The sequence below is a fragment of the Hemitrygon akajei genome, chromosome 4 (genome assembly GCF_048418815.1).
Source record: "Hemitrygon akajei chromosome 4, sHemAka1.3, whole genome shotgun sequence".
Taxonomy (NCBI): domain Eukaryota; kingdom Metazoa; phylum Chordata; class Chondrichthyes; order Myliobatiformes; family Dasyatidae; genus Hemitrygon; species Hemitrygon akajei.
Window position 1 is genome coordinate 68,098,700 of NC_133127.1, and position 236,266 is coordinate 68,334,965.

General features: G+C 41.5%; 3 protein-coding genes and 1 long non-coding RNA gene across 6 annotated transcripts; 2 read left to right on the forward strand and 2 right to left on the reverse strand.

Annotated features, from left to right (window-relative positions):
* Window positions 1-1,280: 1,280 nt before the first annotated feature.
* On the forward strand, window positions 1,281-71,053 carry mfsd8 (major facilitator superfamily domain containing 8). Of its 2 annotated transcripts, XM_073042808.1 has the most exons (12): window positions 1,281-1,428; window positions 19,279-19,370; window positions 29,843-29,886; window positions 31,393-31,633; window positions 44,277-44,390; window positions 56,482-56,626; window positions 58,580-58,635; window positions 58,728-58,836; window positions 64,913-65,047; window positions 65,136-65,239; window positions 66,266-66,525; window positions 69,302-71,053. In XM_073042808.1, exons 1-12 carry the CDS (start codon window positions 1,370-1,372, stop codon window positions 69,506-69,508), a joined length of 1,566 nt encoding a protein of 521 aa, XP_072898909.1. In that variant the 5' UTR covers window positions 1,281-1,369; the 3' UTR covers window positions 69,509-71,053. The 2 variants fall into 2 exon arrangements, with proteins under 2 accessions (XP_072898909.1, XP_072898911.1); XM_073042810.1 differs by lacking the exon at window positions 66,266-66,525.
* A 1,116-nt stretch (window positions 71,054-72,169) lies between these two features.
* On the reverse strand, window positions 72,170-116,016 carry plk4 (polo-like kinase 4 (Drosophila)). Its single transcript, XM_073042806.1, has 16 exons — window positions 115,899-116,016; window positions 109,484-109,579; window positions 108,186-108,281; window positions 107,992-108,106; window positions 103,016-104,051; window positions 102,141-102,244; window positions 100,940-101,307; window positions 97,832-97,936; window positions 92,798-92,900; window positions 89,265-89,414; window positions 86,687-86,817; window positions 85,281-85,375; window positions 84,990-85,110; window positions 78,180-78,323; window positions 75,690-75,796; window positions 72,170-74,077 (listed from the first exon to the last, which is right to left on the reverse strand). The coding sequence occupies exons 1-16, from the start codon at window positions 115,929-115,931 to the stop codon at window positions 73,969-73,971; spliced, it is 2,913 nt and encodes a 970-aa protein (XP_072898907.1). The 5' UTR covers window positions 115,932-116,016; the 3' UTR covers window positions 72,170-73,968.
* A 252-nt stretch (window positions 116,017-116,268) lies between these two features.
* Window positions 116,269-199,678, forward strand: LOC140726427 (uncharacterized). Of its 2 annotated transcripts, XR_012098633.1 has the most exons (4): window positions 116,269-116,363; window positions 144,746-144,856; window positions 145,431-145,554; window positions 197,547-199,678. It is a non-coding gene; the product is annotated as an uncharacterized lncRNA (long non-coding RNA). The 2 variants fall into 2 exon arrangements; XR_012098632.1 differs by lacking the exon at window positions 197,547-199,678 and having other exon boundaries at window positions 145,431-145,604.
* hspa4l (heat shock protein 4 like) lies at window positions 166,124-225,102 on the reverse strand. Its single transcript, XM_073042807.1, has 19 exons — window positions 224,835-225,102; window positions 220,845-220,902; window positions 219,886-220,026; window positions 212,474-212,596; window positions 205,864-205,963; window positions 201,623-201,756; window positions 196,153-196,397; window positions 194,659-194,735; window positions 192,640-192,791; window positions 189,655-189,761; window positions 187,218-187,351; window positions 180,995-181,206; window positions 179,641-179,745; window positions 179,426-179,560; window positions 178,638-178,763; window positions 173,302-173,409; window positions 169,549-169,668; window positions 169,011-169,172; window positions 166,124-167,566 (listed from the first exon to the last, which is right to left on the reverse strand). The coding sequence occupies exons 1-19, from the start codon at window positions 224,939-224,941 to the stop codon at window positions 167,357-167,359; spliced, it is 2,556 nt and encodes an 851-aa protein (XP_072898908.1). The 5' UTR covers window positions 224,942-225,102; the 3' UTR covers window positions 166,124-167,356.
* Window positions 225,103-236,266: the final 11,164 nt, after the last annotated feature.

Here is a 236,266-nt window from a genome sequence, read left to right on the forward strand (position 1 = left end):
TGAAAAAGGCACAAAAGTGCCTCTTTCACTTCAGACGGTTGAGTAAGTTTGGTATGGGTCCCCAAGTCCTAAGAACTTTCTACAGGGGCACAATTGAGAGCATCCTGACTGACTTCATCACTGCCTGGTATGGGAACTGTACCTCCCTTAATCGCAGGACTCTGCAGAGAGTGGTGCGGACAGCCCAGCGCATCTGTAGTTGTGAACTTCCCATGATTCAGGACATTTACAAGGACAGGTGTGTAAAAAGGGCCCGTAGAATCATTAGGAACCCAAGTCATCCCAACCACAATCTATTCCAGCTGCTGCCATCGGGGAAGTGGTATCGCAGCATAAAAGCCAGGACCAACAGGCTCCGAGACAGCTTCTTCCACCAGGCCATCAGACTGAGGAACTCACACAGATTTGAGTGTACTCTACAATACATTGACTGTTCCATTTATTATAAATTATTATAAATTTAGATGGAGACATAATGTTAAGATTTTTACTCCTCCTGTATGTGAAGGATGTAAGAAATAAAGTCAATTCAATTCAATTCATCTCATATTAAGATATTATCCTGATATTTTCCATACTTAGCAGAGGTTGCTACTGCGTCACATAATTACTGCTCCTATTAATTATTAAAAGTCTACATTAAAAGGAAGGATATATTGGCTTTGGAGGCACTGCAGAGGAGGTTCACCAGGTTGATTCCAGGGATGAAGGGGTTAACCTGCGAGCAGAGATTAAGTCGCCTGGGACTGTACTCTCGGGAATTCAGAAGAATGAGAGGGGATCTTACATACAAAATTTTGTAAGAGATAGACAGAAGTAGGAAAGTTGTTTCCATTGGTAGGGGAGACTAGATTCAGGGGAGCCGATTCAGGACGGAGATGAGGAGAAATTGTTTTTCCTAGAGAGTGGTGAATCTGTGGAATTCTCTGCCCAGAGAAGCAGTTGAGGCCTCCTCACTAAATATATTTAAGAAACAGTTAGATACGTTTTTACATTGTAAGGGAATTAAGGGTTATGGGGAAAAGGCATGTAGATGGAGCTAAGTTTACGGACAGATCAGCCATGATCTTATTGAACGGCGGGGCAGGCTCGATGGGCCGGATGGCCTACTCCTGCTCCTATTTCTTATGTTCTTATATTTACTTTTTGTCTCCCGATGTTGACATATTCTGTCTGTTTCCAAGCACTTGGAGACTCTTTGGTCTGCGCGGAACGGTTTGTCAAGCCCACAGTTACCTTCCCCTCCCTGGCGTGGTTGCACGCGTTGCTCTCCGGGCGAATTTGGTGTATCCCCTGGCCGTCACTTCCGACAATAAATCTACGAAAAGACTTAGTCTGATTAAAGTCAGGGGATACCGTAGTTCTTAAAATGGAGGCTCATCCCGAGGTGGATGAAAGAAGCCCGTTGTTAAATGCGGATCGTGGAAGGTGAGTGACCACATGCGGCAGATAAAAGGGCAAACACAGACGTAGAGAATGAGGGCTACTGGTTTTTCCTTGTTAAACATACACACACGCAATTATATACCACTTATAGCAGACCCATCAACTCCTGAAAGAGAACAGAATAAAGCGATTTGTTGGTTTGTGTTCTTAATATATCATTCGTGTGAAAAGTGTACTATAGTAAGATTTTTCTTTATGAAAACTTCCGCTTTTTATACTGTTTTGCACTGTCGATAATAGTGATCTTGGCTAGAATTCCATTGCTCATATCCTAATTTGTTTCATTCACTTGATTGACCCATTCAGATTTCAGATTGATACACCTGAGTGTTGAAGTTATTTCATTTCCCTGTACTGTTGCCCTTTTTATATCTCCAATAGTCTCCCATTGCCTTTTAGGAATTCATATTCTTCCTGTTTTTGCACACTCTACCCTGATTCCCTTTGTTTCTTCATTGTTAGCAACGCATTCAGATGGCAAGTTATAAATGCTAAAATTCTGCTGTTATCCTTAGGTGGGTTCGTGAAATAGAGAATGGCAGGCTTCTATTCCAGTTTTGAAAGTCTGAAATACCTGATAAGGCTAATCTGGGAATTGAAGATTCATCTATAGATAGGGCAGGTGGGTGGGTAGTTTGTGAGATGAAGTTCACCTTTCATCAATTGCAACTTCTGTTGCATGAACTGTAATCCTGCCCTTTATTTTCCCATTCTGTTTCTGTACCTGCTCAAAGATAGACCACTCCAGAACATCGCAAAGTATTCTTTATTTTACCCATTTTGTACTAGCTATATGTTCCTTCCCTAAGCTAGTGAATGAAGGCAGCAGCTTTTTAATATATCTAAGCTAGTTAAATACTTTCGTAGCTTACAGTGCACCAGCATAAAGTAAATCAGCTTGGTTAGCTTGAATTTTACACCCAAAGCCGCACATTCAGCAAGTTACTATCTACTTTTCATAGAAAATAGCATTTTGAAAGCCATGCTTTTATAATTAATCTTGAATCTCTCTTTCTTAATAACAATTCTACCAGTTTATAAAAAATGTTTAGAAATGCGACCCTGCAAATTGATCTGTTTCCAGTGGTGAACCGTGCCATTTTCAACATCTAATAGATAACAAGTTGTCTTCAGATCTATATGTGTCAGCTACCTGAAACTGATTACCACTTTACTGGGAGGATGTTATTGCACAGGGGTGCTGTAGAGGAAATTTACAAAGATGTTCCCTGGGAAGGAGAGTTTAAGTTACAAAGAAAGTACTTGGAATGGAGGAGGCTGAGAGGGTCCTGATAGAGGTATACAAAATTATGAGGGGATTGAGAACAGGAAACTCTTCTACATAAAACTAGAGGCATGGAATTATGATAAGAGAATTAGAGGGGGTCTGAGGAAGAACTTTATCACCCGGAAGGTGATTGAAACCTGAAATGCACTGTCTGAATGGGTGGTCAAGCAGGTGTATTTTCACAATGCTTAAGTATCTGGATGAACATTTGAATTGTAAAGGCATAGAATGCAATAGAGTAAGTGCAGGTAAAAGAGATTGGTATAGATGTGTACTTGAAATTTGTCTTGGGTAGGACCTGTTTCTATGTTGTATGACTAGCCTGTGACAATTTGATCTATTGCTACACCCTGTCTGAATAATGTTAATTTTTAATTACATTCATTATTTCAGTTGATTCCAGATTTAATCTTTCTCTGAACTACAGTATTAGCAGATTTTTTTTTATAGTATCAAGTGAATCCCTTGATGTACAAGGCATCTAAGTTGCAAAACCACATTAAAAAAAACTGCAGATGCTGGAAATCTGAAATAAAAACAGAAAATGACAGAAATACTTAGGTCAGGTAGCATCTGTGGAAGAAGATACAGAATTAATGTTTCAGGTTAAAAACCATTCAGAACTGGAGAAGAGGGGGAAATGGGTAGTTTTCTATTGTAGAGCAGATGGTAGCGATTTGATAGTAGGTTTGGAATATTTCTGAGCTAGCAGGAGCAACAAACAATCTAATGGAGTAACGCAGCAGGTCAAGCAGCATCTGTGTGATCCGATTGTTGGCTTTCAACTTGAGATATTGACATTTCCTTCTGCTTCCCACAGCTACAGCTCAGCCTGAGTTCCTCCAGGTGATTGACTGTTGCTCATATGCTGCGCGCAGCGCGCGCGCACACACACACACACACACACACACACACACACACACACACACACACACACACACACACACACACACACACACACACACACACACACACACACACACACACACACACACACACACACACACACACACACACACACACACACACACACACACACACACACACACACACACACACGAGTTTGTTGGTTGTTGATGGTATACTGTGTTAAACTGTATGCTTTGATGTACATGCTAAATTTGATACCGAGTCTGGAACTATACTGTGCCCAGGTGGAAGAACGAGGTGCTCTTCCCCAAGGTTACATCAGAATTCATTATAATAGTGAAGGATAGGTCAGAGTAGGATAGAGAATTAAAACGACTGGAAACTCGTATTTATCCCTGCAGTCTGAATGTAGCTGTTCCGCAAATCAGTCATACAATCTGCACTGATGATGAAATAAGGTGACATTTCAAATGCATATTGGGTGATTGCTCTGTGGAAAGATGCACAAAGTTTGCAAAGGCAATGAAAGCTTAATATTTGCCAGGACTATTTTATTGATACCTGTTCACATCTTTCAAACTGTTTATTTTTTTTCACGATAGAGCACAGAGTAGGCCCTTCCAGCCCTTGAGCCATGCCACCACGGACAAACCCAATTAAATCTAACCTAATCACGGGATAATTTTTTTGCACAATGACCAATTAACCTATCGGGTATGTCTTTGGGCTGTGGGAGGAAACCAGAGTACCGGGGGAAAACCTACACATTCCATGCGGAGGACATTCAATGACTCCTTATAGACTGTCGCCAGAATTGAACTCTGAACTCTGGAATGCACCAAGCTGTAATAGTGTCGCACTGACCTTGACGCTGGAGGTGGGGTGCACACTCCAGCCTCCATCTCCTTTTTAATATTACTGAATTAATGTGTCTAGCATAAATATAACCTGACCAGGTTATTGGAATGTCCCAAAAGGTGCTTGCTTTATGAGGGAAATATTGTTGTTCGTCCTTCGCAGTCGAAGATGACCACGACTTCTGTCAGGTGGAGGGTTTGTGACTGTGGGTCCGGAGGTGACTGGTGAGGCCAATCCGGGCCCTGAAAGCTCGCCCACATGTGGGACACATGAGGGTAGGTGCTGCGCTGCAGTGGAAGTGGAGGTAGCTCGAGCCTTGCGCGCGGCGCGTTTCCTCTGAGCCTCTGCGGTGCATCTGATTTCTGCTGCATACGCTCCTTTAGTGGTCCTGCTCCACCAGGTTGGGCGGTCCAGAGCAAGCGATTCCCAGCTACTGAGACTGATGTTGAGGTCTTTGCGGGACACTTTGAGGCAGTCTTTGAAACGTTTCTTCTGCCCTCCAACTGAGCGTTTGCCCTGGCTCATCTCTCCATACAGCAGCTGTTTTGGTAGTCGACTGTCAGACATCCTGACGACATGGCCAGCCCATCTGGCTTGGGCTTTCTGTAGGAGGGTGTAGACGCTGTGGGTGCTAGCCCACTCCAGGACCTCCGTGTCTGGGACTTTGTCCTGCCATCGTACGTGGAGAAGTCTGCGGAGGCAGCTCAAGTGGAAGTGGTTGAGCTGTTTAGCGTGTCTGCTGTAGACAGTCCAGGTCTCACTGGCATAGAGGAGGGTGGTGAGAACCACTGCTCGGTAGACCTTCAGCTTGGTGGTAAGGCTGAGTCCTCTCTGCTCCCATACATTCTCACGGAGTCTCCCAAAGGTGGCACTGGCTTTGGCAATTCTGTAGTTGATCTCTGCATCTATGTTCACCGCTCGTGATAGAGTACTGCCCAGATAAGTAAAGCTGTTGACTGCCAGTAGCTTCTGCCCCATTACTGTGATGTGTGGTTCCTGGTAGGGCTTTCCGGGTGCGGGCTGGTACATAACTTCGGTCTTTTTAGTGCTGATTGTAAGTCCGAAGTTGTCACAGGCTCGTGAGAGGCAGTCCATTTCTCGCTGCATCTTCTGCTCTGTGCTGGCATTGAGGGCGCAATCATCAGCGAATAAGAGGTCTCTGACGACGGTCACCTTTACCTTTGTAACAGCCTGTAGACGCCGGAGGTTGAATAGCCCACCGCCAGTCCTGTATCTGATGTGTATACCATCCTGACAATCGCGGAAGGCATCATTCAGCATAGCAGAGAAGACCATGCTAAAGAGTATAGGGGCGAGAACGCATCCTTGCTTCACACCGTTCGTCACTGGGAAGGCTTCTGACTCGTCACCATCATCCAAAACTTTCACCGACATGCCATCGTGGAACTGCCGAACAATCGTGATGAACCTGCTAGGGCAGCCAAACTTCTCCATTATCTTCCATAAGCCATCTCTGCTGACCGTATCAAATGCCTTGGTCAGATCGACGAAGGCCATAAAGAGGTCGCTGTGCTGCTCTTGACATTTTTACTGGAGTTGGCGTGCAGCAAATATCATGTCGACAGTTCCACGCTCTGCACGGAAGCCACACTGGCTTTCTGGGAGGAGAACTTGCTCAAGGTGTTGGAGAAGGCGATTAAGCAGGACGCGAGCCAAGATCTTCCCAGCTATGGACAGGAGGGAGATGCTTCGGTGATTGTCACAAGACTGGCGGTTGCCTTTCCTCTTGTAGATATGGACTATGCTGGCATCTTTCAACTGTTGCGGGACCTTTCCTTCATTCCACATAGACTGGAAGAGCTCAGTCAGCTTCTGCATCATGAATGGGCCTCCTGCTTTGTAGACTTCAGCAGGGATTGCATCTGATCCTGGTGCTTTGCCACAAGAAAGTTGCCTGATGGCTTTTCTGACTTCTTCTTTTGTGGGGAGGTTGTCAAGGTCCAGGTTGATCTCCACCTGAGGTAGGCGAGCAATGGCCTCATCATTGATTACGGCAGGGCGGTTGAGGACCTGGTTGAAGTGTTCAGCCCATCTCTCCAAAATCTGCTTTTTCTCTGTCAGCAGCTGAGTCCCATCTGCACTGAGGAGGGGGGAGGAGCTAGAGGACTGAGGTCCATACATAGCCTTCAAAGCGTCGTAGAAACGCTTGGTGTCGTGACTGCGTAGCCCTGGATCTCATCGGCTTTATTGCTGAACCAGACATCCTGCATCTCACGGAGTTTCTTCTGCACTTTCTGTCTTGCACTGGCGAAGGCATCTATCTTTGCTTGTGATGTGGGATCGTTCTGGTGCGCTCTGAACAGTTGGTGTTTCTCTGACAACAGTGCCTGTATCTCCTCGTTGTTCTCATCGAACCAGTCTTGATGTCTACGGATTGCTGGTCCGAGGTGTTCGAGAGCGGTAGAGTAGACTGCATCTCTGAAAGCCGTCCACTGCTCTTCAATGCTGATGTGGTCATCCTGGGGTGTGTCATACAGCCTGCTATCTAGGTCTTCACGAAATTCTTCTGCAAATACGCTGCTCTTCAGCTTGGAGACATTGAGCCTCTTTGCAGTCTTCTGGCCTTGGAGTCTTCTCACAGGCAGGATGCGAAGTTTAAACTTGGACACTGTGAGTCGATGATCCGTCCAGCAGTCGGCACCACACATGGCCTTTGTCACTCTCACGTCTTGCCAGTCCCTCTTTCTGGTGATGACATAGTCAATCAGATGCCAGTGCCTAGAGATTGAATGCATCCAAGATGTCTTGTTACAGGTAGAGAGGCGGAATAGGGTGTTGGTGATGACAAGGTCATGTGTAGCGCATGTCTTGAGGAGCAGCAGGCCATTGCTGTTACACTTGCCAATACCATGTCTTCCAAGAATCCCTCCCCAGGTCTGGTAATCTGTCCCCACTCTGGCGTTAAAGTCCCCGAGGACAATAAGCTTCTCTGACTGTGGGACTGCTGCTTTGAGGGCGTCAAGTTCTTCATAGAACTTATCTTTGATGTCATCTGGGTTGGTCATCGTTGGGGCATATGCGCTGATCAGCGTTGCACTCCTCTTATTGCCAAGTGAGAGCCGAAGCGTCATCAGGCAATCGTTGATGCCCTCTGGAAGCTTGGCAAGTTTACGAGTGAGGTGGGATCGGATGGCAAATCCAAAGCCAGCCTCTCGTCGTTCAGTGCTGCTGCGACCGCTCCAGAAGGTTCTCCACCATGTTCTGTAAGCTGGCCCTTGTCTGCTAGGCGTGTTTCGCTGAGTGCTGCAATGTCCACGTTATAGCGGGCTAGTTCTTTGGCGACCAGTGCTGTTCTTTCTGGTCTGACAGCCTTGGTGATGTCAAGCAGAGTTTGCATGTTCCACTTTCATCTTCTTTGTAGTTCGACCGCTGAGTGGGATCCCCGCCAGCTGCGGTGTGCTGGCCAGGGTAAGATGAAGCAGGCTATGTTTGAGGCACCTTTTCTAGCCCTTTCCTCCATGGAGGTGAATAGAGCGATTCCTAAAGAGGACTGCTCAGACACCCAGGGGGCTGCCGTGCTCCACTGCTGCTTCATTCCAGCGGAGAACGACCCAATGCCCTGGGCCGCCTGTGTGCAGGTTTGTGACTACAGCTTCCAGTGTATCCACACCTGTTGCTTCGCCACAGGACTTGAAGTTTTTTAGCGGAATGGGTTTGGGAAAGGGAAATATAGTTCTGTCATAAAAGCTTTACCGTGAGGCCACCTGCAGGTGTAACATAGCAAAACATCTAAATATTGTCTGAATGAAGCTGAAGTTCTTTGAACTGATTGATTTGACAAGTAAACTTTTAACTGCTTTGTAAGCCGTAATCATTGCATTAGGTTTCTATTGGCTTTGAAAATTTATCTTAAAAGTGGTCTTTCACCCTTTCAGAATTTAATTGGTGTTGGCGATGTTAAAAATACACAGAAATATCAAATAATAGCCCGCCTTCCTTACCAGCTTATTAAGACGTGAGGCGTCCCTCTTCTTAATGCTTCCTCCCCAACACGCCACCACAAAGAAGAGGGCGCTCTCCACAACTGACCTATAGAACATCTTCAGCATCTCACTTCAGACATTGAATGACGCCAACCTTCTTAGGAAGTACAGTCGACTCTGTGCCTTCCTGCACAAGGCATCTGTGTTGGCAGTCCAGTCTAGCTTCTCGTCTAACTGTACTCTCAGATACTTGTAGGTCTTAACCTGCTCCACACATTCTCCATTAATGATCACTGGCTCCATATGAGGCCTAGATCTCCTAAAGTCCACCACCATCTCCTTGGTCTTGGTGATATTGAGACGCAGGTAGTTTGAGTTGCACCATATCACAAAGTCCTGTATCAGTTTCCTATACTCCTCCTCCTGTCCATTCCTGACACACCCCACTATGGCCGTGTCATCAGCGAACTTCTGCACATGGCAGGACTCCGAGTTATATTGGAAGTCTGATGTGTACAGGGTGAACAGGACCGGAGAGAGTACGGTTCCCTGCGGCGCCCCTGTGCTGCTGACCACCGTGTCAGACCTACAGTCTCCCAACCGCACATACTGAGGTCTATCTGTCAAGTAGTCCACTATCCAATCCACCATGTGAGAGTCTACTCCCATCTCCGTTAGTAATGAGGTGCAATGGAATATAAGAAATGCAAGAGAACATTTAAGGAGGAAATCAGGAGGGCTAAAAGAAGGCATGAGGTTGCCTTAGTAGATAAGGTGAAGGAGAATCCAAAGGGATTCTACAGATACATTAAGAGCAAAAAAATTTAAGGGACAAAATTGGCTCCCTGGAAGATCAGAATGGTGCTATGTGTGTGGAGACAAAAGAGATGAGGGATTTTTTTTTTGCATCTGTATTTACAGTATTTGGGAGATGGACATTAAAGTCTATAGAGGTGAGGCATAGCAACAGGGAGGTCATAGACTCTATACAGATTACAGAGGAGGAGATGTTTGCTGGCTTGAAGTGTTCCCTCTAATTCTGTGGGAGGCAAGTGCAGAAATTGCAGTGGCCCAAGGGGAGATATTTTAAATGCCCTTAGCAACAAGTGAAGTGCCGGAAGATTGGAGAATAACTGATGTTGCTCTGCTTTTAGGAAAGGCTCTAAAAGTAAACCAACAAATTATGAGCCAGTGACCCTAACATCAGTAGTGGGAAAGTTATTGGAAGGTATTCTGAAGGACCAGATATATGAGCATTTGGATGATTAGGGGTAGTCATCATGGCTGTGTGCATGATAGGTCATGCTTAACCAATCTTATAAAGTTTTTTTGAGGAAGTTACCAGGAAAGTTGATGAAGGCAAGGTAGATGATGATGTCTACATGATCTTTAGCAAAGCATTTTGACAAGGTCCCGCATGGGAGGTTGGTGAAGAAGTTTCAGTTGCTCGGCATTCAAATTAAGGTGGTAAATTGGATCAGACATTGGCTTTGTGGGAGAAGGGAGAAGTGACAGTAGAGGGTTGCCTCTTGGACTGGAGGCTTGTGACAGATGGAGTTTTGCAGGGATCAGTGCTAGGTCCATTTTTGTTTGTCATCAATATCAATGATCTGGATGATAATGTGGTTAACTGAATCATCAAGTTTGCAGATGACTCCAAGATTTGGAGTGCATTGGACAGTGAGGAGGACTATCAGAGCTTGCAGTGTGATCTGGACCAGTTGGAAAAATGGGGTATGTGGTAATCTGCCTCAGTGACTATACTGCCTCAGTATTCACTGTGATGCATGTCACTCCTGCCTGAGGAGTGATTTAGATCTGCTCCAAGTTTCTTCCTCCCCTCCCCTCATCTTTTTAATCTGACTTCTCCTCTTCCTTTCCAGTCCTGAAGAAGGGCCTTGTCCTGAAACATTGACTGTTTACTGTTTTCCTCTAGATGCAGCCTGGCCTGCTGAGTTCCTCCAGCACTTAGTGTGTGTTGCTTTGGATCTGCTCCAATTTGTCTAACATCATAAGTCCACAGTAGATGCCATTTTATTGGCCTTTCCCTCAACTCTGGAACATCTGGAAAATTAAGATGCATATATCTGGATGCCCTTCATTGTCTGTAACTCAGCATTCAACTCTATTGTCCCCTCAAAACTCATCACTATGCTCCAAGACCTTTGTCTCTGAACATCCCTGTGCAAATGGATCCTTGATTTCCTCACTTGCAACAGCACCTCCTCCACACTCACCATCAGCACAAGTGCACCACAAGGCTCTGTGTTTAGCCCACTGCTTTACTCACTTTATGCCTATGATAGTGTGGCTAAGTACAGCACAAATGCCATATTTAAGTTTGCTACTGACACCATTGTTGGTCAAATCAAAGCTGATGACGAATAGGCATATAGGAAGGAGATTAAAATTTGGTTGAATGCAAAAGCAAAGAGATGATTAATGGCTACATGAGGAAGAAACTAGAGGTCCATGAACCAGTTCTCATTAAGGAATTGGAGGTGGAGAGGGTCAGTAGCCTTAAATTCCTTGGTGCTACCATATAATAGGATCTGTCTGGAGACCAGCTCATAAATGCCATCACAAAGAAGATACAATGGTGCCTCTGCATTCTTAGAAGTCTGCATAGTTTCGGGATTTCACCAAAAACTTTGCCAGAGTTCTACAGGTGTACAGTAGAGAGCATCTTAACTGGTTGCACCATTGCCCAGGAATGGAAAGGTCTATAGAAAGTGGTGGATACAGCCTGGTCCATCACAGGCAATGCCTTCCTCATCATTGTGCATATTTACATGGAGTTCTGCCACAAGATAGCAGCATCCATCATCAATGAACACCCACCATCTAGGCCATATTCTATTCTCACTACTACCATCAGGCAGGAGGTATAGAGGCCTTTAGTCTCACATCACCAGTTTCAGGAACCGTTATTACCCTTCAATTCCTGAACCAGTATGGATAACTTCCCTCACCACAACTCTGAACTGATTCTACAACTTGCGAACTCACCTTCAAGACTCTTTACAGCTCGTGTTCTTATTATCTTTTTTTATTTGCAGTTTGTCTTCTTTTGCACATTGGTTCTTTGTCAGTCTTTGTTTATGTATTTTTTTTGTAAATTCTATTGTATTTCTTTCTTTTCCTATAAATACCTCCAAGAAAATTAATTTCAAGGTAGTATGTGTTAACATATTGGTACTTCAATAATAAATTTTACTTTAACTTTGATTGCTATACCAGGGTGAAGGTCAGTGCAAAATGTAGGAGCAATACCTTGTATTTTACCTTGGGTAGTCTACAGTCCAATGGCATGAATATTGCGTTTTACAATTTTAGGCACCCATGTTTCTGTTTTTCCCTTCTTGTCCATTTTTTTTTGCACTCCTCCTGCTCATTATCTGGTCTCCTTTCCCACTCTTCCCCAGCCCCCCTTCGCACATCTTCATTCCCTTTTCCCTCTCCTGGCTTCATTACCCAGGCTTCCCCCCACCCCCCAACCCCCCCCCCCCCCCCATCTGGTTCCGACCTTGCTCTGCTCTCCCCAATGGATCCCGCTCTCTCCTAATCCAAATCCAGCTCTGGTGGAGACTTGTATTCGTGCTCATCCCCTTTCAACAGCTGTCTCCCATCTTCACACTCCTCTGCCCCCCCATCACCCCCACCATGCTCCATCTGACTTTTCTTTCTCTTCTCTCTGTCGGCCTCATCAGCCGTGCTTGGCGGCTTGTCCAGAGAAGGAAATCTCTGATCTCAAATCTTCGCTGTCTTGTGGTTATACCCACTCATGGGGGAGGACTTTGGAAGTAAACCCGGAAGGGAAAAATCTGGAGCTGGAATCCCCAAGGCAGTCCTACGCTGAGTTCAGTGCTGACTGGCAACTCCTGCCAAATTGTATCAGTTTCTGCTGTTCCTTTGGATTCATCATCTGCATGGAAAGGGGGAGTCTACTGCATGGACAACAGCTTGCTCTCCATATTGTGCTGCCCTAGCTTGCATATCAGCTGATGGCATTGCACCAACAATGTAGACAGCTGGACGTATGGGACACAATGTCCATGTTCGATCCTGACCAATAGAGGGCCTCAGGACTGCCTCCAACTGTCGTTCACCTTCCACAGTCTTCCAACTCCATTCCTCATCTCCCATTCCTGGCATTACCTACCTGTCAACTCATACTTCCCCTGAATTCACCAATCACCTTAGAATCCTTCCTCACCACTCCCCTTCTCCTTATGCTGGCGATCCTGCCTTTCCACTCTCAGTCCTGATGCAGCGTTTCAACCTGAAATGCTGACAGTTTCTTACCTCCCACTGATGCTGTTTGACCCTCTGTGTCTCTCCACACTGAAAACTAGTCTGTGCTGAACTATTAATCTGTCTAGTCCCATTGTCATGCATCCAGATCATAGTCCTCCATACCCCTCCCATCAATGTACAGTAACTATCCAAAATACTCGTGTTGAAATCAAACCCACATCCACCATTTCCGCTGCCAGTTTGTTCCACACTTTCACCATCCTCAGAGTGAAGAAACTCCCCCGTTGAGTTCCCCTTAAATATTTCACCTTTTACCCTTAACCCAAGACCTCTAGTTCCAGCCTTACCCAATCTCAGTGGAAAAAGCCTGCTTGCATTTACCCTATCTATACTCATTATTTTGTAAGGGTCAAATCTCCCCTCATTCTCCTACACTGCAGGGAATAAAGTCATAACCTGTTCAACCTTTCCCTAAAACTCAGGTTCTCATACATACTGTTAATTTTCTCTTTACTCTTTTAATCTTATTGATATGTTTCCTGTAATTAAGTGGCTAGAAAGTGCTCCAAATTAGGCCTCACCTACATCTTGTACAACTTCAACAAAATATCCCAGCTTCTGAACTCAATACTTTGATTTATGAAGGCCAATATGTCAGAAGCTCTCTTTACAACCCAATCTATCTGTGATTCTGCTCTCAAGGAATTATGGGTACTTCCAGATCTCTCTCTTCCGCGTCACTCCTTGGTGTCCTACCGCTCACCGTGTAAGTGCTACCCTGGTTAGTCCTTTTAAACTGCAACACTTCACATTTGTCTGCAGTAAATTCCATCTGCCATTTTTCAGCCTATTTTTCCAGCTGGCCCGATCCCATTGCAAGCTTTGATAGCCTTCCTTGCTGTCCACTCCACCCCTGATCTTGGTATCATCTGCAACTTTGTTGATCCAATTTACTACAGAATCATCCAGATCGTTGATATAGATTCCAAACAGTAATGGACCCAGCACCGATCCCTGTGGCACACCACTTGTTACAGATCTCCAGTCAGAGAGGCAACCATCTACTACCTGACGAAGGGTCTCGGCCCGAAACGTCAACAGTGCTTCTCCCTATAGATGCTGCCTGGCCTGCTGCGTTCCACCAGCATTTTGTGTGTGTTGCATCCACTACCACTCTGGCTTCTCCTGCAGAACCACAGTATAATCCAATTTACTACTTCATCTTGAATGCCAGACCATTGAACCTTCTTGACCAGCCTCCCATTTGAAAACTGGATTGTTTTCTTTAGAGCATTGGAGGCTGAGGAGAGAGGTGATAGAAGTTTATAAAATTATGAGAGACCTAGATGTGGTAGGTAGTTGGTCTGTACTAGGACAGCATGGTAGTGTAATGCTTTACAGCACTAGCTGTAAGATCGGGGTTTAATTCCCGCCACTCTTTAGGAGTTTGTATGTTCTCCCCATGAATGTGTGGTTTTCCTCCAGGTGCTCTGGTTTTCTCCCACATTTCAAAGTCATAAGTTAGGGTTAGTAAGTTGTGGGCATGCTATGTTTGTGCTGCAGCACGGTGGGCTACCCCCACCATATCTCAGACTGTGTTGGACGTTGAAACAAAGAACACATTTTACTATATGTTTCAATGTACATGCGATAAATAAAGTTAATCTTTATCTGCCCTAGGGTAGAAAAGTCAAATTCTACAGGACGCCGATTTAAGGAGAGTGGGGAAAAGTTTAAAGGAGAGATGTGGGGCAGGTTTTTTGCAGAACTTTGGGTGCTCTGGAACACGCTGCCATGGATGATGATGGAAACAGACGTGATCGTGGAGTTTACGGGGTACTGTTATGATGGAAGTGAGACAGATTCTTTGGGTCTCAAAGGCAAGGACTTCAGACACTCAGTTTTAATAATAAGGAGTTTATTTACAAGGGGAGAAAAGCTTGGGAACAACACAAGTGGCTACAATATTCGCACAAACGCACTTAGAATAGACGAGTGTGGGAAAAGTCGGGATGGCAGTACAATACACGGGAAAATGGTGTGGGGATAGAGTACAAGTACACATACAAGCAAGGAAAAAGTAACTATGATACCCGCCACCCCTTGACTTGGGCAGGCACAGCTCTCTGCTACTGGGACAACAATAAGCGCTCCCAAAACCCTATTCAATGCACGGCTCACCACATGTCTCCAGCATTGTTTAGCCTGGAGTGAAGCAGGGTAGTCCCTCAAGGTTGGCAAAAAGAGAGCGAGCCAAGCACATGCAGCACCCTTTATAGGTCAGGGGTCTGGAGAGTCCAGTCCAGGTGATACGCCGGGGGGCCAACGGCTTGTTAATCCAATTAAGGTGGCCAATGATTAAGTGTGCATTAATTAGTTGGGAGGGGTGAAATGTTGACTGGCATGTGGTGTGACCTCCGACCAGGAGAGGGCAGTGCTGTCACATGACAGGCTCGGCTCTCTTGTTACAGGTACTTAGGCAGGCTCATGAATATGATACGAACGGAGAGATATGGATTGTGTATGCTGAGAGGATTAGTTTCCTTTGATTGAAGCAAACATTGTAGGCTGAAGGGCCTGTCTTGTGCTGTAATGGTCTATGTTCTAATCCCATTAGTGCATTGATCTTCTGTTTTGTTTTCCAATAATAGTTGAAGTCATTTGGTAAGAGTAATTGTGGATGTGTGATGAAACAATGTAATATGTATCTAGACCTGAGTAATTTTGATACACTTTTTCTTCCATCCCTTCCCCCGAACAGATCTGAATGATGTATATCTATCGTTAGGCTGTTTTACTAAAATATAGGACTGCAGCGGTGTGCTACACGCAGCACTGAAATATCGACACAGAGTCGGTGAACTGCAGTTACAAAAAGATTTTATTTAAATTATTTGAACTTTGCGGCCTCGCTTTAAAGCCTTCCTGATCCCGCCCTCCCCGGGCGCAGATGCTGTAGGGGGCACATATTCACAGTTGTGTGGTGCAGCTGTGTCCCCAAAAGGCAGGCCATAGCTGACCACAGGCCGGAGGTGAACTGGGCGCCTCTGTCGGAGGTAATGTGGGCCGGCACACCAAAGCGGGACACCCAGGTGGCGATCAGTGCCCGGGCGCAAGATTCGGAGGTGGTGTCGGTGAGCGGGATCGCCTCTGGCCATCTTGTGAACCGGTCCACGATAGTCAGGAGGTGCCGCGCTCCGCACGACACTGACAGGGGGCCCACGATATCCACATGAATATGGTCGAAACGCCGGTGGGTGGGGTGGAACTGCTGCGGCAGAGCTTTGGTGTGTCGCTGCACCTTGGCCGTCTGGCAGTGCATGCATGTTTTGGCCCATTCACTGACCTGCTTGCGGAGTCCGTGCCAAACGAACCTGCTGGAGACCATCCGGACGGTTGTCCTGATGGAGGGGTGCGCTAAGTAATGAATGGAGTTGAAAATGCGCCGCTGCCGGGATGACGGGACGGGGTTGGCTGGTGGTGACGTCACAGAGTAGGGTCCTCTCACCTGGGCCTACGGGGAGGTCCTGGAGCTGCAAGCCGGAGACCGCGGTTCTGTAACTAGGGATCTCCTCGTCTGCCTGCTGCTCCTGCGCCAGCGCCTCAAAGTCTACCCCTTGGGAAAGGGCATGAATGTTAGGGCGAGAGAGTGCGTCCGCCACGACATTGTCCTTACCCAAGACGTGCCGGACATCCGTCGTGTATTCAGAGATGTAGGACAGATGGTGCTGCTGGCGGAATGACCAGCGATCGGACACCTTTGTGAACGTCAAGGTAAGCGGTTTGTGGTCCGGGCCTACCTTCTAAGAAGTACCTGAAATGCCGGATTGCCAGGTATAGCGCCAACAGTTCCCGGTCGAAAGCACTGTATTTGAGCTCGGGTGGTCGCAGGTGTTTGCTGAAAAACGCCAGGGGTTGCCAGCGACCCTCGATGAGTTGCTCCAGTACCCCACCGACTGCCGTTTTAGATGCGTCCACTGTGAGGGCGATAGGGACGTCCATTCTGGGGTGCCAAGCGTTTGCCAAGGCTTCTTTCGATTTAATGAAAGCGGTGGCGGACTCCTCATCCCAGGTAATGTCCTTGCCCGGAGCCGACATCAGGGCGAACAGGGGGAGCATGATTCGGGCAGCTGAAGGGAGGAAACGGTGGTAGAAATTTACCATACCCATGAATTCCTGAAGGCCTTTGATTGTGGTGGGTTGGGGGAAATGGCGGACTGCGTCTACCTTAGCGGGCAGAGGGGTTGCCCCGTCTGTAGTGATCCTGTGGCCCAGGAAATCGATGGTGTCGAGCCCAAACTGGCATTTGGCCGGGTTGATTGTCAGGCCGTATTCACTCAGTCGGGCGTAGAGTTGACGGAGGTGGGACAGATGCTCCTGACGACTGCTGCTGGCTATGAGGATGTCGTCCAAATAGATGAAAGCGAAGTCCAGGTCGCGTCCCACCGCGTCCATTAACCGCTGAAACGTCTGTGCGGCATTCTTCAGGCCGAACGGCATGCGGAGGAACTCGAAAAGGCCGAACGGGGTGATGAGTGCCGTTTTGGGGACGTTGTCCAGATGCATCGGGATTTGATGGTATCCCCGGACGAGGTCTACCTTGGAGAAGATCCGTGCGCCATGCAGGTTTGCTGCAAAGTCCTGAATGTGCGGCACAGGGTAGCGGTCCGGTGTTGTAGCCTCGTTCAGCCTGCGGTAGTCGCCACATGGTCTCCAGCCCCCTGTCGTTTTGGGCACCATGTGCAGGGGGGAGGCCCATGGGCTGTCGGACCGCCGTATGATCCCCAATTCCTACATCCTCTTGAACTCCTCCTTTGCCAGGTGGAGCTTGTCCGGGGGGAGCCTTCGAGCATGGGCGTGGAGGGGTGGTCCCTGGGCCGGGATGTGGTGCTGTACGCCATGTCTGGGCATGGCTGCCGTGAACTGCGGAGCCAGAACCGATGGGAAATCCGCCAGGACTCTGGTGAAGTCGTTGTCGGACAGCGTGATGGAGTCGAGGTGTGGGGCTGGCAACTGGGCTTCACTCAGGGAGAACGTCTGAAAGGTCTTGGCGTGGACCAGTCTCTGCCTCGGCAGGTCGACCAGTAGGCTGTGAGACTGCAAAAAATCCGCACCCAGAAGCGGTTGGGCTACGGCGGCCAGTGTGAAGTCCCACGTGAACCGGCTGGAGCCGAACTGTAGCTGCACCGTACGGGTGCCGTAGGTCCTTACTGTGCTGCTGTTCGCGGCCCTCAGGGTGGGACCTGGTGCCCTGTTGTGGGTGTCGTAACTCGTCGGTGGTAAGACGCTGATCTCGGCACCGGTGTCGACCAAAAAACGGCGTCCCGACCGCTTGTCCCACACATACAGGAGGCTATCCCGATGGCCAGCCACCGTAGCCATCAGCAGCGGCTGGCCCTGGCGTTTCCCGGGAACTTGCAGGGCGGGTGACAACGGCGGGCTTCTGCGCCCCACCGTTGGTGGTAGAAGCACCATTGTTTGTTGGTCTCCTCACCCCTCCCTCTGGGGTTAGTGGGCTCTGCTGCCGGGCCTGGTCTGGTCTGCTGCTGGGAGCGTGGCCTGGTGATCTGTGTGACGGACACCCCACTCTCCTTCTTGGCGTTCCACAGCAAGTCCGCCTGGGCTGCCACCTTCCGGGAGTCGCTGAAATCCGCGTCAGAAAGCAGCAGGCGTATGTCCTCGGGTAGCTGCTCCAGGAATGCCTGCTCAAACATGAGGCAGGGCTTGTGTCCTCCGGCCAGAGACAGCATCTCATTCATTAAAGCCGATGAAGGTCTGTCTCCCAAACCATCCAGGTGCAATAAGCGGGCAGCTCGCTCACGCCGTGAGAGTCCGATAGTCCTTATGAGCAGGGCTTTGAATTCCGTGTATTTGCCGTCCGCTGGGGGAGACTGTACGAACTCCGCAACCTGGGCCGCTATGTCCTGGTCGAGGGAGCTCACCACGTAGTAGTAACGTGTGTCCTCCGAGGTTATCTGCTGAACGTGGAATTGGGCTTCTGCTTGCTGGAACCATAGGTGAGGTCACAGCGTCCAGAAGCTTGGCAGTTTCAACAAAACTGCATGAACAGATGCGGAGTCGGTCATCTTCGGCCCAAATATCGTTTGGGCCGTCGGGGTCACCAATTGTAGCGGTGTGCTACACGCAGTGCTGAAATAATGACATGTAGTCGATGAACTGCAGTTACAAAAAGATTTTATTTGAACTTCGCGGCCTCGCTTTAAAGCCTTCCTGATCCCGCCCTCCCCGGGCGCGGATGCTGTAGGGGGCACGCATTCACAGTCCTGTCCCGCGCGCAGATGCTGTAGGGGGCACGTATTCACAGTCCTGTCCCGCGCGCGGATGCTGTAGGGGGCATGTATTCACAGTCCTGTCCCGCACGCGGGCTTTTCCCCTTGCTGGTGAAGCAGACCTGGCGCCCTTTTGGGACTGGCCTTTATGCCGGCACGCTGGCTATTTGTGAGCCGGTTCGAGTGCGCTAGGAAGTGGGTCGCCACAGGACTTCGAACAATCTAATGGTGTTGCTTGTTTTAAAATTTAAATGCCATGCACAAAAGCTTAATTGCGTGAATAGCAAATTGATACTTAAAGATAAATGATTGTTTTATTTTGCAGTGAAGGCATTTCTATCGAGTTGCTGCAGGAAAATCGAAGTCGCTGGAGGTCAATCCGGGTCATGTATCTTACTATGTTTTTCAGCAGTATAGGTGGGTGTTGCACTCAGAGATAACCACTCAACTAAAAAGTGAGGACATTATTAGTCATGAAACTTTTTGTGGACTATACTTGAATAGAATGATGGAAATTGCATTTAATTGATACGTATTTATATTCATCTCATTTTAGTAGTAACATATTGCTTCAAAGTTAGTTTCTCAAAAAACCATGAAACGATATTTCACTGTCAATTTTTTTTCAAACAAGAGAAAATCTGAGATGCTGGCAATCCAAGCAAAGCACACAAAATGCTGGAGGAACTTGGCAGGCCAGGCAGCATCTCCTGCTGAAGGGTCTCGGCCCGAAACATCAACTGTACACTTTTCCATAGATTCTGCTTGGCCTGCTGAGTTAATCTAGGATTTTGTCAGTTTGTTTTTGATTTTTGTTATCTAACCATTTCATTCTCATTTTAAAAAAAAATATATTTTTTCCCTTTGTCCTTTTTCCAGTTTAGTGAATTGGTAGACACTAACCTCACATCAGCACTTTGGTATATGTGGAGCTTTCTGAGGGGAATAGTTATTTCCCTAATAGTTCTAATAGTTATCTCTCCCTCCTGACCTTCCTGCTTCGATTGCAGGATTCTGCTTGATGTTTTGTCATTTTGCTTAATTATCAGTATTCTGCTGTTATTAATTTTTTTGTAAGTTTTAAACAGGACTGTAATTTTATCCACCATTTTGATTCACATAGCTTCAGTAGGAAGGTGGCTTAGGGAAATATGATTAGAAAAGAAGTTGTTACTGTGTCATTCTCAATCACTTCCTTGTAGCTTGTCCTAGACAGAAGTGATGGAAGGCAGGAGTGTAGTTGCTTGCTTGCAAATTAACTTGTCCATAATAGTTGAAATAATGTTGGAAGAGAATATCATGAATATCTGAACAAATTTGCTTGAAAGTATTTTTTCCATTGGAAAAGATCTATGGGTAGCTGATCAATGCAAATGAGAGATTATAATCAGTTGATGTTTCAGGCCAAAACCCGTCATCAGCACTGGGAAAAAAGTGTGAGGAGTCAGGTCAAGAAGATAGGGGAGGGAAAGAAGAAGTACAAGGTGGTTGGTGAAACTGGGAGGGGGGAGGAGAGGTGAAGTAAAGAGCTAGGAAGTTGTTAGATGAAAGAGATAAAGGGCTGGAGAAGGGAAAATCTGATAGGAAAGGGTAGAAGACCATGATCGAAAGGAGGAGGAGCAACAGAGGGAGGTGATGGGCAGGTAAGGAGATAAGTTGGGAGAGGGAAATGAGAATCAGGAATAGTGAAGGGGGAGGGGAGTAATTACCAGAAGTTTAAGAAATCTCTGTTTATGCCACCAGGTTGGAGGCTACCCAGAAGGAATATAAGGTGTTGCTCCTCCAACCTGAGTTTGGCCTCATCACGGCAATAGAGAGGCCATGAACTGACGTGTCGGAATGAGAGCTAAAAGTAGATGTACAATGTCCTGTGTATATTACTAAAAAGGGCTTCTTTGGTTTGTTACGAGTAGGAATGCTTCTTTGTCTGTTAAAAGTTTCTCTCGCCGTTGTTTCGCTTTAGAATGGCTGATATGGTAATTGTATTCATTTGTTAATCAATGGGGAATGTTATTGTGTTTTGTGAGGCTGGGAACTTGGGGGAGGGGTGTGCACTACACTGACTGAACTTTGATAAGTTGGCGCCTTTTGTTTTTTTCTTTCCTTGTATATATATATTGTATTGCCTAATACTTCTTTAGTTAATGTTAGTAAATTCTATAAAGTGTATTTCATAACGGTATTTGGTGTGAAGTTGATACAGTGAGCAGCGCGAGGCATAAACTCGATTCTCACAGCACCTGCGTGTACGGGAGGTGGGTTGGTGTGTGGCTGGATCTCCTTTTCCCCTAGACATATACCAGCCTTTTGGGTAAGTGTTACATAGAATTGAAGTGGGTGGCCACTGGGAGATCCCATTTTTTCTGGCGGATAGAGCGTAGGTGCTCGATGAAGCGGTTTCCCAATCTACATTGGGTCTCACAGATATACAAGAGGCCACACCGGGAGCACCGGCAACAGTAGATGTCCCCAACAGACTCACAGGTGAAGTGTCACCTCAACTGAAAGGACTGTTTGGGCCTGAATAGGACTGAGGGAGGAGGTGTAGGGACAGGTATGGCAGTTTATCTACTGATACCTTTTATAAACCTCCTGATTCTCACAGCTACCTGGACTATCCCTTTTACCACCGTCACTTGTGGTAAATGCCCTCCCCTTCTCTCAGTTCCTCTGTCTTTGCCACATCTGCTCTCAGGATGAGGCTTTTCATTCCAGAACTAATGAGATGTCCTTCTCCTTCAAAGAAAGGGCTTTCCTTCCTCCACCATCAACACTGTCCTCATCCACATCTCTTCCATTTCATGTATGTCTGCCATTACCCCATCATCCTGCCACCCCACCAGGGATAGGGCTCCTCTTGTCTTTACCTACCACCCCAGTAACCTCCACGTACAGCACATAATTCTCTGTTACATCCGCCATCTCCAACGGGATCCCACCACCAAGCACATCTTTCCCTCCCCCCTTCCACTTCTCCTTTGTCTATTCATCTTTCCCCACTGATCTCCCTCCTGGTACTTATCCTTGCAAGCAGAACAAGTGCCATACCTGCCTCTACACCTCTCCCTCACTACCATTCAGGGACCCTAACAGTCCTTCTAGGTGAGATGACACTTCACCTGTGGGTCTGTTGACGTCATCTACTGTATCTGGTGCTTCTAGTGTGGTCTCTTGTATATCAGTGAAACCCAGCATAGATTGGGAGACAGCTTCACCAAGCACCTATGCTCTGTCTGCCAGAAAAAGTGGGATCTCCTGGTGGCCTCCCATTTCAATTCTACTTCTCATTCCCTTTCCAACATGTCAGTCCGTGGCCTGCTGCAATGAGGCCACACTCAGGTTGGAGGAGTAACACTATATTCAGTCTGGGTAGCTTCCACCCTGATGGCGTGAACATCGATTTTTTTTCAAACTTCTGGTAATTCCCCTCCCCCCCCCACCCATTCCCCATTTCTGTTTCCCTCTCTTCTTACCTGCTTATCTCCTCTCTCTGGCACACCTCCCCAATTCTTCCATGGTCTTCTACCCGCTCCCATCAGATTCCCCCCTCTCCAGCCCTTTCTCTCTTTCACGTATCAACTTCCCAACTCTAGTTCACCCGTTCCCCCCTCCCAGTTTCTTCTATCACCTATCACCTTGTACTTCTTCCCCTCCTCTCACCTTTTGCTCTAACTTCTCATCCTTTTTTCCAGTCCCGTTGAAGAGTCTCAGACCAAAATGTTGCCTATTTGCTCTTTCCCGTATTTGCTGCCTAGCTTGCTGAGTTCCTCCAGTATTAGAACCATAGAACACTACAGCACAGTACAGGCCCTTCAGCCCTCCATGTTGTGCCGACCCATATAATCCTTAAAAAAAAGTACTAAACCCACACTACCTCATAACCCTCCATTTTTCTTTCATCTATGTGCCTGTCCAAGAGGCTCTTAAATACCCCTAATGTTTTAGCCTCCACCACTATCCCTGGCAAGTCATTCCAGGCACTCACAACCCTCTGTAAAAAAATTTACCCCTGATGTCTCCCCTAAACTTCCGTCCCTTAATTTTGTACATATGCCCTCTGGTGTTTGCTATTGGTGCCCTGGGAAACAGGTACTGACTATCCACCCTATCTATGCCTCTCATAATCTTGTAGACCTCTATCACGTCCCCTCTCATTCTTCTACGCTCCAAAGAGAAAAGTCCCAGCTCTGCTAACCTTCCTTCATATGACTTGTTCTCCAATCCAGGCAACATCCTGGTAAATCTCCTCTGCACCCTCTCCATAGCACCTCTCTACTCTTGAACTCAATCCCCCTGTTAATGAAGCCTAGCATCCTATAGTCCTTCTTAACTACCCTATCAACCTGTGCAGCGACCTTGAGGGATGTATGGATTTGAACCCCAAGGTCCCTTTGTTCATCCACACTCTTAAGTAACTGACCATTAATCCTGTACTCAGTCTTCTGGTTTGTCCTTCCAAAACGCATCACCTCACACTTATCTGGATTGAACTCCATCTGCCATTTTTCTGCCCAACTCTGCAGCCTGTCTGTATCCTCTTGTAACCTTCAACAACCTACAGCTCCATCCACAACTCCTCCAATCTTCATGTCATCCGCAAACTTAGTCACCCATCCTTCCACCTCTACATCCAAGTCATTTATAAAAATCATAAATAGCAGGGGTCCCAGGACAGATCCCTGTGGCACTCCACTAGTCACCGACCTCCAGGCAGAATACTTTCCTTCCACAACTACCCTCAGCTTTCTTCCTTTAAGCCAATTTTTTATCCAAACAGCCAAGGTTCCACTTATCCCAATCCTCATGACTTTCTGGATGAGTCTGTCATGAGGGACTTTGTCAAATGCTTTGCTAAAGTCCATGTAGACCACATCCACTGCCCTACCCTCATCAATTTCTTTTGTTACCCCTTCAAAAAACTCAATCAGGCTCGTGAGGCACGATCTTCCCTTCACAAATCCATGTTGGCTATCCATGAGTAGACTGTATTTCTCCAAATGCTCGTAGATCCTATCCTTAAGAATCCTTTCCAGTAGTTTGCATACCATCGACGTAAGAGTCACTGGTCTATAGTTCCCAGGTTTCTCCCTATTACCTTTTGTAAACAAGGGAACTACATTTGCCGTTCTCCTGTCCTCCGGCACTTCCCCTGCAGCCAAAGAAGATTCAAAGATCATAGCTAATGCTCCTGCAATCTCTTCTTTCAATTCCCACAACAACCTGGGGTGTATCATATCCGGCCCTGGGGAGTTATCAATCTTAATGTTTTTAAGAAGATCCAGCATTTCTTCTTCCTTAATCTCCACATTGTCCAGTACACAGGCCCGCTGTACTTCGACCTCATCCTGATCAAGATCCTTTTCATTTATGAATACTGAAGCAGAGTATTCATTTAGGACCTCCCCAACCTCCTCTGCTTCCAGGCACATGTTGCCCTCTTTATCCTTTCGTGGTCTCACCTTCGTTCTCGTCATCCTCCTATTCTTCACATAGGCATAGAACGCCTTGGGGTTCTCCTTAATTCTACATGCCAAGTCCTTCTCATGCCCCCTTTGAGCTCTCCTAAGTCCTTTCTTTAGCTCCTTCCTGGCTACCCTATATTTCTCATAAGCCCCTCCTACTTCCTGCTTCTTATATCTAACATATGCTTCCTTTTTCCTCTTGACGAGTTGCCTCAGTGTTTCAACATGTTTCGTCAGCCACGGTTCCCTTTTTCTACCATTTTTTTTCTTGTCTCAGTGGGACAAACCTATCCTGAACCCAGCTCAAGTGGTCCCTAAACTTCTCCCACATTACTTCTGTGCTTTCCCCTTTGAACATCTGTTTCCAGTTTACTCTTGCTAGTTCCTGCCTCATCCCTTCAAAGTTAGCTCTTCCCCAGTTAAGCACTTTACCATTTCATCTGATCTTATCCCTTTCCATAGCTATGCTGAAGCTAAGGGAGTTGTGGTCACTCTCACCAAAATGCTTCCCGACCAAGAGTTCTGTCACCTGACCAGGTTCATTACCCAGAACTAGATCCAGTATAGCCTCTCCTCTGGTCGGCCGGTCCACATACTGTGTCAGAAATCCTTCTTGAACACACCTGACAAATTCAGCCCCATCTATCCCCCTTGCACTCAGGAGGTACTAATCAATATGAGGGAAGTTGAAATCACCCATAACTACTACCCTGTATTTCCTGCACCATTCTAAAATCTGCCTGCTTATCTGCTCCTCGGTGTCCTGAGGGCTATTTGGGGGCCTATAGACTACTCCCAGCACAGTGATTGATCCCTTCCTATTTCTGACTTCCACCCAGACTGACTCCGTGGACACTCCTTCTGCAGCGTCCTCGCTTTCTACAGCCGTGATACTATCCCTGACCAATGCCACTCCCCCCTTTTTCTATCCCCTATCCTATTCCTTTTAAAACACCTGAACCCCGGGACCTGCATCATCCAATCCTGCCCTTCCTCCAACCATGTTTCAGTAACGGCCACAACATCGTAGTTCCACATATTAATCCATACGCTAAGTTCATCCTCCTTGTTCCTAATACTCCTATTATTGAAATAGACACATTTCAACCCCTTTAACTGGCTACAATTATGTTCTGTCCCCTGCCTGTTCTTCCTCATGAACTCAGAACTCTTAGCATCATGCCCTTGTCCTTCTACCTTAATCCCTGCACTCACATTCTGATTCCCACCCTCCTTCCAAACTAGTTTAAACCCTCCCCAATAGCTCTACAAACCTGCCCACCTGGATATTGGTCCCCTTGGGATTCAAGTGCAACCCGTTCTTTTTGTACAGGTCACACCCGCCCCAAAAGAGGTCCCAGTGATCCAGAAATCCGAATCCCTGCCCCCTGCTCCAATCCCTCAGCCACGCATTTATCCTTCACCTCATTCTATTTCTATTCTCACTGTTGCGTGGCACAAGTAGTAATCTCGAGATTACTACCTTTGAGGTCCTGCTTTTCAACTTCCTTCCTAAATCCCTGTAGTCTTCTTTCAGGACCTCTTCCCTTTTCCTACCTATGTCATTGGTACCAATATGTACCACGACCTCTGGCTGTTCTCCCTCCCACCGCAGGATATCTTAGACGCGATCAGAAACATCCCGGACCCTGGCACCTGGGAGGCAAACTACCAACCGAGTTTCTTTCCTGTGTCCACAGAATCGCCTGTTTGAACCCCTGACTATCCCCTATCACTACTGCCTTCCTCTTCCTTTCCCTACCCTTCTGAGCCACAGGGCCAGACTCTGTGCCAGAGGCATGGCCACTGTTGCTTCCCCCAGGTAGACTGTTCCCCCCAACAGTACTCAAACAGGAGTACTTATTGTCAAGGGGTACAGCCACAGGGGTACTCTCTAGTACCTGACTCTTCCCCTTCCCTCTCCTGACTGTGACCCATTTCTCTGTCCCCCGTGGCCCCGGAGTGACCACCTATCTGTAACTCCTTTCTATCACCTCCTCACTCTCCCTAACCAGACAAAGGTAATCGAGCTGCACAGCACCAGTTCTCTAACACGGTCCCTTAAGAGTTGCATCTCGATGCACTGGGTGCAGATGTGGCTGTCCTGGACGCCGGGAGACTCCAGGACCTCCCACATCTGACACCGACCACAGAAAACTGGCCTCGCACACATACTACCTCCTTTTGCAATCAACAACTGCCTCACCTTGTCCCATTACCGCCAAAGCTTGTGGAGCCAAAGCCCTTTCACTCTGCTGCCTCTCACTCCACTGCCTGCTCCCAACGCTGCCCGCTGGATATGGCTGCCTTCTTTTTAAATTGTTCACGCTCATCTGGCTGACATCACAGTGCGCAGTCTGGCCTCTCTCTTCCGCCGAGAACTCAAAATGTCTTCCCGCTGGAAATCCTTAGGTGCTCTCCCACTGCCTTGTTCCAATTCAAAAAATGTTGTGTTTGTTGCTTAGAATTCCAGCATCTGCAGGTTTTCTCATTTGAAGGATAAGTAGGTTATTTTTGTAAAATGAAGATGGAGATCTTTTAAAAAATGTTAAAGCATACAAGGAATGCAGTTTAATGTGTTTTTCCGAAACATGGCTGACGGCTAACATCCCGGATGTAAATGTAGAATTACCTGGTTTTACTACGGTAAGATTTGACAGAGATGCCAAAAAGTGTGGGAAGAAGAAAGGAGGGGGACTCGCTGTCTACATTAACGAAAGATGGTGTAACCCTGGGCATGTGAGTACAAAGATCTCCGTTTGTGAAAGAGATATTGAGCTGATCGCCGTGAGTATGAGGCCATATTACCTGCCTCGAGAATTCGCAAGCGTCATTGTGGTGAATGTGTATGTCCCGCCGCGTGCCGACGCAACGGTAGCATGTGACGTCATCAGCTCCGCTGTTGCTAGGCTTCAGACACAGCACCCTGAGGCACTGGTGATAATTACAGGGGACTTCAACCATGTGACTTTGGACAAGACACTACCTGCTTTCTCCCAGTACGTGGATTGCTACACCAGGGGTAATAGGACTATTGACCTACTGTATGCAAACGTAGAGGAGGCATATAGTGCATCCCCACTGCCTTCATTGGGGAAAGCTGATCACAACCTGGTTTTGTTACAGCCCAGATATAAATCAATTGTGATGAGGCATCCCACTACCACACGCTCTTTTAGGAAGTGGACTCCTGAAGCTGAACAGGCCCTGAGAGACTGCTTCGGTACTACTAACTGGGATGTACTGCAAGGGGGGCTCTGTGGGGGCGTTGAGGAGGTCACTGAATGCACAACGGACTATATTAACTTTTGTGTGGATGCAGTTGTCCCTGTTAGAAATCCCAATAATAAGCCCTGGATCACTAGTCACATCAAAGGCCTCCTAAACCAGAAGAAGAGGGCCTTTAAAGATGGTGATCGGTTGGAGCTTAAAAGAGTTCAGAAGGAACTCAGAGTACAGATAAGGGGGGCAAAGGAGCAGTATAGGAGGAAGCTAGAACAAAAGCTGCAGAAAAAAAGCATGAAGGAGGTGTGGGATGGGATGAAGATCATCACCGGATGCAGTGCAAAGCGGGGGGTGAACATAAGTGGAGATGTGGAGAAAGCGAACCAGCTGAACAACTTCTTCAACAGGTTCGACAGCTCAATCTCATCCTCACCGCAGAAATCCACACCAGGCTTACTTCCCTCACAGGAAAATAGCCACTCACAGGAGACCTTGCCCACGCCCAGGATTACGGCTGCACAGGTGGAAGGTCAACTGAGGAAGATCTGTACCAGCAAGGCGGCTGGACCGGATGGAGTTTCCCCACGATTACTGAGGGCTTGTGCGACTGAGCTGGGAGAACCACTACAGCGCATCTTCAACATGAGCCTGGAGCAGAGAAGAGTACCCAGACAGTGGAAAACATCCTGTATTGTCCCGGTACCGAAGAAACCACAACCAAAGGAGTTGAATGACTTCAGACCTGTTGCCTTGACATCGCACGTTATGAAGACCATGGAGCGGCTGATAATACAGAATCTGAGGCCACAAACCAGGCACGCCCAGGATCCTCTTCAGTTTGTGTATAAGGAGAAGGTGGGAGTGGAGGATGCTATCACGTATTTGCTGCACAAATCACTCTCTCATCTAGAGGGGATCAGTTGTGCTGTGAGGATTACATTCCTTGACTTCTCTAGTGCCTTTAACACCATCCAGCCCAAGATCTTAAGGCACAAACTAACGGAGATGGGAGTAGACTCTCACATGGTGGATTGGATAGTGGACTACTTGACAGATAGACCTCAGTATGTGCGGTTGGGAGACTGTAGGTCTGACACGGTGGTCAGCTGCACAGGAGCGCCGCAGGGAACCGTACTCTCTCCGGTCCTGTTCACCCTGTACACATCAGACTTCCAATATAACTCGGAGTCCTGCCATGTGCAGAAGTTCGCTGATGACACGGCCATAGTGGGGTGTGTCAGGAATGGACAGGAGGAGGAGTATAGGAAACTGATACAGGACTTTGTGATATGGTGCAACTCAAACTACCTGCGTCTCAATATCACCAAGACCAAGGAGATGGTGGTGGACTTTAGGAGATCTAGGCCTCATATGGAGCCAGTGATCATTAATGGAGAATGTGTGGAGCAGGTTAAGACCTACAAGTATCTGGGAGTACAGTTAGACGAGAAGCTAGACTGGACTGCCAACACAGATGCCTTGTGCAGGAAGGCACAGAGTCGACTGTACTTCCTAAGAAGGTTGGCGTCATTCAATGTCTGTAGTGAGATGCTGAAGATGTTCTATAGGTCAGTTGTGGAGAGCGCCCTCTTCTTTGTGGTGGCGTGTTGGGGAGGAAGCATTAAGAAGAGGGACGCCTCACGTCTTAATAAGCTGGTAAGGAAGGCGGGCTCTGTCGTGGGCAAAGTACTGGAGAGTTTAACATTGGTAGCTGAGCGAAGGGCGCTGAGTAGGCTACGGTCAATTATGGATAACTCTGAACATCCTCTACATAGCACCATCCAGAGACAGAGAAGCAGTTTCAGCGACAGGTTACTATCGATACAATGCTCCTCAGACAGGATGAAGAGGTCAATACTCCCCAATGCCATTAGGCTTTACAATTCTACCGCCAGGACTTAAGAACTTTTTAAAAGCTATTATTAATGCTTTTTGAGATAGTGATTTAGATGCATATCATATTTTTTACTGAGTTAAGTATTGTATGTAATTAGTTTTGCTACAACAAGTGTATGGGACATTGGAAAAAAAGTTGAATTTCCCCATGGGGATGAATAAAGTATCTATCTATCTATCTATCTATCTATATAACTTGAGATGTAAAGTAAAAGTTTTACAGTGATTATTTATCATTTGTTGAAGCATATTGTGTTGGGAAAAAAACTGCTGGCTCTGTGTGGTAAAAAAATACTTTTCCTGCAGGTTTCTCAATTGTAGTCTCTTCAATTTGGCCATTTCTACAAAAGGTTTGTGATTTTTTTTCTTAATAATCTTGGTTTAAAGGAATACTTTTGTAGGGGGGTCTTTAAGGTTACTTATGTCAAAAGGCATTTTCCTTTGTCAATCAACATGATGGTCCCACTGCAGTGAATAATGAATACTACCTGATAATAAATAATGAGAATTAAAAGTAAATGGTGATAGAATATTAGTGCTAGGCTACCCAGATTATATGACTATTATTAAACAATTGTTTAATCAAACAAAGGATGCGAGATAGATGGGAAGATATTTGGAATCTCTAACATGATTAAGGTTAATTATTTTTTGATGTGCTTTGAGTTATTCAGACTGTTGATCCCATGACTGTACAATACTGAATAAAATAGATTGCCATAGCTGCATTGCTCTGTATCTGTTTCAGAATAGGTCTATTTAAGGAATTCTGTAATATTCTTACCTCTAAGCTGGAAGATTAAGGATTCAAGCATCCCTCTTGTTGTGAGTGAACACTGCACAGCTGTCGTTTGAATCAGGCAGTAATTGATGTTTAATTGGCTGCCACCTTTTCATATATTATTAGAGCAGCTGTAATTCGAGGAGTACTTCATTGACTCAAAAAATGTGTCAAGATATCCTGAAGTCATAAAGAATTCTATAAATCTCGGCCATTGTCTTTTATTGCCTTTAATGTATCTCCCCTATTTTCTGATAGATTTGTCTTATAAGTGGTAACATATCAATGCTTCCTTTAACAAAAATTGACATTATGTGGCCAGTCATATTTCATTGATTATATGAAAACGTCATGAAATTCCCCAAGAAACAAAATATTTGAGTCTGAATGCTTAAGATTGGATAATTTAATTGAGGAATACAGTAAACACTTGTTTACTGATATTTAAGCATCTGGAATTCTCAAGCAGCTTGCAAAAGTTTCTAAGAGTATTAAGCAATTTCCAACTAAATTACAGTGCAAGACATTGTTACTTAAAGGAGGAGGGAGATTACATTGTTCTGCAGTTTATTTAAAGGTTTATGTTTAGATTATTTGTACCACAGCTGAGTCCTATGCATAAAATACTAGTGTGGGGTAATCTGCAATAATGATTTTTTTGAGCAATTATGCAGCTCTCATATTCATGCAACAGTATCCCGTTGAAGGCAGAGAGTGCACTGTATTTATAAAAGAAGATATTTGAATTTTGTAGTGGGGCTTTTAAAGCATTAGTTCATTGCTCTTAAGATTCCTTGTAGAGGCATTTTCCTTCCCACTGTGACAACCCTGGTACTATGAATGAACGAGGAATATTTTTAGATGATAAATTAGATTGGGAATGAAATATATTAGAGTTAGGACATTAATGGTAGATTACCCATATTAGAGGACAATTATTAAACAATTTGTTTAAAGAAGTAGATGATTTTGGGATGATGGGAGGATGTTTAGTAGTTAAAGCCAATTAGTTTGGGCTTGATTTGAGTTATTCACACAGAGTTGGTAATCATAGCCATGCGCTTTTTGTTTGCAGGTGGATAAGACTGCAAATGCAACTTTTCTTGGATGGGTTATTGCAGTTTACAGCTTGGGGCAGATGATTGCATCTATACTGTTCGGTGCATGGTCCAACTACAGGCCAAGAAGGGAACCTCTTGTTATCTCAATTTTGATTAATGTAGCAGCAAACATACTGTATGGCTATGCACATGCCCCACCATCTCATAATAAGTACTATATGCTGCTTGCACGAGCATTTGTTGGATTTGGAGCAGGTAAGACCTATTTCATGTGAAAACTCTTAGTAATTGTACACTGAATATAAGCAAAATGGACAAATTATATGGTAAAGGCTTTTAATTGCAGGTATTGTAGCGATGTGCTACACACAGCGCTGAAATAACAACACGCAGTCGGTAAGTCATTTCGAGACCAGTTTATTCAAACTTAGCGGCGCTGGCATTTAATCCCTAGCGCCCGCTCTCTCCGGGCGGAAATGACATCAGAGGTGCATTACCAAAGTCTCTCCCTGTGCGTTGGCTATTTGTGAGCCGGTTCACCTGCGCAGAAAGTGGGTCGCCACATAACCCTCCCCCCCCCCCCCCCCAGAACCGGCGATACACCCCCCAATGTCCACAGTCTGGATCAGCCTCTGTTTGGGAGGTCTGCCTCTGCACCGCGGTGCCTGAACCTCGACCGGCTGCGCCAAGTCCACATGGGCTGGTTTGAGTCGGTCCTCCGTGAAAACTTCCTCCTTCCCCCCAATGTCCAGAACGTACGTGGACCTGTTGTTGCTGATCACCTTGAATGGCCCCTCGTACGGCCGCTGTAGCGGTGCCCAGTGTCCGCCCCTTCATACAAACACAAACTTACAGTTCTGCAGGTCTTTGGGTACATGGGTCGGGGTCCGTCCATGCTGTGAAGTTGGTATGGGGGCCAGGTTGCCGAGCCTTTCGCGTAGCCTGTCCAGGACAGCTGTGGGTTCTTCCTCTTGCCCCCTTGGGGCTGGTATGAACTCGCCAGGGGCGTGCCGTACACCAACTCGGCCGACGAGGCGTGCAGATCCTCTTTGGGCACTGTGCGAATTCCAAGCAGGACCCAGAGAAGCTCGTCCACCCAGTTAGGTCCTCTCAGGCGGGCCATGAGAGCCGACTTCAAGTGACGGTGGAAGCGTTCCACTGGTCCGTTCGATTGTGGGTGGTAGGCAGTAGTGTGGTGTAGCTGCGTTCCCAACAGGCTGGCCACAGCTTACCACAGGCTGGAGGTGAACTGGGCGCCTCTGTTGGAGGTAATGTGGGCCGGTATCCCAAAGCGTGCTACCCAGGTTGCAATCAGTGCTTGGGCACAGGAATCTGCAGATGTGTTGGTGAGCGGGACCGCCTCTGGCCACCTCGTGAACCGGTCTACCATAGTTAGGAGGTACCGCGCTCTTCGGGACACTGGTAGGGGGCCCACGATAACCACATGAATGTGGTCGAACCTTCAGTGGGTGGGTTCGAACTGCTGCGGCGGGGCTTTAGTGTGCCGCTGCACCTTGGCTGTTTGGCACTGCGCGCACATTCTGGCCCATTCACTGATCTGCTTGCGAAGTCCGTGCCACACGAACTTGCTGGAGACCAGCCGGACGGTTGTCCTGATAGATAGGTGCGCCAAACCGTGTATGGAGTGGAAAACTCGCCGCCTCCAGGCTGCCAGGACGATGGGGCGAGGTTGACCGGTAGCCATGTCGCAGAAGAGGGTTCTCTCACCTGGGCCTACGAGAAAGTCTTGCAGCTGCAAACCCGAGACTGCAGTCCTGTAGCTGGGCATCTCGTCGTCTGCTTGCTGCGCCTCCGCCAATGCTGCATAGTCCACCCCCAGGGACAGGGCCTGGACAGCTGGTCTGGAGTGTGTGTCCGCCACGATGTTGTCCTTTCCCGAGACATGCTGGATGTCCGTCGTGTACTCGGAGATGCAGGACAGATGTCGCTGCTGGCGAGCCGAACAGGGATCGGACACCTTCGTGAACGCTAAGGTCAACGGTTTGTGGTCCTTGAACACGGTGAACAGCCTGCCTTCTAAGAAGTACCTGAAATGCCAGATTGCCAGATACAGTGCCAACAGCTCCCGGTCGAAAGCACTGTACTTGAGTTTGGGTGGTCGTAGGTGCTTGCTGAAGAATGCCAGGGGTTGCCAGCGCCTCTCGATGAGTTGCTCCAGCACCCCACCGATTGCTGTGTCGGATGCTTCCACCGTGAGGGCGGTCGGAACGTCTGTTCTGGGTTGCACCAGCATCGTGGCATCTGCCAAGGCTTCCTTGGCTTTAACGAAAGCGGCCGCAGCCTCCTCGTCCCAAGTAATGTCCTTGCATTTACCCGACATCAGGGTGTACAAAGGGCACGTGATACTGGCTGCTGAGGGAAGGAAATGGTGGTAGACGTTCACCATACCAACAAACTCCTGCAGGCCTTTGACCATGTTGGGCCGGGCAAAGTGGTGGATCGCGTCTACCTTGGTGGGCAGAGGTGTTGCCCCGTCTTTGGTAATCCTGTGGTCCAGGAAGTCGATGGTATCAAGACCGAACTGGCATTTGGCCGGGTTGATTGTGAGGCCGAAATCACTCAAGCGGGAGTAGAGCTGACAAGTGGGACAGATGCTCCTGACGACTACTGTTGGCTATAAGGATGTCGTCCAAATAGATGAACGATAAGTCCAGGTCGCGTCCCACCGCATCCATTAGCCGCTGGAACGTCTGTGCGGCATTCTTCAGGCCGAACGGCATTCGGAGGAACTCGAACAGGCCGAACGGGGTGATGAGTGCTGTTTTGGGGATGTCTTCAGGGTGCACCGGGATTTGATGGTATCCCCGGATGAGGTCTACTTTGGAAAAGATTCTTGCCCCGTGCAGGTTTGCTGCAAAGTCCTGTATGTGCAGCACAGGGTCGCGGTCTGGAGTTGTAGCCTCGTTCAGTCTGCGTTAGTCGCCGCATGATCTCCAACCCCTGGCTGCTTTGGGCACCATGTGCAGGGGGGAGGCCCATGGGCTGTCGGACTTCCGTACGATCCCCAATTCCTCCATCCTCCTGAACTCCGCCAGGCGGAGCTTTTCCAGGGGGAGCCTTCGTGCGCAGGCATGGAGGGGTGGTCCCTGGGTCGGGATGTGGTGCTGTACCCCGTGTCTGGGCATGGCTGCCGTGAACTGCGGTGCCAGAATCGATGGAAAGTCCGCCAGGATTCTGGTGAATTCGTTGTCCGACAGCGTGATGGAGTCCAGGTGTGGGGCCGGCAACTTGGCTTCACCCAGGGAGAACGTCTGGAAAGTCTCGGCATGTACCAGTCTTTTCCCTTGCAAGTCGACCAGCAGGCTGTGAGCTCGCAAGAAGTCCGCCCCCAGGAGTGGTTGGGCCATGGCAGCCAGTGTGAAGTCCCACGTGAACCGGCTGACGTCGAACTGCAGTTGCACTGTGCGGGTGCCGTAGGTCCGTATCGTGCTGCCGTTTGCGGCCCTCAGGGTGGGTACTGGCTTCCTGTTTCGGGTGTCGTACCCCGTCGGGGGCAAGAAGCTGATTTCCACTCCGGTGTTGACCAAGAAGCAGTGTCCTGACTGTTTGCCCCAGACGTACAAGAGGCTGTCCTGGTGGCCAGCCGCCACAGTCATTAGCGGCAGTTGGCCCTGGCCCTTGCAGGGCGTGCGACAATGGCGGGCTTTTGTGCCCCACTGCTGGTGGTAGAAACACCACTGTTCACTGTCCTCCTCACTCCTGCCTCTGTGTTGTGTGCGCCCCCCTGCCGGGCCTGGTCTGGTCTGTTGTTGGGCACATGGCCTGGTAATCTGACTGACGGATGCCACGCTCTCCCTCTTGGCTTTCCACAGCACGTCTGCCCTGGCCGCCACCTTCCGGGGGGGTCACTGAAATCTGCGTCGGCCAGCAGCAGATGTATGTCCCCGGGCAGTTGCTCTAGGAATGCTTGCTCGAACATGAGGCAGGGCTTGTGTCTGTCCGCCAGGGCCAGCATCTTGTTCATCAATGCTGACGGCAGTCTGCCTCCCAAACCGTCCAGGTGAAGCAGGCGGGCACCTCGCTCACGCCGTGAGAGGCCAAAGGTCCCAATGAGCAGCGCTTTGAATGCTTCATATTTGCCTTCTTCCGGGGGTGACTGTATGAAATCTGCAACTTGGGCGGCCGTCTCCTGGTCAAGGGCACTCACCACGTGATAGTAACACGTGGAATCAGAAGATATCTGCTGAATCTGGAACTGGGCTTCTGCTTGGCTAAACCACACGTGTGGTTGCAGCATCCAGAAAGTCGGCAGTTTCAGCGAAACTGCATGAACAGATGAAGAGTCGGTCATCTTTGGTCCAAATCCCGTTTGGACTGTTGGAGTCGCCAATGTAGCGATGTGCTACACACAGCGCTGAAATAACAACACGTAGTCGGTAAGTCATTTCGAGACTAGTTTATTCAAACTTTGCGGCGCTGGCATTTAATCCCTAGCGCCTGCCCTCTCCGGGCGGAAATGACATCAAAGGTGCATTACCAAAGTCTCCCCCCGCGCACTGGCTATTTGTGAGCTGGTTCGCTTGCGCAGAAAGTGGGTTGCCACAGTATGTGCTTATATTTGAATTGTGGATGTTGAAGACAAAAATGCATGTAACTAACATGGTAATGTTAGGAAAATTTGTTTGACTTTAGCATGATCTTGAATCCATGTGTTTTATACAACCTGATTGTCCTGTTAATATTTTTCCTTGTGTAACTATTATGACACCTATCTCTCCTTATGAACAATCTCTTTGCAACTCTTGAGTTATTATTCTCCAATAATTGATCTTCTGAGATAGTACTCCACATCTGGTTTCAATGTTGTAGATAATTTTTGAAACAGAATTTCTTCATGAAACTTGCAGTACAAGTTCTCAACAGATGATAGAAATACACTGGGTGCCAATTAACTGGGCCACATCGGGACCAGTACATTTTTGCTCAGTTAAGCAGCTGCCCCAATGAACTGAAGTTTAGCGGATATGATTTTAAAAATAAAGACAAACTACCATTTAACTGAGTAACAAATTGCGTATTTAAAAATATTGAACAAATTAGAACATTATCAGTATGACTACAGTACTATAAAACTGTAGTTTCTGATAGTTATTTATACTGCTTTGTTTTATTGACTGTAAATTAACAAAATCAGCATAAATAACTAGTGCAGATAATGGACTGCCTTCATACGATGCATTCTATGATTTCATCCTCCAAATCTTCATTTTTAATTGTAACCTTCTGGATTGATTACTGATACTGTTGGATCTCTTTTACTTTCTGATCCTTGGGGTTCTTCTGGGAGGCAGGAATGACTAACAGTCTTAGTTCTAATGATAGTTTACAAACAAACATACAAATACTAAGCAAACTAAATAAAGAGCTGAGGAACATTGCTCAGATGAGTGATTGTGAAGGTAAAAGGACTAAAGATGGTGCCTCTGAAAAATCCATCACTTTTATAGATAAGATAAGAAATTCCTTAGATAGGAATAAACTAGTTAGTAGGCTACATAATTAAAACAATTACATCACATGGGTAACGTACTATTACTTAGCCAATGGAAAATGAGAAAGGTGATAAACTGTTAGTTTAACTGTTCTACTGTTTTCTGCCAATGAGTAGAGATAACCCACTATATACTGTGAAAAGTACATGGGTTTGTTAAAAAGTACAAACCTTATAAAAAAAGTATTTAAAAAAATGGTTTCTAACAATATCTTCAAATTCTTGCGACACACACAAAATGCTGGTGGAACGCAGCAGGCCAGGCAGCATCTATAGGGAGAAGCGCTGTCGACATTTTGGGCTGAGACCCTTCGTCAGGACTAACTGAAAGGAAAGATAGTAAGAGATTTGAAAGTAGCAGGGGGAGGGGAAAATGCAAAATGATAGGAGAAGACTGGAGGGGGTGGTGGGGTGAAGCTGAGAGCCAGAAAGGTGATTGGCAAAAGGGATACAGAGCTAGAAAACAGAAAGGATCATGGGACGGGAGGCCTAGGGGGAAAAAAAAGGGGAGGGGAGCACCAGAGGGAGATGGAGAACAGGCAGAGTGATGGGCAGAGAGAGAAAGAAAAAAAGGGGAGGGGGCTAAGGGGTGTGGCCTTTTATATATTGGTGAGACCCAACGCTGACTGGGAGACCGTTTCGCTGAACACCTATGCTCTGTCCACTACTGTCAAGATGAAGCCACACTCGGGTTGGAGGAACAACACCTTGTATACCAGCTGGGTAGCCTCCAACCTGATGACATGAAAATTGACTTCTCTAACTTCCGTTAATGCCCCTTCTCTCCTTGTTACCCCATCCCTGATATATTTAGTTCTTTTCCCCCCTCCCCTTTTTTCTTTCTCTCTCTGCCCATCACTCTGCCTGTTCTCCATCTCCCTCTGGTGCTCCCCTTCCCCTTTCTTTCCCCCTAGGCCTCCCGTCCCATGATCCTTTCCGTTTTCTAGCTCTGTATCCCTTTTGCCAATCACCTTTCTGGCTCTCAGCTTCACCCCACCACCCCCTCCGGTCTTCTCCTATCATTTCGCATTTTCCCCTCCCCCTCCTACTTTCAAATCTCTTACTATCTTTCCTTTCAGTTAGTCCTGACGAAGGGTCTCGGCCCGAAATGTCGACAGCGCTTCTCCCTATAGATACTGCCTGGCCTGCTGTGTTCCACCAGCATTTTGTGTGTGTTGATTGAATTTCCACATCTGCAGATTTCCTCGTGTTTGCATCTTCAAATTCTTTGTAGTTTCTAACTTGTTGAAGTAGTGACTTTCTTACTCCCCATTATGCTGCTGGTGTTTAGGGCACCAATGAAGGTCTTCCATTTCTAGCGGTGTTCAGGAATTCCATCATTGTGTCATTAGCTTCCTCTTGGTTTCCACTACTGTCAGCCATTCAAGTCCCTGGTAGAGACTCAGAAATACCGTCACACTCAGTTGTAGAAGGATTCTATATTGCTGTTTTGTTTTACCGGTCTGGGTTGTTAGCCATGAGCTGAACCCCTGAACCTGGAGGACCAATTCACTCTTAGTCTGGCCTCTACCCTTTGATCTGTTTGACATGGATGACCCTACCAAGAACCAAAGCATAGCTCTCCGGGTCATTGAGACATGCAAAACTCCAAATCATGACATGGTTATGGTCCTCTTGGAGGTGAAGTAGTGAAATCATTTCTTTTTCACCCCTGGCTGTTTCTGGCATTTCCAAGTCTGAATGCTTGTAACCTCAGTGAGCAAAACATTCCTGAATTGTCTTACTATTTTACTTATCACTAACTATCAGTGACAAAGATCACTGTTGTTTGAACAGAAACACCCGCAAATGATATTTAAAAACTGTTGTAAGCATGATGTGGTGTTTAATGGCCACACAAGTGAACATGACAAGGTGCCACACATGAGGCTGCTTACCAAGTTAGGAGCCCATGGTGTTACAGGAAAGTTAGTAACATGGTTAGAGAATTGGCATTGCATGGGAATAAAAGCGTCCTTTTCTGGTTGGCTGCCAGTGACTAGTGGTGTTCCACAGGAGTCAGTGTTCGGAGCACCTCTTTTTATGCTGTATATAAATGATTTAGCTGATGGAATTAGATGGCTTTGTTGTCAGGTTTGCAGATGATATGAAGATTTGTGGAGGGTCAGGTAGTGTTGACGAAACAGGTAGGATGCAGAAGGACTTAGATTAGGAGAATGGGCAATGAAATACAATGTTGGGAAATGCATGGTCATGCACTTTGGTAGTAGAAATAAATGTGTGGACTATTTTCTAAATGGGGAGAAAATCCAAGAATCTGAGATGCCGCGGGACTTGGGAGTCCTTGTGCAGAACACCCTGAAGGTTAACTTGCAGCTCAAGTCAGTGGTGAGGGTGCAAATGCCATGTTAGCATTCATTTCAAGAGGTCTAGAATACAAGAGCAAGGATGTGATGCTGAGGCTTTGTAAGGCACTGGTGAGGCCTCACCTTGAGTATTGTGAACAGTTTTGGGCCCCTCATCTTAGAAAAGATGTGCTGGCATTGGAGAGGGTCCAGAAGAGGTTCACAAGGATGATTCCAGGAATGAAAGGGTTATCATACAAGGAACGTTTGATGGGTCTGTACTCACTGGAATTCAGAAGGATGAGGGCAGGATCTCATTGAAACCTTTTGAATGCTAAAAGGCCTAGACAGAGTAGACGTGGAAAGGATGTTTCCCATGGTGGGAGAGTCTAGGACAAGAGGGCACAGCCTCAGGATAGAGGCCCTTTCAAAACAGAGATGCGGAGAAATTTCTTTAGCCAAAGGGTAGTGAATTTGTGGAATTTGTTGCCACATGCAGCTGTGGAGGCCAGGTCGTTGGGTGTATTTAAGGCATAGATTGATAGGTTCTTGATTGGATATGGCATCAGAGGTTATCGGAGAAGGCTGGGAACTGGGGTTGAGGAGGAGAGGAAAAAAAAGGATCAGCCATGATTGAATGGCGGAGCAGACTCGATGGGCCAGATGGCCTAATTCTGCTCCTATGACTTATGGTCTGATGGACATACTAGTTAGAAACTTCGGCAACAGTCTCCTGTCCCAAGTGAATGGCATAGTGTCCTAAATAAACAAAGTGAATTTCTGCTATTTTCTCAATTTTTTTTATTCTTTAAGAGTTGTCTTGAATATGTAGCTGTCCCAATTACCTGGAATCCACTGTAGTAGAAAATAATAATATCCACATTGTGAAAGTTTTATGAGTATGATTGGTCAGTTTCTTCCCAATTTCTTAAAAGATTTATCTGCAGGTTTGACTGTGGAAAAACTTTTTCACCCAGAGAGTGGTGGATATGTGGAATGCTCTGCCCCAGAAGGCAGTGGAGGCCAAGTCTCTGGATGCTTTCAAGAGAGAGTTAGATAGAGCTCTTATAGATAGCGGGGTGAAGGGATATGGGGGAGAGGGCAGGAACGGGGTACTGATTGTGTATGATCAGCCATGATCACAGTGAATGGCGGTGCTGGCTAGAAGGGCTGAATGGCCTACTCCTGCACCTACTGTCTATTGATCCCAACACTAAAAACTGCAACTCTTCAACCTTCCCACAGCAGATCATAATTATAATGCCTTTTTACCATCAACTTCAATCCATGAGCTTGTGTATTTCAAGGTTGCTGAAGTCTTCATGGTGACCCACCTTTTCACATTTGTGTGAGGTCAATATCTGGGAAAACTTGAAACTCATCATTCTCATGAAGATGGCATAAAGTAATTCCTGAAATGAGGAAGTTTAAATTTCTCGGTACAAGAAACCGGTTTAACAGCTTATATAATCTAACTGCAGATTACTAAAGTGATGTTATTTTGCTGACATTCAGAATGGAAAATGCACTTGAGGTTACATATTATTCAGTTTAAGTCTGAAAATATATTGCTCCAGTGGGCCACCCTGTAATACAACAGTGTTTATGGGCCTGTGCCTGAGTGCATGAAATGGGGACATGCATTTTGTCATTGGAGTGCAATGATGGCAGTGATAGGCTCTGTAAAAGATCAGGACTCTGTTGCTTGCATGAGGGTCTAGATCTTCCACCTAACTGGGGAATTAATGGCTGGTAAATTTTGGGTTATTATTATATGGAAGAGCTGGAATTTGTTACAATGCTATTTGTTACAAATGTCTCAACAGGTATCTATTTTTAACTCCCAATTTATTTTATAGTTGTATGAAGTTGACTTACATTTGTGCCAGGGTTTTGAACAGCTGTTTAACATTATTGAACAACTTGTAATACTCCCTGCCCAACAGAGGAATAATTGCTTCTAGGAAAATTTTATAAAAAGCTCAAATTGTAGTGTGCCTGCTTTGATTCTCGGGTCATTAAATTATCATTTGTGCTCCAATAAAACGCAGAGGTAGGCATTTTTACTGTATTCAAAAAGTGGACCTTAGCAAAAGGGGTTTGAGCTTCCAGAATTCCAAGTTACTCTGGGGATTCGTTGTTCACAGACCTTTCAGCTTTTACTCCCACTTTAATGGTTAATATTTCAAGTTGTCCCTGTATTTGAATATTCTAAAGATATATGTTAAGTTGCGGAGTAGCACATAAGGATATTTTTGTTAATTAATCATAATTGTCTACAAGCCACAATCCTTTTGATTTTGTTTTGTGAAGCACAACAATGAAAATTGAACTGCAGCAAAATGGTTCTCTTCAATATAGGTATAAAATTAACATGAAAATAAGGAGCTTGTAGTTAATGTGTAAAATGTTATTGGAAATATGAACTTTTTATAATTAATAATCATAAATATTTAAGCAATATAAATTCCCAGGCTGATGGACTGATACCATGATGTAGTCTCCTCTGAACCAGAGAAACCAAGATCAGATTGGGTGACCATTTTGCAGAGCACTTTGTTTGGTCTGTAAGGATAACTCTGAGCTTCCATGTACCTGTCACATTAGTTCTCTACCCCTTTCCCACCTTGACCTCTCTGTGTTCAGCTTCCTACCCTGCTCCAAAGCTGTTCAATGTGAGCATGAGGTCTGGTTACGTTGAAGCCCTCCCAGTTTAATATTGACTTTAATAGTTTCAGGTAACTAAGTTTCTTTCTGCTGACATGATTATACCTTCCTCTTTCAGTTAATATTTTTGCTTTTCCTTTTCTTTTTCTAAATGCTGATGTTTAAAGTCGTTGATATCATGATACTGTCAGTCTTCACCCTACACAAACATTCTGTTTTCTCCGTCTTCCCTTGACTGAAACAACACTCTTGTTTTTTCACTTTTCCCACTGTAATGAAGGATTATTTTCCTGAAATGATTCTTTTTTCTTCTACAATTTAATATATTTGAAAAAAATTATTCACTTTCTGTTTTTGTTTTGAATTTCAAATATCTGCAGTTGTATGCTCCAATTCATGAAATCGTGACTGTTTCCTCCTGATGATTTTAGTTTGCCTCAATGCTGCAGAGTTTTCTATGTTTATTTTTCTCATAAATTTGATTTCTGGAAACATGTGGTTTGCCAAGGGGATTAGTTTTAAAAAGGTGAAGTAGCTTAAAAAGTCAGTACAACATCATGGGCCAAAGGGCCTGTACTATGCAGTAGTGTTCAGTGTTCTATATATACACACGCTCACAGTGGATTCCGGTTAATTGAGCCATTTGTTAATCATGGCAGCCGCTTATTAGGGACGACCTTTAAAGAACAAAAACTAATCGAGAAAATAGCTAGGATTCCCTTCATTTATTTGGGACATTATGCTGCTTAATTGTGACAGGAAATACTCCCTGCTGAAGTTTCTAACTAGCGTCAGTTGCATGCACTTGTGTAGCCATTAGACCCTACACTGTTTAAAGCAAATAGTTTTTAAACAGTTTTTAATTGCATGTGCTCGTGTTCAAAAAGCAGTGATTCTTGGTGAGAAATAAGCAGTAAGACAATTAGGAACTGTTTTGCTCACTGCGGTTTCAAGAATTCAGGCTTAGAAATAACAGGAACAGTCAGGAGTAAAAATGAAGCTATTTCACTACTTCAAGTTAGGAGCTGTGGAGAATTTGAAGGTATCGACAGTCATCTTGAATGTTACACTGAAAATGAAGATTTGGAGGACGCAGTCGTCGAAAGCGGTATGAAGGTAGTCCATTACTTGCACTAAGTGTCTGCGTTAAATTTGTTCATTTATAGTCAAACAAAAGGACACATGAACATACACTCAATGAATTCCTCTGTTGCAAACTACTAAAAACTACAGTTTTATAGTACTGTAGTAGTATTGAGAATGTTCTAATTTGTTCTGTATTTCATTTAAATACATAATTTGTTACTCAGTTAAATGGTTGTTTGTATTTTTATACATTTTTAACTATTTCCATAAAATCGGCTAATTAGGGTCAATTTTAGCAATTGGGCTAAAATGTACTGGAATTACATTACATTCCATTACATTACATTACATTCCAAGTAATTAACTGGAATCCACTGTATTATCCATACTGTGTATTCTTAATATTAAATTTGCTATAGTACTGTTCAAAGGTTTTAGGCACTCTAGCTATATATACATATATGTGCCTAAGACAGTACTGTGTGTGTGTATGTATGGATATATACATATGTTTTACTGCTGATCTTCATTTTGCTTTTAAAATAAAATTGTATTCTTTTCATTTGTTTGGGAAATCTGAAAAAAATTGTTATGTTCTGGGTCCAAAAAGACAAGGTAGATTTTGGCCTGATTTGCTTAAACTTTCATATTATTTTATACTTTCCTAATAAAATTGTGTAACCAGTACTTTTTATAGCATTAGCTAATAGTCAATGGAATTAACTTTCACTGGAAGAGCTGGATTATAGTAATAGTGTTCATTAAGTTTTTAGATTTTTTATATTTGTAGTCACACCATAATGTATTTGCATTAGTCAATACAATAAAGTAGATGTCAGTTATATGTTCCAAATAGTTCTATAACTGTTAGTACACTTCTCTGTGTTGGAGGCGAAATGGTATACAGAAACACACTAGAGCAGTACTTCTGGATGTTTGATGGAATTTGATCTGTTTACACATGGATAAAAAGCAAATAGTGTTTGATGAAAATATTAAGCACAGTTTAATGGTAACTATGTTGTGAGGGAACTAAAACGGATTTCATATACTTCAAGTGAATACATATCAGAATATGATGAGGGCCAAGATTTGAGTAGCTATATTTTAATGTGGGAATTACAGTTATTTTGTTTCATTTACCACATTAGTGATAGAAGATCAGTTTTACTAAATACATACACATCTTTTGGAATCATCACAGATTTTAAGCATCTGGATACTCAAAAACAGGCTAGTAATTGATGAAGTAAGATTTCTGTTTCTGTGTAACTATATATCTAATGCTGTACATTTGAAAATTAAATGAAGTAATGTTTTTTTTAAGGAAATGTGGCTGTGGTTCGATCATATGTTGCTGGTGCAACATCACTTCAAGAAAGGAACAGTGCAATGGCTAATATAAGTGCTTGTCAAGCTCTGGGATTTATACTAGGACCAGGTAAAAAAAAATTACATTACTGACAATATTTATGTTTGAAAGCATTTTTGTGTTTCTTGGGTGTGAGTTTTTATTTCAGTTATCTATTTTTTAGTCACTCTGTTGAATTGTTAACTTTAAACCAATTCATTGTGAGGTTGATTGCCCCTCTGCTAATTGGAAATAGAAGTATTAAGGAGCCATTTAGTTCTTATTGCCACAGGAAATGGAATAAATGGATTTAATCTGCTATGATAAATCCATTTCATGTTCTGGGTGATTAAAAATGATCGTTGAAAAACTATCAATTCCCACATTACAGTTTTTAAAAAAACACAAAATCACACCTAAGATCTGGGTGAAAGCCAAAAAAACTGATGGGTTTGAGTATGCAGGTCACAGATTGATAATGTTATTAATAATATTGAAAAATATCAATAATAGTTAATAATGCTAATAGGGTTGTATGTGCCGTGATACCCAGATTTTGTATGGCCCACATGTTACTTCATAAGCATGGGCTTTCTAAAAACCAAAGTCCCTTCTGTTCATGGTTAAGAGTGTGCGCCAGGTTTACGGGGAAACATGACCCAGGAGAAAAGGGAATGGAGGGGAGTAGGGAAGAATCATTATTCATTTCTTGTTGGGGGAGGACCATGTTTTGGCTGATAGATGCAAAGGAGAAGGAAAGCTTGCAACAGATGTAAAAAGATTGAAGTGGGAAAGGGGGGGGAAGAGTATCTTGTAGGTCTACCAGAGGGGAAACACTTTGACTTATTTTGCAACAGAGAATTTTGGAGGAACTCAGCAAGTCAAACAGTATCTATGGAGGGGAATAAACAGATACATTTTTGAGTTGAGACTCTTTTGAGGTTGTTAATTTCCCTTCATAGACGCTGCCTGACTTGCTGAGCTCCTTCAGCATTTTGTGTGTGTGTGTGTGTGTGTGTGTGTGTGTGTGTGTGTGTGTGTGTGTGTGTGTGTGTGTGTGTGTGTGTGTGTGTTGCTCTGGATTTCCAGCATCTGCAGAATCTCTTGTGTTTATCACCAATTTCCCTTCTGGATTTTCCCTCTCTTCTTTTGAAGGTGGAACATCTTTTACCATGCTTTAGGCAATGTATTTTTTCTGGAAAAAGTTGCCATAATTACGTTTTCCTTTGCTCTGTAAATATATTGTTTCTGAATAAGTTGTATAATATGACTGTTTGACTACAATGACTTAACCCACCACAGGTGATGTGTTCTTATTTATAGGCATAATTGCACCACACACACGCACCCCCCCCCCCCCCCCCCCAGAGGAGTGTCTGTACATAAGGTGAAGTAGTGGTGGAGTTAGCGGGTGGAGGTGTTGATCAGCGTGCTGCTTGGGGGAAGTAACTGTTTTTGAGTCTAGTAGTCCTGATGTGGATGCAGTGTAGCCTCCTCCCTGATTGGAGTGGGGCAAACAGGCCACAGGCAGAGTGCAGGATGCTTTATGATATTGCTGACCTTTTTCTGGCACCTTTCTATATATACGCCCTTGATGGCAGGTAGGCTGGTATTGTAATGCATTGGGCAGTTTTGACTACCTGTTGTGAATCTTCCTGTCCGCTGCAGTGCGGTTTCCATACCATGCAGTGATGCAGCATGTTAGGAAGCTCTCTACAGCACATCTGTAGAATGACGTGAGGATAGATATGCATAATCCAGCTCTCTTCAGCTTCCTCAGAAAGTAGAGATGTTGGTGAGGTTTCATCATTGTGTAGGATGTGTCCTGGGACAACGAGAGGTTGTACATTGAAACGGCCCGCAGATTCCACTGCTGTGCCGCTGATATAAAGAGGGGTGTGAATAATGCAAGTTCTTCTAAAGTTGATAACCATCTCCTTTGTCTTGTTGACTTTGAGGAAGAGATTATTTGCCTGGCACCAGGCTCAAGCTCTTCCACCCCCATTCTGCAGACCATCTCACCATTATTGGTGATGAGCCCCACCACAGTCGCGTCATTAGCAAACTTGACAATGTGACACTCAGGTGTTTGGTCATGCAGTCATGTGTGAGCAGAGTGTACAACAATGGACTCAGCACACAGACTGGGGACACCCATGAGGAGGATGATGGGGAGGGAGGAGCAGTTGTGCATCCTAACTCTCTGAGGTCCATTGGAAGCCAACTCCCAGCTGCACAGTGGTGTACTTACACCAAGGCATAGGAACTTGTTCATCAAGGTCCGTGGGGCAATGCTGTTAAATGCTGAACTGAAATCTAGAAACAGCTTTCAGACGTTAGTGTCCTTGTTTTCTAGGTGTGTCAGGGCCAGGTGCATTACAGATGCAATGGCATCTCTCCTAGAGCAGTTCTGTTGGTGAATTTCCAGGGTGGAAGGAATGGAGTTTTTGATATGTGTCATTACCAGCCATTCAAAGCACTTGATGATGCCACTGGAAGGTTGTCGTTTAGTTCTGAAGCTGTGGAGTTCCTTGGCAGAGGGGTGATGGTGGCTGGTTTGAAGCACGTGGGGACAGCAGGCTAGATGAGTGAAGTGTTGGAAGTTTCCATGAAGACATCAGTGAGCTGGTGCACACATTCCAAGAGTACTTTGCCTGGGATGTTGTTCCTGGATTGGCAGCCCTATGGAGGTTGACTCTTTAGCAGAGTCCTTCTCAGATCTGCTGCTGTTATAGACAGTGACTACTCTCTGGGACAGGTGGAGCTTTCGTGGATGGTGTTGCATGCCTTGAAGTATGCATTGAAGTTATTTAGAGTGTCAGGGAGGGAGGCAGTTGGTGCTGTTTTACCTTGCATGGTCAGTAATGCCTTGATGCCCAGCCACATACACCAGGGATCATTATCAGACCCACGTTCTTGATGTTTTTGTGCACAGGCAGTCTTAGCCCTCTTGATGCTTAAGATGAGGTTTCTCCTGGCTGAGAGCTGATCTGTGTCCAGACTTGAAGGCAGAATACAGATGAGCATACAGCAAATGAATTAGGAGCATGAGTACAGCTCTAGCTCTCTCAAGTCTGCTTCATCATTTATTATCAGGGCTGATCTGATTGTAAACTCCACTCTGCTTCCCATATACACACAGTAATCTTTTACCCTCTCTTGCTTAACAAGTTTCTATCTTCCACTGCCTTAAATTATTAAAAGTCATTGCTTCCGCTATCGTTCAAGGAAGAGAGATTTGAAAGACCTGCAGCCCTTTGAGAGAGAAAAAAAATTACCTCCTCTTTGCTTTAATTGGATAACTTTCTTAATTTTTAAATAGTGACTCCTATTTCTGGGTACTCTGATGAAAAAGATGATCTGCTCTCTATCCACCCTGTCAAGACTCCTCAGAATCTGACATGTTTCACTAAAATCCCTTTTCACTCTTCTAATCTCCAGCAGATACAGATTTACTTTGTGTAATATTTCATCATAAAACCACCGGCCCAGTCCAGTTATTAGTCTCATAATGACAAAAAAAATTTGCAGAAAAGTAAGAGCAACTACCCCAAATAAAACTAAGAGTGAATAAAAATTTTAAAAGGCAATGTCTCCAAAAGGTGGCATTGATCATTCAGGCTCCCATCAACCAGGATATGCCATAAGACATAGGAGCAGAATTAGGGCATTCAACCCATCGAGTCTGCTCCACCATTTCATCATGGCTGATCCCAGATCCCACTCAGCCCCATACACCTGCCTTCTCGCCATATCCTTTGATGCCCTGACCAATCAGGAAGCCATCAACTTCCACCTTAAATATACCCATGGTCTTGGCCTCCACTGCAGACTGTGGCAGAGCATTTCACTGACTTACTACTCTCTGGCTAAAAATAATCTCCTTACCTCTGTTCTAAAGGGTTGTTGCCTCAATTTTGAGGCTGTGCCCTCTAGTTCTGGATACTGCCATATAGGGAACATCCTCTCCACATCCATCCTATCTAGTACTTTAAAGATTCAGTAGGTTTCAATGAGATCCCCTCCGTATTCTTCTAAATTCTAGTGAGTGCAGGCCCAAAGCTGCCAAATGCTCCTCTTGTTAACCCCTTCATTCCTAGAATCATCCTCATGAACCTCCTCTGGACTCTCTCCAATAACAACACATCCTTTCTGAGATTATGGGGCTCAAAACTGTTGACAATACTTCAAGTGCGGCTTGACTAGTATCTTATAAAGGCTCAGCATTATCTTCTTGCTTTTATATTCTATCCACTTTGAAGTAAATGCCAACATTGCATTTGTCTTTATCACAAACTCAACCTGTGAATTAACCTTCTGGGAATCTTGCACGAGGACTCCTAAATCCCTCTGCACCTCTGATGTTTGAACCTTTTCCCCATTTAGATAATAGTCTGCACTATTGTTCCTTTTAACAAAATGCATTATCATGCATTTCCCAGCTCTGTATTCCATCTGCCACTTTTTTGCCCATTCTTCCAATTTGTATGTCCTGCTGCAATTGCATTGCTTCCTCAGCACTACCTACATCTCAACCTATCTTTGTATCATCTGCAAACTTTGCCACAAAGGTATCAATTCCATTATTTAAATCATTGATAAACAATGTAAAAAGTAGTGGTTCCAATACTGACCCCTGACTAGTCAATGGCAGCCAACCAGAAAAGGCCCCTTTTATTCCCACTCGCCGCCTCCTGCTTGTCAGCCGTTCCGCTATCCATGCCAGTCTCTTTCCTGTAATGCCATAGGATTTTATCATTGCTACCATCAAGGGGCAGATACAGGAGCCTGAAGACCCACACTCAACATTTCAGGAACATCTTCAAAGTTCAAAGTAAATTTATTATCAAAGTACATGTATGCCTCCATATACAACCCTGAGACTCATTTTCTTGTGGGAGTACTCAACAAATCTATAATAGAATAATAACCATGATAGAATCAATGAAAGACAGCACCAACTTGGGCATTTAACTAGTATGCAAAAGACAACAAACTGCAAATATAGAAAGAAAGAAACGACGATAATAATAATTATAAATAAACAATAAATATTGAGAACATGAGATGAAGAGTCCTTGAAAGTGAGGTTCCTGATGATGAATGGAGCTTTACTCCAACAACATTTTGTATAAATGTGCTCAGTGTTGGGGAGGGTTTTATCTGTGGTGTACTGGGCCATATCCGCTACTTTTTGTAGGATTTTCTGTTCAAGAGCATTGGTGTTTCCATACCAGGCTGTGATGCAGCCATCAATATACTCTCCACTATATAGCTATAGAAGTTTATCAAAGTTTTAGAAGTTGTGGCTTAGCAAGCTCCTAAGGAAGTAGAGGCACTGCCATGCTTTCTTCATAAATGCACTTAACGTGCAGGGCCCAGGATGGGTCCTCTGAAATGATAATACCAAAGAATTTAAAGTTGCTGACCCTCTCCACCTCTGATGCTCTGACGAGGACTGGCTTATGGACCTCTGGTTTCCTCCTCCTGAAGTCAATAATCAGCTCCTTGGTCTTGCTGACATTGAATAAGGGTTTGTTGTTATGGCACCACTCAGACAGATTTTCAGTCTCCCTCCTATATGTTGATTCATTACCACCTCTTATTTGGCCAATGGAAGTGGTGTTGTCAGCAAAACTTGAACATGGCATTGGTGTTGTGCTTAGCCACACAGTCATAAGTATAAAGTGAGTAGAGCAGGGGGCTAAGCACACATCCTTGTGGTGAACCTGTGCTGATGGAGTTTCTGGAGGAGATGTTGAAATACTAAAGCAATGTAATTATTTAATAGTTGTGATACATTGCTTTTGCTACCCGTGGTTAAATCCAATGTTCCCTCTAATTTGCAATGACCAGCGTGTGCAAAAATCTTGTGCTGTGCAATTTTTTGCCCAGTGATAACAAAATGTGTGCACTGAATAATTTCTTCAATAAAAACAGTATAAATAAGCCTGTTATAAAATCTGCAGACAAATCATCACAAGCTCCATGTTGTCAACACCGTCCGCATCAGAAACTGGAAGAGCAAATGTGATTATATACGATCCTGAAATATACCGTAGATTCCGGATTTTAAGCCGCTACTTTTTTCCCACATTTTGAACAGCTTTGAACTCTGCGGCCTTTAATACGGAGCGGCTAATGCATTATTTTTTTTCATGCTGCCAAAAACATTTTGCCTCATAACAGTAGACCAATAAAATTGATGAGTAGTTCACAGAGGTCCAATGAAATTGTACGATAAATCAAGCGCACTTTCACAATTAAATTATTGTAAATCAGTCATTTGTACTCACCCTCATCAACATGGAAAACACTTGAAGAAAAGCATTGTGCTGCCTTTATGGCAGTTATTTAGTTTATAATATTTTCGCTTAGTAATTCATTTGTTAGTTAAAGTTAGAACTGTTTTAACTATATTTGTTTTCTGTACTACATCGCGGGATGCTATGACGTCACACCCGGTTTCGCCGCGTCTTGTGGGATACCGGTTTGCGATAAACGGGACGACGGGGGCGAGCGGCGGAGCGAAAACGCTGCTTTTAAGTTAAAGGCGATCAATAACTTTTCCTGGTAGGCTGCAGTATATATATTTTTTACCAGTCGTTAGGAGATATTGGAATGTTGTTCAGTAAAGAAGTATACGCAGCGTATATTTAAAAGTAGCCGCGTTACAGGCACGGTTCGAAAAAAAGCATTTGCAATATGTATTTGTTTATGTTACCATATGGATTTAATTAAAAGTTAAAAAATCCTCACGTGTAATATCTTTCTGTGTAAATATCTCATATTACAACGTGGGACACCTGCGGCCGAAAATCCGGTGCGGCCTAAAATCCGGTGCAGCCTGTACAAGTAAAAAATTGATTTTATTTCTAAAATTAGAGCCAGCGGCTTTTAATCAGGTGCGCTCTGTAGTCCGGAATCTACGGTACTTAACATGCCAAGGAGGTCGAGGGAGACAACCTTTTGTGCGCAGTTTAAATTTATTTGTACACTAGTTACAAAAGATGTGAGCACGTCCACACATTAGAGCGAACATTGGTTCTATCCATTCCGTACTCCAATGACCCTATTCAAATCTCAATGTATTTTAAATTGTTTTAATTGATGTGTGTGTTTTATTCATCAATTTTGTTCTATACTTATTATTTAGTTTTAAAGTTTTTTGCGAAGCACATACCCTCTAAACTAGGCGATATCCTAATAAACTTTGCCTACCCTGTCCAAAGCCTCCACATCCTTCCCGTAAAGGGCCAAACAGAGTTGCATGCTGTTCTCAATGTTCAACGTAAACTTGTTATAAAAGTGCAGGTACTGTATGTCACCATATACAACCCTGAGTTTCTTTTTCTTGTGGGCATACACAGTAAGCATAGAATATAGACATCTACAGCACATTACAGGCACTTCAGCCCACAATGTTGTGCTGACTACTGCATAGCCCTCTATTTTTCTAAGCTCCATGTGCATCTCTAAAAGTCTCTTAAGATCCTATTGTATCCCCCTCCACCACCATTGCTGGCAGTGCATTCCATACACCCACCACTCTCCATGTGGAAAAACTTACTCCAGATATCCTCTCTGTACCTACTTCCAAGCACCTTAAAACTATGCCCCCTTGTGTTAGCCATTTCAGCCTTGAGGAAAAGCCTCTGGATATCCACACACTCAATGCCTCTCATTATTTTATACATCTCTATCAAGTCACCTCTCATCCTCTATCACTCCAAGGAGAAAAAGCCAAGTTCTCTCAACCTATTTTCATAAGGCACGGTCTCCAATCCAGGCAACATCTTTGTAAATTTCCTCTGCACTCTTTCTATAGTATCCACATCCTTCCTGTAGTGAGGTGACCAGAACTGAATACAGTACTCCAAGTGGGGTTCAACCTAGGTCTTGTATAACTGTAACATTTACCTCATGACTCTTGAACTCAGTCCCACGGCTGATGAATGCCAACACACCATATGCCGCCTTAACAACACTGTCAACCTGCACAGTAGCTTTGAGTGTCCTATGGACACGGACCCCAAGATCTCTGCCAAAAGTCTTACCATTGATATTATATTCTGCCATCAAAATTGACCTTCTAAAATGAACCACTTCACACTTAACTGGGTTGAACTCCATCACCACTTCTCAGCCCAGTTCTGCATCCTGTTGATGTCCCACTGTAACCGCTGACACCCCTCCAGACTATCAAAAAATCCCCAACCTTTGTGTTATCAGCAAACTTACTAACTCACTCTTCTACTTCTTCATCCAGGTCATTTATAAAAATCACAAAAGGAGGGTCCCTGCAGAACACCACTGGTCACCAACCTCCATGCAGAATACGAACCATCTACAACCACCCTTTGCCCTCTGGGCAAGCCAATTCTGTATCCACAAAGCAAGGTCTCCTTGGATCCAGTGCTTCTTACTTTCTGAATAAGCCTTGCATGGGGAACCTTCTCAAATGCCTTACTGAAATCAATACACACTACATTCACAGCTCTGCCTTCATCAATGTGTTTTGTAAATAAAATCATTGAAAGACTGCACCCAACGTGATGGACACATGGCCAGTGTGCAATCACAAAATTAAGCAAATAAGTAAATCGAGCAAGAAATATCGAGACTATGAGATGAAGAGTCCTTCAAAGAGAGTTCATAGGTTGTGGGAACTGCTCAGTGATGGGGTAAGTGAAGTTATCCCCATTGGTTCAAGAGCCTGATGTTTAAGGGTTAAAACTTCATGAACCTGGTGGTTTGGGACTTGTACCTCCTGTACCTCCTTCCTGATGGCAGCAGTGAGAAGAGAGTATGGCCTGGGTGGCGGGGGTCCTCGATATAGGATGCTACTTTCCTGCAAAGGTGCTCTGTGTAGGTGCACGTATGTTTATTATCAAAGAATGTATAACTTGTACAACCTTGAGATTTGCTTGCTCACAGGTAGCCACAACCAAAAAACCCAAAATAACCCAATTTTAAAAAAGAATAAAAAATATAACAGACCAACACTCGATGTACAAAAAAAACACAAATCATGCGAACAATTGAAGTGAAGAACAACAATCTGAACCAAAATTGAGTCCTCAGTTCCAAACCCTGGAGCAGCCCTGAGTAGGACCAAAGCCTCGCTAATCAGTTCTTCATATTAGCAGGCATGGAGCACAGCAGCCCGGGCAGTCTTCATAGACTCAGCACCATGAAGATGACCATTGCAGAGAACAAGTGAAATCGGTTCTCATCACCCAGTCTGTTTGGGCTGGTGTTTAAATTATCCCAACAATGGAACAGCGAAAGGCACTGTGCTGAGAGAGGCGTGAACATCACGGAGAGCGAGTGAAATCGGCTCTCACCTCTGATCTGGGCTGGCGTTTAACAGTGAATTGTACCTCACACTAGAACCTAGACCACGCTGCCCAGCAACTCGCTCTGAGCCCAGATTCCGTTGCCCAGCCCAAAACGGTTCTCAAGCTCTTCAAATCAGCTCAGCAGCCAGAGCAATCTAACCTTGCACCCGGGCCTGTTGAACGAGCATTGTAACTTCTTTTGGCACCCATTGTAATCCAGCTTCACTCCCGGGCCAGCCCTATGGGCATTGGAACTCCCAACTGCAACAAACTACCTTGGCTCATCCTCCAAATTCGTCTTGCCATTGCTTATCTCTTCACTGTTTGTGACAATAATATAATTTACCAGAGAAAAGGTACCTGAGAAAAGGGATGCTTTTAGTCTGATTTCCTATCTTTACAACTACCAGAAGCTGTTGCACACGTTTAGCCAGTAGCACCATCTTAACCGGAACTGCTCAACGATGGGCAGCGCTTTACCCGTGATGTAGGATTTTCCATTCAAGAGCATTAGTATTTCCATACCAGGTTGTGATGCATCCAGTCAATATGCTCTCCACCACAGATGTATAGAAGTTTGTCAAAGTTTTAGATGTCATGTTAAATCTTCACAAACTCCTAAGGAAGTAGAGACACTGCCATGCCGCCTTTGTTATTGCACTAACATGCTGGGCCTAGGACAGGTTCTCTACAATTATAACACCAAGGAAGGAATTATTATGATAGATGACAGAAAGCTAGGTGCAAGTAATAGAATTACTGTATATGGAATAGTCGGGACAGTCATTAGACATTTGGCCCAGCTGGTAGTTTCTAATATTTTTTACCAAATGAACTTGCTTCTGTCTATATCTTCTGGTTCTACCGATAAATCTGTGTATCTGCTGCTTCTTTACATACACCTACTCTAATTGCTGTTTCTGTTCCATGCTGAAGCAGGCCCTGCATTTTTAGTTCCTTTGAGAATTGTTAGTAGTTATATTTCTCACTCCTTATTTTAGATTGACCATGAGGAACACTGTGTATCATTCAAAGAGTTGAAGACTTGTGTTTGATTTGATTCTGTAAGAAGAGAGCTGTAGCTGTTTAGTTTTTGCTGGTAGTTTTAACCTCTCAGTTCTGATACTAATAAATTTCTTGTATTACTTCTATTACCTCTGGATCCAGTTTGTAATATGGAGACAATAGTTTGTTCAGTACTCAGTATATTCTAACCAAACTGTTAAATGTTTGACATAACAATCTGTTTTTCAGTTTCTGGAACTAAATGCTCAATTTGTACTTGTGTTGCTATATTTAATACTTGGGAATACATATCCCAATGGATCCCTTATTATCCCTGGTTCATTTAGAATTTAATTTTCCAAAGAGTATTTTGCTTCCTTAATCTTCCTACAAAAATGCAACACTGCACATTTGGGTATAAAGAAATTCATTTATATTTACATGTCTTCAAGATAATTACTTTTGCTTGGATTTTGAAGCAGTCTTCCTCAGCTTTATTATAGAAACATAGAAAACCTACAGCACAATACAGGCCCTTCGGCCCACAAAGTTTTTCAGCTGTGCAGCTGCTTTGAGCGTATTATAACTGAAGTCTGAAATTAGACTTCCTAAGTCATTACAGTGGAAAACCAGTTTATGCTTCTAGAGAATTACTTACTACTTCCACCAATCTGAATAAATACCTTTAATATTTTCTCTACATTATAGTTTGTAGTCAGTTTACTATCCATTTTACTACTTAGATCCTAGCTCTGCATGCTAGGACTATATTTTTGAAGAATTGGTTCATTAAAGGTCATTTGAATGTCAAAGGAAACAAGATCTTTTGCATTACCCTTATCTATTGTAGCCTTGCTTTGCCTACATATTTTCAGAAAAGATTCCATTTTTCCTACCACTGATGTTAAGTTAACATCTCTAAAATGTTTTGTTTAGAGGAATGATATGATCTGGATTTTAAAAGAATTCTATTTTCCTTACTGTAAAATAAGAAAGGGTGTATGGTGATAAATGGTTAAGAATGGAGTATGGGAGCAAACTTAGAATGATTTAGGGTACATGTTTTGGAGAGGTAAAACCACAGGAACAAGTCTTCAAGCTGGCTGACTCTGTGATGACCATCAAGCACCCATTTAACTATTCCTACACTAACCCCAGTTTATTCTCCGCAGATTCCACCAACTCCCCGTACAGGCCCTTCATCTAAGCATTCAGATCCATTGTTGGGACTGTAATTAAAATGTTAGGTGTTTATTTAAAATTGGATTGACATGAACAGGAGGCACCAATAGACGGCTAGATGAGCAGGAGAGTAATTGGTGGAGTTAAATTCAGAGAAGTGCAAGAGGACATACAAGATACAGTATATAGTAGACAACTCAGTATTATACAATGGAGTGACGTAGATGTGCATGAACTTACTGCCCATTATGCTGCTGGCATTTAGGGCAGCAATGAAGGTCCTCCCCCTCTGGTGGTGGTCAGGCCTTCCTCTTGGTTTTCAGTATTCAGTCATGTAAATCCTGGGTAGAGACTCAGGAATACTGTCACACTCACATATAGAAGAAAACTTCATTGCTGTTTCCATAACAATTTTGTTTTCCTAGTCAGGGTTGTTAGTCCTGAACCTGGAGGACCGGAGGTCTGGCCTCTACTGTTTGACATGGGTGACCCCACCAAGAGTCAAAGTACAAGGTCCTGACTCCAGCCCTCATAGCTCTCTGGGTCATTGATGCACACCAAGCCTCCAAGCCCTACAACAAGGTTGTGGCCCTCTTGGAGGAGATCTGCATGTTTAGTGTTCTGAAGTGTGTTTTAAAAAAAATATTTTTCAGCTTTGCAGACTGCCATGATAAGCATTGGGCAGACGGGGGTCTCTTGGAAGGTGATTGACCTTGAGTTGAACATGTACACTGCACCAGCTTTTCTGGGAGCTTTCCTAGGAATTGTAAACATCATTTTTATTATTGCAGTATTCAGGTAAGTTATAATAAATACTTCAGAAAATGGTAAAATTAATTTAAATATCACCATTGCTTGTAGAACTTAAAACAAAACATTTTCTGTACCTGATGTTGACATTTCTTATTGGGTTTTGTTCAGAGTGGTATTGAACCAACTTTGTTTCTAACAGATTTCTGAGGAATTTTCTTTGAGTGATATTCAGCACCTATATTACTCAATTCTGTTTTAGTTGTATCAACCCTGTTCCCAATGGAAATTACCCACTAGCATGGTAATATCAACAAGCTGCTAATCTCACTTGCAGGTGTGTTTACTTTGAGAAATAGAAATGTCAATATTAGCTGTCATATATGCTTTTACTCTGCAGCTGATAGCAAAAACTTAATTCCAATGGATCTTACTTGCTGTAGCAAATCTTACTGTGTAATGGATCTTAGTGCACTACAGTTGGGCAGGAAAAGGAAGCAAATCAGCACTTTGCTCTTGATTATCATCCTGCAGTTTTGCCACAGCTGAGCTTATCTCAAAAGTAGTGGCTATATGATCAGACTTTCTGATGGTGTCCCAATTAAACTGCCTGATAGCACTCAATAGACAAACCATTGCAGATACTGGAGATCTAAAGTGAAAATAAAATATGGTGGAAATATTCAGAGGTTAGGCAGCATCTGTGGAGAGTGAAAAAGTTAACAGTTTGGGGTGATGACCTTTTATCAAAACTAGGAAAATTTAGAAATCAGTTATGTTTAAAATTGGAGAGAAGTGGGAGCAATGGAGACAACAGAAAGAATGTCTCTGGTTTAAGATGGCACTGGTGAAGCACAGTGACGACTTGCTGGTAGAAAACAAAGCAATAAATTAGTGCATTGATCACACTTTTCCTCGGATACGATCACTGCAATCAATAACTTGTAACTTCACTTTCAGAGTTGAGCTGTTGAACTGCCTGTATGACCTGGCATTTTTGTGGTGTGTACTGAAGTCTCAGAGTTACAGGGTGGTTGCCACATGGTGGGTATGGGGCAAATTGAGGCAGTACAGTCCGGGCCTGCGAGCGGGGAATGTGCCAGTGATTGGTCATTGCTGGAATGCACTTGGAGGCATTTCGATGTGGCAAAACCAAGGCGAGGCAGAGTCAAGGTGGTGGGGACCATGCGCAAGTCTGAGAGCAAGGAACAACCTGAGGTTTGACTGATTTAAGCACCAGGACAGATAGAAAAGGTCAGGATGTCGGGGCCAGAGATGAGGGACAGGCTGGTGTTTAGCTGGCTGCACGCAGGCTTTACTCGTCTCTGCGCTGAACTGAGGCTGTGGATTGTAACTAACGGGCTCCTGAGTTGACTGCAGTGATGACTGCCTTTGTGGCTGTGGTCTCACTTTTCGTGAACTTCAGTTCTGAGTGTTATTTGCTTACTTTTATGGCTGGTAATCTTTGGTTTATTTCCTACACATTGGATGTTTGACAGTTTTTAAAATGGGTTCTGTTGGGTTCTTTGTTTAAAGGCTACCTGTAGGGAGGTGAATTTCAAGACTGTCTATAGTATACATTGATAATAAATGTACTTTGAAAAGATATAGACCAAGAGTTAATGACTGAATGGTGCAATTGATGGTGATGCTGCCTGAGATGAATAGTCTCCATCATTCCTTTTCTATTGGTCTTTACCTTATCACATACATTCCCTTTGTTCTTGCAGCTTGAAACATTTACTTTCCAACTTTTCCAGTTTCTGATAAAAGATCATTGAACTAAATAGTTAACTACTAAAATTGCAGATGCTGGAAATGTAAAATAGAAACAGAAAATGCAGGAAACATTCAATAGATCAGGCTGTATCCATGGAAAAAGGGAACAGAATTAATGTTTCAGGCCAAAGACCCTTCATCATCTTAATTTATGTTTCTTTAATTTGTCTTTTGTCTATCATTCAAATCTAATCTGCATTAAATGTGTATTATTTTCCACAGGGAACACCATGTTGATGAGTTGAATGGAGCAAAATGTATAAATGGTAACATCCAAGGTAACTCATTTAAATCTTTTTGAGAATTCTACAGAATTCAGCTTTTAGTGAATAGATGTTGCTCTAACAGAGTCATGCTTTGCATTTTACAGGAACTTCGGAGATGCTTGAAAATTCTGATGGGGATATTGATCTGGTCGCAGTTGTAACGTGCAACATCCTGTTTTTCGTCATTTTCTTTGCATTTGCCATTTTTGAAACGTAAATAATTTCCTGAATTTTTTTTGCCGCATTGTGCTTTCTTGCTAAATTGACTGTTGATTATCCCATAGTTCATTTAATAATTAATCGCTGTGGTGCCAAATTAGTTATTCAGAGGACTTCATCTTTGAAACTGCTAAATTTTGACAATGATATTAAACCAAGTGTAATCCACAGTTGGACTGTTTGTCCATAGCTAAGTTAACCATGGTAAGTGGGGAGCAGGAGCAGTCAGTGTATATGTATTAGTTATGATCAACAAACCTTCATCACTTTCTCAGTTGAAACCACCGTCCCTTGTCTCATTCAATCTCTTGGTCTTCACTCTAGTGCAGATATTCCTTTTATTCTTTCCACCCCTCCTCCTCCTCTTCTACGGCTTAAAAACATTTCATTTCTATTTTTTTTCTGATTGTGATGAAAGGTCACTGATAAGAAAGGAACTCTGTTTCTGTTTCTCTCGAACAATGCTTCTTGTCTTGCTGAGCACTTTTAGTACTTGCTGTTTTAGTTTCAGATTTTCAATAATCTCCTGTTATTTTGCTTTTCAGTTACCTCTTGTTTCCTGTCACTGAGCCAACTTTGGATCCAGTTTGCCACTCTGCTTAAACTCCCATATGCTGTCTTTTTTTTCGACTAGCCCTCTGTGTGACTCCATCAAAAGCCTTGCCAAAGTCCATATAGGCTGACTCAAATGCTCTCTCTCCTAAGTGTTCCTCATTACTTCCTCAAATAATTCAATCCTTAATCGGACAGTGTTGTTTTAACAAATGCATGCAAACTGAACTTGATTACCGGTAATCTGTGCCTTTCTGAATGTAGTTTGTACTATGTCTCAATAGATTCAATTAATTCTTTGAGCACTGAAGATAAACTAACTGCCTGTAATTACTTAATTTGCCACTTTTCCCCCCACAACAATGCAGCTACTAGGGCCACTGATTCAGCTCCAGAGACTCTGGTTCAGTAATCCTGACCTTGGGTGTTGTCTGTCTGGAGTTTGCAGGTTCTCCCTGTGACCGTATCAGTTTCCTCTGGATGCTCTGGTTACCTTCTACATTCCAAAAGTGTGAGGTTTGGTAGGTTAATTGGTCACTATACCTTGCTCCTGGTGTAGGTTAGTGGCAGGACCTTGTTGGGCGATCAGGCGGGTCATGTGGAAAGAGACAATAGAATTAATGTAGGGTTAGTGTCGATGGCCAGCATGGACTTGATGGGGCAAAAGAGCTGTTTCTTTGCTGAATATTTCTGTTTCTAGTACATTAGTAGTTCTTCTATCCTCTGTTACTGTATAGAAAACCAATTGTCATAACCTCTGCAATTTTATCTCTTTATTCTGTTCATTCCTTTAAGTATTACACATTCTTCCCTCTTAGTTCTCCACTTTTTGAAATCAATCGTAAAATATCTGTTAAAAATTTTAACACATCAAACTTTCCAGATAGGTTGCTTGTTCTTGAATAAGCCTCCTCTTTCATAAGTTATATTTCTGTTGTTCATTTATTTAGAAAACATTTTTAAAATTTCCTTTGATTTTACTTCACTGTTTTTTGTCATGCCTTTATCCTGCTGTCCTAGTTCCCTTTTAATTCTTCACCTATAATTCATTTTTCTTCCAACCTTTCTACAATGTCAGATGTGGGTTTCACTTTTGTTTTTGCTTTATTGTACAGTTTTGGCATCCAGGAGGTTCTGGTTGTACTTCATTAGTAAAATGATTTCTGGTTATCTTGAAATCCATTAGTAAGACTAGAAAATAAATAACTTTGGTTAATAAAGGCTTCAAAGTACTTAAGTTCACAGTTTACGTTGTTAGGCAGCTTGGAAGACTGTGGTATCAGGCCTCAGTGACTTAGAACTTAGGAAGTGAAATTTAGCCAGTGTTCTTGCTTGGATTATTAATAATTTGTATGATAGTTGACAACGACATTAGACGTGATTTTCAAGGGATTAAATAGCCTGCCTGCAGTTGCTCCTGCGTACCATACATGAACAATGTAATTTTGGTAAGGTAACAAAGAGAACCTGGTGCTTATAGAACCATATGCCAGTAGAAGTCAGTGCCTTCAAGACAGAGTGGGAAAGGCTATTAATTTTCTTTAACACACTCTTAAGAACAATTCTAATAGCCATCCGATTCCTAAATGGGCATTGAACCCTTGGACACTACCTCACTTTTTAAAAAATATACAGTATTTCTGATTTTTGCACATTTTAAAATTTATTCAGTATATGTATACTGAAATTGATTGATTTATTATTTTTTCTCCTATATTATCTATTGCATTGCACTGCTGCTAAGTTAACAAATTTCACGTCACATGCCAGTGATAATAAACCTGATTCTGATTCTGAAAAAGTATAGAGACATAGGAGAATGCTGATGCTGGGATATGGAACAAATCACCAGCTGCTGGAGGAACTCGGTGGGTCAGGCAGGCAGACTCAGTGTAGATTCAAAGGGATAGTCGCTTTTTTAGGCTGAGACCCTACCTAAAAACATCTACTTACCTCTCTGTCTCCACAGATGCTGTCCAATTCATAAGACAAGGAGCAGAATTAGGCCATTTGGCCTATTGAGTCTGCTCCACCATTCCACTATGGCTGACTTATTATTCTTCTGAACCCCATTCTCCTGCCTTCTCCCCATAACCTTTGCCTTTTCTAATCAAGAACTTATCAATGTTCACTTTAAGTAAGCCTGATGGCCTGGACTCTACAGCTATCCGTGGCAGTGAATTCCACAGATTCACCACCATTTGGCTAAAGAAATTCCCCCTCATCTCTGTTCTGAAGTAACATCCTTATATTTTGAGGCTGTGCCCTCTGGTCCTAGACTCCCCCACCGTAGAAAACCACCTCTCCATATCCACTCTATAGGCTTTTCAATATTCAATAGGTTTCAATGAGATAAGACCATAAAATAAAGGAGCAGAAATAGGCCATTTGGCCCATCAAGTCTGCTCTGCCATTTCATCATGGCTGATCCATTTTCCCTTTCAGCCCCAATTTTCTGCCTTCTTACATCCCTTGATGCCTTGACTAATCAAAAATCTGTCAACCTCTGCCTTGATATACTTAATGAGATGACCTCCTCAGCCGCCTGTGGCAATGAGTTCCACAGATTCACCATTCTCTGGTTGAAGAAATCCCGCCTAATCTCTATTCTAAAAGGACGCCCTTTATTCTGAGATCCCTGCATTCTTCTGAACTCCAGTGAGTACGGGCCCCCGAGCCATCAAACACTTCTCATACATTATCTCTTTTCTTCCTGGGATAATTTTCACAAATCCAAAACTACTCTCAATGCTAGAAGTGCAGTCTGACTAATGTGTCATAAAGCCTCAGCATTATATCTTTGCTTTTATATACTAATCTTCTTGAAATGAATGCTAACATTGTATTTGCCTTCCTTTACCACCGACTCAACCTAATAGTTAACCTTTAGGGACTCCTGGAGGAGGACTCCAAGTCCCTTTGTACCTCTGATTTCTGAAATTTGCTCCCTGTTTAGAAAATGGTTACACCTTTTATTCCTTCTGCCAAAGTGCACAACCATACAATTCCCTACACTGTATTCCATCTGCTGCTGCTTTGCCCTTTCTCCTAATCCAAGTCCTTTTGCAGAGCACCCCCTGCTTCATCAACACTACCTGCCCCTCCACCTACACTCAATGTCACTTTACATACACTCATACACCTGCTTGTTAATGCAAAATCTAATCAGCCAAACTTGTGGCAACAACTCAATGCATAAAAGCATGCACACATGCCAAGAGATTCAGCTATTGCTCAGACAAAACATCAGAATGGGGAAGAAATGTGATCTAAGCGACTTTGACCATCTCAAAATGCTGGTGGAACACAGCAGGCCAGGCAGCATCTACAGGAAGAAGCACTGTCGACATTTTGGGCCGAGACCCTTTGTCAGGACTAACTGAAAGGAAAGATAGTAAGAGATTTGAAAGTAGGAGGGGGAAGGGGAAATCTGAAATGATAGGAGAAGACAGGAGGGGGTGGGGTGAAGCTAAGAGCTGGAAAGGTGATTGGCAAAAGGGATACAGAGCTGGAAAAGGGAAAAGATCATACAATTGTAAAGGGAGGAGAGCCATCCAATGATCCTTTCCCTTCTCCAGCTCTGTATCCCTTTTCAGCTCTTGGCTTCACCCTACCCGCTCCTGTCTTCTCCTATCATTTCAGATTTCCCCCTCCCCCTCCTACTTTCAAATTTCTTACTATCTTTTTCAGTTAGTCCTGACAAAGGGTCTCAGCCCGAAACATCAACAGTGCTTCTTCCTATTGATGCTGCCTGGCCTGCTGCGTTCCACCAGCATTTTGTGTGTGTTGTTTGAATTTCCAGCATCTGCAGATTTCCTCGTGTTTGATTTTGACCATGATTTGATTGGTGCCAGACGGGTGGTTTAAGTGTCTCAGAAGTGGCTGATCTCTTGGGATTTTCACGTCCAATCGGACTGTAGCGTAGGGCAAAAAACATCTAGTGAGCAGGAGTTTTATGGGCAAAAATGCCTGGTTAATGAGAGAGGCCAGAAGAGAATGGCCGTATTGGTTCAAGCTGACAGGAAGGCGACAGTAACTCAGGTAACTGTGTGTTACAACAGTGCTGTGCAGAACAATGCAAAACATGTTGAACTTTCAAGTGGATGGGCTCACAGCAGCAAAAGACCGTGAACATGCAATCAGTGGGCACTTTATTACGTCTAGGCAGTATCTAATAAAGTGGCCACTGAGTGTATCTTTGTATCATCTGCTAACTTGGCCACAAGGTCATCAATTCCTTCATCCAAATCATTGCCATGTAACATGAAAAGAAGTGGTCCGAACTCCGATCCCTGTGGCATGCCACTAATAACAAGCAGCCTATCAGAAAAGGCCCCCTTTATTCCCACTCTTTGCCAAACTTCTATCTTTGCTAGTATTTTTCCTGTAATACTATGGGCTCTTATCTTGTATTGCAGCCTCACTTGCAGCACTTTGTCAAAAGCCTTCTGAAATTTAAGTTAGCAACATCCACTGACTCTCCTTTGTCTATCCTGCTTGTTATTTCCTCAAATAATTCCAACAGATTAGTCTGGCAAGATTTCCCTTTAAGGAAACCATGCCTACTTTGGCTTATTTTATCATGTGCTTGCAAATACCCCAACAATTGAGTGCATCCTTTGTTTCTTTGTCCCCCATTACTACCTCTCCAGCCTCATTTTCCTGCAGTCTGATATCCACTCTCATCTTATTTTACCTTTTATATAGTATATCTGTGAAGACTTTTAGTATCTTCTTTTATATTATTGGCTAGCTTACCTTCATATTTCATCCTTTTCCTCTTTATTGCTCTTCAGTTGCCTTCTGTTGTTTAAGTGCCCCACAATTTTTTTCTATATTACATGCCCACTCATTTGCTTTTATGCTGCCTTTGACTTCCCTTGTCAGCTACGGTTGCCTCATCCTCTGTTTAGAATACTTTTTTCTTTGAATGAATCTATCCTGCACCTTCTGAATTCCTCCCAGAAACTCCAGCCACTTCTGTTCTACCTTCGTCCTTGCTAGAGACCCCTTCCAATCAACTTTGGCCAGTTCCTCTTGTATGTCTCTGTAGTTCCTTTTACTCCACTGTAATAACTACACCTGATTTTAGTCTCTCCCTCTCAAACTGCAGGGTGAATTCTATCATATTATGGTCACTGCCTCCTAAGGGTTTTGTTTACCTTAAGCTTCCTAATCAAATCTAGTTCATTACACAACACCCAATCCAGAATTACCTTTTCCCTGGTGGGGGGACCCACTGAGTTTCTTAAGCAGTTTGGCTTTTGCTCATCAATATGATATGTCTTGAAAATACTGGAATAAGCTCTCAGAGAGGTAACAAAGAGGCAACTTATGTGACTATTGATTATAACCCTCTGTTATAATTCTTAAGGTAATGAATCAATGATCATGAGCAATATTGTAAATTAATGTACAACTAAAAACATTGTATTTTAAAGATTGTTTGCATGTAATACATAATTAAATATTGTCATAGTCCAGTAGCTTGAAGATCATTTTTAAAATTTCTTTGCAGCATAGCCACCCCATTAACCATGGACATGTATGCATGGACTGGTAAGCAGGCTGTCCTCTACAATGGGCTTCTGCTGGTGGGTGTTGGTGTAGAGTCCATTGTTGTTTTTATGACAACAAAAATTCTTTCAAAAAGGTAAAAATATACGATATATTATGAAAGTATTGGAGTTAACTTCTGAATTTACACTTATTACAAAAATCCATTTGTTTTTTTTTTAAAGACTTGAGGATCGTCTATTGCTGCTTAAAGGATTTGTTATCATTTTTGTTGGCTTCTTTATTTTGTTACCATGGGGAAATCAGTATCCACAAATTCAGTGGACAGGTAAGTTTAGTCTTCAGTCTGGTGGTACCTGTGTTTTGCCATTGTCAAACTTTTAAATGTTTGTGGTGTACAGAAAATTTTCAAAAACACAAATTTGAAATTAAAAATAATTTTTAATGCACATTTTTAAATTGGTTTTAAAAATGGGTTTGATCTGAAATCAGGAACTAGATTTCCTTTAGTAACTTCTGAACATGCTGGATACAATTTTGAGATCTTGAGAAATTCAGTGTTAGAGCACAGCTGAGAAATTGCCAGTTAAGCTTGGCAGGCAGATTCAAGCATGTTGTGTTTGTTGGGAAGCACTCAACCACCTGATATTTCTCAGGGATAAATATTGACAGGCTGTTATGAAATTGCTGTTATGGCAGAAGCCTCTGAAGGACATCTGGATTGAACATTGATTAGATACTTATAGTTAAAAATAGTTGTAAGTGCTTCAGAGCAAACACGAGGAAATCTGCAGGTGCTGCCTAGCCTGCTGTGTTCTACCAGCATTTTGTGTGTGTTGTTGTAAGTGCTTCAGCTTGTCTTTTACACTTGATGATGGAGATTTTCAATGAGCCTTTCCCTGCTATTAATATTAAGTTGCTCACAACCATCCACAACTGCAGGGTTGAATTTTGGTGGTGATGCCCTGCTCAAGCAACTAGGGCAGTAAACTAGAGGCTTGTATGGAGAATTCAGATACCCAATTTAATCCCACCTGGGTAGCTGTGGAATTTAAATTTAATTCATAATTTGGATGAAAAATAAAAGGTCAATCAGTCCTGGTAAAGATTAATCTTCTGAGTTGTAAAAGCCCATGTGCTTAATCAGTGAGGAAATCCTGCCATCCTTACATGATCTGACCTATATGTGAATAAAGATCTACAGGAATATGGTTTACTCTTAGCTGAGCAGTTTGGGTGACTTCATGAGAGGAGAAAAGTTTGACTGGATTCATCACCTTGCCATGAATAGTAAAAGACAGCTAAGTTCATGTAATGCAAATCAATATCCTAACATTTTTGCTGTTATTTTCAGAGATTAAGAATGGTTCCAACTACAGTTCTGCTGACATAATATATGGTGAATCTTCCATAGTTGCATGGAATTTCTTAATACGGTCTTCACACAGTGTCGATGCAGTAGGTTGCCCTGTGCAGCAAGAATGGTGTCAACATATACCTATTATCCATCTAGCTCAATACATCGTATCTGTTATTCTAATCGGAGTTGGATACCCTGTCTGTAATGTTATATCCTACACCTTGTATTCTAAAGTTTTAGGACCAAAGCCCCAGGTAAGAAAGATGTAACTATGTATCATATTTGGTAGTTTATGATTTTCAGTTTTCAAATTTCCTCAGTCTCTTAATTCAATGACAGTTTTTAAACCAACAATGTATCTTAAAGGGCCAACATTACATCTATTTACATGTTTTAAAAAAACATTGATTTAGCTGCTCGTCAGTTATTCTAACACTTAGTTCCACAAGTGATATGGGCTTATGAACAAAGGGACAGGTTCAATATTAACTGGGACTGCTTTGGTAGTAGAGAGACATAGATGATAATTTAAATTATAACTTCAATAATTATAATGTATGTGTGTAATGCATACAGGAGGGTTTCATAGAATAATATGTTGATGATCCAACAGAGGAGGGACCATATTAAACCTTGTGTTGGGAAATGAGCCTGGCGAGGTGATCGGTGTTTCAGTGAGAACAGTGACTGCAGGTTTTCTGATGGTTATGGATAATGGTAAGATTGGGCTTTGGGGGACTGTGGAGGTGAGCGCTAAATTGGGGAAAGACTAATTACAACAGTATTAGGCTGCTTTTGTTGGTTAAGTCCACCTTGGATATATGTTCAGAATTCACTTCCTCTGTTCAAGAACAATTGAGACAAAGCAGGACAAACTAGTGAGCCTTACATCAGTGGTAGGTAAGTTATTGGAGAAGATCTTCGGATAAGAACCGCTCACATCTGGAAAAATACGGACCTTTTAGGGATGGGATGTTATTCTGACTAGAGGTTTATGAGTTGTGGTGTTCTGCAAGGATCAGTACTGGGACCTCTGTGGAATGTGATATAAAATGACTTGGACAAAAATGTTGGTGGCTTATTGGTGAGTTTGCAAACTACACAAAAATTAGTGGAGTTGTGGATAGTGAGGAAGATTGTCAAAGGATTTAGTAGTGTACAGCCCACTTGGAAATGTGGGCAGAAAAATGGCAAATGGTGTTTAATCCGGCCTTTAACCATCTAGTTTACAGGGAATAAAATAGTTTGTGCAATCTTTTTTAATATTAGCCTCTAGATAGCTTTCTGATAGATCTCCTCTAAAACCTAAATGCACTTAAGTTTATCATTACATTAGAAAGAGGTGTTGATCAGTACTGTTTCTATTGTATGATTTTTTAAACTATAAATTGTTTTGGAACCATCACAGATTTGTATGATTATACCATGAGTCACACACTAACAAAATATGTAAGCGATATCTCATCCTCTGAAATATTTAAGGAATTGATTAAAGCCGTCAGATATGCTAGATAAAACATAGAGATTACATTGGTTCTACTTATTTCCCATGTGATTACATTACTCTGGTTTGGAGAAATTTTCAAGGCTTAGTTCTAGAATTTAGTAATTTTCTGTTACTAACAATTAGGTTGCCTGTGTCTTGTTTCTCTTAAATGGAACAACTGCACAGTTTTCCAATAAATACTAATAAAAGCTAGTTCAGATTTATTACCACTGACACTTGTATGATATGAAATTTGTTGTTTTGAGGCAGCATGGTGAAATCAAAAGGTTTGTGTATGTTAGACCACTCTGCAGGAGCAGGGTGGAACTTGTTAGCTAAAGAGTAGCATACAGATGCTATAAACAACATTTAAAAATTGCCATTTTGGAAAGAAAATTTGGGTCAAATGTTTCTTTTGAGAGAAAGATGTCTTTACAATTGCCGATGATTTTTTGAGTTTAGTTTATTTAATGCAGGATCTTTAGCCTTGGGTTTCATAAATTGTATCAAAAGAAAACTAAAATGGTGCACACAAGGAAATCTGCAGATGCTGGAAATTCAAGCAACACACACAAAATGCTAGTGGACCGCAGCAGGCCAGGCAGCATCTATAGGGAGAAGTGCTGTCGATGTTTCGGGCCGAGACCCTTCGTCAGGACACGCTGTCGACGTTTCAGGCCGAGACCCTTCGTCAGGACACATTGTGTGCAATGGAGAATTCAAGTGGTGAGATAGGTGCTATAGTAGAGAGGTTATGAAAGGGAGATAAGAAATTAGAGTGCAGAGAAGTAAAAGATTTTGTGAATCAAAATCATCTGTGACGTGTAGGAGCATCAAGCAGATACATGGAATATCCACAAAACAGAAGTATACGAAAGGTTCAAACTGAGATCTTAACCCCTTGACTGGGGCGGTGGGAGTATTGAGCTGCAGGCTGTAGCTTATTGTTTAATGGAGAAAGATGGCAAGAAAGGAAAAGGAGATTGTTTCACCATGAAGGATAAACATTTTAGTATCTACAATGGGAATGTCAACACACCCATTCTGCCTTGGGGAAAGGGGTGATTTTGTTGAGACGATTTCCAAATGTAAATTGCTTGGAACCTTTATGGTATCCAGGTATTTAGGATAGGAACAAGGAAATTTGACTTCACTTGTATTTTATTGCTGAGTTTCTTTCAGATCAGTGAGGCTTTAATTTTATTACTTTGGGTTAATTAGCATCAACGAAGAAAAATGCATGTTTCAGCTGAAAATAGACTACAGTTGTCAAGCGCAACAGAGCCAGCAATTTCTCCAAATTATCTCCTCAGTTGCTGCATGTTTGCCTGATAATTTCGAAGAAAACATGATTGCTTTTATTTAAAATTGCCACTATTGACGACTGAGTAAAAATTTGAGCTGCAGATTGGTAGTTCTACTTATTTCCCATGTGATTACTATCATTTTTATAATTTTAAAGTGGGGAAGAGTTTTAAAACAATTGTGGTTAAATTTTGTACAAAAGCACACAGTATCTCAACCTCTTATTTTTAACTTTTTAGGGTATATATATGGGCTGGCTAACAGCCTCTGGAAGTGGAGCACGCACACTTGGACCAGCTTTTGTTGGGCAGGTTTATCCTCGTTATGGACCTCGGTGGACATTTGGCCCCCTATGTGGGATGGTGATGGCAGCTACAATACTTATTGTACTAATGTATAAAAGACTCGTAGGGTTTTCAGTCCGGTCTCTGACCCTACAACGATGATTAACTTTAAGGAGTGCAAAACAAAATTATGGATTTTACCTGAGAACAAAATTAAATTGCACTTTATAATTTTTTATCTACTGAAGCTAATAGTTATGGGGTTTAACTATAACTGCTCTTTCTAAACATATAATTTACTTGACTTTGTTCTAAATCAACACTATTCACATTCTGCTGTATATAATTCTGATGTTAATATGATATATTTTTAAAACCTAATTTTGAGTTAACAAATATAGGAATATTTTGAGCTTTATTTTTGTGTGGGGTGTTACGAACCCCGTAACTGGGTCACTTACCAGCAAAGATGGAGACGTCCGTTGAAGTCTGATGATACTATTTTTAACAGTATTTATTAGTAAAAATGCACAAAAATAATATCAATGCAAATATACAGATAATATGTCGTCATTACTAAATCTAAAAGTGCGGGTATAATAATAATCAATAAGAAATAAGCTCTGTCGTTGTCTAGGGGATAATGTATTGTCCGATGGAAATATAAAGTTCACTCAGTTCATGCAGGCTGCAGCCGTTGGGGACCGCTGTGTTGCAATGGTTGGAGAGAGAGAGATTTGGAGAAAAACTTGCTGGCTTTCCTTTTATGATTTCGATCCGTCAGGCATCTCGTTGTCGTGGCCTCTCCTTTAGCTAAACTGTTCTTCTGTGATGAGCCCGCCACCCTGGCAAGGGAGGACGCACACAACCCCCCACCGACTTTTGCTGTAAAACGCTGACACTGGATCTCCAGCGTTTCTCCTGGTGTGTCTAAAGGGGTTGTTCCCCAGACCCTCTTTTATCCTTACTCACGGAGTCTCAGCTGTCAATCAGGTTGGGATGATGCAATCCCTCAACCAGACCACTCTGGTTGTCCCCTGAGGGGTTTCAATGAATAGTACAGTACTCAATACACAATTCCTTCTCCAAGAGACAATGGCCGTTATCAGTGGTTCCGTTTCGCTGAGGTCAGGACACATTCCAAACCTTGTGTATTCTGGACGTCTCTCTCTCATTTCCTGGGTCTCAGACCCGAATTAATAGCGATCTTGCGATTCTCAAAAAGGAGGGGGCGACTTTGTACCCTTCGGCCCCTAAGAGTTGCTTCACATTCATAACGGGAAAAGAAAGTTATCCTTTCAGTCTATGGGTGATTTATTAAGTCAATGTGAAAGAGGTATGCTTGGTGCATGTTTGCTATATGTACAGTATATCCAATGCTGAAAGGGTTTTATTTTGCTGTAAAATTTAGACACTCACCCTCCCATAAAAGTTAATCAAATATGCATTTAAGCCCAGCTATGCTCAACTTCGTTACAACTTAAAACACCAGCCAAGCAGGTAGGTGCACGGTAGCAGTAAGTGAAAAATTGATTTTAATGTAAGGATTTTATCCAATCCTTTGTGTATTGGATAATCAGAAATTGAATGTGTACATAGCTCAGTTATATGGAGACAAGGTTCTTTTTCCTGCTGTTGTGAATGCTGCCTAAAGCTCAAAATGAATTTATTATGTTTAGTTTATATTAAACATGTCATATTATACAACCTAGAGATTCTATTTCTTGCTGGAATACTCAATAAATCCAATTACCATAACAGAATCAATTAAAGATAGCTTGCAGACAACCAGTGTGCAAAAGACAACAAACTGTGCAAATACAAAATATTGAGAACATGAAGTGATGAGTCCAAAGGTTGTGGAAACTAATGGTTAAAAATATCTTCAAATGCACTTGTCAGGAGCTAGCACTCCTGAATACAGGGAGAAAATTATGGTTGGAGGCTGCTAATTGCTGGTCAAGGCTAAACAAGGAGGTGGGGACAGCTCTGGAATAGCAGTATTTAGTCATCTCAGTTGCTACCAGCAAGCAAACACTGGATTATGCAGTAGAAACTGATGGATATAGCTTCTCAATGTCAGATTTCCCATGATATGTGAATCATTTGCATTTTGTTTGAAACACTCAACTTCCAGCCTTTTGCTAGCTATCAATCATTTTTAAAAAAAATGCCCTTTACATTCTCAATTAAGTGCACAACTAACTGTACTGTAACTGTTAAATTCATTCTAAATGACTGGCTCAGAGGCATCATTCATGCCCATGAAACAACCTAAGCCTAACGTTAACCTTAATCAATATGACTTTAGTTGTTTGTACCAGATATTGTTTTGTACAGTATTTTTCAACCTCTTAGAATGTAGGGCATACAAATTTAAAGAGTCAAAGCCAAATATGTTAAGCTGCTTTATTTTTACAGCAAAGTAAATGTACATTTAATATTGCACTTGCTAATTAAACCCATATACTGAAAAAAGAAAAAAATAATTGATGCTGGAAAACAGAAACAAAAGTTAAAAGTACTGGAAAATCTCAGGTCAGAGAAACGAGATTAAGGTTTCAATGTGAACAGACTAAATATTAACTCTTTTTCTTTCCACAAATACTGCACAACCTGCTGTTTTCAGCATTTGTTTTGTTTCAAATCTATACCTGTTCATCCTGGAAATAAAACATTTTTAAAAATTGGCAATCTTTCTATAAAAGCTCTCTCAAGTCTCAGCTTTTTATGCACTCTTCCCAACTAGCTGCCTCCATGTTCAAAACAAGAGCTATAGTTTATCCAAGACTAACATATTGGAGTAATATCAATGCTAGCACATTAACATTCTGACTGACCTTTATTCTTCTATAAATTATGTACAATTTCTAAATTTAAATGTTACTAACTTTTATTTTAAAATGGCAGGACAATGAAAGTTAGAAAAAGACTGCTGATGCTAAATCAGAAGTAAATAGAAAATGCTGGAAATATGCAGGTGGTATGTCAAATAATTAAATTAACATTTCATATCAAAAGAATTTTATAAAGTGTGGTAAGAATATTTAGCCAATTGACAGTTCTCAAAAATGAACATATTGAAATATTAAACTTTGTAATAAAATTAAATCTAAGCTTTGATTTGAGAATGAAGTGCATTTTTTTTTAAACTTCAGTTAGTGTCAAAATGGTTAAACCCAGCAAGCAAAATCATTCTGAAGGTCTGAGATTTAATCCCGTTTTAAGATTGGTTAACAAATCTTGGATGCCACTGTTGGTTGCCTTTGGGATAATAAAAGTTATTTAAGGTTTCCAATTTAGATTAATATCCCCAGTGCTAGAACTATCTATTTTGGGAGATGGTGCAATCAAATTTGTTGAAATACCCAAAGCTCATAGGAATTACGTACTGGTTGCGGTCTGGATGTTAGTGCCTTAATGCAAAAGAAAAGTAATTGTTAACTATTAGCATCCGAACAACTGATATTTGGTATTAAAACACTTCATTGCCATTTCAATAATTAGAACTTGAACAGAATGCTTGTTCTGTCTTTACACATTATTTCTTTTGAAAATATTGCAGGAACTTTTCAAATTTATTTAATGACAAGTAAAACTGGAAATACATGCTGCTAGTTGCAAGATTTCTTTCTGCTAGCAAGGAGAGACATCTTTTAAGGAAAAACAAATTAGGAAAAACTTATATATAAAAAAAACAAACTAGTATTAAAGCACCAATACACATAATATATTAGAACAGTCAATAATGGACAGCAAGTTTTGTTATTTAAATATACATAATTTACATATATACTAAGCAGTAGATTACAATCCAAATCAGTTTTCAATATTTTTTGACTAAGTTGTCTCATTAACAATTGTTACTCATTTTCCTGCAAGGTAATTCATAATCTTTTCAACAATTAAGTACTAATTTAAAATGAACTTAATTGTAGACCAAGCTTGGACTTGGGGAATTAAAACCAATAATTACTTAAGTTTAAAATCTTAAAATGTGGGGCTAAAGGTAGTGTGGCTGATTTGGACAATATACTTTATAACTTATCAAAATACTGGAACATATGGCTTAGCAGAATTTCAAATTTAGTCTAGAGATTTTGTTTTTGTGTGAACAGTCATCTTAGAATGAAGGATACAAACACTTCATGAAGTTCAATGCCCCACTCCATGATGGAAGCAGTGTTTTGTTGCTAACAAAGTCAGGTAATGAAATTACAGTGCAGTTCTAAAATGCACAAATTATATATAAAATTGTCTTACAGAAAATACATGTTTTTTTATAAATTGTGCAAACCCTTCTATACAGTTAAATACACATCTACAATATGCCCATTTCAACTCTTATCAATGCATTATATTTACTCAACTTAGATACGAATAGAAAAAATAAAAAATCTCAAAAGAAATTATAATAAATACATAATTATTTACAGCTTCAGATACAGCATTTACAAGTGCTACATTAAACAAACATCTTTTTCAGCTTTAACTCTGACTGCTATTATTCAGGTGTCAAGGGAAAGAGGTAGTAACTTACGAACATTACTGAAAACAAACATTCACAAATATACAAAAATGTAAGAAAATATTGTCAATTTGACAGATTATATATACATGTGTCATTGGAATCTATGTTGACTTGTCTGATTTGCCAGCATTCCTAGGATTGATGAGAGGCACTGTAGCTTCCCTTTTACATGATCTGGAATCATCTCATTCTGCCCATACCTATAAAAACAAACATTTTAATTGTAGCAAATTTTATAATGAATACATACAAATCTAAACAATCTTGCTTCCATTAAGTTAAAAATGCAATTGTGAAATACATTATTCATTGTTTCTGTATTTAGAGAGATAAAGCCTTTTACAAATGGTAGATTTCAAGCATAGCACAAATATAGAATAAAATTGAAAGTGTGAAAATAAAAAGTACAGTGTCATAATCTCTCTTCACTCTTGTTATCTTGACCATATGCTGGAAGAACAGCAAATCTTGTGCGATAGTTTTGTGCCTCATTTCTTTCAACTGCAAAGATTTCACTACTCAGAACAATATTCATAATATTCAAAAAATATACAAATCCACTTTCTTAAAGCAACTACATTGAAGGACAGTTACTCATCCACTTCCACAGAATCTTTACAACATTTAGTCTTTTAAACTTCATAAATATATAGCTACTGTTCTTTAGAGTAGGTTTTCACCAACTTCAATGGTTCTAAAAGATTTGATAGGAATAAGTAATGTTTTCACACAAGTTTCACATAAAAGCAGTTTTCAATATGGCAACTTGATACCATTTGAAATGAGCAAATAACTCAAGTTGATACTAAACATGTTCCCAAAAGATCTGAGCCTTTTGTTACCCCCATTATACTATACCACCCCATATACAAAAGCTGCACCTGGAGTATATAGTAAATATGTAGTATGGGTATAATTATTAATATTTTAATTTATTTCAACCAAGTTATCAATTCATGTTGTTTCTTCATGCCTTGTGGCACACATCTTTGCTGTTTCTGTAGCATTTGACATTTTTTAAGCGAGGCCAAGCTGCTAGCTGGACTCTCAACCCAGCATGGATGGAAAGTGTGCAAGGAGCCAGCCAGATTCGAACTCGGGACCACTTGCCTCGAAGTCCGGTGGTTACACCACCAACCAGTTCTCAATTCATATTGAGAAGTATTTCCACTCAATCGTAGATATCTGAGGGATGTATGGGGTATCAGGGAGGGGTAGCACCTCTGGTAGGGGAATATGTTGTGTCCTTTTCAAGGCGGTTTGTCCACCTTTGGTCCCCACCTGGCACACAGCTCTCACACCTGTGGCTCCCTGTAGCTGTTTGCATGTAACAGCGGCTGCACCCCGGGAAATGGCTTTGACAAGCCGGCTAAACCAGTTGAGGGTAGCCGACAGGTCTCTAACCTTTGGTGAGATAGGGAGTTGTCTATCCCAGCATGTGAAGACAGACTCCGGTGGACTGAGCGGATGAGACCAATGGAAGGTACAACAGTCAAGAAGGCAGTCTCTGTAAGCATTGTGAAACGCACAGAACATGACTAGACACAGAAGATGTCCTGGTCATCTACTGTGCCTAGTCCCATCTCCAGCTGTCTTGACTCTTGTCTTGCCACTCGATCCAGATGGGAATTGGGAAGAGAGAGTGAGGCTGACGCTGTGCAACTCTCCCTCACTTCAATCCTAATCAAGCACCGACGACGATAGACGAACACGCAGATATGAGTTAAACTTTTATTTTTGCACAAGGTTCTATGCTATTCTATAATTAGGAGAGTGGATAGTAGTATGTGCCACATCAGAAAATTTACTTACCTGATTGATTGGCCCTGAGGAGATGTGTAAATGACAGCTGCAACACCAGCTTGAACCAGGAGCTGAGAACCATCATTAAATTGAACCCAGACTTCTCCGTTGTTGAGCTATCAAATAAGGAATTAGCAAACATTAATTTTAGGCCCTGATTCTTGCTTGTATTCTAACAAATAGCTTAAAATTAATGACTGCTATTTGAGTAAATCTCAAAAAAGTACAGTACTTATACATATTTAGTATTAAATGCCTTTTGTTCTTCATGTATAATAAATGGGAAACAAGTGTTTGGAAAAGTACTTTATTTAATTAAAAAATTTTAGTGGTCACTTTTAGACTCAACCCCCAATAATGGTTGCCTAACCATACATCAGTTTTCTCCCCCCATTGTTATTAATAGTTTATTCTGGTTTGGCCCTCAGTTTCTTTTTGTACAAGTGGCTCTGCAGAGTGATGCAATAAATATAGTCTGTGGCCTTAAACTAGTAGTCCCTTTGAGAAATGCTCAGGCTTAAAGATGAGATTATTAATCTTATTATCATCTTATTAGTCACTGAAATCTGCAGCAACCAATAGATTGCTGGAAGAACTGAAACAGTATCTGTGGGAGGAAAGGAACTTTTGATGTTTTAGGTCAAAACCCTGCATCAGGACAATGTGAAGAGGGGAGATAACTAGGAAGGGTACTGGAGAAATCCCAAGACAGGAGCTCAAGGTGTCTGTTGAATGGTAGTAGTGGGGGGAGGGGGAAAGGCGAAATGATATGAGAAGACCGGAGGGGGTGGGATGAAGCTAAGAGCTGGAAAGGTGATTGGCAAAAGTGACACAGAGCTGCAGAAGGGAAAGGATCATGGGGCGGGCCTCGGGAGAAAGAAAGGGGGTGGGGGAAGCACCAGAGGGAGATGGAGAACAGGCAGAGAGAGAGAAAAAAAAACTAAATATGTCAGGGATGGGGTAAGAAGGGGAGGAGGGGCATTAATGGAAGTTAGAGAAGTCAATGTTCATGCCATCAGGTTGGAGGCTACCCAGCCGGTATACAAGATGTTGTTCCTCCAACCTGAGTGTGGATTCATCTTGACAGTAGAGGAGGCCATGGATAGACATATCAGAATGGGAATGGGACGTGGAATTAAAATGTGTGGCCATTGGGAGATCCTGCTTTCTCTGGCGGACCAAGCGTAGGTGTTCAGCGAAACGGTCTCCCAGTCTGTGTCGGGTCTCACCAATATATAAAAGGCCACACCGGGAGCACTGGACACAGTATACCACACCAGCCGACTCACGGGTGAAGTGTCGCCTCACCTGGAAGGACTGTCTGGGGCCCTGAATGGTGGTGAGGGAGGAAGTGTAAGGGCAGGTGTAGCACTTGTTCTACTTACAAGGGTAAGTGCCAGGAGGGAGATCAGTGGAAAGGGATGTTGGGGGGGGGGGGGGGGGATGAGTGGACAAGGGAGTCTCTTAGGGAGCGATCCCTGCAGAAAGCAGAAAGGGGGGGAGGGAAAGATGTGCTTGGTAGTGGGATCCCGTTGGAGGTGGCGGAAGTTACGGAGAATTATACGTTGGACCTGGAGGCTGGTGGGGTGGTAGCAGAGAACAAGGGGAACCCTATCCCGAATGGGGTGAGGGCAAATGTGCGGGAAATGGGAGAGATGCGTTTGAGAGCAGAGTTGATGGTGGAAGAAGGGAAGCCCCTTTGTTTAAAAAAGGAAGACATCTCCTTCGTCCTGGAATGAAAAGCCTCATCCTGAGAGCAGATGCGGTGGAGACGGAGGAATTGTGAGAAGGGGATAGCATTTTTGCAAGAGGATATTAAGGATTTAGATTCCAATCTTAATGAAACATGGGGTCTATCCTCAGGAAATTCACTGAAGCCAGCATTCCTTGCAGTAACACTGGGCAACTAGGATCAGGTGAAATATGGTCACTGTATTAAATTCATCAAAGCTAAAAAATGCCTGAAAAAGCAAGGTGAAAAAATATATTTGCAAAAGTGGTTTGAATTTGAAATACATTGATGAATATGATTGATAGAGATTCCATAGAATATTCAAAAATGGTATCTGCTGTTAGAGAGCTATTAATACTAGTTTTCTTCTACAGGAGACGGAGGCAAGAAGTCAGTGCTCCCTCAGAAAAAGGGGGTGTCAGGATGGAGAACAAATACATGCAGGATGAAAGAACCCAGGTGGACTGTATGAGGTTATCCAAACTAGTAGCCTGCTTTATTTTCCGGACCTATGTTAACCCAAATTTTAAATACGATGAAAATAGCATAAATTAAGGATATGTCACATTTTCCCTGAAAATATTATTCAAACATAACAATTATTCTAAGTCAGAAGAATCTGGCTTTGCAAACAGGTAAGACCTGCTACATCATTGAATTATTTAAATTTCACAAACATAACAATTATCAAGCCATTTCCTCATGATGGTGGTTACACATCAAAGTATCAGTTGATTCTTTTGAGAAAAGAATAAAATAATTCATACCTGGGATGCCCAACCAACATTAGGTACAAAAACAGATTTCAGCACCTGTCCTGGACTTGGAGATATTGCAGGCTGTGATAAAGGTGCAGTTTTATTTTTAACATCGGTAAAATTTGTTAAAATAGACTCCTCAGACAAACAAATCTGAAAAATTAAAATAAAACCTGGTATGAAAGTCAAAATTGCATAATGTATCCAATACAGCAGGTGTACAAATTATTGTTTAAAAAGAAGTACTCTATTATTACAGAATCACAACGTAACATGAATTGGAAAGAGTTTTGTTGAAACATTTAAAGTAGAAATTACAACAGAAGTGACTCGGTGAAGAAATATGCAAAAAACATACAGACATTACTTTTGAGGCACATCATAAATATTGGACAAAAGGCACAGGAGAATGATACACAATAGCTAAATTTGCATACTTAGTTGGTCATTGGCTGAAACTGACTTTCATTGCAATCTTTCAAAATTACCACTTCCTAACAAATGGCTACCATTGTCTATTGACTATACCTTGAAGCCATCTAACCTGAGTGGCACTGATCCATAAATGGGCATTTTCAACCGAAATCTGGTGAGCATCTTGAACTTAGTCCTGTATTAATTAAATTGACATGAAGACATTTTTGCTTCAGGTAACTTGGAATTTAAATAATCATTTGGTTTCATCTAATCCATGCTGTGTGCTTTGACTGGTTTTGATAAAGTGGTAACACACACAAAATGCTGGAGGAACTCAGTAGGCCAAACAGCATCTATGGAAAAGAATAAATAGTTGACATTTCAGGCCAAAACCCTTCATCAGGACTCATGATTAATTCTAGAGTAGGTTAAAACGTCAGCACAACATGGGCCGAAGGACTTGCACTGTGCTCAATGTTCCAAGTTCTAAGAGAACAGTGATCTTAACACCATGAAAGTAGGTTCTCCTTCATCAGCCTGTACTCCGTCTTGTCAGTATTTCGCATCTGGCTCACTGGTGGTGTCATTTGTGAACTTGTAGCTGGAGAAGAATTAGGCCACACAGTCATGGGTGCAAAGAGACTATAGTGAGGGGCTGAGAACTTGTGGGACACCAGCGCCGAGGATAATTGTGGTGAAGGTGTTACAGCTTATCTTTACAGATTGCAGTCCATTGGTTAGGAAGTCAAAGATCCACTTGCAAATTGAAGTGCAAGTCCTAGGTTCAGGAGAGGAGCCTGTAGATGAGTTTATTTGGAACTATGGTATTGAAGGCCTTGTGACTATGACAAAGTTGTCTTTGTTATCAAGATGCTCTAGAGATGAGTGTAGGGCCAGGAAGATGGCATTCTCTGTGATCCTGGCTTTGTCTGTTTCAGCAGTAAGCAAATTACAGTGGGTCAAAGTTGCCTAGGAGGCTGAAGGTGATATGTGTTGTGACCAACCTCTTGAAGCATTTCATAATGGTGGCTCTCGGAGACACCAGGCAACAGTAATTAAGGTATGTCACCATTTTTGTTGGCACTAGAGTGGTAGTGATCTTAAAGCTGGTGGGAATCTCAGATTAGAAAAGGGAGAGGTTAAAACTATCCACAAGTACTTCCTTCCACTAGCTGATTCTTGCAGGATATACAGTAGCTGAGGACTCTAGCTGGGCCACACATACTTTCTGCAGGTTCTCTCTCAGGATCAGTTGTAGTTCATTACAGCATGCAAGCCTTGCCACAACTGACAGCTTATCTGGGACTCATGTTTGCACTGCTATTGTCTCTTGGCATCTCAGATTGCTTTATAAAAGTTATAATGAATTTCCTGGATAGGTCAAGGTCATCCAATTTACACTTTACAGGCCTGGACCAGTAGAGATTGGCTCTCTGTTCATCCATGGTTTCAAGCAGTACTTCTACTCCCCGAGTAAAGGCAGAGACTGAAGACTGCAGCACCAGCAGTGAGGACCAAGAAGGTTTGGACAAGGGAAGCACAGTAGTGCCTACAGGACTGCTTTGAATTGGTTGTCTGGACTGTATTCAGCAATTCATCTTTGGACCTGGATGAGAATGTTGCAGTTAAAACCTGTGTGGATGAGTGTGTGCCTACTGTACATTCCCAAACCAAAACCGTGGATGAAGCAGGAGGTACGTCATCTGCTGAAGGCTAGATCTGTGGCATTCAAGTCTGGCAACCCAGGCCTGTACCAAAAAACCAGGTATGATTTGCAGAGGGCTATTTCAAGGGCGAAGAGACAATTTCGAACAAGGTTGGAGGCGATATCAGATGCATGGCAACTCCGGCAGGGTCTGCAAGGCATTACTTCTTACAAAGCGAAACCCAATAGTATGAATGGCAGCGATGCTTCACTACCAGATGAATTCAACGCTTTCTATGCACACTTTGAAAGGGAGAACACAACTACAGCTGTGAGTATCCCTGCTGTACCTGATGACCCTGTGATCTCTGTCTCAGAGGCTGATGTTAGACTATCTTTAAAGAGAGTGAACCCTCACAAGGTGGAAGATCCCAATGGAGTACCTGGTAAGGGTCTGAAAACCTGTGCCAACCAACTAGCAGGAGTATTCAAGGACATTTTCAACCTCTCACTGCTACAGGCAGAAGTTCCCACTTGCTTTCAAAAAGACAACAATTATACCAGTGCCAAAGAATAATAATGTGAACTGCCTTAACAACTATCGCTGGCAGCACTCACATTGACGGTGATGAAACTCTTTGAAAGGTTGGTCATGACTAGACTGAACTCCTGCCTCAGCAAGGACCTGGACCCATTGCAATTTGCCTATCACCACAATAGGTCAATGGCAGATGCAATCTCAATGGCTCTCCACACGGCTTTAGACCACTTAGACAACACAAACACATACATCAGGATGCTGTTCATTGACTACAGCTCAGCATTTAATACCATCATTCCCACAATCCTGATTGAGAAGTTGCAAAACCTGGACTTCTGTACCTTCCTCTGCAATTGGATCCTCCACTTCCCAACCAGAAGACCACAGTCTGTGTGGATTGGTGATAACATATCCTACTCGCTGACGATCAACACTGGTGCACATCAGGGGTGTGTGCTTAGCCCACTGCTCTGCTCTCTGTATACACATGACTGTGTGACTAGGCATAGCTCAAACACCAACTCCTGGCACTCAACGTCAGTAAGACAAAAGAGCTGATTGTGGACTTCAGGAAGGGCAAGACGAAGGAGCACATACCAATCCTCATAGAGGGATCAGAAGTGGAGAGACTAAGCAACTTCAAGCTCCTCGGTGTCAAGATCTCTGGAGATCTAACCTGGTCCCAACGTATCAATGTCGTCATAAAGGCGGCAAGATAGCGGCTATTCTTTATTAAGAGTTTGAAGAGATTTGGCATGTCAACAAATACATTCAAAAACTTCTATAGTTGTACCATGGAGTGCATTCGGACAGGCTGCAGCACTGTCTGGTATGGAGGGGCTACTGCACAGGGCTGCAAGAAGCTGCAGAAGGTTGTAAATCTAGTCAGCTCCATCTTGGGTACTAACCTACAAAGTACCCAGGACACCTTTAGGGAGCAGTGTCTCAGAAAGGCAGCATCCATTATTAAGGACCTCCAGCACCCAGGGCGTGCCCTTTTCTCACTGTTACCATCAGGTAGGAGATACAGAAGTCTGAAGCAATACACACTCAGCAATTCAGGAACAACTTCTTCCCCTTTGCCATGTGATTCCTAAATGGACTTTAAAGTTTTGGACACTATCTCACTTTTTTTAATATACAGTATTTCTGTTTTTGCACATTTAAAAAAATCTATTCAATATACGTAATTGATTTACTTGTTTATTTATTATTATTTTTTTCTCTCTCTGCTAGGTAGGTGCTTGCTGAAGAACACCAAGGGTTGCCAGCGCTCTACCCACAATGATTCTACACCATCCAATCCTATGTCACCTCTTTCTAATGATTTGATTTCAATTTTTATTAACAGAGCTATCTCACCACCCTGCCTACCCTTTCAATAAAAAGTATATCCTTGGATGTTAAGCTCCCAGCTATAATCTTCTTTCAGCCATGATTCAGTGATGGCCACAAAATCATATATGCCAAACTGTAACTGTGCTACAAGTTCATCTACCTTGTTCCATATACTGTGTGCATTTAAATATAACACCTTCAGTACTGTATTCATCATCCTTTTCAGGTTTGTCCCTTTTTACATTGCAGCTCATCCTGTTGACTGAAATTTTGCAGCATCATCAGCCTGTCCTTGCCAGTAGGACTGCCTGTGTTTGTAAACCAACTACCCTGTCCTCAGCCCAATCACTCCATTCCCATCCCCTTAACACATTAGTTTAAATCCTCCCAAACAGCTCTAGCAAACCTGACCACAAGGATACTGGTTGCCCCTCAGGTTCAGGTGTAATCCGTCACTTCTATACAGCTCACATCTTCTCTAGAAGAGGTCCCAATGATGCAGAAATCTGAACCCGTCCCCTACCAGTTCCTCAGCCATGCATTATCTGTCAAATCATCCTATTCTTACCCTCACTGGCACATGATACAGGCAACAAACCAAAGATTACTACCCTGGAGGTCTTGCTGTTCAGCTTTCTACCTAGCTCCTTAAAATCTCTCTTCAGGACCTCCTACCTATGTCATTGGTGTCAATATGTACCAAGACTTCTGGCTGCTCCCCCTCCCCCTTTAGAATTCTTGTGGACCTGATCCGAGACATCCCTGACCCTGACTTAGAACACAGAACATTATAGCACAGTATAGGCTCTTTCTATGCCTTTTATCATCTTAAACACCTTTATCAAGTCACCTAAATGTGCTGACCTTTCTATGCCTTTTAACATCTTAAAAACCTCTATCAAGTCACCTCTCATTCTCCTTCACTTCAAAGAGAAAATACCTCATTTTCCTCAAAATACTTCTTCTAATCCAGGCAGCATCCTGGTAAATCTCTTCTGCATCCTCCCTAAAGCTTCCACATCCATACTATGATGAGACGATCAGGATTAAACACAATACTCCAAGTGTGGCCTAACCAGAATCTTATAAAGTTGCAACTTTACTTATGGCTTTTGAACTTAGTTTGCTGACCACACCATACACCTTCTAACCACTCTACCAATTTGTGCAGCAACTTTGAAGGATCAATGGACTTAGACCCAAGAACCCTGTGACTCCACACTGTTAAGAATCCTGCTAAGAACTTTGTACGCTGCCTTCAAGTTCGATCTTACAAAGTATATCTTGCACTACTCCTGTGGCCAGTGAAGACACAAAGATAATTGTCAGCATCCCAGCAATTTCTTGTGTAGCTTCCCTTAATAAACAGTGGTATATCCTATTCAGTCCAGGGACTTATCTATCCTAATGTTTTTTTAAAAGCTCCAATACTGTCCTTTTATTAGCCTCAACATGCTCCAGCAAAATAGTCTCTCACAATACTCCTCTCACTGCTGAACAATGAAGCAAAGTATTCATTAAGAACCGTCTCCTAATTCCTCTGACTCCAGGCACATTTCCCCCTTTATTCCTCAGCACTCCCACCTTCAACCCTAGTCATTCTCCTGTTCTTCACAAACATGTAGAACACTTTGGGGTTTTCCTAAAGCCTTTTTATTTCCCCTTCTAACTCTCCTAAATCCCTTCTTAATCTCATTCCTGGCTACCTTACAACTCACCAACAGCTGTGTTTTTTCTTTCTGAAGCATTAAATAAGCTTCCTTCTTCCTCTTGACGAAATATTCTACCTCTCTTGTCAACCATGGCTCATTAATCCTTCCACCCTTTTCCTGCATCAATGGGACAAACCTATCAGAACCCCATGCAATGCTCCCTAAACAAACTCCACATTTCCACCCGTGCACTTCCCTGAAAATATGTTTCCTAGTTTACATTTCCAAGTTTGTGCAGATCATAAGATTAATTTTGTTGTGCTCTGAGTAACTGGAAGACTGGATGGGAAATTTGTACCAATGAAAAGTGCTGAAGTTTCTTACAACCACTGAATCAAACAAGACCTTCACTTATTGTTTTGAAGTATTCTCACATTTCAGATACAAATTATCAGCATGTATCACAGCAAAGAAAGCTCCAAGCAGCATGGAACCAATCCATTTAGAGCTTTTAATATATCATATTGCTCTACCAAATCTTAATATTAGCCTAAATGATAGAAGTGAGTGCAATCTCAAGATCAACCTTAACCCGCCACAGAAAAACACAAAGTGCACTGCAGATGCTGTGGTCAAATCAAGATGTACAAACAAGCTGGATGAACTCAGCAGGTCGGGCAGCATCTGTTGAAAGAAGCAGTCAACGTTTTGGGTTGAGACCCTTTGTCAGGACTAAAGAAGGAGGGGACAGGGGCCCTATAAAGAAGGTGGGGGGAGGGTGGAAAATCAATCAGAGGAAAGATCAAGGGGTGGGGGAGGGGAAGCAGGGAGGGGATAAGCAGGAGAGCTGAAGAAGGAATCTAAGGGGAAAGCACTATGGGTAGTAGAAGAAGGCAGAGTCATGAGAGGTGGTAGGGAGCTAGAAGAGGAGACAGAGTAGAGGTGGGATGGGGAAGGGAGGGGGAGGGAATTACCAGAAGTTGGAGAATTTGATGTTCATACCAAGGGTCTGGAGACTACCCAGACGGTATATGAGATGTTGTTCCTCCAACCGAATTTTGGTCTCATCATGGCAGTAGAGGAGGCCATGTATGGACATATCCGAATGGGAATGAGAGGGAGAGTTGAAGTGAGTGGCAAAAACACATCTCTTTCTAAATTGACATTACAATCTGGTATGCAGAAGCTGCTTGTTTCATGCAAATAATAAACAAATGTTTGCTTACCGAGGGACTAATGCTTACAGTCTGGTTAGTTCTATTTTGAATCAGTGGTTGCTCCTGCAATGCACGTTTTGGATCCAATGTAGGAGTTGGGGGTAGCATGGAATCTATGTTTGCAGGCCGCCTATTATAGGTAATAAAACTTATTAGATAGTGAGCAATTCAATAAATTACCATTTAAAAAAGGTTCTTTAAGACTTTCCTGTCCCAATAGTGCCTTCAAATGCACTTTTCATTTCCAAAACATTCTGAATTATGTACATTGCTAGTATATTAATTAGTAAATATTTTTACCTTCCAATAATTATAGGGAAAAATGACATCTGTTTTCCCTTTCTTCCTTCTTGTTCAGCAATGATTGATTCCAGATCTTGACAAGTCTGATAAGCCTATGGGACACAACATTATATAAAGTTAAACAAAATAACTTAGTATAATTGTTATTCAATTTCAGTTTTGTTATGCTCATTTACTTTAATCAATAAAACCTTCATACTGCATACCCTTAAGTATTTTTCCAACTATTGGAATCATGTTGAGCATTAACAAATTGAAGTCTTACTAATTTTAAGTATAAAATTTGAATAGATAGAACAGTTTAACTTATGAAACTACTTTTCTTCAAGGTCAAGATAGCCAATTTGGATATAATAACATAAAAATTTCTGCACCCATCAAAATCAGTATCATGACTTTAATGTAGAACTACTGGGTACTGATAAGCAGGTATCCATAATGGTGATCTTATTAAAATAAAGGCTATTCCCAAATTGAATCTTGCTGAGCCAATAATTTATAATTACCTTCAAAATGAACTTTGTATGATGATAGGTTCTGTATTTTTGCTTCCCATCTCTATTACTAAACATTAACAAGCAGCTTACTGGACTTATTAATAAAATAGAGCTTCAATAATTTAAGACCACGTTAACTTAATAAAAAAACATTCATTTTTACCCTAAAGATCTTTGCTGAGTGGTTGACAATTGCTGTAGATATAGTTAAAATATGCTTCATAGATACTTGATATAGATAAATTTAATCTTGGTTAAATAAAATCTGGAAAGAAAATGCTTTGTCCTTATCTTTGTTTCATTCAGATGAATCAAGACACAAGAGACAATCAGTTATAAGACCATAAAATGAAGTACAATGATGTTCTAGATTATACATATCCTAGCTAGACTAGAATTTATATAAATTACATCAAATTATTAAAAAAAAGAAAATGCTTATGAACATTCAATTCAGTAAAAAAACTATTACAGTAAAACTCTGATAACCAAACATCCAATTGTTCAAAAATCCAGCTCTCTCATTGTTCTGAAATGAGAGGAAGGGGTCCCAAAGTGAACTAGGCTGGGAGTCCAGCGCCAGGAAGATCTGAAGTGCAGCCAGGGCCAGGATTTAGACTCTGAGCTAGGCGTGTAACAAGAACCAGGGTTGGGATCTGGAACATGAGTTGGTCGGGCCCACTCACTTCTATATTTCCTGCTCCAGTTAAATTCATCAGATTCACCGCATGATCACAAATTTCATACTATTGTGAAACATGTTTAAACAAAAAGTTAAATTAAACTGTTTGGATATTCATAAGAGTAACATTCAACATTTCAGAAAATCTGAACGTCTGTCACTCTCAAAATCCAAGGATGCCAGATTATTGGAGTTTAACTGAGCTTCAAGGATAATAGCCTTACCTCATGCGCATGTTCCACATAATATTTTATTTCTTCATCCAAGTCATTTATTTTCCCTCCTTTAAGTGTGTGTGATTTCCCAGATTTTTCTATGACACGAATAAACTCAGACGTCTTATTAACTTTTGCTCCTGTTAAGCAATTTTATTGAGTTTAATTAATCAAGGATGGTCAGCTCAGATCAGGTCCAGTAAATTGGAGATAATCAGCAGAGTTAATGAAGAGAACATTCGCTACACTTAACATTAATTTTAGAAAGACCTTAACAAATCCTGCATGGTAGACTGTTCAAAAAAGCAAAAGCTCACAGCATCCTAACAAAGGTCTGATACAGTCTATATAGCAGGAAATACACAGTTGTCTTAGTGACAAGTGGCTCAATGCAGTGGCATTTTGTAGAGCTCATTTCTAGCTCCTTTGCTTTACGATCCACATCAATGATATAGCCTGGAAGACCAGTGTTCCCTCTAAGCTGCACAGGTGTGCAGTCACACAGTAACTGAAATGCTCTTGCGCACATAGCCTTTGTCCTGCACAGCTGGAACAAAGTCAGATTGAGAAAAAGTTTATGAAACGTGGAAGATTTTCTTTGTTGTATCATATTTCATTATATCCTTCAATTAATAAAGTCGATTTTCATTCTAACTATTCATAGTATACATATTACAAAAAAAATTAAAGCGCTGTGCAGTTTTCAGGCTGTGTAAAAATGTCCTGCTCAGAGCAATGGATAGTCAGTGCAACTGTAAAAAAAAATAGAAGGAACGTTGATAGGAGCTATGATCAAGATGTTTCCAGTTAGTGCTAAATTTGGTTATAGAAAGTGTACAGTGCAGTAATATTGTATATCAATCACCTAGACAAAAGTACAGAGAGGTGAGAAAAGTTAGCCTGAGGTATTATGCAATGCATTTGGGGAGGGCAACCAAGACAGACATACTTAATAAATCTTACAATGAGAACTCTAAAGAAACAGTGGACCACAAATCTCTAGAAAAGGTAAGAGATGAAAGTTAGGTGGTTATGAAAGCCTTCAAGATACTTGACTGGCTGTAGGAGCAGTCAAGTTTAAGTTGTGGCCTGATTAGTTTTATACAGCTGAAGTACTGTACAGTTCTGGTAATCACATTCAATAAAGGATCTACCAACTATAGATTTAAAATGACAAATAAAAGTTTGTTTCATCAGTCATGCCTGCTCCATCATCCAATAATGTTATGGTTGATTCTTCACACCAAATCCTATTTTCTGTTCAATTCTTCGATTTCCTCAATTCTCTTACTGCACAGAAATCTTAAAATCTCAGTCTGGAATGTGCTTTATGGCTGAATACAGACATAGAAAATATTAAAAATACTCCACCTTATGAAATAAAAATATCTTCTCATCCAAGTCCTAAATGATTAATTCCCTAATTCTAAGGCTTAAACTACTGAGCATCAGATTCTCTAATTCTTGTATATCTCATTGAGATCTTTACAGTTCAATCTCATTTGATCTCTCATCTTATAACACTTTTCATTCTAGGAACCAATCTAGTACAATAAAACTCTTACAGTCAAACACACTTAGAACTTTGGCCAGTGCCAGAGTATCAGAATTTCCACACCAATGGATGTTATTCCTATTATCACCAAATGCACTTTTATTTCACTACTTTTTACGTTACATGCTAGTGTAATACATTTTCCAGCAAAGCCAGTGAATTTAAAAGGCACGGGAAATGTACGTACAAGTACTCAGACCCCTGCTCTAGCTCTGGCTGTACACCTAGCTAGCACTTTAGGCCTCTAGTCACACTCCAAGTGAGCAGGATGACAAGCCATCAGAATTTAGCTTTACTATACATCTCGTTGCCTCTACTGTATATGCAGTCTAGTTCAGATACTAAAACTGTTGGGAATATTCTATGTGTGCTTGCCTAATTTATACTTCAACTACTTTGCAATAACAGGCAACAAACCATTTGCCTTCCCAATAATTTGCTATTAATTTGCAATTATAGTAACTGGTTTCCAAAAGTACAAGATCCTTCTGTATAACAATGAAAGATTCTCAGCATTTACAAGTTAGTTTTTCAATTCTTCAACAAAATCAATAATCTCAGATTCTCATCCTTTCAACCTATTCATTTTGCAAACTCTGCTTCTTCCTTGTTGCCCCAAGAATATTCCAAATTTAACTCAGAATGCAAGGCATTGAGGAGAGACTTAATTGAGTATAATGGTTGATAAATACAAAGGAAGGGCCCATTTCCTTTAGCATTGAGATCAATAACTCTAGGATATAGATTTAAAGTAATTTAAAGACAAGTATTTTTTATATAAAGAAAGTGTATCTAGAAACAATGGGAGCCTGAAAATCCATTAATCGATGGAGACAGAAACATTCAGCAGATTTTAAAATAATTGGAGGCACCCTTTAAGTGCCAAAAGCCAAAATTTGCAGCCAATAACTGTGGCGTGGCCAGCAGTGATATCGGGAATCACCTGTTCCTTGCAAGCCAAAGATTTCTATGAAATGAAAACAAGAAAGTCTACATGCAAGCATAAGCATAGATTAAGTATGTAAGACTTACCATCGTAAAAACAGACTTCAGAATCAGCTTGTGGGCCATTCTCCATTAACATACATTTGCCATACTTAGTGTACAGTGTTATCTTTGGAGTTTTGGATCTCACCAACTGAACAAACTTTGATGCATACTGATACTTCTTCCAATAGATTTCTGAAACCAAGTATGGGAACAGTGGAACTAATGTAAGAATGATTTTTTGTATTATGGACTTCTGTCCAATTTTTGAAACAACCAAATTTAACATTCTCTAACCAAAGAGTACCAGTATTTTGATTTTGCTTTGAATGTAATGTTGGAAACTTGAAATAAAAACAAAATGTTGGAAACAGCATGATACATTGAAAGCACAATATTTAAAATTAATGATCTTTCAACAGAGTGCAACAGCTAGAGGTATACTGCTCAGGCACAGATGTTTGTTTAAAAATGTTTGCTTAAGTATATTTATTTGATGGAATAGCATTAACTGAAATATTACAGTTTATCACACAATTGTTGCTTAAACTATTTACTTCTAAGATTTGAGCAGCACAGGGGCGCCGCAGGGAACTGTACTCTCTCCGGTCCTGTTCACCCTGTACACATCAGACTTCCAATATAACTCAGAGTCCTGCCATGTGCAGAAGTTCGCTGATGACACGGCCATAGTGGGGTGTGTCAGGAATGGACAGGAGGAGGAGTATAGGAAACTGATACAGGACTTTGTGATATGGTGCAACTCAAACTACCTGCGTCTCAATATCACCAAGACCAAGGAGATGGTGGTGGACTTTAGGAGATCTAGGCCTCATATGGAGCCAGTGATCATTAATGGAGAATGTGTGGAGCAGGTTAAGACCTACAAGTATCTGGGAGTACAGTTAGACGAGAAGCTAGACTGGACTGCCAACACAGATGCCTTGTGCAGGAAGGCACAGAGTCGAATGTACTTCCTAAGAAGGTTGGCGTCATTCAATGTCTGTAGTGAGATGCTGAAGATGTTCTATAGGTCAGTTGTGGAGAGCGCCCTCTTCTTTGTGGTGGCGTGTTGGGGAGGAAGCATTAAGAGGGACGCCTCACGTCTTAATAAGCTGGTAAGGAAGGCGGGCTCTGTCGTGGGCAAAGTACTGGAGAGTTTAACATCGGTAGCTGAGCGAAGGGCGCTGAGTAGGCTACGGTCAATTATGGATAACTCTGAACATCCTCTACATAGCACCATCCAGAGACAGAGAAGCAGTTTCAGCGACAGGTTACTATTGATGCAATGCTCCTCAGACAGGATGAAGAGGTCAATACTCCCCAATGCCATTAGGCTTTACAATTCTACCGCCAGGACTTAAGAACTTTTTAAAGCTATTATTAATGCTTTTTGAGATGGTGATTTAGATGCATATCATTTTTTTTTACTGAGTTAAGTATTGTATGTAATTAGTTCTGCTACAACAAGTGTATGGGACATTGGAAAAAAAGTTGAATTTCCCCATGGGGATGAATAAAGTATCTATCTATCTATCTATCTAAACTATTTACTTCTAAGATTTGAATACTCAAATAATAACTATAATATTTGTAAAGCATGTTGTTATACTCCAGAATTCATTTGATGCATGCCATACTACATGTTAAATAGAATCACAGAACGTTTGCTCATCAACCATGACATCACAAAATAGTATGTAAAAATGTTATTATTCAAATGATAAAAGGCAAAAGGCCACTAAGCTTGTATCTTAATAACACTGAGCTTGTATACAATCTTTCCCGTTAATAACCTGAACATATACTGTACACTCATTTTTTTAAAACAAATTGGGTTGCTAGAAATCAGTTAATATTCTTTCTTACTACATACGATGGAATAAACAGGATATTCGGGTAAACGTTTCCGACATCCAAAAGGATTAAAAAAATAAGTAGATTTGAAGAATAATTTAAAATTTGTCCAATATTAACTCTCATTCAATGATTGAAATTTTCCATCCATATACAGATTTCAAAATGGATTCAAATCAACCAGTCCAAATATTAGAGGAAACTGATTTATTGGAGCAATATGAAATTCTTTAAAAACTTGAGCAACACACAAAATGCTGGAGGAACTCAGTAAGTCAAGCAGTATCAATGAATGGAAATGAACAGTCGATGCTTTAGGTTGAAACCCTTCATCGAGACTGGAAAGGAAGACAGCAAAAACCAGAATAAAAAGGTAGGGGGAGGGGAAAGAGCATAAACTGACAGTTGAGTTCAGGTGAGAAAGGGAAGGATGGATGAAAGGGAATGATGTGAAAATCTAGGACAGGAGTTCCCAACCTTTTTTTATGCATGGACCCCTACCATTAACCAAGGGGTTGGGAACACCTGAGCTAGGAGGTGATAGATGGAAGAGGCAAAGGGCTGAAGAGAAAGGAATCTGATAGGAGAGGACAGCATACCATAGTATATATATTTTTATTCTTTATCTTTTTGTGATTTATGTGATTATTGGACTGTAATTTATATTGGTTTCCTTCAATTTTTCAGTGTTTTCTTTCTTACAGCAAATTGGTGGGTGGGTGATCCTTTAATTTTTCGTGTGTAAGAAGGGGCTGTGGGGAGAAATTGATGCTACTGTTAAAAACACAAAATGCTGGCAGAACTCAGCAGGCCAGACAGCATCTATGGGAAGAGGTAGTGACGTTGTTTCGTCGTCACTACCTCCTCCCATAGATGCTGTCTGGCCTGCTGAGTTCTGCCAGCATTTTGTGTTTTTATTTATTTCCAGCATTTGCAAATTCACTCATGTTGCCTTTGATGCTACTGTTGCTGTTTTTTTTTGAGTGACGGAGTCAGGGATTGTTATTGTTGCTGTTTTATTTCTGCAGGGAGGGGGTGGGGGAATTTTGGGGTCTGTGAGTTTTCCTTTTCCGTGCTAGGGGAGGAGGGTGGCGTTGATGTTCCATCTTTCATCAACTTGTGTGGCCCTTCATGGCTATTTGGAGAAGACAAATATCTGAGATGTATTGTACATGCATACTTTGACAAGATACTGACCCTTGAACTTTTGATGAGTGCAGGTTAGTAATGTTTGCATCTCTTGGTTTGGGCATCACTAGCAAGGCTGTGCACTTAGGCTATCTCAGTGTGCCCTTAAGGATTTTATAGTGAGCCGTCTTCCTAAATTGCTGCCCTACATTTGATTAATACATTTTAACTATATGAAGTCTTGCTATATTACTGAGCAGTATAGACTTTTGCCAGACTGGAACTGCACATCATAGACAGTCACTAGACTTCTTATCTGAAATAGAATTAATAAAAAGATAATCCACTTGTTTTTGGTACCACTATGGATCCTAACCTTTTAAATTAAAGTTTGTTTAATTAACTAATTATAAATTCGCTATTCGCAGTGGTACAATTTGCTCCCATATTGAAGGCACTGGTTAAGAACACAACCACTATACCATAAATCTCACTGTCATGCTCTAACTAGCTCTTTAAACTAGTACCACTCATCCCGGCAGCCTTCTCTAATTCCCACCTCTTCATCAAGTAATGTAAGTAATAATGGATACCTGGTAAGTCATCAAAACTGTAAACAAATACTTCCTCTGGTGGAGATGGTGGTCTGTTGTCTATTGGGAAACCTCTTCCCTCATTAGGATGGTAAATATGGATCTGCATAGATTAATTGTTAAAAATGTTATATATAAAATCTTATTTCAAAAATAGAATACATAAGAGATTGTTACAGGATTAGATTCAGAGAAACCACATTCACTACTTCTGCTGGCAGCTTGTTCCACACTCTCACCACCCTGAGTGAAGAAGTTGCCCCTCCTCTTCCCCTTAAATATTTCACCTTTCACTCTTAACCTCTAGTTCTCATCTCACCCAACCTTAGTGGATAAAGCCTGCTTACATTTACCCAACCTAAACTTTTCTTAATTTTTTTATACCTCCATTAAATCTCCTCTCGGTCTTCTACCCCTTAGGGAATAATGTCCTAACCTATTCAACCTTTCCCTATAACTCAGGTCAAGCGCTGGCAACATCGTCATAAATTTTCTCTGCATTCTTTTAATCTTATTAACATCTTATACAACTTCAATATTATATCACAACTCCTGTACTCAATACTTCCATTTATGAAGACTAATGTGCCAAAAGCTTTCTTTATGACCCCATCTGTGTTGCCACTTTCAAGGAATTATGTATCTGTATTCCCAGATCTCTGTGTTCTACTGAACTCCTCAATGCCCTCCTGCTCACCATGCAAGTCCTACTCTCTTTTGTCCTCCAAATGTACAACACCTCACACTCATCTGCATTAAATTCCATCTTCCATTGTTCAGCCATTTTTCCAACTAGTCCAGATCCCAATGCAAGCTTCGATAAGCTTTGTTTTCCACTACACCCCCAATTTTGCTGTCATCCACATATTTGCTGATCCAGTTTACATTATCATCCCAATCACTGATACAGATGACAAACAACAACAGATCCAAGACAGACCCCCATGGCACACTACTAGATACACGCCTCCAGTCAGACAGACAACCATCTACTATCATTCTCTTGCTTCTCCAATGAAGATAATGTCTAATTCAATTTACTAGCTTATCTTGAATGCCCTCCCTTCTGCGCTATCTCCTTAGCTGAGTTAAACTGCATAATCTTCCTCTTTCTGGCCTTACTAGCACGTGGTACAGGTAGCAATCCTGAGATCACAACCCTGGAGGTCCAGTCCTTTAACTTAGAACCTAACTCCCTGAACTCACTTTGCAGGACTTCTTCACCCTCTTACTCATGATCCCTGGCCACTCACCCTCCAACTTAAGAATGTTGTGGATTCAATCCAAGATGTCCCTGACCTTGACACCTAGGAGGCAACATACCATCTGGGAATCTTCTTGTTGTCCACAGAATCTCCTGTCTGTTCCCCTGACCAATGAAACCCTGTCACTCCAACTCATATCATCTCACTCCTTCTCCTCCGAGCCAGAGCCAAACTCAATGCCAGACAACCTGACTGCTGTGGCTTTCATCTGCTAGATCATCCCTCCCAACAGTATCAAAAGCAGTTTACTTGTTGTTGAGGGGAATGGCCAAAGGGGTACTCTGCACTGGCTGCTTATCTCCATTCCCTCTCCTGACAGAGTCTTGAACCTTGGGTGTAACTATCTCCCTGTATGTCCTGCCGATCAAACTCTCAGCCTCCTAAATGATCCAGAATTAATCCAGCTCCGCTCCCATTCCTTAATAAGATTTGAAAGGCTCCTTAAGACAGGGGCAGTGGACTTTTTTGAGAGTGTGTACCCAAATTGGCAATGATCTAAAAATTTCACGCCATGTGCCATGGTAATTTTAAACAAAGATTATTGTTGATTAATGAATTTGTAACAATAATTATGGATTCTTAAAAAGATGCTTATTTACCTCTATTCATTGCACAAAAATTATTAATAATAATCTTTTAAAGACAATTGAAAATTTTTTATGGAGGTGCTAAACTATCTGCAGTATTTATCATCACTGAATATCCAGTGTTTAGTCACAAATGACAGAAGGAAAAGTACAGTCGGCCCTCCTTATCCACAAGTTCTACATGTGCGAATTCAACCAACTGTGAATCAAGAAAACCTGTAAGTGCTCTTCCAGCACTCGTTGCTCGAGCATTATTCGCCTCACATCTCATTCACTTACTACTTTGTTCCTGTGAAAAAATGGCTCTTAAAAAGCAATTATGTGGTCAAAGCAATACCTCAAAGGCTAAGAATGCTATCTCTCACTGAGAAAGTAGAAATATTAGATCATTTGAAAAGTGGCATATCGCTTTTGTAAGAACAAATTCGCTCAATAAAACAGAAAGCAGCTACAATTTGTGAAAGTGTTAGTGCTGCCCCTACAACAGCAAAAATGGTCTCTTTGGTTCATGATAAAGTGCTTGCAAAGACTGTGTGGCTAGAGGACATGTCACAGAAGCATATCCCTGTCGATGGTCAAATTGTACGTGAAAAAGCTCTTAGTCCCTATGAGCACTACTGTGACAGGGTTGATGAGAGCGAGATAAAAGAGTTTAAGACTAGCAAGAGATGGCTGGCTGGCTATGTAAAGCACACAGCCTCAAGAATGTAAAGATCACGGGAGAATCGGCGTCTCATTCATTCACTGCTTGTGTTGTGAGCGAGAGGAACATGCACAGTTCTTTTTTCTTGTCAATATTCCCTAAACAAGACAGTGTAACAACTATTTACACAGCATTTCCATTGTATTAGGTGTTATAAGTTCTGTAATCTAGAGATGATTAAAAGTTTTACTCGTCATTTGATCATTGTTCGCCTTGCGTCTCGTTCGTTGCTTGTGTTGTGAGCAAGAGGAACATGTAAATTTTTTTCTTCTTGTCAATATTCCCTAAACATTTCAGTATAACAACTATTTACATAGCATTTACATTGTATTAGGTATTATAAGTACAGTCGGCCCTCCTTATCCGCATGCACGAATTCAGCCAACCACAAATCGCGAAAACTCGGAAATGCTCTTCCAGCACTTGTTGTTCGAGCATGTACAGACATTTTTTTCTTGTCATTATTCCCTAACCAATACAGTATAACAACTATTTTACATAGCATTTACATTGTATTAGGTATTAGAAGTAATCTAGAGATGATTTAAAGTATATGGGAGGATGTGCGTGGTTTATCGTGGACCGGGATCGAAAAAAATTGGAAGTTCTCTTACTAAATAAGTCGGAACAGGTACATCCGGTATCATTTAGCGTCAGTTAGTTAAATGTTTGTCTTAGTATATAGTACATATTTCACCTTTCTATGCATATAAATCACTTAAAAACATATGTTTCAGCACCAGGCTCGGGAACAAAGTTCCCGAGTTTGATTGACTGACAGACCACTCCCAAGAGCGCTCTCCACTGTGCCGGGTTGATGTGGAGGATCAAAAACCCAAAACCCCTGAACCTAATGTGTGGCATGTGGCCAAGTGGTTAAGGCGTTGGACTAGTGATCTGAAGGTCGTGAGTTTGAGCCCCATCCGAGGCAGCGTGTTATGTCCTTGAGCAAGACACTTAACCACACATTGCTCCAGTCCACCCAGCCGAAAATGGGTACCAGCAAAATGCTGCCTACTATGTGACTGTTAACCAGCGTCCTATCTGGGGTGAGTCTCGTACTCTCAGTCGCTTCACGCCACGGAAACCGGCATAAGCACCGGCCTGATGAGCCTGTAAGGCTTGGGACAGACCTTTAACCTAAACCTAATAATTAAACCACTGCGTTGCTTACTAATAATTGTAGCTTTCATGGGGGCAGAGCTTTTCTCACTTTATCCTTTAAAATTGTTCCGATCGTTGACCTAACGCTTTTCCCATGACCGATGGCATTTCACCTCTTTCCGATCGCTTTATTATTTCCACTTTATTTTCAATCGTGATCATGATTATTTTCGTGAACAGAAACACTGCAGATTCAGAGTTCTGCTGCTGGGTCCTAATGTCAACCACACTGAGACAGATTGAATAAGGTCTGGGGTTCCGCTAGGTCCCAAGATCCACCGCATTGAGACAGGTTGACTAAGGGACTTGAGCATCCGTGAATTCTGGTACCCACAAGGGGTCCCGGAACCAATCCCTCGCGGATAAGGAGGGCCAACTGTAATCTAGAGATGATTTAAAGTATACAGGAGACTGTGCGTAGGCTATATGCAAATACTACGCAATTTTATTCAAGGGACTTGGCATCCGTGTTTTTTGTTATCCGCGGGAGGCCCTGGAACCAATCCTTCACGGATGAGGGGCGCTGACTGTTTAAGCTAACCAAAGCAAAGCCTAGGTCAACTGGCCCAACTGTATACTATCTAGATATTGATGCGTGCACCACGTCTGCGGGATTTCAAAGCATGTCATCCAATGTCACATGATCTCAGAATCTTCTAGTTCGCGCCAAGCACGTTTTCTGTGAAAACATCTCACTGCTCTTGAATTGTAGAAAATAGTTTGCTGCTGCATTTGGCAGTAGAGATAATCATTATGTATTTAAAAAAAATTAAGGGCAGGGGTTAAAGAATTGAAGGGTGGCGCTTCATGCCACATGCCAACAAAATTTTTTCAAGTACATCTTTGGCATGTATGTCAACGGTTCATCACTCCTGTCTTAAGAATATGCACCCTTGACTTACAAATCCACCTTCTGCTACAAAAAAAAAATAGTGTGGCACTCTGTTCTGAGAAATACACTAAACTAAGTTAAATGAACATCAGTCAGCTTTTTTGATTTTTGGAATTTAACTTGTGCAAATAGTATTCACAAACATGTCCATTTTGTAAATCGAAGACTATTTGTAAAAGATATACAATTTCCACCACTCACTGACTCCTGGATTACTACATTAGCTTGAATATAGTTATGCAAGTTCATTAAAACTTAAAGAACCAAAATAATACAATTTGAAGAAAATTATCAAAATAAGCCATTGTTTTTAATTGTGTTAAGTTTTCCCTCTTTCCCCAATTGCTATTATCGTTTCTAATAAATGGCATAAAGTACCGGTAGTAAGTCACCAAAGCAAATGCTCAAAAATTTTAAACATACCATGTTTCCATCGCAGGATATTCTAAGTACTTCCCTTACACGTTCTTGAGCACCACTCCCTTTCAAAAGCTCCATGCACACTTCTTCAGAGTCAAGAATACTGACCTGAACAACATAACAATAGTCATTGTTGTACAATAAAACAAATTATATAAAATATACAATAGAAAGTACTTTGCCTCAGCCAATTGGTGCTTATGCTTAGACTAAACATGAGTTTTTTCCAATTTTTTTTGCCTCATCCCAGCCTTTTAGTAATTGCCTCAAGCATTTTTTTGTAAATAGCAACTTCCATTAATGAAGCATCCACAAAGCATAAACAGCTCTCCATAATTCTATATTTATTAAGACAATATTATGGATTGTTAATAGTATATCTGCAAAAGAAGCCTTTCTATCCTTATCTATCTTGTGTAACACATTAAAATCTCTCAAGATCTCCAAGTCCTCTTTTCTCGTTTTTTTTTTAAAAAAGAGCCCTAGCTTTTCATTCTTTCTTGATAATCTGTTCTGGTATCAAACTTGTACTTTCTTTCTTGCACTTACTTCTTTGCTTTTATGTTCTTTCTGAAGTAGGCTAACAGGGCACAAAAACATGGCTTCAAATTGGCAAAAATTCACAACAGAATTCTTACACTAATAGAAATAAAATTCAATTTTGAGGAAAGTACTCATTATGATTCACAATGGGTGCATTTCAGTGCTTGACAGCACCTTGACCTAAGCACTTTCTAACACAATTGAGATTGCTGAACTGGCTGTTTGATGTTGGCCACTTAACCAAACAGAACTGACATGCACAATAAAAATGGCACAATAATCTGTTGCTTTCAACAGTTCTTGGTGGATCAGGTAATTCTGGTTAATTGGGATACATCAGGATCAGCATATTTTGGTCCACCTCATCGTCTAGCATTCAAATTTCCTACTGAGGATGGCATCGTAGACATATGTGGTAATGCCTTCATATTTCTGCTGACAACCAAAACAGCAAGAAATTGGTTCATAATTTGTATTAGCTATATAAGGTTCAATTATGATGGCTACATTGGTTTTGAATACTGACCCCAAGACAAATTTGACTCCTACTAAGTTAGCCGGGAAATTTAAATCAAGTAACCATGCCTGGAATAAAGATCATATTCAGGAGTGAGTGAGTGAGTGAGTGAGTGTGTACACATACATATACAATGGCATGCAAAAGTTTGGGCACCCACGGTAAAAATTTCTGTTACTGTGAATAATTAAGTGAGTAGAAGATGAACTGATCTCCAAAAGTCATAAAGTTAAAGATGAAACATTATTTTCAACATTTTAAGCAAGATTAGTGTATTATTTTTGACCTGTTCAATTTTAGGATGAAAAAAAGGAAAGGAGCACCATGCAAAAGTTTGGGCACCCCAAGAGATTTGAGCTCTCAGATAACTTTTACTAAGGTCTCAGACCTTAATTAGCTTGTTAGGGCTATGGCTTGTTCACAGTCATCGTTAGGAAAGGCCAGGTGATGCAAATTTCAAAGCTTTATAAATACCCTGACTCCTCAAAGAATGTCCCAACAATCAGCAGCCATGAGCTCCTCTAAGCAGCTGCCTAGTACTCTGAAAGCTAAAATAAATGATGCCCACAAAACAGGAGAAGGCTATAAGCAAAGAATTTTCAGGTAGCCGTTTCCTCAGTTTGTAATGTAATTAAGAAATGGCAGTTAACAGGAACGGTGGAGGTCAGGTTGAGGTCTGAAAGACTAAGAAAACTTTCTGAGAGAACTACTCCTAGGATTCGTAGAAAGGTAAATCAAAACCCCTGTATGACTGCAAAAGGCCTTCACGAAGATTTAGCAGACTCTGGAGTGATGGTGTACTGTTCTACTGTGCAGCAACACCTGCACAAATATGAACTTCATGGAAGAGTCATCAGAAGAAAACCTTTCCTGTGTCCTCACCACAAAATTCAGCATCAGAAGTTTGCAAAGAAACATCTAAACAAGCCTGATGCATTTTGGAAACAAGTCCAGTGGACTGATGAAGTTAAAATAGAACTTTTTGGCTGCAATAAGCAAAGGTATGTTTGGAGAAAAAAGGGTGCAGAATTTCATGAGAAGAACACCTCTCCAACTGTTAAGCACAGGGGTGGATCAATCATGCTTTGGGCTTGTGTTGCAGCCAGTGGCACAGGGAACATTTCATTGGTAGAGGGAAGAATGAATTCAATTAAATACCAGCAAATTCTGGAAGCAAACATCACACAGTCTGTTAAAAAAAAGCTGAAGATGAAAAGAGGATGGCTTCTACAACAGGATAATGATCCTAAACACACCTCAAAATCCACAATGGACTACCTCAAGAGGTGCAAGCTGAAGGTTCTGCCATGGCCCTCATGGTTCCCTGACCTAAACATCATCAAAAATCTGTGGATAGACCTCAAAAGAACAGTGCATGCAAGACGGCCCAAGAATCTCACAGAACTAGAAGCCTTTTGCAAGGAAGAATGGGCGAAAATCCCCCAAACAAGAATTGAAAGACTTTTAGCTGGCTACAGAAAGCCTTTACAAGCTGCGATGCTTGCCAAAAGGGGTGTTACTAAGAACTGACCATGCAGGGTGCCCAAACTTTTGGTTTGGACCCTTTTCCTTTTTTGTTATTTTGAAACTGTAAAAGATGTAAATAAAAAAGTAATTTTGCTTAAAATATTAAAGAAATGTGTCATCTTTAACTTCATGCCTTTTGGAAATCAGGTCATCTTTTACTTGCTTAGCTATTCACAGTAACTGAGATTTTGACCAAGGGTGCTTTGGGGTGGGGGGGGGGGGCGGGGGTGTGTGTGTGTGTGTGTGACACACACACCACACACACACATATATATATATATATATATATATATATATATATAAAATTTATTTATTTAAAATCTGGTTTACCAAGGTCTTTTAGAGAAAAAGATTTGAAAACCTTTTTCTGACTTTCAACCCATGTGGAACATCAGATTCAATGCAGTTACTCTTAAATGCCCCATGACTGGCTGACTGCCATGGAGGACCACTCTAATCGAGAAGCTATCAAGAATTAAGTATTGGAAAATGAGCAGCTATAAAGAACAAATTGCAAAACTCACCACAGCATTTTTAGTTTTTTGCCGGATTGCTTTAAGTCTGTGAGCTTTCAGTGGTGACACCAACTCCCACAATGTCTTGTTTTGAGATTCAGTAGATTGCCTTTCCTGTTTTATTAATCCATGTTGTTTCACAGCTTGAGGACAGACATACCGCATGTCTGATTGTCTGGAATCTCCTTCACAACTTTGAATATCTATCTGTTTTCTGAAGCAATCTTTGTAGTATAGTTCGTCAGTTTTCATTTTGTTGCTGCATTGTTTTCCCCACATATTTGTTGATACAACCTCATCTACAGTCTGCTTTCTTCCATGTAAAATTCCATTAGAGCTACCAGTGGTGCTGATATCCACTGGTTTTCTGAAATGAGCTTGGAAATAAGATTTGCATTAACTCTACATGAATGAATATTGCCTAAATACAGTGCAGATTTTAGAGTCATTGTTAGATGTAGCATGGAAACAGATCCTTCAACCCACTTATACAACCTTAATCCAATTTCACGCTCCCCACATTTTCATAAACTCCCCCAAGTAATATATCACACCATTGGTATGTATTTCTAATGTACTGCATTAACCATCTAATACACTTATAAACATTTTTCAGAAAACTAAGTTCTACTTTAGTGAAGCAAAAATCCATATTTCAGGTCTTGGGTTTTAAATATACATATCCTGAAGACCTTGTATTTAATTTCAAACCAAGAGTTCATTTCACAAAGCTGAGTTGCATCGTTACAACTTAAAACAAAAAGGCAACATAGCTGCAAATACCATTTATGGTGCTAAAGTAGAGAAAGTAAGCAATACAGAATGGACTATAAAATTCCTAATCTTAGCCAGGCTGTTTCAGACTGCACCTCAATGAATGGGGTGAAACCCATTAAAATACAAATTTGTTAACATCAAACAACACACACAATATACCGGTGGAACACAGCAGGCTAGGCAGCATCTATAGGGAGAAGCACTGTCGACGTTTTGGGCCGAGACCTGCTGTGTTCCACCAGCATTTTGTGTGTTGTTTGAATTTCCAGCATCTGCAGATTTCCTTGTGTTTGCTTGTTAACATCAAGTCACTTTGCACTGAAATGACAGGGTGATTATATCTACACTTCAAGCTCACCCTATCAACAATTCTTCCATGGACAAGGGAGAACATAGAAAAATATTTTTGAAAGATCAAAAGAAAGCAACTTACCATTATGTGGCTGGCTATTTTCAAACCAGTGCTGTATTGTGCCAGCCTGTGATATCTGCTCCAAGAGTGGTCCACTGGAGGCAGGCTGGTAAGCAAAGCTTGGGCTATGAATAAAATTTAGAAAAGATGTGCCTTGTCAACAACTCCAGATTAATATTTTATAATCCACTGAGTTGAGCAACAACATCACTCAGCTACCAACAATAGGTTTAGGTAGATAAAAATCAGTGTTAAATGTCTCCCTGAAATGTCCTCCAGGCTTTCCTTGCTTCAAGTCACTGTTGATTATCAGCAACATCACTCTTCATTCTTAAACAAATTATTATTAATTTTACATATTAGACAAACTATTTTTCCAGAGATCTCCATCATTTTCAATTCCTTGTGACATACAATGAGGCCTCTTGACCCAATGAGCTTATACTACCTAACTCAGAGTAACCCCAATTCTCTTTAACCTTTTTACCCATTAACTCCTATCAACCTACACCAATCAACGTCTTTGGGATCTGAGAGAGAAAAAAAATACAGAATGTGGAAACTCCACACAGAAAGCACTGGAGATCAAGATTAAGTCTAGATCACTGAAGCTTTGAGCCAGGAATTCCAAAACTGTGCTATTACATTGATTTTGTATTTTTAAAACAGTTTGTGATAAAATTAAACATTTCAGATGGTAATTATCCTAATAATTCAAAGTATTTTGTACTGCATACTGTCTACAGTTTGTAACCTATATCTAGCCAGTGTTTTCCATTATGAAAACCAACATAAAAAATCAAATTTATTTTAATTTATTCTCTTTAGACTTGCATCCTGCAACATCCAGAGTTTGTCTTCTGTTATGTTGTGAAGGTAAAAAAGGATGTACTTACTTTGTGGTCTGTTTGACAGGAGACATGGTAAGCTTGTCCTGGGTGGCGACGTTATCTGAAACCTCTCTATTAAAGTGTGGAATATTTACATAATTATCTCCATAAAAGTTTTCACGATTATGTCTGGTTGACTTTAACAGTGCATCAACAGATTGACAGCGCTCTATGCTGCTGTTGGGTTTTTCAGGTTTCTGATTTTGGAAGTTTTCAGATCTGTCAGTAGAGTGCGCCCTTCGAAGCCATCGGGAATGGGGTCGTTCTTCATCTCCATGTTGTATAGTTCTTCCTCGACCAGCTCTATTAATTTCAGTGTTTTGTGCTCTTTCCCCATGATATTCTATGCTAAATCCTAGGGATGAAGTATCATTGATAATACTATTGTGTGAAGTAATTACTGACATTTTATTTGGAAGAAATTGTCCTATGACTTGTTTTGTTTTCTGCTGTAAGCGTCCTGTGCCACTAGCACCAGAAGATCCTGCTCCTGTGGTAAATGCAGTTGAAATTGTGGCATGTCCACTATCCATTGAGTCCTCTGCAGATGTTGGATCTTTACTTTTGGATGAAGGGCACTTCATCATGAATGGATGGTCCAATATACTAGAAAGACTGATGCGATCTGCTGGATTTTTTCGAAGCAGCTGATAGATCAAATCTTGAGCCTCGCTTGAAACAAATGTTGGCATTTCATAATCTGCCAGCATCACTTTATTCAGTGTATTTTTAACAGTGTCAGTGTCAAATGGTGGCTTTCCCACCAGAAAAGTATAAAACATGCACCCAAGAGACCACACATCAGATTCAAGACCATGAGCACTGTGAGTTGCGATCTCCGGTGCAATGTAATTGGGAGTTCCACACATGGTGAAATGCTTTTCACTGGGCATTTTCAGCTGTGCGGCTAATCCAAAATCTGCTATTTTTATGTTCATGTCACTTGTAAGTAGAAGATTAGAAAGAGTGAGGTCCCGATGCAATATACCATGTGAGTGAAGGTACAACATTCCAGTGACAATATGATGCATGAAGTGTCGAGCTGTGCATTTAAAAAAAAGAAAAGCAGAATGGATGTCAATTTTAAAAATATATTAAAACTATTCCCCTTTTTTGCCATACTTCCTCCGTTATTAACTCAAAATAATTATGTCACTCACAGACAAGAGAAAAATCTGCAGATGCATGTTAATCCAAGCAATACACACAAAATGCTGGAGGAACTCAACAGGCCAGGCAGCATCTATGGAAAACAGTACAGTCAACATTTCAGGCTGAGACCCTTCATCAGGACTGGAGAAAAGAAGGTGAGGAGTCAGAGTAAAAAGATGGGGGGAGAGGAGGAAAAAAAACAAGGTGATATGAGAAACCAGGAAGTGGGGGGGGAGAGAAGAGGAGGAAGGGGGCAAGTAAAGAGCTGGGAAGTTGATTGGTGAAAGAGGTACAATAGACAATAGGTGCAGAAGTAGACCATTCGGCCCTTCGAGCCTGCACCGCCATTTTGAGATCATGGCTGATCAATTACTATCAATACCCGGTTCCTGCCTTGTCCCCATATCCCTTGATTCCCCTATCCATAAGATACCTATCTAGCTCCTTCTTGAAAGCATCCAGAGAATTGGCCTCCACTACCTTCCGAGGCAGTGCTTTCCAGACCCCCACAACTCTCTGGGAGAAGTAGTTTTTCCTTAACTCTGTCCTAAATGACCTACCCCTTATTCTCAAACCATGCCCTCTGGTACTGGACTCTCCCAGCATCTGGAACATATTTCCTGCCTCTATCTTATCCAATCCCTTAATAACCTTATATGTTTCAATCAGATCCCCTCTCAATCTCCTTAATTCCAGCGTGTACAAGCCCAGTCTCTCTAACCTCTCTGTGTAAGACAGTCCAGACATCCCAGGAATTAACCTCGTGAATCTACGCTGCACTTCCTCTATAGCCAGGATGTCCTTCCTTAACCCTGGAGACCAAAACTGTACACAATACTCCAGGTGTGGTCTCACCAGGGCTCTGTACAAATGCGAGGATTTCCTTGCTCTTGTACTCAATTCCCTTTGTAATAAAGGCCAACATTCCATTAGCCTTCTTCACTGCCTGCTGCACTTGCTCATTTACCTTCAGTGACTGATGAACAAGGACTCCGAGATCTCTTTGTATTTCTCCCTTACCCAACTCTACACCGTTCAGATAATAATCTGCCTTCCTGTTCTTACTCCCAAAGTGGATAACCTCACACTTATTTACATTAAACGCCATCTGCCAAGTATCTGCCCACTCACCAAGCCTATCCAAGTCACCCTGAATTCTCCTAACATCCTCATCACATGTCACACTGCCACCCAGCTTAGTATCATCAGCAAATTTGCTGATGTTATTTTCTATGCCTTCATCCAAATCGTTAACGTAAATGGTAAACAGCTGTGGTCCCAATACCGAGCCCTGTGACACCCCACTAGTCACCACCTGCCATTCCGAGAAACAACCATTCACCGCTACCCTTTGCTTTCTATCTGCCAACCAGTTTTCTATCCATGTCACTGCCTTCCCCCCGATGCCCTGAGCTTTGATTTTACCCACCAAACTCCTATGTGGGACCTTATCAAATGCCTTCTGAAAATCGAGGTACACTACATCCACTGGATCTCCCCCGTCTAACTTCCTGGTTACATCCTCGAAAAACTCCAACAGATTAGTCAAGCATGATTTACCCTTGGTAAATCCATGCTGGCTTGGCCCAATCCTATCACTGCTATCTAGATATGCCACTATTTCATCCTTAATAATGGACTCTAGCATCTTTCCCACCACCGATGTCAGGCTGACAGGTCGATAGTTCTCTGTTTTCTCCCTCCCTCCTTTCTTAAAAAGTGGGATAACATTAGCCATTCTCCAATCCTCAGGAACTGATCCTGAATCTAAGGAACATTGGAAAATGATTACCAATGCATCTGCAATTTCCAGGGCCATCTCCTTTAGTACCCTAGGGTGCAGACCATTTGGACATGGGGATTTGTCAGCCTTCAGTCCCATCAGTCTTCTCATCACCGTTTCCTTCCGAATGTCAATCTGTTTCATTTCCTCTGTTACCCTATGTCCTTGGCCCATCCATACATCTGGGAGATTGCTTGTGTCTTCCTTAGTGAAAACAGATCTAAAGTACTCATTAAATTCTTCTGCCATTTCTCTGTTTCCCATAACAATTTCACCCAATTCATTCTTCAAGATACAGGGCTGGAGAAGTAGAGAAGGAGGAATCTGAGAGGATAGGACAGAAGGCCATGGAAGAAAGAAAAGGGGGATGAGCATCAGAGGGAGGTGATGGGCAGGCAAGGAGATAAGGTGATAGAGGGAAATGGGAATGGGTAAAGGGAGGGAGGGGAGGGGTGGCATTACCGGAAGTTTGAGAAATTGATGTTCACACTCAGGTTGGAGGTTACTCAAACGGAATATCAGGTGTTGCTCCTCCAACCTGAGTGTGGCCTCATCACAACAGTAGAGGAGGCCATGGGTTGACATGTCAGAATAGGAATGGGAAGTGTAATTAAAATGGGCGGCCACTGGGAGATCCCACTTTTTCTGGAGAAAAGAGCATAGGTGCTCGATGAAGCAGTCTCCCAATTTGCATAGATTCTCACCAATATACAGGAGACCACACCATGAGCATTGGATATAATAGATGACCCCACCAGACTCAGTTGAGTTGTCGCCTCACCTGGAAGGACTGTTTGGGGCCCTGAATGGTAGTGAGGGGGATGTGTAGGGACAGGTGTAGCATTTGTTCCACTTGCAAGGACAAGTGCCAGGATGGAGATCAGAGGGGAGGGACGAATGCACAAGGGAGTCACGTAGGGAGCAATCCTTACAGAAAGCAGAAACTGGGGGGGGAGGAGGTGTTTGGTGGTAGAATCCCATTGGAGGTGGCGGAATTTATAGAGAATTATGTACTGGACGTGTACACATGGGGTTGGGTGGTAGGTTGAGGGCAGCATTGATGGTGGAGGAAGGGAAGCCCCTTTCTTTAGAGGAGGAAACCTCCTTAGTTTTGGAATGAAAAGCCTCATCCTGACAGCAGATGCAGCAAAGACGAAGGAACTGAGAGAAGGGAATAGCATTTTTACAATTGACAGGGTAGAAAGAGGTATAGCCTAGGCAGCTGTGAGAGTCCTTGGGTTTATAATACACATCAGTAGGTAAGCTGATATATATTAGAACAAAAAAAAAAACAACAAATTTCAGCCTACTCAAATGTCAGTTCTACTCATAATCCCACCTCATTATGTTAGCAATATTTTTGCTCTTATTTATCCATTTTCTTTTTGATGCCACAATTGAATCTTTAGTATACTGTATATCCTAATCAGCCAATGCATTTCATATTCTATAGACACACATAAAACAATCCTAATGTAACCTCTGACTTATTTCCTAACCATTTTATTTAAGTGAGCTCTCATTAATAGGTTTCAGCAGATAAAACACAGAGTTTAATGTTTCCCTCAAATGTCTTCCCAGCAGAGTTTTGGTAATTTATCCCTGGAGATTTTGGCCCATCCAATTCAAGTACAACAATACAAGAGACATGTAAAGTCCTAGTGAGATAATGCTGAGCACCATCTGTACACCTATGCAATGTTTTTCATACCTTCATTTGATAGAGAAAGAGGCTATTCAGCCTCTATGTGGACTCCCAGAACAATTTCATTCCCTATATATTTCTCTTACACGTCCATCAATTTCACTCTGATTGTCCTACCACCACTATGGTAGCCAACAGTTAGAACATCTTCAAGATAAGAGAGGAAACCACAGCATTGGGCAAAGCCCTAATAATTTACGATGGTAGATCAGTAGTTTTATGAATGAACCCTGAATATAGCCAAGTAGAGATCAATTTGAATCTGGCAAAATAAAACACATGGTCCTCAATATCACATTTATTAATGGAAAGTCCATAATAAATGTTTTCAAATGGTAGTACCTTCATCTTCTGAGAAACTAGCTTTCCTGTTCTTTAAATATCTGCTCATCTCTCCATTGTGACACATCTCCAGTACCAAATAGACATAATTGTTGTCTTCAAAATAGTTGTAAAGCTGAAAGTAAACAAAGATCATCCATAAGTATTCTCATAGAATAGATGCAAAAGAACAGTACTCATAAAACTGCAATTACCTCCAATATAGACGGATGCTTCAACTGACAATGTATCTCCACTTCGTTGCGGACTCTCTGCACCATTCCCACTTTGTGCATGGCCTTTTTGTCAATCTGGAAACACACAATTCATTGGATCCATATCATTTCAACAATGAGCAATTAGATGAATTAAATACGAGAAAATCGGCAGATGCTGGAAATCTAAGCAATGCACACAAAATGTTGGAGGAACTCAGCAGGTCAGGCAGCATCTATGGAAAAGAGTAAACAGTTGATGTTTTAGGCTGAAACCCTTGATTCATAAGTCCTTATGAAGGGTTGTGGCTCAAAACATTAACTGCTTACTCTTTTCCATAGATGCTGCCTGGCTTGCTGAGTTCCCCCAGCATTTTGTGTGTTAATTAGATGAATTAAATTATTTTCTATTTCAAAACCTTTACTACATTTTGGGGGAAAAAATACACAAGTGCAAAATTATTTGAAATTATCTGCTTGGGAACGTGAAGATTCTTTCCATCATAAATAGATTTAAGTTACTAACAGTAAAACTTATTTTCATTAAAGTAAGAAATGGGAACAAGTTTCACAGCTGATAATCAGCAATTTAATTGTCCAATACGAATGTTGGCCAAAATGAGTAAGCCAGTTTCTCACAAAGATGTCTCATGAAACAATAGTTACCCATTAGACAATAATATCCAGTGCTTGATTTTTATTCTATTTTACCTGTAATTTCCTCTGACAAGAGGATGTTAGAATCTTGGGTAAGATACTCTCCTAAAAGTGGTGAGTAGTCACAGAACCTGCAGTGATTAAAATTTATTCTGTCCTTTGAATTATAAACAAGTCACCATGCATACATTGCTGAGCTGAATTTTACTGTTTATTTGGAAAGAGTATTCCCAAAGATGCACTCAGTGATTTAAAAAAAAAGAATTTTTTTTAATATGCCAGTGACCAACTTGAATATGAACTTTAATTACAAATTGGTTAAAATTGTCCAAGAATTCTAAAAGATTTATGGGACTTATTTGGATATGTTTAGTTACTTTTCTGGACATGGAGAAATTAATCAGGCACAATGAACAATTATGTTTAGTCTGTTTCAAGTAAAACATTCAAGCCAAACTCAACTCAGACCTTTTTTTAAACCATTAGAACAAACGCATTAATTCTGTTATGTTGACAAGACATTTAAAAATAATTCTAACAAACTGGGCTAAAGTAAGTATTGCATTCAAGATTCCCATAGGCAGAGAAAGATAAAAAAAAAATTGTTTAAAGTAGATAGATACCGCTTGTGGTAAACTTACCATTTTTATCGCCACCTCCAGACCTGTACTCACAGATTTTGCTCTGTAAACACAGGCGAACGACCCCTTCCCAAGGAGTGTTAAAACCTTGAAGTCCTGAAAAAAAAATTGTCAGTCACCGATTCAATATACTCTTGATCGATTGCAGCACAATAATGCAATAATAACTATTAGGCAATGTGCAAATGACTGGCTTGTTCGGTATAAATGCTTCGTACAGCTTACCGCAATGGCATTTTCACCATCTACTGACATCCTCGTATGGCCAGACATCATACACTTGCACTTTAAGATACAATTCAACACCCGATCAAACATGTTAGAACTACCAACGGGAACTTGACCAGTTTTTCTTTGACTGGCACGAACTAACGAAGTAGCGAGAGGATTCAAAGATAAAGACCAAGTCAGTAAAACATAAGCCCGGTTTTATTCCCGCGTTAACACAACGGCTTCTCATTGCCAAGCAACAGACCTTTAAGTATTATTTACGAGTTCTTCAAAGCCTCGTCAAGCGAAGTATCAAATCATTAGAAAGTATGTTTAAACACAAATATATTACATACTGAGACAATCCATTGAAAATTTGAATAGCCTTCATTTCTACAATAAACTTATCAATTTGCCAGCAAATAGTTTCTAGTTAAGGGCGTCGGGTATTGAAGTCTACTATAACGGGCCCACCCTCTTCACTAACGTGGGCATTTTCAAGAGACGGTGCCTCAAAAGGAGATACAGGAGCCTGTAGACCACGCTCAGTGATTTAGGAACAGCTCCTTCCCCTCCGCCACCAGACTTCTGAACGGTCCATGAACACTACTACCTCATTATTCTTTATTTCTGACACTAGTTATTTTGTAATTTATAGTAATTATTATGTCTTACACTGTACAGCTGCCGCAAAACAACAGATTCCACGCCATTCAAGACAGTGATTATGAAAACAACACACACAAAATGCTGGTGGAACACAGCAGGCAAGGCAGCATCTATAAGGAGAAGCACTGTCGACGTTTCGGGCGGAGACCCTTCGCTTTAGAACTAAAGAATGTGGGAAGTATTAATTAAAAAATCACCTCCCCCCATGTCTCTAATATTACTTTCTACCCGTACATATTTTATAAAATCTGCCTCTTGTCATTCCTCTCCCGTTAAATCACCCTTATTTTAAATCTAACCTCTTCAATGTTTCATGATCCTTTAAAAATAGATGTATATAAAGAGCATGCAAACTAACAAATAGCATAAGAGAAAACAACAAGATGATCAATTTAGATATTGGGGAAGCAAAGAACTGAGAGAAAACAATAAGATAAATTGCAACACAATAATAAAAAAAATACATAAGCTGCATAAGCTGATTATATTATATATAACACACACACACACACACACACACACACACACACACACAGATTTTATATCCATAAAGTGAAGCTAGGCACTGGTGACCCTGACAGGAAATGATAAAGTAGTGAAGGTGTTGATCAACCTTATTGCTTGGGGAAAGTAACTGTTTTTGAGTCTGGTGATCCTGGCATGGATGCTATGTAGCCTCTTCCCTGATGGGAGTGATATAATTAGGCAACAATGACAAATTATAGCAACCAAAATGGAAAAAGCAATCAAAAAGATCAAAATATACAAATATAAGCCAAGATGACATCTGCATTGAATAGACTATCCAACACCTGCATGACCATGGATTGCATTTTCAAAATGATGAGGCCAATACACATTGTTGTCTTTGAAGCCAGAGAAGGACTCTTGAGATCGATGTAGTTTTCAGCTAATCTCAATCAACGTCACAGAGTCTAAAGCCATTATTACAATTAAAACAGGGGTGGATTATTTTGATTTGAGACAAGGAGAAATATCCTGGTGAATTTCAGAATGCTCTACCCAAGATGACAGTGGAGGTTCAATCACCAACTGCTCTAAGAACAGTGATCAATAAGTTTCTGATTGAGAGATGTCAGATAGGCAGGAAAATATGTTGAGGTGGAAAATCAATATTGATTTTGTTTAAAGGGGGAGCAGGCTCCTACTGGTTCTCACACTAGATTTGTTGCTACCTTATAAACTTATTGGTAAATTAGTTTGAATTAATCACTGTGAATTAGTTCTTCTACATTTTGCAAGACAAAAATTCATAGTTGTATAATATGAATGGCAAATCATGCACCTCTCAAGTACTGAATCTCACCAAGGGTGGATTTAAGAAATGACAATTCATTGCCATTGCTTAGTTAGATCCCTGCTACATTCAATGACCAATCAGCACATATGATACCATCAATCATCAAAAGCTGTTTAGGAAGAAAATTAAAGGAAGGATTCAAGCAAGTGTCAAAAAGCACCACCTTTTAATGATCATGATAAAAAATGCATTCAATGACACCCTCAATGGACCTTTTCCCACAAGAAAACCACTCCAGTGTCATCCTCAACAACTTGTTGATTAGCCAACGTGAACAGCTATCTATGCCAAGCTGGCTGATTTCAACTTAAATTAAATCAGCCGGTTCAATCAAAAGCTCATTATGTTGTGGTTACTTCAACAGTAACCCTTTTCCACACATGTTCTTCCATTATCTATTCAAGAAAAGACAAGGCAGCACTTAAAACAACAGTTGCAAGTTTGTAAATACAAAATGATTGGTGGACCTGGTGACAGTCAGGATTTTCACCTTCACTCAAAGATATGTGGGCTCACTTGTCTAATATGGTAATACTCTGGTCAAGCCAAAATAGATTCATAAAATTCAGACAACCTAAATAAACCAATTTAACAGTTCATAAGGTCTTACAGGAATTCTGTCCTCCTCAGACATCCAAAGAGTCATAAACAGTCAAACAAATCAGTAGAAAGACAGCCAGGTATCCTCTGTATTGTTATATTAAACCAACTCAGTCAATACCATACCTACAATCTCTTGTGTGGAGATATGAGAGAAATATCTTGGAGACCTTGTTGTTGGGTCCAACATAGGAATCACAGCAACCATGTCAGGGATTGCTAAACTACCAGATGCCATTATAAAGACCTCTACCTGTAGCAAGAGGCAGATCATGTAACATTTTCTGGTTTTCAAAGTCTTCAAAGACAACATGCAAATCTTGTAAAAGCCTCTTTACAAGTGTTGAAATGTTCTCATCACTAGAAATATGATTTGGCAGATGGATGTGAAAGATAATGAAGCTTTCAAAAGAATCTGGAGTACAAGCACACAAATCATTAAAGCAACAATGGTGTAGATTAATTACACCATTAAAAGTTCAAAGTAAATTTATTGTCAAAGTGTGTGTGTATGTATGTACGTACGGTGTATTGGCCTTCATCAACCATGAGATTGAGTTCAAGAGCCGAAAGGTAGTGTTACAGCTATATAGGACCGTGGTCAGACCCCACTTTGAGTACTGTGCTCAGTTCTGGTCATCTCACTACAGAAAGGATGTGGGAACTATAGAAAGGGTACAGAGGGGATTTATAAGGATGTTGCCGGGATTGAGGAGCATGCCTTGTATGAGAATAGATTGAGTGAACTTTTCTCCTTGAAGCGGATAGTCAGAGGCTTTTTCCCAGGGCTGAAATGGCTAACACGAGAGGGCATAGTTTTAAGGTGCTTGGAAGTAGGTACAGAGATGTCAGGGGTAAGTTTTTTTTAGGAAAGAGAGTGGTGAGTCCGTGGAATGGGCTGCCAGCGACGGTGGTGAAGGCGGATACTTTAGGGTCTTTTAAGAGACTCTTGGCTGGGTACATGGAGCATAGAAAAATAGAGGGCTATAGGTAATTTCCAAAATAAGTACATGTTTGGCACAGCATCGTGGGCTAAAGGGCCTATATTGTGCTGTAGGTTTTCTACGTTTCTAATCCTGAGATTCATTTTCTTGTGGGTATATTCAATAAGCACATAATAAAATAATATCATAATATAGCTAAATAAATCAAAAGGAGAGGTTTAGTTAAATTTATGCTTTTTATTCATCAAAATGAGCCCCATTATAGCCAAGAGAACTGGAGACAACCAAAATAAAAAGACTATTTTTTAATTATCCTTCTTGATTTAGTGAAGTAATAACAAAGTGGAATCTTGTTATGTAGACTTCTGTTTGTGCATCAAATTAAACTTGGGTTAGAGTTTGGCACCATCTTTAGGAGAACAAAATGGATTGAAAGATGACCACGACTCCTATCATGTGAAGAAACTACAAGGTTCCATTACAATGCAGATCTTGATAGAAGAACACTTGTGGCCTTTTCTACTAGCTATGTGTTGAATATTTTTGTATTGTGAAGAGGCAAAAACTTCCCACGAAAAATGCATTTCTAATGATTTACACCACCCAATTACTATTGGTGTTATAGCGTTTCTACTATCTGTTGCCTCCCTAGCAAGGTCTCAAATATGCACGTTAATTGTCTAACAAACAACTTGGATGGTAGAATGGAGACATCTCCAAATTGACACATTCTGTGATGGGCTTCTGTACAAAACAGTCAGCCAGCTTGTGGCACAAAGTTACGCTCTTCCTGAATATCAGGTAATATCAGACTCATTTTGGGTAACTAAGAGGTAGTTAAATTTTCAAGGAATGGAATTCTTTCTGCAATGCATTTCATAACTGCATATTGGTAGGATAGTTCTACAAAAAAGTTGTCGGTACTCTATCCTGCCAGCATACTTTTTCGGTGTTGCATATTTGCTTTAGTACTGTACTAATAAGTACAAATTAATTTAACATGGCCTCAAAAGCTTTATGGTTGTCTGATAATGTAAGCTGTGGGCCTGGTCCATCCACATATTTAGTCAGGCTCACTTCGTTGCTCTTGCATTCAACAAGACACGTAGATCAGCCCTACAAACATAATAAAATTGTACAGTAAATGTTGACAATATTGGCTGGTAGTGGACAGGACACTTCTTGTCAAATCTGTTCTAATCAGTTCCTGAAAGGCATGAAATTGTTGTGGAGAGGATGTTTCCTTTAGTGGGGGAGCTAGGACAAGAGGGCACAGCCTCTTAGAACTGAGATAGAAGGACAGCCCTTTAGAACTGAGATGAATTTCTTCAGCCAGACAGTGGAAATCCGTGGAAGTCATTGCCACAAATGGAGGTGGAGGTCAAGTAATCGGGTGTACTTAAAGTGGAAGTTGATAGGTTTTTGATTGGTAAGGGGTTAAGAGGGATAATAAATCTGCCATGATGGAATGGCAGAGCAGACTCAATGGACTGAATGGCCTTATTTTGCTCTTATGTCTTATGGTTGGAGTCTAACTCCCAAGCCATCATGGCTGTGGTACAGATGATATGGTCACCCACACATTTGTGTATAGCACATTTGCCAAGGTCTGGAAAACTATGCTATCAAAGTTTGTCTCAAACTGCTGTGTAACAGAGCACCACTCATATCTACAGTGTTCCCAGGGATGAACATCAAGAAAAACATCAACTGCTGCTGCAAGATCATCAACTGTTAAAGACGCAGTTGTCTACCCTTCTACCTGAAACCTGATGTTATTCTGGTGCACCAAAAGCTCTGTAAGTGAATACTGCCAATTGGCATATTTCACCCTCAAAGAGTACATAGTCAGGGGCACATTTAAGCTTAGCACAGCCAATGTAAAAACTCTGAGGGGTGGGATCACAGTTCAAGTTCCAGCCATCACTGGACATTGAACAACTGGACCACTCTGAACTAATTCTACAACCTACTTTTAAAGAAGGTACAATTCATGTTCTCAGTACTATTTTATAGGTGCACAATTTATCTTTTGCTCATTGGTTATCTATGTACAGTTCTTCAGAAATTGCATTTATTTATTTTCATGTAAATGTTTACAAGATGAATCTCAAGATAGCATATGGCAACAAATTTACTTTGAGCTTGAAGGGCTGGGCTCTGTTGAGTGAACACTTCCTGTATGAATTATTCTAAGTGGAAACTAGCTGTGCTGCTGCATTGTGAATATGAAAGAATGTATTGAATTGATGGCAGAATGAATGGAATGATTTGATGACATATAATTTTAAGAATAGTTTTTAAATGTTGACAGCTTTCAATCAACCTCCCCAGATTTAACCGATTGTTTTTTTTTCTTATAGAAGATAGAAAGTTTACGTTTAGTGAACTGTGTGTTCCGCTGGCTTGGCTTCTGGGCAGACATCTCGCTACGAAACAGTAGTACCACATCTGCGCCCGATCTGGGACAGAATTAGCGGCAGACAGAAAACCAGAAAGTGTTAGTTTTAAAAAAAACAAATCGGCATTACCAAAGGGTCTAACGTGACAGCTGATGAAGGGGATGGGCCCCCGCCGAGGCTTCGGTCTGAGATTGGACGAGTTGCCTTCCACAGGAAATAGTGTCAGGACTTTTGTTAGTAACCAAAATACAGGTGATGGCGGGGCGTACCTTTATTTTCTCACCGATGCACACGGTCGCCATACCGGTAGCCGCTCTGTCTCCGCCGCTGCCCCCGTAGGGCGCGGGCTCACTGCTCCGCCGCGCGCTCCCTCGCTCCAGTCGCCCGCCCAACGCCACGGCGGAATCTCTCCATTTTTGAAAATTCCGCCGTTTACCCAGTCGACAACGAGGCTGCGCTGGCGTCACCTCCTCGCTGAGGCAGAGAAGAAGAAAAAAAACAATGATTAAAGAAAATGTAGGCCCTAAGAATCGATTTTAAATCCCATTCCTACATGTAAAATATATTTGTTTTAACTTTGTAAAAGTATTTGATTTAGTAAAGGGTGTCACGTGACTCACGCGCCGAGTGCAGCGCATGCGCACATCTCCTTTCGCTTGACTTTCAGCGTGTAGATCTGGAAGTCCGGTTTGCATCACTGCTGTCGGTCTGACGGACACTGCTGCAAGAGCAAAGTAAGATTAATTGGAATTTATTGGTGTTTAGGTGTTTAAGAGAGTTGAAAGAGTTGCAGCGAAGGTAAAAGATTGGTCTCTCCGCCGATTGAAAGTTACGTTGGTGGGAAAGTAAGTTTCTTGGAAACAAGTGGGGCAACGAAGTACTGGCAGAAGTGCAGTGATTGTTTACAACCCATATCCCCAACAGTTTTATTTAAGGGAAAAGTAATTTATCCTATGGAAAACGTGTATGTTAGACACGAGATGCTGGAATCCGAAGCAACATACAAAAAGCTAGAGGAACTCAGTAGGTCAGGCAGCATCTATGGAGGGAAATAGTCGTTGCTTGGGGATTAGGGCTGACAGATAGAGGGGATATATGTTTATGTGGACATTTTTATAATGTAAGAATCACAATGAATGTAGCCTTTCCCCGCTCTCCATCCTCATTGGAGTACGAATGATTTTTCAAATGTTTTAAGGGTAATATATTACGATAACAAATAAACCCGACTTTTATCTGTAGCCAAACCTCAGATTTCTTAAATGGGGAAACGATACGAGTAGAATGTAGAAACTTAAAGCTGATGTCAGTGAGGACCATGGGGAAATCTTTACTATTCCTCGCATCCCTCGCATAATAAAAGTGTCTTTTTTGGAGGCTAGTGATTGCAATCCAGAATTTAGTTATTGGATACAATATGGTTGTGTTCATCTTGCAACTTTCCCAAGCTTAATCACCGGCGGAAGTCAATAGTGTGGCAGAGAACTCCACACTTGATCGGATAAGGTCCATTTACAACAACTTTCAAGAATGTTAACGTCTTCCAGGATTGGTATCTGATCGCTAATTGATATCCCATTCGCTATGACAAAGATGTACTATTTCTGGTCTGAACTCCATCTTGGCGCTACTCAGTAGACATTACTTCCCAAAACCACAATTCCCTCGATTTAGCAGGACAAGTGTTAGCAGGAAAACTTTCAATATCTCTGCCAAGTCATCCACACTTCTGGCATGGACGCAAATCATCATCCTTTTATTACCAGTAGGTCAGATTACTGGCCAGATCATTCTCCATAGGAAGACATTGTGGAGGCATCTTCATTACATGCATTGCAGTAAGTCATCAAAGCAGACCTAGGGAATAAGCTTATGTTCTAAATATTTTTTTTTTAATTTAAAGAATGAATATAAGAGACTTTAAACATGCAGGAATTGTATAAAATCATTCCCTGTAGGCTATATAATTTGGGGACTTCCGACCTTGCATTTGCAGCAGTTATTTCTGCTGCTTTTTGTGCTGTTTTCATTAGCCCACAGTCCAATTGTTTGTGAGATATTTTGCCTAGACTGGACCATTATTCTTATTTGATGTTTAACATTTTTTGCGCTCTTTTTCTTGAAGTGTTTGTTAGGAATAGATGGTGATTTCCATTTTAATAATTTTCTGACATTAAGAATACTTACATTTGTCTTTTTACAGTCCTGTACTGTTTAAGACATTACTTGTGAATCTTCAGCGGTTTCTCTGCTTAATAAAGATATTATAATTTTAAAACTTCTTGGTGAATTATTTTTCTTGAGTTTGACTGATCTGCTTATTTGTAATCAAACCACAAAAAAGGGAAAATTTGCAGATGCTTGAATTCCGAGCAACACACACAAAATGCTGGAGGAGCTCAGCCTCCACCATCAATGCTGCCCTCAACCGCATCTGTTCCATTTCACGCATGTCTGACTTGTACCCCGTTTTCCATCACCCTACCATGGAAAGGGTTCCTCTTGTCCTCAACTACCACCCCACCAGCCTCCACATCCAACACATAATTCTCTGTAATTTCCGCCATCTCCTGCAGGATCCAATCACCAAGCACATCTCTTCTCTTCCCCCCCCCCCCCCCCCCCACTTTCTGCTTTCCACAGGGATTGCTCCCTATGCAACTCCCTTATCCATTCATCCCTCCCCTCTGATCTCCCTGCTGGCACTTATCCTTGCAAGTGCAACAAGTGCTACACCTGCCCCTACACCTCCTCCCTCACTACCATCCTTGGCTAATTAGCATCTAACAATTTAACGGCATTGTTACGTACCCCGTAACTGGGTGTCTGACCAGCAGAGAAAGAAGAATCTGGTGGTACCAAACTAAAGGTGTTTATTAGTAAACTACACAGTACAATATCAGAAATGCAAATATACATATAAAACAAGTTAACAGTAATAAACCTAAAAGTGTAGGAATAATAATAATCAATAATAAACAAGCTCTATCGATGTCTTGGGGTAAATTAATTGTCGTAGGAAAGTCTAGAGTTCAGTTCATAAATGCTGAGGTGGTTATGGTTGTTGTATTAAAATCGTTGGAGAGAGAGAGCGAGCAAGTGAGAGATAACAGCTACAGCTGCGGCAGGCAAACCTTTTGTGGCTTTCTTAATCCGTCGTGTCGTTGTGGCCATTCAGTTATGACCCCTCTGTTCTTCAGCTAGACCGTTCTTCTGTGGTGGACTTGTCACTCTGGCATGAGTGGACACACACACAAGTCCCCATCGGCCCTGCTGTAACACTGTGAGCTTTACTGACCGATCTCCTGGTTCGGTCTCCGAAGCCGCCACCCCCCCCCCCCCCCCACCTTTCTGTGGGTTCTCAACACTCAGTCAGTGTCCACTGGGGTGTCTGAAGGGTGTCTTTCCAGATCTCTCTCTCTCTCTCGCTCTCTCTCTCTCTCTCTCTCTTCCCTTTCCCTTTCCCTTTCCCTTTCCCTTCAATAATATGCACATCACCAGCTTTCATCTCATTACTAACTTTTAACACAAGTGACTGAGAATTCTCACTTTCTCCAGGTGCTACGGTTAACCTTTCTTCACTGAACCAAGTCCATCTGACCCAAAAGGATTGCATTCCTTTTCAACTACCGTAAATCAGATACCTCAGACTTTTCCTGAGCTTCAACGCTAAGTTCAGTACCCTGTGACTTCACATCCTGAACACAAGCAAACGGGACATCTGCCTCTCCTAGGCTTTCAATACCAGTCCCTTTTTCAAATTCCAAGTTCCCCTGATCCTCCCAGTTACTCTCTGGGCAACTCCCTTTCGGAGTAAACTCAACCTTGCGGGTTAAAACAACCTCGTCTGCTAACCCAGCAGACTCCCTCAAGGTAGCGGCATCCTTTTCATCTAGGACTATCATCGGGAACACACTTAACTTCTTCAACTGAAAACAGCTCTGTCAAACCAGACAGATCATCCGTGTCCAACCCTGGACCTTCTAACTGCCTCATCTGTTTCTCATCTTTACTCTGCACCTCCATAACCTCCTTCCTCACTCCTAAGTGTCCACCTAGGGGTATCTTGTGAGCCAGGTTCAAAATTTCGTTCCTTGCTAACACTAAATCTGCTTCGTCTCCCTTACTTTCCTCAGCTCCACTATTCTCTGTTTTACCATCCTCTAACCTCTCCTGGTACAAGATTGGTAAAAACGTCTCTGCTAAATCAACAGTGGACTCATTTAAACTGTCTCCTTTCTCAGCCACCTTTCTAGACATGCTGCGAGTGATTGCGCATGCGGGATAAATCTTGGAATCTATGGGCGGGTCCTCAGCATTTACAGACTTACTTGTTAATTTCACTGCTGAATACACATCCCCAGTATCTCTCCAGATCCACACTGGAACTGGGGTTTCACCCTCCTTCACAGACACTGTCCCTTCCGAGATAAACTTCTCACGCCCCTCTTGTGCTCTGTCTACCTTTGCCTTCCTCATCAATCTGTTGACTGTCTCAATGCAACCAGTAGGGATTGCTGTTTTCCATTTTCCTGTCTCCTTCTTCGGAGCAAAGCACTTAGATGCCATATGACCAGCTTTCCCACAATTATAACATGTAAAGTTGGGAACCTTCCTGCTTGCCTGCTTTTCCTCCTCCTTACCTTTTCCACTAGCTCCCGGCTTATTCTCTGCCTTAGCCGGTGGGCTTTCTCTGCCATCCCTACTGCCTCTCTGGTAGCTCTTATTTAGGGAAAACTTTGTTTTGTGGGTTAAGGCATACTCATCTGCTAACTTGGCAGTTGCAGACAGAGTCACTGTCTCCTTCTCATCCAAGTACGTCTTCATACTCTCAGGGATACAACCTTTAAATTGCTCCATCAGTATTAACTGTAACAGTTTATCATAATCTCCAACGACCCCTTTTGAGGCGTACCAACGCTCACAATTCATTTGCATCTCACGGGCAAACTCTAAATACGTGTGGTTCCATGGCTTTCTCAAGTTCCGGAACTTCTGCCGGTATGCCTCTGGCACCAACTCGTAACTCCTCAATACAGCCCTTTTTACTTCCTCGTAATCCTTAGACTCATTCATAGACAATGCCGAATACGCTTGTTGAGCCTTCCCCCTAAGTACGCTCTGTAACAGAACAGCCCATTTCCCCTTAGGCCAGTTCTGATTCACAGCCACTTTCTCAAAATGAAGGATGAACTTATCGACGTCCATCTCCTCGAATGGAGGTACCAACTGGATCTCCTGACCAGTCTTGAACCCCTCATTTGGGTTTGCTGCCCGGTCTCTTCCCTGCGATGCCTTTAACCTCTCCATTTCCAGCACAAACTGCCTCTCTTTCTCTCTGTCCTCCCTCTGCCTATCAGCATTTTCTCTCTGCCTTGCAGCTTCTATCTCCTTTATCTGGAGCTCATGCTCCCTTTTCTCCTTCTCCGCAGCCAACCTTAATCTCTCTATCTGTATCTGAAGCTCACCCTCGACTGGTTTTTTCTCAGGGAACAGGTCCAATACATCCGACGTGAACCCACCATTGGATACGTAATCCACAACTATTGCTCTCTGTATATCCAACTTGCTCATCGACGATTTCACCGCCGGGAGATTTTATCGTTTTGCAACGCTCACCAATTCCGCCTTCTTGACATCCTCTAATGCCCCCGAAGTTGGGTCTTTCTTTCTTTCTTTTTTTAAAAAAAAATTTTTTTTTTTATTAGTTTTTCAAAACATTTTACAAAATTAAAAACCCCAAATCCCAATGAGGAGCATTAATACAGAGCAAGGTTAAGCATACAATAACAATATGCTACAAAGGAAGAGAATTTAACAAAAAAGCACCTAAATTAAAGACAAGAAGTCGGGTCTTTTAAAAATTTGGCAATTTCCATCTCTGCTGGTTTCCCGTCTGGTTATCTACACAACCAGATCAGATAAGGGACTTTTACCCCGATTCACTGGCCCCCCAATTTGGTAATCAAATCCCGGAGACAAGGCCCCAATTTGTTACATATGCCATAACTGGGTGTCTGACCAGCAGAGAAAGAAGAATTCGTTGGAGTCTGGTGGTACCAAACTAAAGGTGTTTATTAGTAAACTACACAGTACAATATCAAAAATGCAAATATACATATAAAACAAGTTAGCAATAATAAACCTAAAAGTGTAGGAATAATAATAATCAATAATAAACAAGCTCTATCGATGTCTCGGGGTAAATGAATTGTCGTAGGAAAGTATAGAGTTCAGTTCATAAATGCTGAGGTGGTTATGGTTGTATTAAAATCGTTGGAGAGAGAGAGCGAGCGAGTGAGAGATAACAGCTACAGCTGCGGCAGGCAAACCTTTTGTGGCTTTCTTAATCCGTCGTGTCGTTGTGGCCATTCAGTTATGACCCCTCTGTTCTTCAGCTAGACCATTCTTCTGTGGTCACTCTGGTGTGAGTGGACACACACACAAGTCCCCACCGGCCCTGCTGTAACACTGTGAGCTTTACTGACCGATCTCCTGGTTCGGTCTCCGAAGCCACACCCCCCCCCCCCCACCTTTCTGTGGGTTCTCAACACTCAGTCAGTGTCCACTGGGGTGTCTGAAGGGTGTCTTTCCAGACCTGTCTTTTATCCCCACTCACAGGGTCTCAGCTATCCATCAACTCTGAATGAATGTGTCCGTCAAATCAGGCCACTCCTGCTATCTCCTGAGGAATGTTAACGAGCAAAGTACAGTCCTTGTAATGGAAGGTAAATAATCCAGGAAGAGTCATAATACAGTAAATCAACAGTCTCTCTCCCCCTCTTATCTGTAGCAGATGTTCTTGCCTGGGCTTTATCTCTCTCTCTGTCTCTCAATAGCAGCATAGCAATAGCAATAGTTCATAGTTCTCGGGGGGGGGGGGGTGGAATGGTTAACTCTGCACCCCATTGTCCATCAGGTCTGTCCATCACTCATAACAGCATCCAGACACCTTGAGGCAAGGTCCATCAATGCGAATTGATCTATCCCAGCCCACAGAACAGCAAAAAGCTGACATCTGACCAACTTACACCCTTTATTTAGCAGGTAGTGAACACTGTCAAATATTTGAATGGTACAGATGTGCAGAAATATTCAAAAATTCTAAAAATCAATTGGATGGTGATGCAGTGAAAAGCTTTCGTTGAATGCCGTCCAGACAGATCAGTCCATACTTATGATCCTGAGATTGGTGGTATCTCAAGCTTTTGTACCTCCTGACCTATGGGGGTTGGGGAGGGGGTAGAACTATAACCAGGTTGGGAGGGATCTTAGATTATGTTGGCTGCTTTCCTGAGGCAATCAGACGTTGAGACAATCAATAGAGGGAAAGGCAGTTTTGGTGATAGACTGTGAACTGAATCAAATGTCAGAGTAACTATGTACTGTAGATCTCAAATTCATACAATAAAGTTGGTGTGTGTACATTATAAAATACAAATCCAAAGCAACATATACAAAATGCTGGAGGAACTCGGCAGGTCAGGCAACATCCATGGAAGTTAACAAACAGTTGATATTTCAGGCCAGGACCCTTCTTCAGGACAGGAAAGAAAGGGGGAAGACACCGGAATAAAAAGGTGGGGGAAGGGGCAGGGAAAAAGGATAGTTAGAAGGTGATAGGTGAAGCTAGGTGGGTGGGAAAGGTAAAGGGCTAGAAATGAAGGAATCTGATCTGATAGATAGACCATAGGAGAAAGGCAAGGAAGTAGGCACTGGTGGAGATGATAGGCAGGTGGGAAGAGGTAAGGGGCCTTACTGGAATAGGAGAAGGAGGTGGAGGAGGAACTTTTTTTACCAGAAGGAGAAATCAATATTCATACTTTCAGGTTGGGGGCTACCTAGAAGAAATATAAACTGTTGCTCCTCCACCTTGAGGGTGGCCTCAACATGGCATGAGGAGGCCATGGACCCAACATATTAGAACAGGAATGGGAACTAAAATGCCACCTGGAATTTCTGCTTTCGGCAGATGGAGCGGCGATGCTTGACGAAGTGGTCCCTTAATTTACGACGGGTCTCACCAATGTTGAGGAGGCTGCATCCAAAGCACCAGATACAAAAGATGGCCCCACCAGATTTGCAGGTGAAGTGTTGCCTCATCTGGAAGGACTGTTTTGGGGCCCTGAATGGAGGTGAGGGAAGAGGTGAATGGGCAGATGTAGCACTTTGACTGAATGCAGGGATAAGTGTCAGGAGGAAGATTAGTGCTGTGGGCGGATGTTGTGGACAAATGGACAAGGGAATCATGGTGGAGCGATCCCTGTGGTAAAGGGAGAGGAGTTTGTGTTTGGAGGTAGGATCCTTTGGAGATGTCAGAAATTCTGGAAAATGATGTGGTGGCATATTGGGTTGTAGGTAAGGACAAGAGGAATACTATCACTGTTCAGGTGGTGGGAAGACGAGGTGAGCGTAGATGCATGGGAAATGGAGGAGATGCGGGTGAGGGCAGCATCAAAAGTATTGGGAAGGAAACCCCATTCTTTAATGAAACACAACATCTTTGATGCCCTGGAAAGGAAAGCCTCATCCTGGGGACAGATGTGGCGGAGATAAAGGAACTGAGAAAAGGGAATAGAATTTTTAAAGGAGACAGGGTAGGAAGAGGTATAGTCAAGATAGCCATGGAAGAAGGTAGGTTTATAAAAGATTACAAAATGTGATTTTTATTTCATGCTTCGCATGAAAGGAAGCTTTTAATACTCATGATTGAGCTCAGCAGGGATTTTCCCTGTTTGGTTGTTGCCATGGTTTCATGCAACTTATCAAGGAGACATTGAAAATGATATTTTAAAGTGAAGACAACATTGTGCTTAACATTTCATAACTATTTGATCAACATGCAATGGAGGAAAAACCAGGGGAGTTCTCAGAGTAATAAATTCTACAAAAATGAATCAGTGAGTAATTTTAGCCCTGATTAACAATGTCCTAAGAGACTTTATTAACCATTCTGTGTTCCTTTATCTGGATGACATCCTAATCTTCTCCAGCAGTTTCCAGGAACACACCCATCATGTCCGTCAGGTTCTACAGAGGCTTTGGGAGAACAAATTATCCATTAAAGCTGAGAAGTGTAAGTTCCATGTCCCCTCAGTCAGCTTCTTCAGGTACATCATCGAGAGCGGGCGACTGAGAGCAGACCCCGAGAAGATACGGGCGGTGGCCCACAATACGCAAGCAACTCCAGCAATTTCTGGGTTTTGCGAACTTCTATCGCCGGTTCATCATGGACTATAGTTGGGTGGCGGTGCCCCTTACCCAACTCACTTCACCTATGACCCCTTTTCATTGGGACCCCGAAGCTGACTCAGAGTTCTCAGAGCTGAAGAGGCGTTTCACCTCCACTCCCATCCTGGTCCAACCCGACCCCTCTTGTCAATTTACTGTGGAGGTCGACGCCTCTGACTCTGAGGTGGGACTGGTCCTCTCCCAGCGTTCAGGCCCTGACCAGAAACTTCATCCCTGTGCCTTCTATTCTCGCCGGCTGTCCCCTGCCGAACAAAATTATGATGTAGGGAACCAGGAGTTACTGCCGGTCAAACTTGCTGTGGAGGAGTGGAGGCACTGGCTGGAGGGAGCGGAACATCCATTTATCGTCTGGACCAATCACAAGAACCTTGAATATATCCAAACCACCAAACGCCTGAATTCCCACCAAGCCTGTTGGGCATTATTTTTTGGCCGGTTCAGGTTTACTCGATCTATCATCCAGGGTCGAAGAATGGGAAGCCCGATGCTGTCTCCCGTCGAACCATTTCTAAGGAGGGCCTTCCCAACCCGAGACCATCCTGTGTGGTGGTTGCCCTCACCTGGGAGATAGAGGCCATAGTCAAAGAGGCCCAACGGGCCCAACCTGACCCAGGCAAAAGACCCTCCAATCGCCTTTCTGTGCCCGATACCGATTGATCTCAGGTTCTCCAGTGGGGGCATACGTCTCGTTTTGCCTGCTATCCCGGGATTGATCAGACACTGCCCCTTCTGAAGAGGGACTTCTGGTGACCCTCCATGGATGCTGATACTTGTTCCTTTGTCTCTGCCTGTTCTGTTTGTGCCCATGGAAAAGCTTCCCACTGATCACCTGCTGGATTGCTTCATCCCCTACCTGTTCTTAGCCATCCCTTGATCTCACATAGCACTGGATTTTGTTACGGGACTACCCCCTTCACATGGGAACACTGCCGTACTCACTATGGTGACCGCTTCTCCAAAGCTGTGCAATTTGTAGCCCATCCCAAACTCCCTACAGCTCGGGAAACAGCTGATCTTCTCGTCCATCATGTCTTTTGCCTTCACGGGATTCCTTCGGACATTATTTCTGATCTGGGTCCCTAATTCATCTCTCAAGTCTGGAGATCTTTTTGTCAAGCCCTTGGTGCCTCAGTAAATCTGTTGTCCAGCTTTCATCCACAGACGAATGGTCAAACAGAACAGGCTAACCAGGATTTGGAAGCAGCAGTGTGCTGCATAACGGCCAACAATCCGTCTACCTGGAGCACACATCCCGCTTGGGTAGAGTAGGCCCACAACTCCCTGGTCAGCACTGCCACCGGAAGGTCTCTTTGAATGCTCCCTTGGTTACCAACCCCTCTGTTCTCCGCTCATGAAGGTGACGTTGCTGTGCCTTTGTTCAGGCCCATCTCCGCCGGTGCCATAAGATCTTGGAAGACATGCGCGGCCCTGCTTTGCTCAGCCGACCGCAACCAGAGGATTGCCGATCACCATCGGATTCCTGGACTTGATTATCAACCTGGGCAGAAGGTTTGGCTCTCTTCTAAAGAGATCTTCCTCAAGAACGAGCCCAAGAAACTCGCTCCTTGCTTCTTGGGCTCTTTTGAGATTGAGAGTATTATCAACCCCACAGTGGTCCGATTCAAGCTGCCTAGATCTATGCACATCTGTCCTACATTCCACGTTTCCCAATTGAAACTGGTATCTGTCAGCCCTTTGTGCCCTCTGGCCAAACCCCCTACACCTGCCCGGATCATTGGTGACCACCCGGCATACACTGTCTGGCATTTACTGGATTACGGGATGTGCGCTGCTGAAGCAGGGGCCTCCAGTATCTGGTCGATTGGGAAGGATACGACCTGGAGGAACGTTCCTGGATTCCTCGCTCCTTCATCTTGGGCCCTTCCCTCATTCGTGATTTCCATCAGGACCATCCAGACGAGTCTGGTGGATGGCCTGGAGGCTCCCGTTGGTGGGGGGGGGGTGGTTGTTGTCATGGTCCTGTCATAAGTGACATGAGACTGGACCCAGATGCAGGAAGCAGGCACTGAAGTACTAGGGGCAGGATGGGAACAGCTAAATGATAGAACAAGAGGTGGAGACCGTGGAGTGCATGAGGGACTCAAGGACTCAAGTTCAAGGTGATCCTGGAGTTCAGAGATGGTCACGAGGCTAGGCTAGAGGATGGGTTTTTGGGCCTAGGAATGCTGGGAGGATAGCCCCCTGGGCGGGCCGGAGAACTCCTGGGTGGGGCCCAGACCTCCCAGGCAGGACACAGGGGCCTGGGCAGGTCATGGGGCACAACCCGTTGGCAGTGAGGATAGAAAGGGTCAGAGTCCTCTGGGTGGGCCGCAGAACTCCTGGGCAGGGCCCGGACCTCCCAGGTAGGACACAGAGGCCTGGGCAGGTCGCGGGGCACAACCCGTAGGAGGCGAGGGATTGGAAGGGGCAGAGTCCCCCGCTGGGCAATGGTAGTCCGGCCTGGCTTATCTGATGGAGGCAAGGGATAGGAAGGGAGCTCGGTCCAGGGTGACTTCCAGACTCACTCGCAGAACTCGTCTATAACGGTGGGTACTCCAAGCCAGGAGGAACAGGATAACCCCCCAAGTATACTCAGTCCCAGAGTCCCTTATATACACCGCCAACCAATAGGCATCAGGTGCGCCTCCTTGAGCCCAAACAAGCCAAGATGATCCTCAGGTGTGACTATTTGAGCTCAAGGCAAACCGAGGGATGGTCAAAGGACCCGGAGTCCGTGGACCGGATCAGGAACTGGAATGCAGGCTCTGAACCGGACCATAACAGGTCCTGATTATTAATCCCCTAACTTGCCCCTAATCTCTTTTGATTATGCCTTGATTCCGATCATTAATTTCCCATTTACTGCTAATTCATTTGATGACAGCACACCTGGTCTCCATCAAGAACTGCAGTATAAGAACCCTGGTGTCACAACCACTGGTCACCAGTTTGTTGGTCTATTCCCATGTGATAATGTCATTTCCCAACCACGTAGAACCATTAGTTCTTAGTTCAGCTCCAGTTTCAAGATATTCCATGAAAACCCCGTCTCCGTGTCAAGACTCCATATCAGAGCTCCATGTCAACATTCCTCCTGTTTGCTGTTCAACATTCACGTCTGCGCGAGCATCCCAACTCAATCTCCGTGCCTGTGTCCTGCACTTGGGTTCTCCTCAGTCGCTCTGTGCAACAGATTGAGAAGCTTCTCATGGAACAAACACTTCTTTGTTCATACATTGCTCTCACAGAACGACTTGTCAAGCTGCCGATAAATCAGTTAGGTTCTAGCCCTTTTAATTCTGCATATAATTCCTCATTCCCTCCTTTTGTCATTCTATGACAACTAGCACGATCAATGTTGGGGTTGTTGTACATTTTAATTCTCATATTCATGTAAGAAGGGTGGATAGTAACCCTTGGGATAGGCCGAAGGGCTCTCCACATCATTGTAGTCACCATTCTGATCATTTGCACCTTGGTCTCTCTGGGGTCCCCTTTCTTCTAGGGGGACTCTTTGTATAAATATCCTTGTGGGTGTAGGGCAAAGGCACCAGCTGACAAGAGGCCATAAACATCGGAAAAATGCAGTAAGTATGAGTATTCCTGCGATGATGATAGCATAATCCTGCGAAGATATCACTGAAGGGCCACAATCCTCCTTTTGAGCTAAAGCCATGTAGGTCAGCCCAGATTTTCTGGATTTTATTTACCTCCTTTTGAATGTGAATGGAGAGAGAGGTAATGTTCTCTGATTCATCTGGGATGTAGATGCAGCACTCTTGTCCTGTACCAGGACACACTACTCCTTTTTCAGCCAGAACAAAATTGAGGGTCATTCGGTTCTGTAAAACAGTCTGTTGTAGCACTATCATTTCAGCAGTGATGGTCTTCACCTGATACTGGACGCCATCCATTGCCTTAGCTGTACTATTGGCCATTTCCATCAAAACTGTGGCCAAGTTGATGCTTTCCCTTGAATTGTGGTCCGCCCCGTAGAAGAGGAAAGCTATCAGCCAGAAGCGCGCTGGTTGTGAGACTCCTCGCTTTTGCTGTAGGAGGGAAGGGTGCTGGTCCAGGGTTTTCAGCATTCGCATGTGGGGAACAAGGAAAGCCAGGAAGCAGCATCCCATTCAATTTCTGCTCTCTTGTTGGGTGTCCCATCAGCTAGCTGCCTCTCCTGTGAGCCACAAACCCACAAACCTATTGAGTTCCATTCAGGAGGTGCGGTGGTTCGGCCGTTTTATAAGTGGCACAGGTGCTATTACCCAGAAAGTAAGTCTCCTTACCTTTGAAGTTACAGTAGCAGATAGTATTTAAAATAGTAAATTAAGGGTTATGGGGAAAAGGCAGGTAGATGGAGCTGAATTTACAGACAGATCAGCCATGATCTTATTGAATGGCGGGGCAGGCTCAATGGGCTGGATAGCCTACTCCTGCTCCTATTTCTCATGTTCTTATTTGCTGGTGGGTCAGATCTGACAATGGTGGAGGCCATGATGTCTAACCTCCCCATTCGGATGGCATTTTCCAGGGGTACGAGTGTACCAACCATCAAAGGAGTGGCACCCACAGTCTCCAGTCACCTCACTTGTCTGAGTGACATTAGAAAAGGCCCAGAGTGACCATTGTTCACTGCTGTTCAGTGGAATGGCTATTAGAGGAACCCCTGTCTTCTCATCGGGAGGAATTGAGGCACACGCTCAGCAGGCAGTTGAGTTAGTTTTCCCAGCCTAACTATAGCAAAGCGACAGGAAGGTGTTTGGCTTGGTTACTACAATACAAGTACTTAAGATTTCAAGTATAGACAGTAATAGCTTAGTCATGAATGTACTCGTTTGACGTGTCCTAGATATGTCCATTTTGGAAGTCCTTGTACTATAGTTTGACTGCTGTTGGAGTGGTCAGTAACACTTGGTAGGGTCCTTTCCAGAGAGGGTCAAGTGTCTTTCTAAGATGGTTCTTTACGAGAACAAAGTCTCCTGGATAAACTTGATGTTCACTTTCCAGTTCCTCTTCTTCCCAGTGGGCCTCCTTCACCTGCGAATGCAAGACCTGCAGAGATTTGGTTAGTGCCAGGATATACCCTATAATTTAATTCGACATTTGATTCAGGTCCATCTCAGGTAATTTTGGGGTCAGCAAGGCAGCCTCCCAGCACGTTCTTAATGGTCTGCCATATACTATTTCGGCTGCCGATTGACCATGTTTGGTCTGATAATGAGTTCTCATCTGGAGCAAGACTATCGGTAGCACTTGGAGCCAGTTCTGACCAGTTGCTTATCCTAATTTAGCCTATTTTTTTTCAGCATCCTATTAGCCCTTTCAATCAGGCCAGCGGCCTGCGATCTGTAGGAGCGATGGAATGTCTGTTTAATCCCCAGAGCCTGGCATAGTTGGGTATTAATCTCACCCACAAAATGAGGGCTTTTGTCAGATACAACTTGCTCCAGTTGTCATAAGGTAGGCGTTGGGAACGGACCCAAATGCAAGACACAGACACTGAAGTACTAGGGAGAGGACGAGGTGTATCAAGAAAGCAAGGGAAGTGGAGAAGAAAGGACGCTGGACATGACACAGGCCCTAGACGAGACAAGGATTCTGGGCCTGGGCTTGGACTTGACTAGGATAACGGAACCAGGACATGGAACTGGGAACTAAGAGCCTGGGCTTGGACTCCGAGCCAGAGGCTGGACAAGGACCCAGAACCTGGATCTTGACTCAGGCTCAGACCCCAGAACTAGGTGAGGACATGACGAGGCTTGGACGAGGAGAGGCAACAAGACTGGTCGTGAGACTCCTGGACAGGACAAGGGAACCCCAGCACTGGGCTGGGCAAGGCACATGGACAAGATGAGAACACAAAACCATGGCTTGGACAGGACAAGGTTCTTGGACGTGGTTAGGACTAAATGAGACCCCGAAGCCTTGACTTGGTCGAGGGAGAGACAGGAACATGGAACACAGAGACTGGACCCCTCCTTGGAAACAGGACATAGGGCCAGGACTCATTACACAGAACTGGGACCCTTCCTTGGGTACAGGACAAAGGGCCAGGACTCATTACATAGAATGCAGAATATGATGAGATGGTTCATAACACAAGGTAGCAGCAGACAGCCAGACCTACATAGCAAAGGTATGGATACAGACAGTTCCCAACACTAGGTAGCAGCAAACAGCCAGACCTACTTAGCAAAGGTGTGGATACAGACAGTTCCCAACACTAGGTAGCAGCAAACAGCCAGACCTACCTAGCAAAGGTGTGGATACAGACAGTTCCCAACACTAGGTAGCAGCAAACAGCCAGACCTACCTAGCAAAGGTGTGGATACAGACAGTTCCCAACACTAGGTAGCAGCAAACAGCCGGACCTACCTAGCAAAGGCAATGTTTGGACAGAGACAGTTCAAAACAACAAAAGACTGTTCCTTATCTAGCTCCAGTGGTTGAACTAGACAACAGTGAAGGCGAGGCACCAGGAGGAAGACAAAGGGAAGGGATACAGACAGGGGGTTTAGACAGGAACAATCCCGTAGCCAGAGGCTGAATCCTGAAGCTATTTATGAAGCCAGCCCAAATGAGAATCAGCTGCCTCAACAGAAACTGTGGAAAACCAGTAAACCTGGAATAAGGAATATGGACCGGACCGTGAACCGGAATGCAGATTTCACAGACCAGACCATGACACCGGTACCCCGAATCTGGGAATGATTTCTTTCAACAAAATATGCACCACGGTATCGGCTTTGCTATCTATGGTGAGATACACTTCAATCCATCTACTAAGAACAGCAAGGATTACAAGACAATACTTATACCAGTGCACACGGGATAATTCAATAAAATGGAGTTGTAGTTGGCAGAAAGGGTATCTTGGCAATGGGGTGTATCCCTTTGGGCATGGGGTGTCTTTTCCTGGATTATGTCGTTGGCAGATCAGACATTGTCTAGTAACATTCTCTGCTACTTTCTCCAGGCCTGGGTTCCATCATGATTCCAAACGTTGCCATACCATTCCCTCCTTGCCAAGGTATTGGTGTGTACAAAATCTACCATATAGCCCAGTATAATTTCAGGTATGCAGACTTGATGTGCAGGAGTAAGCCAGATGTCCTCGGTTGCTGAGTGAAAACATCCAGCCGATTCCCAGAGGCGTCTTTCTGTAAAACACGCACATCCTCAATTCCAGGCATACCCTTTGATTCGAAAACTGGGGATTCGTCATTTGTGGACCAATCGCAGCTTAGTCAGCTCTGTTGTTTCCACAGTCAGTCTCAGTGTCATGGTCCGGTCTGTGAAGTACGCGTTCCGGCTCAAGGTCCGGTCCATGGACTCCAGACTCTGGGTCTTCCGGCTGACCCTTGTCTCACTTGGGCTTAATCATAGGCACCTGATTCTTGTCTTGGGGCCTGGAATATAAGTGGCCCTGGGGGCAAGGGTGGTGGCTGATTTGTCTTGTCAGTATCCTGTCCTTGCCTCTGTGTGGGTTTGTCCTGTCAGTATCCTGTCCTTGCCTTCATGAGGTAAGTCATGCCATCCTCACCATTACCCTACGGTGAGATCTGTCCCTCCTGGTCCTTGCCTCCATTGGCTGTCATTGCTGTTACCCTGAGGCTGGACTGTTCCCTTCTGTCCCTCTGAAGCCCCGCCGGCTACCCATGCTGGAACCCCACTGGCTACCCACACCCGGAACCTCGCCCTGATTTGCTTCGCCTCGCCTCGCCTCTGCCTGGAGCCTCGCCTCGCCTCGCCTCTGCCCGGAGCCTCTCCTCTCCTCTCCTCTCCTCTGCCCAGAGCCTTGCCTCGCTTTGTTTGCAACTGTCTGTCTGTGTCCATGCCTTCGCGAGGTAGGTCTGGCCGCTTTGCCGCTACCTAGTGTTGGGAACTGTCTCGTCGTGTTCAGCGTTCTGTGTAATGAGTCCCGGCCCTACGTCCTGTACCCAAAAAGGGGTCCTGGCTCGGTGTTCCATGTTCCTGTCTCTTCCTCAACCAAAGCTCTGTGTTCTGTGTTCCTATTCTCCCTCGACCAAGGCTCTGTGTTCTCGTCTTGTCGATATGCCTCACCCAGCCCAGGAGTACCTTGCCGAGCCTGGTGCTGGGATTCCCTCATCCTGTGCTGGGGTTCCCTTGTCCTGTCCAGGAGTCTCATGTCCAGTCCTGTGCCTCTCCTCGTACTGTAGCCACGTCTTGTCCTTGCCTGGTTCTGGAGTCCAAGCCTGAGTCAAGACCCAGGTTCTGGGTCCTTGTCCAGCCTCTGGCTCGGAATCCAAGCCCAGGCTCCTAGTTCCCAGTTCCATGTCCTGGTTCTGCTATCCTTGTCAAGTCCTAGCCCAGGCCCGGATACCTTGTCTCATCCGGGGCCTGTGTCATGTCCAGCGTCCTTTCTTCCTCACTTCCCTTGCTTCCTTCTCATGCCTAGTCCTGTTCCTGGTAGTTCAGTGTCTGTGTCTTGCTTTTGGGTCCACTCCCAATGCCCCCTTTGTGACACTCAGTAGTACCTTTAGTATGTGCAGAACATCTATAAAGGCCAATTGTGAAGGAAGACAGATGGCAGACAAAAGGTTGTTGATGTAAATTTTATTAGTGATGGGCATACCAGAGGAGGTGACGTAACCCCTAGCTTTCCAATGTTTTCCGAAGTCATGAGCGACTCCAAAGATGTATCTAGAGTCTGTAAAATATTGGCCGATTTCCCAGTGGCTAGGATGCATGCTCTAGTGAGTGCAAGGAGTTCAGCTCGCTGCGCCGAGTGAGGAGAAGGAAAGCAAGCGGACTCCACGGTTTCTATGTTGGAAACAATAGCGTAGCCTGCACAGCACTGGCCTTGGTTGTCTATAAAGGAGCTCCCTCCCATCTATATAGAAGACTAAGTCAGGGTTAGCGAGGGGGACGTCAGTCATGTCAGGTCAGACTTCTGTCAATTGGTGATTTATTATTGCACAATCATGGGGTGGTGAAACTAGACGCTCAGGTGGGCATTCTGTAAAGGTGGCTGGCTGGGTTCACAGTAGAACGGTGAAAAATGGAGAAGGGGGTTCTGTAGGAGAAGGACCTCATATCAAGTGTGGCAGGAATTGACAAGGCCCAGGAATTTACGCATCTGAGTCGATGTAGTGTATTAACAATGGGGGTTAATTAGCACAGGTCAAGGGCTGAATCTGGTACCTTCTGGTAGATTAAGATTTGTACTACGTTGGTGCCACACTTGATAACAAAACCTTTTTAAAAACAAATCTTTCTTTCTGACAAACTAACACGCTAGATTTTTAAAAAAGTATAATGTAGTGTTCAGAATTGGACAAAATCAAAAATTAACCTTTCCTCACAAGGAAAGAAAACAAGTATTAAAATATAGAAGATTGCTCTAGCCACCCACTGAAGATTTAAATGAACGATTTTCCCTTTAGATGGCCTCTGTGGTTTGCTTTGAAAGACTGAACTAGACACTTCTTTCTGACAAGGCCACAGATTGTTAATACAGCTACAATGATAAATACTGTAATGAACGTCTTTAACTGATTTATAGCTTACCTAGAAATACTTTGTGTTTGTGAACTACTAACAATTTAGAATAGCTTTCTGAAGTCTGAGTGGATTCTGACCAGTTCATATTGTTGACTTTAACCCTGTCAGCCACCTTGCTGGGCAGGGCTAGGAGGAAGAGAGTACAATACTGGTTCCCTGCTGCGTACAGCAGATCTCCCGATTGTGCAGAATAAACAGCATTAAAGCATTCTAGGAAATAATCAGGGGTCTCTCCTTTCCTGGGTTTATACTCTTAAGACCTTAGTTGCATCTATGGAGGGGCCGGAACGTGAGACAAGGTGGCCAGTATATTTTCAAGCACCTGTGGTTTGGTTTGCCCGTTCACGATTAACTGGATATAGTTGCCATATGTGAGACGAGTGGCGAATTGTGTCTGATCAGTAGGAGTAGGGGCGGCCATGGCCAGAGGTAACAAATTTCGGGAGTTAGCGGAATAAATAGGACAGTTCTTAAGTAACTACAGAACCCTTGGTGGGTTGACCTTTTTGTTAGGGGCGGCATTCAGTATACTACAGAGTTCGAAAGGGGTCCAGGGTTTATGGATTTGCATAATAGGTACTTGCCCCTCCACTCAGTTCAGTTCAGTTTCAGTTTATTGTCATTTAGAAACCACAAATGCAATGCAGTTTAAAAAAATGAGACAACAATCCTCCAGAATGATATCACAAAAGCATATGACAAAACAGACTACACCAGAAAATCCACATAATGTTTGGCAATCCCCAATCCAGAGTCTGGAGAGGCTGCTGTGTATTAATATTGCGCTACCATCTTAGCACATTCCCCGGAAAGGAGCTCCAAAACCACCAGACAAAACAAAACCAAAAACTAAAGCTACAAGACCTGTACAAAATCACATAGTTACAACAGTGCAAACAATAGCATAATTGTTAAAAAAAAACAGACCATGGGCACAGTAAAAATAGTCCAAAGATGTTAAAAGACTATAAGACTATAAGTTTTAAGACTATAAAAGACACTCCGGCTTGTGGGTTAGAAACGGTCCTCATGGGCAATTGATACTGAGTTTTTATCAGTCCTGATAAAACCATTGGCCCTTGTTCAGGATCCAGTCTGACTGCATGTGCGGGCAGAAATGGGTTATAGTCTTCCCAACCAATCTGGAGGAACTACATCAGTCGGTGGCGAAGCAATGACTGTCGAGTTGGCGACGGAGACACCAGGGCGAGAACCATGGTGGGGGAGGGGGGACTGACCATGGTAAAATTGGCGCCGATGCAGCTGAAGATAGTACGGCAGGATTATTATGTCGCTTTACTCATTCACAATCATCATCAGTATCGTTCGGGGAATCAGTCGGTATGTCTGGATGAAGGCAGGGTACCCCAGAATTATTTTTATTTTCCGTTTTCCTTTTCCCTTTATTCGTTCTTCCATGGCCAGTATGTTTTGTCTTTGATATGGTTTCTTTCTCCATCTTCTTTGTCTGTTTCTGTCCCTTATCCCAGTCTTCACAAATCGCTCTCAACTCTTACCAACTCCTAAGATTGCCTCTTCTATCATGTACGTCTATCCTTCTTCGCTTAGCGTTGTCGGTCCAAGTTAATTTATGTCTACCTTATTTTATTCCTGCCTCTTGTCGCCATAAGCCAATCAAGTGACCATACTCTTTCTCTGTCTTCCCTTTCCATATTAAATTTAAATCAAATGGTTCTCCTGCATGCCAATTGTCTTTTCCCAAATGTTTAGACAATTGGAACGACATTTGTTTCAGTTTCTTTTCACTGTCAGGATATCTGTCTATTATTTACTGTAACGGACTACACCCCCTCCCCCTTGTCTAAGTGCGCACCCATCGTATTCCAGGGACTCAAACCGCCCGTCTTGACTATTCCCTTTGGGTCCCGTTAGTGGATTTTCCCCGCTGAAATGAGGGAACAAACAGTCATCACAGAGCAGAGAGGAACCAAGGTTAAAGCTTACCTTGTGGGCCCATTTGTCTCTGATTCGCCCCAATGGTCCATCCATCCACTTTTTCAATTTTGGTGAGGAGGTCTACCACATACTAGGACACTGTTCTCAGCGCCAAGAGTCGATCTGCCTCTCTACCAGAGGTCTTTAGGTTCACACCCAGGATATACACAGTTTAGTTAAAAGTACATATTATTTATTAGCAAGGTTGCATGCTCATTTGGCAACACGGAGCCTCTGCTCACCAAGCCTGAGAAAATCTGCAGCCAAGTGAGCCCAGAATACTGTTTGGAGCTATTGTTATCACCTACAGATAAGGGCAGACTGAGAAGCTTCTCATGGAACAAACTCTTCTTTGTTCATACATTATTCTCACAGAAGGACTGGTCAAGCTGCTAATAAGTCAGTTAGGTTTTAGCCATTTTAATCCTGCATTCCTCACATGACATAGTCATTTGATTAGACATTGGCTGCCTGGAAGAAGTTTTTGGAGTTGATTGTTTTTTTTATATATTTTTGAATTTTTTTCTACAAACAAGCAACAAAAAAAATACAGCACATCCACAAAAACCATGACTATAACAAAATGAAATTAAATATTGAGCGGCAAAAGGGAGAGTAATATAAAGGCAAAAGTAAACATTCACAGCAGAGGTGCACCACACCAAAAAAACCTCAGTCCTCACCCTGTAAGAAAGTCCAATACAGGGCCCCATATCCTTTCAAAGATGTCCCCTCTGTCCTCATTACATAGTCTCAGTCTCTCCAAATGTAAAGTATTTGCCAGTTCTCTCAGCCACAGATCGTATGTAGTCACAGAGTCCATTTTCCACACTTGCAGGATTAACTTCTAAGCAATCACCATTTTCCAAACAATACAGCCATTTTTTCATACTTATTGGCTGAAGATAGGGAGCTTGTTGCTCCAAGGATGGCTATGAGCGGGTCCAGTTCCCACCGCTTCCCATAAGCCTCAGAGAAACAGTGAAAAATACTTTTCCAGTATGCATAAGGCTTACAACATGACCAGAATGAATGTGACAAGTTACTGTTCTCAGATTTACATCTATTACAAATTGGTGAAACATCAGGATAGAAGCTATGCAATTTTTCTTTGGAATAATGGAGTTTATATATTGTTTTAAACTGTATAAGTCTGTGTCTGACGTTGACCAAACAATCATGTATACTCTTTAAACACTCATCCCAGACCTCCTCTGTCAGTTCTATAAGCAATTCATCCACCCATGCCTGTTTAAGACCTGCAGTATTCACCCGAGCTCCATTATGTAGGATCTGATAAAAATAGCATACAGCACTACGAGTAACCGGATCAAATTTATTTATTGCCTCCAGGGACTCATGTTTGTCTAAAACTTTGAAATTAGGTATATATTTCCTAACATAATCTCAAATTTGTAAATATCTAAATAAACTAGATGCAGGGATATTGTAAACTGCTTGTAACTGCATTACATTGTTGCTTGTTAAGGATGTGGTTTCGGGACTCTAGGAGGCAAATAATAACATAGGCTGTAGTCAGCATGGTTTCCTCAAGGGAAAATCTTGCCTGACAAACATGTTGGAATTCTTTGGAGAAATAACAAGCAGAATAGACAAAGGAGAATTGGTTGATGTTGTGTGCTAGTGTTTTCCAAAGCCCTTTGACAAGGTGCCACACATGAGGCTGCTTAACAAGTTACAAGCCAATGATATTACAGGAAAGATTCTAGCATGGATTCAGTGATTGATTGGCAGGAGGCAAAGAGTGGGAATAAAGAGAGCCTTTTCTGGTTGACTGTCAGTGACCAGTGGTGTTCCGCAGTGGCCTGTGTTGGGACCAATTCTTTTTAGGTTATATTTCTATGATCTGAATGATGGGATTGATGGCTTTGTTGCAAAGTTTGCAGACAATACAAAGATATGGGGAGGGCAGGTAGTTTTGAGGAAGAGAGGCTACAGATGGACTAGGTTAGGTCAGATTAGGAGAATGGGCAAAGAAATGGCAGATTGAGTACATAGTTAGGAAGTGTATGGTCATGCACTTTGATAGAAGAAATGAAAAGGGAAACTATTTTCTAAAAGGAGAGAATATAAAAACACTGAGGTGCAAAGGGACTTGGGAGTCCTTGTGCAGAAAGCACATGTGATGTTAGCATTCATTTCAAGAGGATTAGAATATAAAAGCAATGTTGTAATGTTCAGACTGTATAAAGCACTGGTGAGGCCTCACTTGGAGTATTGTGAGCAGTTTTGTGTCCTTTATCATAGAAAGTATGTGCTGAAATTGGAGAGGGTTCAAAGGAGGTTCACGAAAATGATTCCAGGATTGAATGACTTGTCATATGAAGAGTGTTTGGTGGTTCTGGGCCTGTATTCACTAGAATTTGGAAGAATGAAGGGGGACCTCATTGAAACCTATCAAATTGTGAAAGGCCTGGATAGAGGGGAGATGGTTCCTATATTGGGACTGTCTAAGACCAGAGGACACAGCCTCTGAATAGAGGAGTGGCCTTTTACAATGGAGATGAGGAGGAATTTCTTTAGTCAGAGAATGGTGAATCTATGGAATTCATTGCTACAGGCAGCTGTGGAGGCCAAGTCTTTATGTATGTTTAAGGCTGCGGTTGATAGATTTTTGATTGGTCAGGGCATGAAGGGCTATAGAGAGAAGGCAGGAGTTTGGGGCTGAGGAGAAAAATGAATCAGCCATGATGAAATGACGGGGCAGACTCGATGGGCCACTTTGCCTAATCCTGCTCCTGTATCTTATGGTCTTAAAAAGCCTCAGCATTACATCCTTACATTTAGATTCTAATCCTCTAGAAATTAATGCTAACATTGCATTTTTCTTCCTTACTACTGACTCAACCTGCAAGTCAACCTTTAAGGAATCCTGCTCAAGGACTCTCAAGTCCCTTTGCACCACCAGATTCTGAATTTGCTCCCCAACTTTATTAATTCTACCTAAGTGCATGACCATACTGTACTGTATTCTATCTGCCACTTCTTTACCTGTTCTCCTAATCTGTCCAAGTCTTTCTGTAGGCTCCCTGCTTCCTCAGCACTGCCAGCCCCATCACCTCTTTTTGTATCATTCACAAACCTGGTCAGAAAGCCATCAATTCTGTTATGCAGATCATAGACATATAATGTGAAATATATGTAACCAGTGAGTCTTACGTCAGCGGTGGGCAAACTATTAGAGAGGATTCTTAGAGACAGGATTTGCAAGCATTTGAATTAGTCAGTATCGCTTTGTGAGTATCAGATCCAGTCTCATGAGCCTGACTGAATTATTTGAGGATGTGACAGATTGATGAAGGTGGAGCAGAGGATGTGGTGTACATGGATTTTAGTAAGGCTTTGACAAGGTCCCCATGATAAGCTCATTCAAAAAGTCAGGGGGCATGGGATCCAGGGAAACTTGGCTGCATGGATTCAGAATTGCCTCTTTGTGATTTTTTATAAATGACTTGGATGAAGAAGTGGAAGGGTGGATGATAGGTGTGCAGACAGCATAAAGTTTGGCGGAGTTGTGGATAGTGTAGAAGGTTACAATGGGACATTGACAGGATGTAGATCTGGACTGAGAAGTGGCAGATGGAATCCAATCCAGAAAAGTGTGAAGTGATACACTTTGGAAGGTCGAATTTGAAGTCAGAATGCATGGTTAATGACAGGATTCTCAGCTGCGTAGAGAAACAAAGTGATTCCTCAAAGCTGCCGCTCAAGTTGATAGGGTGGTTAAGAAGGCATTAGGTATGTTGGCCTTCATTAGTGGTGAGATTAAATTCAAGAACTTGAACTGTGGTCTAATGAGTGTTTCAACCACATTTGGAATATTATGTTTGGTAGGAAGAATGTGGAAGTTTTAGAAAGGGTGCAGAGGAGATTTACCAGGATGCTGCCTGGATTAGAGAGCATGTCTTTTAAGGATAGGTGGAGCGAGCTATAGCTTTTCTCTTTGGAGCAAAGGAAAATGAGAGGTGAATTGATAGAAGTGTACCAGATTATAAGAGGGGAGATAGAGTGGATAGCCAGAGACTTTTTCCCAGGGTGCAAATGGCTAAAATGAGGGAACATAATTTAAGGCAATTGGGGAAAGAAAGTAAAGGGGGAGGGGAAGATGTCAGGTGTTTTTTTTACAGAGTAATAGGTGCATGTAACTTGCTGCCAGGGTGATGGTAGAGGCTGATACATTTGGGACTTATAAGAGATTTTTAGATAAGCACATAAATGAAAGAAAAATGCAAGAATATGGGGAGAGGGAGAATTATATTGATCATAGAGTAAATATTGAACCTTCATGACTCCAGAAGATGCACTGTAATACTAAACCTTTAAAATACTAGAAATAAAAACAGGAGAAGCTGAAAATGTTCAATTGACTCTCTCTCAATAATTGTGGAGAGAAAGCAAGAGTTAACATTTGGTTAACTGATGGAAGTGTTACTTCTCAGCCCACATCTGCTGCCTAACCAGTTGAACATTTCTAGGATTTTATGCTTTTTATTTTAGAGTTTCCACATATATTTTCTTTTGGATTAAAAGCCTAGTATCCTATTGCAGGGACATTGCTTAAGATATTTATATGACTTTATGGATTTATTCAGTTGCAAGCTCTTACCAAATATTTTATCAATGAGAACCAGTCATTTAGCAAGTTATCAAGAAGATAATGGCCAAATGACTCTTTGCTTAATCATGCTTGGTGCAGTAATGATATATTTTAAATCACTGCTCTCAACTTTCTTTTCATTATTGGGCTGGTGGAAGAATATCAGTTGCTGTTTACATCTTCTGAGGTTTGTTCTGTGAAACTTTGGAATATCAAAGCAGGGCTGGCTTTTAAGTAGGCGTTAGATCTAAGTGCCTTGCTCTGTATGCCAGTTTTTGATTTTTATTTGTGCACAGGTCATGTATGGCTGATTCCACTCTGAACTGAAATTAGTAGTTTAGATTTATCAAATTTCAATTAAAAGTAAATGTTGCAAACCCCTGACAGATCAGGTTGCATTTGTGAAATGGCAGTGAATTCAACAAGCAAGTGAAAATCAAAAGTACAGATAATAAAAACTAAAATGAAACAGGTCAGGCTACACCTGTGGAGAAAACAATTAGGTTCTGAAGAGGGCATCCATGGTTGTTGTTGGACCTACTGAGTTTTCAAATATTTTCTGCTTGGATTTTAGATTTCCAGCATTTGCAGTTTTTGTTAATTTTCACTTAATGTCCATTTATTTGTACCACTAATTGCATCCCCACTAATACGTTTGTACTTCTGAGTAACATAAAATCAATAGAAGGTTGTCTATTTAATTTTGTAAAATCTTTATTTTACTACTGTATGGGAATTTTAACTTTGTTCATCCTCTAACTTAGCCTATTTTGGCTTTTTTGAGTACACACTTAGAAACATAGAAAACCTACAGCACAATACAGGCCCTTTGGCCCACAATGCTATGCCGAACATGTACTTACTTTAGAAATAGCCTAGGGTTACCATAGCCCTCTATTTTTCTAAGCTCCATGTACCTATCCAGAGTCTTTTAAAAGACCCTATCGTATCCGCCTTCACCACTGTCGTTGGCAGCCTATTCCACGCACTCACCACTCTCTACGTAAAAAAACTTATCCCTGACATCTCCTCTGTACCTACTTCCAAGCACCTTAAAACTTTGCCCTCTCATGCTAGCCATTTCAGCCCTGGGGAAAAGCCTCTGACTACCACACAATCAATGCCCCTCATCACCTTATGAGATCACTCTTCATCCTTTGTCGCTCCAAAGAGAAAAGGCTGAGTTTGCTCAACCTATTCTCATAAGGCATGCTCCCCAATCCAGGCAACATCCTTGTAAATTTCCTCTGCACCCTTTCTATGGTTTCCACATCCTTCCTGTAGTGAGGTGAGCCGAACTGAGCACAGTTCTGCAAGTGGGGTCTGACCGCCTATATAGCTGCAACATTACCTCTCGGCTCTTAAACTCAATCCCACGATTGATGAAGGCCAATGCACTGTATGCCTTCTTAACCACAGAGTCAATCTGCACAGCAGCTTTAAGTGTCCTATGGACTCGGACCCCAAGATCCCTCTGATCCTCCACACTGCCAAGAGTCTTACCATTAATGCTGTATTCTGCTATCACTTCTCCACTTCATAGTCCTGCTTCTGGGTAGGCATGTGCAATGTTAAAATGGTGTCTTTTAGTTCTCTTTCCCATGTCTTCAATTTTACATGGAGGAGCTTGTATGCAAGCCCCTCCCTTGGGGAAAAGGTGAAAATAGGGAAACCTATCCTTATTCTGAGATGGAGGAAAAAGGGTGGAGCCCCAATATGACAGTGAAAAAGAAACATATATCACTGACTTTCCCTGATTTTGACTGAAGGTCATGAAATGTTAACTATTTTTTCTCTACACAAGTACTACCTGACTTGTTAAGCATTTTGGATTTTTAGCAGTTCCAATTCCTTTTTCCGTTTTCATTGCATTACCTCTTTCTGCCTACATTCTAAACTCAACTACTCTTTTGGTCATGGTCTCAGCACCTCTGTGACTGGATGTCAAATTATATCTGCTAATGCTCCTAGAATTTGAAATAGTTTGTTAAATACACCATATATTTATTTATTTAGCAATAGAGCGTGGAGTAGATCCTTCTGGCCCTCTGAGCCACACCACCCCAGCAACCCCCACCAAATCCAATCAACCCTAACCTAATCATGGGACGATTCAGTGACTGTGGGAACAAATCGGAGCACCCAGGGAAAACTTACGTATTCCACAGGGAGGACCTACAGACCACACAGAACAGCACCAGAATTGAATTCTGAACGCCGAAATGCACTGAGCTATAACAGTGTCTGGCTAACTGCTGCGCTGCTGTGGCACCAGATCCCAGTTATTCTGAGTCAAAGATAGATTGATGCTGAACTGTAACTGATGTTTGATGGAAGTGTTATTTTGCAGCAAACAAAATGAAATTATTCCTTGAAGTGAAAAGAAACATGGGCACTTAAATTTTTAAAAAATCAGATTTGTTTTCACTTACCTGCAATAAGAAATTTTGGCATTTCAGAGACAGTCAGCCTTCCATGATGTATATCTATCTTGAAAGTACATCACTATTACAGAAAAGCCAGTGCAGCATGACATTTTTCTCTTGACAGACTATTGTCTTGGTTCCAACAAAAACATGTATTGCAGTGGTTGGAAGGGAGATGTGGCATTTTGTAGTCCAACATATTATAGAGAACTGCTTATTTTGATGTAGCTAAGCAGTTTTTATTTTCATTTATCAAGTCAAGGCATTTATTTTGAAAGATTCATGTCTTTAAATTTATTGTAAGGGATTAATTTATATAGTTGCTCCCAACAACTAACCTGTTAAAAATGATAGATAAAGCTGACTGTGATTAGTATGAAAACCTAAACAGAGATAATGATTACAGAAGAGAAACGTGGCTATTCAGTCTATTAGTTTATATTGTGTCTATATGAGGGTAATCCAGCTGTTCTCCCTCTCCACAGAATTTCAGAAATCTATCTTTCTCCATTTTTTAAATAATACAAGTGATTCGGCTTCCATAACCTTGGCTGGTAGTGAATTCCAGACATTAGTCACATTCTGCATGCAAAAGAGTGTTTTTCTCATGTCATCTTTGGTCTCTTATCACCCCTTTCCTCGTTTCTTAACCCTTCTATGAACAGGAACTATTTAAATCCATAAATCGCAATTAGATGATCACTGTGTAAACTTACTTTTTGTTGAATAGGATGGAAATTTAGCTTGGCTAACAGAATTTTAAAAAAAAATTAAAATATCTAATGGAATTCTTAATATTTGCACAAAAATGATTTGTAAAATGACGTGCCTGCACTAGGGTTCACCTACATTGTTTGTTCAAGCTAGGATTGCTAGCAAGAAAACTAAACGAACTGCAGTCAATTTGAAACAATTTCCAGCAAGATTTCCACTGATGGTGCTCTGACCATTCACATGGAGGAAGGTCAATTTTATATACCCTCATGAAAGAAGAGCAATGTTTACAGCATAGCTTGCAATCCTGGAAAATATATTTTCCTATTGGTAAATTTGGACAAGGTGAACTGTGGAATATTCAGAGCAGCAATTCAGACAAAAATCAGAATCAGGTTTATTATCACCGGCATGTGATGTGAAATGTGTTAACTTAGCAACAGCAGTTCAATGCAATACATAATCTAGTAGAGAGAGAAAAAATAATAAATAAAATAAAACATAATAATAAATAAACAAATAAATCATTTATGTATATTGAATAGATTTTTAAAAATGTGTAAAAACAGAAATACTGTATATTAAAAAAAGTGAGGTAGTGTCCAAAGCTTCAATGTCTATTTAGGAATCAGATGGCAGAGGGGAAGAAGCTGTTCCTGCATTGCTGAATCACAGGAGCAGTCAATAATCAGCAAGGAGTTAACCCTGCAATGTGACAGTAGAACAACGATTAAGAGTAAGTGTGAATGTTTTCTTATATACTTAATTGCACCTAAAAGCATTGCCCTGCAAATTCATACCCTTCAAATGTTGTTAATGATTTAGAAGTTCACTTCTGTCACATCACTATATGATGCAGGAGCTTTGAGAGTGTGCAGAGATCTACCAGGATGCTGTCTGGAATGGGAGAACATGTTTTATGAGAATAGGTTGAGTGAGCCAGGGCTTTTCTCTTTGGAGTGACAGAGGATGAGATGTGACTCGATAGAGGTATATCAGATGATAAGAGGCATAGATTGAGTGGCCAGCCAGAGAAATTTTGCACTTTTCTGCTGGAAGAAGGTATCCTGCATGTGAGCCTTCACGTTTTGGATCCAACGTATTTTTTTCAGTAATTAATCAAATGCACCTTAAATTACATTCCAAAAACATTAGAAGCATATTATATGTGTAATGCCCTGGGAAAGGTTTCACTGCTAATGTACTTGTTTCTTTGTAGCAGCAGTGTTTGACTAGGGATCCAATGAGGGGATTGTTGTTTCTTTCTTGTGTGCCCAAGAGCAAGGTATTCATGGGCTTTTGTTTGGCAGAAGATGGAGAGAGAAGGTGACAGAACAGAGAGGTCGTAGACTGCAGGACTGACTGGATATGGAATGGGATCGGGAGTCAACGACGCCCAGGGAAATTGATGGAGAACGACCGGATGGGAAAATTGTGAGATCCAACATGCACTTTAGACTGTATCATTAAAATGGGCCCTTTTACTTTTTGTTTTCTTTATTAACCCTATAGTCAAATTAAGAATTATAAAGCTCAATCATTTAATTGCATATGGTGTACTGTTTGTTATTTTGTGGTACTGATTTGTCATGGGAAAACATCATGTAGCATCCACACAAACGAGATTTCACAAGTTTGGCGGCCGGAGAGCGTCTTCCCCTAGACCAACACAGCCCGCCAAACTTGGGGTATCGTTCTGGGATTGCCCTGAGCATTGAACCAGTGGGTTGTGTGTTTTAAGACTGTGCTAGTATGGATGCTGCCTTGGTGGAGCGGTAGGGTTCATCAATGCTCCTCAGACAGGATGAAGAGGTCAATACTCCCCAATGCCATTAGGCTTTACAATTCTACCGCCAGGACTTAAGAACTTTTTAAAAGCTATTATTAATGCTTTTTGAGACGGTGATTTAGATGCATTTCATATTTTTTTACTGAGTTAAGTATTGTATGTAATTAGTTTTGCTACAACAAGTGTATGGGACATTGGAAAAAAAGTTGAATTTCCCCATGGGGATGAATAAAGTATCTATCTATCTATCTATCTATCCACCGGGGTTACCGGTGGATATCTATCTATCCACCGGGGTTATTAAAAGCAAGAGGATAGTGAGGGATAAAATTGGTCCCTTAGAGAATCAGGGTGGTCAGCTATGTGTGGAGCCGAGGGAGATGGGAGAGATTTTGAACGATTTCTTCTCTTCGGTATTCACTAAGGAGAAGGATATTGAATGGTGTAAGGTGTGGGAAACAAGTAAGGAAGTTATGGAACCTATGACAATTAAAGAGGTGGAAGTACTGGCGCTTTTAAGAAATTTAAAAGTGGATAAATCTCCGGGTCCTGACCGGATATTCCCCAGGACCTTGAGGGAAGTTTGTGTAGAGATAGCAGGAGCTCTGACGGAGATCTTTCAGATGTCATTAGAAACAGGGATTGTGCCGGAGGATTGGCGTATTGCTCATGTGGTTCCATTGTTTAAAAAGGGTTCTAGAAGTAAGCCTGGCAATTATAGACCTGTCAGTTTGACATCAGTGGTGGGTAAATTAATGGAAAGTATTCTTAGAGATAGTATTTATAATTATCTGGATAGACAGGATCTGATTAGGAGTAGCCAGCATGGATTTGTGCGTGGAAGGTCATGTTTGACAAACCTTATTGAATTTTTTGAAGTAGTTACGAGGAATGTTGACGAGGGTAAGGCAGTGGATGTAGTCTATATGGACTTCAGCAAGGCCTTTGACAAAGTTCCACATGGAAGGTTAGTTAAGAAGGTTCAGTCGTTAGGTATTAATGCTGGAGTAATAAAATGGATTCAACAGTGGCTAGATGGGAGATGCCAGAGAGTAGTGGTGGATAATTGTTTATCGGGATGGAGGCCGGTGACTAGCGGGGTGCCTCAGGGATCTGTTTTGGGCCCAATGTTGTTTGTAATATACATAAATGATCTGGATGATGGGGTGGTAAATTGGATTAGTAAGTATGCCGATGATACTAAGGTAGGAGGTGTTGTGGATAATGAGGTGGGTTTTCAAAGCTTGCAGGGAGATTTATGCCGGTTAGAAGAATGGGCTGAACGTTGGCAGATGGAGTTTAATGCTGAGAAGTGTGAGGTTCTACATTTTGGCAGGAATAATCCAAATAGAACATACAGGGTAAATGGTAGGGCATTGAGGAATGCAGTGGAACAGAGAGATCTAGGAATAACAGTGCATAGTTCCCTGAAGGTGGAGTCTCATGTAGATAGGGTGGTGAAGAAGGCTTTTGGAACGCTGGCCTTTATAAATCAGAGCATTGAGTACAGAAGTTGGGATGTAATGTTAAAATTGTACAAGGCATTGGTAAGGCCAAATTTGGAATATTGTGTACAGTTCTGGTCACCGAATTATAGGAAAGATATCAATAAATTAGAGAGAGTGCAGAGACGATTTACTAGGATGTTACCTGGGTTTCAGCACTTAAGTTACAGAGAAAGGTTGAACAAGTTAGGTCTCTATTCATTGGAGCGTAGAAGGTTGAGGGGGGATTTGATCGAGGTATTTAAAATGTTGAGAGGGATAGATAGAGTTGACGTGAATAGGCTGTTTCCATTGAGAGTAGGGGAGATTCAAACGAGAGGACATGATTTGAGAGTTAGGGGGCAAAAGTTTAAGGGAAACACGAGGGGGTATTTCTTTACTCAGAGAGTGATAGCTGTGTGGAATGAGCTTCCTGTAGAAGTAGTAGAGGCCAGTTCAGTTGTGTCATTTAAGGTAAAATTGGATAGGTATATGGATAGGAAAGGAGTGGAGGGTTATGGGCTGAGTGCGGGTAGGTGGGACTAGGTGAGATTAAGAGTTCGGCACGGACTAGGAGGGCCGGAATGGCCTGTTTCCGTGCTGTGATTGTTATATGGTTATATGGTTACCGGTAACTAATGCATGTGTGTTGAGTGGGGTAGATATTCGTACTCCGGATGAATTGTTAATTCACCTGTTAAGTACTGTTAAAATTGTTGGCAAAGTTACAATTGCTGGGCAGAGGTTGATAAAGTGGCGGGCACAGACCTCATTTTACTGCAGACTAGCACTGACATAATGGCAGCGGAGTGGGCCAAATCACAAGTCGAGTTTCCCGTAGCTGGGGGCAGAGACTTCAAAGACAGGGTTCTATCATTTCTGAGGAGTGAGGGGAAGGAGTGGGCAGATTTGGAATGTCTAATTAGTCCCCGTCCCCCAGGGAAGAGTGAGAATTCTGAGTTATTATCTGCCCTTAACTCTGGAAAATGCCCGTCCAAAATCCCAGCTATGGTAAACTCCATCTATTCTCTGGAATAATGCCCACCCCCAGGGGGAAGGGGAGTGTGAGACTTGGGTGGGGGGGGGAGCAGACCTCTCAGTTGTTAGATGAGTGGCAGTGCTCTGATGATGTAAAGCGACTGAGAGTGGTTGAGAGTTTGAGGGGGCGGGCTGCTGACGGGGTGAGAGCCGTGAAGTCCCGGTACCCCCTAGCCAATGCTGCCGATTACATGGGAGCTCTGGAAAATGCATTTGGCATGACGGGGAGCCCAATGGAGCTCATGACAGGGTTTCAGAACATGTGTCAGGAGAAGGGGGAGAGGTTTTCTGCTTACATTTTTCGAATAGAGAGGTAGCTAAATTGCTTGCGGCGCAGAGGGGCCATTCAGGCAGCTGAGGTGGATCAGTTAAGAATGGAGTAAATAGCAAAGGGTGCCCAGTCCCGGGACCTGATCACTTGGGGTCTCTGTCTTGTAAGATGCGCCTCCCTCCCTCGTTTGTTGAACTGATCAGAGAAGTACAAGAGGAAGAGAAGGCATCGGAGGCACGGGAGGGCTCCATCAGCATGGTACAATCCACGGTAGTGATCCTCTACGGTGAAGTGACCACGGATAGCCTGCCCCGGGGAATGGTAGAGGAAATTGTGGCAGAATTGAGAACTGAGATGTCCCGGTTGTAATCAGCATGTATGACCCCGCCCCGTATGATGGGGCTGATAGGGAGGTGGATTTTCTAAGGGGACAGACTATGCAGAGGGCTGCTAGCGGCTGGTATCATGTGAGAAGGGGAGTAGCCGGTATTGTCTGTTATAACTGTGCTGAAGAGGGACACTTCAGGCAGGAAACTCCTCAGAGTGAGTCCCCAGGTACTTAGGCAGAGAGAGTCGTTGGGAAAACGTAAAAGAGACCCAGTGAAGGGATGGCCTGGCGTATCGGGGGGGAGGGACATTCCCAGCAATATATTAAGAAACACCCTAAAGCAAAGAACCATATTCCTGAAGGCTTAGTGGGGCCAAGCTGCAGTGTATCGCTACAGAGAGAGGGTGTTTATGCTAGAGCCATACTTGACACAGGGTCACAGGTCACTTTGCTGTACCATTCATTTTACAACCAGTATTTGACGTATTTACCTTTGGCGCCATTCAGTGCACTGGAGATCTGGGGTCTTAGTGCGGGTGATTATCTGTATGCTGGTTATTTGTCAGTGAAGCTGGAGTTTTCGGAGGCCTGTGGGGGGGTGACTGAGGCCCTTGATACATTAGCGCTGGTTTGTCCAGACCCCGTTGAGAAGGGCAGCGTTTCAATTCTTGTGGAGACCAGCACTCCTACTGTGAGGAGGCTCGTGAGAGCCTACAGGGAGAAAGCTGGAGAGAGCTTCCTGAGAATGTTGTCCGTTCATTCGGTGTTTCGAGCTGCTTTAGAGGAAATGCGTGGCTGCAATGGGCTGGATAACGACTTTAGACTACAGCCCAGGGAACTAGTGAGAGTAATGGGAAACCCCAAATTTCCCAAATGCCCAAGAGTGAGGCCTTCTTGGTGGATGCTCCAGAAGACCATGATGAGGAGTTGGGAGTGCCTGCTGGGGTACTGGTGAGACCCGAACTGTAGAAGCCCTTGGTTGTACGGGCGAATAGGATGGCAGTGATTGTCAGGAACACTACGAAGAGGTGCATCTCTTCCGGTTGATGGTAATGTCTAATGTCCATGTGGGACAAGCCGAGGAGAAACAAGTGATAAAAGGGGGAAAGTTGACCGCTGAGTCATTCAACTTCGAGGACTCCTGGTACCTAGGGGTTGGAAGAGGAGGTTGGTGGAGAAGATGTTGAAGCTGGAAGGTGTCTTTACCACTGACAAGTTCAATGTGGGTTGCTCCAAAAGCACTCGTCACACGTGACCGAGGACACCCTGTTCAGAGAGACGTCATGGTGACTGGCCCCTGCAGAGGCCAGTCATTTGTGTAAGTAGAAGAAAGCTGGGATCATCACCGAGTCCCAAAGTCCCTATGTGTCCCCAATAGTAGTGGCCAGAAAGAAGAAAGGGAAGGTACATATGTGTGTGTGTGTGTGGATTATAAGACTCTGAACAGGCGTACTGTCCCCGAACAGTACATGGTCCCAAGGATTGAAGATGTGCTGGCCTGTATGAGTGGTGCAAAGTGGCTCAGTGTACTGGACTTGATAAGTGGATATTACCAGATCCCCATGAGTGAGGCTGACAAAGGGAAGATGGCATTTATATGTCCACTGGGATTCTTCCGGTTAGAAAGGATGCCCCAGGGCATATCGGGAGCCCCTGCAACCTTCCAGTGGGTCATGGAGAAAATGGTGGGGGATGTGAACTTGCTTGAGGTATTGGTGTATCTGGATGACCTCATAGTCTTTGGGTCCACCTTGGAAGAACATGAAGCGAGGATACTGAAGGTGCTGGGCCGCCTGAAAGCTGAAGGGTTAAAACTTTCCCTGGACAAGTGCCCGTTCTGCAAGATGTCTGTTAGCTATGTTGGGCACATAGTTTCTTGGAATGGAGTAGCTACAGATTAATCTAAGATAGAAGTGGTGACCACTTGGCCAAGGCCCCAGACTGTGGGTGCTTTGCGCTCATTCCTCGGGTTTTGTGGTTACTGTCAGAGGTTTGTGAAAGGTTGCACGAAAGTGAGTCACCCGTTGAATCAGCTTCTGTGTGGTTACCCTCCCTTGGGGAAGAAATGGAGGGGGGTGAAAGGAGAGGAGGGTAGAGAGTATCTTAGCCCTTCAGAGCCTTTTAGGCCGAGGTGGGATGCAGAATGTGAAGAGGCCTTTCAGTCACTGAAGCAGATGCTGACACAGGTGCCTGTGCTGGCTTTTGCAGACCCCCAATTGCCGTATGTACTGCGTACGGATACCAGCAGAGAACGCTTAGGGGGTGTCCTGTATCAGGATCGGGGCACCGGTTTGAGACTTTATGTGTTTGTAAGTCAGAGTCTGTCACCCTCTGAGAGAAACTATCCCACGCACAAGTTGGAGTTCCTGGCATTGAACTAGGCTGTGGTGGATAAGCTGAGTGACAACCTCTATGTGCCAAGTTTGAGGTGAGGACAGACAACAATTATGACCGTGGCAAAATTGGATGCCACAGGCCATTGGTGGTTGGTGGCATTGTCTGCCTATGATTTCAGCCTGAAGTACCGGCCGGGAAGCAGGAACATTGATGCTGATGCTTTGTCCCAACGTGTGCATGAAGGGCTGGACAAGGACGAAGAGTGGGAGAGCGTTCCTGCCCCAGGGGTGAAAGCCATGTGTCAGTTTGCCATCATAGTGAAGGCAGAGGGAAGCAAGGGTAGGATTCAGCAGTAGATCAATTGGGAGTTTTGTCTAGTGAAGCGGCCATCGTCAGCGCTTAAGAAGGAGAAGATTTGCGGGCTTTTTCAGTTTTTTAAATGGCCAACCAATTGGGAGCGGAGGAGCTGAAGACAGCCGGTCAGCTAGCGCACTATAAAAGAAGTTTCGTCTAGTGAAGCGGCCATCGTCGGAGTGGACTGAGTCAGTGCGGGATGGCTTTGGCTCAACAGGCTTTGGGATCCTCTTCAGTTTGCGTATAAGGAGAAGATGGGAGTGGAGGATGCTATCACGTATTTGCTGCACAAATCCCTCTCTCACCTGGATGGGGTCAGTGGTGCTGTGAGGATTACATTCCTGGACTTCTCTAGTGCCTTTAACACCGTCCAGCCCAAGATCTTAAGGCACAAACTAACGGAGATGGGAGTAGACTCTCACATGGTGGATTGGATAGTGGACTACTTGACAGATAGACCTCAGTATGTGCGGTTGGGAGACTGTAGGTCTGACACGGTGGTCAGCAGCACAGGAGCACCGCAGGGGACCGTGCTCTCTCCGGTCCTGTTCACCCTGTACACATCAGACTTCCAATATAACTCGGAGTCCTGCCATGTGCAGAAGTTCGCTGATGACACGGCCATAGTGGGGTGTGTCAGGAATGGACAGGAGGAAGAGTATAGGAAACTGATACAGGACTTTGTGATATGGTGCAACTCAAACTACCTGCGTCTCAATATCACCAAGATCAAGGAGATGGTGGTGGACTTTAGGAGATCTAGGCCTCATATGGAGCCAGTGATCATTAATGGAGAATGTGTGGAGCAGGTTAAGACCTACAAGTATCTGGGAGTACAGTTAGACGAGAAGCTAGACTGGACTGCCAACACAGATGCCTTGTGCAGGAAGGCACAGAGTCGACTGTACTTCCTTAGAAGGTTGGCATCATTCAATGTCTGTAGTGAGATGCTGAAGATGTTCTATAGGTCAGTTGTGGAGAGCGCCCTCTTCTTTGTGGTGGCGTGTTGGGGAGGCAGCATTAAGAAGAGGGACGCCTCACGTCTTAATAAGCTGGTAAGGAAGGCGGGCTCTGTCGTGGGCAAAGTACTGGAGAGTATAACATCGGTAGCTGAGCGAAGGGCGCTGAGTAGGCTACGGTCATTTATGGAAAACCCTGAACATCCTCTACATAGCACCATCCAGAGACAAAGAAGCAGTTTCAGCGACAGGTTGCTATCGATGCAATGCTCCTCAGACAGGATGAAGAGGTCAATACTCCCCAATGCCATTAGGCTTTACAATTCAACCGCCAGGAGTAAGATATGTTAAAGTGCCGGGGTTGATTGTATTTAATGTATTTAAGTAAACTACTTAAGAACTTTTTAAAAGCTATTATTAATGCTTTTTGAGAGAGTGATTTAGAGGCATATCATATTTTTACTGAGTTAAGTATTGTATGTAATTAGTTTTGCTACAACAAGTGTATGGGACATTGGAAAAAATGTTGAATTTCCCCATGGGGATGAATAAAGTATCTATCTATCTATCTATCTATCTATCTAAACAGGCAGAGGTGAAGGTAGGTTCTGGTAAATTGTTGTTGTTTTTTCCTCATTCGATTTCTTTTTTAACTAGTAAGTTTAGAGAGAATGCCAGGCAGGATGTTGGAATGCTCCTCTTGCAGGATGTGGGAAGTCAGGGAGACCTGTGGTGTCCCTGACAACAACACCTGCAAGAAGTGCATCCAGCTGCAGCTCCTAACAAACCGCGTTAGGGAACTGGAGCAGGAGCTGGATAATCTCTGGATCATTTTGGAGAATGAAAAGTTTATAGATAGTAGTTTCAGGGAGGTAGTTACACCAAAGGAGCAACGCACAGGTAATTGGGTTACCGTTAGGCGAGGGAAGAGGAAAGGGCAGGTAGATCAAGGCTCCCCTGTGGCCATTCCCCTCAACAAGTATACCGATTTGGATACTGTTGGGGGGGGGGATGGTTTACCTGGGACAAGCTGCGGCAGCTGTATCTCTGGCACTGAGTCTGGTTCTGCAGTGCAGAAGGGAGGGGGGAAGAGGAGAGCGGTAATGATAGGGGACTCGATAGAGGTACAGACAGGAGGTTCTGTGGTCATGACAGAGACTCCCGGATGGTTTGTTGCCTCCCGGGTGCCAGGGTCAGGGACGTCTCTGATCGCATGCACAGCATTCTGAAGTGGGAGGGTGAGCAGCCAGATGTCATGGTACACATCGGTACCAATGACGTAGGAAGAAAGAGTGAGGAGGTCCTGAAGAATGAGTATAGAGAGCTTGGTAGGAAGTTAAAAAGCAGGACCTCGAGGGTAGTAATCTCAAGATTGCTACCTGTGCCACGTGCCAGTGAGGGTAAGAGTAGGATGCTCTGGAGGATGAACACATGGCTGAGGAACTGGTGTAGGGGGCAGGGTTTCAGATTTTTGGATCAGTGGGTCCTCTTCTGGGGCAGGTGGGACCTGTACAAGAGAGACGGGTTACATCTGAACTACAGGGAGACCAATATCCTTGCAGGGAGGTTTCTTAGTGCTTTTGGGGGGGGGGGGGGTTAAACTAGATTTGCAGGGGGATGGGAACCAGAGAATCAGAGCAGATAGTGGAGCAGGGGTGAAAATAAATGATGTTAAAAGTTTATGCGAAGTCAGAAATAGAAGGGTTGTGTGTGGTGGTAATAATCTTCTGAAGTGTGTCTATTTCAATGCAAGGAGAATTGTGGGGAAGGCAGACGAGCTGAGGGCCTGGATTGACACGTGGAATTATGACATTATAGCCATTAGTGAAACTTGGCTACAGGAGGGACCGGACAGGCAGCTTATTGTTCCAGGGTTCCGATGTTTCAGACATGATAGAGGCAGAGGGATTGGGGTGGGGGGGGGGGGGGGGAGGTGTGGCATTGCTAGTCAAGGAAAATGTTACAGCAGTGCTCAGGCAGGACAGATTAGACGGCTTGTCTACCGAGGCCATATGGGTGGAGCTGAGAAACAGGAAAGGTATGACCACATTAATGGGGTTGTATTATAGACCACCCAATAGTCAGCAAGAATTGGAGGAGCAAATCTGCAGAGAGATAGCAGACAACTGCAGGAAACAAAAAGTTGTGATAATAGGGGATTTTAATTTTCCACATATTAATTGGGACTCCCATACTGTTAAAGGTCTAGACAGGTTAGAGATTATAAAATGTGTTCAGGAAAGTTTTCTAAATCAATATATAGAGGTACCAACTAGAGAGGATGCAATATTAGATCTCCTATTAGGAAACGAGTTAGGACAAGTGAGGGAAGTGTGTGTAGGGGAACACTTTGGGTCTAGTGATCATAACGCTATTACTTTCAACTTGGTCTGGATAAAGATAGATCTGGTCCTCGGGTTGAGGTACTAAACTGAAAAAAGGCCAAATTTTTAGAAATGAGGATGGATCTAAAAAGCGTGGATTGGGACAGGTTCTCTGGCAAGGATGTGATTGGTAAGTGGGAGGCTTTCTAAGGAGAAATTTTGAGAGTGCAGTTTGTATGTTCTGTCAGGATTAAAGGCAAAGTGAATAAGAATAAGGAACCTTGGTTTTCGAGGGATATTGGAAATCTGATAAAGAAGAAGAGAGAGATGTATGACAGGTATAGGCAAAAAGGAGCAAATAAGGTGCTTGAGGAGTATAAAAAGTGCAAGAAAATACTTAAGAAAGATATCAGGAGGGCTAAAAGAAGACATGAAGTTCCTTTGGCAGTCAAGGTGAAGGATAAAAATCCTAAGAGCTACTACAGGTATATTAAGAGCAAAATGATAGTGAGGGATAAAATTGGTCCTCTTAAAGATCAGAGTGGTCAGCTATGTATGGAACCAAAAGAAATGGGGGAGATCTTAAATGGGTTTTTTTGCATCTGTATTTACTAAGGAAACTGGCAAGGAGTCTATGGAAATAAGGCAAACAAGTAGTGAGGTCATAAAACCTATACAGATTAAAGAGGAGCAAGTGCTTGCTATCTTGAGGCAAATCAGAGTAGATAAATCCCCAAGACCTGACAGAGTATTCCCTTGGGCCTTGAAGGAGACTAGTGTTGAAATTGCAGGGACCCTGGCAGATATATTTAAAATGTTGGTATCCACAAGTGAGGTGCCGGAGGATTGGAAGATAGCTCGTGTTGTTCCGTTGTTTAAAAAGGCTCTAAAAGTAATCTGGGAAATTATAGGCCGGTAAGTTTGACGTCAGTAGTAGGTAAATTATTGGAAAGAGTACTAAGAGATAGGATCTACAAGTATTTGGATAGACAGGGACTTATTAGAAACATAGAAAATAGGTGCAGGAGTAGGCCATTTGGCCCTTCGAGCCTGCACCGCCATTCAGTATGATCATGGCTGATCATCCAACTCAGAACCCTGTACCTGCTTTCTCTCCATACCCCCGATCCCTTTAGCCACAAGGACCATATCTAACTCCCTCTTAAATATAGCCAATGAACTGGCCTCAATTGTTTCCTGTGGCAGAGAATTCCACAGATTCACCACTCTCTGTGTGAAGGGGAGAATCAACACGGCTTTGTGCGTGGTAGGTCATGTTTAACCAATCTATTAGAGTTATTCGAGGAGGTTACCAGGAAAGTGGATGAAGGGAAGGCAGTGGATGTTGTCTACATGGACTTCAGTAAGGCCTTTGACAAGGTCCCCCATGGGAGGTTAGGAACATTCAGTCACTAGGCATACTTGGTGAGGTAGTAAATTGGATTAGACATTGGCTCAATGGGAGAAGCCAAAAAGTGGTAGTGGAGGATTGCTTCTCTGAGTGGAGACCTGTACTAGTGGTGTGCCACAAGGATCAGTGCTGGGTCCATTGTTATTTGTCATCTATATCAATGATCTGGATGATAATGTAGTAAATTAGATCAGCAAATTTGCTGATGATACAAAGATTGGAGGTGTAATGGACAGTGAGGAAGCTTTTCAAAGCTTGCAGAGGGATTTGGACCAGCTGGAAAAATGGGCTGACAAATGGCAAGTGGAGTTTAATGCAGGCAAGTGTGAGGTATTGCATTTGGAAGGACAAACCTAGGTAGAACATACAAGGTAAATGGTAGGGCACTGAGGAGTGCAGTAGAATAGAGGGATCTGGGAATACAGATACATAATTCCCTAAAAGTGGCGACCCTAATAGGGTCGTAAAGAGAGCTTTTGGCATATTGGCCTTTATAAATCAAAGTATTGAGTATTAGAGTTGGAATGTTATTGTGCTGCCTTTATGGCAGTTATTTAGTTTATAATATTTTCGCGTAGTAATTTGTTAGCATTTTTTAGTTAAAGTTAGGATTGTTTAAATCAATTGATTTGTCTGTAATACATCGCGGCTGCGATGACGTCACATCCGGGTTCGCCGCGTCTTGTGGGGAATTACCGGTTTGAGATTCACGCAAGGGTGGGGGTCACTCACATGTGCCACCATAACGCTGACTAGGGTCTCTCTATGCACCAAAGACACAGTGAAAGCAACGCTGTAAGTCATTAGATAATCGGTATTTTGAGTTAAAATGTTAACGCCGATTCTGTTAAAAGTAACGACGGTCGGTAAGGTTTACCTTTTCGTCAGTTAAAGAGTCGGGATAGTTTGTATTGAAGTGTATCTAAAGCAGCCAATGGAGCAGCTAGATTCTGACTGTATGCTGCACTTTAATGTAATGTAGTTTTACCTTTGCAAGTATTCACAATGTAAATGTGATATTTAGAAGGGAACAAACACTGTACCAATCCTGTATTGTTTTTCAACAGTTTTCACCATGCGTTAATGTGAAGAGTGAACAGTAAATGGTTAATCTTACTGCGGTCTCGTTTGCATTGATTCTGGTTTATCTCGACGTTTACCTCGGCGTTACTTCACACCCGAGCGAGAACGTTACAGTTATGGTGAGGTTGTATAAGACATTGGTGAGGTGAATTTGGACTATTGTGTGCAGTTTTGGTCACTTAATTACAGGAAGGATATTAATAAGGTTGAAAGAGTGCAGAGAAGGTTTACAAGGATGTTGCTGGGACTTGAGAAACTGAGTTACAGAGAAAGGTTGAATAGGTTAGGACTTTATTCCCTGGAGCATAGAAGAATGAAGGGAGGTTTGATAGAGGTGTATAAAATTACGATGGGTATAGATAGACTGAATGCAAGCAGGCTTTTTCCACTGAGGCTAGGGGAGAAAAAAACCAGAGGACATGGGTTAAGGGTGAAAAGGGAAAAATTTAAAGGGAACATTAGGGGGAGCTTCTTCACACAGAGTAGTGGGAGTGTGGAATGAACTGCCAGATGAAGTGGTGAATGCAGGCTCACTTTTAACATTTAAGAAAAACTTGGACAGGTACATGGATGAGAGGGGTATGGAGGGATATAGTCTAGGTGCAGGTCAGTGGGACTGGGGAGAAAAATGGTTAGGCACAGCCAAGAAAGGCCAAAAGACCTGTTGCATGCTGTAATGTTCTATGGTTCTATGGGAGCTTCTGATGTTGCAGTTCCATAAGTTTACTGTAACCTGACTGCTCTGAAGACAAACTAGTTACTGGAATTGAGTTTTGGGGAAGTGGCAGCTGCTCAGTGAGATGACCCGGGCATCAGTACCATTTGGTAAACGGTCGAAAAGGGAGATATGGCTCAGGCAGAGAAGACGAAACACGCTGGGTGCCTCCATTGCTGAGAGAATGGCTCAGGTTGGAGCTGAGGGATCAGATCCTATATTGGGTCATGATATAGGAGGCATTACGGACATCTGGGGGTTGAAAAGACCTATGGATTTCTCAGAGATCAGTTTTACTGGCCCCGAATGAAACCAGAGGTCGAAGAATACTGCAAGTTGTGCATTTGATACATATGGAGGAAGATGCTGCCTACAAGAGCAGCTCTCTTGTCCCATTTGCAGAATGCGGGGCCCCTGGACCTGCTGTGTATGGATTTCCTGTCAATAGAGCCAGATGCCTGAAACATGACAAATGTCTTAGTCATCACAGATCACTATACCCGATATCCGCAGGTACCAAGGTCCAGAGGGCGTCCACAGTGGCCAAAGTATTATGGGAAAAGTATTTCATTTAATGTGGCCTCCACAGGCAGTTGCATAGTGATCAGGGATGGGATTTCAAGAGTAGGCTCATCTATGAGTTACTGAGCATGCTCGGAGCTGAGAAGTCAAAGACTACTCCTTATCACCTGCAGGTGGATCCCCAGCCTGAGAGGTTTAATCGGGCCTTGCTAGACATGCTCAGAAGCTTGGAGATCAGCAATAAGAGCAGGTGGAGTCAATATATTGGACATCTGGTCCACTGTTACGACTGTACCCAAAATGAAGCTACCAGGTACTCACCATGTTATCTGATGTTGCCCATTGTCCTTTGTTTTGGTACTGACGAGGATGACCTACCACCGAAGACTCATCTGAAGTACGTGTCTGATGTGTGAAGGGAGCTGAAAAAGGCTTATGAATTAGCTGAGGTTGCAGCTGCCCAGCAGATTCAAGGAAATAAGAGGAGGTATGATCAAAAGGTTAGGTTCTCCCAATTCATGCCAGGAGACTGAGTCCTCATAATGAATTTGGGGCTACCTGGGAAGCATAAGATGGCCAACTGCTGGGTGGGTACACCCTGTGTGGTGGAGAGTCAGATACCAAACGTACTAGTTTCCCAGGTGAAACCAGAGGATGGGAATGGGCCTGTCAAGATTCTCCATCGGAACCACCTTCTGCCTCTGGGACAAGAGGCTGGAGGCGACGTCAGATGTATGGCAACTCTGGCAGTGTTTGTAAGACATTACTTCCTACAAAGTGAAACCCAGTATCTTTATTTCTACCTTTAATATCTTTATTTTTTCCTTTCAGGGTCCTTTTGAAGACCCTGACCTGGAGTTACACACAGGCTTCGGTTCTTTGCGGGATTGGGACCCTTACTCGGGGTTTCATGACTGGCCACTATTTGACGTGCCAAGGGTTTGGCCTAAGAATCTCGATCATGTTCGGAAGATTAAGATCTTGGGGCTCTGGAGACGGGCAGATCGAGGGTTGGTGTCACAGCCGGAGACTTGTGTGTCATTGGGGAGGCTGGAAAATCTTTCGCTGTGGGCCCGAAGACCCAAGGTCTTTGGACACAGAGCTCAAAAAAAGTGACAAAATAGACTTTAACATTGTAAACTAGTGGGTTGTTGTTATGTCTCCTTGCTGTGAAAATGGGGGACACCTCCCTCTCCCTTGCCAGGGAGAGAGAAAACCTGTGGGTTGTCGAATTCGGATGAAATGCGTTGGGATAACTTTGGCCTGTGTCTTTGCTATCGCTTAGCAAACGCTTGGACTCGGTACCGATGTGAGTTTATTTTTGCCGGTGGTTGGAGGGGAATTGTTGCTCGCTGCTGCTTACATGTGGGAGGGGGAGCAGGGGGGGATTTTGGGGTTCTCACGTTTAACTGTCATTTATTCTTTGGGGCACTTCTCTGTTTTCGTGGATGTTTTGCGAAGAAAAAGCACTTCAGGATGTATATTGTATAATTTCTTGGACATTGAACTTAACCTTTGAATGGCAGCGATGCTTCACCACCAGATGAACTCAATGCCTTCTATGCCTGTTTGAAAGGGAGAACACAACTCCAGCTGTGAAGATCCCTGATGACCCTGTGATCTGTCTCAGAGGCCACTGCTAGGCTGTCTTTAAAGTGAGTGAACCCTCGCAAGGCAGGAGATACCAATGGAGTAACTGGTAAGGCTCTGAAAACCTGTGCCAACCAACTAGCAGGAGTATTAAAGGACATTTTCAACCTCTCACTGCTACAGGCAGAAGTTCCCACTTGCTTCAAAAAGGCAACAATTATACCAGTCCCTAAGAAGAAATGTGAGCTGCTTTAAACCCAGTAGCACTCACATTGACAGTGATGAATACTTCGAGAGGTTGATCATGACTAGTGACTAGACTGAGCTCCTGATTGAGAAGTCGCAGAACCTGGGCCTCTGTAGCTTCCTCAGCAATTGGATCCTCGACTTCCTAACTGGAAGACCACAATCTGGGCAGATTGTTGATAACCCATCCTCCTCACTGACGATCAACACTGGTGCACCTCAGAGGCATGTGCTTAGCCCACTACCACTCTCTATAGTGTTGCTAGGCATAGCTTAAATACCATCTACAAATTTGCTGACTATACAACCATTGTTGATCGAATCTCAGGTGGTGATGAGAGAGCGTACAGGAGTGAGATATGCCAACTAGCATATGGACTATTGTGTGCAGTTTTGGTCAATTACAGGAAGGATATTAATAAGGTTGAAAGAGTGCAGAGAAGGTTTACAAGGATGTTGCTGGGACTTGAGAAACTGAGTTACAGAGAAAGGTTGAATAGGTTAGGACTTTATTCCCTGGAGCATAGAAGAATGAAATGAGGTTTGAATGGTGCCGCAGCAACAACCTGGCACTCAACGTAAGATGAAAGAGCTGATTGTGGACTTCAGGAAAGTTAAGACAAAGGAACACATACCAATCCTCATAGAGGGAGCAGAAGTGGGGAGAGTGAGCAGTGTCAAGATCTCTGAGGATCTTACCTGGTCCCAACATATTGATGTAGTTATATAGAAGGCAAGGCAGCAGCTATACTTCATTAGGAGTTTTTAAGAGATTTGGCATGTCAACAAATACACTCAAAAACTTCCACAGATGTACTGTGGAGAGCATTCTGACAGGCTGCATCACTGGCTGGTATGGGGGCAGGGGCTACTGCACAGGACTGAAAGAAGCTACAGAGGGTTGTAAATCTAGTCAGCTCCATCTTGGGTACTAGCCTACCAAATACCCAGGACATCTTCGGGGTGCAGTGTCTCAGAAAGGCAGCGTCCATTGTTAAGGACCTCTAGCACCCAGGGCATGCCCTTATTCTTACTGTTACCATCAGGTAGGAGATACAGAAGCCTGAAGGCACACACTCAGCGATTCAGGAACAGCTTCTTCCCCCCTCCCCCCCACCATCCAATTCCTAAATGAACATCGAACCTTTGGACACTACCTCACTTTCTAATATACAGTATTTCTGTTTTTAATCTATGCAATATACATATACTGTAATTTTTTTCTCTTCAACTTTATGTATTGCATTGAACTGCTGTGGCTAAGTTAACAAATTTCATATCACATGCCGGTGATAATGAATCTGATTCTGATAATTCTCACTAATAATATTGGTAGAAAGAGGGATGTAGTCCAACACATTTGAGCTTAGGGAGTTAGGTAGGTTAAAAAGCAGGACCTCTAGGGTCATAACCTTAGGATTAGTCCTAGTGAGAGTAGAAGTTTGAGGGCAAGATAAATGACTGTGGTGGAACAGTTGGTGCAAGAGGAAGGACTTCAGATACTTGGATTCACAATTACTCCTGGGATAGGTGAATCTGCACAAGAATGATGTACAGAAATGTCCTTGCATGGAGGTTTGATCACACTAGTCAAGAAGATTTATACTATTTTGGCAGGCAGTAAGAAACATGTTAGCATTGTGGAAACTGGGGAGTAAAATGAAGGGGATAAACCTAACAAGTCCAGTGGGCAGAGAAAACAAAGGCAGTTAGAGAGCATGGGACGCAGACTTATCTAAAGGAGCCTATCAGATGAGTTTAGAACATAAGCAGCATTTAGAATTATTGTTATTGGAATCATGGGAAGGCTGGGTCTGGCAGTTTAATGTTCTCAAACAAGACAGAAGACAAATGTAAAGGGGGGGGAGTTGTACTACAGATTATGGAGAACATACCGGTAACTGCAATCCTGGAAGCCATATGGTTAGAACCTAGGAAAAAGGAAGGGGTGATTACTATATGGGGTTTATATGTCTCCCAATGGACAGTGGGAATTAGAGGAACAGATATGCAAGGAAATCATAGTCCAGTCCTGATATAGGGCCTTATCTGAAATATTGACCATTGCTTTGCCTCCACTGATGTTGCTTGACCAGTTGAGTTCTTTGAGCAGATTTTTTTTGTTATGTGGCTTAATGTGTTTAGAGGATACATGAATAATTGGAACTTGTCAATATCAAGGAGGTGGTGCCAGATGGTCCCAAGTCTGGATGAGATCTATTCCTGGTTGTGATGGGAGGCAAGGTAGAAAATTGTTGGGGCTTAATGTAAATGTTTGATCTTTGTTACACAGATGCACAGCACCAAAAGACATCAAAGTTGTTTCTTTGAAGACCAGCAGGGTAATTAAAGATGGCAGACTACATTGTAATAAGGAACAAATTGGAGGAAACAATTGGTTCTAAGCAATAGGATTCATGCACAGAGACTGATCAAGAAAAAGACCATAGACGTAGGAGCAGAATTAAGCCATTCAGCCCATCTAATCTGATCCCTGATCCCACTCTCAGCGATCAGGAAACTATCAACTTCCACTTTAAATAACCCTCCTTAACTGTTTTCTAAAAGGTTGCCCCTCAATTTTGAGGCTGTGCCCTCTAGTTCTGGCTCCCCCCCCATAGGAAACATGACTTTGTGCAGGAGAAATCCCATCTCACTAATTTGAGATTTTTAAAGGTAACTCTAAGTCAGTGGGTAATAGGTTGCTATGCTGGTTAGAAGGCTTTGACTAGTGGTCTACTACAGGGATTGGCCCTTGTTCCGTTATATTTATTAGTGACTTGGATGTGAATGTAAATTTGTAGATGACATAAAAGTTGGTGGTGGTGTTAGCAAATAATGTTGAAAGCTACAGCAGGTTGTAAATCAGATGGAAAATTTGGGAGGAGCTTTGACAGATGGAAGTTATTCTGGTAACTAACATGCAATGCATTTTGGGAAGTCATAGGAGTAGAACACCCACAGTAAATGGTGAAGAACTAAGGAATGTAGAACAGACTTGCAGGTTCACCTCCATAGTTCCCAGAAAACAGCAGACAGGGTAAGGAAGGCATATGACATACTGGTTTTCATAGATCAGGGCACAGAATATAAAAGTTGGAAATATTATGTAACTTATTTTATAAAACAGTGGTTAGGTTGCACTGGAGGAAATACACAAGGATTTTACTGGCTTGGAGTCTTGGGGGGGGGGGGGGAAGGAAAAGAGATCGATCAAACTGGTTTTATTTTGCTTGAAGTAAAAGATTTGAGGGTGATCTGATCAAGCTACATACAATTGTCATAGGGTAGATAAAAATCTAGTCAACCCCATCATGGGCTAGAGGTATCAAAAAAGGGCAGAGATTCAAGGTGAGGTGGGGGACATTAAATTAAGTATTTTTTTTAAAACACAGAATGGTTGATATCTGGAACCAATCACTAATTGGTGTAGGCAATAATAGTCCAGGCCTATAAAGATACTGATCCCAATGTAGATGAGTGATAGAAACAGCCGTCTATGCCAAGCGTAAGTTGTACAATTTTATGACTCACCGTCTCTCTCTCAATGCAATTTAAGAAACATGGCTATTATAACTTCTCCAACATTTACAAAGTAAATTTTTTTGAAATACTGCATGAACAAAAGCTGAAGCACATCGTAAAACAATAAACTTACAGAAGACAGACTGCTTATCAATCACTGAATTGTCATGCGTTGGCTGACAATTCAATGAATAGCCAGAAATTTGATTCAGCAGAACTGTATCCATTTAACGTAATTCCAAAACCACAAACACAAAAATAGGACACACTAGTGATACAAGCCATGTAATTTTAAATAAGCTGATAATTACCAACAAATAATTTGAATACTGTAGCTAGTTTATTAAATGATTGTGGATAAAAATGCTATTTTTAGTAATTCCCTTGCACATGATTGGGGATGGTTTGACTGGATTGGGAGTCGTTATTTTGTAGAAAGAAGCTATCTGGACAAAATTCTGGTATTAATAGTGGTACTGAACTTGGTCAGGTGGTTCTTCAGCATATTTTCAAAGTTGCAATTGAATAGTAACTTTTTTTTATTTATAGTCAGCCATTTCTTATATCATGTGGTAGAATCAAATTTATTGGACAAGCTTATGTGAACTAGTTGAATGGTGTTTTAGCAACCACTCAGCATCAGCAAGACTAAAGAGCTGATTGTGGACTTCAGAAAGAGTAAGATGAGGGAACACAAAGCAAAGCTCACTGAGCGGTCAGAAGTGGAGGGTGAGAAAATTCAGGTTCCTGGGTGTCACTATTTCTGAGAACCTAACCTGGATGCAACATATTGTTGTAGCTATAAAGGTGGCACAATAGCAGCTATATTTCATTGGGAGTTTGAGGAGATTTGGTTTGTCAACTCACTCAAAAACTTGTAAAATTAGTCAGCTCCATCATGGGTACTAGCCTCTGTAGTATCCAAGACAACTTCAAGGAGTGGTGAAGAACATTAAGGACCCCCACCACCTAGGACATGTCCTGCTGTCATTGTTACCATCAGGAAGGAGGTACAGACTCCACAATTCAGTAGCAGCTTCTTCTCCCCATCAAATTTCTAAAAGGACATTGAACCCATGAATACCACCTCACTACTTTTGTTTTTTTTACATTACTTATGTAAAAGACTTAGTATTACTGTAATTGTTTTTTCGCTGTATTTATCATGCGTTTCATTGTATTGCTGCCGTAAATTTAACAAATTACACACCATATGCTGGTGATAATTAAACCTGATCCTGATGGTGTGAACTTCAGGTGTAGGCAGACATGCATTATTATATTCTGGATGAGGTTTTCTTGGACATGCACTGTAGTAGTCCATCAGCATTTGCAACTGGATATGGTAGGATATTAGGCTGTTTAATTTGATCCATTGACTTTTAAAATAGTCAAGAACACTTCCAGTTAAAGTAGTTATGTAAGGTTAAGGCCCAAATAGATTTTTTCCTTCCATTAATGCTCACTGCCTGAGTAATCCACATCATTTAGGGCCAATCAGGTTGTAGTACTAAGTAAACTATATGGTGAACACCACAGAACCATATGCAGAGAATATTTTTGTCCTCTGGTTCCAAGTAGTATCCAAGAGATGTAACATTAGGCCTTACAAAATAAAACAGCAACTTAAGCAGCAAAGCTTCAGATGAGTAAAGCATACAGCAGCCAGATGTTAACAAGTGGCCACAAAAATTTTCTTTAAACAAATGAGTGTGATTGTATGGCACCATTACATTACCAATAATTGGTAATCACAAAATGGTGAACCGTTTTGTATCTATCCTATACTTAGTGCCTACACGTTAATTTCATCTTGTGTATTATATAACGAGTAACAGGAACACAAATCCAGTAGGTCTGGATCCCAGCAAGCCCAAATACCATAATGCTCAGCTACAAGCACACATTTTCCACATTTGTCTGCTGTACTGCATTCTGGAGCTTTGGAATTAACTATCTTAAATATTAATTTCAACTTCATTTAGACAAATACTCAGATACCAATAACAGTAAATTAAAAAAAAAACTTTTTCTACATGTTTAACACTTTTATCAGAATTTAATTTTCATTCTTGGTAAGCTGAATTGCAAACCTAAAGAATTCATATGGAGTGTTGCAAGTTTCTTTCTCAGATATTGTCCATGAGCATTATGCAGGCAGCTACATACAGAGTAATAAAACAAATTATAATAGTTCCCACAGGAATCCCCCCCCCCCCCCCCCATCTTGGATTTGAATTCATGGGCAAATTTGAAGAGAACAATTACATTCCTGCACTGCCAAAGATTCACAAACTTTAAAGCGCAACCAATTTACCAAATTAGCAAGCTTGAAAGCAAGTAACAGGATGTTCACAGTCCTGTGAAATTAACACCTAGCCATAAATCAAGGAGAGCATACAAAAAAAACTGTAGCATCAACTCTAATGTCCTAAGCATGAACAGCTCCACAACTGTCTCTGCAATTTTAGACATTCAACAATAGCATCATTTGAAAGAATATTTTGACAGCAAATAGTCTTTCCTTTATCATTGTTTTACAGAAGGCTTTGAAGTATCATTTAAAATGCTCCCATTAACCTGCAATGTTTTTTTTTTGCTCTTTTTGCACAATATTGCAATGCACAGCTGGATAATGATTCAGCTATATGTATCATTAAACACAGTTCAATATTCTTATCCGTTATCAGGGTAGGAATTAAGTCCCAGTAGATCTTCAAAAACACTAAATTATACCTAAAATGCAAGCTGAAGATTGTAATTTGATTGTTCAAAAATGAAACCTTAGTTATCCACATGGATGATGGAGTTTATTAAATAATTATGGTCACAGATCCTATTAAACATTCTATTGATGCTTTTGTAAAGTAAAACACCAATATTTAAACATACAATTTTCTAGGCCTTTTTAATTAAAAATCACCATGGATGTGACTTATTTTTGAAGACATCCAATTCACGGAGGATAAAATTAAGGCATGAAGTAGAGTTGTGAAAGAGCTAGTGACTGTTCCAAGTGCTTATAAACCAGATACAAAAACATCAAAGGATGATTTAAAAAAAAACCAAAATCAGCAGATAACAGCAATACTACATTTAAATCTGGTAGGATTGAGTTTTCACCATTTTAATACTAAAGATACCGAGCCAGATACATTTGAGAAAAACTGATTATGTGCCTTAAGCTGGACATACAACAGAAACCATAGTCTTGGATGGACGCAAAAGGGACTTTCTTTTAAATATAACAGAGGTTATTTTCAATCCACTTCCATTTCTGTGTTCCGATTTTCTGCTGGCTTTTGCTGCTCAACTGGTTTGGTGTTGTCACCACCTGCTATATTAGATTCAGACTCGAGATCATTCCCACTTTCCTCGTGCAATGGCCCATTGGCTCTATCTTTTTCAGGAAGTGGCTCCACTTTTGGCTTTGGCTTGTTAACAATAGGATCACATGTTGTCTCCAGTTCCTGAATAAATGAGAAAATTGAGATTTCAAACAAAGTAAACTTCCCTCAATCCAAAATGGTCATTATGTTATTTTGACATGCTACACCCGGCTGGAACAAGTCTCTAAATTCATTTTCGGATTTGAGCCTTTTGGATAAGCTACGTAATTTGTATAATAACTTGAGTTCAGTATAATTCAGTGCAAAGCCATTCACATCATTGTATCATTGTTCGCTCCAAGTTAGTTCCACCACTGTTTTCACCACAGTTGTGCCAATTTTCTCTTTACAGTTTTTTTTTTGGAAAGTCACCAGCAAATCTCCCCCCACAATCCAAAATGACATTGCATTCAAGATGTTGCATTGTTTCTTTTTAGCCAGTTACCCTATATTCATATTCTCTATTTCTTTAAACTTGTATAGTTTGTCACATTTACTCCATCAAATCTCCATAATTTTGAATTTCCAAGATTCAATATTCACTATTATGAATCACATGTACATCGAAACAGTGACATGTGGTTATTTGCGTTAACCACCAGCACACCAGAGGGTGTGCTGGGGGCAGCCTGAATTTGTCCAAATCTCATCTTAACATCCTCTACTGTAAGGAGAACAATCTAAGTTTCTCCATTTATCTGAAGTCCTTCCACTCTTGTATCTTTCTAGAAAAGCACTTCCCACTAACTGAGTGTTAAATTATTTCCTTAAAGCATGATACCCAAAATTAACTGTACTCCTGCAGGACCCAAATAATATTTAATAAAAAAACAAAACCCTGTCAATGCTGGAATAGTGTAGTAACTAAAAAAATGTTGTAATACTCAGCAGATGAGGCTGCACCTCTTGGGGAGAAGTAAGCCAGGGTGACTTTTGGTCAACGACTTTCGTCAGGAAGAAGACCATGTGATAAAAGATCGTTAAAATTTCATCTGATTAGCACACTTCAGGTGGCCTGGCTTGAATTTATTTCCAGAAATGTGCTTATGTTGGTGATTTTTAAAGATTTAGCACAAAGAGCTTGCTTTTATATTCAAAGTTATCTGGTTTACTTTAACAACCTTCTCAAAGTATTCTAAGAAATGCCAGGCTCATTATACTCTTTCAAATCAGTTTAAAAATATCCTTCGTCCCCAGAGGTAACTGTTTTCTACAAACTAACAACTGAAAAATGATCAACAGAACCCTTAGAACTAACTCCACTAGCCTAAGTACATCTAGCAGTATATACAATTTATTTCTCTCCCTTGAATATATTGTCAGGAATACTTCTTAGCCCAGTCCACACTTTGCATGAGCTACGTCTCAGTCAAATGGTGTCTGATTTTACTATTTACTTATTACGTTCTAACAGAAATAAACATTACATTTTAAAAAATGCTAAGCTATTATACTCAATCTTAAGAAAACAAGAACATTATGTAGTTTCAAGGAATTATTTGATTAATAAATTAATTCTTCTTACCTTAACTTTGTTCATTATTTCTGCTACCTTCACAATGGGGTCCTGGAACAACATCTGGTTGTTCTGTCCAATCATTCTACTATTCATCCAATCCATGGCACTACTGACATTTTTTTCAACTTTTGCCATTTCTGTAGCATCAATATGCTCATAGTTTTCATCCTATTAAAAGTACATTTTAAATATCAAAAATTTGCAAGCTGTTGGAATTAGTGTATCAAATCGCAATACTATTGTTCAACTTCGTCAATTATTTACATTACTGAAAATCAAATTATTAGACAATTCAAATTCTAGGCATAGAAAGCTGAATGATCACCGAACTAGTATTCTGGCTCAATAACAACCATAAACTTACTAATATTTCTTATGGCATAATCTTTCTTGCTATTGTTATATACTTTGAAAATTCTACCAATATAAACCTGAAGGAGAATTTCTAATATACCCATTTTGGGTGAAGGAGTTGTGGAAAATACTGCAAATTCCAAGGTGTCGCATTTAGGACAAAGTTATGTTATTCTGTTATGACCAATACCTTATTTTTATAAGCTTCTGCAATCTTCATGAAAAGCTGGATCTTTTTGCCCAACGCATCAAATGCTTTTGGCCTCTCCTCATGTTCCTTGTATCTGTCTTGAACAGGTTGACCAAGATTCTATAACAAAACAAATTTTTATTCTTATATGGACATCAGTTTTGACCTGTTAATGAGTGTGCATTTTATCCTTCTTCCCCAGCAACATCCCACCCATAACTTCAGTTTCTTCACTAATTATTCCATTAAATATTTCCCTTCTATCAGTGTCATGTGGAATGATACATAGTGATCTCACACTGGGATGCACATCTTAATCCTTCCTGCTCAAAGTCCCCATGATCTACCACCAAGAAAAATCTAGTGTTTTTCTCCACACTCATCTCTGCATCAAGGAACTTTTCAACCTCAGTAATTTCAGTCTTCACTTCAATTCACTGTGCTTTCTCATGATTCACTATTCTCACCTTTCCAGAATCAGAATCAGGTTTAATATCACTGGCATATGTTGTGAAATTTGTTGTTTTGCAGCAGCAGTACATTGCAATACATAAAAACTATATATTACAATAAGTATATACAATTTCAATAAGTGCAAAAAAGGGGAAAAATACAGAGGTTGTGTTCATTGATTCTTTGTCCATTCAGAAACCTGAAGGCAGAGGGCAAGAAGCTTTTTCTGAAACGTTCAGTGTGTGTCTTCAGGCTCCTGTACCATCTCCTTGATGGTAGCAATGAGAAGCGGGCAATGAGGGGGAGGGGTGGTCCTTAATGGTGGAGCTGGCCGAGTTTACAACTTCCTGCAGCTTTTTCTGATCCTGTCTCATGGTCCCACCATACCAAATGGTGATGCAACCAGTTAGATTGCTTTCCAAGGTACATCTGCAGAAATCTTCAGTGTCTTTGGTGACAAATCAAGTCTCCTAAACTCCTGAAATATGGCTGCTGTCATGCCTTCTTTTAATTGCTTGAATATGTTGGGCCCAGGATAAACCCTCAGATGTTGACATCCAGAAACTTGAAACTGCTCAACTTTCCCACTGCTGATTCCTTAATGAGGAGTGGTTTGTGTACCCTCAACTTCTCCTTCCTGAAATCCAGAATCAATTCCTTGGTCTTATTGACATTGAGTGCAAGGTTGTTGTTCTGACTTCACTCGCCCAGCTGATCTGTCACACTCCTGTACTTCTCGTCACCATCTGAAATACTGCCTGCAATAGTTCAGTCATTGCCTAGTTTAGATGGCATTTGAACTGCGCCTAGCTGCATCGAAATAAGTGTAGAGAGTAGAGCAGTGGGCTAAGCACGCTTCCTTGAGGTGCGCCAGTATCGATTGTCAGCAAAGAGGAAATTATATTTCTGATCTGCACAGAATGTGGTTCTGGTGTGGAAGTTAAGGTTCCAGTTGCAGAGGGAAGTATATAAGCCCAGGTTTTGGAGCTTGTTGATTAAAAATGTGGATATGAGTGTGTTGAACGCTGAGCTGTAATCAGTAAACAGCAGCCTGGTACAGGTATTACTATTGTCCAGGTGTTCCAAGGCAGAATGGAGACCCAGTGAGACTGCATTTGCTGTGGACCTATTGTGACGATCAGCAAATTGTCGCAGGTCCAGGCGCTTGCTTAGGGGGCAGAAGTTGATTCTAGCCATGATCAACCTTTCCTAATTGTATCAAATCCTGTATTCATTCCAGGAAATTAATCTCAATCATAGTTGCACTTTTTATAAACTCAAATATCTAACCTCTGGCCCTTTATTCAGCACAATATTTTTGCAATCACAGAATTATACAACCACACATTCACTTCAAATTTTGATGCTCCCAAGCCCACATTAAAAATACTACTCTAACCCTAGCCATGTCCTCCGTGCCCCTTTTAAAATGCTGCTCCTCATTTAAGGAATACAGACTTGAATAAAATGGTTCAGAAAATCACCATCTGGCCAGACCAAAAAAACTCATTCTGTTCCCAGTGGCCATAAATATCCTTTATTCTCTACAGAAATACATAACCTTAAACCTTATACGTTTCTTGTTCAACTTCAAAGTGTATTGACAACTTTGTCACTAAAGCATAGATCAACCAATCAGCTGCCTTTATCATTTCTATACCTTTCCAGAGCCCATCAGGCAAAATTTGTTGAAACTCCATTATGCAGAACTTGTTCTAGATTCTCTATTTCCCCTGCACACTGAGCAATCTTTACCCAAGACACCTATTTAATGCTCTATTGATCACAACTGCCACTCATCTTTTAGCCTTATTTTCAAGATTCTCTCTCATGAGCCTTTTCCTCCAAATTCAGTAGTAGTCAACATCTCACCTCCAAAAAGAAAGTACCTTCTGTCATTTCAAATACTGCCAATCTCTCATTTCTCCACAAAACACCTGTACCTGTGCCCCCCTTTCATGCCAGTTAAATTAGGTTTCCGCCTCAAACATTACTGCAGTGGTACTACCTAACCACAAATAACAAAGGTATACCACCTTGTCTTGACCACCTCTCCTTAATTTTGTCATAATTAACAAATCACCTTTTTATCAATCCCTGGGTAGGATTCCACTAATCTGATACCCCTGTAATCAAGGATATCATCTGTACAGGCCTCTTTTCCAATTTTGCAGACTGTAAGGATCTCTGACCAGCAACATTCAGGTTTTCATTTACATGCTGCTCCTCAGCAATGAGTAAAAATACCATATCAGTTCCTATATATTGCTGACAACACTTCATCTTTAGTTCACCAATCTTCACCCCACTCATTTAAGTAGAACTACCAGAAGTGTAAATACAGAACCTTTCTGCAATTAAACTAGGATGACTAAATAAAGCTATCTTTGGTCCATACCTTAACTCTGAATCTTGGCCATGACTCCATTTCTTTACATTCAACAATTTGAGACAGATTTTTGATCCTGGTGCATGTGTCTAAATACATACTAACACCATTACAAAGATAGATACTTTTTCTTCTGTAACATCATCCACCTCCACTTTTGGCTTAAGTTGCACAACATTTATAGCTTCATGAATATCTTTGTTAGTTCTTAACTCCAATGCTTACTTGACTCATTTTCCTCATACTGACAACTCTGGCCATTCTGACCTACAGTACATTAAAATCCCTAAATAAATACATGCTGTTGGCTGTCTGAGATTTCATGTATTCTGCACTCAAACTGCTGTGGAGTTTTATACTAAATATTGTGCTACAAACACAATATTCTGCAAATGCTGGAAATCTTGAGCAACACACACAAAATGCTGGAGGAACTCAGGCAGCATCTATGTAGGGGAAAGAACAGTGTTTCAGAGTGTGACCCTTCATCAAGACTGTGCCATTTAGCCAAAGGCATACCAAAAAATGCACCTCACTGATAAACTTTACATTACATTGCTAGGAATTATTTTTTTTTAAACTAACATTAATGCTGAAATTCTATTAAGAGTATGCATTGCTGTGTTCATCATTACATCCAAAGAAAGAAGGAACAAATATTCCCCAGGATTAAAATGATTAGCAGCACCTCAGAAGTATCAACATAACCCACAAGTAATAATTGATGTTGTAACACATGGATGAATATACAATTTTCCCTAGTGTCCCAAGAACAAGGACACCAAATTCTGCCAATTATAGAATAATCCAAAAGATTAGACTCATCGAGTATAATTTATTCAGTCAAAATTCATTTTAAGCAACCTGACAAATATTATCAGAACTACTCTGTATAAAGGGTCAGTAGATACCTTTAGATCATTCAGTTTATCAAGATATACTTGTTTAGGTTGGTCTTCTCCATCTTCATATAGCCAATTTTCTGTATCCTCCAACAATTGCGTGAACTTTTGTTTATCCTGAAAGGCAAAGCAAATGGAATTTCACATTATTTTTCTATGTGCAAGTTGCTCACTGCCATGCAAATCAAACAAATTCTGAAGATGCTGAAAATCCAGAGTAACACACAGAAAATACTGGAAGAATTCAGCAGGTCAGACAACGTTTATGGAGAGGAATAGAGTTGACATTTCAGGCCAAGACCCTTCATCATGAAATGTCGACTCATCCTTTCAATAGATGCCTCTTGACTTGCTGAGTCCTTCCAGCATTTGGTGCATCAGTGTCATGCAATCTACTTTGATGTTTAGACTGTGTTTTCAATATTTTTGCAAATGAAACATGATTACGGTGATATAGTCCTGTGATAACGGCTGAACTTGTCAACATCAGAATTAGGTTTATTATCACTGGCATACAGAACAGAAAGTAGTACAGCACAGTACAGGCCTTTCAGCTCACTATGTTGTGCTGACCTTTTATCATACTCCAACACAATATAACACTTTCCTCTCACATAGCCCTCCATTTATCATTCATCCATATTATCTAAGAAACCTTTAAATGTTTCTAATGTATTTGCCTCTACCCCATCCCTGGCAGCACATTCCACGCACCCACCACTGCGTAAAAATACCCACCTCTAACATCCCCTTTATACTTCCCTCCAATCATCTTAAAGTTGTGCCCTCTTATGCCATTTACGTCCTGGGGAAAAAGGTGCTGGCTGTCCACTCTATGCCTCATCATCCTACGCACCCCTTTCAAGTCACCTATCATCCTCTTGTGCTCAAATGAGAAACGCCTTATCTCACTCAATCTATCCCCGTAAGACATGTCCTTCTAAGCTCGCTGGTTAAGTTTCCTCTGCATCCTCTCTAAAGCTTTCACACCTTTCCTATAAAGAGGCAACAAGAACTGGACACAGTACTGCAATTGTGCTCTAACCAATTTCATGGAGCTGCAACATTACCAGCATTACCTCGTGGCTCTTGAACTCAACCCCAACTAAAGAAGGCCAACACACCATATGTATTCTTAACCACCCTATCAACTTGCACAGCAACTTTGAGGGATCAATGGACATAGACCCCAAGGTCTTCCTGTTTCTCCACACTGCCAAGAATCCTGCCATAACTTTGAGCTTACTCTTCCAAAGTGAATCACCTCACACTTCTCCAGATTGATCTCCATTTACCAATTCTCAACCCAGCTCTGCATCCTGACAATGTCCCACTGTAACACATGACAACCATCTTCACTCTCCACAACACCACTGACCTTCATGTAAACTTACTAAACAAACCTTTCCACTTCCTCATCCAAGTTATTTGTAAAAAATCACAAAGAGCAAGGGACCCCAAACACATCCTGCAGAACACAACAGGTGACCAACCACCAAGCAGAATGTGTTCCATCTATTATCACACTCTTTCTGTGGACAATCCAAACTTGAATCCACGCAGCCAAGTTTCTCTGGATCCCATGCCTTCCTGATCTTTTGTATGAGCTCACCATGAGGAACCTTATCAAATGCCTTACAAAATTCCATCACCCTTGTGAGGCACAAAGCCAAGCTGACTAATCCTAATCAGCCTATATATTACTCCAAATGTTTATAAATCCTGTCTCCAAAAATCCTCTTCAATAGTTTGCCCATCACTAAGGCAAGACTCAGTGTTCTATAATTCCCATGAATATCGCTATAATCTTTCTCACTGGTGAATATAGATTGAAACTATTCATTAAGGTCCTCACCAAGCTCCTCTGACTCCACGCACATTTCCTCTTCTATCCCTGATCAGTCCTACCCCACTCTAGTCATCCCCCTATTCTACAAGCACATGCAGAACACCTTGGGGATTTCCTTAATCCTATTTGCAAGGCCTTCCCATGTTCCTTAATATCTCTCCCACGTCCCCTCTTAAGCTCCTTCCTGGTTATCTTGTAAGTCTCCGGACCCGTCTGATTCTTGCTCCCTTCAGAATCTTTCTTCCTCTTGACAAAATGTTCCTTTACTCTACCATCCCTTTCCTTCCTCAATGGAACCAATCTATCCAGAACTCCACGCAAGTGCTCCCTAACACCCTCCACATCTGTTGTGCATTTCCCTGAGTATATCTGTTCTCAATTTACACCCCCAAGTTCCTATCTAATAGCATTATAATTCACCTTTCCCCAATTATTTTTCTATACTGTCTGCTCCTTTCCCTGTCTAAGGGTATGCTAAAGGTAAGGGAGTTGTGGTCACTGTCTCGAAGCTGCTCACCCACCACCAGATCAGTCTATTGACTAGATTCTTTGCATAGTAATCAATCTTCTAGTCTGCCTGTCTACACATTGTCTCAGGTATCCTTCCTGGACAGAGGTAACAAATACCTCCAATCTGAACTTTTTGAACTGAGGAGGAGGCAATTATTATTAGGGAAGGTGAAATCATCCATGGAAACCCTGTTATTTTTGCACCTTTCTGCTCCTCAATGCCTACTGTTATTGGGGGTGGAGAGGGGATGGTCTATAAACAAATCCCAATACAGGCAGTCCCCAGGTTACGAACAAATTCCGTTCCTGAGTCCGTCTTTAAGTCAGATTTGTACTTTAAGTCGGAACAAGTACATCTGGTATTATTTAGTGTCAGTTAGTCAAACGTTTTACCTTTTACTTTTCTATGCATAGAAAATACTTAAGAAATGTATGTATTCCAATAATTAAACCACTGCATTGCTTAGTAATAATTGTAGCTTTCATCGGGGCAGGACCTTTCACATGCTCCATTATTCTCACTTTATCTTTAAAATCCGATCGTTGACCAAATGTAGACTAACACTTTTCCAATGACCAATGGTGTTTCACCTCTTTCCGACTGCTTTATTATTTCCACTTTATTTTCAGTTGCGATTGCTTCTCATCAATGGAACAGAAACACTGTGGGCGGCGGGTCCTGACTTCCGCCGGCTCCCAAGGTCGGCTGGGTCCTAAGGACCACCGCACTGAGACAGGTTAAATGGGACAAGTGGGGGGTGTGCTGGGTTTGGGTATTTGATCCTCCACAATATTCCGCGTGGGAATTTAAACTGGAGGTAGCAGTGTTTTTTTTTAAACGAGGTCGAGTTGCAAGCTTGATATCAACCAGACACGGATGGTACGGGAGTCACTGGATTGACATCAACCTGGCATGGGAGCGGTCTGTCACTGGATTGAACTCGGGAACCTCCTTTCTTGAGCCCGGCACTGATCTCACTGTGCCACCAGCCGACTGGAACGGGTGGGGGGTCAGGGTGAATCTTGCTAAGAAAAATTTAAGCCAAATACAAAGTTACACTCTCACAGTGTCAACGGCAACGACTTAAAATGGCAGGCAGCGTTCTCCTTTCTCAGTTTGTAATTAAGTTGGAGGTTCGTAACTCAGGAACTACCTGTAGCGATCAGTCCCTTCCCGTTTCAGACTTTCACCAGTACTGATATCCACCCTTTCTGCAGCTGTGATATTATCCCTGATTAGTAGTGCCATTCCCCCACCTCATCTCTTTTGAAACATCTGAAATCCCAGAATATCCAGCAGCTGTTTTTTGTCTTTGTAACAGTCAAGTCTCTGTAGTGGCCACAATGTCATATTTCAACATACCGATTCATGCTCTACATTCTTCTCCCTCGTTCCTGATACTTCTTGCACAAAAATAGACATATTTCAACCCATCCAACTGACTGCAATTTTGCCCTATCCACTGACCATTATTCCTTAAAGTCTTTGCACACATTGCTTCTACCTTTACACCAACTGCTCCATCCTCTGACCTATTGTTCTGGATCCCATATCCTGCTCCCAACCTCGTTCAACTCTTCTCAACAGCTCTAGCTAACCTGCCCACAAGGATATTGGTCCCTCTTAAGTTCAGATCTTACCTTCCCCCAGAAGAGATCCCAGAAATCCTGAAATCTGAAACTGTGTCTCTGACCAATTTATCAGCCATATGATCCCCTTCTTAGTCTCATTGGCACACGGCTCTGGCAGCAATCCAGAGATTACTACTACTGAGATCCAGCTTTTCAGCTTCCTACTAGTCTCCAAATGTCATGAAAACTGTTCAGTGCAAGACTGGCTGAGTCTATAACTCTCTACAGCCTCTTTCGATCCTGTACACTGGAACTTCCCTACCAAGCACTGATGCTATTTAGAATGCTCTCCACTGTACATCTATAGAAATTTGCTAGTCTTTGGTGACAAAATAAATCTCCTCACTCTTAATGCTGGTGTGCCTTCACTGTGATTGCATCAATGTTGAGCTCAGGAATGATTCTCTAAAATTTGACACCCAGGAATTTGAAGCTGCTCATGCTGACCCATCAATAAGACTATAATTAGGAGGAGTATTAGAATTAGATGAGGAATTTCATTAGCCAGAAGGTAGTGAATCTGTGGAGTCCACGTCACTGAGTGTATTTAAAGTGGAGGTTCGACAGGTTCTTGGTAGCCAGGATGTCAAAGTTTAAAGGAAGAGGGCAAGAGAATGGAGTTGAGAGGGATAATAAATTAGCTGTGATGAAATGGTGGAGCAGACTCGATGGGCTGGGTGGTCTATTTTAAGATGCTTTTATACACAGCCTTAGGAATGCATCATCCATTCTACCAGAGTTATTTCCCCATTTAAGCTAAGAAATTCAATATGGCTTGATAACTAAATAAGATATTCTTGCAAGAATTTTTTACAAATGCACAATGCAACATCAATGACAATTGCAGATACCTTCAAGCTATTTCCAGGATTCACAATTTAACCAAGTAGAAAGCATCAGATCTGAGGTCTTAAACTTTAAGTGTTCAGAACTGGGAACTCAGTCAAATTACTTTGGTGCTAGGTTTTGAGAAAATGACTTGCTTCTGAATCATACTCCCCATGAATATTAATCACATTTGATTTAGGTATAGGAAGTTATGTATATTTGGAAAAAGCTCAAGTATACTTTCAGCAAGAATTGGAAAAACATACCTAGCCAATATATTTCACACTTCAATTCATCTATTTTGAAATAGATTTATCACCTCACTGGCCTTTCTCAGTATTACATTTTCCCCCATTTACCAGAATATTTGCTTACAGCATGATGAAATAACTCCCCAAGCTCATTTGCCAGGCCAAGATTATAGCGAGTAAATCAATATGAACATCCAATTATTGTATGTTGAATTATAATAGCAGGAAACTAATGCTGTACATTTTACTGACTAGTTTATAGAATGGCAACTTACCGCTTCATTGATGAATTTCTCATAAATTCCACACAATTTGTCTCTGATATCATACACATATTCTTCAACTGCATTTTTAGCATCCATTCTTTCTTTTTCAAGTTTATCCTGCATGATCATCTTTCCCTAGAAAGTTAACAATATTAGCATTTGTGCATTTTAAACTAGTTTAAGTGGTCCTGAAGAGATGCAGAGTGCTTAGATGCTTCCAAATTAGTTCATTAAAAAAATGTGGGTCAAGGATTCCCAAAAGTTAATGAAAATGTTAAAAAACCTTTAAAACAGACATTGAGAACATTCTGGAAGCACTTGTCATTTTGGAAACCATTGATATGACAGCTTAGACTGGTCATTTCAACACTTTAGTTTTAAGCAAGCAGACAATGTTACCTACCCACTGGACGAGATAAGCATGGTGGATAAACCAAACTAGAGAGCAACTATTATTAAATGCTAAAACTTCACTAAAAGACAACTACAAAACAGTGAAGTTGCCAGTCCGGTCTAGACCGTCCCATATGTGACTCTAGTCCATGCATATGTTGTTGACTTAACGATCCTCAAGTAACTAAGTTTCAATGCAACAATACTTCAAAGGCAGCAGTGAACACTAAACTTTTAAGGCAATAAAGCTGATGAATATAATTAACAGTCAATCTCACACAGCTAGTTCTTAAATTTCAGGATACATTCAACACATGGGTATTAAAAAAATAAAACAGTTAAATACACAGTTCTGTGAAATTATTTTTCTTTAAATTCATAACAACACTCAACAGGGAACATACCTCATTTTCAATATAGTTGTTGAGAAGGTCTTGAACAAGCTGTTGGGGCAGTTCACTTTTGATCACCAAATCCACACTCTTCACTTTTATTTTGGGTTTTGAGCTGTTATCTTTATTTTCTACAGCTGGATCATTCTGCAGAGAATTAAAGTTATGAAAGACATATCACAGAAACAGCTATTTGTTCTTTGCTAAATTTGTATAGTTTTACCAACTTTTTCTTCAGAATCTGTGCTTGGCATTTGGGAAACATCATTTTGCTCTTCAGTTTGATCTTTTTGCTGAGAATGTACTTCTTCCTGATCAACTTGCATAGTGGCCTTAAAATACAAACAAAATATAAGATTACAGTCAAGAACAAGCATATTGATTACCCTGCAACCAATACTTTGAAGCATTTGTCACATTTCAGGAAGGAATCATTTTGCAAATGAGTCACTATTACGGCTGGGCACTGTACTGCTACCACAAAAATCTTATGTCATATGTCAATGACGATAAATCTAATTAATTTAATGTTTTCAACCTAACACATGGATTGCAATACCTCACTATTCATATATTTAAAATAACTTTTAAATAAGACATCAATTTAACAAAAATAAGTGAGCAAAGTATTCACTGTTAATCATCTGGAATCCTAACTTAGATTACACAAGACCAAGTTCCATTATGTACAAGCTGGCTTATTTGCTAAATTATTTTAAAATATTTGTCAGGTTAAAGTGACTACAGCCCCCTCCCCACCCACCCACAGTAGAACCATAGACAAGCACATCTCTTCAAATGTTCATGATTTTATGTTAGTATCAAGGATTGGATGCTAACTAACCCACGTAATGCCACTGCACTCTAAATTATTGCCCACATAATTCAACACCAAATTCTGCTACTGTATAACATTACGCAATTATGAATAGCTTTAATGCAGAAATAATTCTTTCACATTCTGTTTTGTCATTTCAAATCATCGAAAGCAATTTTAAAATCTAAAACTGTTTAGGCCAGAATAATTTTTTTTAGTGTGACAATTCCACCTCAAATACAAAAATAACTAGCTCATAAGCATGAAGTGTCGGGTATCTTGTTGCAATAGTTAATTTTGTTATGAATTGCTGATTTTACATTGTTTTACCAGATTTTAGTAAAGTAAGGTTCAATATTAATTCAAATTGTACATAGAATCAAACAATAGTATCAATGTCTCAGTTGAGAACGAGTATATTGCCTTGACTGTACTAAGTTAGAATCAATAGAAAGATAAGGTCCATCAACAATTCTTGATTTTTATCCAGTGATAATAATAGATCTTTCTCATGCACATCAGGGTGACAGTTCAGCAAAACAGGATTAAAGTTAAAATTCTCCTACTGGGGAATATATCCTCGGCAGACAAACACTTGGAAAGTTAAGAAAAACAAAAAAAAAAAACCTGCAAATTTTATACTTGTTTCTCCTTCCGTAAACAAAGCAAAAAGATGGGAAAGTGAACTTCAAAGTTAAAAAATTTAAAACTCCAGAAGACACAGAATTGGACTGGACACATGTCAACGATTCTGTACATCATACCTGGTCATCAATTTTTGCATTTGCTGTGTCCCGTGATAGCTGGTCTGTTTCCATTGGAATATCTTCAACCTGACCACTGTCTGGCTTTTGTTTTTCAATCAGTGATGCACTGGATACATTGAAAATACCATGGATATTGACTCGAACCTTAACTTTCACTTTTGAATTTTCCCCATCATTTTGAGGAGTCACATTCTGAATTGTAAACCGACCTAATTAAAAAAGTTACATTGAAGGATTAATTACTACCAGCATTCTTAAAAAATAAAAACCAAACCAGATTTAGCTGCATCAATACTTCTGATGCTGATATACCAGATGCTTTACACCTACTCCACAACACTGATCTTTTACCTGAGTGCCTCTTTCTTGTACTAACCTTATGAGGTTTGAACAGGACCTTGTATTACTGCTTTGAACAGGACCTTGTATTACTGCATTAAGACATCTTAACTCTTGTACTGAAAGCATCTGGAAATAAATGCACACATACCATTCACCTTCCTAATTAATTGCTTGCCATACTTGCATGTTTACCTTCAGTGATCTGGTACAGATTCAGTAAGTGTTCAACCATTCAGGACAAGTAAGAATTTTCTTCACTTAGTACAGTGACACTTTGGAATTCTCCAACTAAAAGGACTGTGAAATTCAAGTCTTAAGTTTATTCAATACAGATTAACAATTTTGGTAATAGGATATAGACCAGACAATGACATAACAGTAGCAACGATGATTTGGATCAGACCCAAATGAATGCCAGAACAGACATCATGGGCTGAGCAGTGCTATTACTATCATTTCTTATCAACAATTATTACATTCATACTCACACCCTTCACAATTAATTGTGCTACTTACCAAGTGAATTGTTTGCAGCGTCTATATGGTTATATCTTATATCTCTTGAACCATCATACTAAGATCCTTCTATGCACAAAGATTTAATGGTTTAAAAAGATACCACTTTTTAATTTAATCAATTCTCCATGGATTCTAATATGAACCACAGGGACCCTGATTATTTTAGAACAATGTCCTTTGCTCATCAACCTACCATTTTCTCTTAACCACCCTTACAATTTCACCTGAAAGTTTGTCTTGAAAATTTAAAAAGTGTGTGTGTGTATATATATATATTTTTTTTTATTTAAAAAAATAGTGGTGATCACAAGGTCAGCACTTATTATCCACTTCAAAACAGCCTAAAAGATAAACTTTCTTCTCAGAAAAGTATGCAATTGGGCTCTAGGTTAGAGATCTAGGTTTTGAAATAGTGAAAGAATGATACATCTACAAGCCAAAAATGTGTAACTGGAGGGGAATTCAGGTGGTAGTATTCATGCAAGCCTGTTGTATTTGCTGGTGATACAAGCGGTAGGTTTAAATCATGCTGTTCAAGATAATGCATTTGCAGAAAAATTTCTAAGATGATGCACACTATAGATAGGAGGGAAGTCCATTTTTAGCTTTGTGGGAAAAAAATTGACAAAAATCAAGTAGACTACCATGTCATTGGTGTCAAATTTAATGCCCTAGAATTTTCATTGAGGCAAGGGAACACATTTATCTTGGTCTTGATGCGTTTTGCATCTGATTTATTTTCAACCAGTTATTCACTTTGCTCTTGCACCCCAAGCAAAATAAATTCAAAATATCACAAACAAGAGAAAATCTACAGATGCTGAAAATCCAATCAACACACACAAAATGCTGGAGGAACTCAGTAGGCCAGGCAACATCTATAGGTAACAGTCACCCTTCCCGGTAGAGACCCTTCATCAGGTCTGTAACAAATTTGTTCTCAAGCTAATGGAAGTAGCTTTGCCACTGCTGTGGCTACTGTGGAAAGTGAAGCTACAACTGAGCCTGGAGCTGATGAAAAGGGTGCAGATTCAAAAGACATGAATGAAGCCAATACAGCAGTGAGTACCAGCCTGGTAACTAACAGTCTTATGGGGGCTGGTGATCATGATTGTAAACATCCTGTAACTCCAGTTCAGGTGAAGTCTAAAAAAGTAACAAGACAGTGGTTACTTATGATTTTCTTGATCAAGGAAGTACAGCAGAGTTCTGTACAGCGAACCCCATGAAAAAGCTCAATCTGACAGGAAAAAGAACATGCATTCTTTATGCATGATGGGTCGAGAGAAGGTTGTTCATAGCTACATTGTTCACACCATGCCAACATGCAGCATTGTTTTTTTTTAAAAACACCGGGTGTGTAGCAACCTTCACTTGCCTTTCAATAAAGATGAACAATGCCAGTGAAAGTAACCTTACGGTTGTACTTTACTTGCAGTTTATACACTGCTGATCTCCATTATTTCCAAAGCTCACCGGGCAATTTATTTACGACAATCTTCATATTAGCAGGCATGTTCAACTCACGCATGGCCTGCACTTCTCCATAGCACTGCAATGACTTCTAAGAGAAAGACTAATCTTGAAGAGCTTTCACGTCTTCTGATTTTATAGTGTTATGACCCCAGCCCCCTCCTTTGTGAGAATCGCAAGAGCCCTAGTCAAGGGGGGGGTCAAATGACCCAAGAGGGGGAGAGATGTGCTGAATAGACACAGGAAAATGGGAGAGAGAGGGAGACGTGCGGAAGACCATGTTCCCCCGGGAAGCAGAATAAAGTGACTCTGACTATTGTCTCATGAAGACCACGTGTAAAGCCCTCGGGCAACGTGGGCTGGTTGAGAGAGAGATTGACACCGGCGATCCCGTGAGGAAGTATAAAGGAGGGTCTGGGGGGGGACGACCCCTTCAGACGCACCAGAAGACACGCTAGAAATCCTGTGACAGCGTTTTGATAGCGACAGCCGGTGGTGGGGTTCGTGTGCGTCTTTTCCTTGCCTGGGATTGGCGACCCCACAACGGAAGAACGGCTTAGCTACAGGGGAGGCCACCGATGAGCGTTCATTCCCCCAACGAGGCTCCAACAAACTGAACTCCTACAGGTTGGAAAACCTGTCGGGTAACTGTTTCATTCAATTATCTCTCTCTCTCTTTCTAACAAAAGTGCACCAACGCGAAACCACAACGACGGCAACTGGTGGAACTGCAGTGACCGCAAAAGACTTTTAGATATCCAGTAAACAATATATATCTACATTACCCCTAGACAACGATAGAGCTTATTTCTGATTGATTATTACTATACCTGTGCTTTAGATTGAGTTGTGACGACGTATATGATCTGAATGTTTTGTATTAACCATACGTTTGTGCCCCTTTATAAATAAAAACGTTTGAAAATAGTAGCATCAGGCTTCAGCGGACCTATCTATCTTTGCTGATAAGTCACCCGGTTACTGGGGAACGTAACAACAGGTGGCCAAGAGTGAGCCTTTTCCATACAAGTTGCAGCAATTTTGTGCTCATCACCAGAATGTTCCTGCAGTAATGCTTGGGCCTTTAGATATCCTTACTCCAGATTGGCCCACTGCCAACTTTTGACCAGGGTAACCTCCAGTGTGCTGTTCGAAAAAATAGCCATAATCTTCAGTCTTGCCCTCAATGATATTCTTTAAAGGCCTCATAAATGAATTATACCGCAATGAATTGCCGTCAAAGATTTGAGTCTGTCTTTTAGGCAGAGATGCAACGCCATGTTGTTGCGTCACTATGCTTGTTGTTTCCGTTCTTGTTCTTATAGAGAGACAGATACTTTATTGAAAATACAGTGTCACAGTAGCATTACAAGTGGGCAGATGGACATGGCAGAGCTTGGGACCCACTGCCTGTAGCTGCTGCTGAATCCGCAGTGTTTCTGTTCTGTTGACAGAAAACGACCACAATTGAAAATAAAGTGGAAATACAGCGATCAGAAAGAGGTGAAACACCATCGGTCATTGGAAAAGCGTTGGGCTACAGTCTGTCAACGATCAGAACAATTTTAAAGGATAAAGTGAGAATAATGGAGCATGTGAAGGCCCTTCCCCGATGAAAGCTACAATTATTACTAAGCAATGCAGTTGTTTAAGTACTGAAATACATGTTTCTTAAGTGTTTTATATGCATAGAAAGGTAAAGTATATACTATATACTAAGACAAATGTTTGACTGATGCTAAATAATACAGGATGTACCTGTTCCGACTTACTTATAATACCCAATACAAAGTAAATGCTATATAAATAGTTGTTATACTGTATGTTTAGGGAATAATGACAAGAAAAAAGTCTGTACATGCACAAGCAATGCGTGCTGGAGAGAGAACTTGTTTTTTCTCTATCCCAATCTGCGGTAACCTATGCAGATCCTCCTGTATACTTTAAATCATCTCTACATTACTTATAATTGCCAAAACAATGTAAATAGTTGGTATACTGTATTGTTTAGGGAATAATGACAAGGAAAAAGTCTCAAACAACAAGTGCTGGAGAGAGAACCTCCAGGTTTTCCCGATCTGCAGGTGGTTGAATCCACACATGCGGAACCCGCAGATAAGGAGGGCCGACTGTATTAGAAGTAGAAAGAATAAAAAAATAAGTAATCACAAACAGGCTAACAGGAGGGGGTCATCACTTCCCTGGCTATAGGTTGATTCATAAAGAAACTGTGGCCGAGGGCAAGAATAATCTCATATAGCACTCTTTGGTGCAGCAGAGTTGTCTTAGTTTTATGGCCCCCAGCTTGACATTTAGACTTTTACCATCTGAAAGCAGAGTGTCATCATACCGTAAATCAATGCAAGTATCTTGTGATATTGGATATGGCATAGGTTCAGAGTACCTCCTTGGTGCAGGCTGAGAGTGAGCATCCCGAACTACCTCTTGGGGTTCATGTTCATAGCTCAGACTTCTGATTCTCAAATATATCAACATTGGACACTGAGTATGCTGGATTTTCTCTGTTCCATGTCAACATAGGAACTCTCACCACAGAACTTACAGTGTTTACTTAGTGGTCTATTGAACCTTGTTTCTGCTAGGTTGCAGCTTTGTCTGGTTGCCTTCTAAATGGATAATGAGTTATTAAGTGCAGATCTTCTGGCTGGACTGAGTGAAATATATGCTAGACCAAAGTTATTTATTGTGGTCCTATTGTAAATCCAATTTTCCGTATGGATGTAACAGTTTTGATGCAAGATCTGTTACAAGTCTACCCCATTCATTATAACAGTAATAGTGCACCATGGAAGAGATCCTGGAGGTAAACACAGGACCAATTCCATATGGACTGTAGTCATTCCTAACAATGCCATCTTGCAAGGATGTATTTGCAACAGGTAGCTTGACAAAAGTGAGGTAAAGGTGCAACACAATACATATTCTGACAGCTTTGTGCTTCAGGACTCAGCCTACTTATTTAGTGGTGCTGTTAGGGCTGCTCTTGATGATAAACACTGAAGTCTCCCAAGCAAGAGTTCATATAGTGCCTTTGTTACTTTCGGTGCTTCTAGAAGAGTAATGACCTTTGTGAGGATATGTGGCAATAAGGTCTCCTCTTTCATATTCAACCTAAATTCATTATTTTTTTAAAAATGCAAAGTCTGCAGTCAATGTTGAGGATGCCAATTTGTACAACATGATAGTGCCACCTCTGGTGCACCTGTCATGACTGTGATACAGGACATCTAGCCATGAGGTAATTTAGCAAAAATATAGAGATTTATTTTCTGAAAACAAGTACAAGCCAGCTTTCACAGATTTACAAACTGGTCCCTTTTGTGAAAAAGACAAAGTATGACTTGTTTGGGTAATTATAGCATGACTAAATTTTGAACTTAGGTCAATGCTTCAGGGATCATCCAGTGTTCTTCTGCTACTAAAGTGAACTGGTCAGCCGTTCAGTGCACTCAGGTAAGGGTAGCAAATTTCTCTCCTGAAAATCATTATTTTTAATTACAACTTGGTATTTTTATGGTCACTATTATTATTTAACTGAATGCATGTCATTATCTGCCATTGCAGTATTTGAATTCATGTCTCAATTGTTAGTCAAGGCTCCAAATTACACGTCTAGTAATTTATCTTTTGCACCACTGTACCTTTTTAACTTGGTGTTCGCAAAAGTCATGTTGTGGACGGGTAAATCATGAAAAACCTATGTTACAAGAATGGAATGGACACAAGTTGGGAAGTTTTTGAACGGTGAGCAACATCAGTGAATGTCAGGTGCCATTTAATCATCACTTAAAAATCTAAATGGTGTGCTCCTGTTTCTATGTAATAAACTAAAGACACTTGAGATTAGTTTAACTAAAAGCCTTACCTATTCTGGAATCTGGATAGTACAGCTCCCGTGGATTACTGTAATATGCATCCAAGTCAAAAGGTTCCTTCTTGTAGAATGTGATGACTTTAGAAAATGGTGCTGCATGATTTCTGCTGAAAACTTCACATTCTCTGTAAAAAAATTCAGATACTGAGAACCAGCTACACAAAATTAATTTAATACTACATTCTTATTTCAAAATTACGGTACGATTTATCCTATATTGTTTTGCAAAAGCTTCCAATTATTGGTACGCAGCATAATGACAACTTTACAACTTAATAAAATTACTGTTAATCAAGGTTGTTTTTTTGTATTTGTATTTAGGAGAACAAGATTGAAAATGTCAGTTGTTTTCTTCAGATGATACACTGAAGAAGGTTTACGTATAGTCGGAGCCCAAGATCAATTACTCTATGACTCTACTAGTCACAGCTTGTTAAACTTAAGGTTCTTTAACAACAATCAGCAAATTGAAAGGTAGCAAGTGTGATCTCACTATTTAAGAGATAAAGAGAAAGCAGAAATTTTGACCTGCTGGCTTGATGGAAGGTCAATACTTCTGATGAAGTATTGGGGCAAAGAACTCAAAATGAAAAATTAAAAAAAGGCATGGGAAATCAAACAAAAAGGTTTTCCCCCTTTCCCAGTTCTGTTCTGGTTCCAAACCATTAACAAATTTTCTATCCACATTTCTGTGCACGTTCTCTGTAACACTGCATTTGTACTGTTATTTTACCTTGTAATGCATCAGTGCTATGTCGTAATAACTTAACAATAAACAGTATACAAGACAAATTTGTCACTGTACCTCAGGCCATTTGACCTGCTAAGAGTTTCCAAAGAACACAAAAGTATGATTAAGCAAAGTCAGCATGGAGGGATATCAAGTCTGAGTAAACTATTTGAGATCATTGAGGACATATCTGGTACACACAAGATGGAAGCACTGGATGTAGTTCTTTTGACTATCAGAAGCCTTTCAGTAAAAATTCCTTAAAGGTTGAATCACATCAAACAGGGGTTACAGCACCAGTATAGTTGACAGTTGGCCAACAGAACACAAAGGATTAGAATCCTAAATTAAGCAAGCTGTGACATGAAGGGTGGCATAGCATTTGTTGCTCGGACTCCAACTATTCACAACCTTTTTCACTGTTTTAGCTGAAGCAAACAAGTGTGACATTAAAGTTGGCCGATGAAACAAAACCAAGTGGGAATATGAGAAGTGATGAGAGTGCAAAGAGCATCAAGGGAATACAGATGAGTGAATAGACATCAAGATATTTGGAGTCATGTGAAAAAAAGGCTAAATTTTCTAAATCAGTTTCCCAAGTTATTTTTTTTTAAAAAAATGGGCAGAGATCGGAACATCCAAAAAGGGCTCAGATGGCCAAGTCAGTGAAAGCTAACACAGGTGTATCAGGTAGTTAGGAAGGCAAAAAGAATGCTAGTCTTTACTGTAAGACAATTTATTCACCTTTTTTTTCGGATCTGAGCATAACCGACATCTAATTGCCCATACCTAAATGCCTTGAAGAATGCTTTGTTCTAATGAAGATACTCCCACTTAGTGCTGTTGGGAAGGAAATTCGAGGATTTAGGCCCTGCAATGATGAAAGGCCAGCAAATTGTTTCCAAGTCAGAATGCGTGTGACAAATGGATGGTATACAATGTAGTCACTGCACGATGATGTACGACATGAACAATGATGTATTACAAATGCCAATCAAGCAAACTAATGTGTCTTGGGCAGTGTCACTTCTTGCATGTTGCTTCAGCTACCTTCAAACAAAAGATGTATTGTACAATACTCCTAATCTGCAATTCGAAGATGGTGGAAACTCTGGGTTAAGTTGCTCCCCACTGCAAGACACACTGCTGAGATTTTATAGCCACAGTATATGGTTGGTCAGGTGAACCCCAGGAGGTTGATGGTAATGTTAAGGGTAGAGGTTAGACTCTCTAGCTGGAGATGGAAAATGCCTGTCATTTTTGTCGAGCAAGTATTAATTGTCATTTACGATCCCACGCCCAAATGCTAACTTAGTCTTGCTGTGAGCAGGCACAGCCTGTTTTGTTTGTTGAGGAGCTGCAAGCTGGTGTTAAACTTTGTACAGTAAGAAAACACCCACAATTCTGACTTTAAGATGCAATGAAGATCATTCAATGCAGTATGTTCTGGGGAAAAACTGAGTGACATCTACACACAGGTGGTTAAAGATAAAGACACACAGAAAGAGACCACATTCCTAGAACTTAGAGCAATAAAATAAACACACTGTAGGAGGAACTCAAGAAGGTTGAGCACATCCATGGAGAGGAAGAGACGAGACCTGATGCAAGGTCTTAACACTACAGACTATTTTTATGCCTCCAAAGATACTGCTCTATCCATTGAGTTCTTCTAGCAGTTTTTTTAAGAATACTTACCCAAGTCCTTCTTCAGTTGTAGATTTCCACTTCAAAGTGATTGGAAAAGGAACTACGTCTGTGATGGAAAATTCACGCACTTTAAATGCTGGTGAAAGAATTGCACACTGGATGGAATAGGAGGAAAAAAAACACCCATGATATTGTAGCATAGTTTTTAATACGCAGTTAATATTAGTAAAAGTTTTAAAAATAATTGCCAAAAAATGACTATATAATGACACTACCAATGCAGTTAGTCTAAAAATTCAACTGCATTAAATAACTCCTTCAAATTAAACTTAAATGCTAATTTTTCATCTTCCTGGAGTGAAACCTGTTGAGTGATATTCTGAAAATATGATGCGCTTTTCCTGTTGTATTACTTTGCACCTTGTGAGGGAAATTTAGAGCAATTTGTGCACTTCTGGTTTTTCTTACTAACCAGAGTTGTACAATACTATTACTTATCTTTAATCCTTCTGGGCATCCCCACCCACTAGGGTCTCTGATTATGCATTTATCTGATTTATGGTTCTCAACCCTAGGCATTTATCATTTTGGAAGATTTCATCTATTCACCTCCTGCCATTTCAACACTGGATCAAGACCCTTTCTTTCATGACTATCTCATTCACTCCTCCAAACCCTGCACTCAATCTCCAACCCACTCAAAATCTCAGTTCTTGACTGTTAGTTAAAATCATTCTAATGGCAACCTCCTATTACTGGCACGGTGACATAATCCAAAAACTCCAAACCACAGAAATTTGTATCTAGGTGCCATGATTAAAATGGTCAGTACCAAATAATTGCCTCAACAAAACTTCCACCCAATCTGCTCACCATAATGCTTTCATTCCATTCTCCTAATTTACCACACTCTTTTGCATTTGCTCTGATGGTAGTACCTTGCACACGAGACCCAATGCAGATCAGAGGACGGTTTCAACTGAAAAAAGCAGAATTTCCTGGTGGTCAGCCATTTCAATTCCTTGCTCCTTCTCCCTACCATTCCATTTAAGGGACCATTCCCCCAAGAATATTTTTGTTAATTTCATCTCCATCAATAACCACTCTCCTTCTCGTAGAACCCTCCCATGTTACCAGGAAATGTCACTTGTTCTTTTAGCTTTTTACACTACCCTGGGATCCAAATATTTTCCCACTGAATTAACAATTTATTTCTTCCTTTTCTCATTCAATTTCCTCTGCAAAGTAAACATATTGTTTGATAACTATGCAAAACACCTTAGTACAGTCAGAAAGCATAACCCCAAGCTTTTGTTTACTTCTTAAATTTACCCCTTTCCACATTAAAACTAAGTATTTGGCATTTTCACCTTGGAAAAATAGACCACCTACACCTCTCCTAACTTTATATACTTCTATCAGGCCACTAATCAGTCTCTGACATTCCAGGTACAAAGTCCAAGTTTGTCCGACGTCTTATAGCTAATATTCTGCAATCCAAGCAACATCTTGGTTCACCTCTTTTGCAACCTCCCCCAACCCAATACTCCAGATCTTTCCTCTAATACAGCAACCAAAACTACACACAGTAATGCAAATGTTGGCACAACTAACATATTTTATACTGCTGCAACATGACTGCTGGACTTCATATTCAATGCCTTTACTGACAAATGCATCATTCTACAACCTGTGTTGCCACTTTCAAGGAGCTATGAATTTGCATCCCAAGATTCCCAAATGTCCTGCAATTTACTGGCATAAGCTCATTGGCCTATAGCCCACTCTTTTGGCTTGTGAAAATTGCCCTTCTTAAAAAAAACTCTGAGACCAGCCTGTGGTTAGAAGGGCACAAAAAGCTCTCTGAAGGCTCCAGCAACTTCCTCCCTTGCCTATCTCAACAATCTAGGCTAGATACTATCAGGACAAAGGGATTTCTACTCCTTAAAATTCAAGAGCCCTAACACCACTTTCTTGTTATCAAGGAGCGTTAGAATAGCAGCATAATCCTCCCCGATGAATAAAGATGCAGAGTACTCATTTAGTACCTCCTCTACTTCTTATTGCTCCAGCATAAATTCCCTTTTTTGCTATTAACAGTTCTCACCGACTTGCTACATTAATTTAACTCCTGCCCCCAAGGAGAACTAGCAAACCCCACCACCCCACCCATGTGGATATTGGGACCTCACCAATTTAGGTACAACCAATCCTTCTTGTAGATCACCCGTCTTGAAAGAGTCCAATGATCCATGAACCTGAATACTTCCCTTCTGTATCAGCTCTTAAACCACTCATTTTACTTCTTGCCTCACGAGCATGTGACAAAGGAAATATTCCCAAGATTACTACAGAGTAACTGCAGTGCAGTTTTGCAGATGCACACTGCAGTGTGTGTTGTTAGAAGAGGGAACCAGTGTGGTGGATGGAATACCATTTGAAAGGGTATTTGAGTGTTGTTTGGACCACACCCATCCTCACAAGGCTGAACACGAAGCCCTTGTAGGAAATGCCTTAAAAAATATGAGAAGTTTTTGCACCACTCATTACAAACCACTACCAGTACGAAGTGTTCATGCAATTCTTCCAGTAAACATCTTCATCAAACCACAAAACAAAGCATTTAACACACAAAATGCTGGAGGAACTCAGCATCTATAGGGAAAAAAAGGTCACTTGACATTTTGGGTTGAGACCCTTCATCAGGACTGCAGTTGGTTACTCTGTAGTAATCTTGGGAGTATTTCCTTTGCCACATGCTAGTGATGCAAGATAGGCTTTTTGCAGAAAAATCCTGAGCAGCATTTCCCTACACTTCCCTGATAGTCTAGAATTTTTTTTCTCTAAGGCAGTGTATTCTAAGTAATAATCTACTGACAAGTGACGAAACTTCAGTTGAGTAATACACGACAATAAGAATTATATGCAACTCAAAAAGGAAAAGTCAAAAGTGATACAATAACCAAATACCTAGGTAATATTTTCTGGAGACAAAAAGAAAGACCATCTTAATTTACATGGTAAGAAATTTACCTGCAGAGCACATCCTCGTGCTACAGCTTCATCAGCATTGAGGGTTGTGCTCACATCTTTGTGAAAGAACTTTGCAATTCTCTCCTTCACAGCTGGAATTCTTGTCGCCCCACCCAAAATTTCAACAGAATAGATATCTTCCAGCTGCAATTCTACAATTTAAATGCATCAGTTACTACTAAACAAAAATGATTGTATTTTTGAATTCCAGCATCATACACTTAACAAATGTTCTTCATGGATAAAACATGGATTTTTATTATTCTCCAACATGCTTCAGAAGTAATTTCATACAGACTCAAGATTCAACAGGCTAATACAACCAATTAAAATTTACAAAATCTGCATCTATTTTTACTTCAAGCTGCAATTCTCTGATTAGGGGTCTCACATCAAATGCTTTACTATCTGCTCTTTCATTAGCCTGCCTCCTTGAAGCTTACTGTAAATAAGAAAACAGTTTTATTCCTGAATACCTTTTAGGAATGTGCAATTAATCTATATTCCTTTCAAAATTTATTACTCACTTGCCCATTCTGCCAGCCTATGAACATCTTATTGTAGACAATTACTAATACTACACCTCAAATTTCCTCAATAAAATCACTTTTAAGTATCAATAATAAATCCAGGTCAATTATTGCTTAATAATAATAATTACTAACTTCTATAAGCATTTCAATAAAAAGCACAGCCTCAATTTTACTAAGATAAACTTTGACCAGTTGCATTCATCACTTCTTTTGCTCCAGCCCATCAGACCAAGTTTACACTTAAAATTCTCTCTGGTCACTTGTGTCTTATGCACAAATCCTATTTTATTAACTATAGTTTTAATGAAAACCAGGAGAGAAATGTTATCAATTTTCTGCTAATAGATTGTCACTCTCCTTCAAATCTCATTATCACTCCCCTTAAGAGGGTTGAGAGCAGGTGGCGGGCAAAAAAAACTGATGACAACTGTTCAAGTTCTAAACACGTTTGCCTCTCATGCCCACGTCTGTGTCCATCTGTCCGTGCACGCGCCTCTGTGTCTGTACATGTGCGTGTAGGGGAAGAAGAGTGGACAAAGAACTAGCAAGTGATTGGTGGACACAGTCACCAATGGAGGGAGGGAAAGAGTGGGAGCGAGGCTAGGATGTGTCAGGTGGAAACGACAAAGGGCAACAGATTAAAGGAATAGCACCTCATATTCCACCTTGGAAGCATTAATGCTGGAATGTAATTTTTCCAACTTCTGGTAACCACTCCACTCTGCCCACTCCATCTTTTTCTCCCTTATTCCACTGACACCATGACCCACTCTCTTTTCCCTGCCCCACTCCCTCAGTCTGCCCATCGCTCATACATTCCTCCCTCCAGTCCCCCCCTCACCTCCTTCCCTTTATTCCACGATCCATTGTCCTCTGATTACTTTTCCCTTAGCCCTGTGCTACTTCTACACATTATCTCCTAGCTTCTTACTCAATTCCTCCTCTCCCATTTGTCTATGAATATCCATTTCCCTCCACAGTTGTTGCCAGATCCACAGAGTTCCTTTTGGACTCACTACCAGCTTTGTCCCTACCTTGCACTTTGGTAATTAACAATTAATCATTGTTCCTGAGCCTGGTATCAAACCCAGTGTTGAGGTTTCTAGGAAATGTGCGCAGCTCTATTCCTACCTCTAACATGGCCTGATCCTACCCATCTCATTAATTAACAAAACTCCATGCCAGTTTTTTTTAATATACTTTGACTTCAACTTTAACTATCATCCTTTTTCTTGACCTTTAAACTTATCATCCAGGTTATCATTGTACTTGCCTTAACGTAACACCAATTTCTAATCACTTGTTGCCCATAAATTCTTACAATTCTTGGTTAACAATTTATTTGAAAATTCTTCTCTAGTTATATGATCCAACTTGGCTTACCCCCTCCAACTTCATTCCTCCTCTAAATCTACAATCCTTAGTTTTATATTAAGAGCAGCACAGCTATCCAAGTTAGCAGAAATTAATCAATGAATCAACTTACTGGCTTGTTCAATTATGCTTTTTAAGGGGGCCTCCACTCTGTTCAAAAGTGAGGCGCAGAGTTCTTCAAACTGTGCTCTAGAAAGGAAAGATAATTATTTTCAAATATGTCATTGTTTCCAAATGGTTTTCAAAAAGAAACAATATTTTTAATTGAGTGAATATAGGGTAAGAGATGATTAACTTCATAAACAATATTAAGCAACTTATGCTGTTATCTTGTTTCAGTTTTACAAATAAAAATGATTCAGCTACTCTAATTGCGAAGTGTTAAACAGTATCACCAGCTTTACACAATTTCATTCATGTTAATTTTGGCAGAGCACACTTAAAAATCTAAAGTTAGATATCACATCTTTATACAATATAACAATCTTAAATAAGTATATAGTAGAAATTTATTAGGACCTTGCTACAGCAATCCATGCTATCTGATCTTTCACAGGAGATCTGGCCTTTTGAAACTTAACTGAAAGACTACGTTTTGTTTTCCACTTTAAAATCCAGATATTGCTTCTTTCTCAACCACTGCAGTCATTCGGGTGAGTAGGGAATTCTAGTGTTTAAACCTAGCAACATATCCAAGTTAGGATGCTATATGAATTTGAACATGCAGGTGCTAGTATTTCCATGCATCTGCAATTTGTCCATCTTGATTGTTGTGGGTTTGCAATGCCGATTTTATGAATTTATTGATAATGGAAAACTTGCACATCTAGATTGGTGGATGGGGATGGAGTCAAAATGCTAGCACACAATATTCCATTACTTGCCAGATATTCCTTGCAAATGGTATAATGACTTTAACTGAAAGTGGGAGGTGGATGGGGACTTTTCTTCATAGATTTACAGCCTTGATGCACTAGTAGTTAAACATTTACTTGGCTAGTCCAGTTAAGATTCTGGTCAATAGCAACCCCCAGGATATCAATTGTTGCAGGTATGTTTATGCCACAGAATGTCAAAGAGGTGGTTATACTACTTTACTGAAAGACACCATTTGGTGTTGTGCTGTTTTCAATTACCAGTTTATCCCCAAATTTTGTTTTGGTCTTGTTTCACACAGGCACAGACTGCAATTTTATCAGAAAATAGCAATGCAATTCGACATTGAGCAATTAGCAGCAACTTTTTCATTTCAGCTTACGATAGAGACCATGATTCAGTAGTAAGGTGATGGTTGAACCTAGGACACTGTTTGGAGGAACTCCTGCAGCAATATTCCAGACCTGAAATGATGAATCAACAATCACCTTCCCTTGTGTAATCCAAGTTTGTTGGTTTCCAATTATTTGTTTTACCAAGGCTCCTTGATGCCACAATCAGTTAAATAGTGCCTCAATGTCAAAAGAAGTCATTCACAGTTATAACGGCATTTCTAAATATTTTAAATCACATTACAAACCATCTTCCAGATTGTTTGCACTCTTTCCTTTAATTCAGCCAAGTTGAAAATCTGAATTTAGAATGAAAGACTACAACAGAATGTAACTACCTGTTCATTTTTCCAGAAACATCAATATCATTCATGAAGCACTCTATGTTCAATGGAAGATCAGAGGCATTTGCACTCATTAGCTTCTTCAATTTCTCACACTCCTGGTGTAGTCGAAGTAAAGCTCTAACATTAGCCTTTACATCTAGCTTGTACTTTGTCTTAAATTCTTCACAAAAGTAATCTACCAAGGTTTCATCAAAGTTTCTTCCACCCAAGTAGGGATCAAATGCAGTTCCCAAGACCTGCAAATGTTGGGATGGGATATCAGAAGTTAGTGGACAGTAAAATACATTCTACATATTTGAATAAAGAAAACTAGTTATATAATATTCAACTAATTTATTTTACTGACATGTCCTAATGCCATAAATTGCATAAACAATGCACTTAAAAGGTTTAACCAGATATTGCTTTACAACTTAACAGCTTATTTTGAAACAGCAATGAGGAAAAAGGGCTCAATCAGTACAAGGACTTGGGTGCAATAATTCTGGATAACCACAATAATAATTTAACCTAAAGCATCACTACCAAATTTATCCCATATTCTTCTAATAAAGTTACTGTAACCAAAAAAAACAAGCTCAATCATTGATCTACTAATAGTTGTTGAAAAAGTTCTAGAAAAACAAAAGGCAATCTTCAAAAAGGTAATTTTCAAAAACATGCAATTTTAGTGTATTTTAAGGGTTGCCCTAGGTATTCAGTTTGCTGGAAATTTTAAATACACCCTATCCTTGTTATATGCGTCCTCAGACAATGTGTATTCAGTTATGCGAGGAACTTATTTCTACTAACGTCTCCTTATATGCGTCCAAAACTCAGTTATGTGAGGAACACTGCTTTTCCGCCAATACAAGTCACGTGAGCACGCCTCACAGTCTCACCGTTGGGATAAGAAGCACCGCTTTCACGCCAATACAAGTCAGGTGTATGCGACTCACAATCTCACTCCTGCCAGTCTCGCATTGGTTTTGGCAAGGTGTGGATGTGCGATCTTGCGCTCTTAGACTTTTGTTGGTTTTACCCATGATGCAGTGATTTTGTGCTTGAAATATTTAACTATGGCTCCTAAGCGTCCGATGTCATGCCCTGGGCCATCAGCTGAGTGGCAGAGAACCACTTTAACACTTGAAAAAAAGTTGGAAATTATAAACAGTGCAACATCAGGTGAAGGTAACACAGCTCTGGGACATTACTGCCGGGAACAGAATCTTGCCTTTAAAGTTCTTTCGTTGCTTGATAATGCACTAGCCCATCTTAAACATTTGGACAGCATTCACCCTAACGTAAAAGTGCTTTTCCTGCCGCCTAACACAACATCGCTGATTCAATCAGTTGTCCAAGGTGTGATCCACATTCAAGGTGTGTTCTTTTTTTTTTTTAAAAAGGCGAGCTATCTCACAGATGCTGCAAGCAACAGACAATTGTGAAAATCCTGGGAGTCTACCAACGATGAGGGAATGGTGGAAGTCGTAACGCCTGGCACAAATGGCGATGGACATGGACCCAATTTTAGAATGGAGTCAGCATTTCAGTCGTTCCCTGCTGTCTACCCTTCTTCCCTACAAGCAAATTTATGCTGAAAAACAAAATGCTGCCAAGCAAACAACCCTCAGCTTTCTTCAAACCGGTGACATCTCCTGTAGCTGGCAGTTCTAAGAGTTCTGTGAGTCTTCCTTCACCCCTTACTGTGCTTGATATGATCCTGACGACCACAACCATCCACCTTATCCATGTAAAGCTGCCCAACACCACAACAACCATTCATCTCCCGGAGCAAATACACCTGCCACTGTTGGTCAGTACTGTACACCCTAGTATGTTAACTTTCTGATTTATTACATTGAATATTACCTTAAATTGATGAAATATAATACAAATGTTGCCTTGTGGTACTGCTTTTGTGTCATATTGGTATGAAAATATGAATAAATTACAGATAAAACATATTTAAAAAGCCCTCTGGAACGCATCCCTATTTTCTCCATTTAAATAATTATTCACATTATGCGTCGACTGCGAGGAACGTATCCCCTGCATATAATGAGGATAGGATGTAGTTGAGCAATTACCTGAATGACAATACCTTGCACAAATGACTTACACTTAATTTAAACCTCTGCTCCAGAACTGCTCAATTTGATTGGATTGATGCTGTGTCACAGTCATGATGAAAACCCAAAAATTGAACCAATCCGGGTTGAGTTAGCCAGTTTTGCTCAGAAGAATAGACTAAAGAGTTTAGCCCCCCAGGTAGGGAATGAAAGAAATAGGAACCAAAATGCTAAAATGATGCCAACTCAATTGTACTAAGATGGTCAAGTGATACTCAAGTCACATTTTAAGCATTAATAATTACTGGGTAATGAAGAGTGCCCACAGTGTAATATTCCAGAAATGCCTTTAAGTGGAGGAGAAAAATCAACATTGCCCTAAACAAAATATCACTGTAATGCTTCATTGTGAATTGAATCTATAAATAATTCTTCAAACCAGATCATGTTAAATACATGAAGAAACTTTCACATTAATTTATAGTAGTGGTCGCCAACCCATTGATTGCGATGGACTGGTGGATCTTTGAGACTTTCCCAGTAGATCCCGGGAAAAAAAAAGAAAAATAAATGCACAAATACTGTTGAGAAATTGTTTCCGGGTTGCGGGATTTTAGTTCCATTCTTTCTGCCCAGTGCGCATGTGTGTAGCTCCCCCGCCACGCTCTACGCAGTGTACTTCAGTGGTCCCCAACCACTGGGCTGAGGAATCAATATGATTTGTTGAACTTGAACCTACGCAAGGTCATCTGTCGCCTAAACGCAGTGATACTCTTGCACCAGGGATCACTGGTTGGCCTTGGATAACCGGCCGCCTCACACGTCCAGCAGAAAGTGCCGTTGCTACTGGCCTGGAGCGCGGACAGATGGGTGCCGCCTCTAAACCTGTATAAGGGGTTTCTTCTTTTATGTTACTGCTAAAGCTAATAAAATGGCTTCTTTGTTATGTTAAAAATAAAAATGCTTCTTTGTTATGGTAACTGCAGAGAAAGTGCTTCTCTCTCCCAGTTTGTTTGGGTTATAATTACTGATAACGAGAATTGTATTAATTTGCTAACCAATTGGGATAGATGTTATTCTGTTTTGTGCGTCTGTAAGCTATTGTTTCGTGGGCTTTGGGGGAGAAGGCGTTGGGGACAGAGAGAGAGAGGACGTCATGTTGTAAGCTGGGCAACAGAGCGGACCCGAGCAGGAGTCCGAGGCCCAGGGTCTTCTGCAAGGAGAGAAGACAAGGACAGATTCGTGTGGAGCGTCTGGTCGACCACCGTTATTGGACCTAGGCGGCAGGTCAAGGAGGTTGGAGGGGATCGAAATGTGGCAAGAAGACTTCGTTAACTGAGCTCCAACGGTTGTGCATGAAGTAGTTGAACTTTGATAAGTTTGGCGCCTTTTACTTTTCCTTTTATATTGTATCTCTATTAAGTACATAGTTCCAGTAAGATCTATAAACTGTAATAATTTAATGGCATGTGGTGTACTGTCTGTTATTTGGCGTGTGTGTAGATTACACAGCATCTACACAAGCTGGTTACCCAGTTTAGCGAGGCCGAAGGCTGCTCCCCCTAGACGGAAGCGAGCTGAGATAGCCCGAGGCTTACCAGGGGGCTACACCTGTTTAGCACACTGAGTGTTTGTTGGGAACTCGGTGCTAAAATATTCGTAGACGACTTAATTCCGGCTCAGGGTTCTGTAAGTAGCAGAGCAGCTGCCTTGCTGCGATCTACGGAAACAAACTTTTGTCGGCCGATAGATCCTACAAGGGGGGTGCGCAAGCATCCCGTTGCACTCCCCGCTCAGTCGGTCTCTCTCTCCGGATTGGCCCCGGCACAGGGACCTCTGGCCCTGACCTTGTCCTCCCACCCCACCCATGACCAGCCGCACCTGGCCAAGGCGTCTGGTGGTGGGCGGGAGGCTGGAATTTGGGCTCGGAGGCTGTCTAATGAGGCAATGGTACTCTGGTACCTTGAGTCCAAGCACCCTGCACTTAAAGACGAACCTGTTGAGATTTTTCAGCGGAAAAAACGTGAGCATGCAGGACAGAAGCTAAGTGCTGAGAGCCCCGAAAACTAAATTGTAGAATAGACTGGACATAAGGAACCTGCTTCGAGTATTGCTGTATTCCGGTTATGTTTAACACCCCACCCCCTGCTGGCCGGTCCGCAAGAATACTGTCAATATTAAAACGGTCCGTGGTGCAAAAAAAGGGTGGTGACCCCCAACGGACACACATTATTTCTACCTCCGGGTTGCGGGGTTTTACTTCTGGTCTTTTCTGCCGGGTGCACGTGTGTGACTAATTGATTTAGTAGGGTCGATCTTGCCTTTCGCCAAGGCTGAGGTAGGTGATCTTGGGCTTAAAAAGGTTGGTGACCACTAATTTATAGGTACTTAGGCTAAATAAACCATTATTGAATAATTAATAAATTGTACTCAAAAGGGAAAAAAAACACGTCTGTGGCGACCCACTTTCTGCGCAGGCAAACCGGCTCACAAATAGGCAGCGCACAGGGAGAGACTTTGGTAATGCACCTCTGACATCATTTCCACCCGGAGAGGGCAGGCGCTAGGGATTAAATGCCAGCACCGTGAAGTTTGAATAAACTAGTCTCGAAACGACTTGCCGACTGCGTGTCGTTATTTCAGCGCTGTGTATAGCAGTGCTACAATTATTCAATTGGAATAATGCATCATTGAATTATTTTTTTCTTCAAAGTTTGATCAAGTTTTAATAAAAGTACACAATCTTCTCTTTTTTTTTTAAAAGGACATTCAGCTCATCACTACCAGTTTTCAGATACTCAAGGTCTACTACATTATGATAAAATGCAACGCTATATGCAAGATTAGTTATCAAGGTTTTGTATTCCATTTCCTTTAAAAACTTCAGTTTCACTGTTCTTTTCCAGTCCATTTAATGTACTTGTTTCACATAACTTCATCACATATTTCCCCTTTTTCCTCTGTTGATACACAATTTCCTGTTTGAATATGCATTGTCATTCCTGTTAGTTAGCAATCATGGGAGTAAGGACATCTGCTGAAATGATCATGAAAATCAATTTAAAATTTTGCCCAACTGGCTTTTTACTATAAGGCGGTTTTTGAATGTAGCTAGCAAATTTTCTGTTAGAATAGTACACAGAAGTTCAATTGGAAGAATAATTTTACATGACAATAGACTAATGAAGTTTACCAAGACTGGAGTTCCACATACCTAATGGATAGACCTGAACAAGACACTATTTGCCTATCACAAAAGCATTGCCTTATAAATGTGCCAATGAACCACAATTAATTGATTTATAGTAGTTACCAGGTATTTGTTCCAACTTCATTGTTTTAACAAATAAAAAACATTCAATTAGAATTAATCTACTGCAATTGTTATAAACCAGATTTACTCTACTAACCTTAAGTTTTCCCTTGTTAAATGCACAGATTGAAGCCTGGTAAGATGAATGACCCATATCTACAAAGACCACATTCCTTGGTTTTTCTTCTGGAGTTGGTAAATCTTGTTTGTAAATACCATATGCAAGAGCAACTAGAAATGAGAAAAATTTAAAAAGTAGTTGAGAAAACAGCAGCTACTCCAACACATGAAGTTGAATTTGTGTATTTGTCAAATTTACAGTTAAACTGTCACTGAGCATTAGCTCATCAAAATTCAGATCGCCACAATCCTGTATTCATCTATACTTAATGTATATTTAACAGGAATTACTCAAAGGTTGAGCAAAAGTTATCAACATATGGGATTACCAATGCTGCAATTTCTATGCAAACTTGTTCAAAGAACAAGTACAGTGAATGTTGCAACAAATTAAAGGAACAGAGAAATCAGAAAAGACCATGCATAGCCTTACTCAGAAGTGTCACAGACATAAGTAATGTAGTATATTTGAGATCTGCCTGAGTTTAAAAATCAATGACCGACTTTAATAGAAAAAACTCCCCCCCCCCCCCACTTAAAATACAGATGTTACTGACAAACAGTGCTGTTTTTCTGCTGTAGATATTCCCAATGGCAACTGCTTAGAATTCTACACAAGATCAAATGCTTTCATTTTTCTTCTTATGCCTGAGCTAACCATTACAGCAAGTCTGGGTAGTAGTGTCAAGCATGCAATTATATGTAGTGATGTTGAGCTGCTTGCCCTAATCTTGATGGTATGCTAAATCAGCAGGGTGTGCTCCGATCCAAACTCAGATGTTAACTGAAGTATACGCTGAGATATGTGTGGTTAGGACCTACGGGGCTTGTTCAGAGTGCTATACTCATGTGGAATGATGGCAAGTTTGCCTAGAAAAGTTCTTGCAATTCAGCTTTTTTCCTTCAACAGGAGGATGATAAGTAACTACAGCATTCTGGGAAAATTTAAACTTTTGTTTGATCTGCAAGAGGCCAACTTAATGCCAAAACAAAACAAATAATATGATCCATGTTTTCTTAAGGGAAACAAACAATTTATGATTTGCATTACTACAATTTGCCCAGGTTGTTCACCTCCAAATAGTTGATTTAGATCAAAGGAATTTGGTGCTAGCCGTAAATGCCCTTCAACAATGAATAGAAATTAGAGGAGTAGGTCATTTGGCTGCCCAAGCCTATTCTGCTATTAATTGGCAGATCTCAACTTCACATACCTGACTCTGCAATAGCTTTTCAACTCCATACCTATAAAGAAGCTACTGACCCATTTTAAAATATTGAAAGAGCAGTAATTTCAATGGCTTTCTAGAGTGAAAAAGTTGTCTCACGCCTTGAATTCTACATTGTCCCACAACAGGAAATATGTTCTCTAAATTTTCCCATCAAGATCACTGGATGTTTAAATTATCCCCTTTTCTTCACTAAACTCCAGTGGCTACAAACCTAGACATTCCTTCATAAGATAACCTACTGAATTTAGCTACTAGTCAAGTAAACTTTTAAAAAATCCTTCATTATGCAAGGAGACTAATCCACAGTACCACAGATGAGATCTCATCAATGCCCCATAAAACAGAAGGAAGCCTGTCTCCCTGTATTTAATTTACCACAAAATAAACACCATAAAATAATACATCATGGGAACAGGCACGATGCGACACAATGGCTGTACTAAGAATGATGCCATATTAAACTCATCCCATTTGCCTGCAGATGGTCCATATGTCACCATCCATGCATATTCATGTGCCTATCTAAAAGCATTTTGATTGTCACCATCTGTTTTCTACTACCATCCCTGGCAGCGTGCTCTGGCATTTCCACTATGTGGAAGGGAACTTGCCCAGCACAATTCTGTTAAACTTTCCTCCTCTGACCTTAAAGCTGAGCTCTCTACTTTTCTAGCCTGGGATAAAGATTCTGGGCATCTACCTTTCTTTTTCACCTTGACTCTTCTATTCTTGTCCAGTTTCTTTCTACTTTGCATCCAGTTTGTCTTAAGAGTTTAACACAGTATTTCAGTATTTACAAATTCCTTGTAAATTTATTGTGCAACTTGTCTCCCAACCTCTACTTTTTAATAACAAACTTCAACAGGATCTGTAACAGTCAAATCAAGCAAGTCAGCATGCACAACAGGTCTGATAAATGTCTGCTGAAGGAACTCAGCCTGAAACATCAACTGTACTCTTTACCATAGATGCTGTCTGGCCTGCTGGGTTCCTGTAGCATTTTGAGTGTTGCTTGGATTTCCAGCATCTGCAGATTGTCTCATTTCTGACAAACGTAGCTTGCTCCACATTTTGTGCTTCAATTTTAAACTGCAATTTTTAACCTGCTTCCCTAAATTTGATGAAACACTAAATATTCCCTTAGGTCCCTTTGTTCAAAGCTACTTAGAAATCTTCCTACCAAAATCATGCATCTCATTAACCTAATATGAAATTAATTTGCCAATTAGCTGCCCAAATCCACATTTGTTAACATCTTATATTTAATAATTTGTCTTTCATAACTTTATACTTTATTTGGGGGTTCTCTGTAAATCATTAAATTACTATGTACAGTGAGATGGTAATGAATGAAACATCTCCTCACCATCCTCTAGTCACATAGCCCCCAACTATTCAGGACATGCTTTTCTCCTCATACCCAAACCCACAAATAGATTTTCCTGGACAGATCACTTCAGCCAAATAAATAGGTTTCTAATTTCTTTTTTTACCTTGACTCTTCTATTCTTGTCCAGTTTCTTTCTACTTTGATCCATGGCCTCTGTGGACTTGAAAAGTTTCCTGTACTCAACTTGCACATTTTCAATATGATGTCACCCCACACAAGGATGACCCAAAGAACCTTTTCACTGAGGGCACAACTCATCTCCCTCCAGCCCCATCTTTCCGTATGAGTGGAATTAAAGTTGTTCAACATGAGAACAAGATATGAGCTGTCATAGGTCCAAGCCAATTCCTTCCTTCTTTCAGTCTTCATTATTCTCCATATAGTTTTGTTGCCAGTTTTGATGACAGAGTATTCCATACCACAGCTTCAGGTTTTTACTTAACAATAGCTAATAGAAGTGCAATTTCTTGCATTTTTTTCTCTCAGACCTCTCCAAAGGATTGATTTTCCAATTCTCAATATCCACCCCTCCAGCCTCCACATTCAACGGACCATGCTCTCTAATTTGTCAACTACAATGAGATGGCACCTTGAGACACATTTTTCACACTTCCATTCTTTAAGGACTGCTCTCTTGTTGACTCAATTCATTCTTCCATCTCAACTTTCAACAACTTCCCTTCTTAGAAAAGTCACGAGTCCCATAAGATGCAACACATGATATTTTACCTTTTGCCTTTCTCTCACAAGACCCAGCCTTTGAGGTGAAACCACAATTCATCTGCACCTCTTCTGTTTTATATTAAGTATTCAAGATCCATTTTGCTTTTGGAGAAATCTAATTGATAAGACGACCACTTTGCAAAAATCCATTATGCAAGAGCAATTCATCATCCAGCTGTGTTTCGTTTCATTAACAACAAGCCCACTCCTAACTATACTTTTACCTCTTAACACTATCCTAACAAGGCTCAGTTAAGCTTTGGCTGTCATATATGTAAAACGGTTTCAGGAAATGAATTAAGTTCAAATAAACAGCCTTTACAATTTGCTTTGCTGTGTGTGTCAGATCTGGTCAGCTCTGATGCAGTTCTTTCCAGAGACACTGACAGATCTACCAGTGATTTTGAGACTTCCTGCAAACTGCACTATTTTCTCTTTTCTCACTCAACTCCTTTTTAGACCTTCTTCAGACAGATCAACTGTAATTAACAAGCCTTCATGCTTTCCCAGCTGCCATCCAGGATCTCAGCCCTGTCACTTTATTTGCTTTATCCTCAGTTAAAATGGTTTACACTAATCTGAAACCTTTCAGAGAGTAATTAAGTTTTAAGCTTTCAGCAGTTCGAACTAAGTAGAAATAATATTGACTAATCCAAATCTGCACTTGGTGTTTTGGTACTTCTGACCAATATCTTCACAGGCATTTATATTCAGTTAATACTGTGCACTTACCCTCCTAAAGCTGTAGTACTTTGGCTTCTGTCACTTGGACAATATGATGAACTTTTACCATCACAATACATCACTAAGTAAGATGAAGTTTACCTACACTTATCTCAGCAACAGGCCAAGATACAGTGCCTCTTCTTTTACCTGCAGTAGTGTCGTTCATCAGTCGCAGACAATTAAGCCCTGCAATCTTAGCAGCAGAAATCATGGATCTTCTCTCTACATCACTGAAAAAACTAGGGACCTGTCAATAGATTCAGAAAATCTCAGATTTTAATATTTTTTTACATAAATGTGATATACATATATATGCCAGGATCCAACAATAACATTCAATGTGATATCTCACAACATGTAACAGTAACATTTAATTGCAAGTAAAATTTTGCAAATAAAAATCTTCAACAAATCTTATTCCCATGTTTTTCAGCAATTTAATAAAAAACATTTTGTAGTCATTTCAGAATATGAATAACTTGTTTCTAACTTTAAAAACATTAATTTGTTCACAGTATTTACCATTTAGTGCCAGGAAACAAGAAGTTATTGGCTGGGGTAGAAGGAACATTGGTAGAAGAAATGTTGAGGTTTGCATCTTACAAAATGCATATCAAATTACCTTAATGTTAATCTACAATTTGTATTACACAATAGCTCACCATTAATCTCCCCAAATAAGAAACTGCTGAATTAACTTATTGAAGTTGCAGATGACATTGTTCTTGACAAGTTGCTGAACAATGGAAGCCCATAGAACCTATAGTGTCTGCAAGTAGTAGTGCAAAAGTTCTTTTGAATTAAAATTTCCCTTTTCATAATATTTTCTAAAACCAGTCTAACCCACTCAAAGCCATTGCATTTTCATCTTTATTACACATTTCCTTTCTTGAAGCTTAAATGTAATTAAGACAAAATATTTCCCAAGATCTTGAATGGCTTACTACCAACTCATTATAAGCAATTATGCAGTAAAATGTTTAGAGCTGCAAAGGTAGAGATAAAAATCCAACATATTGTGGCTGCCATGAATGTGTCTCATTCTACTAAATTTTGGCATACTTATGTTCTCAAGCGAACAAATAAATAAATGGGAAAAAATATTTCAACTTGAGGTACAAACTTGGCCAGATGAAGTACTAAGAACTTGAAGCCAACCACATGAAGGCATGGGTTTCAATTTGAATTTCTCCTATTTTCTGTACTATTTATTTTTCCTTAGGAAAAGATTTTCTCAAATATACACACTAAGAACTGGATTGTAACTGTTCATTTCACTGTAGATTATACAGCTGTTAGTTAAATAACAGGAAATAAAATTGGATAATATTGACGCCAGGCATAGTGCAGCCATTAGCCAATAAGCATTAAGATCAGAAAAACTATGCAATTTATTCTGTCAACATGATGAGAATTAAAGTAGTTATTTATTTTAAGCATTTGATACCAATATTTTACAAGTTTATTAGGCAAACATTGATGTAACATAAACAAATGAATGCCCAGCAATGTTTAGGATATGGACAGCAATAACAAGGGAACATTAGCTACCCTTAATAGCTCTTGGTTGTGATTATGGACTTGGAACTATTGTAATCTCAATGGAAAATGCCCTTTATTACTATTAGGTAAGAAATGTTATCATTTTCAGTAATGATGAGTTTACAACTCAACGTGTTCACTCCAGGATTGTATACGCCATTTAAAAATAAGACTATGATGTTATTCCTCCTGAAGTTGCTGGATGATCCTTTCTGCTGATACAGGTAGAACTAAAGATAAAGTAAATTTAAACAGTTGTAATTTAACCACCTATCTAGGATTATTAATATTTAATTCAGTATCCAGGTGCAACTCAAAGATACCATTTTACACTTGACAGATTTAAACTTTAGTCATCAGCACATCATCATGAACAAATAGCTTATCCTATCCTATACTGTTCTATGCTCGTGGACAGCACTACTGATTAGTACGCTAGTTCTCGACTAGCAGTATCATGAAATAACCAGCTTCAGTTGTTAGTGTGCAGCACATTTAGCCCAATTAAGATTCTGGTAGATGGATCACATGTCTATTACCAAAAGTCAGGGAAATTTTCAGCACTATTGCTAGATGTGATCATCACACAAGATTGTTACCAGTCTTCCATCATTCCAAATATGAATAGTGTACTGTTCCAGTATTTTAGGCATCACCAACCCATGGGATTCCACCATTACTGTAAATGTCATGGACTACTTAGGATAATATTTGGCCAAGTAGACCATTAATTTCTTAAAAGTAATCTTTACAGCCAAATTTGAAACAAATGCCTTTTAGCTTATTGAAGATCTGATGCCAGCTGAGAACTTGAATGACAATTTATTCTGTCAATGAATGAAGGTGGCTAATACAGTAGTACTTGGTTTCATTAGTTTTGTTCCATCTTGAATATTTGTCACCCATAGATTAATTGGTTTGGTAAATACCATGAAACCTCTCAACTTCCCTTGGCAGCCATGGCTAGATCATTTTTCTTTGTGATTTCCCTTTGCCATTGCCCCTCCCCCAACAAATCTTTAATGGTTTAATTTACTCAATACTTAACGTTTAGCTATTGCTCATTTACTATCATAACTTAATGTTAAATCTACAATAGGTAACTCGCACTTCCTACCTTCAGTTTGTTCTGTTGAGATTTAAGACCCTGGAGTCAAATTGACTAAACCTTTTGTTTATTTTTTCAAAAATCAAATTATAACAAATGCATGTTACTCATAATTCTGAACTATTGACTATCCTTTTGTCACCACAATAGTCATAAAATATCTTGTCCTGTATGGGACACTCAATTTTCTGATTGAGAAAATCTCAAGTGAACATGCTACCATACTTTTAAGTGTTTTACGTGCACAGCTATATTTTAAGGACTATTTGGTGCTGTTCTAGTTACACTCTCCAGTAATTCAAATTGACCATTTAGCTCGAGAGTAGAAAGTGAAACTAAGCCTGAGTTTAGATACTGTAATGATATCCTGGTTATAGTTCACCACACTCATGAATTTGAGCTTTGAATAAGGGGTGCTCCAGATTTGTCCTACTGGACATGATAATCATGCCACACATACCACATCATGTCTGCTCTGAGATGAGACTAATTTTTAAGAGTTATCATAGCTAAACCTTTGCTAGAGTTAACGGCTTATTCCCCCCATCATTTTATGAAAGTGGTATTATTTTATGGAAATGGTATCGGTGAAGTTGCAAATGGTGGGAACATGCAATAATTTAATAAGCTAATCCAAAACATAACTATGAAGCATTATGTATCTCCACCATTGGTTGTATCTGCCCTGCCAATCTGAGAGCGCAAACCTCATCAGGCTCATTCTGGATTTCATTAAGTGTAAAAGTCAGGCTATTCCTGGTCTTTCAGCTAGCACTTGGCATGGGTTCTGCTAGCAGGCTTCATAATTAATTGGTCACACCAAGACCTAACCAATGTATGGTCACTACTACCAGCAATAGACACCTTGTTTCAGTCAATTTACCCGCCATGTCACTACTGAGAAAGTCATGGAGTATCCTTGTATTTGTGTTTTGGGGGGGGGGGGGGGGAGAGGAAGAGAAGGGGGCAGAAATGGGAACCCTATGTGACAGAGCATCAACAGTTCAGTAGCTTTTGTAATCAGTTATTGTATTAACCCATTAGTTACCAGATTTATTGCATTCCATTTCACAACTTCCACTTAAGATCAGAATCTGCCACAATGATATATTTGCAGTAAGTCTGCAAGGTGAATGCAACTCTCTAAATGGTTACCATCTCTACAGGGAAAACATTTTGAAAGAATACATTCCAGAACAGAAAAGAGCAGTTCTTGCACGTGTATAGAACCTGTAGAAACAGGAAAATGGAGGAACCATGGAAACTCCATTGTTGGAGACACAGATGGGAATTTCTGGATTCACTGTATGTGGCTTTCCTTTTACCAAACAAAAGGCACCTGGAAAGGGCACAGTTTTCAATAAGAAGGCAAGGCAACACAAGGAGACAAATCAGAGCTAGTCAGTACTTATGACAGAAACAAATTGGTATTTCTGGAGGAACCAGCCTCTTGTATAGTTCTCATGCATGTTGGAGCAGATTAGTACATAACTAGAATAACTGGAGAGGGAAACAGGGCTTCAGGTTCTTAGAGCCATGACAGTTTTCGGGCAGGAGAGACATACTCATGATAAATAGGTTGAACCTCAAGGACTGGGACTAGTCTAAGCTAGTACATGAATGGCCTCTAGTATGTAGTAAGAGGAGGAAAAGGCATGGAGTGCGAACATTAGGAATGGGCAGTAACAGTGAATAAATGAGAGCAGAGACCAAGATAGGTATTTAAAGTGTGTGGTTGTAAACAAATGTGGCAAACTGAAGAATAGATAACCGTGTGGTATATATGGTTTGACTGAATTTCTTTGCTGATGTAAAAGGTTTGAAAAGAATACAGAAGCTGTCAAGCATAATTTTAAAAAGCATTGATAAATGCTTACAGAGAACAGAGCACAGACTGGAGTCAATCTAATAAGGCTCAGTACTAGTATGCATCGGTAAGAAATTGACTTGATGGGGAAGCAGCCAATGGTTACTCACCATGCCTACAGGATTGTAGATTATGTACACAGATTGCTAGCGGTGTTTTTTTAAAAAAAAAAATAGTGGATTCCAGCTAATTGGGCCATCGATTAATCAGGGTAGCTGCTTATTTGAGACAGTTCTTAAAGGGCAAAAACTAATCAAGAAAATAGCCGAGATTTCCTTTGTTTATTTGGGACACTATACCGCTTAATGAGGACAGGAGACAGTTGCCAAACATTTTTGTAACTAGTGTCAGACATGTGCACTTGTGTGGCCATTAGACACTACACCATGCTTAAAGAGAACAGTTTTTAAATAGCATCAATTGCATGTGTTTGGGTTCAAAAAGCAGGGATTTTTGCCTCTAATAGTTGGTGAAAAATGAGCAATAAAACAATTCAAAACTGTTTTTGCTTACTGCTGTTTCAAGCATACAGGCTTGCAGATGCTAGAAACAGCCAGGAGTGAAAATGGGAAGATTTCACTACTTGAATTTGTCTATACTTTCAAATTCTTGAATATTACAATAGAAATAAAAATTGAGGATACGATCACCAATAGCATATGAAGGCAGTCCATTATCTACATCAGGAGTCTGCACTGATTGTTAATTTACAATCAAAAGAACATTATATCCTCCGTTGATAACTATTAAAAACTGAAACTATAAAGAACTAATAGTTTTATTGTACTGCGGTAGAATTGATAGTGTTCTAATTTGTTCTGCATTTTATTTAAATACATAATTTGTTACTCAATTATAACATTGTAACTACTTCCATAAAACTTTAGCTTATTGGGACAGCTGCTTAATTGGGCCAAAATATACTGGTCCCTATTAACTGGAATCCACTGTATATATTTTCGTCTTGCTTTGGATTTCAAATGTAAAATTAACTTTCACATTTTAAAACATGGTGTAAAAAATTTCGAAAAAAGTCATCGTGAATACACTAAGTAAATGAATGGGCAAGTGGCAGATGAAATACAAAAAAAACTTGGTGACAAAGAAAGATAGAGATCAAATGTCAATTGAGGTCCTTTGGTGTGCAGGAAAAGATAGACCGAGACACATGTACATCAAACTAGGGCATTCCACCAGATTCTGATCACCACACTTAGAGAAGAACATGAAAGTCCAATGAGAAAATCCTAAAAAACATGTGGAAAATATCTTCTGCAATAGTTCCAAAGATGAAGGATTCAGGATTTATGTTACAGAAACATTAGGTTATTTTCTCTTTGCAGCAAAAGTTAAAAAGCAGTATTAATAAAATTAAATATGATGGTAAGAGAAGGCACAAAGGGAAGTGATTCCTATTATAATTCAAAGAATAGGGGAAAGAACAGAAGTGACGAACAAAAGGTACTTTTCGTAGATAAGGTGTGTTTGAGGGGTTCAGGAAACAGACCAAAAATAGTTCTGCTATACATGTTGGACAATTATGGCTTTCAAAGTGCAAACTGTACAGGTATGCAAGGGAAACCACAATTGTATTTAAGGCTTTGGTAATAGTCTAAGCAATGAGATTAAAAGGACTTTCTGAAGGGAAATAGCACATTTACAAATGGGCCACAGGCTCATCCTGCACCATATTCCATTATAACAAAAAAAAAGCCTTATATTAGCTTTATTATTTTTAGAGCACATAAAAAGGCTACTAGTAACAATTTAAAAAAACAGTGAAAGGAACCACATCCAATGATTTAGACTTTTACATCTTTGGAGTAGGTCATGATTTGTGATTGATTTACCTGGTTCATATACCAGGGTCATTTGGGAGTACATTTTCATACTTTGACAGGAAATACAAAAAATTATTAACCAATACCTTCAAAGAATGAAGACAATACTTGCTGGGAACCCAAAAGTTTTCCACAATTACATACAATGCACTACAGCAAAGTATTACAGAATTTCTTGAACTTCATCTTGGAATAAAGTCAAAAAGCTTGCCATCTTGAGCAGTTAGATTAAGGTAACTTCTTTACAAAAGGATGTCACCAAGGAAGCTACTTCTGAAGAATTATTCATTTCCATCCAGGGAGATTAATAACATCCTGGCAGTTGACTGGTTTTCAATCTTAGGAACTAAGTCTAGGATAGCTTTGAGATTTTGCTGGCGTTACTTCAATCCAACCTACCGAAATTACACAGTCAGTCACGGGCTTCTTCAGCGCATTTTCTGAAGTCTCTTTGAGTTTAGTCAGTAACGTCCCCATTATTTGTTCAACAGCAAAAACTCGTTCTTCATTCAAGTAATGTACCTGTAAAAAAATGTTACATGCCAAATTACCCAGTTTTAAAATAATAAAGTCGAGAGAGAAGAGGAAATAGGAAAAAAGAGACAATAATTTCATTACATTTTTTGTAACTGCCAGTTTAGATCATGCCTGGATGGCACCCACCAACAATAAAAGAAATATAAAGTTGTTAGCACTGATTACTGTGAGCTACGGTCAGGTATCAGTTCAACAAGATTCCTGATGGCCAGCAACAATGATCTCAAACAGGCCAAAAAGACAAATACATTGGAGAATTCTCACCAGGCAATATACACGCAGTGGCCACTTTATTAGATACGTCATGTACCGAAAAAGTGGCCACTGAATGTATGATTGTGGTCCTCTGCTGCTGTTGGCCATCCACTTCAAGGATTCAACTGTTGTGCCTTCCGAGATTCTCTTCTACACACCACTGTTGTAATCCATGGTTATTTGAGTCAGTGTTGTCTTTCTGTCAGCTTGAACCAGTCTGGCCATTCTCCTCTGACTTGTCTTATTATCAAGGTGTTTTTGCCCACAGAACTGCCATTCACTGGAACATTTGTTTTTTGACTTGTGCATGAATATCCCAGCAGATCAGTTGTTTCTGACAAAGTGAAACCACCCTGTCTGGCACCGACAATCATTCTACAGTCAGTTGCTTAGATTACATTTTTTCCTCATTCTGATGTTTGGTTTGAACAATAACTGAACCTCTTGACCATGTCTGTATGCTTTTATGCATTGAATTGCTGTCTCATGATTGGCTGATTAGATGCCATGAGGTTGGAGGCTACCGAGACGAAACACGAGGTGTTGTTCCGCCAACCTGAGAGTGGCCTCATTGTGGCAGTAGAAGAGGCCATGAACTGACATTGTCAGAATGGGAAGCGAAATGAAAATAGGTAGCCACTAGGAAAGCCTGCCTTTTGTGATGGATGAAGCAAATGTGCTTGATGAAGCAGTCTGCCAATCTATGTTGGGTCTCACCGAAGTAGAGAAGGCTACAGCAGGAACACCGGATACAGTAGACAATCCTGACAGAGGCACAGGTGAGTTGTCGCTCCACCAGAAAGGATTGATGGGGCCCAGAGTGGCGGTGAAGGAGGAGGTGTAAGGGTAGATGTAGCCTTTGTCCTGTTCGCAGCAATAAGTGCCAGTAGGGGGATCAGTGGGGATCGACAAGCAGATAAGGGAGACAGAGCAATTTCCTGAAGAAAGCAGAGAATGGGAGTAGGGGGGTTGTGAGTGGGAGAAAGATGTGTTTAGTGGTAGGATCCCATGGAAGGTGGTGCAAATTATGGAGAACGATGTGTTGGATACAACATGTCAGAAAGAGAATGGAAAGTAGAATAAAAATGTATGGTCAATGGGAAAGTCCACCTTTTGTGATGGATGGAGCAAAGGAGCTCAAAAAAAGGAGGCCCCCCCCCCCCCCAATCTATGTTAGGTCTCACTGATGTAGAGGAAGACACACCAGGATGCAGACACTTTAGGGATGGTAGGCAAGGACAAGGGAAACTCTGTCCCTTTCATGGCAGGGGTAAGATGTGGTGAGGACAGATGTCTGGGAAATGGAGGAGATGCAGGTAAGAGGAAACATCAATGGTAGTGGAACGGAAAACCTATTCTTGAATGACGACAATGACATCTCAGATGTATTCTGCAAATCTTGAGCAATACATAAAATGGTGCAGGAACTCAACAAGTCAGGTAGCATCTGTAGAGGGTAATAAACAGTTGGTAGACTATGAAAGAAAGGAGGAGGGCGGCACCGGTGTGAGGAGATGGGTAGGTGAGGGTAAGGTAAGTGAGAGGGTCACCAGAATGGTGAATGGAAAGAGAGAGAATGAAAAGGGACAGAAGTTACCAGAAGGTAGAGAAATTGATGTTCATGCCATCAGGTTGAAGGCTATCCAGATGGAATGAGGAGTAGCTCCTTCTACCCAAGTATGGCCCCATCATGGCAGTAGAGGAGGCCATGGTTAGGTATGTCTGAGTGGGAAAGGGAAGCCAACTGAAATGGATGTCCAACCTGAGATCCTATCTTTTGTAGCAGATGGAGTGAAGATGCTTCATTTCAATTCCCTGAAATTGATGACCTCATTTTCACCTCAATGCCCAGACCCTATACTGCTGTGGTCCCATATGGGCCCCAGCTATTCTGTCTTTTTGTTGGCTGCGTGGACCAGTCCATGTTCCAAGCCTGCATTGGTAGGTAATGCTCCTCATTTCTTTCTACACTACTTTTGACAACTATATTGGTGCTGCTTCCTGCACCCATTACAAACTTGCTAATTTTATCAACTTTCACTCTGCCATCAAATTTACTTGGTCCATTTCTGACACCCCTCTCTCTCTTAATCTTTATTTCCATCTCAGGAGACAGGCTGTCTGCTGATATCTCTTAGAAACCTACCGATTCTTAGTTATCTTGACTATACCTCTTCCCGCCAGTTATTTTGTAAAAATGCTATTCCCTTTTTCAGTTCCTCCATATTGTCCCATCTCTTCTCAGGTTAAGGCTTTCCATTCTAGAACACAGAAAACCTACAGCACAATACAGGCCCTTCAGCCTACAAAGCTGTGCCAAACACATCCTTACTATAGAAATTACCTACAGATATCTACAGCCCTCTATTTTAAGCTCCATATACCCATCCAGGAGTCTCTTAAAAAGACCCGATCCTATCTGCTTCCACCACCATTGCCGGCACCCCATTCTGCAAACATCACTCTCTGCGTAAAAAAAACGTACCCCCTGGCATCTCCTCTGTACCTACTTCCAAGCACCTTAAAACTGTGCCCTCTCGTGTTAGCCATTTCAACCCTGGGAGAAAGCCTCTGACTATCAACACAATCAATGCCTCTCATCATCTTATACATCTCTATCAGGTCATCTCTCATCCTCCATCATTCCAAGGAGAAAAGGCTGAGTTCACTCAACCTATTCTCACAGGCATGCTCCCCAATCCAGGTAACATCCTTGTAAATCTCCTCTGCACCCTTTCTATGGTTTCCACATCCTTCCTGTAGTGAGGCGACCAGAACTGAGCACAGTACTCCAAGGGGGTCTGACCAGGGTCCTATATAGCTGCAACATTACCTCTCAGCTCCTAACCTCAATCCCACGATTGATGAAGGCCAATGCACTGTATGCCTTCTTAACCAGAGTCAACCTGTGTAGCTGAGTGTCCTATGGATTCTGACACCAAGATCCCTCTGATCCTCCACACTGCCAAATCTTACCATTAATTCTATATTCTGCCATCATATTTGACCTACCAAAATGAACCACCTCACACTTATCTGGGTTGAACTCCATCTGCCACTTCTCTGCCTAGTTTTGCATCCTATCAATGTTCTGCTGTAACCTCTGACAGCCTTCCACACTATCCACAACACCCCTAACCTTTGTGTCATCAGTAAATTTACTAAACTGCCCCTCCACTTCCTCATCTAGGTCATTTATAAAAATCACTAAGAATAAGGGTCCCAGAACAGATCCTACGCCCCTTCTTGAAAAAGGGAACAACATCCACAACCCTCCAATCTTCCGCAATCTCTTCCCTCGTCTCCCACGGTAGCCTGGGGTACACCTCATCCAGTCCCGGTGGCTCATCCAACTTGATGGTTTCCCAAAGCTCCAGCACATCCTCTTTCTTAATATCTATATACTCAAGCTTTTCAATCCACTGTAAGTCATCCTTACAATTGCCAAGATCCCTTTCCATAGTGAATACTGAAGCAAAGTATTCATTAAGAACCTCTGCTATCTTCTCCAGTTTCATACACACTTTTCCACTGTCACACTTGATTGGTCCTATTCTCTCACGTCTTATCCTCTTACTCTTCACATATTTGTAGAACGTTTTGGGGTTTTCCTTAATCTTGTCTACTAAGGCCTCATGGCCGCTTCTGACTCTCCCAATTTCATTCTTAAGCTCCTTCCTGATCTTCAAGATCTCTATCATCACCTAGTTTTTTTGAACCTTTCATAAGCTTTTTCCTTCTCTTCTTGACTAGATTTACAACAGCCTTTGTACACCACGGTTCCTGTACCCTACCATCCTTTCCCTTTCTCATTGGAATGTACCTAGCAGAATTCCACGCAAATATCCCCTGAACATTTCCCTAAGAACATCTGTTCCCAGTTTATGCTTCCAAATTCCTGCCCGAGAACCTCATATTTCACCTTACTCCAGTTAAATGCTTTCTCAACTCTGTTCCTACCCCTCTCCAATGCTATAGAACATACAAGAAAAATCTTTTTTCAAAGAACAGGATTTCCTTTCTACCATCATCAATGCTGTCTTCACCCTAGGGATGCTGTTCTCCTTTGTCTTTACTTATCATCTCAAGAGTCTCTGCAGCCAGAATATCCATTCTTTGTAACTTAAGCCATCTGCAACATGATCCTACAGCTAAACACATCTTTCACTCCTTCTGCTCTCGAAAGGGATTGCCCTCTACCCGACTTCCTTGCTCACTCATCTCCCCCTTCACCCATGGATCTCCCTCCTGACACTTAGCTCTGAGCTCTGCAAGTATTACAAGTTCAACACCCGCCCTTGCAGCTCTGCTCTTCACATCATTCAGGACTCTAAACAGTCCTTCCATGTGAGGCACTCAGCTGCAAGCCTGTCAGGGTCATTTATTGTACCTGGTGCTCCCAGTGCAGCCTCCTCTACATCAGTGAGACCTGACGTACAGTAGATTAAGGACCACTTCCAACGAACACATAGACTTCATCTAGCACAAAAGGCAGGATTGCCTGGTGACTATCCATTTCAATTTGACTTCCCATTCCCAAAATGTGTTTCCATGGTCTCCTCTACTGCCACAATGAGGCCATACTCTGGTTAGAGGAGCTGTATCTAATATTCTTTCTGGGTAGACTCCAACCTGATGGCGTGAACAGTGATCTCTCCCCTCCCCCTCTCTTCTTACCTGCCCATTCTCCTCCATCTAGTGCCCCTCCTCTTTCTTATATGGTCCACTGTGCTCTTCTATCGGATTCTTCCTCCTTCAGCCCCTTCCATCTGTCATATCCTAACTTCTTACTTCGCCCCCCCCCCCCCTCCACGCACTGGTTTTACTTATCACTTAAAAGCTTGCAATCCTTCACCACCCCCACCTACTTATTCTGGAATCTTCATCCCTCTTTTGCAATCCCGCTGAAGGGTCTCAACCAAAAACATTCACTGTTTATTCCCCTCCATGGATGCTGTTCGACTTACTGAAATTCTCCAGCATTGAATTTGAACTTATTGATCTTGTATTATTTTACTCAGCTTCCACAAAAATATTCCACACAATGTTTTTTTAAGGAATAGCAAACAATTTGGCCCATTGAGCCCATGATGCATCTGGGATCCATCGCTAGTACAGTGGGGCTTGTGACCCTCTCTACAAACCCCATGTAAACCATGCCTGCTGGAATGTGATGCTAGAAATCCCTTATAATAAAGATTTTACATGAGATTCTTATGCAAAAGAAGGATTGTGCAATTGGATCCTGGATTTCCTCACTTACAGGCTTCAGTCAGTACGGATTGGCAACATCTCCTCCGCTTCCTCCATCAGCACAGGTGAATCACAACACTGTGTGCCTAGACCCCTGTTCTACTTGCTTTACACTTATATCTGGTATCATAACAACCTTTTGCTCAATGAGATCCAGCATGACATCTAAAACTTTGACAAACTTCTGCAGATGTGTAGTGGAGAGTATACTGACTGGCTGCATCACAGCCTGATATGTAAACACCAATCCCCTTGAACAGAAAATCCTACAAAAAGTAGTGAATTTAGCCCAGATCATCACCAGTAAAGTCCTCCCAACCACTGAGCACAGCTACATGAAATGCTGTAGTAGGAAAGCAACATTGATTATCAGGGATCCCCACCACCCAGGTCACGTTCTTTTCTCACTGCCGCCATCAAGGTGGTGGTACAAGAACCTCGGGACTTGCATGACCACAGTTACTACCCCTCAATCATTAGGCTCTTGAACAAAGGGGATAACCACTTGCCCCACAATTGAAATGTTCCTACAACCAAGGACACTCTCAAGGACTCTTCATCTCATGTTCTCATTAATTATATTTGCATTTGCAGTTTGTCTTCTGTACTTTGGATGAACACCCCAGATAGGCAGTCTTTCATTGATTTTGTTATAGTAGCTATTATATAGATCTGTTGAGAATGCCCACAAGAAATGATTCTCAGGGTTGTACATGGTTATACTGCATGTACTTTGAACTCTGATCAACAGTATAAAACATCTGCTCAATATGAAGTCTTATGTCACAAGACACTTTCTAATTTCAATCAGTTTTAAATAGTGAGTGATGTTGTCAGCGATATTAATACTTAAGTAACTCCCAGTTTTTACTGCTATGCTGTAGGTATTTCATTTTTAGCAGTTCTGTACGAGCAGTCTGTTCTGCTTTTAGCATGTTTGGGTTTGAGCTAAAGGGGCTGTTGTTCAACTTAGAAATATTGTGTCAGCCAATCAGGATGATGGAATTGGGAGAAGGTTCTAGAGAACGTTGGGCGGAGAGGTTTTGGTGATGGAAACTGGTGTCGGTCAAAGTCTTTTCGGCAGGAGGGAAGATGGCTGAAGATGCCGTCTCTGTTGCACAAGGTGCTTTGTGCAGATGAATGGCTTCAAGGAAGGACCAATACTCCCGTGGGGAAGCCTGTTTATTCGAGGTGGATTTCGAGCAACATTCAGAAGGTGGTGTGCGCTTTCACACAGACTGTGGGTCCAGTACATGAGTTAAAGATAACTTCAAGATGAGCTCCAACTTATGTGTACATTTGGACTGGATGAACTGTAATAGGCCCTTGAAATTTTTTTTTCTTTTCCCAAAAACTGTTCCAAAAAGCTGAAATTTGTAAATATACTCTCTTTATAATTATACGCAGTCTGTTATTCCTTGCCGACAGTGAGATTGGGGTTTGGGTGGACAAGATATCCCAATTTTTGATGGGACCCAAGTCAATCGGACCATAGACGTATGGAGTTAACAAGCTGCATCTCTAAAGATGGCCAGTAAAAAGGGGTTCTCTTATAAAAGCTTGCAACTTATAATGTGGTTCTCCTTGATTAAAACTTTTCTTTTGAAGATACTCCTTAAACACTTCTGATCATGCCCAAGAGCTGCTGGTGTAACTTTGCACCAAATTTTGTTTGATAACATTCAGTAAAACACTATGGAATTCTTTATAATTAAAACTTCTACACATACTAATTAACATTTCTCCATAAAGAAAAAAAAACTTACTTTGATTCCAACACTGCCACTTGGTAACTTTTGAAGCTCATAAGCAAGCTTGTTTTTTTCAGTCTGCACAAATGGGTCATCGAAGGTCCTGCCATGCAGTCGTTTAAAACCTTGTATTGTATTCTTTGCATTGGTCACAATCTGCAAATTGAAACATTCACAAATATGGCAAACAGCAACACTGACTAAATTATTCTTAAAAATTATTATTCCTACAGAAACTACTTCTAACTTTGGAAACATGATTTCTTCATCTTTATAGCAAAACCACCTTTATAATTCAAGGAATTAAGTTTTTTCTTCAGTTTACTATTCAATGCAAGTATTTCATAAAATACCACAATGCAATTTGTTAATACCAACATCAAACATTTTATATCTCAGATTACTGTAATTATCTCTAATGGTGCAATAAAATTTTTTGGCAAGTTAAAACTCCTATTTTCTTAAATTTTGGCTTGCAGAAGTTTTGTGTTTGACTCCTCAGAAAATATTTTTGCACCATTGATCTAATGATAGTAACCTGAAATTTTACATAATGTATATACAGAGCAATTGGATAGATTTTGTAAGCATTTTCTTATTTGGCAGGAAATATTAATATCTGTTCAACTGTTTACAAATGATAAAGATAAAAGATGTGTAATGAAAATGTATTGCTAACAAGAATGTAAAAATAGCCACCACTCTGAACATAAAATATCAGCTTAAACAAAAAGGGAAATTACTAAAAAGAATAAAGTGCATACATAGCAGGAATGCAAAAACTAAAATTAAAGGACCTTGCGTACAAAAAGCATCATACATCTACCTTCAAATACACTACAGAAATTTCAGACTTGTGCGGCAGTTCAGCAATATTGCTAGATGAACCACAATGAAAATTTTGGCAAATGCTCACATTCAAAAGATACAAACAGTAATTTGTTGTCGAAAGGTAGAATTCAACACTTTCCTACCTGGATCTTGGCAGCTGCTCCAATTGCCCGATTTTTAGGTCCCAGTGATACACAAGCCCTGCAGCAAAACATTAAATAGTTAATAAGCTATGTTATACTGGTTAAAAAAATAATTCACACATGACAACAAAATATGAGATCAAGGAATATTGTATTATCTTCATGGAAGTATTTGCAGCCTTTCACAAATTTGTTTTATTCTTACTGTTGTACTATACATTATCACATGTCCTCATTATTCACTGCAATAACGTTACCAGCTTTGGACTCCGTATAGGAGGACAACTCTTCATAATTTCCCCCATTTCTGTTTATGCATGGAGGGGACAGCAAAGCACAGTAACAATGCAAAAAATGTCCGATATTGTAATTGCCTTAAGAGCTGGAAGTAACACAATCAGAACCAATGTTTCACTTTTCAAGTTTTCGTCACTAGCATATTAAATGAACATTTCCTTTAAAGAGGTAGCAAACAATACCCATTCCTCACATCTCAAAATTATCTGATCACATATTCCACTATGCACAAACTAACCAGTCCTTCCTGATATCATAAATATTCAAATATACATCTTGGTTTAAAATAATAAAAAGGCAAAAGTATAAGATTAATGTTACATGCTCATCTTTAATTCCCAATTTCAAAATCTGTATAAAACCTTAACTTTATATTCTAAAATGATACAGAAAAAAACTATTTTGTAGTGTTCCATCACTAATTGCGTGTAAGATGCAAGCATGAACACTCCTATTCCACCATTATTGTAAGAGAAACTCAAAACTGCATTCATTGCATGAAAAGCAAAATGAAGAATGATTAGTGAAACAAAATAAGAAAAATAGAAGCATACTTGTTCGAAGAGTAGCACACCAGATTTATCAAAAGCATTTTATCCATCTCGGATGCAGATATACCACCGAAAGGGCAGGGTCAAGGAGCTACACGGACAAAATGCTGGAGGGATTTAACAGGCCAGCCAGCATCTATGGAAAAAAAGTAAACAGTTGGATGTTTTGAGCTGAGACTCTTCATCAGGACTTGAAAAAAGGTGAGAAGTCAGAGTAAGAAGATAGGGGAGGGCAGGAAGAAACCTGGAGCAGATCCAAGTCACTCCTCGGGCAGGAATGATTACCGGAATTACTGAAGTTCAAGAACTAGATGTTGCAGCTATCAAATTGGAGGCTATTAAGACGGAACACAAGGTGGTGGTCCTCCAACCTGATTGTGGCCTCACTGTAGAAGACAAGGCCACCGGGCGATCCAGGCTTTTCTAGCAGACAGAGCGCAGATGTTTGGTGAAGTGGGTGGGGTGCAGGGATCAACAGATCAACACTGCACTCACCCACATCTCTTCCATTTCATGCACATCTGCACTCACCCCATCCCACCAGTGTAGGGTTGCTTATGTACTCACCTACCACTCCACTAGTCTCTGTATCTAGGACATAATTCTCCACAAATTCAACTTGATTCCATAACTAAGCACATCTTTACATCCCCCCCAAACTTTACACAAGGGTTGCTCCCTAGATGACTCCTTTGTCCATTCGTCCCTCCCCACTGATCTCCCTCCTGGTACTTATCCTTGTAAGCAGAACAAGAGCCACATCTGCCCCTACAGCTCCTTCCTCACTATCATTCAGGGCCCCAAAAAGTCCTTCCAAGTGAAGTGACACTTCACCTGTGAGTCTGTTGGGGCTGTAGCCTCCTGAATATCAACAAGACCTTACGTAATTGGGAGACCACTTCACCAAGCATTTATGCTCTGTCTGCCAGAAAGAGCTGTGGCCACTCATTTCAATTCTACTTCCCATTCTGACATGCCAGTCCATGGCCCCCTCTTCTGGTACGATGAGGGCACACACAGACTGGAGGAACAATACCTTATATTCTGTCCGAGTAGCCTCCAACCTGACGATATGAACATCGATTTCTCAAACTGCTGGTAATTGACCTCATCTTACTTGCCCATCACTTCTGTCTGGTGCTCCTTCCCCTTCCCTTGCTTCCATGGGCCTCTACCCTCTCCTATCAGATTCCTCCTTCTTCCGCCCTTTAACTCTGACACCAATCAATTTCCCAGCACTTTACTTCACCCTTCTCTCAGTTTCACCTATCACCTATGACCTTGTACTTCTTTCTCCCCTACCCCACCTTCTTACTCTGACTCATATTTTTAAAAAAACTGCCCTGATGAGGGCCTCCGCTCGAAACATCAACTGTTAACTCTTTTCCATAGATGCTAACCGGCCTGAATTCCTCCAGCATTTTGTGTTGTTTGCTCTTAATTTCTGAAGTTTTTATTATAATGCTAATACAGCAAAACAATGATAACACACTTGATCTCCTGAAGGTAAATATGACCATGACTGGAAAATAGCCACCTTCTTCAAAAAACATGTGTATCCAACATCCAGAAAACTTTGGAGGAGCTGATGCACCCCACTAGCAGACTGTGCTCAAATCTTGAGGAAATGTAAAATGTTAAGAAAATGAGGCAAAACTATTAACTGCACAGTAATGAAGCTTCCAATCTGCACTGAAAGACAGCAGATATGTGACTTAAGTATTCCAGTTTTTAGGTAGTAGTGATTATTATGAAAACACCTACATCCTTCTTCTCCAAGTAAAACGTTCAACTATGTTAAGACTATTCAAGTATCAAGTACTTTCCTATTGAAGCCAGTTAGCAGAGTCTCCACTTATCAAACCAAGTCTTGGTACATGGAAGGGTGGATCCTAAGAAATTTTAGGTTCAAATCTTCCATTAAAATTAACATTTTGGATAGCCTCTTGACTTAACAACTAAAGAGAATCACAGCACCCCCTAGGGTGTCAGGTTAGAATTGAAATACCTACCCAGAGCATGTTTTTTTAGCTTATCCTAGAAGAAAATGTTCAAATTTCACAGCTGTATTTCTCCATTATAAAGTTATGAAAAACATAATAAAACTGCACAGGTATCCAATATACTCCTCCTGTACATGGTTTTTCCAATACAGTGCAAGTAATATCCCAAGCTTTTATAACAAGTCATGGCAGGAAAAAGTGGTGTTTGAACATGACATTAATCTTCAACGCATCAGTAATGAATGCCAAATAAGAATCGGGGAGCATTTTTTTTTAAAATGAAAGACCAGTGCAATATGAAATAACGAGAAAGGAAGTGGCTTCCAAGGCAAGTTACGTCTTATTAGTACTTACACCATGGAAATCTAAGTATTTGCAACACATGGTACTTTATCGAGTACCACAAGACACAGTTAGCCTCCTGGACATCCATTAAATCGTCATTGCACTGTAATTTTAAAAATATAAATGATCGACCTTAATAATAGCCAAGGAGGAGAGCGTTAAAATACTTTGAAAAGGCTAATTTAATAATCAGGGTGGAGTTTGTTTGAAAGGACGTAATACATTAACGCACGAATGAATGAAATGGAAAATTCAGAATGAATGGAAAATGTGCAACTCTCAATGGACGGGAATACTTTAATCAAAATTGTTTTAAAAATGTAAGCTCGAAAATCGCGCATTTATATTTTATGAGCGTTCCGTTTAATAAAGCGGCAGGTGAACGATAACGTTCTCTCCTGTCATTTTCGAGATAACCTCGGAATTGGTGACTGAAGGATCTGCTCATACATCCAGCTACTGAGCGCTGGATACACTCTGAAGCACAGCAAACCCATCAAATTTACATAATATACGCCGACTAACTTAACTATTCCTTTCCCCCCCAAACACCGAGAGTGACGGTAGTACAGTCGATCCACACCTAGCTCCAACGTGGTGAGCAGCGTGGTCACAGGAGAGGAGTGGAGTGGCGCACATCCCTTCACACCGACTCCACTGGAACAGGCCCAGACACCACCCCACCCCCACCACTACCCCGCGGCCCCCAATTCACCCGCAGGCTCCTACGCAGCCACGAGAGGGGCAGGGTTAACGACCTTGTCGCATAACTGGGAGAAGAGAGCGATACTCACGGTGTACACCTGTCGCTGTACTCATTGGCGATAGTCTCGATGCCGCCGCTCCTCGCCACGGCGATGTAGCAGTTCTGGAATCCCACATCAAAGCCAACCACCGACATTACCGCTCTTACGGTTAACCAATTTACAGTGATACACAAAGCCCTGACAAAAATCGGACAGGCCAACTACACCGACCACCAGTCTACGAGCACCAGTAATAGCCGCACCACCACTGCTGCGTGCGATAACCGGCCGGTAGAATGCTCCAGAAAAACGCCGCAGTCGTGACGCATGACGCTCCCACAACCACCCGCCCACCGATGAAGCTGATTGGTAGATATCTCAGCGATTCATTGGCTGGCCATACTTTAGCACATATCAATCAAATGTGACGCTGAGGAGGTCGCTGAGTCATAAAAAGCCGTGGAGGTATTGAGCTAATGCGCATTTTTTTCTAACATTGATAACATTTCAGAGCGATCTAACACATTAGTCAACTAAATATTCGAGATTTGTTGATGCCTCTGTTGAGGCATGGAAATTGTAAGTAATCGCAGACGACAGACTCCATGATACAATGAGGTATTTAGTGTTGAAAAACAAACTGCAGATGCTGGAAACCTGAAATTAAATAGAACATTCTGGAAATATCCAGCATCTATGGAGAGGGAAACAACTAATATTTCGGGTTGATGACCTATCATCATTACTGAAGTAGAGCGAAAATGTGGCTTGAGTTGCTATAACACAGAAATTGATGCAGTTTGTATAAATGTATTTGAGAAGTTGGAAACGCTCTCACAGCATAAGATCAGCCATCGTGGTCAGATAATGAAACAAGGGTGGAGGTTCTGATGAGTGATTAATGAATTCACTGTTCTTTTAAAGAGCTACTTTCTGAGCTGTAAATTTTAAGTCATTGGGGTACTACGGAACGCGGCTATTTGAGTCCGTCTCAACTCTATTAGTAACCCCGCCAGTTACACTCTCTGCTCTATTCTTAAAGCTCAGGAATTTTTCTCCCCGCCCCGTGCCCATTTGGTTCCCTTCTGTTCATTGATCAATGTTCCCTACAATTTGTTGAATCAGTTCCAAGGAACTTCAATATAGAAAGAAGGGATGCCAAGCGTTTGTTAGGAAGAATAAAAAGGTTGTATGATTCCTTAGAAACAAAGTATCCGCTGAGATAAAGGAATCGGCTGTGGGAGTGAGTACAAATGCACATATCACAGAAGGTAGCAATTTAGATTAATAAGACCAGAAAAATGCTGACACATTGAACACAGAACTGAGATTATACTTATCAGGAAATGGTGCTCTGTGCTTCAAAAAGAGAGAAAGAAAAGGATGACCTCACGACCTAAAAATAATGGAAGTGTTTGATAAAACCATGTAGAAAAGTTATTTCAATTTCACTAAAACTAAGGGCCAGAAAGATAAGATAGTCATAAATTATAATGGTAAAAGCTCAGATAAGTGGCAACTCTTTGCGTTAAGCTCCAATGGGAATCATCAAATATTCCCATTTAGGACAAATTGTTTTAAGATGTTTTAAAAATCTACTGATACTCAAAATCAATGGATCCCAGACTGCAGACTCAGGTCACAAGTGCAGTTCTCCTTTTAGAAAAAGGAAGCGGGTTCACTGTTTTGGGCTACAGTTATGACTGAAGAGCAGAGGCCTTAGACCATCACTGCCAACTATCCTGCTGCCAAATATACAGTCTCTGGAAAATAAAATTTGAGACCTCAGAGCAAGATTGCTGTATCAGGGACTGCTGTGTACTTTGCTTAATGAAAACATGGCTGTCCGTCGCTATATTGGATGCAGCACTGCAGCCAGAGGCCTTTCATCCACTGACAGCTGAATCCTTTAAAGGTAGAGGAGGTGGAGTATGCCTTATGATTAACTTATTGTAGTGCATAGACATGGCAGTTGTGTCTCAGGCCTGCTCACCCAACCTGGAACATCTAGTGGTCAAATGTCTTTCTCATCTGCTGAGAGAGTTCATTGCCATTATCCTGGTAGCAGTGTACGTTACATCTCAGGCCAATGTCAGGTAGGCAGGTAGTGGAGGTGTTTAGCACTATACTGTAATCAGCAGGCAGAAAACAGTGCCCTTCTCTATCATTGTGTGGGATTTCAAACAGGTCAGCTTGAAGAAATCTCTGAACAGCTACCACCAATATATCACCTGTAGAACCAGAGGACCATACTTGACCACTTATATCACCATCAAGAACGTTTGCCATGCCATCCCACGCCCACACTTTGGAAAGTCTGATCATCTGGCTGAACTTCTACATCCAGCGTATAGGCAGAGACCAAAGACTGCAGCACCTATGGTGAGGATCAAGAAGGCATGGTCAAAGGAGATGGAGAAGCGGTTTTATGACCTCTCTGTGTCATTGAACTGGACAATATTCATGGATTCATCTTTGAATTTGAATGAATACTCTATGGTTGTCACCGACTTCATCAAGACCTGTGTGCTTTTGAGAACATACCCAAACCAAAAACTGTGGACAAACCAGGAGGTTTGTAGTCTGCTGAGGGCTGTATCTATGGCATTCAAGATTGGTGATCCAGAACTATACAAGATGCCCAAGTACGACCTATGGAAGGCTATTTTAAGAGCAAAATAATAATTCCAATTGAGGTTAGAGATGGAATCAGATGCACATTGGCTCTGGCAGGGGTTGTAGGCCATTACTTCTGACAAAGCAAAACCTAACATCATGAATGGCAGTGATGCATCACTCCCAGATGAGCTCAACGTCTTTTATGCACACTGGACAATGTTTCCCACCCTCTGCATGCCACCCTTGCTGAACAGAGAAGCAATTTTAGTAATAGACTGACAACCTTGCTGCTCCAAAGAATGCTATTTGAGGTCATTTCTACCCTCAGCCATTAGGCTCTATAATGAGTCAACCTATAGCCAGGGAAATGATGATCCTCTCCTGTTAGACTGTTTATGGTAACTTATTTTTTATTCTTTCTACTTCTCTTCTAAAATTTATATCTCTGTACTTATACTGCTGTGACACTGTAATTTCCTTTGGAATCAATGAAGTATCTATTTATCTATCTATCTACGAAAAGGAGAATAAAACTACCACCTGTGTGAAACCCTGCTGCATCTGGTGTCTCTTGTGATCTTTGTCTCAGAGATTGAGGTCAGAACATCCTTAAAGGGAGTGAACCTTTGCAAGGCCCTGATGGTGTACCTGGTGGGGCTCTGAAAACCTGTGCCAACCAAAGGGCAGCGGTGTTCAAGGGCATCTTGAATTTCTCAATACTAAAGTCAGAGGTTCCCACTTGCTTCAAAAGGGTAATGATCATTCCGGTGCAAGAAGAGCAAGGTGAGTTGCCTCAATGACTATCGTCTACTGACACTCACATCTACTGTGCTTTGAAAGGTTTGTTATGGCTAGAATCAACTCCTGCTGAAGTAAGTACTTGGAACTGCTGCAATTTGCCTATCAGCACAATAGGTTTACAACTGAAGCAATCTCACTGGTTCTCCACCTGGCCTTGTATCACCTGCACAATAACACCTATGTCAGGCTTTTGTTTATTGATTACAACTCAGCATCCAACACAATCATAACCTCAGTTCTAATCAACAAGCTCCAAAACCTGGGCCTCTGTACCCATCAGTTATATTTAATTAGGAGTTTGAGGAAAATTAAAAGACATTTGCAAATTTCTACAGGAAAGGAGGTAGTGACAACGTTTTGGGCCTCCTCCCATAGATGCTGTCTGGCCTGCTGAGTTCTGCCAGCATTTTGTGTTTTTATTTATTCCCAGCATCTGCAGATTCACTCGTGTTGTCTAACAAACCAATGCCACTGCTGTTGACACCTACGGGTTATTATCCTTGTATAATGTGCCCTGTGATCAATCCATTAATAATCTTCCAATAAGTCAAAGAAGTGTATTTGATCCTTTATTAGCAACCAGTAAAATATACAATCTTGAAGCGATGCAATTTCTGAAACTAAGACTAGCGATATTAAACATACTTAAACAGACTTAATTCAAGTTAAGCGATTCCAAATGTAATGAAATGAAGTTAAGCATAATTAAGTGGTCAACAAAAGATACAACAGCTCTCAGTCATCAGTTAGTACTAAACTACTAAGAACAAAACATGAATACATAGCTAAACCCTATGCTTTACCACACCCCCATCCACATGACTAACTAGCATTAAAAACATAATAAATATGCAACACAGAATACAATGCAGATAGAAAACTGATGGATGGATTCTATAGCCTCAAAATGGCGGCATTCACATTTTAGTATCCCCATCAACCAGGACATGCCCTCTTCTCATTACTATTATCAAAGAAGAGGTACAGGAGCTTGAAGACACACACTCAATGTTTCAGGAACAGCTTCTTCCCTTCTGCATCATACTTCTGAATGGACAATGAACCTATGAACACTACCTCATTTTTTTCTCCCTTCTTGTGGTGTCAAGAAAACAACCTCTCCCTCCATGTCACAAAAACAAAGGAGCTGGTTGTGGATTACAGGAGGAATGGAGACAGGCTAACCCCTATTGACATCAATGGATCTGAGGTTGAGAGGGTAAACAGCTTCAAGTTCCTCAGCATCCACATCACCAAGGACCTCATACAGTCTGTACACACCAGCTGTGTGGTGAAAAAGGCACAACGGTGCCTCTTTCACCTCAGATGTTTGAGTAAGTTTGGTATGGGCCCCCAAATCCTACGAACTTTCTACAGGGGCACAATTGAGAGCATCCTGACTGGCTGCATCACTGCCTGGTATGGGAACTGTACCTCCTTTAATTGCAGGACTCTTTTCAGAGTGATGTGGACAGCTCAGCGCATCTGTAGTTGTGAACTTCCCATGATTCAGGACATTTACAAGGACAGGTGTGTAAAAAGGGCCTGTAGGATCATTGGAGACCCAAGTCATCCCAACCACAATCTATTCCAGCTGCTACCATCCGGGAAACGGTATTGCGGCATAAAAGCCAGGACCAACAGGCTCCAGGACAGCTTCTTCCACTGATGAACTCATGCTGATTTGAGTGTACTCTATATTACATTGACTGTTTATATTTATTATAAATTATTATGAATTACTATGATTGCACATTACTCTTTTAGATGGAGATGTAACGTAAAGATTTTTACTCCTCATGTATGTGAAGGATGTAACAAATAAAGTCAATTCAATTTTTTAATATATACTTACTGTAATCTATAGTTTTTAATTATTATGTATTGCAATTTACTACTGTCGCAAAACAAAAAATTTTGTGACATATGGCAGTGATATTAAACCTGATTCTGATTCTAAGTATATCAAATGCAAGTTCAGGAGAAACGTCTATTCCAGGTAAGTAGTTAACATGAGAAGCTCAATGGCAAACGCGGGAGGCAAATGACATGCATACTTTTAAGGAAAAGCTATTTAAGCATCCACAGAAAATGAATTTGTATATTGGTGGAAGTGTAGAAAGGAGGAGCATAAGCACAAATTGGTTAGCTCATGTGCTACAAATATTTTTTAGTATTTTGTAAGTAAGCTTGTGCCATGGAAGAAGGCCACAAATATGCTATGCAATTAATTCCATTATCCTTTCCCCAGAGTTATAATCTTTTTCCTTCAAATGATCTCTTTTTCTTTACTCCTTTTGAATATAATTACTGAATTTACTTCCACCATCTTTTTCAGGCAATGAATTCTTGATTGTAGCAGCTTATCATGAGTTCACATGGGAATCCTCCTACAGGGAAATGCTACACTTGCCCATTTACCTCCTTCCTTACCTCTATTCAGTGCCCCAAATAGTCCTTCCAGGTGAGGCAACACTTCATCTGCAAATCTGTTTGAGTCATCTATTGTATCCGGTGCTCCCTTCCCTGCATTGGGGAAACCTGATGTAAATTGGGGGACTACTTTGTTGAGCACCTGTGCTCCATCTGCCAAAAATGTAAATTTCCATTTTAATTCCTATCCCCATTCCCATTTCAACATGTCAGTTCATCATCTCCTTTAGTAGTTAGAACTTTGAATTCATTTGCTTATAAGGATGGTGTAGAAATGAAACAATGCCTTCAAAACAGATGGGATAAACAGAGAATAATTTGCAGGCATTGTAATTGATTGGATTACTCAACTAGAATTTGATATGATGGGCTAAGTGGTAGACTGCTGTCCTTTTATGTTCTTCTCTACTGAAAAGAGTGGACTCCCTCTGCTCTTGTGCCAGATTTTATATTCCTTTGTTTGAAATATATTACTAAATTTGCAAAGCAGATTATGTACATGGCTGAAGTCAATTAGTTGCAGTTTGCCTTGGCCACCATATAGTCCAAACATTTCAATAGATTGGCTTCCATTTGTCTCTACAGTGTAGGTTAGGTTAGGAATAGAGGTCTTCTAGAAAGGAAGCTAGGGGTTAATATATCAGATTTGAAAATGTTTTCAAACTCCTTGATTAAAGAGTGTATTCTAGGCCACCTTGTGGTAACAGATCATTACTGCAGAATATTAATTTTTTCAGAAAATACTCATTAGATTCAATTTTACAATATGACATACTATCCGATTGTGTTTGCATGACTTTTCTCATAATTTGCGGATGGCTCACGTTATCTGACCTTCATCATCATGTGCCATGCCCAGTCTGAGCTTTGACTGCCATGGCCCACATGCCTCCAGTTTTGGGTCAAGTGGATCAAATCTGACCTTAGCTAACCCAAATCTAAAGGGAATTAATCAATCATACATAAAAACTTTAAAATAATCTAATTACTTTAAACATGGTCCTGAACTGCTTGAGTTTAACTAGAAAGTAGCAATCATAATAACTGAGAAAGCCTTTAGTTTGAAATTGGTCTGCATTGAGTTCTGTGATTTAAATCAGCACTATGTTGTCTGAATTGCACATTGGAGTGATTTGCAGTGAAATTCAGTCAGGGTTATCTCTTCGGACATTTCAACAACTGCTAGATATGTGAGTCATAAGGTGAATACGACTGATTTTTGGGATAGAGGGTATGATATCTCCTATGAAAATAAGTAGATTGGCCTAATGTTCTCTTGTGTTTAGAAGAACAATAGATAATATTACCAAACTATTCAAAACTATTCTGTGTCTTAACAAGGTAGATGATGTTTCCTCTGGAGTGAATTAATCAACCAAGCTACGTCTTTGGAATGGGGAGGAAACCAGAGGATCCTTCACAAGGAACATACGCAAATATTGCATAAACATCACAGGCAGTTCTTGTTCAGTGAAGCTGTAAGGCAGCAGCTTTACCTGTTATGCCACTTTGTAGTACTGGGCAAGATTAAATAGATTAGGCTTGTGCACTCTATGAATTGTTGCAGTGTACAAAATTCCCAAGTGGCTTGACAAGGTAAATGCATAAAAAGTAATTAAATAGTTGATGTTTCTGCTGACTGGGATGTCTACAATCAATAGTCAGTGTCAAAATAAGGGGGTCAGCCATTCGATACCAAGATGGCAATAAATTTCTTCACTGGAATATGGTGAATCTTTGTAATTCTCTATCCAAGACAGTTGTGGAAGCTCAGTAAAAATACGTGTGATATTAAGGTAATATCGGGGAATTAGTACAGGTAAGAAATACTAGCATATAAGGTCATTATGATCATATATAATTGAGGGGCTGAATGGTTGAACTCATGCTTATGTCTCTTATGTTAGTAATTACTCAAGAAGCATAACAACTTTTCAACACCGAACTGAACACAAGAATATGAACATCTGTGTGATTCGGAAAATACAAGTGAAATTGTACCTTAAGAGTTAATATTGTAGCAAGTTTAAAATCTTGAAAGGTTTTCATATAATTAAGAAAATGCTATTTCCTCCAGTAACAAAAGGGTCAGAAAGCAAGACATAAATGTAAGGCAAAAGGAAAAGAACTAGATGTACAGTAAGGAAAGAGTAATTGTTATATCGACTTCATTAATGACATAAGAGAATTTGATAAACATTTGAAAATGAAATATTTATTGAATTATGGTTTAAGACACGGGGAACTTGTGAACTACATATACCTGTCTGGACATGCCCCCTGATGACTGCTCCTGTGGCTCCTCCCACAGACCCCTGTATAAAGGTGATGGAGGTCTGAGCCCGGCCTCTCAGTCTCCAGAATGTAGTACGGTGGTCACTCACTGCTCGTTCCTTCTTCCAGTCAATAAAAGCCGATATCTCGCTATTACGTCTCAGAGTGAGTTATTGATGGTGCATCAGAACTCATTAGATATCTTTTTTAAAGAGCTAGTAGATGTACAATGGTACAATATTTTATCTGGCAGTGCATCAAGCGCTCCATAGGGATCCTGACAACTTTGATCTGGATGCTGATAGAAGCAGAAACCTGTGGCTGATGGAGCATTCTGCAGAATATTTGTACGGTTGTGAAATGCCAGGAGATGAGATTTCATGTCTGGTATCATCAATGAAAATTTCATGTCACCCAAATTCAAGCCTTTATGTGTACACTCAAATTGGGTCTTTACCATTGTTTTAGTCTGGCAGAATACAAGCCCAATAGGTGTGCTCCATGTGAATTAATGGAGAGGGCCCTGCACCAGCTGGGGCTGAAGGAGAAAACTATCTCAGATTTCAGTATAGTTCTTATATGTGCTTATAAAGTAAGCAATGGAATATGTTAGAGGAGCAAACATATCCAAGGATAAAAATCCCTCCAAAAATTCAATATATTAAAAACCCTGTCTGAAGAGAATAAAGCAGTTATTAGAGTGATTACAGCAATGTTTTTTTTTAATGAAAGCAGGTTAATTTTCATTGAAATATAGTAAAAATTTCCATCACTATAGCAAGAGAGTTATCAGCATTGAATGATAATTATCCAATCATCCACAATCTGTCCTGGAAGAGTTTCACAATTATGCACTGTTGCTTAGTACCCATTTGACTCCATGCTCAGATGGGTCCTCTTTAAGTATTGATAAAGCAGGTCTCAAAAGTGCTACATGTTGATTATGCAAGATCTTGGAACTGATTTACGGATGTGCAATGTATGTCTTTGAACGTCACTGCATGCATGCATGCAGGCTATACGCTGAATTAGTAAAGATTTTGAAGAAAAATAACTGCATATTGTCAATTGCATATTATATTCCAGATTTTCTTTTACAATCATCTTAAACATGTGTAAATAATGCAATTTCTGAAAACAATTAATGAGCCAATATTTTCATATGGGAAATTTAAAAACTAAGATCAATAAATAGAAATAAACTTGAGAATTCCAGCAAGCAAATAAGCATAATTTCTTTACTAAGAGTGGTTAATGTGTCTATTTCACCTTAGCAAATTGGTGAGGCATATAGCTAAAGTGATTTCAAAAGGCAAGCACTGGAAAGAAAAAGAGATGAGAAAGATATTGTGAAAAGTTGAATAGAGGTACAGAAAATAGAATGACAGGCAACTTGTTTGGGACATAAATTTTTATCAACACTACTCAGTGCTTATCAGACGTTTTTTGTAATTTCAGCACATGCAAGGCAATCTTGGTCTCTATGGTGAAAATAAATGACATTCTTCTGGATGTTCCTTTTGACTTCAAATTCCTTCTGATATCCTTTACTTTTGTTTTCCTCCTTTTCCTTCACGGTTAACTTATTTCTGCGGTATGAAGAATGCCAAAATGTTTCATTTTGTGCGGCGAGCCTGACATAAATGCTTTCAGTGACAATTTTGTTCCACGTACTAAGGTTGCCAAAATGATATTCTTCTACTCAAAAGAAAAGGAAAACTAAGCAATGTTAACCACAGAGAAACTTGCAAATACTGAGTATTCTAATGGGTAGATGAAAATCAGAATCAGTTTACAATGGAGACGCTTAATTGAGAAAGACATGTTTACAGAGATGTTCTTGAGCAAAATCTGGAGCAGATTAACATATTAATAGTGGAAGCCTATCTGTCAAATTTGCTGGCATTGGAGAGTCCAGAGGTTATGGGATTTGCGGGGGGCGGGCACAATATGCATTGAAATGTACGGAATATTGAAGGATAGGCAGGATGTGGACAGAATGCTTCTGAAACTAGGAGAATCAAGGACCAGAGTGCACAGCCATCAAATAGGATGTCTCTTTGGAAAAGAAATGAGGAAGAATTTCTTTAGGAAGAGGGTTGTGAATCTGTGGAATTCTTTGCCACATACAGCTGTGGAGGTCAAGTCATCAGGTATATTTTAGGTGGAGGTCAATTGGTCCTCGTTTAGTAAGGGTGTTAAAGGTTTCAGGGAGAAGAAACAAGAATCTGGTTGATGGGAAATAAATCACCCACAATCAAGTGACAGAGGAGACTTGCTTATTTTATTGCAGGGTACCTAGCCTCTGATTCTTCTTGTAGTCACGTTATTTATGTTTCTAATACAGTTTAATTTCTGATAATGGAAAAGGTTGACTTTCATTGGAGATGCTATTCATTGCTCACCACTTAACAGCTCATCTCTGAATGATGTCTAGGCCTTAGTCACATTGATTATTCCATAGAACTGAACTTCGTGCAATCACTGAAACCCCTTCTTCTGAAGTTATACAAGTCATCAATGAAATTACTGATGATGCTCAGGCTTAGGACAGTGTCCTGAAAATTACCACAGTGACGTCCTGCAGCTGGGATGATTGACCTCCAGCAATTACAGCAGATGTACTTGATGTCAACTGATGTCAATTTTACCAGGGCTCTCTGCCTAATTTTATCCGTATTTGGACAAAGATTATATTGTGGTTTGGAGTGGAATCAATCGAAAAATATCAGGACAAAGTTAGTGGTGATTTGATGGCACTATTGATAACACATTACATAGTGGATGACTGAGAGCAGACTGATTGGCTGGTATTACGTATTTTATTTGTTTAGATTTTTAGTGGTAACATGACATACCAGAATACTTTATAAACATTTCAGTATATACAGTATTTGTTTTATTACAGTATTAAATGATCAGTTATCTACAAGATTTTTGTCTTGACAACACAAAATGCATTTTTGCAATAATTTAAAAGAAGTATTTACTACTCTATTTTCATTATTCCAACAGAACAAAGCATTTTTGGATTGCATTAAGTTGGACTTGTATAACCAAGATAATATAAACAATGTCGCTAACTTGGTGCATTCAGTTTAGAGGGCATTTTTCTGGAAAAATCTCTTCTTTGTACTTTTCTAATATTGAAACCCACCTAAACACTCTGCTGATATCCGTCACATATAAAACTGTTAAAAGATGCATATTCCAAACTATTTCCGTGCATCAGATGATAAGAGGCAGCTGCAGCTTGATTTCTAAGCAGAAATTTCTAAGCAACCTGGCGGAAGCTTTATTAAATATAGTACATCTCTGTATAGAAAAAATTTGACATAGGCTGTTAAAAGTTT

What these genes read in the sequence shown, in the direction of transcription:
- mfsd8 (XM_073042808.1), top strand. Translation starts at nt 1,370, where the DNA reads ATGGAGGCTCATCCCGAGGTGGATGAAAGAAGCCCGTTGTTAAATGCG. An exon ending in GGGATTTATACTAGGACCAG is followed by an intron (nt 44,391 to 56,481) that starts GTAAAAAAAAAT and finishes AATATTTTTCAG; the next exon opens with CTTTGCAGACTGCCATGATA. An exon ending in TATAAATGGTAACATCCAAG is followed by an intron (nt 58,636 to 58,727) that starts GTAACTCATTTA and finishes TGCATTTTACAG; the next exon opens with GAACTTCGGAGATGCTTGAA.
- plk4 (XM_073042806.1), bottom strand. Translation starts at nt 115,931, where the DNA reads ATGGCGACCGTGTGCATCGGTGAGAAAATAAAG. An exon ending in TATCCTGCGATGGAAACATG is followed by an intron (nt 92,901 to 97,831) that starts GTATGTTTAAAA and finishes TAATCTATGCAG; the next exon opens with ATCCATATTTACCATCCTAA. An exon ending in ATGTTGGTTGGGCATCCCAG is followed by an intron (nt 75,797 to 78,179) that starts GTATGAATTATT and finishes CTTATTTGATAG; the next exon opens with CTCAACAACGGAGAAGTCTG.
- hspa4l (XM_073042807.1), bottom strand. Translation starts at nt 224,941, where the DNA reads ATGTCGGTGGTTGGCTTTGATGTGGGATTCCAGAACTGCTACATCGCC. An exon ending in GAGCAGCTGCCAAGATCCAG is followed by an intron (nt 220,027 to 220,844) that starts GTAGGAAAGTGT and finishes TTCAATTTGCAG; the next exon opens with ATTGTGACCAATGCAAAGAA. An exon ending in AAGCATAATTGAACAAGCCA is followed by an intron (nt 192,792 to 194,658) that starts GTAAGTTGATTC and finishes TTTAAATTGTAG; the next exon opens with AATTGCAGCTGGAAGATATC.